General features: G+C 42.9%; 2 protein-coding genes across 2 annotated transcripts; one reads left to right on the top strand and one right to left on the bottom strand.

The window, feature by feature from the left end:
- Positions 1–96934: 96934 nt before the first annotated feature.
- VWC2 (von Willebrand factor C domain containing 2) lies at positions 96935–204928 on the top strand. Its single transcript, XM_077809208.1, has 3 exons — positions 96935–97657; positions 109278–109407; positions 204777–204928. Exons 1-3 carry the CDS (start codon positions 96935–96937, stop codon positions 204926–204928), a joined length of 1005 nt encoding a protein of 334 aa, XP_077665334.1.
- Positions 204929–218566: 13638 nt separating this feature from the next.
- On the bottom strand, positions 218567–287718 carry ZPBP (zona pellucida binding protein). The gene is made up of 8 exons (XM_077809207.1): positions 287577–287718; positions 276002–276082; positions 274382–274507; positions 249252–249401; positions 246890–247108; positions 240218–240294; positions 233514–233691; positions 218567–218658 (listed from the first exon to the last, which is right to left on the bottom strand). The coding sequence occupies exons 1-8, from the start codon at positions 287716–287718 to the stop codon at positions 218567–218569; spliced, it is 1065 nt and encodes a 354-aa protein (XP_077665333.1).
- Positions 287719–288358: the final 640 nt, after the last annotated feature.

The following is a 288358-nucleotide window of genomic DNA, read 5'->3' as shown; positions in this document are numbered from 1 at the left end:
AATGTAGTGTGTTGGGGTTCATTTAGCCATAGGCTTTAGGAATGGGTCAAAAAACTTGACTGCCTTTCAGTGTATTTATTGTCATGTCTTGGAAGTTCATACTTATTTCTGGGAAGAGTTTTTTCACCGAGATGAAGGATGGTTCTGGGGGTACAGCAGTAGGAGCTCTGTGTTCAATTTCCTACCTTCCGTAGCTGGAGTGTGCAGTGGGGGCAGTGTAGGGATGCCTATGATGGCACAATGCCGTGCCCATGGCAGGGGAATTCTCTGGCTGCTTGTGGGCTGGTTCTGGTTCGGTGGAGGGGGGACAGAATGCCACCGTGGGTAAATCACTTAATCTCTCTGGGCCTCAATTTCCTATCTATAAAATGGTGATAGCAATCCTTCCTTTGTTTGTCTTGCCTTTTAGATTGTAGTCTCTGTAGGGCAGAGAACTGTCTCCATGAGTGTGTATAGAACTCTGCACAATAGGGCCCTGATCTCAGTTGGGACCCATAATACTACTACTGTAATACAAATGCATAAATAGTAACAGCTGTAATGGTTCTGCCCTGGGGCCCAGAATTGCTGTCAGCAGGCCTGGGCAGGTCGTAGGTGCAGGAAAACTCTGGCAGGGCAGGTTAAATTGTGAAACTCCAGGATTGTACCATTTCTCCAGCAAGTAAGACAAACAGAGGGGCTATTCTCCGCTCTGATTGTGCCTAACTCTTTTTTGTCATTAGTATGCATATTCTCCTTCAGCCTGATCTAGTTCCAGAAGTGATGAATCTTTAATACAGGCTGCCTTGGGTATGCTTTTAGGTCTCTATTACATTTGCAAGGCAATGCATGTACCAATGGGGAAACTGTGAGACTGCTCAAAGCAGAATGTTCTACAGTAATAGTGTCCTGCATCACTTCGTCACAAAGATTTACCAGTTGTAGGGTCATGCTGCCTTCAATCTGTGTGTGAAACTTCCATTGACACTTTTGTGAGAGTCAAGGGGAGTACCTGGGCTCTAGATGTATACCTAAAATCTTTTCAGTCATCCAATAAGAGATTAATCTGGCCATCAAAGCTCTGTGAATGTGTTTCTTAAATGGACAATAAAGATCAGGCAGTGCTGGACTCAGTGAGTCCCATTTAAATTCATGGGCCTTTTTGCCTGTAAAGGTACTACAGCATTGGCCTCTTAGTTAACAGAGTTTCTGCATTTTTCTTGATTCTTGATTAGACAGGTAATGAAGACTGTCCAATCAAGTGAACTGTGTTGTAATTATAAATCCAACATTTTTAATAAACTTAAGTACAGTAATGGAAATCCTGCTAAAATGTTAGCTAAAATGGGCATCATAAGGAACTTCGTGTATCCTGGGAAAACATTGTCACGGTAATGATTGAAGAATGAGCAGTCTTCCAGAGGCACGTGCATCCAATCCTCTCTCCACATTTCTACAAAGGTGCAGAAGTCAATTGAGAACATGAATTAAGAAGCCACCATAGGAGAATGCACACTGTTAGGGTGCAGCTACACTGCATGCTTCTTTCGATGGCATATAATGGAGATACCTGTGCAGTGTGGGCATAAATAGCAGTATAGACAGTGAGGCAAGGCTTAAGTGAGTAAAGACAATTCTGAATTGTATGGGTATCTACGTGACTCTTTATTTGCCCAAGCTGTGCCTCCCTATCTACACTGCTGTTTTTAGTAGAGTAGTGTCCTGCTGCCCCTCTGCTGCTGGAGCTTTACCCCGCTCCTGAGAGAGACTGCGAGAGCTTTTCATGGACACATGTAGCTATGCACCACAGTGTGAACATGGATGCGCTTTTCACTGCAGCATGTAACTACACGTATGCTACAAAAGAGGTGTATAGCGTAGAGGTAGCTCCAGAGATTATTGGAGGAACATATTAAGGACTTTTACCCCTTTATTTATGGTAGTCTTCATTTGCTGTTTCTTTTTCCTATTACTGTCAGTCATAGGGCTTTAAAGGATGTCAGTGCATTTGCATTGTGACTAGTTTTGTTGTGTTTTGACTGATTAGGATGCTCAGCATAGCCACACTAAAATGTAGTCCACTGGCTAGACTGAGTTAAAGGAGGTGGGTTCTGTTCCTAGCTCTGCTACTGACCTCCTATTATCTTCAGCAAATGTTCACCTCTCTTCACCTTAGTTTCCCCATCTATAAAATGGAGATCCTGTGTTACTTACAGTACCTCCCTTTGTAACAAGTGCTTTGAGTTCTAAGGATGAAAAGTTCTAAATAAGAACTAAATGTTGTTGTTATGGACAGCTCAATGAAGAGCATTGCACAGTGTGAAGCAGTGGTAAAAAAAAACTGTGGTAGGATGTATAAGAAATGGCTTATAACAATAACATGGATGATAAAATGTCATAGTTCAGGGCAACTGCACCTGTATTCCTCTTCTGTGGTCCAGTAAGGGCACCCATTCTAGGCTTCCAGCTCCCCAGCCCTTACCTGTTTAGGGTGCAGATCCACATCTCTCTCTCTCTCCCTTCTGATGGGAGTATTTCCAGGCTGAACAGCTCCATGCCTTCACTGTTGTTTTCTGCAAAAGACAGTCTGCCCAAGCCTAGGGTGCATTAGGCAAGGTATTTCCAGTAGAGACAGGGAAGTGTTATTACCATTGTACAAGGCTTGGGTGAGATGCCATCTGGAATACAGTGTGTAATTCTGGTTTTCCATGTTTAAGAAAGATGAATTCAAGCTAGAACAGGTGCAGAGAAGGGCTACTAGGATGATCAGAGGAATGGAGAACCTGCCTTATTACAGGAGACTTACAGAGCACGGATTCTTTAGTCTAACAGAACAAAGGCTGGGAGGAGATCCGATTGCTCTCTATAAATACATCAGAGGGATCAACCCCAGCATGGGAGAGGAATTATTTAAATTTAAGGGTCAGTGCTGCCACAAGAAAAAAGAGATAGAAACTGGCCATCAACAAATTTAGGCTTGAAATGAGATAAAGGTTTCTAACCATCAGAGGGGTGAAGTTCTGGAACAGCTTTACAGGGGGAGTAATGGGGGCAAAAACCCTAACTTGGCTTAAGACTAAGCTTGATAAGTTTAGAAAGAGGATGGTATGATAAAGTTGCCTACGATGTCATATGGCCCATCCATGATTCCTATTAGCAAATATCTCCAATAGCTAGAGAGGACTCTGAGTTACTACAAAGAATTCTTTCCCATGTGCCTGGCTAGTGGGTCTCTCACACATGCTCAGGGTCTAACTGATCACCATATTTGGGGTCAAGAAGGAATTTTCTCTAAGGTCAGATTGGCAGAGATCATAGCATCATAGAACTGGAAGGAACCTCAAGAGGTCATCTAGTCCAGTTCCCTGCACTCCTGGCAGGAGGTTTGAGCATTGGCCCGCTAAACCCACGGTTGTGAGCTCAATCCTTGAGGGGGCCATTTAGGGATCTGGGGCAAAAAATGGGGATTGGCCCTGCTTTGAGCAGGGGGTTGGACTAGATAACCTGCTGAGGTCCCTTCCAACCCTGATATTCTATGATTCTAAGTATTATCTAGATCCTATAGGGGTTTTGGCTTCCTCTTCAGCATGGGGCATGGATCACTTGCTGTTTTGAACTAGAGTAAATGGCAGATTCTCTGTAACTTGAAATCTTTAAAGATTTGAGGACTTCAGTAACTCAGCCAGAGGTCATGAATCTATTACATCAGTGGATGGGTGAAGTTCTATGGCCTGCAACATGCAGGAGGTCAAACTAAGTGATTGTGATAGTCCCTTCTGGCCGTAGTCTATGAATCTAGTCTATGAATCTAGCAGGCCTGCCTCACTCTTCTCCTCAGAGATGGTACACATTGTAATTGCTCCAGTTTTAAGTTACCACACAGTTCTTTCTAAGTAACCTTTTTTTATTCTTAAGGTAAAAGCAATGCAGAGAAAACACTAAAAACAATGAAAAAACCTAAATATATGCTAATAAGCTTACTAGAGATCAACCCAACTGCAGCTTGGGCTCTAGCAGGAACAGTCCTTCAAAACTGACCCCACCCCAGTGCAAGAGTTTTCCTATGGTTTCAGGATTATTACACCCTTTGCTCTAAACAAGATCAACCGTTGACTCTTTGAAAAAAGCTTGAATAGGTCATCAGCCAGAAAATGTCTGTTTAAAATGCAACTTCAAAGAATTTTTGGGGACGATATGTGTGAACTGGATTTCTGAGGAAATACTGGGGAGTGAGGGGAATGCAAATGACCTACCTAGAAGCCATCCTTTTGAAGTCCCTATATCTCCCAGAGATTGTATTAATCCTGCCTTCCTTTTACAGAAGTTCTATATAACCCCACAATAGTATTGTCATAAATATAAAGGGAAGGGTAAACCCCTTTGAAATCCCTCCTGGCCAGAGGAAAAATCCTCTCACCTGTAAAGGGTTAAGAAGCTAAAGGTAACCTCGCTGGCACCTGACCAAAATGACCAATGAGGAGACAAGATACTTTCAAAAGCTGGGAGGAGGGAGAGAAACAAAGGGTCTGTGTGTCTGTTTTTATGCTGTCTTTGCCGGGGATAGACCAGGAATGGAGGCTTAGAACTTTTAGAGTAACAGCCGTGTTAGTCTGTATTCGCAAAAAGAAAAGGAGTACTTGTGGCACCTTAGAGACTAACCAATTTATTTGAGCATGAGCTTTCGTGAGCTAGAGCTCACTTCATCGGATGCATACCGTGGAAACTGCAGAAGACATTATATACACACACAGAGACCATGAAACAATACATCCTCCCGCCCCACTGTCCTGCTGGTAATAGCTTATCTAAAGTGATCATCAAGTTGGGCCATTTCCAGCACAAATCCAGGTTTTCTCACCCTCCGCCCCCTCCACACACAAACTCACTCTGCTGCTGGTAATAGCCCATCCAAAGTGACCACTCTCTTCACAATGTGTATGATAATCAAGGTGGGCCATTTCCTGCACAAATCCAGGTTCTCTCACCCCCACACCGCCCTCCAAAAACCACACATCACAAACTCACTCTCCTGCTGGTAATAGCTCATCCAAAGTGACCACTCTCCCTACAATGTGCATGATAATCAAGGTGGGTCATTTCCAGCACAAATCCAGGCTTTCTCACCCCCCCTCCCACCGGAAACACACACACACACACACACACACACACACTCACTCTCCTGCTGGCAATAGCTCATCCAAACTGACCACTCTCCAAGTTTAAATCCAAGTTTAACCAGAACGTCTGGGGGGGGGGTAGGAAAAAACAAGAGGAAATAGGCTACCTTGCATAATGACTTAGCCACTCCCAGTCTCTATTTAAGCCTAAATTAATAGTATCCAATTTGCAAATGAATTCCAATTCAGCAGCTTCTCGCTGGAGTCTGGATTTGAAGTTTTTTTGTTGTAAGATAGCGACCTTCATGTCTGTGATTGCGTGACCAGAGAGATTGAAGTGTTCTCCGACTGGTTTATGAATGTTATAATTCTTGACATCTGATTTGTGTCCATTTATTCTTTTACGTAGAGACTGTCCAGTTTGACCAATGTAAATGGCAGAGGGGCATTGCTGGCACATGATGGCATATATCACATTGGTGGATGTGCAGGTATCTACCATCCTGATTTTACAGAGATGATTTCTTTACTTGTATTTACTTCTATTTCTATTAAAAGTTTTCTTGTAAGAAAACTGAATGCTTTTTCATTGTTCTCAGATCCAAGGGTTTGGGTCTGTGGTCACCTATGCAAATTGGTGAGGCTTTTTATCCAACATTTCCCAGGAAAGGGGGGGGTGCAAGTGTTGGGAGGATTGTTCATTGTTCTAAAGATCCAAGGGTCTGGGTCTGTAGTCACCTAGGCAAATTGGTGAGGCTTTTTACCAAACCTTGTCCAGGAAGTGGGGTGCAAGGTTTTGGGAAGTATCTTGGGGGGAAAGACGTTTCCAAACAGCTCTTCCCCAGTAACCAGTATTTGTTTGGTGGTGGTAGTGGCCAATCCAAGGACAAAGGGTGGAATATTTTGTACCTTGGGGAAGTTTTGACCTAAGTTGGTAAAGATAAGCTTAGGAGGTTTTTCATGCAGGTCCCCACATCTGTACCCTAGAGTTCAGAGTGGGGGAGGAACCTTGACAAGTATACAAACACTTGTGTTTTCGATACAATGGACTTGCCAAATGTTTAAAAGTTAATTCAGTAAGGTTTGTCTTGGATAGTGTCATATCTGTCACTATTTAAATCAATGGAACACTCCCCTGAAATACTGTGTTCGGTTCAATTCACCCCTTCTCAAAGTAAATGTACCAGAAATAAAGAGAGTCAGAGATAAGTGATGAGCATTATTAGGGGTCTGGATAAACCTTCATATGGAGAGAGATTGAAAAGATTGTTACTGTATATGGTAGAGAGGAAATGAATAAGGGGAAATGTGATAAAAGTATACAAAATAATGAATTGCATAGAGAAGATAATCAGGCACTCCTATATGTGCTGTTTCATAGTGAAAGAACCAGGTGACCAGCAATGAAATTGAAAGGGAGTAATTTTTAAATTAATAAAAGGATTTATTTGTTTTTACATAAAGTACTGTCAGCTTGTGGAACTCATTGGCACAAACTATCATTGAAGCCAAGTGTATAACGGGATTCAAAAAAAGGATTAGACGTTTATATTGATAACAAGAACATCCTGAATTATGTTCATAAGGATTTCCGGAAAAAAAAAAAAAGTTTGGAAGGGATATAAATTCAATATATATACATTCAATATATATACATTCAATATATATTGAATATATATAATATATATAAATTCAATATATATACATTCAATATATATACATTCAATAAGGATAAGTGCAGGGTCCTGCACTTAGGACGGAAGAATCCAATGCACCGCTACAGACTAGGGACCGAATGGCTAGGCAGCAGTTCTGCGGAAAAGGACCTAGGGGTTACAGTGGACGAGAAGCTGGATATGAGTCAGCAGTGTGCCCTTGTTGCCAAGAAGGCCAATGGCATTTTGGGATGTATAAGTAGGGGCATAGGGAGCAGATCAAGGGACGTGATCGTCCCCCTCTATTCAACATTGGTGAGGCCTCATCTGGAGTACTGTGTCCAGTTTTGGGCCCCACACTACAAGAAGGATGTGGATAAATTGGAGAGAGTCCAGCGAAGGGCAACAAAAATGATTAGGGGTCTAGAACACATGACTTATGAGGAGAGGCTGAGGGAGCTGGGATTGTTTAGCCTGCAGAAGAGAAGAATGAGGGGGGATTTGATAGCTGCTTTCAGCTACCTGAAAGGGGGTTCCAAAGAGGGTGGCTCTAGACTGTTCTCAATGGTAGCAGATGACAGAACGAGGAGTAATGGTCTCAAGTTGCAGTGGGGGAGGTTTAGATTGGTTATTAGGAAAAACTTTTTCACTAAGAGGGTGGTGAAACACTGGAATGCGTTACCTAGGGAGGTGGTGGAATCTCCTTCCTTGGAAGTTTTTAAGGTCAGGCTTGACAAAGCCCTGGCTGGGATGATTTAACTGGGAATTGGTCCTGCTTCGAGCAGGGGGTTGGACTAGATGACCTTCAGGGGTCCCTTCCAACCCTGATATTCTATGATTCTATGATTCTATGATAAACCCTCATACTTCTGGGAGCCAACTACAGATTGATGGGAGTTAGGAAGAAAATTTTCTTGAAGGCAGTTTATCTCATAACTGCCGACTGCAGGGTTTCTGAACCGTCTTCTGAGGCACTGGGTAATAGTTACTGTCAGAAACTAGATACTGGACTACATGAACCACTGCTCTGTTATGCTATGTCCAGTCCTATGTTACCATTATCAAGTTGTCTAGTTCTTCTCTGAAAAATCTTTATATTTTGCAAATACCCTGCCACTTCTCCCCAATTTTTCTCCATAAAAAGACAGTTTAAAAAGATGTTCTTGCGTTGTACATGCTCCGAGATGGGAATATGTGGGCATTTTCACAAGGCAGTTAACTTTAGGAACAATAAATAACAACAGTAAAGAAACCAAACAGAAAATGGTTTCTGAAACTTCCTCCAGAGTTGTTCAATAGAACTGATTCCTCCATTGCAAAGTTCAGCAGGAATGCAGTGAGTTCTGGCTAAACTTTGCAATGGGGGAGTCTATCCCCTTGAACAACTCTAGAGGAAGTTTCAGAAACCCTTATCTCTTTGGTTTTATTAGTACATACATCAAAAAGTTTGATTGCCTGGGCCAAATACCTCCCCACAACACCTCCATTTTAGTCTTACATTCTCCTCCTGTCCTGGGGGTTATAGTACATGCAGAGTTCCTATTAAAATGAATAGAAGAGACATGGCTGAATTGCTGAACAGAGCAATGAGACTGTGCCCTGAGGCATTCCTTGTACACTAATCATAGAGCTGGTTAGTTTCCAGGAATAACTATTTGGGAGACCTGCCTGTGGAAAGTGACATTGATTGTTAAATAATTCAGAAGAAATCCCCAGAAAGTGGTATATTGGGAGAAGGGGAAGGGCTTTGAAGTCTATATTCAAGAAAAAAAAGGAAGGAAATAGGCAATCCAAACAGCTGAGATGTCTCTAGTGAACTCTAAGGGTGAGAGAGATGCTTTATTCTACATAGATCACTTACTGCCCTTACAAAACCCTTTAATCCTACATTCGAAGGTCTTATTGCTGCAATCAAACCTCTACTCTGGCACCGTGCAGTGCCACACTCCAACAATGTTAGCTCCAGGTGAAAATTTTCAAAATTTGAGGCCTCTGGTTTTGGATGTCTCTGTTTTGGAGTGCCCACCTTCAGTCAGATTTTCATAGGTGCTGATCCCCCTCAACTCCAGATGAAATAAATGTTCCTTCATTTTTGGGAGCTGGGCCTTGTAGTCTGCCTACAGGGTGGTGAAGGGTCCACTTGAGATGGTCATTTAGAGAGGGCATTGAGGGACTTTGTGTCTCGTAGCCTGGCAGTCAAGGAGTCCTGGAGAATGCGAGGTAACTGGCGATAAGAAAGTTGCAGGTCCTGAGCTTAAATAAATTGCCAATATAATGGTGAAAAGGGATCCATCTACTGTAGTCTGGTCATCAGGTTTATTAGAAAGATCTTACCTGTAAAATGCCACGTGTTGTTCTGACTAACCAACAAATTCAACTGCTCTTATAGTATGCTATGTCTCTTCACATGATCAACAGCCAGCTACCTCCAACAGATCTTGTAGGCCTTGCAACATGCAGTACTAACATTGTCAAATCTATTTAGAACTCATCCTTGTCAACTTGGTGGTCTTAGCCTATGCACAACATGCCTCAGGTGGCTCGTGACCAAGGTTAATCACTGAATTTTGTCAGCTGGTTGGACCATTAGCTTCCCCAGCCCGGGCCAAATACTGACGGGGAGTGCAACATGAATGCTGATCCATGCCCCCCACCCCCGGGTCACTTGATAATCATTGAGTTATGCTGGAAGACTCTATCTTGCCTTGTAATGATAGCCTTGAAAATGTAAATCAGTGCAGACTGATCACTGAAAACATCTTGGGGATTCTTTCTAAAGTTTACAGGTTCTTCATACTCCCCTTACAAGCCGTCCAGGGCTGTGCTTTGGGATCCAGAGCAACCATAAATCTTTTTTTTTTTTTTTTTTGGGGGGGGGGGGAGACCCCAGATCAGGTCAGAGCTTTAGATTTCAGCGCTGCTGAGGCTACTGCTGTTAGTTGTAGCAGTGCCTCAAACTCCTTACTGAGCAGTCGATGTGACCACTGGCTATAGGAGGGGCAGCTCATTAGTGTGAGAGGTAGCATGGCCTAGTATGTAAACAAGGGACAAAGCAAGGTACTAATCCCATCTCAGAAATGGACTCTTTGTGGGGCCTTTGTCAAGTCACGTAGGCCAAAACTTTTAAACCTGGCTGCCTAAAGGTAAGCATCTAAGCCCAGAGGTGCTGAGCATTCACGGGTCCCATTGATTACAGTGGGAACTACAGCTGCTTGACACTTCTGAAGATCAAGCCAGTTTTATTTAAGAAGCTAAATATGGATTAAGGTTACTCCCTTGATACATCTAAGATTGAAAATATTGGCCTTAACCTCCCTGGGTATGTCTACACTGCAGCACAGTTGTGGCAGGCCTGTATCAGCTGACGCTGGTTCCTGGGGCCTGGGCTTCAGGGCTAAAAATTGTAATGTAGACATTTGGGCTCAGGCTGGAGCCCAGGCTCTGAAACCTGCAAGCCCAAACACCTACACTGCTAACTTTAGACCTGCAGTCTGAACCCTGCAAGCCTCAGTCAATTGACTCTTGCTCTGACACTCGCTGCAGTGGAGTTTTTATTGCAGTGTAGACATACTCTCTGTGTCTCAGTTCTCACTGAAGTGGAGATAATAATACTTACCTACCCCACAGAGGTTTGTTGACAGATTTAGTAATTTATGCTTGTAATGTTCTGAACAGTACTAGTGCTTAAGTTCTACAACTCACCAAGAGTGGGGACCTAGAACTGTCCCTAGAATCAGTTTTATTTGGAAAATTGTCCCTTGCCAAACTTCTCTATAATATAGAGACAGACTCCAGTATAAACAAGGGGGAGAAATTATGAAACCCTTACTCACCAGGCATAGAATATTGAACCACATGAGTCGTCCCACTGATTTTATTGAAACTACTCACGGAGTACGATAGTATTCAACATGGAGAAGGGAATTCAATCCAATTCAACTCCTCTTAAAGTCATTGGTAGTCTTTCCATTGACTTCAGCTGGGATTGGATCAAGCCTGTAAATCTATATCTAAAGACAAATGTTAATTTTCATACACTTTTATAAGCTTTTTAGTACCCCATTTTTAAATATCTATTTAGTTTGGTTAGCATGTATAGCGGACGGGTCACTGGTGTCTGAGCACATGGCATCTGTATGTCCTTATTGGCATTTATAGAATCAGAAAGGATTTTCAACGCCATAAAAGTTATTGTGCCTTCTGATTGAGTTTAGCATCTGAAGTATTTGGCATATTTGTGCCACTCAAATGATGAGCCAGACACACCGTAAGATATGAAAACACTAACGCAATGGTTTCCTTGGCCTTGGTACAGTTAATATGCTCAGCACCTCCGCATGGAAGTGTTTTAACTGTAAGGCAATAAATTTAGAAAGAAGAAATTTAATGAATTGTGTTGGCTAGAATTGTGAAGCATGCAGTAATTCCATCATCTGGGGAGTTCTTACAGAGGGGCAGACCTTGTAGCTTGCCAGAGCTTCAGACTATCTTAACACATGGTGATGTTTCTAACAACAGAAAATCCTTAGAACTGACTCATTAATATGCATGCAAATATTCAATAGAACCTTCATCCAGTAGTGCTTTCTCCTTAAAATATAAACAGTTTGCAGTTACAAGGTGAGCAGTTTAAAAACCAAAACACATGAACATTTATAATAAAGATCTATTGTATCTGAAAATAATTGGGATGGATAATGCTAGTGAAAAAAGGGCTGCTTGGTTTGTATATATTTTCATACCTATCCAATTGTAGTTTGCTTACATTCAGGTCAGAGACTATTTATGTCGCCTACTGATACAGCCCCATTAGTCAGATTTGAGAAGAAGCTCCTTTATCAATTTTTAAGACTGTGTTGTGAAATACTGTGTTAAGTTTTATTAGGCCATTTGTGTAACTTGCTATAATTAGATGACAACTTGGCAAAAATCAGCCAGCATGAAAAAAAAACCTACTCCTCTAAAAGTGAATTTCATGACCTTAACTTTTTCAGTATATTATATGGCAGAACTTACTAGTAGCCTGTTGAGATCTGCTCATCTCTATTTTAAATAAGGGTCTGGTTCACCCTGGCACAGTTTGTGATTTATAACTTGTTGACATTGTCAGTGGTGTTGTAAGCATGTAAATGAGCACAGAACTTGACCCATTGTCTCAGAGCTTTCTAGGTTATTAACATAAGATTCCTTGTTAATATATATCACTTACTTACTTTAGCATGTAGCAAATATTTTCTTGGTCTTACAGTGGCCATATTCCACATATGTCATGCATATTCCCTTTGGTAACACTGCAGTAAACAGCATATTTCTTTGCTAACACTGCAGTAGACAGCAAAAAGATTTTTTAATGACCCATGAATGCTATTCTCGGGTTTTAAAAATATCTGCCTGTATTTTTGCTGTGTAACTTAGAATTTTCTATAATGTATAAGACCTTTATCCTACAAAGATTTAAGCACATGCTTAATTTTAAGTATGAGTAATCTGATTAAATTCAGTTGAACTATTCAAGTACTCAATGTTAAGCAGAAGTTTAAATATTTGCAGGATCAGGACCTAAAGGCTTAATCAAGTAGCTAAGAGCCTGATCCTGGAAACGTGCAATTATGTGTGTGAAGTTATTTTAAATTAATTGAAAATTCCTAATATGGTCTTTTGAGGTTGTCATCGTGTACTTCATACAAAGGAGACAACTGGATTCTTAATAAAATCCAGATTATTTTATTTATTTTAGAAAAACAACAAAGAACAAATAAACACAACTAAACAAAAACAAATAGAAAGTAAAAACAGTACACTTTTGTTATTGATAATCTAGAGGTACTTTATAGCAAGAGCTCTGTAATCTGGTAATTTTAGAGCCTGTAAGCAGCATCAACCAGAGCTATCTTTCCTGTGACTGATTATAGCTAAACTTTCAGTTTCTCTTCCCCCACAGTGCCCTTTCCTGGGATACCTTCATAGGAAAACTGGCCCTTTAAACCTGGGATAACCTGCTACCTGCAGTCCACAGAGAGCCATTTTGGACTCCATTAGTGGTTCAGGTTGCAACTCCTTTTCTCTCCAACTAGTAAATCCTTTGGCTTGTTTTTTTGTTTTCTATTGGATTTTACATTTAATTTTATCTCATCATAGCTGCTTGGATGTTTTGTGGATGAGGGAGTGTTTTCTTAAAGAATTTTTGGTAAATGATTGTGTATAGGAAAAGTTTCAAAATCAAATGAGGGAAAAGAAACCTTTTAATATGTGGAGAGCACAGAGTATGTCATGGACCATTCTTCTTCTGAGAGTGGGTAGATGGTTTCCCTTTTTAGGAGGTATGTAGTTTACTATTGGTTTAGGTTGAATCTAGGCATGTGTGTCTACAGCCTTAATCCTGCATTAGGATCCTCTTATGTGTATTCCTGTACCCATAGGCAGTTGACTCTGTACGAGTTTAAGATGAGGGCCTAAAGTACATCTGCCCTAGATAAGTTATTTGGAAAATTTTGCAGTAAAGTTTATAGTATGACTGCAGGTTATTTCTGAGTAAGCTGTTTGCCTGTTTTACAAAAGGAGTGGAATTAATAAACTGCGTTTAGTATAATCCCTTCTTTGTCCTTGATAATATTCCTTTATATTTACTCTTTTAAACTAATAGAGTTTTTCAAACTGATTGCTATTTTAATTGCTCACTTGTGTCTTGATTTGGCAGAATCTGTTTTGTTGTCCAAATTCTGTTTGATTGGTTTAGTTTGTTTGTTTTTAAAGGGTTTTAACTGCAAGTATATTATAATAACCTACAATACAGGGAAGTCTCAAGGAAGTTAAAAATAAAACCAACAGCATAGTTAGTAACAAAATTAACATGTGAATTATCCCTTTCTGTTGTAAATATATTGAGGAACCAATTGTGAATTCTCTGATTAGTAGCAAGAGACGTGCATGTTTAATAAATGACAGCAGTCTTTAGTAAGCTCCGAGCAGACAAAGGCTACCAAAAAGAATATTTTTTGAGAGAGAAATTTGATATAATTTTCTAATGTCAAAGTCTGATGAAGAGCAAACACTAACGACATGTGATTTATAAAGGATGGTTGAAGTAGAATAGAAGGGTTCCATTAGCCTGGGGCACGCCTCGGACAAAGTCCATATCTCATTCCTTTTATTAAACTACTAAGTGTATAAAGAATTACCTTAGCTGTACATATGCTTTGTAATTAGGATCTCTTACAAAAGTGCCCCTGTGTGCTGTCTGGTGTCTGACAGTAATGCTGTCACAGAGGCTGTGTTCCGTAATGATCCAGTTGATAAGCTTTGGAGTCTGCTCTGGTAACGTTCAGAGTGGGAGGGGGCCTTGTGAGACCCAGGGTCAATTCTCTGCTCTCCCAAATGGTTCCTGTATGATGTTGTGAGAAGTTTCTAGGCCCAGATGATCCTTAAATGATTTCAATGGACGTTAGGAGCATAAATACCTTGAGGAGCATGTCCTCTGTTCTCCAGCTCCCCATCAGTAAAATGGGGACAATAGTACTTTCCTACCTCACGGGGGTATTGTGAGGGTAAATATGTAAAAGACTGTGAGGTGCTCAGATACCGTGGTAATGGGGGCCATATAAGTAGGTAAATATATTTAATAATTTTGCTCTTGAAAGTGACGTCCCGTGCCGTGTTGCTCTTGTGGAGCTGTTCAAGTAAGGCTTGCTGCAGAGGCTCTGAATAGAATGTGCACTGTATCTGATGCTATGTGTACACTGCAGTTAAACAGCTGTGGCCGGCCTGTGTCAGCTGACTTGGGCTTGCGGGGCTTGGGCTGTGGGTAGGGTTGCCAGGTACCATTAAAAGTCCAGTCGGCGGTGCAGTGGGGGCCCAAGGCTAAGGCAGGCTTCCTGTCTGCCCTAGGTCTGCACAGCTCCTGGAAGCGTCTGCCAGGTCCCTGCAGCCCCTAAGCGCATGGACGGCTAGGGAGGCTCCGCGTGCTGCCCTCGTGCCCGTAGGCGCTGCCCCCGCAGCTCCCATTGGTCTCAGTTCCCCACACTCCAACCCACTGCCCCAGGCCGGAGCCCCCTCCCACAGGCCGAGCCCCCTCCTCACCCAAAACCCATCATCCCCAGCCCCACCCCAGAGCCTGCACCCCCAGCCGGAGTCCTCACCGCCCCACCCCCCCCGCAGCCCAACCCCCTTCCCGGAGCCCTGTCCTGCACCCTGAACCCCTGATTTCTGGCCCCACCCAGAGCCCGCACCCCCAGCCCAGAGCCCATACCTCCTGCAATCCAACCCCCTTCCCTAGCCTGGAGCCCTCTCCTGCACCCCAAACCCCTCATCCTCGACCCTACCCCAGAGCCCTCACCCCCCTCCTGTACCCCTGCCCAGTGAAAGTGAGAGAGGGTGGGGGAGAGTGAGGGATGGAGGGAGGGGGGATGGAGCGAGTGGGCGCAGAGCCTTGTGGAAGGGGCAGGGCAAGCGTGTTCAGTTTTGTGCCATTAGAAAGTTGGCAACCCTAGCTATGGGGCTGTAAAATTTCATTGTAGACAGCGTCCCAGAGTCCAGGCTCCAGCCTAAGCCTAACATGTACACCTCAGTTTTACAGCCCAAGCTCCCAAGTCAGCTGACATGGGCCAGCTGAGGGTGTTTAATTGTAGTTGAGTCGTACTCTAAGGTACTAGAGTTACTGCCCTGTGTGGATTTTTCATTGTGAGCAGCTAATCTTGTAGTGTAGCAGCTGTGAATGGTGTATATAATTGGAAAGAGGTGAAAAGAGAAGAAGGGTGGTTTAGTAGTAAAGGCACAGGATTGGAACTCAGGAGAGCTGAGTTCAACTCCTGGCTCTGCCAAAGACTTCCTGTGTCACCCAAGGCAAGTCATTTAATCGTTGTGCCTTATTTCCCCATCTGTGAAGTGGGGATCATAGTATTTTCCCACCTCAGAATGGCATTTGAGAGGATAAATTCACTGATGTTGGTGAAGCCCTCAGATACTAGTAATGGCCCTCATGTAAATGCCCAGGCAGATTTTACTCTTTCACTTTTTCACTTTTCTGAGAGAAGCCGTGGCAGAGCCACCGCAGAAATCCAGGCTTTTAATCACGTGGTTAAGTGCTGGCCTAGACGTTTAAGCACATGTTAGTGATTTCCTGAATTAGGGCCTGGTGACGCAGACTAAAGATTAATCTTTGCTGCAAAAAAAGGCGTGTTTCTTTTCACAGTAAGATAGCTAACTCAATGTAAAATCCTAAAGGAGACAAGTGGTTTTTACCTTGACGTAGCTGTTCAAGGTAAACCTGTTATCCCACCTGGGATTTACGTTGACTAGCTAGATCAAGCTAAAAACTATCTGAGCCTTGTCTTCACTAGGATTTTACACTGTTAGCTATCTTGATGTAAAAATGCATCTTTTATTTCAATTAAGACATAACCTAAATAATTGAAGCCCTGATTTAGCAAACCACTTAAGAATGTGCTTAATTTAAGCTTCTGCTTAAGTCTATACCAGTTCAGCAAAGCACTTCCGTATATAATTAAGTAAAATTGAGATCTGTGGGACTTAAGCATGTGCCTTAACCTCACTTTACCCATCTTTAAAATGGGTATAATACTAACCTACCTCTCAAAGGGTGTTGTGACAACTAATGTTCAGAAATTGCTTGGTGAACTTTTGATTAAAAGTGCTACATGAGTAACCAAGTCTTATTTTAATCTGATCAAATTCTTTCATGATATCACTTCCCTTTCAAACACTATGCTGCATGACTCTCTGCTTTTGAACACAGGCTGGTCCAAGTGACTATTAGTGAGGATTATTGAAAGACTTTTTTTTCTCATTTTCTTTCTACATTTATAATTGCTGGTTTGAGGGCACATCTACTGTTTTAGCCTAGCTCTTGTAATAAATTAAGTCAGAGACAGCTTTACAGGTATTGCTTAGATTAGAGAAGACCATTGGGCAAAAACGTTAGTCCTTTTTTTGGATCATTAGCATCGTTATATAAAAATGCAGCTGAATTATATTGTGACGTAGATGCACTGCACTGATGACTGTTAGATTTATGTATTTTTTACAGTACAGTGAGACTTCAGTTAAGAGACAAGGGTATTATGGAATCTCATGAGAAGAGAAGGTCTAACATTGTTTCAAGAAAACCCCTTCAAGCCATGGACCTAGTGTAAGCCTGAAAGGGAGAAGTGGGCATTGTAACACTCTGTACCTCAAAGTAGTACCTTGGGACCCCCATATTTACCACTTTGATATGATTATGATATGTTTTGAACAAAGAATGCCTTGTGATGTTTGGTAAATCTTGATTTGTTGAACAATAATAATCTGTTGGATTGTATGTGCTATCATTGCATGTGAAGTTATGAAGCATTGTTATATGTGTCGCTGAAATATGTTGAGGTTGGGAGATTCCCACAGCCAACCTTTCAATTGCAACAAAGGACCAGCCAGAGATGCGTTGATGGCCCATCAGAGGGAATTCACTCTCCCAACAGCCATCCCTGAGACTTGTCAGAGGGAGCGCCTAGGCAATGGAGACTGCCTGACCAATGGGAGCTGCCTGATCCCCACATCAAAGCAAAGATCTTTCCAGAAAGCTGGAAGAAAATATAAAAGAGGAAGTGACATCGTCACTTGGCCTTTCTCCTCCCCCAACTTAACACCTGGAAGAATGTCTGGAGGAGAAAAACTTTGAAATGGGGAAGGATGGTCCCAGGCTGGACAGGGAGTTGTCCTGAGGAATTGTAAGCTGCTTACCATCTGCCAGGGTGAGAAAAGCTGTTCAATTCAACTATTGCTTAGACAAAAAGTTTAGGATTTAGAAAGTGTTTACTTTTTATTTTCTTTAAGTAACTATCGCTGACCTTTATGCCTACCACTTATAATCACTTAAAATCTCTCTTTCTGTAGTTAATCAATCTGGTTTATATTTTGCCTAAAATGGTGTGTTTTGGTTGAAGTACTTGGGAAATCTCAGCTCAGGTTTACAAGGGCTGTTGCATGTACACTACCCTGTTGTCAGAGTGGCAAACTAGTAATACTGTAATAAAACTACTAGTGGATTTACACTGGCCAGGCTTCTGACCAGTGCAAGACAGGTACAGTTCTGGGATGCAAGGCTGGGGAGCTGGGGGGAATTGGCTGGAGCCTCTCTCTTGTTGGTTCATGAGTGACTGGAAAGTCATTCATGTAACTTGGTTGGGTGTGTCCTTGCCTGTGGATGTTTGTGTAATTCCAGTGCTTGCCAGAGGTTTGCAGCTTGACATTAATACACAGTGTGAGGGTTTGGTGGGACAGAGGGCTCAGCAATTCCACAGTCCAGGTTGCACCCTAGGAACGCCATCACAGGCAGTAATGCTCAGATGATGGAATGTATCAGTCCTTATCCCTCACAAAACGGTAACATTTTAATTCACTGTCTCTTTAGCGCCATGCCCTATGCTGCATTGCTCTTTTGCTTCCGAGATGTGACTAAGTGTCTTTGTTCCTGACTGCTTAAAAACCCCATCAACGTGACTTCTCTTACTGCAGAAATACAATGAAAGTCTTAATAGTGGCACAATATATTCCACAGACCCCTGAGCCATTTTTACTGCTATACTTCATGGAATCTTCACTACTTCGTGAATTTATGGCCATGTCAGCTTTTTCACTGGTCCACTACAAAATATTGTATATTAAATCTATAATTTCACATCATGAAAAAGTGAAACAAAACTAATATCATGAATCTCACAAACTAGTGAAGATTACATGTCCTACTGTGTTTGGATTCATATTTCAGGCATCTCTGTCTGTCTCCATTGTACTTACCTTTCTCAGAGCAAGCATGAGTAATTTTAGTAAAGCACACTCTAAACTGCATGCTTCAGACTGGCAGTCAGATATGCTTGTTTTGATGTATTAATAAAATACATCCAATCTCTGTTATTTAAAGAACAAATGCCTTCTTTTAGTCCCATTCCCATCCCTCATCTCTGTGTGTTGCTTTCCTATTCCCCTGACTCTAAAGAAATAATCTTTAAAGCAACCTTGCAGAATTAATATGAAAATTTACTAGCCCAGGCACAAAAACTATTCACTTGTTCTTTACCATGACAATTGTTTCCATTATCAGTGTATATTTTCCACACACTTTAAACCTTGGCTGAGTGGGGAGTTGAAAATGTTGCCATTCTGCTCTAAAGTCTGAAGATAGATGGTTAATAGTATGAGGGAGTTCATGTGCCAGGGTGGAAATACAAGAGAAGTAGCTGATAGGGCATGTGTCTGAACAGGCTCTGAGACAGTATGGCTATGGGGAGGATGGGCCAGGGCTCTGAGGTGGCACCAAGTATCCTCTCTTTCAGGTGTTTGGCTGGCTCAGGGTCTAACTGATTGCCATAGCTGGGGTCAGGAAGGAATTTGCTCCCAGGTCAGATTGGCAATGACCTTGCAGGTTTTTCACCTTCTTCTGCAGTATGTGGGTGCAGGCCACCTGTCAGTATTATCTGGGTGTATCTCACTTAACCATTTCCCTGCCATTGCAGGGTGCTCGATCATTGGTGCCCCTCGATCCCTCCTATTCTCTGCATGTCACACATAATCGCTTACTTTCCTTAGGGCTATAATACTTTGGTCTCATTTCTGTTATTGGGTTTAGTGTGCAGGGGCTGGGAGAGGTGTTGGTGTCCTGTGATATACAGGAGGTCAGACTAGAGGATCTGGTGGTCCCTTCTAGCCTTAAACTCTGACTCTATGATAACCAGAGTTGTTATAACAACAGTTTTGGAAAGGTTTAAATGTTAGGCTTCAGGGCTTAAGCCAGTCTCTAACTAATAGAGATGAGGATGAGACATAATGTGGTGGGGTAGATTATCCGACAACTCCCTTCTGCAGAATTCTTATATCTTCCTCTGAAATTTCTAGTGCTGGTCAGTGCTGAAGGCAGGAAATGGGACTAGATGGACTTTGAGTCTGATCCAGTGTGGCAGTTCCTGTGTTCCTAGAGTCATAAAATATTTGGCCAATTTATATTTAAATGGGATGGGGTGCACGCACATATTATATAGATATAGATATTTATATCTATATCTAATCTATCTATATATATATATATATATACACACACACACATGTATATAACCATACATTGCTTTCAGTTTTTTAATCTAGTCACATAACTTTCCAGATATCACATTCACTTACCTGTTGTGTATTTACTGATTGTTAGCCTTTGAACACCTAAAATCCACTACAGCAAGGCAAAGTCTTTATTGTATCAATTAGCTTTAGCCACCGTTCTATGCTTTAGGGGGAAAATCTTGCATAGTAGCTTTAAAAAATTAAGCAAATCATGTGTGGCCTTTAGGTATGGGTGGCCAGTTCAGTTAAAATGAGGACTGGTCTGTAACTTCACCCAAAACTAAATTTCAAGCTGAAATTTCAAAGAAAGTTTAACTTGGGGTGAGGGCGGTAAAAATCCACACCTCTGCACAGGGAGGGGAGCAAGGGGTAGAGAATGTACACATCAAAGGGTGGGATTAGAAGGTGAGAGGCTTGGGGTGGTGATATGAAACAGGGAAAGAAGCAAGAAAAGCAGAGAGAAGAAAGGGAAAGAAAACCATGTGGAAGAGGAGCAAGATAAAGGAACGTTGAAGAGCAGTGAACAGTATGGGAGTATATGAGTGAAAGGCAAAGAAAAGAAGAGGTAGGAGAGAGGATTAGCTTTAGCCACAATATATGTGAGCAAAGTCAGTATGGTCTTATGCTTAAGGACCAGGAGCCAGACCATGAGTGGTAATGATGCTGCGTAGAGTCCCTGAGTGTGACGTGTGTACGTTACTTGGGTACTCGTGCAAATTATGCCCACAATCCCTACCCAGAAGAGTTTACAGTCTAAATCGTATTCCATCTTGTGTTCCAATTCTGATGCTGTCACAGACTATGACCCTGGGAAAATGTTTAACGCTTCTCCATGCCTCAGTTTCCTCATATGTAAAAATAAGGGTAATGATATTTAACTGCTTTGCAGTGGTGTGGTAAAACTAAATTCAGTAAAGTTGGTGTGAGAGAACAGGTGGACCAACTTCTGTTGGTGGAAAGGATGAGCTTTTGAGCTTCACAGAGTTGTTCCTGAGGTCTGGGGAAGGTAACCAGAGTTTTCAAGCTAAATACAAGGTGAGACAGACTATTAAGCATGAGAGATTCACACATGTTGTAGGAGACTATTTAAAATAAGTGACAATTAACACCTTTGCAGTCGCAGGAAAAAGTAGTCCATGAGGTGCATTACAAATTGTCATAATGAGCCATAAAACCAATATTTCTGTTAAGTCCGTGGTTTATCATCTCCACGAAGTTATGAATGCAAGTTCCTAGACTTGTCTTGTGAAGGTATTGTTCAGGTTTTCTTTCAGGACAAGGACTGAGGTCAGATATGGAAAGATTGCTTTGTGAAAAGTGTTTGCCCTCCTGTGATAGGGGTATTTGTCTTTTATCATTTTTCTGTCAGAGTTCATTCAAGAGTGTAGTGCTTGTCTGGTTTCACCCACACTTAATTGTTATTGGGGCATGTGATGCACTGGATAAGGTACACCACATGTTGTGATAAGCATACATAGTACCCAAGGATCTTAGAAGGTGATTTGGGTGGTGGGGTGTTGATCATTGTAGTATTAGAGATATGTCTACAGGGTTTGCATCTGTTATGGCAGGATCTAGTGCACCTTTGAGTTGTTGTGTCCTGGTCTGTGGGGAGTTTGCTTGTGATCAGGAGGTTGGAGGGTTGTTTGCAGGCCAGAAGAGAGGGTTCAGGAAAGATTTCTTTCAGGATGTGGTCCCCATTGAACATGGCTTGTAATTGTTTAGTGATACCCAGGTCCGGTGTAACCACTAGACGAACTAGGCGGCTGCGTAGGGTGCCAAGATTTGGAGGCGCCAAAGAGTGGTGCCCTCCAATTTTTTTTTACAGTATTGCTTAGGGGCAGGTACCTGTCAGTCTCCAGCACTTGGGCCACACCAGGGCCAGCAGCCTCTTCACCTTGGATTCTCCCCCACTTGCCCGGGGGCCACTCCTCCTCTCAGCTCCCCACCACTGCCACCGTGGAGGACGCAGGCAGGGGGCGCCGCCACAGAGGAGAGGCAAGGGGGCTCTGCTGGGGCCCTGCACCTGCCAGCCCAGAGCAGCAGGAACCAGGCACCACTCGGGGGGAGCTGGGCGGCCTGAGCCCAGGGTGGCGGCAGCCTGCGCAGCAGCGGGGGCAGTTGGGGAGCGTAGGTGCTCTGGGCTCAGGCCGTCTGGCTGCCCCCGAGCAGCGGCTGGTTCCTGCTGCTCTCGGCTGGCAAATGCGGGGCCCCAACCGAGCCTGGCCCCTTGCGTCTCCTCCACAGCGGTGCCCCCTGCCCGCATTGTTCTGGGTGGCCGCGGCAGCAGCGGCCAGGGAGCCTGAGAGGAGGAGTCTCTGCCCGAGCGCTGGAGACTGACAGGTACCTGCCCCATCCCGGCACCACCTGCCCCACCAGTCTCAGTGCCCTGCCCCATACTGTCAGCCACCCCAAGCTCACTATGACACCAGCACCCCTTGGCAAAGGGCCCCCTGATCTTCACAAACAGCTGTCACTGCAGGCCTGACAAACTCACTACACCCCACACGTGTCTTATAGGGCACTTACCCACAAAGAAGAACGTGGAAGGGATCTACACAAGGCAAGTAACTTGTCAAGAGTGAGAATCTTTGTGAAATGTGTGCATGGGTAATATTGAAGGAATAATGTATTTACCTTAAAAGTCTGCTTTACAGACTTGGAGTAGAAATTAGTCAGCAGGGAATAATGGCCCTTTGGGGGAAGGGGGATTTGTCACCCTGCCTAACCTGGCTGGTGATGCAATGCAAGGCTCAATTGTTTAGCTTTGCACAATAGTAAGACTTTGAATAGGACACCATCAGAGGCAATGGCAAACAATTGAAATGCCTTAAAGGTAAAAAAGAAACATTATAACAGCCGTTACCCATTCTGACGGGCTGTTTATAATGCTAAGTTTACTAGTTTTTGGAGGTTGTCGGGAGGGAGGGAGAGAGGGGACGCAAGGTGGAAGTTTCATCTAGGGCGCAAAATATCCTTGCACCGGCCCTGGTGACACCTATATAAGTTCCAGAGTGGGGTGGTAGGTGACAACTAGGGGTGTGCAGTCAATGAGGGGTTTTTTTACCTGTATTGAAGCAGGTTCTCTCGGAGTGTTTGGATGGCCCATTCCATAATGCAAATATATTTCTAGCCTGAATCTGTCTAGTTTCAACTTCCAGCTATCAGTTCATGTTCTACCTTTTTTTTCTGCTGGACTGAAGAGCCGATTACCCATTTTTTGTTCTCCATGTAGGTACTTATGGAGTGTGATCAAGTCACCCCTTAACCTTCTCTTCATTAAACTAAACAGATTGAGCTCCTGGAGTCTAGCACTATAAGACATGTTTTCCAATACTTTAATCATTCTTGTGGGTCTTCTCCAAACCCTCTCCAATTTATTAACATCTGTCTTGAATTCTGGATACGAGAACTGGATGCATTATTCTAATATTCTTAGACAGCGGCTTGAATCAGAACACTAGATCCAACATTCTTGTCCTAAACCTTGTGGAAATTTAGCTCTAAATCCAAATCTACATCCGAACCTTGGTTTGGATCCATTTTGAGATTACTCTTAGCACTTACACTTTGCTTTTCAGTGATCTATCTCAGTGTTTTATGAAGATGGGTGTGTATCCTCTCCATTTTATAGATGAGGAGACAGACACAGAGGGGTGAAATGACTTGCTCAGGTATACACAGCCGGCATGTTCCCAAGGCTGTACGTGAAGACCGGTCTCCTGGTGCCCTGTCCTTTGTTCTATCCATTAGATGAGAAAGGAAGATAATTATAAGGTGGAAATAGACCAGGGGTGAAATAAATAAGGCTTCTTTGCAGAAGTCTAAAGAGATGGAAGCCTTGAAAGATATTAAATAGTTTTTTTTTATATTGAAAAATGTTTTATGTTAGAATTCTGTAATAATATAGACGCAGGCCCATACCATAGTTGTCAGAATTTTATTCAGACCATTCAGCCACTATGTCACAACACTGGTCAAACTCCTCCTGCTGAACGCTCACCAGGCTGCCATGTTTAGGTCCCGCATGCTGGGCTCATGTGCTTCTAAGCTTCCCTTGGTCTGAGTAGGCGCCAGAATCATCTCTTTCTTTGTCCTCTCTGGCATTTGCTTAGTTACCGGTCCATCTGAGCGAGTTGGTTTTCTTGGACTGGCCATCTTCTTTGTCCAAGGGGGCTTCCATTTGAATAGAAGACTATAATGATTTAGCATTGTTATCTCTGTACCAATAATAAGAATATCTCCTCTTGGGTGTTCCAGCACAGCATGGAGCCAACAGAACAGCTTTAAAATCAAAATGGTACAAAAACCAAAATGGAGGATGTATGATATAGAAATATACAGACATACATTAATCATCACACGGCTACTTTAAATTCAGTTGTAAAAGTATCTTTTTTCTCCCTCAGCAGAAATGTTCAGGGGATTTCATCTTCAGAAAAACAAGGATTTTATTTTTGTAATACTTGAATAACACAAGTAATGTTAATGTTGCTGTTAATGAAATATCCCAAGGATATTTAGAGCATGCATTATGTAACTATCATCTGCAAAGGAAGCAAACTGAGCAAAGCAGGTTCACTGCGATGTTTTAATCATGCCTTTCTATAGGCTTTGGTATGTTACCTTTCAGCAAAATAGTCAGATTATAAGATTATATTGAAAAGTCGTCAGAAGGGCTTCTAAAGAGCATTGAGCTCTTTACATATGAAATAATTGTGTAAGATTCATAACATATGAGTGATCCTGTGTGTAATTTTATTTTTTGTCCGTTGTAAGTAGGTACCTTAAATTGACACACAGGATTCTTATCGTATGGTTCCTTTTAATGCTAATAAGCTAGCTACAGCAAGTTGAGTCTTCAGACATAATTGAGGTGAGTTGGTGATCCCTGTTTCCATTTTCAGGAGGATTTTGTGTTTTAAATAGGAATGGGCAAAATGATTTAGATGAAATAAGAATCAACCTCAGCTTTAACCCAAACCTAAACTATAACTAAAGTTCAGTATACTTTTTTAAATTGCACACCTGCGTATTTGACCTGGTTTGGCCAAAACACTTTAAAGAGAGACTGCGGTAATGGTGTTTCTCGCCTGCCTGGAACCAGAAGGCACGGGAGCTGTCATGAGAAGACCAGCCCACAGTCAGGATGCAAGAAACCAAAAGTGGATCTGCAGGATAGACAACCATGGTTTAATCAGATCAGACTCTACACTTTTATTGTGATTTTTTCACTCCACCAGTGCCAAATGGGTGGTATCACTGTAAGGGAGACACTGCCTATGCATATGTCTATTTGCATACGCAAATCTGGGACTTTGCACACTTAGCTTGGGGTGACAACTTCACTGCATGGCTTAGTGGAAAGTGTTGTGCATTGTGTGAATTCCTGGGTCAGCTGCCTCCCGAGCACGCACACACACCCCTAGGGTTGCCAGTTTTGGATGGATGTATTTCTGGAGATTTCATCACATGACATAATCTTTAATTAAAGATTAATCTTTAATTCCTGGAGACTCTAGGCCAATCCTGGAAGGTTGACAACCCTACCTCCACCCCATCCCCGTGACCTCAGTTTGCTCTTCTGGCAGCCTGCCTCACTGCTTCTTGAAGAAACTCCATGCACCTTTGTTGTCCATTCACAACAGCTGTTCTTGAGGCCTGGGTTTATTCATGTAAAATAAATCTCAGAGCCTTAAAACAAAGTCCATTTGTCTATTACCCTCTTATCAGGTCACCCCCAGGCCTTTACTACTTGTAGTCTCTCTTCCCAGATCTCTGCCGGATACTACCCAGCAGCCTCTGCACTCCACTCCCATCTCCCTAAGTGTCATCCTCCCCCCACAGCTTCCTGCTGCCCTTTATAGGGAATCAGCTCTTCCATACTCAGCTGATTCTAATTAAACCCACATTTCACTGCAGGTATGGCAGGCAGAGCTAATTGTAAGAGGTTGGCCAGGCTTGTGGCCCTTAAAGGGGCAGGCCACCCTATCACAATGTGCAAGTGATTGCAGGTTCAAATCCCACTTCGTCTGTTGCAGAGGACTCAAGTTTATGAAAATATAAGCTTGATTATTTACTTTACATTTAGAAGATTAGCAGACAGAGGGCCAGATACTGACTGCTACTGCTGCATCTACCTTGGTCAGTCTGCTGTGGGGGCTTATTGGAATTGTTCACCGTTTCTCCCAGCTAAGTGTTTGTTTACTCCAACAGTATATGCAGTGATGAGCTGCCAAAAGCTGAAGAACCAGTTCCTTCACTTGCTCCGGGTCTTCGGCAAGTGAGTGAAGGACCGCCACCGAAGACCTGGAGCGAGTGAAGGACCTGCTGCCGAAGACCCGGAGCACCGCCGGCTGAGTAAAAATTAAAAAGGGATTCTCAGGGGACCCTCTCCCAGCTCCCAGCTCACCACTGAGTATATGTGATGTGCTGCAATGGTTTACTTACTCTGGCAACCGCAAGCCCAGTGCTGAACTCCTTCCACATATAGTCAGTGAATGGACTGCAAGATTCAGCCCTGTATTTCTATTCTACTCTATCCTATATAGGTTCTTACAGTGCTCAAATCACTGTAGCATGTGAGTGCCTTCCAGTAATGCATTAAGTGACGTGACTAATATCTGTCACATGTGGTTTATCTCATTCTTTTCCCAAGGGAAGTCATCCTATTTGAAATCTGTGTTGTTTCCTCCTTGCATACTTTGCAATATGAAGACTTAGACATCCGTAGTTAAACATATTTGTGGCCCTTTTAAATTTATAATTATTAGTCAATGAAAATATGTAAATAGATATGCCAAAAAGAGCAATATTTAAAGCTTTTTCCAAAATCTTCTGCAAAATTCATGATTTCCCAAAACCTTTCATAAAAAAAAGTCATAAAAATCAAAATGTATTTACACTGAGGCTGGAAACCAGTAATGCAGTTTACAGAATCTAAAATTGAATCAAGCAGTGTGTTTTCGGGGGGAGGGAGAGAATGCATTTGGATCCATTTGAGAAGGACCCATTTGAGAGAAAAGTCAACTGCAAAGCCTGCAGTCACCTGACCTCATATTATGGCTATAAAACCAAACCTTCTAGCTAAACTCTCCCCTAGCTCCTATTAAGTGGCTTGTTCAGCTGCTCTATGGTTATACAGAAAATATCCACCCTGCTTCTTTTTGGTTGAATTTAAATTATTTACTGTGAGATTTTTACTTATTCATAGTGGAGAGAAAGCCCTTTCCTTAAAGTCTGAGCACTAAATCTATTCTTTAAATCGGAAGAAGGGGTGAGGTGGTTGAGCTGGGGATTTGCATATTCAGTTTTTGTACTGGGGGAGAATGCATGATCCTATGCAGAGTAAGGTTAGATGCAGTTTGCTTCAAATTAGGTCGATGTTCATACACACACACAAGATCAGAATTCAGGCTCAGCTTTATTATGCTCTTTTAGAATCAGTAGTTGCTGGGACTTGCCACTCCTAAATTGAAGGCTCTAAGAAGGGCATCTTAAGAGCTGTTGTCCCACTTACTTGGACAGTTCACAAATTCTTAACTTGCTAATTCACAAAATGTGCTTGATCAGTGTGTATTATACAGTGTGGCAAAGGCAGCAGTAAAGGGTGACAACAGTTTGGCTAAAATTTATCCCTGATGTAATTCCATTGAAGCAAAGAATTACGGGGATGGAATTTGTATACTGGCACCAATGACAGGTCAAGAAGATTGACATTAGGAAGGAAATGAATAAGATCTGATGGAAATCTTGATATATGCAGAAGAAGACAGCCACAGGGGAGAGGTATAGATAATCTCTTTGAACTAATGACACCAGGATTTGGGGACAAGGATTAAAATTAAAGAAATAACCGACAAAATCAGAATGGAAGCAAAATGTTAACACATAGAAGGTGGTGAACTCATACACTGGGCAGCAGATCTAATTAATATAGCCCTATTCAAAATGTAAAGCAAGACAGCAACTTCACATGAAATCTTCTGGGTCATTACTGGATAAATGTAGTGAGTTACTCTCAGTACCTGGATTGCACACAGCAAGCTTCTGCTCCCATTTTTCTATTAGGTTCTCGTAACAATTCTGTACAAAATACTACACTATAAGAGAATGTTAAGGTTGCATGGTTACACATTTGAAAGTCAAAGAAATATCAAAGCTAAGGTTGCACTGCAACTTTGACTCTGCCCATTTGTGCCTATGCATTACAATGCAATCTTCAATTATATACGTGTATATCATTTGAGAAATAATATACCATATTTATAACCTTAAATACACACTCGGAGCATCATATTTTCCCCTTGTTGTATTTGTTCATTTATACTAATTTTGTAGTTAAAATGGTCCACTGTATTTTCATTGATTTTGGTTCTGATCGGCTCAGTGACAATTACTTTGTTTAGAAGTTAATTGGCCCTGCCAGGTCAAATTCTGACAGGTGCTGAGCATCTGCAGCTTCCACTGAGTTCAAAAGGAGATAAAAATGCTCACCCATGTCTCAGGATTTGGCTCTTACACTCTTCACACGTGACGTTCTCTTTTCTTCAAGGTCTGCATTTTAATATTTTTCTCAGCCCTCACACTCATATTGAAGAAGATATTTTAACACAAATATACCTTTTAGGGTTGCCACCTCTGAGGTACAAAGAAATGGGGTGCCTTAGAGGGCCCTGTGCCCTACAGCTGGCAAGCTAGTAGTGTGTACTGAGCACCCTTAGAGATTTTCTGGGACAGCTACCTCAAAAAAGGGATGATCCTGGGAAAACCTGAACAGGTGACAACCTGACTGAAGTGTAGTTCAGTATTAGCAGTTCTGACATTGTTTCTCAATGAAATACACACATGGGTGAATGAACTTGAAAAATATTTTCTGTTTTGCCAGTTTCTACTTGGTCCAGGCATATTTCCCTATTACTGATGTAGTCCAAAGCCAAGTGAAGTCACAGAGTCTCCCTTGGCTTCCAGGAGCTTTGGATCAAGCCCCATACAAATGGGGAATATCTCTCAAATTGGTAGAACCTGCCAAAATTCATCCATGTTTTTCTTATTTTTATTAGCAATATATTTTTGTTTGACTGGTCTTTTGTAGCAGTGTAACTCTTGTATTTTTCATGTGGTTTAGCATCATAATTCCTTTCTCTTGTTAATAGATTTACTTTCCTTAGTATATTGCAAAATTTCTCCTTTAGGCCCTGATTCAGGAAAGTATATAAACATGTGGCTCGACTATTGATTAAAGCCCCAATTCAATGAAAAGTGAGTAACTTGTTTACAAAATGTATAGTCAATTACATTAAAAGGCCAGCACATTTAAATTGATAAAATAATATACTTTTGAAACGCATACATTAAAGTACTCATTAAAGTACACAGAAAGTGGTACTCATTGCTACAAGATGCCATCCAGGCCAAGAGATTAGACGGAATTTAAAATGTTTAAACATTTCCATGGATAATGAAAACATCCGCATTACTTTAGTTACTTTAAATAGGATATTAGATATAGCTCCCTACTATTCTAATAATAGAAGGTAATGTTGAGACAAACCCCACCCTAAATATAACTGTGCAGAAAAGGAGGAAATAGCACCAATCTCAAAGATTTACCTACTAGCCAGTGTTTACTTGCACTTTTTATGCTTCTGTGTTCAGTGCTCTAAGGTTTTGTTGGTTTCTTTCTGAAGTGCTGTGCTGTGAAATATCTTCAAGGGCTGGATTTAGGCAAAGGGAACGAGAATCTGGAAGAGACTAAAAAGTGAGGGGAGTCATAGTAGGCAGGGTAATTCAAAGACAGATGGAACAGAATTGACAAGAACAAACTAAGAAGGGTTAGATTGAAGAGAGACAGTGGAAAGCACACACACACACAAAAAGGCAGGGGCAGGACAGAGGATACCCAAGAGCTGGTTAGACAGATGGAGTGCCAAAGGCAGCAGGGAATCTTCCTGGGAAAAGCAAGCACCCTAGCAGAAAGAAGCAGAAAGCATATTTGACACATACAACATGTTAGTCGTCATCCTGATTCAGACAATGTCTTTATTACTTTTTTTTTTAAAGGATTTTTTGCTAAATGTGCAAGAACGTTGTGCAAATCCAGAATAGTAGCTAGGGTCACATTAAGCTCAATGATTAAAACAAATCAATATTGACAATAACTGTGTTGCTAACAGACTCCAATTTTGCCATGTTATCTATTTTTTTCCCCCTTCTGCTTTAAACCTACATCAACTTGGCTTAGCAGTATCGTAAGGGTTGGATCCCATTAGAAGAAGGAATGCATGATGATTGCTCTTTTAAAGCTGTCTTAATCAACCCTTTTCTCGTTGCTTGAAAATGTAATTCTAGTCAAAGAGGTTCCATAATTAAAGAGCAAACCTGTCCAACTAATTAGAAGTTTTCTAATGCCCTGAGCATAACTATGGGCACTGAAACAGAGTTTAAGGCAAACCGCACAGCAGCGGAAGCAGTTGAATTATTTAAAATGAATGTCTGTCTTCCAAACCTTATGCAGTGGAAAAAACTAAACCGTGAGATCAGAAACAACAACAAAATGGTCAGGATTTTTCTTGGCCAGGTAAGCAACGCAAAGAGCTGTAGAAGCCTTCCACAAATAGTATTGATAACATGGGAATGTGTCAAAAATACTGAATGTCATGCCATTCTGACGCCTGGCCTTGATTAAGTAATTGCTTTGTATGCATGACTTGCTGCCAACTTGACTTATATAGGAACATCCTAAGGGAAAGTATGACAGTGAAACCCTAGTAAAGAGTTTTTAATGTAAAGGGATACTGTCAACTAGGGATGCACAGGAATCCTGATGTTCTTATTTGTTTTCTGCTGACTGAGGGGAAGAGAGAAAAGAGCCTGTTTATTTTGTCTAATTATATATTCTTCATCCAAGATTCCCTCTTGAATACCTCCACTGTCTCTCAAAATGAGGTGTTCTCACTCCCTCTTCAGGGACTGAGTAGGCTGCAACCACAACACTTTCAGCTTCTGATGGTCCAAGAACAAGGGAAACTGAGCTCAGAACTCCAAATTTAATTCCCTACTCTGTAGTGCAACCCTGCAAAATTTACTCACCCAGTTCCCTGAGCTGACAGTATTTTTGATGAGTGTGTAAAATGTCATTAGCTTTTCCAATATTATTGACACTGATCAGTTTGAACTTTTCAGGTTGCATAGCTTCATTTCTAGAAAGTATTTGTAAAAATCAATTCTACAGGCCATCATGCATGGATCGCCATCACGGGGGTTGACAGGATGCAATGTGATCTTTTTCCAGTCAAAGATTAAAGTGTGCATTTTTCTGCCACCATAGTTATTTGGACAGCCAAAGTTATGTTTGATCTTGCAGTCCTTACTGAAGTCAAATAGATTTTTGCCTGAGATGAAAACTACAAAATTGGGCCCACAGACATTTCCATCCACTTTACAAGACAAGCTGGTAAGTACAGCATTCTTGGGATTTATCATCCCTCCAATGCACTTTAGCTCTGACAATGGGGATGTTGCCTGATCTTTAGATTATGTATTAAATATATTGATTACTTAAGAATCCCCAGTTATCACTTTGAGGGTTGTCAAGTTCTTGCCCCAAGATCAGGCCCAGTATTATTCAAATTATTATATAGTTGGGACTCATGTACGCAGTTGCAACACTCAAACTGTAGGAACTCATTTATATTTGCAAATTTAGTTTATTAATCTACTTAGTACAGTATAGTAAGTAATATATTTAGTACGTATATCCCCAACTTAGTGAGATGGAGATACTACAGAATGTACATCTGCACATCCATATACTCTCACCATCTCTGGTAGAACAACCTGAAATGTTAGCCATAATCTTTATCACCACCAGTGGCCATCATTCTGGCACCTCCCAAGGACTACATCTCCTCCTCCTATCGCCCCTATGCTGGGATGCCACTTTTATAATATGTTACACTGACGCCGCTATGTTTGATGCATATTCAACAGGGGATTTTCCACCTTTTCCTTATTTGTAGTTCCTCACCTTACTAATGTTGGAGTGTCTTTTCCCCATAGGTTAGTATATCAGTGATCTCAACTTATTATTATATACATCCATTCGTTACCATGGCCCTTTGTGGTTAGTAACACATTTGTTATTTCTGTCCTAATTGGTTATTTTGGTTCTTTCCAAGTTGTGTTAATCTGTTAATCTGCTTTAACGCATCCTCAGTCTTAAAGGTGGCAGCCATATAGCTCATCACCATCTATCTAGGTCAGTGGTTCTCCACTGTGGTCCACCGCTTCTTCAGGGAAAGCCTCTGGCGGGCCGGGCCAGTTTGTTTACCTGCCACGTCCACCGGTTCAGCTGGCCGCAGCTCCCACTGGCCGCAGTTTGCTGCTCCAGGCCAATGGGGGCTGTGGGACGTGGCGGAGAGCACATTACGGAGAGTTACGTTAAAAGTGGAGAACCAGTGTTGACAGGGCCAACTCGATCAGGGTGGATGTGGTCCACTCCCTATAATTGATGAGGTGTCAATACCAAGAGAGGGAACATTGCTTTTGTAATGAGATGTACATCAGTGGAACTTCATCAATATACAGTAGCTGAAGATCTTGCCCATGGTCTTCAAGAAGGTCTCCCCAACCCACCTCAAAAAAGTTGAGAGCTCCCTTTTCATCTTCAGCAGGTGAAGAGGCTACCACCAAGTAAAGAAGTATCTTTTGCCAAGGCGGGCCTTCTCCTGTTACAGAGAAACTCCGCATAGACTGAAAAAGCAGTTGTCTCTATAAGAGGAGTCCCATGAAAAAAATGCTCACACTAGATCTTGGTATCGCTGCATGCTTCTTGGATTGCTGTATACAAACACCATCATCAGCCAGTTACTCACATGCAGTATGAAGGACAGAATGCTAATATCTGGGACCAACAATAAAAGCCTGACATACAATGCACTGAAGAAGCAATTCAAACTAAATCATGTTGCTAGTGGTTTCATAAGTCTATGTCCAAAATAAATTCACCCCAATGTGCACTGTGGTCCTGCACATTTAACTGATACGAGGTTAGATTTAAGCATCTATTTCTTTTTTCCTTTAAAAAATAGACTGGAGATGGGACAGTGGAACTGACAAATGTTAGAGAGACTAGGGTGGGTGAGCTAGTATCTTTTATTGGACCAACTTCTTTTGGTGAAAGAGACAAGCATTTGAGCATCAAGAAGATCTGTGTGTAAGCTGGATCTTTCACCAACAGAAGCTGGTCCAGTAAAAGATATTTACTCAACCATTTTGTCTCTCTAATATCCTGGGACCAATGCAGTTACAACACTGCAAACAACAAATGCTAGAGAGACTTTCTGCCTGTTTCTCAAGGAACCCAAGAAGACTGACCTGTAATGCACAGTGCACTGGAACTGTGTTAACACCTAGAAAATCCTAGATGGGCTCCCATTTATAAATCCTTCAAACTCAGTTTGTGCTCTCTTATCAATCCTAACGAAGGAGAGAGCAACATGTGCCTCCCCATTGTTGGCAGTGAAATACATAGTAATAAAACACACTATAAAAATTAAAGATGGGATGGACTGAATGAGGAAACAACAAAAGGGATTGTGTGGAGGGGCACAGGATAGGAGGACCTAAATATGGGATGGCAGGTGTATGGGGGAATGGGAACTATTCTTTTTCTTCTCAGAGTAATTCAACTATCAGAAACAGCTGTGTGAAAGAAAAGGTTACGGTCTAAATTTTCAAAAATGACTAGTAATTTTTGGAGACACCTTAAAGGGGCCTGACTCTTCAGAGTACAGGTGCTCAGCACTGTTTGAAAATCAAGGTCCTTTTAATGTGTCTCAAATTGGACGTCCAGATAGTGAGGCACCCCAAATCACTTGTGATGTCTGAAAATGTAGGCATATGTCTGTTCAGTGAATGTCTGTTCAATAGTTTTCGTTTACTATTGATTGGCTATAGCCATGTGATACAAAACAATTTTGAGTTCTTTAAACAATCTCAGCCTGTTGTAGTCAGCACGTTAGAGCTCAGATGCATACCCTGAGAACCAATCTGCCATGTTGGCTCAAAGAATCATGCTAAAATAGATTACACATTGCACAGTGGTGGGGAAAAGGAACACTGTGGCCAAGGACAAACTTTTACTGTTAGGAAAAATGCTATGGGTTTTTAATATCCTTGCTGAGCTGATGTTTTGTTTTTGTTTGTTTGCTGTGGTGAAAATCTTGTGAGAGAAAGGATGGTCTTATTGGTAAGGCTCTAACTGGGACTCTGGCTCTGTTCCAGACTGTGTGAACCTTGGGCAAGTTATTTGATCTCTGTGTCTAAGATCCCCATCTGTTAAATGGATCTTTCCCATCTCCTTTCTTCCTTGTCTGTTTAGATTGTAAGGTCTTCAGGGCAAAGACTGTCTCTTACAAGTGTTTCTCAGTGCCTAGCACAATGCAGCTCCAAACCGCACTCCTGTCCCTGTTGTTCATTAGTTGTCCCCCGTAAGTATTTGGTTTTCCAGGTCCTGTGGACCCCCCTCTTAGGCTGTGGGGGGATCCTTTAGCAGTGGGTGGGCTTTGCTCACCCACTTCCTGGATCCCAATAAGACAATGCAGCTCCAATCTCAGTTGGGTCCACTAGGCCCTAATGCAATACAAATAATGAGAATGACAAACTGCCTAGTGGATGAAGGTTTGAATTAACCAGGCCAGGATTTGAACATGTTCACGGGTAGACTAGGTATTTCATTTCTGACAATTGTGCCATTGCTTCATGTCAGAAAATGTCATGTAGAGAGCACGGGCAAAGTAAAATACAGATGCAATATTGAGTTGCTAGTTATTTTTATAGCACACTATGCTGCTACTTATACTTATTATGTTCCACATTGAAGTTCAGCCGAGGTATATATGTACTTAATTTTTTTTCCTGGACAACATGATGGTTTTTGGCACCAACCCATGTGACGGTCTCATAAACAAACTAAGGAAATGTAGTCTAGATTAAATTACTATAAGGTGGGTGCAAAACTGATTGAAAAACAATGCTCAAAGAGTAGTTATCAGTGGTTCACTGTAGGACTGAGGGGAGAAATCTTGTGGAGTCCTGCAGGGGTTTGTCCTGGGTCCAGGATGTATCTTCATTAATGATTTGGATAATGGATTGGCGAGTGTGCTTATAAAATTTGCAAATGATGCCAAGCTGGGAGTGGTTTCTCGCACTTTGGGGGACAGGATTTGAATTAAAAATGACCTTGAGAAATTGGAGAACTGGTCTGAAATCAACAAGATGTAATTCAATAAAAAAGAACTACCCTTAAAAAGGGGAAATCAAATGCACAACTACAACATGGGGAATAACTAGCTAGGCCGTAGTACTGCAGAAAAAGATCTGGGGTCTTAATGGATCACAAATTCCATACAAGTCAACAGCATGATGCAGTTAGCTAAAAAGGCTAATATCATTCTGGGGTGTATTAAGAGAATGTTAATAGTTTTATATGTAAGACACAGGTGGTAATTGTCCCACTCTACTCAGCACTAGTGAGGCGTCAGCTGGAGTGCTGTGTCCAGTTCTGGGTGCCACACTTCAGGCAAGATGTGGACAATGTGGAGAGAGTCCAGAGGAGAGGAACAAAAATGAAAAATGGTATAAAAAACCTGACATATGAGGAAATGTTAAAAAAACACTGGGCATGGTTAGTCTTCAGAAAAGAAGACTGAGGGGGAACCTGATAAGCCTTCAAATATGTTAAGGACTGTTATAAAGAGGATGATGATCAGTTGTTCACCATGTTCACTGTAGGTAAGACAAGAAGTAATGGGCTTAACCTGCAGCAAAGGAGATTTAGGTTAGCTATTAGGAAAAACTAATTATAAGATAGTTAAGCACTAGATCAGGCTTCCAAGGGAGGTTGTGGAATCCCTATCACTAGAGGTTTTTGAGAACAGGTTAGACAAACATCTCTTCTGGGTGGTCTGGGTATTCTTGGTCCTGCCTTAGTGAAGGGGGCGGACTATATGATCCTTCAAGGACCCTTCCTGCCCTACATTTCTAGAATTCTGTGGCTGTGTATAGTTGTCATAGTATAATTATCCAGTTGCTGCTAACAGCAAACTCCGTTTACACAATATATCTTGCGGTCTTCATTTTTTTAATGTATTTAATAAACTACATCTGCATGATTTGTTCCTGTGATTGTTCCATAATTACTCTGTAACTATTGTATAGTAGTATTTTATTCTGTATAGGTTCTTATACTGCACTCATCACTGTTGTGTCTGAGCACCTACTATGATAAGTATAATACTAACGATGTGTTACATTTAAAAATTAGGATTAAAATGTAAAGGTGTAACTCTAAATTGTGTTAAAGTTGATTAGCAAAATTAGTTTACTTTCTGCCAGTCAAATTCGAGAGATTGGGAGAAGCCCAAAGACTGTGTCAGATATTTCTCATGTTCTGTGGGATTCCTGTAACATGGTCAACAATAATGTAAGGAGACATGGATTTCAACTTGCTAATAATAGTCCTTGACCTGATAGAGTATTTCTCATTGCAGAGCTCAATGGACTTTACAGAGGAAGGTAAGTATCTCAGTCCCACTTTACGAATGAGGAAGCTAGATACAGAGGTGAATTGACTCAGCCAGTGTCACACAACAGGTCAGTGGCTTCGCCAAGAATGGAACCAAGGTCTCTCTGATTCTCTCTAGTGCCGTATCTACTGAGCATGCTGCCTCCACAAGAAAAGTGGTTGTGGAACAGAACAAAATGGCAAAAAATCATTCTGCAGCTTCTAAAACTCTCTGCTGAGTGAGGGCGGAGCAGCTTGAGAAACACAGAGACTGATGTCTGCTGAACTGAGCCCATTATTTCTGTCTGACTTAGGCTCTTTTCTATAGAGTGAACAGACATTATTTCCCAAATGAAAAAGGGCATTTGTCACTATAATCAGAGCCGTTCTTCCAATGTTGAAGACCATGAAATGAATCAAAGTGCTGCAGCCCCACAATGCTCCAACTCTTGAAAGAATTTCACATACAGCACATTTCCCCGCTTAATACATTTCAAACTACAGTAACTGCTAAAAAGATAAAAGGCAGCAAGAGGCAATGACAAATCAGAGACTCTTGCCTCCAACAATCATGCATGATTTACCATGGCAAACAAGTGCACTATAAGGAAAGTGAAAGCCCAGCACTCATTTCAGGCCTCCTGCTGCAGCCTTTTATGGCTTTTATTATTATGTTTTTATCCTGTTTGTCAAAATAATGGTCCTTTATCAGCACTGATTGCAGGGATTTTGACTCCTTGCCTGCTGGGTTTCCCCTCTGCTCTGTATGGGTCTCCTAATAGAATATTTTTCCATTAGTAGAAAGGTTTCAAATAAGAACTGGGAAAAAGATATAGCAAGACAGAATTGAGACCTCCCCCTGCTCCTCCAGAAACAGGAAATATTCTCTTCTCACTGTACAGCCCCAATGCTCACTAGAATAGACAATGACATTTGTAAGCAAACTACAGTAAAATCCTAATGTGGAAGTTATACGTGATGATTATAACTAGACAAATCCCCCGTACCTCATTTCCCATCTCAGTGAGTTCGGAGCAAAGAATAAATTTGCCTGTAGTGTGATCTTGTATTAGCCATTCCTGCCTGTCTTTTGGTATCCTATTGGCAAGTGATCATTTCATAATTAAAAGGGTGAATTATTAAATGTTCCCCTTTGGTACTATCATTTTTACTGAAGCACCAGGAGGCTGTACGCTGCAGATTCTGTAAGTGGCACCAGTGAATTGTGTTTCAGTCCTCTGTGAGCAATGTACTGTACGTGCGGTGGGCTTGGATGTGGACAGGGAAGGGAGAGTACTTGTCAAGTTCTTATCCTGAAGGATTGGATACTGCAACCAATCATTTTGTCTCCTTTTTTGTGAAATATTGGTGCCTGTGTGGTCCCACTGCGTCTCCGAGCAGAGGAGACATGACCTGCCTGATTTTAAAAGCTGGATGTATAAAATTGCACCTGCCTAGCTTGTGTGCAAAAATATGTGCCAGTTATGCAATTGCATCCCCCTGACTTTTCAAATTGGGTGCTACCTGTTTCTAAATGGGATCCCTGCAGGTTCACTAACTATGCAGTGTTGCTCACTTGCATTTCTTTGGTTAATGAAAATTTCAGGGCTGCTCAGAAAGCCCCCAAATGGGACTTTTAAAATAAAAATGAGGAGAGTAGGCAAATATGGGAGAGATTTCCCCCACACATCAAGTCCCTGCTTTCTCTTCTTGAATCCCTTTGCTGTTCTTTAAATTGTGGTTTTATTATCAATGCTTGTGGAAACTGCATCACATAGGGGAGATACATCAATATTGATAAAAATAATACTAATAAAACTATTACACCTTAATTTTCATGAGTTGTCACAAGCTTGTTTGCACCTTTACTGATTTATTAAGATATAACTACACATATATTATAGCCAGGATGCTTGGAAATATAACAATACATATATTTTGCTAGTTATATTTCAAAATGTTAAAGCTAATTTAAAGGAAAAGAATCCAGACAGTTTCTTCTTTTATCTTCTAAGGACAAGCAGACAAACCACTTTTAGAAAGAAACTGATAACGTCCTACATCCCTTTTTACAATTCAGAGCCAGAAATCTAGGTTATAAAGTGGGCTTTACCAATCCCACCCTCTTGCAAGAAAACCTTATGTGACAGGGTCGGGCCAGATGGCTATAGGAGAGTAATAGAAGGCAGATACATTAGCCCCAGGCTAAGTAGGTCCCTTTTCCCTTGGTAAGGTAACAGGGAAGGTTCCAGAACAATCAGGAACCTTCTGGAGACAATTAAGACAGGCTGATTAGAACACCTGCAGCCAATCAAGAAGCTGCTAGAATCAATGAAGGAAGGCTAATCAGGGCACCTGGGTTTTAAAAAGGAGCTCACTTCAGTTTGTGGTGTGCATGTGAGGAGCTGGGAGCAAGAGGCAGTAGGAGCTGAGAGAGAGAACGCGGACTGTTGGAGGACTGAGGTGTACAAGCATTATCAGACACCAGGAGGAAGGTCCTTTGGTGAGGATAAAGAAGGTGTTGGGAGGAGGCCATGGGAAAGTAGCCTAGGGAGTTGTAGCTGTTGCACAGCTGTTCTAGGAGGCACTCTAGACAGCTGCATTCCACAGGGCCCTGAGCTGGAACCCGGAGTAGAGGGCGGGCCCGGGTTCCCCCCAAACCTCCCAACTCCTGGTCAGACACAGAAGGAGTTGACTTGGACTGTGGATTCAGAAAAACGGCCAAGCTGAGGGCTGCCATGAAGCTCCACGGTGAGCAAATCCACCAATAAGCGCAAGACCCACCAAGGTAGAGCAGGAACTTTGTCACAACTGGTGTGAGAAGTGGGATCTGGTGTCCACAGCGCAGCAGAAGGAAGGGGAAAAAATGGAAGAGGGTCTATTTTTATTTTTTTTTCACCACAATGGAGGAGGTAGTGCAGGCACTGATACAAGCCATGGCTGCCCATCAGGAGGCTACTCGTATCCAGGCAACTGCCCAACTGGAGGCAGTGTGGCTGCAGTAAGAGACTAATTGCTGATGGACCAGGCTGCTCAAGACCGGGCTATGTTGTGGGAACTGGTAAACCAGAAAAAGGTCCTTACAGAGCTGAACTACGGCCATGATGGGATGCAGATCATGCGGACCAGCAATTGGCTGCAGAAAATGATGCAGGAGGATGATGTAGAGGCATACCTCCTGGCCTTTGAGAGGACAGCCCTTCGGGAGGCTTGGCCCCGAGAATAGTGGTCTGGCATCCTCGCTCCATTCCTGTGTGGGGAGGCCCAGAAGGCCTACAATGATTTGCCTGAAGAGGCTGCGGCAGACTACCCCCAGCTGAAAGCAGAGATCCTGGCCAGATCTGGGGGTAATGACCACAGTGCGGTCCCAGCGATATCATGAGTGGAGGTACCAGGAAAACAAAACCCCGCGGTCCCAATTATATGATCTCATCCATCTCGCACGAAAGTGGTTATGAACTGAGTCCCGGAGTCCGGAGGAGATACTAGCGGTTCTGGTCATCGACCGGTACATGAGAGGACTACCGCCAGACCTTCGCGTCTGGGGAAGCCAGAACGAACCCTCCACCTACGACAAGGTTGTCGCACTGGTAGAAAGGCGGAGGATGGTGAGGGAGCTGACCCGACCAGTTAAGGAAAAAGCACCCTGGGTTAAACTAGCAGCAGCAAGCCCTAGAGCTCGGGTGACTGGGCCACCAGAAGAACCCAGATGGAAAAAGAGAGGGGCTGAAGGCCCACCAGAAGCCACAAAGATTCGGAGCACTGAGGGGGAAGAGGATCAAGATGTTAGACTACCTAAACCAAGAGACCAGGGAATGCCTAGGGCTCCATACAGATGTTATGTCTGTGGGGAGTGGGGACACATAGCTGCACAGTGTCCCAATGCCGAGGATCCTATGCAGTGTAACCTGGGGAACTGGACAGACCCATGCTCCCTAATCCACCTTGTGGGGGTCTCACTAACCCCACAGCACTGGTTGATTTGGAGAGCGCTATCAAGCGTGTCTCGGGGAAGCTCGTGAAGCGTAGTCAGCTGCTGTGGGCTAAGCGTACAGGGATAACGTGTTCATGGGACAGTTGGTTATTACCCTACCATCCCAGTAAAAATCGAGATTCAGGGGAACACTACTGAGGTAGCAGCAGGTGTAGTCCAGTCCCTAAACTCCCATACCCAGTGCTCATAGGGAGGGACTTCCCAGGGTTTGGAGACTTACTCCCAGTAGGGGAATTGGAGAAAGGGGGAAGTCCTGAAAGTAGTAAGGCATCCACAGTAGACTGTCAACCCCCAACCTTCTCTGAAATATCCCCAGATTTGTTCTCCAGTCCCAGACAGCGTAGAAAGACGAAAAGGGAAAGAAGGGCAGCTAAGGCCTTGGGAACCCAAATACTGGCCCAAAGCCAGAGGGTTGCTCTCGTAGGTAGGTGGACCCGAGCAGCTGAAAAGGAGTCCACCCAGGACAGAGAAGCACCTGAGTCTGACCCACACCCTAATGCCTCTGAACCAGTAGAGGCAGCAGAGATTGGCCCCCTAGGTCTCAGGCAGATTAGCCCCGGGAAAGGAAATTTTGGATGGGACCAGGCTGAAGACCCAAGGTACGACAACATTAGGAAGGAGGTGACCGAAATAGATGGGGTCCCCGTGGAAGGGAAAACCCAGGGACCAGGACCCTACTTCATAATGAAGAAGAATCTCTTATACCGGGTTGCACCAGTACAGGGGCAGAAGGTACAGCAAATCCTAGTACCTCAAAAACACCAGAATGCTGTATTAAGTCTGGCCCATAGTCATCTTTTTGGGGGACATTTTGGGGTAGAGAAAACTCTGGCACGGGTCCTGCAACGATTCTTCTGGCCCGGAGTACATGAAGAAGTGCGGAGGTACTGTGCGTCCTGCCCGGAGTGTCAGCTGCACAGTCCCTGTCCCCACTTGAGGGCATCTTTAGTACCCCTTCCCATCATAGAGGTCCCCTTCGAGTGAATAGCCATGGATCTAGTGGGACCCCTGGAGAAGACAGCCCGGGGCCACCAATATATACTTGTCTTTCTGAATTATGCTACTCGCTACCCAGAAGCCATCCCCCTGGGGAACATGGCCTCTAAAATGATAGCTAAAGAGTTGGTGGGGATGTTTTCCCGAGTGGGACTACCAAAGGAGATATTAACAGACCAAGGAACCCCATTTACGTTGAAGCTAATGAAGGACCTCTGTACGCTGCTCCATATACATACCATGAGAACTTCAGTCTATCATCCACAGACCAATGGGCTGGTAGAAAGGTTTAACCGAACTCTGAAGGCAATGATAAGGAAAGTGGTAAGTCGAGACGGGAAGGATTGGGACATCCTACTACCCTACCTTTATGTTTGCAATCCGGGAGGTACCTCAGGCCTCCACTGCGTTTTCCCCCTTTGAATTATTATATGGACGCCACCCCCGTGGCATACTAGATATTGCAAAAGAAATCTGGGAAGAGGAACCTAATGAGGGGAGAAATATAATTGACCGTGTGTTGCAGATGTGAGAACAGATAGCCCGGGTCACCCCTATTGAATGGGAACGTTTGGAAAAGTTGCAGGAGGCCCAGCGAACCCATTACAATTGCTAGGCAAAAGTCTGACAGTTCCAACCAGGGGATTGGGTGATGGTGTTGGTACCCACGGCAGAAAGCAAGCTTTTGGCCCAATGGCAGGGGCCCTATGAGGTGGTTGAACCCATGGGGGAAGTAACCTACAAGGTGTGGCAGCCAGGACGCCAGAAACAAGAACAAATTTATCACATTAACCTCTTAAAGTCTTGACACCAACGAGAGGCGTGTGTAGTGGCCTAAGAGACCCCGATCCAGGGAAATAATATGCAGGAGCAGATCAGGATATCCACTGATCTGACAGCAAACCAGAAGAAGGAGGTAACTGAGATGATCAACCGATACCAGGACATGTTTTCAACCAAACCAGGCTGGACCGCTGAAGCATATCACCACATTATCACAGACCCTGGGGCAAAGGTAACTTTAAGGTCCTATCGGGTCCCAGCAGCAAAAGGGAGGAGATCAAGGCAGAGGTAAAAAGGATGTTGGAACTGGGAGTCATCGAAGAGTCCCACAGACAGTAGTCAAGCCCTATTGTGTTGGTGCCCAAACCTGATGGCACCACTAGGTTTTGTAATGACTTTCGCCAGCTGAATGAGATATCCAAATTCGATGCATACCCCATACTCCATATCGATGAGTTAGTTGACCGCCTGGGCAATGTCCGATTTTTGACCACCCTTGATTTAACAAAGGGATACTGGCAGATTCCCCTTGCCAAAGATTCGAAAGAAAAGACAGCATTCTCTACACCAGAGGGTCTGTTTCAATATACTGTTCTTCCTTTTGGACTGCATGGGGCACCTGTCACCTTCCAGAATCTTATGGACAAGCTCCTACGGCCCCATACCAGTTATGCAGTGGCATATCTGGATGATGTGATTATTCACACCCCCAACTGGGAAACCTACTTAGGAAAGGTGGAAGCAGTTCTGGACACGCTAAGACAGGCTGGCCTCGCAGCCAACCCAGCCAAGTGTGCTATAGGGCTAGCCGAGGCTAAATACCTTGGCTACATTGTAGGAAGGTGCATGGTCAAGCCCCAACTAAACAAACTAGAGGCTATCCAAAATTGGCCCTGGCTGAATCGGAAAAAGCAAGTCCGGCCATTCCTGGGTGTGGTGGGGTACTACCGATGATTTATTCCCCATTTTGCTACCAGAGCGAATCCCCTGACAGACCTGATAAAAGCCCGGGGTCCAGACATGGTGAAGTGGACAGATGCCGCAGAGAAAGCATTCATGGATCTACAGACAGCCCTCTGCAATAACCCTGTGCTTATAGCCCCAGACTTCAAAAAAAATTCATTTTACAAACAAATGCATCTAAAGTAGGATTGGGAGCTGTCCTATCGCAGATGGTCGGAGATGAAGAACACCCAAGAACACCTCTACCTCAGCAGGAAACTCCTCTCGAGAGAGCAGAAGTATGCCGTCATTGAAAGAGAGTGCCTAGCTGTGAAATGGGCCACGGAAACACTGCGTTATTACCTTCTGGGATGACGGTTTACCCTTGCATCCCTTCAGTGGATGCAGTGAAAAAAAGAGAAGAACGCAAGGGTAACCAGATGGTTCCTGTCCCTACAACCTTTCTAATTCACCATACAACACCGGGCTGGAAGCCACCATGGCAACGCAGATGGCTTGTCAAGAGGACACTGCCTGATGTCCCAAGTTGCCCAACCCCATAGTGTTGAGCAGAGGGGGGGATATGTGACAGGGTCAGGCCAGATGGCTATAGGAGAGTAATTTTTTTTTGAAGCAGAAAAGAATTTTATTTGTGTAACACTTACAAAGAATCACCAAAAAGGATAAAGCAAAACTATGCAACAAAACAAAAGCAAACACAAGGTATAACACATCAGCCTTCAGGAGGGAGAAGTGTTCAGGCTAGCGTGGGCCCAAAGCTGGGGGGCTTCCTCAACACTCGTGGTCTTCCACCCTCCTGAGTTACCTGGTGGCCTAGAGCGGGAGGGGCTTCCTCGACACTCATGGTCTTCCACCCCCTCGAGTTACCTAGTGCCACTCCCAGTGTCACCGATTATTCCTTTCCTGAGAGTGCCCGACAAGATGGGTACGGCTGCGGGGTGGGCAGTTTGGGGGTGGGGGGACGTACACCCACGTGTGATAGGACCCCTCCTAGGTGACAGTGATGATGGTGTCCACAGCGGCAACGGCTGGGGCTGGGGCCTCTCGCTCTTCCCCTCAATCAAAGGGGAACGGAAGGAACCGGACGAGGTCACCGAGCACAGAACCTCGGACAACGCCCACCGCTCCTCGAAGGCATCAAGAGAGTCGGTGGACACCGCCCAGAGGAACTCCGCCCGGATACGTGAATATACTGAGGATCGGAAAATGGCCCTACAGTCGCAGGATGCTTCATTGGGCAACCTCCCCTCTCTGGTTTTATAGATGGCTGTTTTAGCTAGGGCTAGGAGGAGGTTAACCAGGAGATCCCGCGACTTTGTGGGGCCACGGATGGGGAGTGTGTAGATAAAAAGGTGAGGGGAAAAGTGTAGCCAAAAGCATAATAAAATATTCATGAGGAGCCGGAAAAGGGGCTGCAGCCTGGCACACTCTAAATATACGTGCGCCAGGGTTTCCCTCATGTTGCAAAAAGGGCAAGTATCCGGGATGGGGATGAACCGCATCAAAAACACGCCCGTGCTCACAGCTCCGTGAAGGAGCCGCCAGCTAATGTCCCCGACGGGCCTCGGGACGAAGGTGGAATACAGGCTGGCCCACCGGGGCTGCTCACCCTCCAAAGGTGGCAGGAGGTCCCGCCACTTTGTATTGGGGCGGGACACCAGGGTGTGGGCATGAAGGCTGTGAAGCGTGAGTGTGTATAGATGTTTCTGTGGTGCGATTTGGAAGCTGACTGGCTGCAGTTCATGCAGCCAGCTCGCAGTGAAAGGGTGAGGGGTTTGTTGGGATCTACAGGGTAGGGGCTCAACTGAAAGGTCCGGCGGGCCTGGGGTAGAGGGTGGGCGGGGTGCGCCCTCGCGCAGGGCTCGGTTGAAATAAGCCCGAGCAGCGGGCGTCAAGGCGGCCTTCACCTCCTGAAGTATGTGCCGGGGGGTACGAGGTATGGAGAGCCCCATGCGCCGAGCGAGCGTCAGGGGATCCAGCCAGTCTCCCCGGTCGTAGTCCAGGAGGTCTCCGACTCTCGTGACTTCGGCCAGGACCAAACTGTGGCGCACTGAGCGGGACTCTGCCACCTGCACACGGAACTGGGGGTTGTGTAGCAGGGACTCTGCGAGGAGATCTGCTCCCACAGTGGCTGCCACGGACCTGGTCGTTGAAAACAGTTTCCAGGTCCGGAGGAGGTCCTGGTAGAAGACCGGCAGCCCGGAGAGGTCTCGCGGAAAACCTCTCGGACAAAGATAAAAGAGCTGCCGGTCGTATTGGAGCCCTTGGAAGCGGCTCAGGAAGGCGTGCGCCAATATGCTCCACGTCGAACTACCTGCACTATAAAGGAGCCTCTGCAGGGCCTGGAGGTGGAAGAAACGGACCTGCATGTGCAGACACTTCAGGCCCTGCCCTCCTTCCTTCAGGGGTAGATGAAGAACCCCTACAGGGGGCCAGTGCATTCCTGACCAAAAGAACTCTAGAATTGATGTCCGGAGGTTGGTCAGGAAACCCGGGGCCGGGACCAGGGTGTTGAGCCGGTACCAGAGCGTGGACAGGACTAGTTGATTAAGCACCAGTGCTCTCCCTCGGACGGAGAGACATCGGAGCAGCCTCATCCATTTCTGGAGCTGCTCTATCACCCCGCCTTCTAAATTTTGCCAGTTCTCCGGCGGAGAAGGGTGCATGGCAGAAAGGTAAACGCCTAGGTAGAGCAGTGGACCCGCGCTCCACCGGATGGTCTGAAGCGTGGGTGGGAGGGAGCTCACCTGCCACCAGTCCCCCACTGCCAAGCCAGAGCTCTTGACCCTGTTGACTCGGGTGGAGGAGGCTGCCGAATAGATGGCCTGGCAAGCCTCCACCCGCGCCAAGTCGCCCGGGTCCTGGACCATGAGGAGCACGTCATCAGCATACGCCAACAGGACCAGCCGCAGCTCCGGCTCCCACAGCACCAACCCTGTCAATCTCCTTCGGAGGAGACAGAGGAAGGGCTCGATCGCCAGAGCGTACAGCTGGCCCGAGAGGGGGCACCCCTGCCGTACTCCTCGCCTGAAGCTGACCGGTTCAGTCAGGGTCCAGTTGAGCCTAACCAGACACTCCGCAGAAGCGTACAGCACCTGGAGAAAACTCACAAACTGAGGTCTGAATCCAAATGCCTGCAGAGTGTCCAGGAGGTACCCATGGTCCACTCTATCGAACGCCTTCTCCTGATCAAGAGACAAGAGGGCGAAAGACAGACCATCTCTACGCCCGAGTTCCAAAAGGTCTCAGACTAGAAATAGGTTGTTAAAAATGCTGCAGTCCGGGACAGTGTAGGTCTGGTCTGGGTGGATCACGTCCGCCATCACGGACCCTAGCTGCAGCGAGATTGCTTTTGCTATGATTTTGTAGTCCGTGCTAAGGAGCGAGACGGGATGCCAGTTTCGTAAATCGCAGAGGTTCCCCTTCTTCGGCAACAAGGCGAGCACCAGTCGCCTGCACAAAAGAGGGAGGACTCCGCCCTGCAAAGACTCGGCCCAGACAGTGGCTAGGTCTGGGCCAAGGATGTCCCAGAACACGCGGTAGAACTCCACAGTCAGCCCATCCATGCCCGGAGATTTATTGGTGGGCATGCGACGGAGGGCTTCCGAGAACTCGGCCAGGGTGAGAGGCAGCTCTAGTTGGTCTCGGTCGCCCACGCTGACCGTGGAGAGCTCCTCCAAGAGCACCCTGCAAGCGCCAGGATCGGTCGGATCCGTGGAGAAAAGGCTTGTGTAGAAGTCACGGACCCTCCCACACACCTCCACTGGATCCGTGAGGGGGATGCCGTCTTCTTCTAGAAGGCAGGTGATGTGTTTCTTGGCCCCCCTCATTTTCTCCAGGGCGTAGAAGAAACGGGAGCCGCGATCCATCTCCCGAAAGAGGCGGATGCGGGATTGAACAAAGGCATCTCGGGCCCGATGGTCCTCGAAGTCCTGGAGCTCCTCCCGCTTCTCCCGGCATGCTCCGCAGAGGAACGGGTCCTCGGGGCTGGCGGCCAGATGCCTCTCCATCTCTAAGACCTCCCATTCCAACAGCTGTATCACTGCATTTCTCCGTCAGCCGGTGCCCCGGGTGTAGTCACGGCAGAAGAGCTTGGCGCGCACCTTCCCTAGATCCCACCATCGCCGCGCCAAGGGAAAGGCACGCCGCTGCTCTCACCAGGCCAGCCAAAACTCCCAGAAGGACGTCACGAAGCCCTCGTCCTCCAAAAGGCTGTTGTTAAAATGCCAATAGGCCGGCCCCGGCCTCTCTGCACGGAGAGAGGCTGTTCTGGTGGCTAGATGATGGTCGGAAAATGGGGCCGGCCAAATGTTGGAGGAGTGGGCTTGTGAAAGATGGAAACAGGATAAATAAATACGGTCCAACCGAGAGTGGTGTGACCAATGGGCCTCCACCCAGATAAAGGTGAACGTGGAAGTGTCATCTGGGTGGTGGTCACGCCAGACGTCCACTAGGGAGCGATGTTCGACTATTTCTCGGAGAATGTTCGCAGCGGCCGGGCTCAGTTCGAGGGTGGTGTTAAAGTCCCCTCCCAGGACTAGGCACTCGTGAGAATCTAGGGTGCCGAGGAAGTCGGACACCCACTGATAGAATTGCGGCCGCTTCAGGCTCGTTGTCAGGGCATAGTTGTTAGCGAGGTTGACCACGAGCCCCTTCATACGGACTTGGAGATGCAGCAGGTGGCCCGGCACCGCCTCAGTGACCCCTAGCCCCTCGGGCTGTAGGTTGGGGGAGAACAGGGTCGCCACTCCAGCTTGTCAAATCGTGAAGTGGCTAAAGTAGACTCCGTCCCCCCACTCCAGCCACCAGCTGTCCTCGGCGGTCAGATCCATATGGGTCTCCTGCAGGAAAACCACAGAGTACCCCCCTTCTCAAAGGTAAGAGAGCACCTGGGACCTGCGGAGAGCCATCCTACAGCCCCGGTGTTCAAAGTTGCAATAATGAGGGGCATCATGCTGAGGGCTTGGGAGGGGTGGGGGTTCCTTGTTGGCGGGGGTGTTCGCAGCCCCCGGCAGGTCGCGCAACAATCCGTGACCAATCCTGTAAGTGAGTAAATCATTACGGAAGCCGCGGGCCCGCCCGTAGGCCGCAGCACCGTGCCTTCCTTTCCCTCTACCCTCCTTTATAAGGGCCGTGGTGGCCTGGAGGATTTGATCAAAATCCCCCCATAGCTGGAGAGCTAGCTGTACCCTGTTGTGGGAGCCACGGATGTCTTCTAAAAACTCCTGCAACGCTTTTCGCAGCTCATGGGGGGGTGGGGTTGCGATTTTCCAGTTATTCCCTGGTGGGGCTCTTGGTGCAGCCTCGTGGTCCGCTGAGGCGGGCAGGCAGGGTGCAGACCACCGATGGGGCATCTGACAGGCTAAAGTTATTAGGTCCATCTCAAGCCTTGGGGTAGAAGGGGACAGCGGAGGGAAAATTGCAGCTCCTAATGGGTCGCGGCAGGAGAATGCAAAGGCTGCTCCTTGGGGGGGATCCGCAAAAAAAGGGAAAGAAATAACCTCAGGAGCAGCAATAGCATTGCAGGAGGAGGTGGATTGGGCAGGGACAGGGGTGGGGGCAGGGGCAGAGGCGAGGCTCTGGGCTTCGGGAGGCAAGCAGCTAAGAGGTGGCGCCTCCCGAACAGATTCAAGGGTTAAGGGGGTGGGGAGGGGGCTCCCAGTGATGCTAGGCACAGGCTCTGTGGTGGATTTGGCAGCCACGGCATCAGGTGGTGGACTACCTTCTGTAGGGTGCCCGCCCGGGAAGGCGGTTAGGGGAAGGGAGCATGGGGAAAGGGGGATTGGGGTGAGGTTGCCCAGATCGAGGCCAGCCGGCAGTAGATCATCCTCTCCCTGGGTGACCGGGGTCAAACCTAGGGCCTCGATCTCCTCATACATGGAGGAGAGGTCGTCTTCTGCCACCCCGGGGGTCTCCCCTCTGGCGCCTGCTACGATGGTTGCTTTGGGGTTCGCGGGGGGTTCGGGTGATATTCGGGCAGAAGGGGCTTCCTCAGGGGTCTCGGAGGGGAGGGTCTCCCGTGGAGGGGAGATCCTACCTTCCAGTCCTATTTTGTCTTCCCCTCCCGGCACCGGCGGATGGATCTCACTCGTGGGCATAGCGGAAGGCTCAGTGTCAGTGCCTCCCTTCCTGGTCTTCCGGGGGGCGTCCGCATCAGATGGGTGCAGCGGACCTCGAGCCTTCCGCTTGCCTCGCTTTCCCTGGACTAGGGTCCAGCCCTCCATAGCATCGTCTGGGGGCTGGTTAGCAGGAGTCGTGTCAGGGGGCAGAGGTGATGGTTCAGGGGCTCGGGGGGGTAATGGTGAGGCAGCATGGGGGGGGGGGTTCTTCTTGGGGCAGGCCCTCTCCTATGCCCGGTAATATCTTTGCTGCACCCTACTCCATAGGCTCTGCTGGATTGCTAACAGCAAGGGCAGGGCTCCCTCGCTCGTCTGGGCGTTGTAGGGGAGGTGTCTCTTGGGCTTGGGTGGGAGAAGCGGTGGATCGAGCAGGAGGAGAGGTGGTTTCAGGTACCGGGCGGCCAGGGGCGTCGGCAGCAACGGAGCCGATGATCTGCCGGGTCTCGGGTGCCCCTCCCCGCCGGGCCAAGGGGCAGTCTCTTCGGACATGCCCCACTGATCGGCAGAGGTAGCACTGGGCCTCTCCTGTAGGGGACTAGGAAGGACTCCTCAAGCGCCTCTCCGTCACACGCTGCTGGCGGCGGTAGAAGCTGCACTTGCCGGCGGAACGAAAGGACGTGACTGAGGGTGGGGTCCTTGCAGCCCAACGGGAGAGGGCTGATGACAGAAACGGGTTTCCCTAGGGTGGAGAGAGCGGGTAACAGGGTTGCATTGGGTAGAAAAGGAGGGATGGAGGTCAGGACAATCAGGAACCTTCTGGAGACAATTAAGACAGGCTGTTTAGAACACCTGCAGCCAATCAAGAAGCTGCCAGAATCAATGAAGGAAGGCTAATCAGGGCACCTGGGTTTTAAAAAGGAGCTCACTTCAGTTTGTGGTGTGCGTGTGAGGAGCTTGGAGGAAGAGGCAGTAGGAGCTGAGAGTGAGAACACGTACTGTTGGAGGACTGAGGTGTACAAGCATTATCAGACACCAGGAGGAAGGTCCTATAGTGAGGAGAGAGAAGGTGTTGGGAGGAGGCCATGGGGAAGTAGCCCAGGGAGTTGTGGCTGTCACACAGCTGTTCCAGGAGGCACTCTAGACAGCTGCATTCCACAGGGCCCTGGGCTGGAACCCGGAGTAGAGGGCGAGCCCAGGTTTCCCCCAAATCCTCCCAACTCCTGGTCAGACACAGGAGGAGTTGACCTGGACTGTGGGTTCAGAAAAACGGCCAAGCTGAGGGCTGCCATGAAGCTCCACGGTGAGCAAATCCGCCAATAAGCGCAAGATGCACCAAGGTAGAGCAGGAACTTTGTCACACTTAGTAGAACGTAACGGCCGTACTGGGTCAGACCAAAGATGGTGTGTGCTTTGTTCCCTGTCGCCCATTACCAGCTTTTGGCAAACAGAGGCTAGTGACACCATCTCTTCCCATCCTGCCTAGTAGACATTGATGGACTCCATGAGTTTATCGCATTCTTTTTTTAAACCCTGTTATAGTCTTGGCCTTCACAACATCCTCTGGCAAAGCGTTCCACCGGTTGACCGTGCGTTGTTCGAAAAAATACGTCCTTTTGTTTGTTTTAATTTAATTTGGTGACCCCTAGTTCTTGTATTATTAGAGGGAGTAAATAATTCTTTATTTACTTTCTCCATACCAATCATGATTTTATACACCTCTATCATATCCCCCCTTAGTCGTCTCTTTTCCAAGATGAAAAGTCCCAGACTTATTAATCTCTCCTGATATGGCAGCCATTCTATACCCCTAATCATTTTTGTTACCCTTTTCTGAATCTTTTCCAATATATCTTTTTTGAGATGGGGTGACCACATCTTCACGCAGTATTCAAGATGTGGGCGTACCATGGATTTATATAGAAGTAGTAAGATATTTTCTGTCTTTTTATCTATCCCTTTCTTAATTATTCCCACATTCTGTTTGCTTTTTTGACTGCTGCTGCACATTGAGTGGATATTTTCAGAGAACTATCCACAGTGACTCCAAAATCTTTCTTGAGTGGTAACAGCTAATTTAGACCTCTCATTTCATATGTATAGTTGGGATTATGTTTTCCAATGTGCACTACTTTGCATTTATCAACACTGAATTTCATCTGCCATTGTTTTGCCAAACAATGCCAAAGGTTGTGCTCTTAAAAAATTTAAAGACAAATGTGTAGCTGTAGATGTTTTAAACTTTTTTGTTTATTTCTTAAATGTTGAAATGACAAATTCCTTTGTGCAGTGCATACTTGCAAATTTACCAGCAGGAGAGTGAGTTTGTTTGTGGGGGAGCGGAGGGTGAGAAAACCTGAATTTGTGCTGGAAATGGCCCAACTTGATGATCACTTTAGATAAGCTATTACCAGCAGGAGAGTGAGTTTGTGTGTGTATGGGGGTGGGGGGAGGTATTGTTTCATGGTCTCTGTGTGTATATAATGTCTTCTGCAGTTTCCACGGTATGCATCCGATGAAGTGAGCTGTAGCTCACGAAAGCTCATGCTCAAATAAATTGGTTAGTCTCTAAGGTGCCACAAGTACTCCTTTTCTTTTAAAGTTCCGAATGTCATTGCTCTGTAAACAGTAAAACACTTTATGTATCAACATGGAATCTAATGGCCTTGCTAAACTAGTGTCAGAAGCCATTTTAATATTTATATTAATTGAAATTAATTAATTTCTGGCAGTGCTCAAACAATTCTCAATCCACTCAAGAAGTGGAGGAAAATCGTTTTTCCCAAAATGGTCTTATGGAAGCAACAACTTAAGCTAAATACTTTTGAAGAGTTATTTAATTTTAAAAGGCTCTTTTGAGAACTGAAAACATATGAAAAACAGGAGTGTCTGGATAGTTTGAAAACAGAATTTTATTTCCTGTCACACTCTAAAGCAGTGTTTTCCAAACTTGGGACGCCGCTTGTTCAGGAACAGTCCCTGGCGGGCCAGGCCGGCAGCCCCCGTTGGCCGGGCACAGTGAACCGCGGCCAGTGGGAGCCACAATCGGTCGAAACTGCAGACGCAGCAGGTAAACAAACCAGCCCAGCTCACCAGGGGCTTTCCTTGAACAAGCGGCGTTCCAAGTTTGGGAAACACTGGTCTAAAGAATATCTCAGAAAATGCACTGATAAAAAAAGAATGTGTTAAAATGTCCTTGGAAATTGTATGGTGCTTTCCTACCTAAATAAGATCAAGAACAATTAAATGTTGCATATTCATTAATAAACTACATATTTACAAGATGAAGTGGCTCTTAAGGACAACCCATGAAAGCATGAAACAATAACCACCTTGAATCTAAACAAGCCTGAAAGAGGTGTGTTCCTATAATTTCATAAAAATAGGAAGGAATAGGGTATAAAAGATCTGAAGTGAGCCACCCACATCCTTCTGCTACTTTGCTTACACAGCAAACATTCCACAACTTATCCCACAAGCAAGCTGCCACAAACAGAGAAGACTCAAGCAGAGACCAGCTCAAGGAAAACCTTCCCAAAGCTTCAACCTGGATTGGTGAGAGAGAGTCAATTAAGACACTGCCAAGATTTAAACTCTTGTAATAATTTTATTAGGTTATGAAAATGCTGTTGTAACTTAAATTACTAATAGTTTCTCCTGATAATCATCCTTGGCTAGGCCAAGTATTCCTTGAGGGGAGACGGGCTAAACATAGATAAACAGAGAAATAGTGGTCTGAAGATTCTTAATAGTCATAATTGATTTGACTTAAGACAGCTCTTTAAATGGCTTGTTGTAAGTAACTCAACTAAATTCTATGAAATTGAAAAAGATATTTAAATAAGATTATGTACTTTGCCCAACTCTAAATTGTTTAGGTTGTTGTTATTAATAACTAGCCAGGCTTCACTTGTCCTTAAAAAGTTATTTTTCCCATGCATAAACAATTGTAAGTATCTGCTAAAATACTAAAACTTAATTTACAGTAATTTTGGGAAACAATATACTCTGGTCCTAATTTACCAGAGAAAAGACCCCTAGAAATGGTCCACTCTCAAAAGTGTAATTGTGACAGACTTTCCTGGGGTGCAACCTGGAACTGGGGTACCGCTGAGCCCTCTGACATACCCATCTGGGCCCCCTCTAACACTGTGAGGCTGTGACAAGCTGAAGGCCGCACCCAGTCCTGCACTCCCACAAACATCTACACAGGCAGGGACACACCTACTTGCAGTTACATGAATGCTTCTCCTTGGCCACCCATGAACTAACAATAGAGAGCTCCTGCCAATTCCCCCTCAGCTCCACAGCCTAGGACCCCAGAGCTATACCATCTTGCCCTGGTCAAAAGCCTGACCTGTATAAGTGGCCTCAATGTGGAGAGGACAATGCACCAGTTTCTGTTCCTGAGCAGATTCTCCAAGCACTTATAGCAAAACACAGTACTTTAGTTAAAAAATATAACATAAATTTATTAACTACAGAAAGATAGACTTAAGTGATTATAAGTAGTGAGTGTACAGATCAAAGCAGATTACCTAAGAAATAAAACAAAATGCAATCTAAGCTTTACAAACTAGATAGGATTTCAATCAAGCAGTGTCTTGCCCTGTCTTGCAGGTTACAACTTTTCCATACACCGGCTGGAATTCTTCTGTCCTGCCTGGGACCCCTTTCCCCCATTCAGTCTTTGTTCCTCAGGTGTTTTCAGGTGTTGTGTTGTAGAGGGAGTCAGGCCAAGTGATGTCACTTCCCCTCTTTTATAGCTTCTTTCAGCTTGCTGGAAAGGTCTTTGCTCATGACATGGGTGTCTGCCCCCTCTGGTCAAGTATTCTCCATTGCCTACCTGCTCCCTCTGGGAAGCCTCCATTGTAGACAATTCCTGAGATAGTCTCTGGGCGTGAGGATTCCCTTTAATGGGGCCATTAGCACTGTCTAACTTCTTCATTGTTGTATCTGAAAGGCTAGTTGTGGGTGTTTCCAACTTCACAACATGTTTCAGTAACACACACATAGTGAAACTTCATAATTTCGCATACAATGACAGCATATAATTTTGCATACAATGACAGCACATCCAACAGAATATTGATGTTCAACAGATCAAGACTGTTAGAATGATACCTCACAAGGCATACTTTGTACAAAACATATCATAATTATATGACAGTGGTGAATATGGGGGTGCCAGGGTCTTGCTTTGGGGCACAGAGTATCTCAGTCATCATCTCTGTTTTAGCTCACTTCACAGATGGATACAGAAGAGATTGTAACAGAAGTAACCAGTTTGCCATGTGTGCTGTTTTGTTTAATATTTTCCTTTCCTTTCTTTAATAATAAAATAACCACACAAAATAATCACAGTCCTGGTATCCCTTAGGGCAGTGGTTCTCAGCCAGGGGTACTCATAGGTCTTCCAGGGGCTAATCAACTCATCTACATTAGTGTTTCTCAACATGGGGGTTGCAACCCTCAGGGGGGTCATGAGACAGGTTTAGGGGGGCTGTAAGTGCAGGGCCAGCATGAGGGGGTGAAAAGCAAGGCAATTGCCAGGGACCCCACACCTCAGGGGGCCCCTCAAAGCTAATTTACATGCTTCAGCTGCCTCTCCTGGGGATTAGGTTTCAGACAAGGCTCACAAATGAAAAACAGGCTCATGTTTTCACACTGAAATGTAAGTACAATATTTAATATTCCAATCGATTTTTTTTGTAGTTATATGGTTAAAATGAGAAAGTAAGCAATTTTTCAGTAACAGTGTGCTGTGACACATTTTTGTATTTTATGTCTGATTTTGTGGGCAAGTGGTTTTTAAGTGAGGTGAAACTTGGGGTACACAAGACAAATCAGACTCCTGAAAGGGGTGCAGTCGTCTGGACAGGTTAAGAACCACTGCCCTAAGATGTGTAAAAGAAACTCTATAACCAAATAGTGGGAGCCAGACCTGGGGATTGGCAGGAAGAGAAAATAGAGGAGAGCTAGCCTACTATTTCTTTTTTCTCCAAACTAAACATTTTTAGTAATGGTTAAAATAAAATTAGTTTGTGTCTAACAATTTAAAACTACCCTCTTACACAACAGATCTGTTCCTTGTGTCATTTTAATGACAGAAGTACATTTTACCTGCTTTTTTCCCTCCTGTTAGCCCTGCAGAGCCAACACGGCTAATAGAGAACACTTCAATCTCTCTGGTCACGCAATCACAGACATGAAGGTCGCTATCTTAAAACAAAAAAACTTCAAATCCAGATTCCAGCGAGAAACTGCTGAATTGGAATTCATTTGCAAATTGGATACTATTAATTTAGGCTTAAATAGAGACTGGGAGTGGCTAAGTCATTATGCAAGGTAGCCTATTTCCTCTCGTTTTTTCCTACTCCCCCCCCCCCAGATGTTCTGGTTTAACTTGGATTTAAACTTGGAGAGTAGTCAGTTTGGATGAGCTATTACCAGCAGGAGAGTGAGTTTGTGTGTGTATGGGGGTGGGTTTTTGGAGGGGGGTGAGGGAGTGAGAGAACCTGGATTTGTGCAGGAAATGGCCCACCTTGATTATCATGCACATTGTGTAAAGAGTTGTCACTTTGGATGGGCTATCACCAGCAGGAGAGTGAATTTGTGTGGGGGGGTGGAGGGTGAGAAAACCTGGATTTGTGCTGGAAATGGCCTAACCTGATGATTACTTTAGATAAGCTATTACCAGCAGGACAGTGGGGTGGGAGGAGGTATTGTTTCATATTCTCGGTGTATATATAAAGTCTGCTGCAGTTTCCACGGTATGCATCTGATGAAGTGAGCTGTAGCTCACGAAAGCTCATGCTCAAATAAATTGGTTAGTCTCTAAGGTGCCACAAGTACTCCTTTTCCTTTTGCGAATACAGACTAACACGGCTGTTACTCTGAAACCGGCTAATAGAGAGTGAGCTGGATTCTATTCCTCCTTGTGCATCATCATCAGAATAGTTCATTAAATTCTAATTACTTGTGCACACCACTTGAAGACAGTGAGATAACACAGATGGCACTGAAGGCATACTTCGGCTTGCAGGACATTTGTTTACCATTGCTGATTCTCAAAAAGGAAAAATCCTGACCTGGCTGAGAGCCCAGGCTGATTTTGCAGTTAGAAAAATATATCCTTTTTTTACTTGTAAACAAAACAAATTTGATATGGAATCACTAACAAAGAATAAATGTGAACCCTCCCACTATGCCATTTTTACAGTCACTTTTTAGCGCAGAATTGCACTTTTACAAGGCTCCATCAGATCCATGGAGCAGCATGGGAAATAAGTTTTTCTCCACATATCTGACCTGTTACATAGCAACAAAATGGTTAAAGGCCAGAGCAAAATAATCTGTAGCATTGCATTGTTAAATTCCTTCAGGTTTCTACAACCTGTCCAATAAATGCAGCACAGAGGAGTGACTATTAACAGTGCCAGTTATCATGGTCACACAATGAAACATCATAGCCATAGTGTGAGGGGGAAAGTGCAAGCACCAGGAAACAAAGCAAAAGCTTTGAGCGCAAAAAAGAGCCAGAAAACCACATTAGTATTAACATAAGAGGATCAATATATATTTATCTGGAGAAATGCATGGTAAAAAGGGGAAACCCATTAAAAAATTCCTCTGTATTAAAGAAAACAAAATGTGAAAGATTTGCACCTTTATCCGAAGGTAGAACTGGCCCTGTCTAATTTGGTGGTATTAAAGCTTGCACTTTCAAACTTAATAGATGATCCTGTGTATAGTAATGCTAAAACACATGTGGTACGTGGTTCTGTATTATGTAACATGCAAGTGCTTGCATAATTATATAGGTACTTGCATATTACAGGCCACATTTTCATTAAAGTGCATGTGTGTTTGTGTATGTATGACCTGATCCTGCAAAAGGTATCACGAGTCTACATGAAGCACTGGGGGGAAAGAACAAGCCTCAACTTCCATTGAAGGTTGTGTTTATAACTCACATATGTGCTCACTATAAATGTGTGCTGAAATAAGCATTTGGATCAGACATGCCAAACCCACACAAAAAAATGCAGAAATTTGGCTTGTTTTTGGCTTAATTGGCTTGTGAGTTACTTGTTGGCTAGTTTTTTTGCTTGTTTGGCTTGTTGCAGCTTGTTGCCTTTTTTTTTTTTTTTTTTAGTCTGTTCCCAGCAAGCGGGGGTAAGGGGCAAGCAGGGGCAAGGCAGGGAGCGAGTCAGGGATGCACAGAGGGCCCACCACAGTCCCAGACTGCACACCAGGGGGATCTAGTCACATAGAGTGTTGGGGTTCTTAGGGATTGGCTTGTTTTCGCCTTGTTTTGAAATGGGATTAGCTTGATTTTTGGTTTATTGTGAAAGTCAGGGTGCTTATGTACCACATGAAAGCTGGCAACTGTGATTTGGATGTGTAACTGGTACTTTGCATGTGCATTCTGCAATAAGCTTGTATAATATTTCTGCAATCAGATCACAAACACAAATGCACACACATTACGGTGTGTGCTCATTTTCCTGAGAATCTGAGCCTACAGTATATTAATCCAGTGCAGTTAAAGAGTCTTACTCCCAAATAAACAATGAAAGATAAAGAACACCTTATTTAGTATATTCCAGGAGAAGAAAATTGAGATGGAGTGTATTTTAGAATAATAATTAATACTAGAGGTCTTAGAGGTGATTACTAGTCTTTTTCACATTAAATTAGAAATGTATGTACTGGTGGGAGGGGAGAACTGTAATATTTCTAAAGCAACCTTTTCTTTTAAATATTTGCAGCTTGATTAAATCTTGTGAAAATTGTGCAGTACATTTCCAGGCATCTCTATTATTACTTTACATCATCTTTGGATCACTTGTGTCCTAAAGCTGTACAAATGGCTTCAGATGAGTCTTCCTTTAGTTGGTAGATCTGGCAGATATAAAGCCTGGGGGCATTCTTCTCATCAGAACACATTAGTTTTATCATCTAAATTATGACTGTACTTTTCTCTAAAAACAGTTTACTTGATATGCTGAGCACTCAAATTTAGAATAAAGAGATAAGTAATTTTTACTACTAATAATACGTTGCACTATGTAGCCTCTTTAATCTCAGGATTCTTCAAATCATTAGGTTTCTCGCTACACTACAAAAGGAAATAAGTTTAAGAATGTTGGTTAAACTTGGTTCTGGCCCACCCATTTTCCAATATGGTGTGTTCCAATGTTTGTTATCAGAGCCAAATGTTATAACTATGCTTAAAAATATATACTTTAATATTAAAGGTAAACATAAAGGCTGTAGCCTGGTACTTTAATTGAGTTATATGTTTTGCCTCTGGTGGCAACAGACCATCCCAAACAACATATTAACTTGGCTGGGCCACAACCATTGATGAGCTCATTTGCTTTTGTAGTGGAAGTTTGCAATTGACAGTAAGCTGTCTTGGGTCAGATTTATCAAGAAAGAAGTCACAGGGGTTTTGTTTTTTGTTTTGTTTTATTTTATTTTATTTTATTTTTTATTATTAAAGCTTGCACAAGTATTCAGATCATTCAGAGTCTGTGCAGGCTTCAGGATTTGGTTCATTCACAATGAGCCATTCGAGAGACTTAACACAGGGATTTGCAAGTTCACTTTAATACTAATATTACATCGTCTTATTTGGATCCTTGCTGCCATACTGTAACTTGACACCCATCCTTTCCAACAGGTTCCAGATAATTAAGTCACTTGTGTGATAGATACTATACATGGGTTTTATATATTGTAATACCTACCTACTTCTGTTTGCTACAACTCAAATACAATTTTGAATAAGCCAAACAGAGGTTGATTGGCTTGCCCAAAGTCACACAGTGAGTTGGCAGCAGAGTGGGGAATAGAACACATGGTTCTTGATTTCAGTTCCTTGCTCACCGCTGTGTTGCATTTTAAGGCTCACTTAAGTAACTGGAAACATCATAAGAAGGGTATAGTTTTACACTGAAATTGGTGTACAATCTCTCTTCTGTAGGCCAGTTTCATGAACAAGAAGTATTATATTGATATTAAAATATCCAGAGATCTTGGGAATTGCTTTTGTAGAAAACTGTGTGTGTTTTTTCTAAACATCGGTAATATGGAATTCTTCTTTGAGTTATCATCCCTCTAACTGTGCCACGTGAGTTGTGTGCATGCACCCACGTGCCTTTGATTGGTGATTTGTCTTCAGCAGTGTCCATGGTTCTGCCCCTGCACCCTTTGCATTCTTCAGACTGAGCATATATAGAGAGGGGCAGGCCTGCCACCCCTCCAGTTCTTTTTCAACTGCCCGTGACTAGAGACAGAGTGTTGCGGTGTCAGTTTGTTAGCTTGTCTTCTACCTATCCATGTTTCTTTGTTTACTTTTTTCTGTTTTTGTAGTAGTAGTAGTACTTTATTTTCCCTTGGCACAAGTTTGTGCCTTCCCCCCACCTGCCCTGCTTTTTTGTTGGTTGTTGGCCATGGCTAAGGCCTTTGCTATCCTCAGCCTTTCCTTCCCTGTGGCCTTCCTTCTGTAGGTTATGCCTCAAACTCTGAGCTTCAAACCCTGCCACACTTGCCCAAGGTCTTTCCCCCTCAGTGAAGGGTATTCTACCTGTCTCTGCTGCCTCAGAGTCCCACATTCCGTTAGAGTGAAAAGTCTGCACCAGAGTCAAGAATAGATTGAGGAAACTGAGGGAGGACAATCTCAAGCTGCTCACTAAAATCTGCAGGGTCTGGTTTCTTCCCTTTACCTCCACCCTCCAGTACACAGCATCAGCCTGTCAGCCTCCAGTGACCTCTTTGGCTTCAGCGGGCAAAGATCACCTCAGAGCCAATAACCAATAGCCAATAACCCAGTGGTTAAGGCCTTTACCTTGGAAGCAGCAGACCTAAGTTCAACTCCCTGACTGGTTTCATTGCAATGTAAAACAGAAATTTTCGGGGGAGGGATAGCTCTGTGGTTTGAGCATTGGCCTGCTAAACCCAGGGTTGTGAGTTCAATCCTTGAGGGGGCCATTTACGGATCTGGGGCAAAAATTGGGGATTGGTCCTGCTTTGAGCAGGGGATTGGACTAGATGACCTCCTGAGGTCCCTCCAACCCTGATATTCTATGAACAAGAAGCAACTTCAGAGACCTCCAAATGTTCTAAGAGATCTCAGTCTGCTGACAAGTCCTGCTCTGAGGTGCCTGGTTCATTGAGTGCCATCAAAAAAAGTCTTCTAGAATTTTGCGCACTGAGAAGTCTCTTGGCCAACAATTCCTGCTCAGCAGCAGCCTCAGTACCTTCGGAGCCTTCCAGACACAGGGACTCCTTAAAGAAACCACTGGCACCCTTTGGGGCCATGGGCATAAGGCGCATGAAGGCCATTCATGTGTAACATGCCTAGTATCACTTGACTCGACTCAGCTCAAGGAGGTACTGTCGGGGTCACAAATACCGATGTCATTCCTTTCCCATGAGGACCTCCATGTTACAGAGGATCCTGATTCCTCTCTTCTGAGAGATGTGGAGAAGATTCTCTTCCTGTTACACGCACATTCTCCTGCACCAACCTATCAATCAGTACTGCCTTGTCCCCCCCACCCAAATCTTGACCACTGGTACCGACAAGGATGCCACCTCCTACCTATATGACCACCAGCACTGATCCCAATGAAGGGGAATGAATCTCTGTGCAGGATTTGACCACCTTTCCTTTCCAACCTCTGTCCCCTGTGGCATACCCTAATGAGGAGACTTCAGGAACAAGTGGCCATTTTCATTGCCAATTCTGGCACTAATACATTTGGTGTCCCACTCCCTTTCCAGGTGCCCCACCACATTGGGCATTATGGAACCCTTAGGCCCCCTACAGAGTGCCTTCACATAAAAGGGCCCGCAAAGAGGACCAGCCTCTGGTACACTGAGAGCTTCTTCCTCAGGAAGCTCCGCCTTCTCAAGGAAACTTTGCAGAGGATGAGGAACCAAGAACCAAGGTTTTGTTGCAGAAACCAATAAATCCTCATCATCCTCTAATGAAGGTGTCATGCCCCATCCACCATCCTACACAATTGATTTTTAAAGGTATTTCAGGACTTCATGAAGCGGTGGCCAAAACACTACAAATTCCCCTTGAGGAAGTCCAGGATCCCCAGCATTTCACAGTGAATATCCTTCACACTTAAGGCAAGCTGGCTATTAATGGTGCCCTCTTGTCACCAGCCATTAACATCTGGCAGATACCCACCATCTTTCCACCCATATGCAAGAGGGCTGACAAAAAAAATCTATTTTCTGGCCAAGGGCTTCAAATAGCATTTTTTTTCCTCATCCCACACCCAACTCTGTGGTGGTTGACGTGGTCAACAAGAGGAATAGATAACACCAATACAGGTCTATCTCTCATGACAAAGAGTTCAGGTGCCTATATCTTCTCTCCACAAGAGCTGATCCTCGCCTGTGTTACAATTCTGAGTTACTAACTATTGTTAAGGCTATGATTTAGTCATGGAGGTCACTGGAAGTCACAGATTCGTGACTTCAGCCTGCGGTGGTCAGGAGCTCCAAGCCAACATGGGCGGCAGGGGAACCCCCGGGGACCTCTGGAGCTGCTGGAGGTGGAGGAACCTCCAAGCTCCTGGCCACCATGGGCAATGGGGGCCCCCAGAACTGCCAGTGGTCGGGGAACCCCCAAGTTTGCAGGCGGCTGCAGCAGGGGAAGCCCCAAGCTCCCAGCATCATTGGCAGCAGGGGAACCCCCAAGCTGCTGGCCGCTATGGGTGGCGGGGATTCCTGCAGCTCCTGGCTGCTGCGGGGGAACCCCTATGCTCCCATCCAACATGGGCCCCCAAAGCTGCAGGCGGGAGGGTTCCCCACAGCCCCCAGATGCTGCAGGCAGCTTCTAGCTCCTGTGCATCTGCCACACTTCAGACAACATGGTGACCTGCAGATCCCCGTTTTGTCAGGGATATTTTTAGTAAAAGTCACGCATGAATTTTTCTTTTTTGTTTGTGACCTGTCTGTGAATTTTACTAAAAAATATCCATGACAAATCTTAGCCTTAACTATCGTGCCCCATTGGTAAAATATGATTACATTAACTATTCAAGGTTTTCACTATTTATTGACCATCTGTAACAAAAGTGGATCTTGGAAATCTCTCTTGATGCAGCTCACAAATTGTGGCTCAATTTTTCACCTCCCAGAAACTGATTGAACCACCAAGAAAGAGTTCCTGGGATCTCAAGAAGCTATTATCTTCTACCACCACACCTCATCCAAGCAGGCATTTCGACCATTTGGTTGAGGGCCACAACTTGCCTCACTCCATGGATCTTAAGCTTCATTATCCTGCCCTCCATTCAACTTATGGGAATTGCATCTCCCATTTCACACCTTCTTAGAAGCTCATCACATTAGACAGATGGATATTGGAAGTAACTGTGATGGGTTGGATCACAGAAACCCCCTTGGGGCTGCCAACTGATTTGCCAAGACTACTTCTGCCCCTGCTTTCCTGCCCTGGCAGCTTAGGACTTCAGTGCCCTGCCAGATTTGAGCGAGACCCGCTAGCCTACTGCAAACCCAGACCCAGGTCTGAACCACATCCCCTAATAGCTGTAGGCTTAAACTGAAAGCAGCTTAAGAAGTATTCCTGTCTTTAAACACTCAGATGCCCAACTCCCAATGGGGTCCAAACCCCAAATAAATCCATTTTACCCTATATAAAGCTTATAAATTGTTCACCCTCTATAACACTGATATAGAGAGATGCACAGCTGTTTCCCCTCCCCCCCCCTCAAGTATTAATACATACTCTGGGTTAATTAATAAGTAAAAAGTGATTTTATTAAATACAGAAAGTAGGATTTAAGTGGTTCCAAGTAATAGCAGACAGAATAAAATGAATTATCAAGCAAAATAAAATAGAACACGCAAGTCTACGTCTAAGAAAAATGAATACAGATAAAAACCTCACCCTTAGAGGAATTCCAGTAAACTTCCTTTTACAGACTAGTCTCCTTCTAGTCTGGGTCCAGCAATCACTCACACCCCCTGTAGTTACTGTCCTTTCTTCCAGTTTCCTTTAGGTACCCTTGGGGGTGGAGAGGCTATCTCTTTAGCCAGCTGAAGACAAAATGGAGGGGTCTCCCACAGGCTTAAATAGACTTTCTCTTGTGGGTGGAGACCTCCTCCTCTCTTGTATACAAAGTTCAGCTACAAGATGGAGTTTTGGAGTGACATGGGCAAGTCACATGTCCACGCATGACTCAGAAGTTACAGGTAGCAGCCATAGCTCACATGCTAGCTTGAATGGCCTCATGTAGACTTCTTATGTGGATTGGACCCTTCCAAGATCCATTGTCCATTAATTGCTTCTTGATTGGGCACTTAACATGCACATTCCTTTCTCAAGAAGCTGACCAAATGCTTTAGTAAGGCTACTTAAAAATCAAGCAACTACACAGCCAATATTCATAACTTTGAATACAAAAATGATACATGCATGCAAATAGGATGAATAGATTCAGTAGATCGTAACCTTTATAGAGAGATGTTACATGGCATAGGTAGCATAAAACATATTCCAGTTATGTCATATCTATATATTCATAAGCATATTTCCATAAAGCCTTATGGGGCGCACTGTCACAGTAACTTCATCAGACTGCGTTATACCCTTCAACTCCTTTCTCCCCCTCATCCGGGTCCCTCTTCAGGGACCCTTCTCACACTCTTGGTTTGGAGCAGGATGATGTGTAGGATGCAGGTATGGACCTGTGGACACTACTAAAGAAAAATCTGTGACCAAAGGTGAACATGTGGGTGGCATGCACCTAAAATGGAACACCCATCGGGACAAAACATCTACAAGAACTCCAGTTACTGTACAGATAAGTAACCTCTCCTTTCTTTCTTTCTCTTATGTGAGAACATCTCCTTTGCAGGGTAAAACTGTGGGCTGCAACTCCAAAAAGGGTTCAAGGGAAGATAAATCAGGCTGTGAATTCATGTCGAAATACTTTTACAGCATGTGGGACTATGATAAAACCCAAAGACACTGAATACTTAAATTGTGACAATTTACACACAATTCAGTTATATGCTTTCCTATATAGTACCATCTTGTGGACATTTAAGTTTATTGTAATTCATTAAAATAGACAATGCAATAGTGCAGAAACACATGAAATATGAAATAGTATGGCAGCTCAGAAAGTGTGTTGACTCAGGACATCTCTTTTGATATTCCATAGTGCTGTCTCTGTACTGTTTCCGAGAAAGAGTTTTCTTAAATATGCACGCAAACGCATATTAGATGCTATCATTTCTTCTCCATTGGGAGGACTCTTTGATGAGAGATGGCAGCTCCTTGGTGAAATGCAATGCAGAAGGGCTCATCACTGAAGTCACAAAAGACAACAGCAGAGCTGGGCAAACTCCAGTGAGGCCCCTCCTACTCAGCACCAATAAAGCTGAAATTGCTATAGCTGATTTAGGTGGTGTAGCCTCAGGTCAGGCGAAGCAGCACTTTCCCAAGGGATGGAAAAAAGGCCTGCCTGAGTGCCCCTCAGGACTCTGGGACTGTTACCCACTAACACCAAACTGTAAGTGGCGTTTGGTGTGTGGAGAAGAGGGAAATGACATGGTATAGGGACGCTTGCCTATTGGATGTTCACACTGGTGTATGGAGAACTGAGTTGACTGACTACTGCCAAAGTTACCAGTGGGAGAGTGTTTCATTTATTATTCATGTAGATCTATTGTTCCCCTCGCCGAAGTTGACACTGTGTTCCCTTTCCTCTAATAAAGTTTTCCTCATTAAGACTCAGTGTTTGTCAGTGGGGAACTAATACCTGTTAGGAGGCTCAGGGAAGATATTTAGTGATCCCAGAAATTCTGCTTGGAGACTTGTGCATGTGATAATTGTAAAGGGACCTCTAGCAATTTGAACCCAGTCCCTGTTGCTGCTGATACCACCTAGCAGAAGGTTTACATAAAGAACTGGTTACTATGTATACCTATCATTACCATCTACTGGATGGAATCAAGAACTACTCAACTGTGCTTCATAGACCCTAAACTGCAGAGACATAAAGGAGATTATCCATTGGCGTGTAAGGACTTGCGTTTTGGAACAGGGCAATTCCTATTGTCCTAAGAAATTCCAAAGGGCTGCGAGCTATAGCATAGTCACAACTGTGAAGTCGCAGATGATTATAGGTTTGTTTCTATACATTGCATAGGGAGACAAGCAATACAGCAATCGGCTTCCTTGCATTATAATACCACGTGCACCACTGGTATAGCAATAAGTAGTCATTAGTGCCTAGGTACTACAATGATCAGTGGTTTATTAATAGATTAGATTGTTTATTCCATATGAGATTGACATCTATGTGATACAGTGCTGCAACATGGCTAGTATTGCATAAAATAAGGTTCACTATTTCATGCTGGTTCAGAATTGGAACATATTTCCTCATTCATTTTAAATAAGTAAAATGTTTTTGTATAGCGAAGCAGTCACTGGAGATGAAACATTATGTAAGGGCAGGAGGACTAAAAAAGATAAGATAACCATAGAAAAGAGGAGATAATGTGTAGATCTTCATTCCATATACATCTTTAAATAGAAATATTCAGCAATGAGATAATTTCAGTTCAAACAACATGAGACTATTAAATCTGAATGCACAAACAAAAACTAAATATATTTGGTGTCATCAAACCTGACAGAAGATTCCAAATTAAAGAGGGCCCAAGAAGTTAAAGATTTCAATATTTTGAGAAATAACAAAATACAGTAGCTAACTTGCACTAGGCAAATGAGATCTTGAGCAATGAGTAGTATTTCCTAATGGACAGGACCTCTCCCTAGAATAAATTATCCTCTTTAAAACAGACAAAATACATGTTTAGATAGGGGAAAGGAAAAATTTATTGATTACAAAAATGTATTTTTCTGTCAAAATAACCTCTGAAGTGCTCGTGATGAGGCTGTTGCTTTACTTAACCTCTATGATATCCCTGTACTCAGAATTCTGTTGCCCTCTATATTCATTATGTATGTCTTCTAGTACGTTGAGAGATATGAGCTAACTAGTGCTTTTTCACACTCCTCGGTCTCTAGTTCCCATGACTCAGAGGCTCAGTGAAATTCTTAGCACTATTAAACTCCCCAGAGGTTGCTAAAGAGACATGAGTCAGTATGTGCAGTTTTTAATCTTCTGTAGAGGAAATAAAATTTAGACAAATTGGAATAGAACAAAAGCAGACTTGGCAGTGTGTTCAGAACTGAAGCAGATCTGCAATAGTCTGTTCAGAGTTTTGTATCTATACTCTGAGTGAGTGTGTTATAGGTGTGCACATATATGCTGAACTATGTGCATATTCCTAGTGGTAGTCAACTTAAGAGACCATTATGGTTACACAATGAAGCACTCAAAAATAAGGAAATGCAACCTTTGCTCTGCCCCCTTGAAGGCAGAAAAAAGGAAGTATAAAAAGGAATTCCATTCTCCATGACTTCAAAGCTCTGCTGTCTAGTGGGCAAATAAAATAAAATAAAGGCAACCAAGTGCTCCAGTTGCATAATCCTTTGACTGGACACCACAAGAATGCCCTTTCCCACAAACATTAGATCTTTAGGAGGGAGACCTTTTTCTGGAGCCTTTGGAGATCCTCATAGGTAGCCCCAATCCTATAGATCTTTTAGGAGCTCTGTATCTTCCCCAGGTGCAGTATTTCTAAGGTGGACCAGAGTGGGATTCCCCGTTTTAGTACCTTAACAAAGTGTGCAAGAATCTCTCTCCCTGTTCCTTCACACCTCACAAAGGGTTAATCCAGGACACTCCTCCACCCCTCACCTTAGAAAGAGAGCCTTTCCTCGACCCCTTTGCGCATTGCTTTATTTTTTTTTAAATGAGTTTCTGAGAGTGGCTATATCTCTATAGGGCCAAAGTATGGTCTGTTTTACCAACTAAATCCAGAGTAACTCTTCTGAAGACAGCAGAATTACTCTGGATGTTTGAGAGAAGAAGGGAATCCTGAAACTGAGAAGTGGGTTGATGTCTAATCATTTCTTCACTGGGCCTATAGTTATGTACAGCAGAAGAATTCTGCCAATGAGCATATAAAGCTTTGTGTGTTAACATTGCACATTTTTCAATATGGTTTCTACCAGCATCCGTACAAATCTCAGCAAGTGAATAACATTTTCTATGCATCAGGTTCGTAGAAATTTAGGAGTTCACCTGCTGTGTATATAGGATGGGGAGGAGAGAAGCATTGCTTCTACTTCTGACATAGACATCTTCTTTCAATCCCCTCACCCCTTACAAAGCCTGCGGGGACTGAGAGTATGGCTTCTGCAGATCCTACACCTCAACCCAGGACATGTTGCCTGTGTTTTTACAATAACCAGCTAGGTTATTCTCCCATACATGCACAACATTTTCTCTGTGCTGATATTTTCAAAGGAGCCTGAAGAAAATCAGTGGAATTTGGGTGCATAACTCCGAGACCCCTTTGAAAATCCCAGCCTTCCTTATCTGCATGCTTTCTAAATGGAATGCAAAAACAGTTGCTTATGCTGCTGAACGTGCTCAGTGTGCAATTTTCAAAGTCTGTTGACTGTCAAATCAAAAACCCAATTTTCAATGGAATGTGCAATCCTCAGGGAGAACTCTTTCCGTGCCTCTACCCATTTCAGCTGTAAGGCTGCTCAAATACAGGTCATGACAATTTTTTTAGCATAGGAAAGTACTTTTTTTCATTCTTAAAAACTGTTGAACTGTGATTTCCTCAAGTTTGAGAAACTTGCAGGCAGAGATGAACAGGTGAAACTATGGGAATTTTCAGCCCAACAGGTGAAAATGTATGCGGCATAAAAGAGCCTAGAGTGGTATAAAGGGGCTCTAAAAGCTCCTTGTTCTGGGTATGAGAGGCTTCCCTTGCACAGACACTGCAGAAGCTTAAAGCTGTCCTCTGAGGACCCCATGCAGGGGATGGGACTTGGGGGTGGGGGACATGTCAGAGCAAGGGCCATCACACTCAGCAATGCAGCAGTTCTGGGCCATGCTACAACCCATAGGACGCTTCCAAGAAGCTGCAATAACTTAGACCTGGAGTCATGTTTGTTGTGCTGAGGGCCTTGGAGCAACCCAGGACCAAGAAGGTGCAAAAGTGGTGTAAGGCCATCTTAGATATGTAACTCAGAATTTACCTCTGTTATTTTGCCTGTTTCAGGACTATAAGATGAGGCCTCCTGAGGTGTTTTTCTCCCCCTGAAAGCACCTTCACTTCACGCAGGGACCTGCTGACCAGGATAAAACCCAAACCTGCTACTTAGTATTACATCATTGCATTTTTCTAGGTGAAAAGATGTTGATCCTTTCTTCTTCCCTGTCTGGCTTCTAGCGTGACCAGATGTCCAGATTTTATAGAGACAATCCTGATATTTGGGGTTTTTCCTTATATAGGTGTCGTGATGGGTCAAATCCCTCTTCTGGGATGCCACCTGATGTGCTGGGGTGTCACTGAGCCCAACCTTTCCACCAAACTGGGTTTCCTCTCCCTGTTCTTGCTGTGCTAGGCTCTCAAGCCTTCTCCAGCACCACAGATAAGGCCAGACCCAGCTGCAGACACAGACTGAAATCAGCTCTATGGGGGAGGACTTAGCTAGGAGAATGGCCAGCACTCATGTGCACACCTCCTTTGGGGTACGAACCAAAATAATATTGTCTTGCACTGTACAGAAAGATCTGTACAGCACAAGCTCATAAAAATTCACCCTCTCCCTCAAAGTGGAGAGAGATGTGTATTGCTTTTTGCTGCCCCTCCCCCCCACCCCCGATATGAATTGCACAAACTGGGTTTTGAAATAAACAAGAAATAAGTTCATTAACAACAAAAGGTAAATTGTAAGTGATTATAAGGGATATCAAACAGAACAAAGCAGATTACTGAGCAAATAAAACAAAACAAGCACACTAAGCTTAATACACTCAAGAAACACGTTATAAAATGTAATTTCTCACCCTCAGTGTTGTTTTAGGCAGGTTGCAGAGTTTCTGTAGCTTTAGAGTTCCAGTTATTTCTCTTTACAGACTGAACCCCTGTCTCAGCCTGGACTCAGCCCCTTCCTTTCCCTTCAGGTGTTTATAGCAATCTTCCTTCTTTGATGAGGAGGCAATGGAGAAGAGTCCTGACTGACTTACTTCCCAGTCTTAAATAGAATTTATATAAGGCGGGAATCTTTTGTTTCCCAGTCTGACCCCCCCCCACCCGCTCTTAATGAAGAAAACACTGAAAGCCCAAGATGGGGGTCTAGTACAAGGTGACCCAATCACCTGACCCTGTAGTGTCAAAGCAGCAACCCCGGAAGCTTCTCAGGAAGGCAGGAGATTAATATCTTTCAAGTCTTATTGTTCATCTTAATGGCCCATTCAGGCTGATTGCCTACTGCCTGGTGGGCATTCCCCCAAATACACACACAGTTGTAACTGTTACATAGTCAATATTCCTAATCTCAGTTACAGAAATTATACATGCGTACAAATTGGATAAACACATTCAGTAGATCATAACCTTTCCAACGATACCTCACATGACCTATCTTGCATAAAACATATCTTAGTTATGCCATATTCATATGGTAACAATATTTCTAAGAAGAATATGGGGTGCAGAGTCACAGGTGCCTATTACCCCCACTGCCTGTACCTATTTTTCACACTTGGTATCTGGTCACCCAGCTGGCTTCCCAGTTGTGTGTTTCTTCAGTTTGTAATAAAGCTCTGCCATTTTGATCTGATCCTTTCTCCATGATGCATGGTTCCCTCACTTCAGGGTGTGAGACTTCTTATTTGAAATTAATCAGCTGCTTTCAATATTACCCAGATCAAAATGGCAATAGTTTCCCCCCTCTCTTTTGTATGCAGTGGGGGAGGGAGGAACTATTCTGCTAAGGAGGGATCACAAGGGATTGTTTAGTTTGAATTGTTTCCACTGTCAGGACTGAAACTTTCTGATTGGAGTACACTGATTTATTAATTTAGTTATCAATAAGCATTCAAATGTGAATCCTTTCCTTTTATTGCACTTTGTTTTAGCACTGGGCTCTCCAGGAATATGTATCAGTCTATACATTGCTGTTCTGAGTGGAGATCTGTTTTGTTATAGGAAACTGTGAAACGTCCCAAGAGGTCTTTACACTTTGTTTTTTCTCCATTTCTTGCAGGCAAGAGGTGGTACATTTTCAGCTGCTGTACAATGAAAATTTAGGGCTGTGAGCTACTAAGAAGGGATTCTTCATGGACCATTAACGCTCTATCCTATACAGCTTTCCTTTTAATTAAACGCTGTTATGGATTTAGTGCCAGTGAAATATGCCAGACTGACAGCCTGCAGAGTGAAATCCTTTTAATCTGCAGAATAGGTCAGCTTCCCACCACACTGAATGAGTATGCCTCAGCGTGGGTGAGACTCCCTCTAAAAGTGAAAGGGCAGTTCTAATTTCAATGCCAATTGAATCCCTGACTATCATTATGGATGCCAGTTAGTGCTGGTCTATGTGAAATGGATATTTATCCACTGGGAACTGGACTGAGACCAGCAATTTATTTCACATAGGCTAGTCACTGGTGACAGCGCGCTGTTTCAAAACTAGGCCCAATCTGTGAAAGGTTCCATAGCCTAATACTAGCCTTCTGCACAACCCAGTTCCTCAGAAATACCTAACTTTCTAAAACAGTGACTCTCTTTCTGTGATCATTGGAGAACTAACTCCATTAGTCGCATGTAGCTAACTCTCTCTCCCCTGCTAAATACCATTAAAAGATAGCTAAAATACATTCAATACTTGTCTGTAGATTAATTTTCCTGGTGTGTAATTGCAATAGCTGATGTGAGGTGACTGAGATGTGAATGGGAGGCGTGGGTACCAACGAGATCATAAATGAGAAAGTGGTCCAGGTGTCAATGTCTATTAAGATATAGTCCATGTATTCTAAGGGATTTTTCTTTCACTATCAGGGGGTAGTGTGTTAGTCTGTATCCACAAAAACAATAAGGAGTCTGGTGGCAATTTAAAGATTAACAGATTTATTTGGGAAAATACGAAAATGAAAAAGCTTATGCCCAAATAAATCTGTTAGTCTTTAAGGTGCCACTAGACTCCTTGTTGTTCTTTCACTATAAATCTTGTGTTTTTTCACCAGCCATTTAATAATCTCTTACTATAACAGTTTTTTTAGAAACACGAGGTAACATGCTGAATAGCAAATATATTGGAGTGCAATTTTTGAGAAGGATAATTTATTTGTTTAGCTTTATAAGAACATGTTTCAGACAAGGCATCACTCATCGGAAATTCTAGGGAATCGGGAAATTCTGACAAGTATGATCAATTCACTCATGCAGGATCTATGTTTTCCTGTTATGTGGTGGTCTTTTTTTCTGGTTTTACACAGGTTGTTGTTTGGCTTCTTCTTTTTTTTTTTTTTTGGCAGAATTGTGCTTTCGTTTTTGAAGAGTACAAATTTGTACTCTGTCAGGGGTGTAAAAAATTCTTTCCATCACATTGTTAAATGGATGAATTGGGCTACTTTTAACCTTCATTTCTTGTAAGTGAAAGGTTTTTGGATCCAATGTCACTACTTTTTTTTTCTTTTATGAATTACTGGCAAATTTTATAAGAGAACATATTTTATAGGATTTAAGCGAGTTTCCTTTGTGATTTAGGACTTTCTCACCATATCTCATTCATGGGGATGGCATCCTTTTCTCATCTGTGATATATCAGTCGTAGCTGTGTTGTTTCCTGAGTGCAACAGAAGCATAATGAAAATAATAATGATTAGAAAAATTAAACATAGACTATGGTGTTCAAAACAATCTGTTCCTAGTTCATGGCCTCGTCAACAGCTGCTATAACTTGCATGTCTCAATATATGGTTACTGAAAGGTGCCAGATTGAAATTGATACTATAGTCCTAGGCCTGATGCCAATCCCACCAGTTTTAAACTTGTGCAGCTCTATGGAGTTACTTCTAATTAACAACTTCTTGGACACTGTCCTCCTGCCTGGATTCAAACCAGCTATCTAGTGACCCATTCCTGCAAATGTGTTCTCGTAGGCAGGATCCTATTGCCATGAATAGCCCCCCTGATATCAGTTGAGCTATTCACAGTACAAAGCACTGAGTCTGATAGCTGATGCTTGCAGGATTGAGTTTTAAGACTGAAAGTCTCCTTAGCCTATTGTCAATTCCTGGAACTATGTAGTCCCCTGACAGCTGCTATTTATAAGTGATTCCTAAACACTCTCAGTGCTCTTGCTGCTTGCTCTGCATCAGCAGTTACCTTAAAAAAACAACAACAATAAAAAACATGAGAGAAGAATCTTTCTTCATTAGCTTAGGCACAGATGCAATGAGAACGGTGTAAGTTAAACAGTAGTCTCAGTTCTCAGGGGCTCGTGGAAACATGTTGTGCTGGGAGGTTTTGCTGCAGCTTTATCAATGGCTTGAAAAATAGGCACTGGACAAATTATTTTGTACAATATTATGGTAAGCTTGAGCTGTTTAGCAGCCATTACAGAGCAAAGAAGCAGAAATAAATTCACAGGAGGGAAATGTATGGCAGCAAATTTCTATTTATCTACACCTACAGTCTGAGCCTTAAAATCGCACCAATTCTGTAGGGTAAATTCCATTGAATGATACTGACTACTTGTAAAGCTGATGCACTCTTTTTGCAAGAGAGGATGAATTTTACAGCTTTAAGAATGTATTGATCATTATATTGACAACAAAGGCACACCAGTTACATTTCACACCTGGCTTATTTATCTGTTGTTCAGAATCAGAGTGGTGACCATATTGTCTTTCTATAATAGGCATTTAAATTGCCCTCATCAACCTTGTATCTGAGCACCATGCAATCAGTAATGAATTTTATCATCACAGCACCTGTAAGAGCCAGGGAAATATTATTACCCCATTTTACAGATGTGACACTGAGGTGTAGAATAGATTAAATAACTTTGATGAAGAACATCATAAGCACTGAATTCACTTTAAAAGATTGTTAAACCAATCATAATAATGAATGTTATTTTGATGGCCTCTTTCTGTTCCAGCCCAGTAAGCATGTCACAGACAATGTTAAAGTCATAAACATGCTAAACATGACAAGATAAAATCCCCAGAGATAAGTAAAGCCAACTTATTGCAATGTGCCAAATGACGTTTTTAAACAAAAAAGCCTTCACATCTCTCCACATGTACGATCTCACTTCAGGGAAACTAGAGAGACTGTTCAGGAATATTTCCTGAACTGCTTTATAACATGCAGTGTGACTGCTCAAGTAACAAATGGGATGTGGGGGACCCCCACTGATGGAGCAAAATTGACGATGGTGTGCCATTTGACCAGCCACCTAGAAAGAAGACAGGATAAACTGTTCTTTGCTGGTGCAGTCATGTTTTTTCTTTTGCTTTGCAAAACTGAAACTTTTGATTCACATGAGACGGGGGATCAAAGAGTAAAATCTGCTGAGTCCTCTCTTTGCCCTGGTCTACACTAGGAGTTGAGGTCGAATTTAGCAGCATTAAATCTATTTAACCGTGCACCCATCCACAGAACGAAGCCCTTTTTTTTGACTTAAAGGGCTCTTAAAATCGATTTCCTTACTCCACCCCCGACAAGGGGATTAGCGCTGAAATCGGCCTTGCCGGGTTGAATTTGGGGTACTGTGGACGCAATTAGACGGTATTGCCCTCCAGGAGCTATCCCAGAGTGCTCCATTGTGACCGCTCTGGACAGCACTCTCAACTCAGATGCACTGGCCAGGTAGACAGAAAAAGGCTCGCGAACTTTTGAATTTCAATTTCCTGGTTGGCCAGCATGGCAAGCTGCAGGTGACCATGCAGAGCTCATCAGCAGAGGTGACCATGATGGAGTCCCAGAATCGCAAAAGAGCTCCAGCATGGACCGAATGGGAGGTACGGGATCTGATCGCTGTATGGGGAGAGGAATCCGTGCTATCAGAACTCCGTTCCAGTTTTCGAAATGCCAAAACATTTGTCAAAATTTTCCAGGGCATGAAGGACAGAGGCCATAACAGGGATCCGAAGCAGTGCCATGTGAAACTTAAGGAGCTGAGGCAAGCCTACCGGAAAACCAGAGAGGTAAACGGCCGCTCCGGGTCAGAGCCCCAAACATGCCGCTTCTATGATGAGCTGCATGCCATTTTAGGGGGTTCAGCCACCACTACCCCAGCCATGTTGTTTGACTCTTTCAGTGGAGATGGAGGCAACACAGAAGCAGGTTTTGCGGATGAGGAAGATGATGATGATGATGATGTCGTAGATAGCCCACAGCAAGCAAGCGGAGAAACCGGTTTTCCCGACAGCCAGGAACTGTTTCTCGCCCTGGACCTGGAGCCAGAACCCCCCAAACCCACCCAAGGCTGCCTCCCGGACCCGCCAGGCAGAGAAGGGACCTCTGGTGAGTGTACCTTTGAAAATAGTATACATGTTTTAAAAGCAAGCATGTTTAATGATTAATTTGCCCTGGCATTCGTGGCTCTCCTGGATGTACTCCCAAAGCCTTTGCAAAAGGTTTCTGGGGAAGGCAGCCTTATTCCGTTGACCATAGTAGGACACTTTACCACTCCAGGCCAGTAGCACATAGTCGGGAATCATTGTAGAACAAAGCATTGCAGTGTATGGTTGTTGGTGTTCAAACAACATCCATTCTTTATCTCTCTGTGTTATCCTCAGGAGAGTGATATCATTCATGGTCACCTGGTTGAAATAGGGTGCTTTTCTTAAGGGGACATTCAGAGGTGCCCGTTCCTGCTGGGCTGTTTGCCTGTGGCTGAACAGAAATGTTCCCTGCTGTTAGGGGAGGGGAAGGGGCTAGCCACGTGGTGCGGGGAGGCAAAATGCGACCTTGGAATGAAAACACGTGTGCTATGTATGTAATGTTAACAGCAAGGTTTACTGTGAAAGAATATACCCATTGTTCTTTTAAATGTGTCTTTTAAATACCACTGTCCCTTATTTTTTTTCCCTCCACCAGCTGCATGTGTTTCACGGATCACAGGATCTTCTCCTTCCCAGAGGCTAGTGAAAATTAGAAGGCAAAAAAATGCACTCGTGATGAAATATTCTCTGTGCTCATGCTGTCCTCCCACACTGACAGAGCACAGACAAATGCGTGGAGGCAGACAATGTCAGAGTGCAGGAAAGCACAAAATAACCGGGAGGAGAGGTGGCGGACTGAAGAGAGTAAGTGGCGGGCTGAAGCTGAAAGGTGGCGGCAGCATGATTAGAGGAGGCAGGATTCAATGCTGAAGCTGCTGGAGGATCAAACTAATAATCTCCAGCATATGGTTGAGCTGCAGGAAAGGCTGGAGCACAGACCGCCGCTACAGCCCCTGTGTAACCAACCACCCTTCTCCCCAAGTTCCATAGCCTCCACACCCAGACGCCCAAGAATGCAGTGGGTGGGCCTCCAGCCACCCAGCCACTCCACCCCAGAGGATTGCCCAAGCAACAGAAGGCTGGCATTCAATAAGTTTTAAAGTTTTAAACTTTTAAAGAGCTGTGTGGCCCTCCTCCACCACCCCTCCTGGTGCTTCTCTCCTCCACCTCCCCTCCCGGGCTACCTTGGCAGTTATCCCCCTATTTGTGTGATGAATTAATAAACAATGCATGACTGTGAAACAACAATGACTTTATTGCCTCTGCAAGCGATGATCGAAGGGAGGAAGGGAGGGTGGTTAGCTTACAGGGAAGTAGAGTGAACCAAGGGGAGGGGGGTTTCATCAAGGAGAAACAAACAGAACTTTCACACCGTAGCCTGGCCAGTCAAGAAACTGGTTTTGAAAGCTTCTCTGATGCGCATTGCGCCCTCCTGTGCTCTTCTAACCGCCCTGGTGTCTGGCTGCACGTAATCAGCGGCCAGGCGATTTGCCTAAACCTCCCACCCCACTATAAATATCTCCCCCTTACTCTCACAGATATTGTGGAGCGCACAGCAAGCAGTAATAACAGTGGGGATATTGGTTTCGCTGAGGTCTAAGCGAGTCAGTAAACTGCACCAGCGCGTTTAAATGTCCAAATGCACATTCTACCACCATTCTGCACTTGCTCAGCCTGTAGTTGAACAGCTCCTGACTACTGTCCAGGCTGCCTGTGTATGGCTTCATGAGCGTGGCATTAAGGGGTAGGCTGGGTCCCCAAGGATAACTATAGGCATTTCAACATCCCCAACGGTTATTTTCTGGTCTGGGAATAAAGTCCCTTCCGGCAGCTTTTGAAACAGATCAGAGTTCCTGAAGATGCGAGCATCATGTACCTTTCCTGGCCATCCCACATTGATGTTGATGAAATGTTCCTTGTGGTCCACCACTGCTTGCAGCACTATTGAAAAGTACCCCTTGCGGTTTATGTACTCGCCGGCTTGGTGCTCTGGTGCCAAGATAGGGATATGGGTTCCGTCTATAGCCCCACCACAGTTAGGGAATCCGATTGCAGCAAAGCCATCCACTATGACCTGCACATTTCCCAGGGTCACTACCCTTGATATCAGCAGATATTTGATTGTGTTGGCTACTTGCATCATAGCAGTCCCCACAGTAGATTTGCCCACTCCAAATTGATTCCCGACTGACTGGTAGCTGTCTGGCATTGCAAGCTTCCAGAGGGCTATTGCCACTCGCTTCTCAACTGTGAGGGCTGTTCTCATCTTGTTATTCTTGTGCCTCAGGGCAGGGGAAAGCAAGTCACAAAGTTCCATGAAAGTGCCCTTACACATGCAAAAGTTTTGCAGCCACTGGGAATCGTCCCAGACTTGCAACACTATGCGGTCCCACCAATCTGTGCTTGTTTCCCAGGCCCAGAATCAGCATTCCACTGCATGAACCTTCCCCATTAGCACCATGATGCCCACATTGCCAGGGCCCCTGCTTTGAGAGAAGTCTGTGTCCATGTCCTCATCACTCTCGTCACCGTGCTGACGTCGCCTCCTCGCCTGGTTTCGCTTTGCCAGGTTCTGGTGCTGCATATACTGCTGGATAATGCGCGTGGTGTTTAATGTGCTCCTAATTGCCAAAGTGATCTGAGCGGGCTCCATGTTTGCCATGGTATGGCATCTGCACAGAAAAAGGGCGCGGAACAATTGTCTGCCGTTGCTCTGACGGAGGGAGGGGCGACTGACAACACGGCTTACAGGGTTGGCTTACAGGGAATTAAAATCAACAAAGGGGGTGGCTTTACATCAAGGAGAAACAAAAACAACTGTCACACAGAATGGCCCCCTCAAGGATTGAACTCAAAACCCTGGGTTTAACAGGCCAATGCTCAACCCACTAAGCTATCCTTCCCTGTAGTATTTTAGGCAGGACTGAATCTCCATTAAAGTTTTCAAGGTGCCCCAGGCAGACCTCACCAAAACAATTGTCGGCCGTTGATTTCACGGAGGGAGGGGGGAGCAAATGAATACAAAACAAATCTGGTCTATTTCTTGTTTTGATGCACTCCATCTATCTTTTACATCTTTGGCTGGCTGCAGACGGTGCAGTAGGATGGCAAGCCATCCACATCTCCTGGCTGCTCAGCAGAAGATGGTGCAATAGGACTGCTAGCCATCCTCATCTCCTGCGTGCTCACCATAAGATGGTACAATAGGACTGCCTGAAGGACTAAAGAGAATGACCTGGTCGAGTCACTCCTAATTTAGCTCCTGCACCCATGTCTGCCCAGGTGCTCCTGACTGACCTTACCGAGGTGGCCAGGAGCACCTCGGATATGATGACAGTGCTTTTCAGTGCTTACACGGTCTGCTGCCACAAGGCAATGGGTTGCTGCTGCTGTGTAGCAATGCAGTCCCACATCTGCCAGCACCCAGGAGACATATGGAGACAATGAGCTGAGTGGGCTCCATGCTTGCCGTGGTATGGCGTCTGCACAGGTAACTCAGGAAAAAAGGTGCAAAATGATTGTCTGCCGTTGCTTTCACGGAGGGAGGGCCTGACGACGTGTACCCAGAACCACCCGCGACAATGTTTTTTGCCCCACCAGGCATTGGGATCTCAACCCAGAATTCCAATGGGCGGCGGAGACTGCAGGAACTGTGGGATAGCTACCCACAGTGCAACACTCCGGAAGTTGACGCTAGCCTCGGTACTGTGGAAGCGCTCCGCCGAGTTAATGCACTTAATGCACTTAGAGCATTTTGTGTGGGGACATACACAGTCGACTATATAAAAATGATTTCTAAAAAAAGACTTCTATACATTTGACCTAATTTCGTAGTGTAGACATACTCTTTGTGATCAGTACCATGAACACTGCTAATAGGGGAAGCAGAGGTGGTGGAAACTCCATATGGGTATCTTGGGAGAAGAGCTGAGAGATCCTCACAAAAAAAATCCCTAAATGTGGCAAAATCTCACCCAATGTTCATTTAGTTTGTGTTCTCCCATTTTATAGAGGCAGAAAAGGTCGTTAATTCTTCTCTTTTGGAGGCTACAAGAAAGAAGTATGTGTGTGTGGAACAGAACGATGGGGGTGGGGAGTGGTGGCTGGTGAACTTTGAGACAGGTAGAGCTGCAGAAGAGTCAAGCCCCTGTTTCAAGCGATGGTTGCAACAGTCATAGGGCTGAGGCCACTGGGCACTGCGGGAGAAGGGAGTCAAGCCCCTGTTTGGTTTGAGGTGATGTTCTTTGCCTTCCCGGAGCTTTTCTCACCAAACCTACTGCTGATGGAGATTCTCTGTGGGATCCAAATGTTCGTGAGCTTGGTTCCTTTGCTTATGGGGTAAGCCACTGGCTGCAGTGACTGTGAAGCATGCAAATGTGTTGCACTCTAACTACCCTGTGAAGACCCTGCTGGCATGCTGTACAAGGTGCCAGGCAGTCTACACGGGCAATTAGAGCACAACCTGTTAGAGCGCTCTTCGATCACAGCAGCCTGTGGTTTGGGCAGTGAATCCAGAACTCCAAGCCCCACTGAAATCCCTGCAGCACTTTCCCGACTCAGATATTGTCAATCATTACTGAACAGGTGCCACAGGGACAGCAGAAAGACAGCCTACGGCCATGATAGATTTGTTGTGTTTGTGTCAGATGCACTTGCATGCACGCGCGTGTGTGTGTGTGTAATTATTAAGGCTGTCGATTAATCATAGTTAACTCATGCCATTAACTCAAAAAAGTTAATCATGATTAGAATACCAATTGAACTTTATTAAATATTTTTGATGTTTTTCTATATTTTCAAATATATTGATTTCTATTACAATACAGAATACAAAGTATACAGTGCTCACTTTGTATTATTTTTATTACAAATATTTGCACTGTAAAAATGATAAAAGAAATATTTTTCAATTCACCTCATACAAGTACTGTAGTGCAATCCCTTTATCTTGAAAGTGTAACTTACAAATGTAGATGTTTTTTGTTACATAACTGCACTCAAAAACAAAACAATATAAATTTTAGAGCCTACAAGTCCACTCAGACCTACTTCTTGTTCAGCCTTTGGTGAGGGACCTTGTCAAGCAAGATTGTTTACATTTATTTATCCCATGACTGCTTATTTTGCTTAAGAGCCTTTGGTGGGGGACCTTGTCAAAGGCTTTCTGAAAATCTAAATACATTATATCCACTGGATCTCCTTTGTCCGCATGCTTGTTGACCCCTCAAAGAATTCTAGTAGATTGGTGAGGCATTATTTCCCTTTACAAAAACCATGTTGACTATTTCCCAAGAAATTATGTTCATCTATGTGTCTGACAATTTTGTTCTTTACGATAGTTTCAGCCAATTTGCCCGATACTGAAGTAAGGCTTACTGGCCTGTAGTTGCCAGGGTCACCTCTGGAGCCCTTTTTAAAAATTGGTGTCACACTTGCTATCCTCCAGTCATTTGATACAGAAGCTGATTTAAATGGTAGGTTACAAATGACAGTTAGTAGTCCTGCAATTTCACATTTGAGTTCCTTCAGAATTCTTGGGTGAATACCATCAGGTCCTGGAGACTTATTATGTTTAGTTTATCAATTTGTTCCAAAACCTCCTCTAATGACACCTCAATTTGGGACAGTTCCTCAGATCTGTCACCCAAAAAGAATGGCTCAGGTTTGGGAATGATAGACATGACCTTAGAAAAATAAATGAGCTACTTCCTAGAGGAATGGATACAGCCAGCAAAGATTATGACTGCAAGCTGGTTTCTGTGTATTTCTTTTGCTCCATCTTCATAGGCACACACCCTAATGGAGGAATGTGAAAGGAACACAGAAGAAGAATACTGTGTTTTTGTCATGAGTCGAGGAGCTGGTCTGCTCTAGGAACAGGCCTGGGTCTGAGGGAAAGAGGAAAGTTGACCTTGGTACCTTTTTCTAAGGCTCTGTCACTTGCTCCTCCAGTCACACCTATTAAAGCTCTTTCCGCCTCATTTATTTTACTGAAGTTTGAGCCTCCATGGCTGATTCTCCTCTCACTTACATAGATTTAAATTCACTGACTTTAGTAGGGTACTCCTGAATTCATACTGGGGAAAGCAAGAGCAGAATGAGGCCCACACCCAGTGGCAGCTCGTGTATGGGGGATATTGGGGCACTGCTCCACCAAAGCAACAATCTCACACTTTTTTATATATCATTACTAGGGCTGTCCAGTGATTAAAAAAATTAATTGTGACATTAATCGCATTGTTAAACAATAGAATATCACTTTATATAAATATTTTTGGATATTTTCTACATTTCAAATATATTGATTGTAATAGGGATTTCTTACCAAAAGCCCAGTCATTGTTGATAGTTGCACTTGAGTTAGCAACATTGACAGCCCTACTGCTCTGTGGCATCAGTAGCCACTTCCTTCGCTTCAGGAGCCCCTGTTCCAGGGTTAATTGACAATGTCACAAAGACAAGTGTGACTGCATTGAAAATTCTCCACCTAAATAAAATCTTAATGGCTCAAGCAAGGCGGACTTATTTTTGTTTCACCTGGTGGAACTGCTGTGTATGACCAAGACAAAGAAGGCTTGAATCTCAGCAATGGCAGTGTGTGAAATACATTTACCACAAGCCCAGTCACCAAATGCGACATTACTAATTAATACACTCTATTTTCTGACCACTAACAAGAAAATAAGAACAGTTACATATTTACTCAGCATCTTGATCCTGTGATGTTTTTGGCACCAAGAGTTAATGTACCTTCAGCATCAGTTTCAGTGATTTCCTCCAATGTCAGGGACAATTAATTTGTGTTACATGTATGTTAAACCAGTGGATCATTGTCTTCGGTATTCAACTCTGAAGCACAAATTATGTCAACAATCGTATCTGAAAAAATATTTTTTTTAAAATAATATTTCTGTAGAGTTGCACAATATGAATGCTAAAGTGCAATGTAAAATTAACATCAGGAAACAAGACAGGTAACTAAGAGTGAAAAAGACTGTGAAAGCATTATTATTAAACCTCCCTTCTATCAACAGTATGAGTCATCCTGTCAAAGAAATCCCATTGCTACCACAACAAGAGACTAACCACAGACACAGTGAACTTCTGTTAGCTTTTTACCACTGCACAAGGGCATTTTCTTTTCCATCTGCAGTTCTTAGCTGATTTGTTCAGCAGCAGTAATGGTTTGTTTAAAATCTTCAGATGTTGTGTTTTTGGGTTTTTTTTCAATAGCAAGTGTAATCTTTTCTGTTTTTAAGAACAGGCTCCGGTGAAAAAAGCATATGTGAGGAGAGGAGATTGTTTCCCTTCATCTCATTCAATGGTATTTTAAAATGTATATTTTTATTGAAATGTATTGGAAGTCATCAGAAAGGCTACTCTTAAACAGTAGGTACATTTACCTCCATTCTGTAAGGTGTTGTCTTCACTAGGAAGAAAAGATGTGTTCTTATAATCCAATAGTGTGTTTGTGTTACAGATTCCCCAATGTGCTGATCTACAAAGTGTAAGTGTTGTTACAGCCTCCAGCTATAGAGACCTGGCTCGTTAGCTCAAGTTGTAGCAGTTGATGGTTTTGGGTCTACAGGTCCCCGGTTCAGTTGCCAGTGGGGGAAGCTGTCACATTCTTAACTTGAGTTAACTACATTGGGGTAAAGTCCTAGGTAAGGAGTATGTGGGAGTCTAGTCTTTAATTTGACCTGCTCACTTGTATGTAAACTACAAATTGCCTAGGATTTTACCTCAGGTTAATACATCTTTTTTCCTAGTGAACTCACAGATTTACAGAGGTGCTGAGCCCCCGCAATCCCGATTGACTTCAGTGGGAGCTTAGAATCTCTGTAAATCAGAGTCTATAGGAACAATTCAGCACCACAGGCTCAGAAAAAAATGGGACTTTACTTAGTTTAAGCAATTACTTTCCTCATTAGACATTAAAGTGATTACGGATTTCTTTTAGGGGCCTGATTGGACACCCTTGTGTGGCTTTTGATGGAATTGTAGTAGCAGCTATGTTCATAGCTACAGTTAATGTCAAATCGTAGCCTAACTCTAATTTTAAAAAGCAATTGGAAATTAATTATTTTAAACTGATACAGTTATGAGAGGGATTAGGTTATAAAATGCATATCAGTTAAATAATGTAATTACGTATTCTAGGATTCTCAGGTTTTTCAGATCTATGTTCTTTAACTAAAGTGTGGACTGGAGAATTACTATAAATTGTTGAGTTTCATTATCCAAAATAACTTTTAAAGCAAATAAGAAATTACAGAAGGCAAAATAAAGATGATTAGATAAGTGTTCACAGTGTCAAAAATTTAACTCAACATTGGACGTTACAATTTTCGAGAGGTAATAAATCAGTAGAATTCAAGTTTTACTCATAATCTTGTTCCAAAAGGAAACTTTTATTCTAGTCCTATACTAGTCTGGGAGGTGACTTTGGTACCAACATAGAATTGTGGATCCTTAAATATACATCCTTATTTACTTCTAGTCAAGTGTTGATGTAAATGGAATTATGAGATGCCTCACGTCAGTGCAACCAAACTATTCGCAGTAGAATTTAAAAAGTTAATTATGGAAGAATGTCAATTCAGTTCAAAATTACCTTTCCTGGGTCATGCTTACAGCTGAGCTTTGCCACTTATACATATGAGATTTTCCAGTATTGCCAAGCCATCATTCAAAAATCCTGACACGGGCCTCCCAAAATCATGACATTGTCTTACAAATCATGAGATTTAAAAACAAATAATAATTCGGGAGGTTTTTCTTTGTCTTCTGGTTTCTGAACCTTTAGTGTGAACTTGGATCACTTTTGAGTTTTTTCTTCACAGCCACAAGGGTTGGAAACTTGTCCTTAAAAATAATAAAAGTTATCTGAAATTCACATAGAATTACATGAATCTTTGAGCTGCACCTGTAAGAAAAACACCAAAATATCACATGGCTCGTGATTAAATTGCAAGAGCTGGAAACACTGAATTCTTACATCGCCTAGGTGTACGGCCAGTCCTCAACTCGTCAAGCATCTGGGTATCTGGTATTCATTACTGCGTTCCTAACACTATCTCCTAGAGTATTTCATCACACAGATGCAAGAATAGAAACCCCATATGTCCTATAGCAACAATCAATTAAGGGAAAGTGTTTCTTCTTTCTGCAGCAGTAAAAATACCAAACTGTTACAAGGATTGTGCTGAACCAGACCTCTTGTGCTATGTGCACTGAAAGCAATAAAACCTGCATTTCTCCTGTAAACCATCAAATAATCTATTGGTGTGGCTGCACAGTGTATACATGGCATGTTTAGACTCTCGTATCCTGACTAACATTTCTTGTCTCAATAAAATAGGTTCTAAGGTCCAAGTTGTGTGGGAGCTATCGAATGGTTATTGGGTACAAACCATATAACCACTTTGTGCCTCAGTTTACCCATCTATAAAATGAACTTGCTCATCTTTGTGTACTCTGAAATCTACATATGAAACTTGCTGTATAACATAACATGGTACTGAGTATTTTATTATTAGAATTACTATTATTTTCTTACTAATAATGATGACGGACAACCTTGGCAAATGTTTCATCCTGTCTATGAGATCTGTATAGAGGTTTAAGGGCATCTTTAAACTTGGTATTCAAGAGCTCCATACTATTAGGTGCTGAGCAATTGGGCCCTGATCCAACAGAACGCTTATATGTTTACTTAACTAGTCCATTGACTGGCTCAAGTATCTACAGCACTGGTTCTCAAACTAGGGGTGCCGCTTGTTCAGGGAAAGCCCCTGGCGGGCCGGGCCAGTTTGTTTACCTGCCGCGTCTGCAGGTTCAGCTGATCATGGTTCCCACTGGCCGCGGTTTGCCTCTCCAGGCCAATGGGGGCTGCGGAAAGTGGTGCGGGCTGAGAGATGTGCTGGCCGCCCTTCCTGCAGCCGCCATTGGCCTGGAGCTGAGAACTGCGGCCAGTGGGCACTGTGATCGGTCGAACCTGTGGACACAGCAGGTAAACAAACTGGCCCGGCCCGCCAAGGGCTTTCCCTGAACAAGCGGCGCCCCTAGTTTGAGAACCACTGATCTACAGAACAAAAACACCAATCAGAACTGACACCCTCATTGGCTACTTCAGGCTTTGTCTAAATGAGAAAGTTGAACTGGTTCAATGTAAATCAGTTTTTGCAAACCCCTACATAGACATTTGTTTTGCAGTTTGGTTTATTTTTGGTTTCGCTTAAACCAATTCCTAATAAACTTAAGCTAAACCAAAATAAGTGTGTCCAAACAGGGAATTGCGTTGGATTAACTAAATCAGATTTTAAATCACACCTTTAGTTAAGTCAGCACAACTTTCTGATGCAGACAAATACTGAATGGGAATGAAGACTATGCTCTCGGCCAGAGGAATTATCTGTTCCCACTAGATCACATTGGTAGAGATGAGTGGGAAAGCTTAGACATCTGTTTCTTGTGTTGTACCTGTTCTATGAATAAATGGAGGGCTTCATTCTCCAGGGCTATTAATGTGACCTAAATTCACATTAAGAAACTGATTAAAAATTGGCCTGGAAGTCACTGTGTTCTCTGTTTTGCAAACCCAACGCTCAAATTGCTGGGTAGGAAACACATTTCTTCCATGTAAGTCATTCGCCCGAGCAAGTACAATACACTGTGTGCTTCACTACTATCATATTAATCAAAGAGATCTGATCTCAGCTTTACAAGGTGATGACTCCAATGTCAGTGGAGCATCCATCACTTAAAAACACTTATAAATCTGGATAACCAGAGAATGAACTCTATTAACAAATCTTGTTGGTAAAGAAAAAATGGTGTTTAGCTTTAAAATGTTAATGTTGAGAGGTTAAGAAGTCCTGGGTTTTGCTACTGCTATAGGACTGTCATGTTTCCATCTTTTTTTATGGTGAGACTGTGATGTTCCCCTCTGGTGTTATCTGGACCAGTGATTTGCTAGGTCACTCCAATCCTTGACTCTGGGAGCCAGCCTTACCCTGCTCTGCTGTGTACTGAGAACCTCCACTGCTGGGCAGTTCACGCACAGACTCTGGCATGTAAACTGCTCCCAGCTACTTGCAACCAAATGACACTAGCCAATAACTCCAGTCCCAGATACAAGCCCAGGAACCTCCATCTTGCAGTGTCCACTTATGCCCGCTGGATGCTGCAAGCTTATATGAGTTTGTCAATTTAACAAAGAAATTGATATGTACCAGGCTTGTTATCCCAAGGGGAGCCTCTGACACTTCAAACCAAACGCACTGCTGCAGATGTAGATGTAGGTGGAAGAGAGAGAGCATGGCCAATGTCTCTCCCTTTTATCATGTCTTTTCTTCCCTCTTGGCTTTGCCCCTCCCCCCCGCCCCCTTCAGAGTCCCCTGAGCGTTCCCTCATCACAGTTCCAAACTGACCAAAGGAAGGGGGTGACTCCCTGGAGAGTCTAACAGATTATTTTGTTGCTCCCTAGGCCAGCGTCCTTTGTTCCTGTGAGGCTGGGCTGAGGTTGTCCCATACCTGCCTGATGAGATGTGAATTGCCTCTGTGTTCTTGGAGAGCTTAAGGTCCAGATTTCCAAAAGAGTGGGCTTGATTTATAAAAAGAATTAGGTATCTAACTAACACTTTAGGGGCCAATTCCCAGAATCAGGCCCGACTGAGATTCACAAAACCCCTGCTCAGCAGCCACTGAACCCTGTAAGTGTCTAAACTCACTTGACACTTAGATTTTTGCAGTAAAAGTTCACTAGGCACCTATGTTTTGGCTTCTGAGATGCGCACTGTAGCCTCGTGCCAGGCATCTGGACAGCTAGACCCAAAAGTGATGAACAAACAGGTGAAAGATGGGCATTCCTCCACCTAACTTGCCTGAGGGGGCCAATCCAGTAATCATGTCCAGGGCTTGCCACACACCCCTCGCCTTGGCAGAGTTACATTGGTTAGTTTAGGTAGAGTTCTGTCCAGCATTCTGGCTTTTGTTACTCCCATTCTGAGGTGCCCATCTCTCCCCATTTGTGAACCCAGTGATCTTCTAGGTGCCTAAAAGTTAAGTGTGGTGATGCTGAGCATTGCCACACCTAAGTTTATTTGTGAATCTGGCCTAGCTACTCCCGTTTAGGCACTTAAACAAGTGACTGATCAATTCTGAAAATTCAGTGTCCATTTAGGCATCTAAATGTGAAGTGGCAAGATTTGCAGAAGTGCTCGTCACCCAACAGCTTTCATTGCTCTCAGTGGGCTCTCCTGAGTTTTGCTGCTGCAGTGCTGCCACCTAAATGAGAACACTTTTGTAAATCTGACCAGTTTAGGTGTCTACATTGAGCTGTTCTGAAAATGCAGCCTCAGTCGTGGGTGCTGAGCACTTTTGAAAATCTGGCCCTACGTGTATATGGAAGAGCTTGCTGAACTTGTTAAAGACATATAGATGTGAGTAAGGCCTTGACTATACTACAGAGTTTTGTCGACCAAAGTTATGTCAGTGATCAAAGAGTGCAATAATATTGCTATTGCATGTTCACACTACACTCCCTTTGTCGGCAGAGCGCGTCCACACTTGGTGGTGTATCATCGACAGTAAGAGCAGTGCACTGTGGGTAGCTATCCCACTGTGCTACTCACCGCCTTCTGCCACTAGGAGTTCTGGGAAGGCAGAGTGGATGGCAGCACATCTTGGGTGTGGGTTCAACGTCCCATGATGCATGGTTTTCTATCCCAGCATTCTATTGGCTTCTGACTGCGTTTCGTGGCATTTTTCAACGGCCCCGGTTTACTGTGTCCCCGCCATCTCTGTCTGAAAGACAGAGCTCTTTACTGTTATGGTAACTTTTGTTAACACTTCACGGATGGTCACATAGTATAATGAGCTTGCTATCTGAAAAGGAATCAGAATTGCCTGACCTGCTGTGTACCATGGAAAGAAACTACACCAGATTACTTTTGGCATTCATGGAGCAGCTGAACATGGTGGACCATCACTTTTGGGCTCAGGAAACAAGCACTGAGTGGTGGGATCACATTGTTATACAGGTATGGGATGACGAGCAGTGGCAACAGAACTTTTGGACGTGGAAAGCCACCTACCTGGAACTGTGTGCGGAGCCCTGAGTCTACCTCTTTGTTTGCCCAACCTCCCTGCCTCCAAGGGGCCGGTGAGCCTGGAGCTGTTGCTTTCCCGGAGCTGGTCACAGCCAGGTGTAGCCCAGATAAGAGCTATAACGCTGTTCCTGGTGAAGCGTCCAGAGGTCACTGCTGGGGCCTGGCTGTTTGCCTCCGACCTCTGTGAGTTCACACACAAGGACACCAAAGTGAGAGCAGCCCTCTCGGTGAAGAAGCTTGCGGCTGTTACTGTGTGGAAGCTGGTGAGTCCAGACTGCTACTGGTCAGTTGCGAATCAGTTTGGAGGTCAGAAATCAACTGCCGGGGCAGCTTTAATGCAAGTGTGCAGGGCCATTAATTGCACCCTGCTCTGAAGGACCATGACTCTCGGCAATGTGCATGAAGTAGTGGATGGCTTTGCAGAAATGGGCTTCCCTAATGGAATATTCCAGTTTTGGCCCTAGACCATCTTGCAACGGAGTGCATCAATAGAAAGGAGTACTTCTGCATGGCATTGCAGGTGCTTGTGGATCACCGTGGGTGTTTTGTTGATATCAGTGTGGGGTGGTTCAAGAAAGTGCATGACGCACGAATCTTCAGGAACACTGGCCTGTACAGAAAGCTGCAAGCAGGGACTTTCTTTTTAGACTAGAAGATTACAGTGGAGGATGTTCAAATGCTCATAGTGATCCTGGGAGACCCCGCATACCCCTTACGCCCATGGCACATAAAGCCTTACACGGGAAACCTGGACACCGGCAAAGAGAGCTTTAATGATAGGCTGAGTAGGTGCAGAATGTCCGTTTGGCAGATTAAAAGCACGCTAGAGATGCCTTGATGGCAGGTTAGATCTCAGTGAGGAAAACATTCCCATGGTCATAGCTGCCTGCTGCACGCTCCATAATCTTTGTGAGGCTAAGAGCAAAACATTTTCCCAGAGCAGAATGCTGAGGCAGATTGCCTGGCTGCTGATTTTCAGTAGTGAGATACCAGGGCCATTAGAGGGGTACAAGAAGGGACAATTTGAATCAGGGAGACTTTGAGGCAACATTTTGAGAATGAGAACCAGTAATGTGTGTTTGTATACAGCAATCTGCCATCTTCATTCACTTTAGTTTGGTTTGTTTCTCTAACATATGTCATGATTCCTGACCGGGATTTTCAGTAAGCAAATGATTAAACTGCATGTATATGTTTTATTACCAGTCGCTATCACAATTTGTAGGACACAAATAAAGACTCGCTATCTTTCAGAGACTTCGTTTTTATTAAACACCAATTAACACACACACACACACACAAAGGCTCGGTGGGAAGGGAGGTACCAGTGAAGGGAAGGGTCTTAAAGCTGAGCGTAAATCCAGCTATAATTTTGGAAGCTGTTCGAAGGGGTGGATTGAATGGGAAATTGAGAAGTTCTGGAAAGTTGAAAGGAATGTGTGGGAGGAGTTTGGGGTGGGCATGGAAAACAGTTCTGAATGGGCTGCAGGGGGAGGCAAGCAAGAATCTGTTCTGACTGTAGCATGATTAGGGACTTCAGCATCTCTGTTTGCTGCTCCATTACTTTTATCATCCACTCAGTGGCCTTTTGAACAATCTCCTGATTTTCTTTTCTGTCCAGCCTTTCCATTTCTCTCCATTCCCTGTGTTCCCTTTTTTTCTTCCTCAGAGGATTGCAGCACCTCCCGGAACACGTCCCCCTTGCTCTGCCTTGGTCGCTTAATTATCTGGCGGAGGCGCTCCAGCGGTGTGTAAGGGGTTCCCCTGAAGGCCACGTCTGCAGATCTGCAGAACCACAAGAAACAATACACAGAAGCATGACTGTTAGTTCATGCACAGCATTGAACCATTACAGTAAAAAATATACCTCTTGTTATATACCAAGCACTTTCTCACTGATCTTCAGCAAGCACACAACTTGGCTAACACCCTAAACATGGTGAGTTCTGCCTGGTGGGTGGGGGTTGTTGAAGCTGGGGTAAAAAGTGATCGGGGGTGATTCAACGGTAGTGATGCAGGTGACTAGAGACAATATTGTAAATTCGGCACCATTTTCTGCAGGCAGGGATCACTGAAGCAGATATCTCACTCCTGAGAGTAAGCAAGGGTGCATCTACTGCATGCTTGTGCTTTCAGACCCAGTCCTTATGCTGCTCGTCTGTGTGCCACTTTGGTCCCTGCATAAGTGATTACTGAGTGGCGTGGAAAAGTTTCCTGCAATGGGGGAAGGAACAAAGCAGCTCTGCCAAGGAATCTTTGGCAGAGGATTAGCAAGTACCTCCAGGAAAGATTTCTTGAGACCTCTCTGGAGGATTCCTGTGTAATCTCTCTGTGCATCAACACACTGTTCCACCGCACAGCTTATCTTTACAGGGGAATTTGGAGAACACTCAAACCCAGCTTGTCTTCCACATTTCTATCCCTTCATCCAGTCTTACAGTATACAAAACAAAGAACAGCTGTATGTCATATAACCGAGCAGCATTAATAGAAAGAGATCACTTACCGGCGTCTCCTCTCCTGCTTTTTGCTCACCGGAGAGGGACTGCTGGGACTGGCTGGACACCTCTGGAGTGGTGAAGAGTTCCTGACTCGCTGCCCTGTTGGGCAACCCTGCTATGCGCTCCACATTGTCCTCCAACTCCACCTCCTCATCCACGACTTCGTCTTGTGGGTTAGGTCCACTTTCTGCCATTTCCAGTCCCACCGAAGTATCCAAGGGGCTCTTGGCGGTGGAAGTGGTGTCGCTGCCGAGGATAGCGTCCACCTCCTTATAGAAGCAGCAGGTCTTTGGCGTAGCACTGGAGCAACGGTTCGCCTCCCTTGCCTTCTGGTATGCCTGTCTCAGCTACTTTATCTTCACTCTGTACCACAGGTGCCAACTCCATGGGTGCTCCAGGGTTGGAGCATTCATGGAAAAAAAATAGTGGGTGTTCAGCACCCACCAACTACAGCTGATCAGTGGCCACTGCTGAACAGCTATTTGGCAGCTCAGGGAAGGTGTAGAGCAGTGAGTGGGTGGGGTCCTCGGGGAGGAGGGGAAGGAAGAGGCAGAGCAAGGCAGGGCCTTGGAGAAGGAGTGGAGCAGCGTTGGAGCACCCCTGGGGAAAACTAAAAGTCGGCACCTATGCTCTGTACCGCACCCTGTCCCAGTCATCGCCCTTTTCACACAAGCTGCGAGAAATCTGCCTGTAGGTATCAAAATTCCAATGGCTGGAGCATAGCTGGGACTGGACAGCCTCCTCTCCCCATATACTGAGCAGACCCAGCAACTTAGCTGTGCTCCATGTGGGAGAGCATTTGCCGTGTGGAGGTGCCATGATCAGCTGGGAAGATGCGTTGTGAGCTCTCCATACCAAGCAAACAGGAAGTGGAATTTCAAAAATCCACGGGGCGTTTAAAGGGGGAGGGATGGATGCTTGTTTACCTGGTGTGACAGAGTCCCAGGGGAGCCACACTGAGGTTACTCAATTAGGGCAAACCCCAAAGCTGGGGGATATTCCGATACTTAGATTTAGAAAACCAGCACAAAACAACTTCTACAATATCTTATTGGTTGCATAGAAGCCAATAAACAGTTCCCTTATGGTAAGCCAGCCTTGGGCTTCCACCCAGACACCCAAGTCAAATATCAAAGTTTTACCAATCCCAAAGGATCGGACACACCACCTCCCAAGTTAATGAATATTTCAGCTCTTACCTAAATACACATTTATAGCCAATCCTTATTAATTAAACTAAAATTTATTTTTAAAAAAAGGAGAGAGAGAGAGTATTGGTTAAAAGATCAGTATACATTACAGACATGAGTACAGTTCTGAGATCAGTTTCATAGTGGAGATGGTAAGCTTTGGAGTTACAAAAAGTTCTTAGAATTAGTCCATAGATTCAGTCTAATGTTGATATGCAGGGTGATCCAGGTGGGATTGGAGATCTCAGTCTTATGACTTAAGCTTCCCTTGCATAAAGCATCAAGCAGATCTGAGATAAAAAGGATCAGGACCCAATGGTTTTTTTTATACAGTTCCAGGCCTTCTCTTGACAGCTCGGAGTCCTTAGGCGAACAATAGGCGAATAATCATCAGGACTTTGAAGTAGACCCCTTTCCAAAGCATCATGGTAATTAGCTACATGGATTAACATAAGGCAATTGCCTATTTTCCATTATTTACAAGTGATTTGCTATACATTCAAAAAGAGATCAATACAGTGATATCACTATATTTACAGTTCATTTAAATGTTAAGATCTCCTTTTGATCTCTGAATTAACAGAATACAGCATAGGCAGAAACCATTTGGTTACACTATTAACCTCTAACAATATATATGTAAACACACAATATGTCCCTACAGTTTGAATTTGGGTCATTTATCCTACAGGATGCTTAACTAGTATTGCCAGGTGTCTGGTTTTTGACCGGAACGCCCAGTCAAAAAGGGACCCTAGCGGCTCCAGTCAGCACTGTTGACCAGGTCATTAAAAGTCCAGTTGGTGGGGGCTGGCAGGCTTCCTATCTGGCTTTGCGCAGCTCCCCAGAAGTGGCAACAAGTCCCTTGGCTCCTAGGTGGAGGTGCATCCAGGGGTGCTCCGTGCGCTGCCCCTGCCTTGAGTGCCAGCTCTGCAGCTCCCATTGGCCAGGAACTGCGGCCAATGGGAGCTGTGGGGATGGTTCCTGTGAGTGGAGGCAGTGTGCAGAGCTGCCTGGCTGCGCCTCCACCTAGGAGTTGAGGAACATGTCACCGCTTCCGAGAAACCCCCCCGAGGTAAGTGCCAGCCAGAGCCCACACCCTCTCCCGCACCCCAACTCCCTGCCCTAGCTCAGAGCTGAGTAAACCCCTCATTTAAGGACCCACCCTGGAGCCCACACCCCCAGCCGAGCCCATACCCCATTCCACATCCAAACCCCTTGTCCAGTCCACACTCTGATTCCCTCAGCTCCACCTCCCAGCTTGGAGCCCCCTCGTGCACCCCAAACCCTTCATCCCTGGCCCACCTCAGAGCCTGCACCCCAACCCTCTGCCCCAGCCTGGAGCCCCCTCCTGCACCCTGAACCCCTAATTTCTGGCCCCACCCTGGAGCTCGCACCCCCAGCTGGGGCCCTCCCTCCCACCCACACCCCAACTCCCTGTCCCAACCTGGTGAAAATGAGTGAGTGAGGGTGGGGGAGAGTGACTGACAGAAGGAGAGGGGATGGAGTGAGCAGGGCCAGGGCCTCAGAGAAGGGGCAGGGCATGGGGCGGGGCCAGGGTGTTTGGTTTTGTGCAATTAGAAAGTTTGCAGCCCTGTCCTTAACCCTTTCTGGCCATGTGTCACACCTGGCTGCAGGGGAGTTTGAACTGCAAACCAGCGTGGTCAGGATGGGCATTTTTGGACATCTCTTGGTGACAAAACCAAGCACGGTATCTACAATGACACCTTTTCGATTAATCTTTGCCATAAATAGCCCTATGTCGCTCGCTGAGGTGATTTTATTTTGTTTTGTTGCCAAAAGTTGTATTGTAGCATGTACACCATCACTATTTTGTTGAGAAAAGCTGCCTTTTGTTGACAAAACTCTGTAGTGTAGACAATGCTTTTACAGATTACTTTCTCCCCTTTACTTTGTCTGAGTTATTGTGCTAACATTCTGGCCGTACCAGTTTCTACCTTCATTTCTTTAATGCATTGCTCTGCTCATTTTCTATGTTTAAAATATTTAAGTAACAATTGTTTAAGAAACAGACATAAATGTGTAGGGACAAAACTATAATGTGCATCCAGTAATAAGTTGAATTGGTAAGTCATAGTTCTTTTCTACACTTCTGAGAGTTTGCCACTATAGCTATACCAGCAACCCCCCCTAGTGGAGATGTACGTTATACTTGGCAAAGAGTTCTCTTGCTGGTATAGTTTATGCCGTTCCTCGAACAAAATAAATGATACAAGCCCCAAAGTTCTTTTGCATTGCTATAACTGCATCTATGCTCAGGTTTTCTGCCAATATCAAAGTCAAAGAATCACAACCCCTAAGTGACATTATACTGTCAGAGGTTTGAGTGTCCACCTAGCTGTACATAATTTCATGAAATACCTCAACTGTGTTTCCTGTCTGTTTTTGAGAGAATCCAACCTGCTTTATGTATACCAAAGTACCTATTTATTTTTTTCCTCCCTGAATTGGTGAGTCTGCCTGTGAAAGGCTTTGACCTGGCAAATAGATGGCAGAAGTCTCAGAAATAGGTCATTTCTGTTTGGTGCCTCAGCTGAGCCCAGGAGGGACTGTGAATCTCAGTGGGGATTGCATAGGTGCTGGAACTAGGGGTGCTGGGGGTAGGGCAGCACCACCTGGTTTGAAGTGGTTTCCATCATTTACAGGGTTTATGGTTTTGTTGAATGGCTTTCATCACCCCCACTATAAAAACTGTTCTATCGCCTAAGGGGAGGAGAAAATGGGTGGAGGGTAGAGAAGAAGAGAGCAGGAAAAACTAGGAGAGAGGAGAGAAAGGTAAGTGGAGAGAAGAAAAAATCAGAGAGGAATGAATGGTAGAAAGAAGGAGTGAAATACCAATTTCAAAAAAAAAAAAAAAAAAAAAGGAAAGTGAATTCTGTAAAGTAAAAAGAAAGAAAATATAAATAAAGGCAAAGTGAAGGAGGGACAGAAGGAACTGGCAAGGAAAGGAGAGAGTGCTGCCCTGAGTCTTACCTTATTTGCATCAGTTTTACATCAGGGAAAGGGCTTGTTTACAACTGCAGTCAGCCAGGACTCACTGCACCTGTGTGGCCACCACTATTTTGGAATAAGAGTGGCCATACCTGGAGTTATCCAGGACTAGCTCTTGCCCTTTAAATTCACACCCCACCATTCCCACTTCCCTGGCAGCTGCAGACAGGTAGCACCGTCCTGAGCTCGGTGGAGTGCCTCGCTTTCCCCCCGGGGCTGGCGAAGAGAGGCGGTGCCCCGGGGAGGCATTGCGAGCAATGGCAGGAGTTCATGTCAGGGGAGAGGCAAAGAGGACGGAAGGGGAGGTCGAGGGGCAGGGGGAGGGAAGAGCCCAGGAGGGCGCGTGTGTGCGGGCGGGACTCGGGAGCTGAAGGGAGGCGCGCGAGGAAGCAGGGCGGGGTGGGGCCCGCTGCGGCCCCAGCAGAGCCGAGTGCGGGCTGCGCACGGAGCTCCCGCTCCCGCTCGGCCGGCGGCGTTTCGCTTCTTACCTCCCTCGCCCGGGCTTTGCAGCCAGCCAGACACCGCTGCCACAGCAGAGCCTGGGCGAGCGGCCGGGAGACTCCCCGCGCCGGAGAGAGCCCAGAGTCCCCGCAGAGGCGGGCTGCGGGGAGCCCCGGAGTCCGGCGTGACGCTCGGGGCGGCTCCCCGCCAGGATGCTAGAGGAGTAGTGCGGGGGGGCAGGCGAGGGCAGCCCAGAAGGACTGAGCCGGTGCAGCCGGGGGCCGCTGTGCGTGTCCCCGGAGAAGCTGATTTCCCCCTTCCGCGCACGCCCCCCGTGTGGCCAGAGGACGGGAGCCAAGCTGGAGCTGCGGCTTCTCCTCGCCGGGAGCCGGCTGCTGGGCTGAAGCCGCGGTCCGCGGGGCTCACGCTCGCGTGCATGTAGGTGACGGGGCGCTGCCCCCGCCCGCCTTTCCCCGCCCTCCCGAGGCTGACCTCCTGCCGGCTCGCCCCAGCCGGGGAAAGTTGGGACGAGGAGGGAGGGCTGCTTGGGAGGGGAGAGCGGGGCGGCTGGAGGAGTGAAGTGCCAGGCGGAGAAGGGGAGGGCTGGCTCTGAAATCGCAGGCACCGAAGTCGCAGGCACCGAGGCAGAGAGCTGGCTGCTGCTCCTGGGGCTGGAGAGGGGCTTAGCAAAGGTAGGTTGTGCTGGGATAGCCTGGTGCTCGTCAGCCCCCACTGTCTGCTTTCCATGGGAAAGTTTGAGCAGCCCCCTAGGAGGGGAGGGTGAATGATGAACGGTTGTCTTGCAATTGCTTATCCCCTGCTCCATCTCTTCTCAGTTTCCCAGACGCAGAAGTGGCTTTCTGCTTTTCACTGACTTAGATATTATCTTGCCTTCCGCAAGCTACAGGAGCCCCCAGAAATCAGGGTGTGTGTGTGTGTGTGGTGGGGGATCAGTTTTGTGTGGTTTTTTTTTTTAACCTGCCTCGTCAATGAGAAACTCTATAGAAAGCAGACAGCAAAGTGCAATATCTGATATGTCTGCCAGAACTACATGTGAGATAGGCTGAGAGGTGCATTTATTCTAGGGCTAAGCATATTCTGATCGGTGGTGGTGGTTTTTTTCAAAGGGCTTTGTGCAAAGGTAGCTCAAGTGTTACTTTATACAGAAAGTTGGAAAACAATTGTAAAGGCTGTTTATGTTTACCTAGCATCTCACATTTTTTGTCCACAACATAAAATTTTAAAATATATTTTAAATCAATAGCTGGGGTAATTATGTTGGTAGGGCTTCTGCTAAACTCCTGAAACATTAGGTTTAAATAAATCTCTGCTGTAGAGTCCTGAACTATTTGCTTTGCTGTTGTAAACCAGAGGAAGAAACAGGCAGCATATGCATACTGTTAGAAATTGCAAAGAGATCTATTTGGCTTTGCTGGCTTCCTTTTTTTTTTTTTTTTTTTTTTTAATAATGCTCACTAGCAGTTATTTTAAAACAACTCTTATCAGACTGAATAAAAGATTAATGAAAATCATCATGCATGAAGTCAGGAAATGGAAGTGAATGGTTGGTGTTTGTTCTGGAGTCTGCTGTGATTTAAGGAGCTTCATTTGATTCTAGGTACATCACTTTACAGCAGTCATTTTTTTTATTTTTAAAAACCCTCTGATTTATGCCAGCTCTTATTAATTATACCTCACTAAGTTTGTGTAGCATTTTTAGAGATGTAAGAAGACAGGTCACTGTCCCAAACAACCTGCAATCTATAAAACAACACACAGGCAAAGTGTAGAGGGAGGGGATGCAGCACAAGATCTTTGATAATTTATACAAAAGACAAACAAAGTTGCATGTTGTTTGAGATGTTGCATTGGTACAAATGCAAGGTGCAAAATGTGTGAGCTGAAGTGTTCCTAATTGTTCTCTTCCTAGGGACTGTGGATTTACATAGTGATTCTCTCTGATGTGAATGCAGCATCTCTTGTCCCTCTGGGATGCCGTAGGTGATGCCTAGCTCTACTGCAATGGCAATTGGAGCTCTCTCTAGTTCTCTTCTTGTAACCTGCTGTCTCATGGTTGCTCTCTGTAGCTCCACCATACCTGTGCAAAAACTGGCCAAGGCTCCAGACAAACAGGAGATAAAAACAAGCCAGGAAAAGAGGGATCATACATCAACCAGGCCGGACAGTCAGAGTCAGACAGGCCCAGGGAAAATGAATGAAATTGGAAGGAATGGGCGGGAAGAGGGCACCAGAGATTGGAAGAGCAAAGGAAACAGAAATTATTCAAACAAAGAATCTTGGACTAAGCAAAAACAGGTTTGGAGTAGTCAGGGAACAAGCAGTAAATCTGGGAACATTCAAGCACAGGAGCAAAGGGATGGTGTTCCAGAGGAACCTCAGGCCGCTGAAGAATCATCCCTCCCAGAAGTTGTTGCTAGTACTACTCCTGAGCCTCCGGAGGAGTATGCCTATCCAGACTACCGTGGGAAAGGCTGTGTGGATGAGAGTGGCTTCGTTTACGCTATCGGGGAGAAGTTTACTCCAGGTCCCTCTGCTTGCCCCTGCCTTTGCACTGACGAGGGACCTCTGTGCATTCAACCTGAGTGCCCAAGACTCCATCCACGGTGTATTCATGTAGACACCAGTCAGTGCTGCCCACAGTGCAAAGAGAGGAAGAACTACTGCGAGTTCAGGGGAAAGACCTACCAGACACTCGAAGAATTCATGGTAAGGGCGTGGCTTTTTTTTAACTCATTTGTGACGGTTAGTCTGTGATCTTATGTTCTTGAAATGGTTTCTTAGAGAAGGATTTTTTCTTTCTTGTTAATATTGCACCTGCAGTAGTATATAATTTTCCCTTTAAACACTACCTTTCCAGTTCAGTGAAACCATAACATTTTAAAAATGAGGGAGCTGATCTTTATTAATTCCTTTGGTATTTATAGAAAAAAAAATCCCAATGAAGCCATTCAATATTAATATGTATGTGCCATGACAGTTTCCACAGGATTTCCATTGCATTTTCAGCATTACATTTACTGTTCCCTTTTTGTACAATGTTAACCATAAAACTCATCCCTTTTGAAACCGATTTGCCATTTGGGGCTGATTTCCATTGTTAATAGCTAGTTAGTGACAGTAATGCATCCTTTAATCGACTGACTTTTTTTTTTTTGCCTGTTCAAACTGGGATGTCAGTTACATAATTTCTGTGGGAATGATTATGGACCTTGGTGTATTAATCAGAGTATGGTTCAGAGGATAGATTATGGCAATATTTAAATAGTCAATTTTCTATCTAGTGGAATACTTTTATAGTGAAGCGTTTTTGTGTTGTGGTTTTTTGTTTTTGTTTTGCAGGAAACTTCACAATGGTGGAGGTTCATTATCATTGCAAATACATCTTGCATATTGAAACAGTGTTGGACTTAAGGTCTGATTGTACAGTTACTTTTTCTTTCTTTTCCCCTTATAAATAGATTTGCATTATAGCTGAGTTCTGTAAACCGGTACTGTTGTGCATGGACACTAGCAGATGCGGGCCTGAACCAAAACCCAGATCTGAATGCTCCTGCGCTTTTGGGAGTTAGAAATTCAGCCTAGTATTTTGCAGTTCATGCCTCTCTCTCATATATTTGAGAGAGAAAATTCATCTTTACGAAGGTTATAAATATACTGTTTGAATCTTCTTTGGTGTCATCTGTGGTGTTTGTGTAATCTTAGGAATGTATTTTTCTTTTGAATCCCTTTCCATATTTTTCACCTTCTAAAAAAGCCAGAGAATGATTCTGTTCAGAGAATAAATCAGAGCACTTTCCCCCTGCCATCCCTAGGTGGCTGTGCTCTGAACACTAGCACTGTTCAAGACATATGCCAGCAAACAGTAGGCCCATCTCCTCTCCTCCCTCCCCAATGTCTTGAATCTTGGCACAGCAATTTATTCCTTTAAAAATGAAGAAATGTGGGTGGTTGGTGTGCCCTTTTTAGGGCCAGATTCTGAAATCCTTACTGTTTCAGTAAAGTACATTCAGAAGCAAAGTCAATATAATGTGCTTCCCTGCATGTGTTGTCTCCAGGTCTCAATAGCTTAGTGTTTAAAATTTTAATGTGTTCTTCATCCACAGCTTTCCAACCCCATCTATGTCTTCATTTAATGTAAGAATCTTGCATTACTGACTGTAGAGTAGCCTTAAAATGCTGTTAGATTACAGTTCATTGTGTGGTGGAAGAATAAAACCAATGGGCTCGCTGGTGTCGTACAACAATCATGCCTGATAGTTTTGGAAGTGTAATACGGTAACTCCTCGCTTAACGTTTTAGTTATGTTCCTGAAAAATGTGACTTTAAGCAAATCCAATTTCCCCATAAGAATTAATGTAAGGGGGGGGGAGGGGTTAAGTTCCAGGGAAATTTTTTTTACACACAGTATAAGTTTTAAACAAACAATTTAATACTGTACATAGCAATGATGATTGTGAAGCTTGGTTGAGGTGGTGAAGTTAGAGGGTGGGATATTTCCCAGGGAATGCCTTCCTGCTAAATGATCTAGCTTTTGGCTAAGCCCTCAAAGGTTAACACATTGTTGTTAATGTAGCCTCACACTCTACAAAGCAGCAGGAATGGAGGGAGGGGAGGCAGCATGGCAGACAGAGACATACACCCTGTGTGTGGGGGAGAGAGAGAGATGTGCATTGTCCCTTTAAGTATGCTGACCGCACTCTTAAGTACATTGTCTTTTAAGTGGATCAGGCAGTTGAGGCAGCAGCTCCTGCCCCCAAGCTCTCTCTGTCTCTCCATTTATGTCCCCACCCTGCCCTATATGGAGAAGGGGTAAGTGGGGTGCAGGAGCAGGTGGGAGGGGAACACCGTGACATTAGCCCTCCCCATCCCCCCACACAGCAAGCAGGAGGCTCTGGGGAGCAGCTCCAAGGCAGAGGGCAGGAGCAGCACATAGCAGTGGGGGGAGGGACAGCTGAACTGCTGGCAATTGATAGCCTACTGGGCGGCTGCTGCACAGGGAACTTAGGGGGGCTGCCAGTTCACCCTGGTTCTAAGCCCTCACCAGCTAGCTCCAATGGGCTGCTCTTCCTGAAAGCAGTGGACAAAGCAAGCGATTGCCAGTTATGAGGGAGCATTGCACAACTTTAAACGAGTATGTTCCCTAATTGATCAGCACCGTAACAACGTTAACTGGGAGGACTTTAAGTGAGGAGTTACATAGTTCTGAAAAAGATTTGGGTTTTCAGCTTTGTTTTACCCCATTCTGACTCTGGCAGTTCTAAGGAAACCTTCCCATAATACAGTGCCATTTTTTTTCAATTATTCGTATTCTCTGTTAGAATAAGTGATAAGTAAGGAGGTGTGTGTGTTCAGGGTGGATAACTAAAGCTATACAGCACTTTAATTGCAGCCTATACTGCATGTTTTATCATACTGACACCGCATAGCTGGGCCTCAACTCGGCCAATAATATTTGTGAGTGCAAAACAGTAGGCACAGTTATTTTCATATACCATTGCAGTCGATTAAGATGGAAGGGAAGTAACTCATGTGCAATCAGATAACCACTAAACGCATGCACAATTGCAGATGGAAATAACTGCAGCCAGTATTGGAGGCCATTTTTATAACTGTACTCACAACTGTCTTGTGGATGTTAAGTACAGCACTCTACCATTTGATTTGGGTCAGGGAAGTATTTGCAAACAGGTAAGTCTATTTTCTCTGTATGCATGTGTTCCGTTAATGGGAATGAGTCACGTATTCTGATAAAGAAAAACATATTGACTCTTTAAATGGTTAAATGAACTTATATAAAAGAAAATGTGTATGCAGATTCACATGTGTGCATACACAAGTGTGTGTGCATGTATATATTGTATATAAATGGAGTTTGACATATGCTTTATTTTAAAAAAAAAAAAAACAAAAAAAACTCTCCAAAGAGGAGAAAGTACCAATTCCCAAGCAGTGGTACATAAAATTTCAAAGAAACAGATTTTATCTCCCTCCACTCCTATCTCTGCGTACAGAATTTGCTTGTATTTGTGTGTGTAGTAGTATCTCTTTTATACTAGAGTTACAAAGAAAAATAAATTTTATTGCAAACCAAAACTGGAAAAAACAAAACCCCAAAACTCAGAAGCCTAATAAAGATGTCTTTATCACTTGCCGTATAGCTTTTTGTGGGGGCCATGCTGCAGTATGGGAAGTGTTTCAGCTTATAGAGAACTTTTAATGGGATTGGGAGCAAAAGTACCATACAAAAGAACAGTCTCCCAATTGTGATTAAAATGGAATTCCTCAATGAAGACAGAATTGTATTAGAATCTTTTTATTATTTGTATTCGAATTTTAAAGAAGCATTCCAGTGATCATTATTGAGCTTTGTTACTTAGACAAATAGGATACTTCATAAATATGATTTCAGAATTCAATATACTCCTATATGTAATGACCCCACAAAGGGTCAGAAATTAGAATAATTTCTAGAGCTGTTAAAATAGATTAATAATGCTGCTTATATGGTAAAACCCCAAAGCTGTTACAGATTTTGCTTTGTCTGTCACGACTTCTGTCCTGTCAAATAACTTAATTTATGAACAACTCACTTGAAATTCTTGACTACAACAAATCCAGATGGATTTCAAAGCATTTGTTGTGCTTTGAAGCCACAGAGAAATATAAAGAAGGCTGATATATTAACGCTTGTCAGCCTAACCGTGTTCATGATCTCTTGGGGGGTATAACTGAAATGAAAATGTTACTAGAAATACCAACCCAAGAGTAAATGGATATAGTTTTATAGATTTATTTATTTTATTTTACTTAGTTTTCAGAGATGCAAGGAACGAAATATAGACTTCTAGATTTTTTTTTTCTTTAAGGGTTATTTAATCCCTGTCTTGGTTAAAGTACAAATAAGAACTTCCACTTTCTGTAACCCAGGTGGGGTTTTTTCCGAAGTCCAGAAAAAAATTGCCTAAAACGGAGTACTTTGGTATGCATGCTGGGCCAGATCCTCAACTTGTGTTAATTGGCATAGCTCCACTGACTTCACTGAATCATAGAATAACAGAGTCGGAAGGGACCTCTGGAGGCCATCTAGGCCAACCCCCTGTCCAGAGCAGGACCAATCCCAACTAAATCATCCCAGCCAGGGCTTTGTCAAGCCTGACCTTAAACTCTTAAGGAAGGGGATTCCACCACCTTCCTAGGTAACGCATTCCAGTGTTTCACCACCCTCCTAGTGAAAAAGTTTTTCCTAATATCCAACCTAAACCTCCCCCACTGCAACCTGAGACCATTACTCCTTGTCCTGTCATCTGCTATCACTGAGAATAGTCTAGATCCATCCTCTTTGGATCCACCTTCCAGGTAGTTAAAAGCAGCTATCAAATCCCCCCTCATTCTTCTCTTCTGTAGACTAAACAATCCCATTTCCCTCAGCCTCTCCTCATAACTCATGTGTTCCAGTCCCCTAATCATTTTTGTTGCCCTTTGCTGGACTCTCTCCAATTTCTCCACATCCTTCTTGTAGTATGGGGCCCAAAACTGGACACCTGGCCTCACCAATGTCGAATAGAGGGGAACAATCATGTCCCTCAATCTGCTGGCAATGCCCCTACTTATACACCCCAAAATGCCATTGGCCTTCTTGGCAACAAGGGCACACTGACTCATATCCAGCTTCTCGTCCACTGTCACCCCTAGGTCCTTCTCTGCAGAACTGCTGCCGAGCCATTCGGTCCCTAGTCTGTAGCGGTACATTGGATTCTTCTGTCCTAAGTGCAGGACTCTGCACTTGTCCTTGTTGAACCTCATCAGACTTCTTTTGGCCCAATCCTCCAATTTGTCTAGGTCCCTCTGTATCCTATCCCTACCCTCCTGCGTATCTACCACTCCTCCCAGTTTAGTGTCATCCGCAAACTTGTTGGGGGTGCAATCCACACCATCCTCCAGATCATTAATGAAGATATTGAACAAAACCGGCCCCAGGACTGACCTTGGGGCACTCAGCTAGATACCGGCTGCCAACTAGACATGGAGCCATTGATCACTACTGTTGAGCCTGACAATCTAGCCAACTTTCTACCCACCTTGTAGTGCATCTATCCAGCCCATACTTCTTTAACTTGCTGACAAGAATACTGTGGGAGATCGTGTCAAAAGCTTTGCTAAAGTCGAGGAATGACACATCCACTGCTTTCCCTTCATCCACAGAACCAGTTATCTCCTCATAGAAGGCAATTAGATTAGTCAGGCATGACTTTCCCTTGGTGAATCCATGCTGACTGTTCCTGATCACTTTCCTCTCATGTAAGTGCTTCAGAATTGATTCCTTGAGGACATGCTCCATGATTTTTTCTGGGGACTGAGGTGAGGCTGACCGGCCTGTAGTTCCCAGGATCATCCTTGTTCCCTTTTTTAAAGATGGGCACTACATTAGCCTTTTTCCAATCTTCCGGGACTTCCCCCGATCGCCATGAGTTTTCAAAGATAATGGCCAATGGCTCTGCAATCACATCCGCCAATTCCTTTAGCACTCTCGGATGCAACACATCTGGCCCCATGGACTTGTGCATGCCCAGTTTTTCTAAATAGTCCCGAACCACTTCTTCCTTCACAGAGGGCTGGCCACCTCCTCCCCATGCTGTGCTGCCCAGTGCAGTAGTCTGGGAGCTGACCTTGTTTGTGAAGACAGAGGCAAAAAAAGCATTGAGTACCTTAGCTTTTTCCACATCCTCTGTCACTAGATTGCCTCCCTTATTTAGTAAGGGGCCCACACTTTCTTTGGCTTTCTTCTTATTGCCAACATACCTGAAGAAACCCTTCTTGTTACTCTTATCAACTCCAGGTGTGATTTAGCCTTCCTGATTCCATTCCTACATGCCTGAGCAATATTTATATACTCATCCCTGGTCATTTGTCCAATCTTCCACTTCTTGTAAGCCTCTTTTTTGTGTTTGAGATCAGCAAGGATTTCACTGTTAAGCCAAGCTGGTCCCCTGCCATATTTACTATTCTTTCTACACATCGGGATGGTTTGTCCCTGTAACCTCAATAAGGATTCTTTAAAATACAGCCAGCTCTCCTGGACTCCTTTCCCCCTCATGTTATTCTCCCAGGGGATCTTGCCCATCGGTTCCCTGAGGGAGTCAAAGTCTGCTTTTCTGAAGTCCAGTGTCCGTATTCTGCTGCTTTCCTTTCTTCCTTGTGTCAGGATCCTGAACTCGACCATCTCATGGTCACTGCCTCCCAGGTTCCCATCCACTTTTGCTTCCCCTACTAATTCTTCCCGGTTTGTGAGCAGCAGGTCAAGAAGAGCTCCACCCCTAGTTAGTTCCTCCAGCACTTGCACCAGGAAATTGTCCCCTACAGTGTCCAAAAACTTCCTGGATTGTCTGTGCACCGCTGTATTGCTCTCCCAGCAGATATCAGGATGATTGAAGTCGCCCATGAGAACCAGGGTGTGCGATCTAGTAGCTTCTGCGCCTTACCAGAAGAAAACCTCGTCCACCTCATCCCCCTGGTCCGGTGGTCTATAGCAGACTCCCACCATGACATCATCCTTGTTGCTCAGGCTTCTAAACTTAATCCAGAGACTCAGATTTTTCTGCAGTTTCATACTTGAGCTCTGAGCAGTCATACTGCTCCCTTACATACAGTGCAACTCCCCCACCTTTTCTGGCCTCCCTGTCCTTCCTGAACAGTTTATACCCATCCATGACAGTACTCCAGTCATGCGAGTTATCCCACCAAGTCTCCGTTATTCCAATCACATCATAATTCCCTGACTTTGCCAGGACCTCCAGTTCTCCCTGCTTGTTTCCCAGGCTTTGTGCATTTGTATATAGGCACTTGAGATAACCCACTGATCGCCCCTTGTTCTCAGTATGAGGCAGGAGCCCTCCCCTCTCACACGCTCCTGCTTGTGCTTCCTCCCGGTATCCCGCTTCCCCACTTACCTCAGGGCTTTGGTCTCCTTCCCCCGGTGAACCTAGTTTAAAGCCCTCCTCACTAGGTTAGCCAGCCTGCTCGCGAAGATGCTCTTCCCTCTCTTTAAGTGGAGCCCATCTCTGCCTAGCACTCCTCCTTCTTGGAACACCATCCCATGGTCAAAGAATCCAAAGCCTTCTCTCCGACACCACCTGCGTAGCCATTCATTGACTTCCACGATTCGACGATCCCTACCCCAGCCTTTTCCTTCCACGGGGAGGATGGACGAGAACACCACTTGCGCCTCATACTCCTTCCCAGAGCCACGTAGTCTGCAGCGATCCGCTCAAGGTCATTCTTGGCAGTATCGTTGGTGCCCACGTGGAAAAGCAGGAAGGGGTAGTGGTCCGAGGGCTTGATGAGTCTCGGCAGACTCTGTCACATCACGAATCTTAACCCCTGGCAAGCAGCAGACTTCTGTTTTCCCGATCAGGGCAGCAGATAGATGACTCGGTCCCCCTGAGGAGAGAGTCCCTGACCACCACCACCCGCCTCCTTCTCTTGGGAGTGGTGGTCGTGGAACCCCCAACCTTAGTACAGTGCATCTCATGCCTTTCAACTGGTGGAGTCTCCTTCTGCTCCCTTCCACCAGACGTATCATCTGGGCCACTCCCCGCAATGGTACCTGTGGAGAGAACATGAAAACGGTTACTTACCTGTGTCCGCGTTGCTGGTACATGGACATTCCCCCTTCTTCTGGAGGTCACATGTTGCCAGATTTCTTCACCGTCCTCCTGTCCGTGCTGCGCAGCCTGCTCTGAATCTTCAGAACCTTGTGCCTGTAGAAGCATAGCCTGAGTCTGTCCAGGAAATCTTCAGTTTCTCTTATGCAACGCAGGGTCAATACCTGTTGCTCCAACTGAGCTATGACATTAAACAGCTGAGGATCTGGCTTGCTGCCTGTATTAAGCTAGAATTTTTCTTGCTCTTCTGTTGAGGAACCCTTAACTGATCTACCAACTTGTTTGCATAATTATGTATGCAAACTTTTCTACTACATCTGTAGCTCCACAGAAAAGCATTTATATACTTGTTCATAATCTTCCTTTAAACCCTCAAGAAGACAACTTCTTTAGATTTCCTATAGGTTTTATGGCTCCCTGGCAAATTAGGTCAGATTTATCTGCTGCTTATTAGTTCTTCTATATGTTAGCATAGGAAAATCTGCTGTTGTGATATAGTTAATATTTAGGAATGAAGACTACTAAAGTGTTAACTCTGAAATTGCTTTACAACTAACTGCATGATCTGTTAGATTGTGGAATAGTGTCTCAAAGGAGCTGGTGGCAGCCCCATCGCACCAGCCATTAGAACCTATGCTGAAGTAAGAGCTCTTCCATTAGAGGGGAGGGGAAAATGGAATAGAAGCACAAAGGGACCTTCTCCAATTCTGATTTGATTCCCTGCTAACTACATGGTGCCATGGCAAAGAAATGCCTTTCTAGACTCTCTCTTATACATTGATCCTTATTAATATTACTTTTTTGGCCTTTTTCAGGCATTAAGATCAGAAAAGGCATTGGTTTTCTACAGTTTTAACCACATCTTGCCTATATTGAAAAAAGAAGCAGCAACAAGCGAGCATTTGGTCCAAAGAGATGCAAATAAGGACTCCCTGGTCATTTCTATAAGGGACAGAGCTAATGCTGCTTTAACAACTATTCTGCTTCACTTCTACTGAAAATGTACTTGATTCGTACTCTTGAAAATATTACAAAACAGAGTAGAAAGACATACTTATGTGCTCAGTTTACTGCATTCTTAAAGGACTACATTGTACAACTCTCTTATTCATGTTGGAAAGCTTGTAAGAGTAGTCCCATAGACTACAACAGACTCTGCTAGTGATCACCAACGTGAATATTTGCACAATGAAGTCCAAAGTGAAGAAACTGTTGTGGCTGGAAAAATAGGATGCCTTAGCATCAGATTCTTATCTTGGTTACACTGTGTAAGTGTGGAGATTTCCTCCATATTTACATTTGGTGTAACCGAAATGAGAATTTGTCTCTGTACTAAATCTTTTCCTGATCACCAAAGTGCAAGGTGATTCTAAGTAACAAGTTGCAGTGAAGTATGTACCATAGATCACATTGTAGATGTAGGAAATATATGTGGTGGTGTATCCAAGGAAGAATATGTTTCATCCAAGGGGGGGAAAAACAAAACAAAGTATGAGAGATGTTAGTGCTTATTAAAGGATCATTGTAAATATTTCTTTGCAATAACCTGGTATATATTACATGCAAAAAAGTGTTCATGACCTACTACTTGGACATCTGTTTATCATAGAGCGTTCACTTTCTGAAAGGTGTGATCTTCAAAAGCGCGTTATATTTGAGGGAAACACGTCTTTATGAACACTTATATCTGTTCAGACTTTAAATCAGGATTGTCTCCTTCCACAGTATCCTTAATATTTTATTAAATGGATCATGTTCTGGGCAGTCTATGCTTTGTTGAAGGCAAATTGTTCTGTCAAATTTCTGTTGAAATTCCAGTAAATAAGCTGCTGAATTAAAAGATGCTTAAATTTTATAAGGCTGAATAAATGTTCTTCCTAACTTTTTTTTTTTTTCAGTCTTGATTGCTGCTTCATCACATCAGATACAAGGATATAAAAAAAATCCTATAAAAGCTGGCTGTACCATAGTATATGGAATACTTGAAGAGGGAATACCCATTTTTGCTGTTGATCTTATCAAGCTGTCAGACAACAGGGCTAAATTCACCTCTTATTTAAATGTGCCCAAGTATTGTGAAGTCTATGGAATTGTGCCAGCTTAGGCTCTTGGTGAATTTAACCCCAAGACTTGATTTCTCGATTGTTTTGTCTGCTGAATAAGATCTTCAAAGCAAACCATATATTTTGTACCTGTTTTTTTTAAAGCTATAGTATATTTTATAGGGAAGAGCACTAGAAGAGGATGGCCAGCTGTGGAAGTCTAACTAAACAAAATTTAAATGTAATGGAGGAGGGCAAGTAGCTAGATATACTGGGAGAGAGATGCTAGTCTGAGCAGAGGGGACAGCATGAAAAGAGGGTCAAGCACATGAGCAAAAAGAGAGGAAGAGGTTAGTGAACGGGGAAATTGGTGGCAGAGCATAGAACATAGGTGTATAGGAGGAGACAAGGGCACTGATGTAGCCATGTACCGAGATTTGACGGTGAGGAAGAGAAGAGAGAAGCAGGAAATGTGGAGGAATTCAGGCAGAAGTAGCTGTGAGTATGCAAGATAACATTGGATGTGACAGGTTGAATAAGAAGCAAGGGAGAAGAATATTTCTGTAGTCCAGATGAAGGAGAATACTGACTCAAATGAGAGTTGAGGTAGAGTGGAAGGGTCTGGCTTTTGGGGATGTTTTAGTGGAATAAGTAAGAATCTTATCTGAGGGAGGAATCAAAGATGACCACAAAAATGCAAGCTGGAGTGATCTTCTAGTGAGCACAGACTTTGTTAAGATTTCTGGCAATTCCACTTTGAGTTTCAACAGAGATCCAGTGAGAACAGCCTGTCTGACAGTGTGTTGGTGCTTCTGTTTCACTGGAATCTGGAATTACAAACAGCATGGAGAGAAGGAGGCAGAACCTTATCTGAGCACTTCAGAACCTCAAGTTCATTTCTAGAAATAGGAAAACGTTCGGGTGTAGAAGATGTCCAGGTCTTAAACATGGAGGAGGGGAGGATGCCACTGGAAACAGTGTTCTATCACATTTCCTTCTCTGAACTCTGCTCTGTGTACCGTTGCCATTTGGGGTACAGCAGTAGTAATCACACCCTCAACAGAAGGGAGAGACCAGATTTCAAATTTCAAATATTGGTAGCTATAGAAAATACCAGTTGGTTTTCACAGGAAATGTTGAGGGGGAAAAAAATTTCAATTTTTGGTCTGAATTTCCTGTGGAAAATATTAAGGTTTTGTATTTTCATTAAAAAAAACAAAAACACAAAACATAAAATGAAAAATTTAGACCTACAGCCATTTGAAATCAAAATTACTTTTAGTATAATATAAGACCAGCTCTAGACTAACCCCACATCAATCCTTGGAGCCATGGGGAATGTCTTCCAACTATTACTTAATGGCCTCACATGACTCTCTCTTCCTCAGAACCTTTTGCGTTACTCAATTTGAAGCATGGATTCAGAACAGTGCCTGGGGCTAGCATAGTTTCTGCCCTAAATTGAGACTGCAGCAGCCCTACTTTTGTCTGAATAACTGTAGAAAACAAGATACATGTAAAATAGACAGAGGAGAAGACAGTAGGAGGCAAAGAAAGGCATTATGCTGTCTGGGAGAGAATATTGAATGGATGAATTAAAAAATGAATGGATTTGTGTTTCAGGTTTCTCCATGTGAGAAATGCCGTTGTGAAGCCAATGGTGAAGTGCTGTGCACAGTGTCTGCTTGTCCTCAGACTGAATGTGTGGATCCAGTGTATGAGCCAGATCAATGCTGCCCCATCTGCAAAAATGGTAGGTAACTAATGCAACATCCAGATGGTTGGGCTTTTTCTTTCTCAGAACTACCAGTTGCTCATATTTCTTTGAATGAAATTTGATTGTCCAAGCAAATGTGCAGAAATATAAGAGAGCTCTGTTGTGTTGAAAGGAATGTTTTCCTTGACCTGAGTAGATTTACGATGATCCACAAAGATTTTGTTGCCCGATAATCATTTGTGACATCAACACCAGTCTCTGGTTGTGTGTTCTGCATATGGTCATTGTGGATGTGACTTGTGTGCCGTTTCAAGTCTAGGCCCTGTGATTCTTCCCAACTGTAATGCCCGGTGGCTGATGTGGGTTAGGCAGCAGTCCTGATTCCTAGTCAATAATGCATGAGTGGCTGGGTAGCCAGCTGGTCAATCCGTATTGCAGGCAGTCCAGAGCAATGGCCTGAGTTTGCACAGGGGTCAGTAGGAGGCACATCCAATCCAAGGGGCTGGGTCAGTGTGTTGGGGAGGCAGGATCAGGTGAGACAGCAGGGCAACAAAGTCGGGTCAGTATGAACAGCAAGGCAGTCTAGGCAGCAGGCAACGGCCTGTTGCTCAGTCAGCTTCCACTTCCAGTTGGGGCCTTTGTATAGTCCAGGCACCCAGTGAGAGTGCTGCCTGTCCATCCAATCAGGGCCTGGGGTTTGGCTGCTGTAGGCATTTAGCTTTAGAGGTGTTGGTCAGGCGCAGCTGTTCAGTGCATCATCTAAGGATGCTGCCTAAGGGTTGGTGGCAATATTGGGGTCCTGATACCAACTTTCCATTATTGAGCAGTAGAACTTACTTTTATTTTACCTTCATATTTCTTCCCTTGCAGAGATTTTTTTTTTCTCTTGAGGCAAATCAAATGTACCTTGTTGAGCTCATTTAATTTTCATAACTAAATGAATTAAACTTCCATGTTTGTTAGAATATTCATTGTAACTAAAGTAGATAGAAAGTCTCTACTCCCAGCAAGGCTTGCATTAGATCAAAGTCTTGATCTATTTAGAAGAACAAATTATGAGATACTTCAGTTCGCCATTTATAAAAAAGAAATAACTTCTTATTAATAAAAATGAATACTGCAGTATCAAATGAAGCTGTATTTAAAATGAGAAAAACATTTAAAATTATTCAGGTAATTTTGCCGTCCTATGTTGTTTCTGTATAAATATAGGGCCATTACATTAGCTAAAACAAACTAATGAAAACTGTGTAAAAGCTAGATGGAGAGAGACTGTATAGAACTCTCTGAAGTGACGTCTACACTGCACACTTCTCTTTGGCATCGCTAAGAGTACATGGACTGCATGCACCCCCTATCCTGGGTATCAATAGCAGTGTAGATGATGAGGCACTGCTTAGGTGCCTAGCGCAAAGATGCATCTGAACCCTGTGGGTATGTACCCTACACGGCTCTCTACTCCTGCAAGCAGTGCCTCCCCTGTCTATGCTGCTATGTTAAGCAGTGTGGTGTCACACTGCTGGAGTCTTTCCCTCCGCCCAGAAACATTCCAGCCACGGGGAAAGGCTCAAACAGCTCCTTCCTAGGTGTTGACCACTGTCCAAGACAGGATACAGGACCTGAGGGTGTGACACATTGCCAGTCCTATAGGTCCCTGTAGTGTGTTTAGTTTAGGAATGACAGAAGACACACCCATAGGGGTATTTGCTTTCAGTATCTGCTGTATTGTCTGTAGCTCCTAGGACAGACTGGTTGTGTCAGGGAGGAAGCCTGTCCCAGGGTAAGTCTACACAGCAGCCGGGAGATGGGATTCCAAGCATGGATAAACATACATGGCACTAGCTCTGCTCGATCTAACGCATTAAAAATAGCAGAGTGGCTGCAGTGGCACAGGGGCGATTCAGTATAGTTGCCAGAGAGTCGGGTGGGATTGATCTTGGATAGCTAGTCCAAGCAGCTGCCCGTGCCGCTTAAGCTGCATTGCTATTTTTTAATGCACTAGCATGAGCACAGCCAGCACACACACGTCTGCCCAAGCTGGGAATCCCACTTCCCAGCTGCTGTGTAAATATACTCCTCTGATTTTAGGGTTTGGGTTAGAAGAGCAATATGCTACTTACACTTCATCCTTTCCAGTGGATTTCCCAGAAGGCATTAACGCAGCTCTAAGCAGCAGTAACTCCTACGTGATTATTTATTTTTCCCTCAGACAAAAGGATAGTGCAAAGTGGTGGGTACCTACCAATGATAGCTTGACCGTGTATGAGCCAGGAGGAGGAAGTGGGGCACGGTCTAGCTCTCTGAATGGATTCCCTGAGACCTGCAGGTTTCCTTGCACACCTGGTTAGAGGATTGAACACCCTGCCCCAAGAGAGAAGACCTCTGTACTGTCATAAGCCTCCCTCCCCTTAGAGAGCATGGTGCTTAGAAAGTGCACATAAGAAATGGGGCTGAGTTTCTAAGTGAGCTATCCTCTTCTGTAAGAAAGGGTGATGAAAGCCCTATGATCCTGAACATTGAATATTTTTCTGTAATTGTAACCATATGTGCCTTGTATATTCTAGTGTAGAGGCATCACTGACACCATTTCAGACAAAAATTGCTGGAGATGTTAGACATTAACAGGAGCAATAAGGAACTGAAAATATTTTTCCTTTTTAGGTTTTAGACAAGGAAAAATGCCATTAACAATGACAAAAACAAGATAGTCCCTGAGAGGCTTAGCTTTTCCGGTTCAGTGAAGAAGTTCATAAAGAAGCTCCTCTGTATGGAATTTGGTTTTAAAAATATCAGGCTCCTTGCTGTCAAAGCAGGGATGTAGCTGTTCAGGAGTATGGCACCTGCACAGCTTGAAATTGTTTGCCTTCACAGGCAGAAAAGAAATATCAGTGAATGGTGAATGTTTTTAATTAATGTCTGAGCAAACTCATCAGCCAGGAAAGCCTACCCTGCCTCATCAGTCCTATGCAAGCCTGTGATACAAATTCACTGTGTATGTGCATCACAGTATGATTGTCATCACATCACCGGGCTGACCCAGAAGACCCTAAATGAGCACATGGGGAAGGCCATCCATGCAACCAGGGAGGAGAGAGAAGACCAGCTGAATGTGGAAGCAGCTACTATGGAGTACCCTACAGATCATAAGTCCATAAAGGAGTGAGCAGGCTAGTTCCAAAGAATCCACTCCATAAGAGACTTGTGCTCTCATTCCCTGTCCTTGAAGTGAGTACAGGAGGAAAAGATTTAGATTTGGGTTCTGGAAATTTCCTGATCTTTGTGGCAAACTGCAAAATCCAAACTCCAATTTATCTTGGTTTTCCTGGCACTTAGTGATACACAGCAGTTCCCCAACCTCCCTAGTCAGAGAGCTCACTGTCAGTGCAACAAAAGACCGAGACATACACTTTGCAAATAAGACCGTGTACACAGATATGGGACTAATGAGTGTGGAGAATGATTAGTGAAAGCATGACATACATGGAGATGAGCAAATTCAGGCTGTACTCCTGCAGGAATATGGAACAGGATGGGGAGTCCTGCTATGCTCTAGCACCGTCCTGGCACACTATCAAATGAGACAGGTGGCTTCACATTTGATAAATTTTAACTCTGCACATACGCACCAATACAACTGGTGCATTGAACGTGATGAGAAAAGAGAATGGGAAAATCTAACTAGTTAAGAATAAATGCCTTCTCTTAAGTCTCACTACACCAGTCAAGAAGGAAATCAGGTATTTTGATATCTGGGAACATTTGGATGTAGGTAAATAACAATGCTCTTCCATATGGAACGGAAAAGTTTTAAAGAGCAATCACGGTACGTAAAAATGGCACCTTCTTACTCAAAGGTTCTGCTCCTTTGCATTGAGTTCTAGCTTATTGGTTTAGTGTCCAAAATAAGTTTTGCTGCTTTTTGTTTCTGTTAGCCCTACAGAGACATCATGGCGGAGAGAAAGAGCTGTGTTTTTTGGTTTTTTTTTTTTTTGTTCCTCGTGCATCAACAGAATTAATGCATGGTGGGTGAAATAATATATCTTTTATTGGAACAGTTTCTGTTGGTGAGAGAAATCAGCCTTCAAGAGACACCAAGCTCTTCCTCAGGTCTGGGAAAGGTACTCCGAGTGTCACCGCTAAATACAAAGTCGAACAGATACTTTAGTATAAGTAGTTACAGCATATTCTAAGGGTAAACATACATACAACATATTCAAGGTAAAGTGGCCCTTAACTCCCTATAGTCATAGTCCAAACGGGGCATTAGTGGGTTACAGATTGTTGTAATAAATCATAAATCCAGAATTTCTAGTGTCTAGTATGGTTATGAATTTACGCTCCCAGGCTAGTCTTTTGAAAGCGTTGTACAGATTTCCTTTGAGGGTGAGGAGTGATAGGTTAGATATAGAGTGATCACTTTGTGAAAAGAATTAATGTACTAAGTTCCACTTGCAAGGCGGTCAATAACTCTGTAATTTGGTCTTCTGAACCTCTAACAAAAAAAGTGAAGCAAAGAGAGAGAGAGCCCATCCTATGAGATGGGACTAGACTGCCTGAGCCGAGGGCTGGCAGTTGTGGGGGCAGGAGGAGTAATCCTTGTTTTGTTTTGGCAAACAATACTTTTTTTTTCTCTAAATCACTGAGACACAATAAACAGGGAAATTCAGAATACTTTTCAGACAACTTATGGGTAGGGAGTAAAGGTTAAATATGGCAAATAAATTGCTTTCTAGGAATAATTCAACCAGGTCTAGTTTACACTGATTGGTATGGAAAAATAACACCAGGGAAGTGCAATTTCTTGTGAAAATCCTCTGCAGATTCTTGACCAAGATATTGGACCCATCTCAAAGACTCTATCTCAGATTTTACACAGGACCTTGCACATGCTGGGACAGGACTTGTGGAGTTGTAGGGAAAGCTGAGTTTCCACAGAGTCTGGACAGTTTTTGTATATATTATGGTTGCATCTGTGTACACTGTCAAATCAAGCACATTAATTTAAGTGTCTTAACCATTTGGTAGCTGAGGATAGGGTGTTGTGCAAGCCCATGAGAGAACCAGGCAACCCTTGCCTTTGGATGCAGCCTGCAAGTATGTGAGCTACATCTTCTAATTGGCCACAATGGCAAAGGTGGGAGTGACGGAGGCCTCACTTATGATCATCAGTAGCACATCTATTCACTCCACATCTGAAGTGATGTGCTTTACCCAAAGATGGTGTGGAAAATCAAAACCAGGGTTTTGGACTGTTGGATCTGTCACAAGATAGTCATTGACTGTGTTTGAATCTTGTTCTTGCCACCTGGAGGGGATGTTGAGGTTCCTTAGGGGAATTGTCCAAATGGGATGCCTTGAGCTGAGGTGTCGGCTTGGTGGATTAAACAGATCTGTAATCCGGGGTAGATATAGCCGGTCTTGCACCTTAAGGAGCAGAATCTCCATGGTGACTTGTTGCCTAATATCAGAAGGGTTGATGTTGGTCAGGACTAGCAGCCAGGCCGAGTTAGTTGGTCTCAGGGTACCTGTTATGCTTATGGGTTCATTCAGCTGAGTAGCGACTAGTCCTAGTATGAAAAGAGTTTGAACTGCATCGACGGGAAGGGGGAGGGGTGATACTCTGCTACAAAATAGTATAAGGCAAGCCCAGAGTTTCTCCATGTCTGCTCATTGGCTTCCCAGGAAGAACCATCTAGTTTGCTGATCAGACTGTTTCTTCTCTTTCTTTTCAATGAGGTCTTGATAAGATGCTCCTCGAAGTTCAAGGTATGGTCCAGTGTAACACCTAGATACAGGCTTTGGGTTGTGGCCCAGCCTGTGGCTATTCAGGAATTGGGGGATCTTTGTATAGCATAGATGGAAACTTTTTTTTTTAAATATAAGGTTTAAGTATCCATCTTTTGCAACAGCAAGCCTCTCTTTCATGTCAGCATTCAGGACTTCTTCTAGATGTCTGAAATCCTAGTCCTGTACTGTCAGACAGATGATGTCTGCATAGATAAAATGCTTGGCAGTGGTGTTGGAAAGGTCACTTGTGAAGAGGTTGTGAAGTGTTTGTGCTAGAATTGAGCCCTCGAGTAACCTGTTTTGGAGCCTCCAGGAGCATGTGGGGTGTGTGCATGTGTGCGGAGGGGGTTGTTTTTGTTTTGGTCTGAATGAAACTTGGAACCAGCAGCCTGTCAGCAATAGTTCCACAGCCATGATAACCCACCTGAGTAGGGCCAATGACGGTTTGTAAAGTAGGCCCGTTTGCCAGGCTGTGTCATAGGCAGCAGTAAGATCTAGCAGTTACTCCTGTCTTCCTCCTGGTGTGGAAGCCATTCTCGATATAGTTGTTGAGAGCCAGCACTTGATCACAGGGAGTGAAATTCCATCTGAAACCTGCTAGATATATACTCGGGAATGTCGTCAACAGTAGGGGCAGTTCTTTGAAGGTTAAGACTTTCAAGTAATTTGTGTACACAGTTTAGCAAAGAGACGGGGCAGTAACTTGTTGGAAATCTGTGATCTTTCTCAGGTTTTGGCAAGGGTATTACTCTTGCGCTGTGCCAAACCTTAAACCTTAAGTATTTTATCCTCCTGGGTAACTCTAGATAGAAAGATGGCTAACCATTATCTGCTAGTTTTTTTTCCCCAACTTCTTCAGGAGTTTGGGGAAGGTATTGTCAAGTTCAGTCTTTACCTATTTTCATAGAATCCTAGAATATTGGGGTTGGAAAGGACCTTACGAGGTCATCTAGTTCAACTCCCTGCTCAAAGCAAGACCAATCCCCAATTTTTTGCCCCAGATCCCTAAATGGCCCCCTCAAGGATTGAACTCACAACCCTGGGTTTAGCACCCCAATGCTCAAACCACGGAGCTATCCCTCCTGCCCCCAATTTTCATTGTTTTGAACACCCTTTCTGTTTCCTTTGCTGTGGAAGGCTGGAAGTTTTATTTGATTTTAGGTAAACACTGTTTTTATTGCTGCCATTTTGTCTTCCCTGTTCTTCGAACTTTTTTGAAGGAGAGGTTGCTTTTGCAATATTTATCAGGTGGGCAGCAATGCTGTTTGGAGAAAATGGGTAATAGCGCTTTGGTGGAAGCTTCTGAGCAGCACCAAGTTTTCAGATTTGTGCCCAGACTTTGCAGCTGGATCTTGACATGTTTAGTTGTGCAGTGGCCTGCTCTCATCTTTTTCTTCTAGAAGCATACAAGCTGTTTAAAAGCTGTCCGGATTGCCACTTTCTTCATATTGCTTGTGGAGTTCTACATGCTCCTCATCTATCCAGGGAATGTATCTCTTATAACAGCCTATTGGAATTGATTCCATGGCAGCTTTATAAATGGCTTTTGTGTACTTCATGTGAACTTCCTCAGTAGAGATGGTGTGTGGGATACAAGCAGTCAGTGAACCGTGTAAAGGCTAGGTCAGTTTGCTTTCTGATTGTTCCAGCGAGGGTTTTTTTTGGAGCTCACAATAGGTATGGTTAGATCATCTTTGGTGAGGATCAGAGGATGTTGTCTACAAGAGAAGTTTTTCAATACACTGGTTATAGCTTGAAGTGGATAATTGTCTGTGCTGATGGAGGTCAGAGTAGTCTTTCTTTCAAAATGAAAAGTACCCCCATTGTTTTGGGTCATGGGTGAGATGAAGATAATGAAGTGAGAACCAGTCCAAAAGATCAACTCCATTTTCATCTGACCTGCTGTATCCACAGCAGGGATATGGTGTGGTGGCTATTAAAATTTCCAACATAGATGGCAGGGTGTTGGAGCTTTGGGAGAATATTTGGGTTAGGCCAGGATTGGGTATGGGGCTTGTACATATTTGCCACTCTGAAATCAAATCTCACAATATCCTAGAGGTCTGAATGAGGTGGGAGTGGTTCCGTACCAGTAAGATCTGCTCTAACATAGGTAGCGTGTGCATATTTGCTATGCAGAGAGTAACTCGAAAGATCACAATATTTGATGTTAAAGCAGCTGGTAGAAAGGGGGTCAACATGTACATCTGTGCTTTCAGGAGAATCTGCCGTGTTTGGAAGGTAGGGACTGGAAGAAGGGAGCATTTAGCATCTGGGACCTTCAGCGCTGATCATGGTTAAGATCCCTGACATTGGCTTGAGAGACCATGCTGGCCAAGATCTGAAAGATTTGCAGCTTTGGCTATTGGGTATACAACAAGAATGTAGCTGCACAGTACCCCTAAAGGTTCAATACAATTGATGATTACTATAATGCCAAGTTTTATTGGATTAATTAAAGAAGACTGGGACACTTCAGGCAGCTGATAAATTAGTCTGCCTACACTAGAGTATAGAGATCTGATTTTTTATCTCATTTCATGTTTACACTGGCGTAACTCAATTGACTTCAGTGGAATTAATCCTTATTTCTGGCAGTCTAAGTTAGATCAGAATCTGACAGACACGCTTCTGGAATACATTTCATCCGCTTAAAAAAACCAGAATAACGAGCATAAGATTCCTTTCTCACTCGAAAAAGGATAGGCATTTGTTACTATTTGTGGTTTGGTTTTTTGGTGTTTCAATGTTGCAAAGTGAATTATCTTTCATCATTGAATTATCTTGGTTGTCTGTCTCACTTTTATTGTTAATACAAGACTCTAGTAGGCATCTCCATGAATGTGGCTCTCACTGGAAAGGTTGCTACTCCAATTAAGTTAATGGAGAGCTTAGTGTCTGTGTCGGTAGGACTTCAATTAAATCAGTGCCCCAAATGGAGGCAGTGGGAAAAAAAGGATAAGTTGTAAGATCCAAAGACATTTATTTCTAAGGCTCCACAGAGATTTTCTTCCTTACTATAGCTAAGGCAGCATCCAAAACAAAATGCAGTTAATACCTGACTCCTAGCTCTCAGCCAGCAGATAGCTGATGGAGGCTGGCAGCTCTGTTGCCTCCTGCATCAGCAATCCTCTCCATAGCGTGAGGGAGGAGTGAGGGCATGACCTAGCAGAGCAGATCTCTACGTGTCCTGTCCTTCATAAGGTCTCTTAAGGAACTTATGCCAGTGTATTTATAATCTACACTACATTATATTTACAGAGAAATTGATTGGCAAATTTTAAAAGAATCAGTTTGGATAAGGACCGCAGAGTTTGGAAACTTATCCAGAACTTAGCCAAATTATCCAATCACTTTGGGCTCAAATGCATTACAGGGATGAAGAAAGTTAAATTTTTGACACTGGGAAGCCAAATTGATTTCAGTGGGGGTTCTGCTGTGCATAGACAGCAGTATATGGCCCTAAGGATATAACTTCTTGTCTTTCTGTTCATGCGTGCAAGGACAATTGGAACAGCTACAGTAATGCTTAGTATTTAAAGTGAAACTTTTATAGTTGAATGGGAGGAGGGGAATGTAAAATATTCTATTAAAACATAAAAAGCAGTTGCCTCACAGGTTTTCCAGAATTGGCTTTGCTATATTTTCTTATTAGTTAGTTCTGCCCAGACTGTTTCCCCCTCCTCCACCCCCTCCCCCACCAAACAAACTATTTTCTGTTTCTGTTTGATACTGCAGTGAAGTCATAAGGCTTATTCTGCAACATTGCAATAATTTCTATGGCAATTTTCTCCTTTACAAACAGCCCTATGACTTCACAGTGGGCTTAAACAGATAAAGATGCTGGAATGTGAGAGAGACCTTATTTCAACATGTCACTTGAATAGCATCAAGAGGAATAGAGAATTATGTGGCGAACTGGCTATTATGTATGCAAACCACTACCATCTACTGGGTGGAATCAGAACTGCCCTACTGTGTGTTACACAACCTATATTTATAATAGCTATTGTAGTTTATCGTTTGAAGTAGAAAGACTTGAATTATCCCTGTTACTGCTCTGAGGCACCAAATGACCCAGTGCACACTCAGGTGTCAGTGTTGATGTTCTTGATGATATTAATTATAAAGTAAATTACTTACTCAGCCTTCAGCTGTAGTTGCATGCCTCCCAGACTACCCAGCCATGGGGGTGCTCCCAGTTCAGACAGGGACATACCTGTGTGCAAACAGCCATATAATCTTGTAATAGGAAATAAATTGCTGCTTAGTTTTTCCCTGTCAACTCCACGTTTTCCATGGAGATGGAGAAGGTTGTTTTTTGTTTTTTTACCTTCTATGCGATGGGCAAACCTTTTTAAAAGGTATATAACTTTGTTAAAAATATGAATATTGAGAATGGTGGTTTACCTGTACTGTGGTGAAAAACACTTTTTTTAAATGTAACTCTTCTCACTTTACTGTTTGCGGATTTCCCAGTTTTCTGAATGAGCACCAAACGGTTGGATTGATATAGCATGTGAAGTACACAGAGCCCTGCTCTGACACATCTGACGAAGCCCGTCAAAGCAGGATTTCTCTGCTGCAACAGTAACAAGGCCACAGAAGGGGTGGGGGAGGCGTGAGTGAATTATGCCTGGTTGGGCGTGTGCCTTTTTTTTTTTTTTAAGTCGCAATCTTTGTTAATACTTGTGGCAGACTAACACGGCTGTTACTCTGAAACCAATCTTTGTTAATGTATCTTACCTGTAATAACACACTCCCTGTCCGTTCCTATTGCTTAAGTGGCACATCATGGGAACTTCCTTACCATCTCTGACATCAGACTCTTGTATTAGGAGACAGTTGATATTCCTGCCCAGCTGTACAGCCACCACCAGTTGGAGACTCAATTGCTTGCTTATTTGAAAAACTATGACTTCATATTAAATCTACTCCTCGTACTTGGTTGTAAGCACTCCTCACCTTGTGAACTTTTGGATTGCTGCCCTGGGTATAATCCTCTTTGCAGCTATCATTTTATTTTTAAAATTTGTATTTTAAAGCAATTCCTTAACTTTACCTGCACCATTATCAAAATGAAGAATTTCCAAGGAAGTAGGGCTTTGCTTAGTTTTCCGAACATTAAAAAAAACAAAACATCCAAATACTGTGAAGATCATGCTTTCGAGTAGGAAAACATGCGTGCTTAACTTTTTGCTGTACAGGGCTATTTAAACTCGCAGCTCAGTGATGTTTCTCCACCCAAAAACATCACTCTCTCTTCCAAACATTCCATATTTTAGCTGACTGTTCAGCTCTTTATTTGCTCTATGTTAGTAACCCCTGGACTGTGATTGGTTTTTGTGGTCTCTGAAATGATATGCACAAATCCAGTTTGCCTGTTTTATGGTTGAGCAATATTGTGCTGCTTCTTCTTGGGGAACTTTGACACTGCAAACCAAATAGTGTGTGGTTTGTTTTGTTTTTTAAACAGTGGTAACTGATCACTTCCCACCCTCTTTTTGCATCCTGCAAAGTCATTCTACCCAAATGTAGGTTTCATTTTCAAGGAGATTGATCAATGAGGGCAGCAGTAAAAAGGCAGGGTAAACCAAGTAGTGTCAGTGTTTTATTTGAGAAATGCTTCTGAATCAAAACTCTGGATCCAAGCACCTCTGAATTTGAGGGAACGATCAAAATTCCAGATTGGATCCAGATCCCAGTTCTGGGCCAGATTGAGAGATCCTCTCTCATAATATGTTGTCTCACTCCAAAGTAACTCAATTGACTTCACTGGCACTGCTTACAATTATAAGGCACTGTTCATTGTGAGTAAAGGTTTCACAAATGTGTCCCAAGTGGTCCCTCTTTTTATGATCATATAAACCAAAATCCTGGATCTAAATACCTCTGGAGATTTAAGTGCTCAAATGGAGAGCATTTTGGAAAGAGATTAAATGTGGTGCCCTTGGGGATCTTGTACTACTATTGGGTCTAGCTAAACCTATAACAGAAGGAGATTCTTAAGCAAAGTTAGCAGTCATGAGATAATAGAGAAGGTCCTTTCATGGATCAGTAACTGGTTGAAAGATAGGAAACAAAGGGTAGGAATGAATGGTCAGTTTCACAATGGAAAGAGGTAAATAGTGGGCTTCCCCAAAGATCTGTGCTGGGACCTTGTGCTGTTCAACAGATTCATAAATGATCAGGAAAAGGGGGGTAAACTGAGGTGACACAGTTTTCAGATGATACAATACTACTCAAGATAGTTGGACTCAAGTCCAAAGCTGACTATGGGGAGTTACAAAGGGATCTCACAAACCTGGGTGACTAGGCAACAAAATGACAAATGAAATTCATTGTTAATAAATGCAAAGTAATGCACATTGGAGAAAATAATCCCAACTGTACATACAAAATAATGTGGTCTAAATTAGCTGTTACCACTCAAAGAGATCTTGGGGTCATTGTGGATAGTCCTTTGAAAATATCTGGTCAATATGCAGCAACAGTCAAAGCTAACAATGTTAGAAACCACTAGGAAAGGGATAGATAATAAGACAGAAAATATTATAATGCCACTATTTTAAACCCATGGGTCTCCCACAACTTGAATACTGCATGCAGTTGTGGTTGCACCATCTCAAAAATATATATTAGAACTGGAAAAAGTATGGAGAAGGGCAATGAATATAATCGGGGGTATGGAACAACTTCCATATGACAAGAGATTAAAAAGACCAGGACTGTTGAGCTTGGAAGAGACAAAAGGGTGTGTGTGAGAGAGGTCTATAAAGGAATGAATGAATGAAAGGTGTGGAGAAAGTGAATAGGGAAGTATTATTTACCTGGTCATATAACACACAAGCCAGGGGCCACCCAATGAAATTAATAGGAAGCAAGTTTAAAACAAACATAAGGAAGTACTTGTTCACACCACACAGTTAGCCTATGGAACTCCTTGCCAGGTGAAGTTGTGAAGGCCAAAAGTGTAACTGAGTTCAGAAAAGAATTAGATAAGTTTATGAAGGCTATGTTGATCGGTGGCTATTAGCTAAGATGGTCTGGGATGCACACACTAAACCTCTGTGACTGATTATTTTAAATTAATGTTGTATTCAGCAAGACAGCTGACTTGCCCTTACTACCAAGTTTTTGCAAATAAATCTGACAAACTTCAGGATATGTCAAAAAACCTGTGATTGACATTTTTTATTCCCAAGTTTAGTGCTTTTAATTAGGTATCTTCTGCAAGTCCAGTCTTCACCATCTGGCATGCAGTGAAAAACATGCTCCATTCTCTTTAGAAAGAAATTGCAGAAGAAGCAAATGACATCTGAAAAAATGGCTCATTTGGGTCCAGGTATTTGGCTGGAAGGGAGTAAGCAGGGTGGAAGAAGGAAGAGAGGAGGGAGACAGTGGGGAGAGGACGAGGCCTCAGCAGAGTGGGGCGGGGCCAGGGCAGAGCAGGAGTGGGGTATGGGTGGGGCCACAGGCAGAAGAAGTGGACTGGGGAGCTAGCCTCCCCAAGCAGCAGCTTCACCCACTGCCCATGACAGCAGGTAAGAGCATATCAGCTCCCACACACTCAGTGCACACTGTAGCCTCCTTAGGCAGGGACTGTATTCACAGAGCCGAATGCACCAGCACCTTGCATTCTGTGTGAGGGAGAGGGTACGGGGGGAACTGTGACTCTCCACCACTGTGAGGCGGGCCAGGCAGCTCAGTATCCTTTGCTGCCTTGTCTCTCTTCCCGCTCCTGCTCCCCGCCCCCGGCTGTGGGCCCTGGTTGCCGTTGGGCATACGGGCACCAGTTTAATAATACTGTTTAGGGCTCCATAAATCCTGAGGACAGCCCTGCACACTTTTGACAGAGAGGGTGGTTCACCATTGGAATAGTTTACCAAGTGTCATGGTGGATTCTCCATCACTGACCATTTTTAAATCAAGATTGGATTATTTTGGGGGGGGCAAAGTTTTAGAAATTATTTTGGAGAAGGTCTATGGCCTGTATTATGTAGGAGGTCAAATTAGATGATCACAATGGTCCCTTCTGGCTTTGGAAACATAATCTCTAAAGTTAAGGGAGGATTCAATGAAAATGAAAGGTAACCTACATAATACTGTCTTTAATGCAGCTTGTAATTAGCCTGTGTAAAACAGACACACATTATTGATTTACAGCATTTACTTAGATTGTGGGGGAAAAAAGAGACCTTTGATATGAATGGTAAAAGTACCCCCAGTTACACTAAGGTAAATAGATCTGAGGGATATCAACCCTCATGCTACAGAGACTGGAGGCAGGAAGAAACTTCTCCCATTAGTGTGTTGTTTCATGACTGTCCCTTATGATGGAAGGGAAGGTCATGATTTATTTATTTTTAACCCATGGAATCAAACTTCAGTTTTTCAGTCTTTCTGCATTTTATGTTTTCTTTTTAAATTGCATTGTGGGTTTGTTTGTTTGTTAAAGGCAATTTTAATGAAATGTGATTGACATTTCTGGGGTATCTTAATTCCAGCCAAATCAAATTTTTGCTTGGGAAAAAATGTCATTTGTCAGTAATGGTTATTAGTGAATCTTGGCTTTAATATAGTGCTTTTTCCCACACATGCATTTCATAATCATTCTGATGTGTCACGGAACACAAAAAGTACATTCTAAAAAGAGGCCTTCAAGGCATTCAGACCAGGCAGATGGTGGAGAAAATAGCTAATGAGAATGTCTTTGACATGTTCTCCTTTTAGGGATCCTATCAAGCTTTACTGAAATGATCTAAAGGCAGGTCAGCTGTGAATTGCTGTATAATCACTATGCTCACAGCCTAACTTGGCCGTTAATGAGTGATGGGGTCTCCCTAGGTATAGCACTTCAGTATTTAAAATGATCAGCAGAAGGGTAAATTAAAGAGGTCTAAAGACCAAATAAATTGTGCAATGTGTGCAGTTACTGCTTGTCTGTGTGAGAGAGAAACGTGCAGCCCCAAGACAGAAAACAAATTATTTTCCAGTAATGGCAGTTTGCCAGCTTAAGATATTCTTCATGAACTGATTTAGACTGGGGTCTGGCAGCATTATTAACATATGGGAATGACGATTTACTTAATACTAATGCTTAGGTTCCAGCTAGATTGTGTTTATGACATCAAGCCCAAACTCCTAAGCATTTCTGTGTTTAGTACTGACATTATAAATACAGCATAAATTTCTTGGAAAAATCTCTTTGCTGAAAGTTTCCAGCAGAGCCTGGTGGTATTAAAATGCTATTGTCATGTCAAGGCTTGGCAGCCCAAATATTAGATCTGCTGGTTGTGATTTGGTTTGTGAGTGTGTCTGAGCAAGCCATGATGTCCTTGTTTTGTTGTGAGCTGGCAGGGAGATGAAATATATAACCCTTATGCCAAATGCTTCAGAGAACAAGTTTTTTGTATATTTCAGAACCCTGCCTAATCACAAGTAGAGTAGGATAGTGGGACTTGCATATACGTGTGATAATGAGAAAACAGCACCTTGGCAGATCATTCAACAGAGGAGGATTTTGTCAATGTTGCACCTTCTATTCTGAGGGGGTGATGTTTGCCAGGATCCGGAGGAAGAATTTTTTTTAGAATTCACGTCATTATAATCGTTCTCTAGTTGGGGGGAGGGTTTGGAGAGAGGTCCCAAGATCAATTCCTGACTCTTGTGTCTTGATGTTCAGAGGGGTCCCCAATTTTTCCTCGATTATTTAATCCCCCCCCCCCCCCCACTCCTCCTGGATGGCAATAGCTTGAGACCCCCTTCCTTCCCAGAGAAGCAGAGACAGCAGCATGGAACTCCTTCTCCCTAGGAGTGGCAGTAGGGGCCTTTTCCATACTCTGAGAGGGAGCAGGTGGCAGGCAGGACATGGAAGGCACTCTTTCTCCCCCTGTCCCCCCCCCGTCCCCCGGACTTACCACCATTAGCTATGGTATATTTGCTTGGGTGGGTGGACCCATCCACACAGCACCCTTCTCTTCCTGCGACACTCAAGTCTTTCATTGGAGTGATGTTATGGGGTGCCCCGAGCAGCGGGTCTTGGTGTTAACAATCACCGAGAGATGAATGGTGCAGTTCACTCCTCTCAGAGCAATTGTTTTAGGCTGTCTACAGACCTCACTGCATCAGTTGTGTTTGGTTTGTATTTTCAGGTATTTTTTTCACAATTATGAGGGCCAAAGATTTATTGCTGTGATGTGTGTTTAATGACACCTGAATTTCTGATTTAATCATGGTTCCAAGAGCCTATGTATAGGCCTATAGTGCCATGATGATGAGTAATATAGAATTGCTTTCAAATTCATCTTTAATTGCATACTCCTTGAAGTGGGCATGAATTTATGGAGCAGTTAAAGGTGCAAACTTCAGAGAAAAATCTTGCCAATTGTAACAGTAGAGAGATGCATTCCTAGTAGTGTTGAATCCAGCAGCACCTCCAAAATAAAATTCCTACCTCCCGGCACTAGAGGTCAGTATTAAGATAATTTTACATTTGCCTTTAGGCCAAAACTCTTCTTTCCAATCCACGTTCAATTTCCTGTAGCATACCTATCTGTTCTATACTGTGCCTTTGGCACCTGAATGGGTGGTGCATCAGTAGTGGCTTTGCGTGTGGCCCGAGTGCACAATAGGTATATGAAAGTTATAGTGTGCCGCGAGTGCAGCTATCCTGCAAGTTCTTCTTTCAGGAATCCGAGCTTCACAAAAGGAATAACATGTAAAACCTTTAGTTCAGTTAATTCCGTTTTTAAGGAGTGTTCTGTTGTTGGCCGCCTTGCTGTGAAATGTGCTGTATTTGTTAAAATATTCAGTATCTTATCAGCAAGTAGTGACATCACTGCTAAGAAATAGTACAAGAAAAGGAACAGGGTGTATGTAAGAAAAGAGTAAAAGAAATCTTTCTTTTTTTTTTTTTTTTTTTTTAGAGTTCTGTCCATATAAAGTGTGTTAAACACCAGGTTAAATCTCTCCTACGCTAGTATAATTCCCTTGAGTTTTGGTGGAGTGATTGTTGAGTTTGCCCCAGTGTAGGCGACAGGCAAACCAGGTCCATTAATTCTTCTTTTAAAAAAAAAAAAATCCTGATTTGTTCCTTTTTAATTTGTAAATTGAATCAGCTGTCAGTGATAGATCAAACTGAACTGCTGTTAAAATCAGCAGCAGCAAGGGGGGGTGCTGTCATTTAAAGCTTAGGAGGCCATATGCACGTAGAGTCTGAGCAAAGCCATGGAAGACCTGAAGATTCTGATTACTTATCCTGGCTGAGCCTCTGACTTTGAATCTAACCTTGGGCAAACCACTTCACTTCACTGCCTTGTGCTCTCCCCCCCCCTCCCCCCCATAAGGACTGGATAAGAGCTGAAGCTTGCTGGCCACCAGCTGCTGAATCTGAGTTGAACATAACTGAGAGAATCTATTTTTTAATTAAATCCATTAACATCTAGCTCTCATTTTTAATGGATACACCTAAATGTCTGTTTTGCCAGTAGAAATCTGATACTTTATATATAGAAATAAACTTCTTACTGCTTCAGGTAAGAGACAAACCAACTAATGCATTCGTTCCTTTAGGACTCCATACCCCTTTCCACTGCATGCTAGAGAGGGTAGCAGAAGAATGAATTGTGATGAGAATATCTGGAAAGTGATGGAATAGAAAAACGGTGGTGGCTTGCTCTATACAAGCGCTCTTCTCCCCCCTTCCCTCCCCCATCAGTATGGTACAGGCCTGTTCTTCCATGTCTGGGAAGGAGGAGTGGAACATGGGCAGGAGGTGGTTTACATGGCATGCTCCCTTTATCTACTGTCAATACTTCCATCTGAAAGTGAAATAAGTTATCCTCCTGAGAGGGTAGCAGATAAGGGTATAGGTGTAAGAGGCAACCGGTGTTAACAATGCCCCTGAGGGACTAACACAGGGGTAGGGTTGGAATTGGCTTTGGCTTTGTGTGGCCTGGAGGCTATACCGTGGGGCCTTATCTAGACTGGGAAAAGAAGTTACAGTTCCAAGTCTGTCTCTTGTGTAGAAAGAGGTTAATAGCATTTAATGTGAGTTTCCAGGCTATGGTCAACCCTAAGCTCCCCTCTGCCATCATTGTAGAAAGAGATTCACATGTTAAAGTCATGGTTGTCATTATGTCAGTCTCAATCTCTTCTCCAATCTAGATGAGAGTTTCAGAATCCCTCCCTGTGGTGAACACGTGGCAAAATGTGGCAGAGTTTCCTGAGTCCTTTTTCCCCGCCCACAAGTTTATAAAATATATCAATTGGAATATAAATATTGTACTTGCATTTCAGTGAATAGTAAATAAAGCGGTATAAACAAGTAATTGACTGTATGAAATTTTAGTTTGTACTGACTTCACTAGTGCTTTTTACGTAGCCTGTTGTAAAACTAGGCAAATATCTAGATGAGTTGATGTACCACCTGGCAGACTTCTGCATACCCCTGGTTGAGAACCACTACCCTAATGTGTGTTAATGTATTCCTGAAACAGTGGTATATTAACATGCACTAGGAAACTCTTATTGCATGCCAGTAGGTTCATGTGGGCCAGTTAGTGCATGACACACTAGTGCTTACTAGAATTTACACCCTTCTGGTGCAGACTAATACATAGTCTAACAGCTTGTCTATATAGTGCAAGTCTTATTGAAAGTCAATGGGACAGAAAGTCTCTCGAGCTTGTCATATTTGAAAATGTGACTGAGGTGCTTTTGAAAATTTCCCTGTAATCTGCTAAGTATATATGGTTGAATAGTTATAATTAAACTGTCTTGTTTGTAGCAGTCACTTGTGTAACAAAAGACACGCCTCATAGGTTTTTCACAATATATAATAGTGTGGTGAAATTCTGGCCCCATTGATTTCAGACAAAGGAGCAGGATTCCTCTATGCATTTATAAAATCTGTCCCTATACAAGTCCAGTGAAAGTTTTTTTTTCTAGTGACTTGAAACTACCAGTGAAACCATAAAGAGTTTTCAACATTTCTTTTATTGTTGAAGGATATTTGATTTTTTCTTAAACTTCATATGACAAACTTAACATTCATTAAAATGTATGCCACAATTTTCCTTTTTATAAGTGAAATGACTCTTGCATTTTGTGCCATGACAAAGTCATGACTTCCCCAATTTTTTGCCATGACACGCCAGCCTTCGTGATAATTAGAGGGACTACATTAGCATAAATACATATGCTTCAGTCATTTGAAGCATTTTCAGAGAAAAGCAGTGGAGTGAATTCGCAGCATTGCACTCTTAATGCTGTGTTCAGCAAGGGTAAAACAAGGTTATAAACTGCTGGGAACACCTGGACCCCATCTCTGATCCCTCCTTTCCTCCCCGAGATGCAAGCATGGAATCTCAACTGCCTGCGTTTATACAGCTGGTTTTCATGGGCTTTTTGGAAGGTTAGGAATGTGGCACAGAGCTGTCCCATCATCTTTACCCCCCTCCTCCCATTTTTGGGGTATTTCCATCACACATTCTTCCTATTTATTCTCCTCTATATCTCCAAGCATGGGTCTTAAACTACTACTATGTTAGTTGGTTCAGCTCTTCATTTATTTCCGTAAGATGTTTCTTATGCTCTTATAGTAACCATAACAGTTGGAATTTTCAAGACCCTAAGGGACTTAGGGACCAGAATTCTAGCACATAACTAACTAGCCATGTGACTTGTAGGTACTGATATGGCCCCTGTAATAAATAAAGAGGGGGGGATAGCACCCTTTGATGGACACCCAGCCAGCTAGTTAGCTGTAAAATCCCTCTTGGTAGCTGTTCTTTACTTGCTTTACCTGTAAAGGGTTTAAAAAGTCCCACAGGTAAAGGGGGGAAAAAAGTGGGTACCTGACCAAAAGAGCCAATGGGAAGGTAGAACTTTTTAAAATTGGGGAAGAAACTTTCCCTTTGTCTCTCTGGGCTGAAGGGACAGGGCAGCCATGCTATCAGCAGCTAAGCCAGGTATGATTATAAGTCATCAGATCATGCCTAGAACTACTTATCTGAACTCCAATGTGTAAGTAGATCAGAATGTTAACTAGATGCAATTAGGGTTATTTATATTTTTTCTTATTGACTTGCGGACTCCTATGTGCTAGCCACAGATGCTTTTGTTCGCTTGTAACCTTTAAGTGGAACCCCCAAGAAAGCGGTTTTGGAATTGCTCTTTTAAAATCTAGCAAAAGCCTAAGTTCCAGATGAAGTATTTTCTTTCTTTTTGTTTTTAATAAAATTTACCTTTTTTAAGAACAGGATTGGATTTTTGGTGTCCTAAGAGGTTTGTGCATGTTTGATTAGCTGGTAGCCACCGCTAATTTCCTTTGTTTCCTTTTTCAGCTCTTCCCCGGAGGGGGTGTGAAAAGGATTGAGGGCACCCCTCAGGGAGGAATTCCCAAGTGCTCCTTCCTAGGTTCAAAGGGGGTTTTGTTGCATTAGGGTGGTGGCAGCCTTTACCAAGCCAAGGTCACAGAAAAGCTGTAACCTTGGGAGTTTAATACAAGCCTGGAGTGGCCAATATTAATTTTTAAAATCCTTGCGGGCCCCACTTCTGCACTCAGAGTGACGGAGTTGGGATTCAGCCTTGACAGCCCCCATTACCACAGTATCTGAGCATCTCAAAATCTTTAATGTATTTATCCTTCCAACCACTCTGTGAGAGAAGGAAGTACTATTAGCCCCACTTTAGAGATGAGGCACAGAGAGACTAAGCGATTTCCCAAGGTCACACAGGAAGTCTGTGGTGAAGCAGGGTCACAAACCTGGCTCTCAAGTCCCAGGCCAGCACCCTAGCCACTACTGGACTATCCTTCCCTAGTAGACTTTGAAAATCCCAGCCAGCATAAATATGGAAGAAAAACAATGAAGCTGTTTAAACTATTCCCTGTGGGGCTCTGTGAGAAACTAAAATCCCCTGAGACGACATTATTAATTGAAACTATTCAGACCTATGTAATAATATGATATATATTTTAAGCAGTCCATTTCTATGCTGGTTAATCCTATTTCACGGAGCTTTGAAAAGAACATACTGTAATATGATTCTGTCCTCCTTTAAATGCCTGAGATGAATCTATAAATTCAGCTGAAGCAACATGTCCTTTATCTGTTGCTACACTTTCATTAGTGGCTCTTGACAAAACAGTGCTATGTAAAAGGTGACAGTCACACAGATAAAAATCCAATTTTCTTTGTTTAACCAAAAAAGGGTACATGGTATATATATTTTTTCCTATGAGCTTTGAGACTGCTGGCAAGATTGAGATAGGTCTATAGCTACTCAGGTCTTTAGCTAGTCACTGGCCATTTTCCAGAAAGAAAAATATCTATCAAAAACACTGACATAACAAATCTATGTTAAAAATGATAAATCTTACAATACACCAAATCTAAAAAAGGAAAACAAAAACTTCATTGTCTTATTTTGGTAGGGTGATGTTTTATAGATGTTAAAGTGAAATAACTGGGATAACGGGAGAATCTAAGGAAGATGCGCCTATTTTGTTTTTTAGTCTGAAAAAGATTTGAGAAATTAAAGTAACCTCATAGTGCAGATTCAGACTGTGCTACAACTTTAATCCCATTGGCAGTGGTGTAGGTGTATTTATATACACATTAGGGGGTCAATAAACGCTGTTCTGCAGCTTGAATGAATAGAGGTGAGTGTGTGGTCTTGCTTTCTCTTACATAATTATATACAGAAGCTGGGAATGGGCAAAGGGGGATCGATCACTTGATGATTACCTGATCTGTTCATTCCCTCTGGGGCATCTGGCATTGTCACTGTTGGAAGACAGGATACTGGGCTAGATGGACCTTTGGTCTGACCCAAGATGGCCGTTATGTTCTTAAGTACACATATACTCACCAATAATATCTAGACTTGTCGTGTGTGTGTGTCCATATGTAATTATATTAGTGTGACCAAGAACCTACCTATGTTCAAGCTGCAGAAGAGCTTTGTTTTCTAAGCCCTGTAACATAGTATACCAAGAGAAATACTGCAGGCTCCTCAATTAGATGGCAGTCTGAAAAATGCCAGCTTTGTAAAATGCTTTATTCTCTAGTTTTCTTTCCTGAGAAGCTTGAGTTGGCACAATAGTTTATAGATCCCCTTGACTGAAGCACCATTCGTGGTACATGGGAGGAGAGGGCTATTGATATTAGCCTTTAATTCTACTGAGATTTGAGTTCAAATCCTGATTTAGGTGAAAAGAAGATGAAGAGACTGTGGGAATGAGGGAAAAAAATTGGAAAGAATGGAGTAAAGAGGGAGACTAGCAGGAGAAAAGTGGAGGAAAATATGAAGGGGAATGAACTGGAGGGTGGAGAGGAGGTGTTGGAATTATAAAAGGGAAAAGAGATACTGGAAAAGACTAAGGACTGAAATAACTATGACAAAATATACGAAAAATCAGAAGAAATGAAGAGCTAAAAAGAGGGGAACTTAGTTACTTTATTATTGTATAGAATAGCAAATAATTATACACAGGCTGGGTTTTATATATTTTAAGGAGATGTTGGAGGACATGACTGAGCAGGATATGAGGGACTTGGCTGTAGATGGGAGTGGAATATTGGAGCTGTGTATGGAGAGGAACTAGCCTGCTTGACTGGGTTTGTTTTTGCAACATTTGCTGCTGGCTTTTTCAGGCTGCTTGTATAAAGTCATGTACACAGTTAACAGTGAAATATCTAAGTACAGTTTGGGTGGGAAATATTATAATGGACCTGAATTAGACTGGCAAGTTATTTTATTATGGAAATCTAGAGAAATAGCAGGTAGATTCCCTAGCTTCTGACCTACCATTTTAATTTGCTGTCTAGATTTGGAGAAGGGTGGGCTGTCTCTTTCCTGGTCAAGTCTAAATATTGCTGAGTAGAAGAATGTTGGGGAGTTGACAGGAGAGAATAAAGGGACTCTAGGTATATGCCCTTTCACAGCTCTGCATTTTGTCCATCTCAAGCCAGTGCTCTACTGATTCTTTACTTTCTCTAGCACCATATTTTAACCATAAACAGTAGTCATAAATCAGAGTCTCCTAGGAGGAGAATTAAGTAACCATTTTATTTATGAATTGATTTGAATTACATATTAACATGTATCTGACAGTGACTCTTTTCACAGAAGACCTTTGTTTCAGCAGTTCAGTTGTGACCAAAACGTGTGAGATGAAGACTAATAATTCTGGTGCTAATACTCTGAAAGAGATCTCAATGCCCTGTACAAAGTGGGGCACAGAGAAATGAAGTGACTTGTGCAGCATTCCACACCACATCTATGGAAGAGCTGGGTTAGAACCCAAGTCATCTGATTCCTGGTTCAGTGATCTAACTGCTCAGTACCTCTTGACTCATCCCCCCTCCTCTAGTGCCTCATGGAAGAAATATATAGGTGGTTGCCCTAAATGTCCTAAATTCCTCAGAGGAGCAGTGGTGGCAGAAGGTGGGTCATCTTGGAGCTGCTTTTTATAGGGTGGTTGTTCAGGTGAGGAGTTGGTCTCCTTTGGTTCTTGAAGTGGATAGAAGGATTGTAAGACTTAGGGGCAGAGAGAAGAAAGAGTACGGAATTGAGGGATTTTTGAGAAGAGGGGAACATTGTATTTTCCCCAGGGAAATCTCACATGACTGAGATGGAATATATTTTGGGAGACTCTTGTTAAAATAGCACTGGCTCTAATCCGTAGACCATGCAGAGGTATTGGGGGAGCGGGGTATTCAGATAACTGCGCAATCTGATTAGCTGAATATTCATAGGTGGCGTTAATAAGTTGTCCTTCACTATAACCAGGGCTGGCTCTACCGTTTTTGCTGCCCCAAGCAGTGAAAAAACCTGTCCCCGCCGAATTGCCGCCACGGATGGCGAGAGAGAAAGAAGCTGCCACTGATTGCCGCTGCCACGGAAACTCTGCTGCCCCAAGCACCTGCTTGGAACACTGGTGCCTGGAGCCAGCCCTGACTATTACATACTATCACCCTGCTTGGCGCTAATTGGGAGTCCTAGCTGAAAGACTAAAGACTGAATGAGCACCCTTAGAGATCCTTCCTCCTGGTCAGGGGAAGGCTGTATTGATGAGACAGCACTGTGCCTGTTCTGTGCCTAAAAGGAGGGCGACATATGCCAAGGCTATCAAAGCTCCAGCTCCTTTCATTACCATAAAATTCACATGAAAATATTTCTAGCTGTGGGAAGATCTAAGCTCTCAAGTGCAGCACTAGGTGTAAAGTAAAATATCCTGTAAATCCAATATTGCACTCAATTTTTGTGATGTCCTTTATACATTCTCCATTTTGACACACTTTCTGTGTCCAGGGCAAGCATGATGTGTGAGAGAATCCCAGGGGAGGCTGACATAAGGCCTTATCAAAGATGAGTTAATGATGTCCTTGCAGTCTGTTTTTGGGAGAGTATATTACAGTGCCTGACTCTGGTTTGTCACTATCAAAGTCAGCATAATTGATGCTGACCATGGGAAAATTGGAGAAGAGTTGCTTTTTAGCTGTATTATATTTTAAAGGGACACAGTCCACTTAAATTTAGCCTAAAATTTAAATGGTACAAAAACTGATTCTAGTAGAAGTGATTTATCTTTTGGTTTATCTTCCAGCACTGACTCCAGGTCTTTTCTTTGCCTATTATCACTCTTTCAAACTAACCGAAATAGCATGTTAATAGTTTTAATTTGTGTTTGCAGAAGCATCCAGTGCGGGGATTTGGAGTGGATTTGGTTATAGGATTGAGCCTCAGGTTGTAACTTCCTAAGGTGTACATATGCTGCCTCACCTCTCCATCTTCTCCCTCACAGTCACCAGCAGGATTCAAGCCCTTGATCAAGTTAGAACTTCAGTTTGGACAAACTTCTCCCCAGTTGGTGGTTTTGTATTATGGTGGTGCCTAGGAGTTCCAGTTGTGGACCAGGACCTCATTGTGCTCAGTGCTGTACAAACAGAACAAAAACCCTGTCCCTGCCTGCAATGGTGTGTGCACTCCACACTAGCCCTGCAAGAAGAGATGAATTAGGCCAGGTGGGCCCAATCAGCTAATTAGGCTGCAAACAGGGGAGCTTTAGGCTGGAGGCCACTCATTAGAGGCTCACATGTGAAGAGACCCAGGGAAAGGCAGCAGGGTGCAGGGAACAGACCTTGGTTGCTGTATAGAGGGTAACTGAGCTGGAATCCTGAGTAGAGGATGAGCCCAGGTTCCCCTACCAGCCACTGCGGGAGCGGCCTGGAAGGCGTGAAGCAGAAGACTGCCTGAGACTGCTGGAAAGTAGGAACCTTAGTATACTTTCCCATGGAAAGGGAAATCACAATAGTGACTTGCTTGGAGGGCTGAGTCATGAAGAAGACAGCCTCAACACTAAAGAGCGAGAGGGGGACCGTCCAGGTGAAACTGACTGGTGTAGCCGCGGGAAGGGGCATCGCCCTGACCGAGCTAATTCCCATAACCTCCAGGAGGTGGCACCATCCAGTGGAGTTTACAATCTAATTATGTAAATATAACAAGCCATATGTCAATATTATGGATGAAATATTTCCACTTCAGCCCGTTCCCTAAACTAGCACCTGCATATCTTTTATGCACAGTTGTTTGCCTCTAGAAATGGTCATCCTCATGCACCATCTTTTATAGCTACAAAATTGTTGGAGCAAATTTGGAAACCTAAAATCTTTCTAAAAAGTTTAAAATGTATCATCTGGGGAAGAATATTTGGGCTTCATTATTGTTCCTGAATTGGATAATATAGTACAGTTTGGTTGTATTAGCATAAAGATTTCTACATTTTGCCAGCACTTTCATTGTTCATTTGGAATTGTGTTCATCATAGTGAACTAGTAGTTTCCAGATTACTTTAAATGTTAGGGTTAGTAGCCAACACCTTCTCTGGATCAGAGACTTTCCTTAACTAACACAGGATTAAGTCTGCCAGTTTAGGGTAATCAGCAGTATTTATCTTGAAACGAACAAGGAAACTGCATCATTTAAATTAATTTGTGAGGTAGGGATTGTCAGTTTCTTCAGTGTCAGACCCTTTATTAAGAATGCATGTGCCAGGGCACAAGTTAGCTCCTTCCATTTTGCAATGTCTTCAGTTATGAGTTATTTCAATTTTTGTTCAGACCAGCAGAGAGACGCACACAATGTAGGACAGTAAGAAAAGGAGTACTTGTGGCACATTAGAGACTAACGCATTTATTTGAGCATAAGCTTTCGTGAGCTACAGCTCACTTCATCAGATGCATTCAGTGGAAAATACAGTGGGGAGACTTATATATGCAGAGAACATGAAACAATGGGTGTTATCATACACGCTGTAAGGAGAGTGATCAGGTAAGGTGAGCTATTATCAGCAGGAGAGTGGGGTGGGGAAACATTTTGTAGTGATAATCAAGGGGGCCATTTCTAGTAGTTGACAAGAACATCTGGGGGGGTAGGGAGGAATAAACATGGGGAAATAGTTTTACTTTGTGTAATGATCCATCCACTCTCAGTCTTTATTCAAGCCTAAGTTAACTGTATCCAGTTTGCAAATTAATTCCAATTCAGCAGTCTCTCATTAGGGTCTGTTTTTGAAGTTTTTTTGTTGAAGAATTGCCACTTTTAGGTTTGTAATCGAGTGACCAGAGAGATTGAAGTGTTCTCCGACTGGTTTTTGAATAGTTCTTGACATCTGATTTGTGCCCATTTATTCTTTTATGTAGAATTATGTATTTATTCTTTTATTCTTTTACCGTCCAGTTTGGCCAATGTACATGGCAGAGGGGCATTGCTGGCACATGATGGCATATATCACATTGGTAGATGTGCCGGTGAACGAGCCTCCGATAGTGTGGCTGATGTGATTAGGCCCTATGATGGTGTCCCCTGAATAGATATGTGGACACAGTTGGCAACGGGCTTTGTTGCGAGGATAGGTTCCTGGGTTAGTGGTTCTGTTGTGTGGCGTGTAGTTGCTGATGAGTATTTGCTTCAGGTTGGGGGGCTGTCTGTAAGCAAGGACTGGCCTGTCTCCCAAAATCTGTGAGAGTGATGGATTGTCCTTCAGGATAGGTTGTAGATCCTTGATGATGCGCTGGAGAGGTTTTAGTTGGGGGCTGAAGGTGATGGCTAATGGCGTTCTGTTATTTTCTTTGTTGGGCCTGTCCTATAGTAGGTGACTTCTGGGTACTCCTCTGGCTCTGTCAATCTGTTTCTTCACTTCAGCAGGTGGGTATTGTAGTTGTAAGAATGCTTGATAGAGATCCTGTAGGTGTTTCTCTGTCTGAGGGGTTGGAGCAAATGCGGTTGTATCGTAGAGCTTGGCTGTAGATGATGGATCGTGTGGTGTGGTCTGGGTGAAAGCTGGAGGCATGTAGGTAGGAATAGCGGTCAGTAGGTTTCTGGTATAGGGTGGTGTTTATGTGACCATCTCTTATTAGCACCGTAGTGTCCAGGAAGTGGGTCTCTTGTGTGGACTGGACCAGGCTGAGGTTGATGGTGGGATGGAAATTGTTGAAATCATGGTGGAATTCCTCAAGGGCTTCTTTTCCATGGGTCCAGATGATGATGTCACAATGTAGCGCAAGTAGAGTAGAGACGTTAGGGGACAAGAGCTGAGGAAGTGTTGTTCTAAGTCAGCCATAAAAATGTTGGCATACTGTGGGGCCATGTGGGTACCCATAGCAGTGCCGCTGATTTGAAGGTATACATTGTCCCCAAATGTGAAACTGTGACTTTGTCCTCACCCATAACTATATAATTCTTAGGGTTTAAAAAGAGAGTTTAGGGTTGTGTGGTGTTCCTCTCTGTTAGCTGTCACCATGGGCTTTTGTGGTATCAAGTACAGGAGAGTTTGGCATGCCACTACCATAACTTTATAGGATTTCTCTGCCACAAACCTACAGGAATGTGATTTCCCACCCTATTATGGGCCATTTAGATACAGTTACTATTGTGATGCTTCTTGGTGCATTGGTCTAGGGACCATCAAAATTTATTTGGTCACAAATTTTGGCCAGTCCCTCGCTGCAGCCCTGGCAAATTCAAGTTAGATGTGGGATTGTTTCTAAAGATAACCTATGGAGAAGAAATACATAATCTAATCTCACTGTTCGGGGATTTGTACACAGGAAAGTTCTGGTAATCCTCGGGACTGAGACCTGTCACATCCCTGTGAATAGGCATGAGGATAAACCCTTTAAAATGTATAGCTTTTTTAAAAAAAACAAAAAAAACCCAAACATAGTGTACGTGTCTTGGGGTCCTGTTTCTTGTGCAACAGTCAAGGGTACAATTGATTTATTCTGGAAGGCTCTACCTGACTACCAAACCTACATGTCACCTCTAATTTTTTTCTATCCATGTGCGGAATAAATTTTGTTATGTACGCTGAGGTAATGTGCAGATGTGCACCACCAGTAGAAACAAAAAAACTATATATATATTTAAAAAGTTATCATAAAAACAAGACTAACAGGATCTTGTAAGAGAGATAAGGCAAAATGCCGCATTTATTGTAAATACAGTAAAAAGATAACACAATTCTATACTACTGGTAGTCTTTATGTATTCATATATCCATTCATACAATCATTCATGCAAGTTCTGCATAGTTGTTATAGTTAGCAGCTTAGAAGCTGCTCGTGACAGAGTACTGGCCAGGTAGCCTGTACACGAGAGCGGAGCCGAGTCCATGTCAGGTGCGCATCCGATGCTCCTGGAGAGTGGTGGTAGAACCAGACTCGAAGTTCCCAGTCCTTAGCATCTATTTTTATAGGAATTTATTCCTATGCCAGTCCATGGGAGTTGCTTCATCATGCTGTTTGTCGTGATGGCTCCATGATGGCTGTCAGGTGCTTATCAGTTTTCTCATCTTTTGAGATGGTTGGGTGGATTCCAGTTTGCCCTCCAGGAGTCCTCTGGTTGTTTTCACTTGGCGCTTTCTTCCGCTGATTGACACTGAATTCCTAGGCTGGCACCCCCCTGACCATTCATTTATCATCTAAACCAAACATTCATTCACATACATTCTCTATCTTAATCACATTTATTATTTCATGGTCTCTTTAACTTTTGGGGTGTTACAAATTTATTTGAGACTCCCTGCCTTTTAACATTCATGATAAATCGAGATTAAAAACTACGGAGGGTGGAAGTCTCTATGTGCTAGTTCTAAGAACAGTTGTTACAAGGGTTACCTTGTAAAGTATCTCCTTGAGCGCAGTGTCAATTAACGGCTTACAAGCTTCACACAGATACAGTCAACATCTTGCAAGTTAACAAGAGATCTTTTAATTGGTAATGCCCTGGAATTTAAATTGTGGGGGACTAATTATGGGGAATCACACTCCCTTCTGATGTGAATATAGACTTTCTTTAATATGCCTACATAATATACCTACCTAATCCCCCTTTTGACACTAATATATAATCGTCAGTGTCGCTTTGTATGTAACCTATTTAAGAGAAGGTACTGTGAGGCAATTTGAGTTTGTGATTCCAATTTAGTGTACATTCTTTTTATCCAGAAACACATACCACACATTACGATTAAGCAAATACAATTTAATACCAAGACTACTACCCAGGGGTGTAGCATTACTGATAGGATGCCAGTGGTGGTTGGGGACCATCCAGAGAATATATCATACCAGTGATAAGTTATTTGTTTTTCTGTGGTAGCAATTCTTAACATATCCCCGTTGGCATGTATAATGTGAATGGTTCAGTTTCCCACTTGGTCGTTTGTTACTGTTACTTTGCTTTTTATCAGGCTATCGGTAAGCTCTTGCCATTGAATTCCAAGGTTAATGGAGAACTTGGCCAGCTCAGAATTTAATGTCAGCTGGGACTTTTTTGGCTGGGGTAAATAGTACATGTGATTTTTAGTGAATACAGTACTTACATTGCACTTAGCAGTCCCCCAGTAGATGAATGTAACACTCCCATCTTCCCAAAATACTTCCTCCTAAGAGTTAATACACACACATTGGTTTCGTTATCCAATTCATCCCACATACATGATCCTAGTGATGTATCTTTACTACAAGGCTATGGAGCAACAGGCAAGGTGGGGCATACCCATTTTTGAGGAGTCTATTCAGTACAACCTCTAGTGTCCAATAGTTTTCCTCCCTCTCCAGCCCACTGTCTAGAGGTTCAGGGCAGCCAGAATGATCCCATGTGTAATATGGGGAGTGGGCTAACCTTCCATACCTTTGCCTTCAGAGACTGTTGGTGTGCTATTTTTACAACAATTTCTCCAATTAACAAGTCTGGTTTTACAACACTGGAAACATATTGCATCCATTCATATTGATAAGTGTCAAACAGTGATCTTTTTCTTTGTTTTAACAAATGCATCAAAACCTTAATATTACCCAATATTACCCAGAACATTTTGTGTTCCAAAGTAGATAGGGCAAGTATCTGCATTTCAGTGCATCCCCTAGCTATGACCGTGTAGTTTCCTATTTCTAAATTTTCTTATGCATAAGCCAGGTGGTAGTATTAAGCCATTGCCAAAGATTCCATCTGGTTTTTAGGTTACCCAGACCAATTTGGACCAAGTCTACATTGGCATATACTTGTTTTTGTATCAGGCTGTCCTGCAGTCGAGCCAGGGAGCTTAATTTGTTCTTAATAGTTTCCAAATCCACTGAGTTGGCAAGTCCTGCTCCTGCTTCAAACCCACCCAGCATGGTCTCCATAATATCTCTTAGTTCTGGGATGAGGTGTATCTGGGAGGGACAATTTGTGCATCCTCATCCAGGCTAGCAGTATAGGGAGAGAAAAAGGCATGCACTTGGGTTCTACTCTTGAGACATTTAATCATGTCCAATTCATGTCAATTTCTACTTCTACCAGAAGAGGGTTCACCAGACTTTCACTGGAGTAGTCTGGACTTTAAATAAGGCAGGTTTTGCCAAATGTAACAGACTGTTTCTTATAAACAGATGTTTGTTCTTCCATTTCCAGTCACATCCATCAGGGAATGGCAGTGCATGTGTATGGCTCTAGCAGTGTACTATGATTACTATTACAAAGGTCCCTGATTTTTACGAACCCATCCCATACATAAGGGAGTGAGGGGTAGTCTGAAAGCATGTTGGTATCTCCCACATACCCTTCTGTTCATACCCTGACCATCCAATGTTTTCCCCTTCCTGCGGGGACTGAAATATTTGCTTGTAGCCCCAAAGTAATTCCCCCAAAGTATACATGTGTTTCCCCTAAAGGTGTTGGTGTAAGATTAGTATTTAAATCAACCCATCTTAGGTGTATGTCTGGTTGTTGTACTGAGGTCCATGGTATGTTGTCTGTTTGTGAGTTATGTATCAGTAAGGCGGTGAGAATTGTTTTACCTTGTCCCAGGTATCCTGGAGCATGAATATCATTGTTATGGATGGGCATGGATGTGTTTGGGTGCATTTTTCCTTCGGGGATATGTTGTGTCTTTACCACCATGATTAGGGCGAATGCTTTAATCCAGACCAAGAACTGCCACGCCTGCTGCAGCTCTGTTTTCCATTTCATTCGAGGCATTGTTCTGCCTTTCTTCCCCCCGCGCCTCCCCCCCCACTGCCCTTTCGATAAAGCGGAGATACGATTAGAACTAGCAGCCTAAGCAGCAGTATTCCGCACCCAATAGTCATGCAGAAATAAAAATACACCACGTCCACGGATCCTGGTTCGCGATTGTTATCGGGATGTTGTGTCTGAAAATATAATTACAACAGAACAAAATTAATTTATGCAAACAGCTTGATTTGTGAAATGTGAACCCACTTTAGTTTACCATTTTTTGTCTATGCGGTAAATGAGAGGGCTGAGGCGATCAACTATGGAATAGGGACCAGTCCACTTTGACTCCAGTGTGTGATCCCTTTTGCCCAACTTTAAGTACATTACCTGATCCCCTGGCTCCCACAGTAGGGAGTCCCCAATTTTCTTCTGATCCATTTTTTTTATTCATGAGCTCAATGGCTTGGCTCACCCTATGCTGTAGGATGGCTTTATCTTCTTGTAACTGTTTTAACCACTGCCAATGCTCATGTGTTCCAAGCGGATTGTTTATCTCTGTATCTGCCACTTGCTCGGAGTTGATGACCAGCCTCGTTGCCTGTCCAAAGAGGATCTGGTATGGCTGGATTTTAGTTCTCAGCCTGTTACTGCTGCAAATGGCTGCCAGTATTAGTGGCAGCTTTTCAGGCCAGTTTTTACTGGTATGGTCTACAACTTTCCTGAGGGCTTCTTTAATGATGCAATTCATTCTTTCCACTTGTCCTGAGGCCTGGGATCTGTATGAGACATGGAGTTTGTGTGACACCCTCAAGGCTTTAAGCATTAGGGTAAATAGGTCTCCCACAAATGACCTTCTGTTGTCTGAATCAATCTTGGGAGTCCCATATCTGCAAAATACTTCAGAGAACAGCAGCTTTACTCCTTGGCAACTTGTCAATGAAGTCAGTTTGGATCCTGTGCCAGGGACCCAGCCTTCTCTGATGTAGCATTTGAAGCTGGTGTGGGGGCCGAGCTTTATCTTTGATGCACTGTACACAATTCCTGACCTATGTTTCTACATCATGTCTTATCCCCCTCCATTCTGCCACTTGCTTTAACCTTCCCAGTGTCCCTTCCATTCCTTCATGCATGAACTGGTGAGCTGTATTCACCAGTTCCTGCCTTTCAGTTCTTCCTGGGACGCGGACTGATTCTAATACCTTCTGTTCCTGTCTTCGGGTTACCACTGCTATCCCTTCATAATCCCTGGCTATGGTGTTGGCACGGTTATTCCACACAGTTTCAGCTGCCAAGCCTTTTCCGTATGCCTTTACATGTTTGATTTTTAGCTGGTTGGGATGAGAGGTAACCCAGGCATAGATCCATCTCCACTCATCTACATATGCTATCTCTTTACTGTCTGTGGCTTTCCAATCATTCCTTTGCCAATCAAACATCCAATATTGCACCCCATTTACACAATAGTTGCTGTCAGCATAGATGTATGCAGTCTTGGGGCAGCTCTCTTCTTCATACTGTTTTAGGATTTGGTATATTGCATGGAGTTCAGCATGTTGTGCCGAGCCGTGATCCAAATACCCCTTTAGTACCTCTTCTTCTAAATGTATGGCTGCATATCTGGTTCTCCTTTTACCGTGAACCAACTGTCTCTCCTGACCCCCGGTATCTAATTCTTCAAGGGGGGGGAGCTTGTGCGATTCTTTGTTCTAGTGTGACTACCGGACATTCATGCCTTGTCCCCCTTTCGATAAGAGCATGAGTCAGGTTTGGATACTGTGTCAGCCCAGACTCCTCTGTTTACCAGGGTTAGAGTCCATTGTGTCATCCGGGTGTTGGACACCCTGCCTCCTATTAATTTTCCAGACAGGATGTATTTCAGAGGCATATGTGTGCTTTGTATAGTAATCGGGGCTCTGCCAGTAAGCGGCTCAAAGGACTGAACTCCCTGCAGTTTCTTAGATTCGTATGCCACAGGTACCAATTTCTGATTTTCATTTTGTTGTAGGAGAGTGGCCGCCATGGCCACTTCATTTGCTGCTAACTGGATGGTTTAGATTTGTCCAGGAAGCATAAAGCAGGGGCGGTTAGGGCTTTTTGTTTCAAGGTATTTAAAGCGGTATCCTGGTCCGGACCCCATTCCCAATGTGTCTTTTTCTTCAGCAGCTTCCATAAAGGAAGGGTGATCTCTGCATATTTATAGATATGGGGCTGTAAAAAGTTGAATCCTCCCAACAAAACTCTTAATGGGTGCACATCGGTAGGGGCTCGCATTTCAATTAATACCCTTATTTTCCTTTGATCTACCTGTCTTCCCTCCTGGCCAATGATAATACCTAGGTAAATGACCTGGGTTTGCACCAATTGTGCTTTTTCCAGGCTTACCTTGAATCTGGCGCCCTGGATCAGTGTGAGAACGTCCTCCATACGTCTTTGTACTTGTGACTTGAGTTCTCTGAAAACCAAAATATCCTCCACATAGGAAAAGATGAGTGGTCGATCTGACGGACCGGTTAAGTCCAGCATATCCACTACATGGCTGTGGGCAATAGCTGGAGAGTCTTGGAATCCTTGAGGTAAACGCTGAAATGTGTACTGCTGATCCCTTATGGTGAAGGCAAACCTGTCCTGTGAATCCAGGTGTAATGGTATTGCAAAGAAACAGTTAGCCAGATCTATAACTGAAAAGTACCTGGAGGTGGCTTGTACCTTTTGGATAACTGGGGTCATATCTGCCACAATGGGGGCCATGGGCAAACTTCCTTTGTTGATCCTCCTGTAATCAATAGTTAGTCACCAGGATTGCCCGTCTGCCTTCATGACTGGCCATACAGGAAAATTGAAGGGAGAGTTTGTTTTCCTGAGAACCCCCTGTTTTTCCAGATCCTTGATGATCTGGACCAATTGTGCCTCAGTTTCGTTGGGGTGTCGGTACTGTTTCTGGGGTTGTACCAGTTCACCTATAATTTTGACTCAAGCATTGATTTTACCACCATCTGTCATCTTCTGGGTCCAGACCGTGGAAAACTTCGCACGCCACCCCTCCTTCCGTTCGGCGGTGAGGGCTGCGATCGGTCGGTTTCCTCTTTTGGCAACAATGTTTTGGCTCTCTGTTGGTAGAAAAGGGGGGAGGGCTTCCAGCCTCCATAGAGCACTCCAGGGTGAATCAATTATGATATTTTTAAACAGCCAGTCTGTTCCCAGGATTACACCGTTGGTCATGTATTTCATTTGGACTAAATTCCCGGTTGCGTTAAAGCATTTTACCGAGAAGGGAAAACCTTGTACTGTGAAATGGACTTGTACCCATTCTTGTCCCATGCTGGGTTTCCCCTGAAATGATTGCAGGACCACTTCCTGCCCCTTTTTGTCCGTGTGAGGGGTTGCTATAATCAGGGAGACTGAGGCTCCAGTATCACTCAGGGCTAGGGTAGGAGCTTGATTACCCTGCTGAGCGTATATATGGGGTCTTCCTCCTGGATCCCAGGTCAACATTCCCTATGAATCTACACTGCTGTGCTCCTCTGCCAAGTGGAGATTCTATGTTCAGCAGGCTTCCCTAGAAATATTCGTGGCCCTCTGCCGGGGATGGGAGCGAATTCATTGGAGGGGCACTTGTGGCAGTTACCCCGATACATTCCTTTTGATGACATTGCAGCCTTAGGATTTCCCTCATGATATCTGTCATGGGAGCCCTATCCCAATTTTCCTGGGCTTGTCGGAACATCCCTGAGGTTCTCAATTATTTGAGTTTTGGGTAATTCTGGATAGAATTTCCCTCTTGGCTGATAATTTCCCCGTCCTTGAGACCTCCCTGTTGAGTAGCCTCCGCGGGGTCCTACAACTCCCTTTGTTCTGCTCTCGTTCGAATAAGTAACCGTTGGCTCCATGGCCAGCCCACACGCGACTCTTTCCTTTTTTATATTAGGTCCCACATGCGTGGTAATTTGTTGCACCATCCCCCTTAATTCTTCTAGGGTAGGGGGGTGCCCGTCCTGCCAAACAACAAGTTTCCCTGAATTATACGGTAGTAGTGATGCGGCACAATCTCTCAGGGATGAGAGGGGGAATGGTAATGTGTATAGATTAGTAATGCCAGTCACTGTTACTAGACCGGCCATTACCTGCATTAATGCCCATCAGGTGAGATAGTTTTCCAGGTCCTCAGGGGCCCTGGGTGGAAGCTACAGCCTGGGTGATAAAATCTCTCCTGCCTATTTGTTCCCCAAAGACTGCCATTAAAGGTAATTAATTGGCGGCTTCTGCTACTCTAATGCGGTCCAGAGTAGCTCTTATTTCTGGTGCCGCACATGTTCCCATAAGCCGATAAATTTCTGTAGTGGTTAGTGCTTCCCTCCCTGCTAATAGGAAGACATTGGTACACCACCGGGAGAAGGATTCTTTACTTAGTATACCTAGGTGGTCAGCCATTGCCTTTAGGTCGGCTGCTGACACCGGGATAGTTGTAATTTGTTCATTACCCCCACCCTCGGCGTCTGCTTTGGGGGTAGTTACGGTGTGCTGTTCTAAAGCAGCCACTGGGGCCGTAGGACTTTCCTTTAGATCATCCCAAATTTCCTGGGGGTCCCAGGCTGCTTCTTCCCAATCGTATTTCAGTTTAAGGTTGGCAGGGTTCCATTCTCCTGAGCTAACGGTCACTATCTGGCGGGTAGTGAAGCCCAATTTTAGTTTTAGCTGCTTAATAATGGATTCACAGCGATTTTGTGGTTTGCTGGGGCTTTGCCTTGTTCCAATGCTAACTTTTTAACCGTCCCTTGTAGGACCTGATTTTCTTTAATTAGGGCTTGATTTTCGCCTTCTAATTCTTTGTGTGGTAACTTGTTCAGTCAGGAATCTTTCTTTACCTTTGCATTCCTGCAGTGCTTCCTTTATCATCTCCATCTGATTTTGTGAGTTTATTGCCATCACTTTTCAATTTTCTATCCCCTTTTCTAATTGAGTTAGCTGTTCCTGCAGAGAGATTTTCTTTTTCTTTGCAGGTAGCTAAGCGGAGGTAACTGTCATTACATGCCTCCCATAATAGCCAAATTGGTGCCGCGTCTCATTTGGCAGCGCTAGAAGCTTTGTACATGAGGGTGTATTGTGCCAATCTATCCTCTAGATCTAAAATAGTACAGACATCTAGGGCTTGTTCAGTCCAAAGATATGGGCACAGTCCTTGAAGGACTTGTTTGAAAGGCGTAATTTCTTTAACGAAAGGCGAGGTCGGAGCGCCTTCTGGTTCCATTCCTCTTCCTGTACCTGATTTACCCTGTCTTTTCCTAAACATCCTAACAAATTTTTAATTTCCCTGTCACCCCGATCTTACTCAGCGAGTGGCTTCTTCTTCACTCCTGATTTTACTCAGCGGGTGACACAGCCTAGATTCTCTAATCCTGCTACTTCTTGTTCCAGCGAGTAGCTTAGCCTGGCCCTCGGGCCTTCTTGTTGCCTCCGATACTTCAGTGAACAATAGGATTTGGATCCGGTAATCGTAGCTTAATCTTATATTATACACTTTCCCCTGCTACCTTCCCAGAGGCCAGCAGGTTTGGTTAACCCGATCGTAATCTGCCAAATCACTTGGCGGTGTGCACGCTAATGTTTACAATAACTGAGGTTTTTTTACCAATATTCCCCTTTTCGCAATTCTCCACCAGTTATGTTATATCATAAAAACAAGACTAACAGGATCTTGTAAGAGGGATAAGGCAAAATGCCGCATTTATTGTAAATACAGTAAAAAGATAAAAACACACAATTCTGTACTACTACTACTCTTTATGTATTCATATATCCATTCATACAATCATTCATGCAAGTTCTGCATAGTTGTTATAGTTAGCAGCCTAGAAGCTGCTCGTGACAGAGTACTGGCCAGGTAGCCTGTACACGAGAGCGGAGCCGAGTCCATGTCAGGTGCGCATCCGATGCTCCTGGAGAGTGGTGGTAGAACCAGACTCGAAGTTCCCAGTCCTTAGCATCTATTTTTATAGGAATTTATTCCTATGCCAGTCCATGGGAGTTGCTTCGTCATGCTGTTTATCATGAAGGCTTCATGATGGCTGTCAGGTGCTTATCAGTTTTCTCATCCTTTGAGATGGTTGGGTGGATTCCAGTTTGCCCTCCGGGGGTCCTTGGTTGTTTTCACTTGGCACCTTCTTCGGCCGATTGACACTGAATTCCTAGGCTGGCACCTCCCTGACCATTCATTTATCTAAACCAAGCATTCATTCAAATACATTCTCTATCTTAATCACATTTATTATTTCACTGTCTTTAACTTTTGGGGTGTTATGAATTTATTTGAGACTCCCTGCCTTTTAACATTCATGATAAATCGAGATTAAAAACTACGGAGGGTGGAAGTCTCTATGTGCTAGTTCTAAGAACAGTTGTTGTTACAAGGTATCCCTTGCTAAGTATCTCCTTGAGCGCAGAGTCAATTAATGGCTTACAAGCTTTACACAGATACAGTCAGCATCTTGCAAGTTAACAAGAGATCTTTTAATTGGTAATGCCCTGGAATTTAAATTGTGGGGGACTAATTATGGGGAATCACACTCCCTTCTGAGGTGAATATAGACCTTCTTTAAGATGCCTACATAATATACCCACAAAGTTACCACAGGGATAATTACTCCAGCCAGGACAGGTTAGGCATTTTAGAACTCACTACTCCAAGAATTAAATTTAATTCTTTGAGAGAAATAAAAACTATGAAATGTATGGACTAGTCAAAAAAACTAAAATAACACACTTCACAAGAATAAAATTACAGAGAATATATGTGCATTGCAGGAAGTACTAGGAAGTAACAACAACAGTAATACAAGTATGTGTTGGGAGGTGAGTGTGAAAGACTTTGTGTGTTTGTGTGTGACACAGAAACTGTGTGTGCTGGCTGCTAGGGACATTTCTGAGAGAGACAATGCGCTGTCTCTTTAAGGCACTCACTGAAAGCTCTCCTGAGCCATATCCCTCCTCCCCCGTACTGCAGAGATGGGTGCATGGGCCTCAGGGAGGGGGAGAGACTGTGTGTGTGTGAGAGAGAGAGAGAGAGATTTTCTGTGTGCTGGCTGCTGGGAAGTCTCTGAGAGACCATGAGCTATCTCTTTAAGGTACTCACTCATCGCCTGGAAGGCTTATCCAGACCTCCGACTCTCCTGCTCCAAGTCCTGAACCCTGTCCCCTGCTTTGTGGAGAGGGGTACAAGGGTAGGGTTGGGGACACCCTGACATCAGCACACCCCCTCACACTCTGCACAGCCAGCAAGAGTACCGGGAACAGCTGCAGGAGCATGGCTGCAGAGCAGCAGGGGAGGAGCATATGAACACATGCTGCCGGATGAGCGTGGCTCTGCTAATCAAGTGCGTGGCACTTGAATCACTCCTGGGCGGCTGCCTGACCGCGCAGCTTAGAGAGAACACAAATATGGAGGTACATCTCCTTCAGGGCTATTGCTTTTGAGCAGATTTAAGGTCCATTCTAATCTTTTTTCCCCCTCTGCACGTCATGGTGAAGGGGAGCACATGGCCCAATAACAAACATCTAAACCAGCAAAAGGGACTCCTCCCTCTGGTCTGCTTGCTGCTCCTCAATTGTTGCAAGAGGAAAACTCGACTTGGTTTGAATTTTGATCTTGACAACTAAGGAAAGGAAAAAAGTCGACTTTGTTGTTTGAAAATGTTGTATGTCCCTTCCTAATTTTTATTTATTAGTGTGTGTATCATTAGCAGAACTTCTATAAAATTGAATTGCAGGATGATTGTCAAAAAATTGTGGCTGAGTTGTGAGCAAGCCATGGAAAATTAGTGGAAAACCAATAATGGACCTTATTATTTGCAGTAATAAAGTCCATTATTACTTTTCCACGATTTTCTGCTGATGGCCACCCAGGGCTAAGTGGGGAATGAGGCTCCATCTGTCCAAACTGCAGTAGAAGCCTAATATTTTGGAATCCACATTTTCTGCAGCATTGCAAGCTAAGTAGGGCCTTTCTATAATTCCACTAATGAGAGCGAGAGATTTTTGAATAGAAAATGAAAATCCAGGATTTCATTTACAGACAGATATATTCAAAAAAAATTCTGCTATTGATTTGGGGTCATAGATGGTTTACAAAATTAGGGCCTGACTCTCCACTGTCTTGCAGTTCTTGTAGTCACACTTGTGCAGAGTGGGTGTAACATGGTCCAGGGTGTATGTGATGATACCAGTTTCAGCCCACTGTGTGAAGAGGCAGGCAATGTCAGAATCTTCATGTGTGTGCAAGCACGTGTGCACAGAGAGGAAAAGGTGGTAGGTTCTACTGACACACCAACTTTCTCTTCTCTCCTTCCTCCTGGTACTGGGAAGGCAGTAATAGAATCTTCATCCTCCATCATCCCTGCAGGAGACAAGTTGTGTTACTCATTATAAATAATAGGGTAGGCCTGCTCTGAAGAACTCAGGATTAAACTGAAGACAAAAACTTGTATCTGAGTGTGCAAACAAAAGGAGGGAGTGGAGGATGGTGCTAAGCTTGCCCATTTACATTACCTTTACATAGTTTAGCTCTGTGCACAGCTTGAGGGACTCAGTCAAGTGGCACTGTCTTCCCCTGTGGCAATGTTGCAGAACTCAACATTTCTTGACTTTTGAATGCTTTCCCCCAATCAAATTATGACATTAAAGTCTTTCTTAACCAAGTCGTTCTAGTAACTTTTCAGAGAGTGGTATAGGTAGCATAGATCTACAGTTATAACTGCAGCCTTTCTCTCCCAAATTGAGCCTAAATCTTTTGTACAGGTTCACAGTGAGTTCAGTTGAGGAGACCTCCATCTACCCCACAAACCAGGCCCCAAGCTATGGCCTTCTGAAGGTGCCCAGCCTATTCAGAGGCTTCTAGTTCTCCTCTTATTCCTATCAACCCTCCTCTTTCTTCAAACTCAGGCCTCCCCTCAGCACCAAAAATATAACCCTGCATTGCTCTGTCAGGTCAGACGCTCTTCACGTTAACTCTTCAAATGTATTATGGGGACCCAGGGTGCCCCACTTACAACTCTCAGGTGTTCTGTCTGGCAAAGTGGCATGAAGTTCCTCACACTCAGAGCCTGCCAAAGCGTGAAAGAACTGCAAGTGGAGAGAGCAGTGCCTAGCAGAGTTATAGCTGGAATCTGTAGTGTATTTCAAAAAGGTAGACCAAGCTCGAGGCATGAGGGGAGACTGTGGGCCAGATGGAGAAACTGGAGTACAGCAGTGATAAAGGGGCATGGGAAGGAGCAAGAGAAGTGACACCTGGTATTTGGAAGAAGGAATGATGCTGAACTGGTAAGGACAAGTTTGCCAGTGAGGTGCTACTATAGGGATAGCAAGGCAGATATAAGTGTGTTAGCTTTTGAGTGCTTTTATTTTAAAGTGAACTGCCAAACTTAGAATCCTAGAATATCAGGGTTGGAAGGGATCTCAGGAGGTCATCTAGTCCAACCCCCTGCTCAAAGCAGGACCAATCCCCAACTCCCCAGATGGCCCCCTCAAGGATTGAACTCACAATGCTCAAACTTTTTGAGGCTCTCCCATCAATCCTATCCACTCATGTAATAAGCCAAATCCAAATTCAGTACTTAGATTCAAATGCCTTTCTGACTTGATTTTTCAATGCTGCTGAGCCATCTGTCACTCCTATTGAAAAACCAGGCTGTTAAGTTTCTCACAAGTCAACCAGAAAAGATTACTATAGCCCTGGGAGAGAAAGCAGTCTCACCGGAGTCCGTCTCACTAGGTTTGAGATAAATGAGCTGCTTCAGTGCTGGGTGTCCGCCAGTCTTTCCTGCAGTATTCATTCCCCCAAGTGAGAAAACTGTCTGCAGCATCAGGGATTGTTCCTTACACATCAGAGAACAGAAAACTATAGTGTATAAGCTTCCCTCTCCTCTACACTGCAAATTTGCTTTGAAATTTTTCAATATAGAAGAGTTATGTGCAAGGGCACTGTAAAATATATATTCACCATATTGGAGTGGAGTGCTAAGGAGAGTTGTGTCTTCATCAGGAGAAAAATTAACAAGCAATATGTGCCTGGCTATGAAAAATCCAATCCAAGCTTATCTTCTGTTTTCTGTGCAAATGGGAACTCATCTTTGGGTTAGTGACATAAAGGGATATGTTGATGCACTTGTCTGTAAATGACATAACTTGGTCACTTGAACTGTGTCTGTGTTCTGAGCTGGAGTTCTCAGTTGCAGTAATGTTGACCTCAAGGATTAGGTTGAGCATTTTGCATCTGTCTTTGCCATAAGTGTCAAATATAATTTCAAAACAAGTGGAAAAGTGTGTGTGTGTAGGGGGGGAAATAGAATACTAAATTGAATGGTCATTAAACTGAAAAAAATCAACATTAAAACTCTTCAGCCTTTGTTTTGGTTGTTTAGATCACATAGCATTAAAAATGGGCTTAAAAATATCTTCATTTTATATATCGTCTGTCAGCCATTCCAAGGGCTTTCAAGTTGGAGTCAGTTAAAGAGGCTTTAATGATAATGACCCAATTATTTTTAAGACTTGGTAGTAAACATATTCTGTAGAGATTTTAAGGGTTTAAATTAATGGTTTCAGCTTTTAAACTTGATAAAAGCTACTGTAAATAACAAGAACACTCTATGAAATTCCATTGGCCAGACACTTTAATGACATTTTAGTCTGACTACAAGAAGATGCGTTAATTAAAATTTTGAAACCTGGGAATATTTATTCCTTTCTCCAATATTTCTGAATGACCTTACCATATTCATAGCACCTAACAATGCCCTCGTCACATGATTTGAACAACTAAAAATCATTTTCGGTCTTTTGGAAGCTTGAGATTATAGTCTGTTTTGGTTTTTTTTTGTTTTTTTGGATGACTTGCAGAATTTGAAATGTAATACAGACCCTTTCCCCCACTATATAATTGATGTGAATCTGGGCTTGATTAGTGGTGACCAAAAGTGATTTCCATTTGATGACTGTGAAATCAGTTTGGTCTGGGGGACAAGGGTCCCAATCACAAAATCCACCACCACAATTGACACTCTTGTTAGCAGACTAAGCAGAGAAGCCAAGGACTGAATAAGAACAGAGCTATCCCTTCGATCTTGCCATTGACCTGTCCGGGTCAGGGTTGACTCGCTTGGGAATGGGTAGTGTGGAGAAGCTTGTACGGTTTTTATACCAGTATATAGTATTTCAGGTAGGTGTAGAGGGTGTGTGTGTGTGTGTGTGTGTGTGTGTGTGTGTGTGTCTTATCCAAATGATTATATCACTAAACACCTAATGAGGACACATTTACACTGGTATAAAGGATTAGGCCAGATCCAAAGCTACAAAGTTTTGTCAGCATAGCACTGTTGGTTACAGGTGTGAAAAAACCACACACCCTTACCTGATATAGCAATGCCAGCAAAACCCCCATTGTAGACAAAGCTATATTGACAGAAGAGAGCTTCTGTCGGGACACTAATGTCCTTTGGGGAGGTGGTGGTCCTTTATCAACAGAAAATCTCCTGTCAGCATATGCTGATGTCTACACTAGGGGGCGCTGTTGGTACAGCTATACTGGCAAAGGATTTGTAGTGTAGACAACACCTTATATTGGTCTAGCTTATACCCCTTTTCTTGTGCAGATAAACTATACCAGTATAAAACACTTAATACTGAATAATTGTACCTATACTGAGGGTTCTTTAGCTGTCCTAGTGCAGTTAAGGAGCTATAACTTTTGTGTGTAAAGAAGTGTGTGCATGGACACTGCATGTGTCAGCTTGTATTAGTTATTCAGATTTTATTAGATAAGAAGTTGGATCCTGCAGTGATTTTTTTTTTTAATACTCTGGACAGTGCATTTTAATGGTAAAATGCCAGTTCTTTTATTTAGTAAGGGAGACTGAGAACACCAGTATGTGATCCTTTCTCAGTGTAATTGAAGTAACCCTCCTTCATTCAAATCATGTGCTGGTTACCATCACCATTTAGAACACTTCATGCTGGGACAAAGACAACTACACATAGGGAAAAGTAAACAAAGACAAAAAAAGGAACAATGACTTGAACTCCTTCTCTGGTTGGCAGCCTGTTTCCTTTGTTCATCTCTTTTCTCCTTCTCCTTATTCATAGATGTGTGGATTCATAGATTCCAAAGCCAGAAGGGTCCACTGTGATCATCTAGTTTGACCTCCTATATAACACAGGCCATACAACTTCTCCAAAATAATTCTAATATAACATCTTTTAGAAGAACATCCAATCTTGATTTAAAAATTGCCAGTGATGGAAAATCCTTTACAACCCTTGGGAAATTGTTCCAGTGGTTAATTACCCTCTCTGCTAAAAATGCATGCTTTATTTCAAGTCTGAATTTTTCTAGCTTCAGCTTCCAGACATTGGATCTTGTTTATAGTTTTCTCTCCTAGATTGAAGAGCCCATTATCAAATATTTGTTCCCCATGTAGATATTTATAGACTGTAATCAAGTTACTGTAATCTCTTTGTTAAGCTGAATAGACTCAAGAAGCTCAGTCACTATAAGTAAGGCTAAGATTTTTGTCACATATCTTTAGTAAAAGTCACGGACAGGTCACTGGGAATAATGAAAAATTCACAGGAGCCCATGACCTGTCCCTGACTTTTACTAAAAATATCCATGATAAAATTAGAAGCCTGGCCAGTTGTGGGTGGGCTGGGAGCTCCAGGGTTCCCCTCCGCTGGTGTGTGCCATGTTGGCTTTATACTCTAATTTCTTAGTCAAAATGTCATCGATGCTATACATAAGTCTTAAGTATATCACAGTAACACTATTACCTTTATCAACCAAACTTGTAATCTAATCAAAACAGATATCCAATTGATTTGACAGGATCTGTTTTCCATAAACCCATGTTGATTGGCATTAATGATATTCTCTTCCTTTAATTATTCATTGTGTCCCATATCATCCACTCCATTACCTTGCTCAGGATTGATGTCACACCAGCAGGCCTATCATTATCAATGTCATCCTGTGGACCCTTTTTAAATATTGGCATAATATTAGCTTTCTTTCAGTCCTCTGGAACTTCATAATGTTCCAAGATTTATTGAAAATCAACTATGGTCCAGCAAGTTGCTCAGCCAGTTTTTAAAACTGCCGAATACAAGTTATCTGGACTTGTTGATGGAAAAATGTTTAACTTTAATAGCGGTTGTTTAACATCACTCTGGGATAATAGTGGAATAGAAAGTGTATCCTCATGATATGATGTGACTGTATCTGTTTTTTCCCCCAAATACAGACTAAAAATATTTATTGGACACTTCTGCCTTTTCTGCAGTATTGATAATTCTATCATTTCCATCTAATAATGGACCAATACCATTATTAGGTTTCTGTTTGTTCCTAATACACTTTAAACACTCCTCCTTTTTGGCCTTAAGTCTGTTGGCCATAGATCTCTCCCTGTGTCCCTTTGGTTCCCATATCAATTTTCTACAATTCCTGGCGTCTGATTTATATCTATTGCTATCAGGTTTCCCTTTCTTCCATTTGTTTATAATGTGTTGCTACCTTTGCTTCACCTCTAAACCAGGTTGGGTTTTTAAACCACTACAGCCTTCTGCCTTGATTTTGGGATTCTGGCTTTTGGGCCGTCTGGTGCAGTGTTCTTGAACAACTCCCAGTTATCATTCACATTTTTCTGATTAAATTCTTCTTCCCAGCTGATTTGGCTCATAGTTTTCAGCTTTGTGAAATTGGCCCTTTTGAATGCACTGTGTGTGTGTGTGTGTGTGTGTGTGTGTAATCACTGGTGTATACTTTATTCTGGTCTGGACTTTATTCCCTCTATTGGACATCTGCGAGTTAGCTCTCTCAGGTGTTGAAAGGTGTGGCAAGTCTCATCATCTAGGTCCAGTGAGTCCCAGTATTTTCTTGAGTAACGGTTCCAGGCAGTTATGAGCAGTTGTAAAGTTTCTTAGTTCGCACAAAGTTCCAGGAGTTTTAGGTTAAATTTAGTCTTTCAGTTTGACCCGTACAGACACCTGGGTAGGTGGTTTAAATTTTCTAAGCTGCAAGTCTGGTTTCTTTGCCAAAAGGAAAAAATGAGCGAGATCAGTCCCAGAGAATGGGAACAAAGTCAAGAAAGGAAGAGGAGAAACAGATGGACGTTTCTGTGGGGCTTTGGCATTGTATCTTTGCTTTAAAAAACATGCAGTTGTTACATGGTTTGTTATGTTACAGATTGGTCCTGATCCAAATTCCATAGAAATCAGTGGGAATATTTTTGCTGACTTCCATGGGCTTTGGATCGAGCCCTTTGTTTCCCACCTTCTTCTATCAAAACATGCAGGGTTCATGATCACACTGGAAACTTCAGCACAGGCATTTTGTAAAATCTCAGCAGAAGAATGAGCCCTCTCCTGTCAGCCTTTTCTCTTGGTTTATGTAAATTTAAGGTGACTGGTGGCAACACTATCTGTTCTGTGGAGGACTTCAATCTCCTGGACTACCAATCTGGCACCTTTCACCGGCATGAAATTCACTTAAAAAGAACAATTTATAGGGCCTGATTCACCACTAGGTTACTTCAGTTGTACATCATTGAAATCAGTGGAATTATAACCTTGTAAAAACTAGAGTAATACAGTGGTGAATCAGGCCCTGAATTTATGGTTTTATTTTGCTAGAGTAAAACAAGAAAAATATTTTCATTAATTCTTTCTTTTTCTCCAGAAAGCCTGGTGAGATTTCAGGTGGCTTTCACTATTTGGAACACATATTTAGCTTAGACTGGCCAGGTTTGACAGCACCAGTGGTGAGCTGGAGTCGGGCAGGAGTCCCAGGGGGCAGGCGTGGGCAACGACCCCCTCATGGGGTGAGGAGGGAACCTGTTAAGGTTTTGGCAGCTCATCACTGGACATCACCCCTTATGATACTGATTTACAGGTGAACTGTGGAAAGCTGCTTGCCTGGTAAGACCTATGTTTAGAGTTCAATATTTTTCACACAACAGTGATAACACCAATGTCCTCTAGAGCAGAAGTATGTATTTCCTGTATTCCTTGCACCGCTTTAGTGATAGTGACCTTGTCAATTGTAGGGGGAGGGATAGCTCAGTGTTTGAGCATTGGCCTGCTAAACCCAGGGTTGTGAGTTCAAACCTTGAGGGGGCCATTTAGGGATCTGGGGCAAAAATTGGGGACTGGTCCTGCTTTGAGCAGGGGGTTGGACTAGATGACCTCCTGAGGTCCCTTCCAACTCTGATATTCTATGATTCTAAGGGAAACATAAGACCCTGGTCTTGGCAGGTATGTAAAGAAAGAACTGATTTTCACTGGAAGTATTTTGTTTTAAATTGTATTTGTCATTTTTAAGCGTGTGCACACTCGGTTATTGGTTTGGAATATCTTTCCTTCTCTATAAAACAAAAATCATTTAATCTTTAAGGCCCTGCTCCTGCAATAAGCACTATGGGTCTTCCCACAGAGGCCCATTGACTTCAGTGTGTGGGTAAAGAGGTCTGCCTGCACAGAGCTGCTTATTGCAGGATCAGGGCCTAGCACCTTAAGATACTGACCATAGAGTGTGGTGCCATAATTGTTATACTTGCTGTTTTCCAACGTATATGATGTCATTAAAAAGCTTTTATGGATGCATTCAAGATAAATTCTTTCAGTTCATATATCTGGACCTGTGTGCATCTTGCTCCTTTCAATTCCATGAATGAGAGCTGGAGACTCAGAGTGAGCCTGCGGCTATCACAGGGAATGATCAGAATTTGCTGTACTTGGAGGGGTAAGTGCTGTTGTCACAAAGCTCTGCAAGGTATTTTTTTCTCTTGCAACCATGGATTGAATGCAGTTGCTGCTGTGACTATGGGCTTGATGCTGCTCCCATTGTTTTGAATGGCTCAGGATCAAGCCCTAATTGCATTGATGCTCTATATTTTGTGTAGGTTTTTTTCCCCCCCAGGATGTTTCTTTAATTTTGACATATGGAATTTTATTTAATAAAAATAGAATTAATAGGATGAGACTTGGAGAGGGTATCTATTTACTGGAAAATAGTCTATATGGAACAGAAAATTAGCTTCCTTCCTGGTGAACTAGGCAGTCACACCAGATACATTTTTCTTGACAAGAACTTCACACCCTCTGAAAATCTTTTCATGAAAGGGCAGATGGGTTAATATAATCCTTTAAGGAGCAGGTAAACTATTCCACATTTTTCCTCCATCCAACCTTCTTGTAAGTCTGTGCCTTAATTGCAGGATCAGTGGAAGGGAATGAAGTCTACAGACCCATTTGTTGTAATGGTGTACTCCGACACTGGACAAATGACACACAAACTAGTATGTGTGCCTCTTTTTAGGTGGTATTGTGACTTGGTCCAACAGAGAGCGTCGATATAGGAAGTTACAAACTATCACTTTAATCAAAGACCCAACAGTATCGTTTACACAGTGGCAGCAAGACTGATAAATGCCCCGAAGTTATGTAAAGTCCCTGGAGTTGGTTCCTTATTTCAAGCAAGAGAGGTAAAACAGATATTGAATAAAGACTTAATCTCCATTCAGATCATGTAATAAACTGGGAGGTAAAAGTAAAAAACCAGAGAGGAGCTATTGGCTCTTGAGTAACTATTTCTTATTACATGCAGAATTGTAAGTAAAAATCTCTGGAGTGCAAGTATGATTTTCCATTGTAAACATCATATTTAGCTTTGTGATTTGTTCTAATTGCATCTCTCACTTGGTGCAACTTCCCATGTCACATATTTGGACTTGCGTAATGTAAGGTGTGTGATGCTAATTCAGACCTAATCTTCTTTCTCCTCTAATCCTTCAAATGGCCTCCTATTCCAAAACCTTGGTTTACAATCTGCTGCTAAAGCTGTTTAGCATCTATGTCTGTTTGCATCATCTACTGAGCTAGTCATCGGTGAAAAGCAAGGATATAGTTCAAGATGTCCAGATATGATGGCTGCCTTCCTCCTAAGACCCCCCTCTCCCTGGGATTATAGAAGCTAGCACTAATTAGTGTAACATTTATAGACAGAGTAAAGGTTTGAGTGAGTGAGAGGGTGAAATTAAAGCTTTTTACTTTATTTTTTTAAAAACTTTTATTATGAATTGTCTTTATTTTTATTGTGAATTTAGGGCTTGTGAAAGGAGCCAGATTGACCGGCTTAATGAGACCAAAAGTATCCATTTAGTCAAAGCATGGTACAGTATACGCAGTCACAATGTAAGCTTCTCTATGGTAGATCAATATCAATGCAACAGATACCTGGCAAAATTATATGCAGTGCAAGTCAGATTGGGAGTGCAAGGGTGGCTTAAAGCTAACCGTTGGATTCTGCTGATCCTGTAGCTGCTATGTTCAGGGCCAGTCCTGAGTTACAGCAACCTGTGAATTGCTCCAATTTATGCAATCAGTAAATGATCCAAAGTGACTAAAAATGCAGCGTAGGAATTGGCATAACCTGTGGGCATCCCAGCCAGCCTTCTTTTGTTCTGCCCATAACTTTTTTCCCCCTGCTACACTTGCAGCAGGGAGTAGGGTCATGCAAGAGGCTCTAAGTGGATTCTGTGTCACCAGAGGATCCCACCTGCACTGGGATCTCATAAACTTCAGTCTATATTCAGATTCCCAAACAAAGCAAAGTGGCTATATGCACCTAAAAATCTGGCTTTGTGTCCTTTCTACGGAGAGCCAAATATCAAGGTGTTTTTTTTGTGACAGGGACACCTGTCCATGAAGGACTGGAGTGACTCCTTCAATGATTCTGCCATAAATATAAAGGGAAGGGTAACCACCTTTCTGTATACAGTGCTATAAAATCCCTCCTGGCCAGAGGCAAAGTCCTTTTACCTGTAAAGGGTTAAGAAGCTCAGGTAACCTGGCTGGCACCTGACCCAAAATGACCCATGAGGGGACAAGATACTCGCAAATCTGGAGCGGGGGGAAAAGGCTTTTGTTTGTGTGATACCTTTGCCAGGAACAGATCAAGGATGCAAGCCCTCCAACTCCTGTAAAGTTAGTAAGTAATCTAGCTAGAAAATGTGTTAAGTTTTGTTTTGGCTTGTGAAATTCGCTGTGCTGGAGGAAATGTGTATTTTTGTAACTTAAGGTTTTGCCTAGAGCGATTCTCTGTTTTGAATTTGACTGCCTGTAAGATTATTTTCCATTCTGATCTTAGAGTTCTCTTATCTTCTTTTGTTCTTCTAATAAAGTTCTGTTTAAGAATCTGATTGGGTTTTTTGGGTCTTAAAAATCCAAGGCTGGTTTGTGCTCACCTTGTTTGTTCTCAAGCCTCCCCAGGAAAGGGGGTGTAAGAGCTTGGGGGGATATTTTGGGGAAATAGGAACTCCAAGTGGTCCTTTCCCTGTTCTTTGTCTAAATCACTTGGTGGTAGCAGCATACTGTTCAAGGACAAGACAAAATTTGTGCCTTTGGAAAGTTTTTTTTAACCTAAACTGGTAAAAATAAGCTTAGAGGGTCTTTCATGCGGGTCCCCACATCTGTATCCTAGGGTTCAGAGTGGGGAGGGAACTCTGACAGCTTCCCATCTGAAGAGCCATCAGACAGTACTGACATTGTCTTTTCTGATCCAGGTGTGACCAGGAGGTGAAAGGTCTCTTATCCCATTACCAGTCCATGAACCATCTAACCACTTTAGTAATAGTGTTCTTCAATAGCTGTTATGTTGAATGAAATTAATATTCCTTAAGATATTTCACTTATTTTACCTGTTGTAAGACTATCCATGATTATTGAGGAACATGTGGAGAAAGTTCACTCTTAAAAATCCATGTACCCATGCCTAACATACTTATACCTCACAGTGCACACAGATAGTTTTAAGTCTTTCCCACTAGGTAAGAACATCGTTTTGAGCAGATATTTCCTATTCTTATAGTAGGGAATTCTGCAAAAACTAGGAATGCCTTACCTACATGGTATATCTTGACTTTAGTAAAGCTTTTGATACTGTCTCGCATGACCTTCTCATAAACAAACTAGAGAAATGCAACCTAGCGAGCTACTATAATGTGTGTGTAAAACTGGTTGGAAAACCATTCCTACAGAGTAGTTATCAGTGGTTCAGTCATGCTGGAAGGGTGTAATGAGTGGGGTCCCTCAGGGATCGGTTCTGTTCAATATCTTCATCAATGATTTAGATAATGGCATAGAGCGTCCACTTGCAAAGTTTGCAGACGATACCAAGCTGGGAGGGGTTGCAAGTGCTTTGGAGGATAGGATTAAAATTCTAAATGATCTGGACAAAGTGGAGAAATGGTCTGAAGTAAATAGGATGAAATTAAATAAGGACAAATGCAAGGTACTCCATTTAGGAAGGAACAATCAGTTGCACACATACAAAATTGGAAATGACTGCCTAGGAAGGAGTACTGTGGAAAGCTATCTGGAGGTCATAGTGGACCACAAGCTAAATGAGTCAACAGTGTAATGCTATTGCAAAAAAAGCAAACATAATTCTGGGATGTATTAGCAGGAATATTGTAAGCAAGACACGAAAAGTAATTCTTCCGCTCTACTCTACGCTGATTGGGCGCCACTGGAGTATTGTGTCCAGTTCTGGGCACCACATTTCAGGAAGGATGTGGACAAATTGGAGAGAGTCCAGCGAAGAGTGACAAAAATGATTAAAGGTCTAGAAAACATGACCTATGAGGGAAGATTGGAGAAAAAAAAAAATGGGTTAGCTTAGTCTGGAAAAGAGAAGACAGAAGGGGGACATAACACGTTTCAAATATGTAAAAGGTTGTTACAAGCAGGAGGGAGAAAAAATGTTTTTCTTAACCTCTGAGGACAAGAAGCAATGGGCTTAAATTGCAGTAAGGGAGGTTTAGGTTGGACATTAGGGAAAAACTGCCTAACTGTCAGGGTGGTTAAACACTGAATAAATTGCCTACGGAGGTTGTGGAATCGCCATCATTAGAATTTTTTAAGAGCAGGTTGGACAAACACCTCTCAGGAATGGTCTAAATAATACTTAGTCCTGCCATGAGTGCAGGGGACTGGACTAGATGACCTCTCAAGGTACCTTCCAGTCCTAGGATTCTACTTGGAAAGAGTTAAACGAAAACTTTTAAACTGTGCCTGCTGTATGTAGCCTTATGGCTAAAGGCCTCATTGCAAAATAACAGTAAGCCAGATCCACAGCTAGTGTAAATTTGCATAGGTCCTCTGAAATTAATGCAGTGAAGTCAGTGGAACACTCTGATTTATACCATCTGGGCTATGGCCCATTCTTCACTTGCTACACTAATTGTTATTAGTGCACATTTATACAGTTCCTCACTTTGGCACAGACTTCCCTTGTGACCTTAGGCAAGTGACTTAATCTCTCTGTGCCTCAGTTCCTCATCTGTACAATGAAGACAACAGAAAACTTCCTTTCTCCTACCCTTTGTCTGTCTTGTCTGTTTAGACTGTACGCTGCTTCTGGCAGGAACTATGTTTTCAGAGTTTAGCGTGATGAGACCCCAGTCTTGCTTGTGGCCTCTAGTCACTAATGTAATACAAATAATATTTATTATTACTATATTCTAAACAATTTCCAGTTAAAATGAAGCAATTTTTTGTAGCTCTATGGCACACTAGTACTCGGTCTCCATCTGGAGAACACACACTGACGGGTAGTTGGTATTTGACATCACGTAGTACAAAGAGATTTAATTTCTAATTGCTATACCAACTGACATCTACTCATTAATTTGAAAATTTGTAAATCTGTTAGCTGTCATAATGTTTTTCTTCTTTTATCACCTGCCCTGCTATACAGAAATCCCTAACTCTAGGTTATATCACCAAAGACTAATAATTTTTTTCTTATTAACAGAAAGTTGGGCAGACTGCCATAAACACCACTCTAAGTGACATGTTTATAGTGTGACTTCTTAGCAGGAAAGAGTTTAAGTAGAACAAATAATTGTACAGAATGAGCCATACTCCCGTGCTTCGTGCCTGATTTACATCAAATCAAGGTTATGATAGGTATGTGCAGTATGTGACAAAGTCAGACCACACAGCCACCAGAGTGATCCTGCTGGGATCCAGGAAACTGTCCACTGCTAAAGGACCTCCCCCCAGCCTAAGGGGAGGATCCAAAGGTCAAGGATTCCAAATGATTGCGGGGGACAGCTAAAGATATAACAGGAATGGGAGTGAGGTCACAGGGCTAAATGAAAGGAACCTGACGGGGACACCAAGCCGAGAATTCCAGACAGCGCCCACTGCTCCTCGAAGGTGTCAAGGGAGCCAGCAGACGCTGCCCAGAGGAACTCTGCCCGGATGCATGAACGGACTGAGGAGTGGAAATAGGCTGCACAGTTGCAGGAAACACCCGTTGGCCAACCTCCTCTTCCTGGTTTTGTAGATGACCGTTTTGGCCAGGGCTAGGAGGAGGTTGACAAGGAGGTCCTGTGACTTTGTGGGGCCACAGATAGGGAGTGTGGCAGGCAACTATATCACTCTTAGAATGGGAAAGACCCTTTTCCCCATGACCTGAAAAGAGGTTACCTCAAGTCAATTAGGGACACCTGAGTCCAGTTAAGGGCTGCCTGTGACCTTTAAAAACCCATCTTCTGGTGAGAAAGAGAGGGAGGGGACAGATGAGAGACAAGCTGTAGCAGGGGTAGTGGCAGCTGGGGGGGAAAAGCATTGCTTTGCTTCCATATAGGGGAAGCAACTGAACTAACAAACTGTTTGGGGAAGGACTGGCACCCAGACGCCAGCGTACCAGAGCAATGTTCCAGAGAGGGGGCAGGGAGAGGTATTCCCTTTTTGTGTTTTGAACTTGTTTCTTTTTGTTTGATTGAAGAGAACTCCTTGGGCCTACCTTAAGGCCCACCTTGTAAATACTGAAAAATAAAACCTGAGTGAGGAATAAAAACTTTCTGGGGTGGGACGGATTCATTCCAGGCCCCCACCGCCAGAGGGGGAAATGCTAAGTCCAGTGAGGCAAAAGAGGAGCTTTGCCATGTGATGTCACGAGTGGGATTTGACGCAGTGGATTAGCCTGGGAGCAACATAGATTGCTCCTGAGAATGGATGATGTAATGAGGGTGCTGGTGCAGGCACAATGGCACAACAAGAGGCTAACCAGAGTCCAGATGGCTGCTAAGCAGGAATCTGTGGGTACAAGAAGAGAAAAATCAACTGCTGATGAACCAGGCAGCTCAGGACAGAACCACCCTACAGGAGTTAGTGGAACAACTGAAAGCTCTGACAGCTCTGGCATCTGGCCGCAATGGGGGACAATCCCTGAGGGCCAGCAGTTGATGCAAAAAATGATGATGCAAAAGATGATGGAGGATAATGTTGAGGTGTATTTCCTCATGTTTGAAAGAACAGCTCTACGTGAGGCCTGCTGCAGTATCCTTGCCCCTTTCCTGTGTGGGGAGGCCTAGAAGGCCTACTATGACATGGCAGCAAAGGCTGCTACAGACTAATCCCAGTTGACAGCTGAGATCCTGGCAAGATTGGTCATGCCCACCGCAATAATGGCTCAGAGATTCTACAAGTGGAGGTACCAGGAGAACAAAGTGCCCAGGTACCAACTGTTCGACCTGATCCATCTCACACCCACGTGGCTTAGTTCCACGACCCATGGTTACAGAACTCTTGGGTTTTGGACAGATTCATGAGAGGACTACAACCAGACCTATGAGGGTAGGTTGGCCAAAATGACTCTCTTGCTTATGATGATTTGGTCACCTTTGTGGAGATGCAGTTAGTGGTCAGAGAGCTTTCTCAGATTACTGGGGAAGAGATGCACCGGACCAAGAGGGCAGTCCCAGCCCCGAAAACCTGGAACTCCAAAAAGTTCAAGTAGGACTGTGTTGGGGAGGAGGGTTGCTAAAGAGCAGCCCGAGGCCTAAAAGGGACTAGGGGAGCCAGACAGAGAAGGCCGAGGGGTGAGACCCAATAGCCTAAAGAACAGGGGGATACGCCAGGCTGTGTGTAGATGTTAAGCTTGTGAGAACTAGAGCATAACTGCTCCATGTCCTAACATTGAGGAACCCATGCAGTGCAGTCTGGGTGATTGTGAAGATCTGTGTGGACTAATCAACCTTGTCAGAGTTGCTATGACCCCACATAGATACACGTGGTCAGTTAGAATGAATGGTATAGAGACCATTGCATTAGTAGACTCAGGAATTGCAGTCACACTGATCTCTGGTGGGGTGGAACCAGCTATCTCAGCCAACTTGTGGAAAACCTGTGTACATGGAGAAGTTAAGTACTACCCAGCCATTCCTGTACAAAGGTTTAGGGAAACGCAACAAGGGTGACTGCAGGAGTGGTTCCTAAACTCCCATACCTAGTGCTTGTTGGACAAGACTTTGCAGGATTTGGAAATCTACTCCCGGTGGAGGGGTCAAAAGAAGGTAGTAACCCTGGGACCAATACCATGGCCCCAGGAAATAGCCATCCTCTCTCATTTTTTCTGAATTGCTCAGGACTTAGTTTCTGTACCTGGGAAATCCTGGAAGTCTAGGCAAGAAAGGAGGGTAGATAAAGGACTGGGGACCAAAGTCTTGGCTCAGAATCAAACGGTGGTGCTCGTGGGTCAGCGGTCTTGCCCAGAAGGCAGGGAAGCAACTTGGAAGGTTGGCGAACCTGAGAGTAGGCCCAGTTCCACTGAGATCAATCCTGGGGGTGATATAGAAATAGCTCCCTTTGTGTTTGTCATGTAAGAATTTTGGGCAGGACCAAACCAATGATCCTCTCTATTATAACATTAGAAAAGAAGTCGTTGAGTTGAAGAGGGTCCTGGTAGAGGGGAAACCAAAGGCCCAGGATCACACTTCATGATGAAGAGAGACCTATTATCTAGACTAGTCCAACTATAGGAGGAAGAACTGGAGCAACTTCTGGTACCCTGAGAACACCGAAGTCTAGTATTAGACCTAGCCCATAGTTATTTGTGTGGGGGACATTTAGGGGTGGGTAAAACCCTACATTCCTAGATGGAATCCTACAAAAGTTCTTTTGGCCAGGAGTCTATTTGGAGGTCCAACGCTATTGAGCCTCCTGCCCGGAATGCCAATTGCATGGCCCATGACCTCATTTAAGGGACCCTTTAATATCCATACCAATTATTGGTGTCCCATTTGAGAGAATAGCGATGCACCTGATAGGCCCTTTGGAGAAGTCGACCCAAGGTCATCAATGTGTGCTCCTGTTTCTGGACTATGGTACCTCTGTGTGAAACAGTGTCCAAGGTGGTAGCAAAGGAGTTAATCCAAATTTTCTCTAAGGTAGGAATACCACAGGAGATTGACCGATCAAGTAATAGAATCCATTGGGGAGGCTGACTATAAGATTTGACAGCCTGATTCCCCAAAACAGGAGCAAATCTACCAAGTCAACATGGTGAAGCCATGGCAAGACAGAGAAACTTATATGTCACACTAGAGACACCAACCCAAGAAAATCAACCTCATGAACAGGTAAAAATCACCTGAAATGACTGCTGAACAATGTACAGAGACCATCAAAATGATTGAGCAGAGCCATATGTTACTGGAAAAGCCAGGCAGAACCACAGAAGCCCATCATCACAGATTCAGGAGTAAAGGTGATGGTTAAACCACGTTGGATCCCGGAGGCTAAAACAGAGGAGATGACTCCCATAAATTAATAGGATGTTGGAGCTGGGAGTCCTTGAAGAGTCCCATAGTCAATGGTTCAGCCTTATCATTCTGGTATCTAAGCCAGATGGTACCACAAAGTTCTGCAACAGCTTCCAAAAATTAAATGTGTTCCAGTTTGATGCCTACCCTGTACCTTGGATAGATGAGCTAATTGACCAGTTGGAAAAAGCACAATTCTTGTCAACCCTTGACCTGACGAAGGGTTATTGACAAATCTCTCTGGCAAAGGAGGTCAAGGAGAAGGCCACCTTTTCTAAACCAGAATGCTTATACCAGTACGCTGTCCTCCATTTTGGATTATGTAGGACTCCAGCAACCTTCAAAAGACTCACTGATAATCTATTCTATCCATATGCCAAGTATGCCGCTACTTCCCTGGATGATGTGGCCATACATAGCCAAAACTGGGGGATGCATCTCGAAAAGGTGGGAGAAGTACTGGATACCCAGGGGAATCCAGGTCTCACCACTAATCCATCCAAATGTGCAGTAGAGTTAACAGAAGCCAAATATCTTGGGTACATTGTGGGAGGAAGCATAGCAAAACCCCTACTGAACAAGTTAGTGGTGACACAAAATTGGCCCCGACCAATCTGGAAGAAACAGGTCAAAGCATTTCTGTGAATAGTGGGGTATTTTGGTGATTCATTTCCCACTTTACCTGTGATGAGTCTGGTAAAGGCCAGAGGCCCAGACATAGTGAAGTGATGCAGCTGATGAAGCTTTTGCAGATCTGAGGACCACAGTAATCCAGCGCTAGTAGCCCCAGACTTTCTCAAATGGTAGGGGAGGAAAAACACCCGGTCCTGCTCCCATGTCCATACTACTATTTTTAGTGTGCTAGGTCAAGCTGAGCTAGTGCGGTAGGCTGGGAGTCACATCTCCCAGCTGCAGCTTAGACGTATGGTAGGAGGCCCACACGCCTACACACCCACCTCCTATGCTATGCATGAGAAATGCCCTGTTTGTGAGGACCTACTCTGCAGAGGCTCTCCAGAGTAGATCTCTTGTTTGATGGGGTCTGAATCATCAGTACTCCTCTCCACAGTATAGTGTGGTTAGGAAGGAGACTAAGGGTATGTCTACACTGCAGGTATAAGCCCGCAACTGGCCCATACTAGTTGGCTTGGGCTTGAGCTAAAGGGCTGTTTAATTGCGGTGTAGACGTTCGTGCTCAGACTGGAGCCCAAGCTCTAGGACCCTGCAAAATGGGAGGGTGCCAGAGCTCAGGCTGCAGTGTGAGCCTGAATGTCCACGCTGATATTAAACAGCCCCGTAGCCAGGTGTCTACCTGCAGTGTAGATGTCTCCTTAGTGGCCAGCAGGTCAGAGGGCATCCCCTTCTGTGGTCCTAGCAGAGTGTGCTGGAGCAGACTCCTGTCAACATCCTAGGTTTTGCTGGGACAGGGCTCCTCTCCAGCAGGGAGCTTTAAAAATAAATATATTACTGCTCACTTTCACTTAACTTTTTTTTTTTTTGTGGGTAAAGGATCATGGAAGATAATGAAACGCTGTGTTCTGCTGAGAAACTTAAGAGTTAACCGTTAAAATTCCAGGAAATTCAGAGGGAAGGGTGCACTTACACAAGAAATGACAGAATCATACTCAAATAATCTCCATAAATGTACACATACATGAAATTAGTAAAACTCCAATATATAGCCATTAACTGAAAGAGCTTTTAAAGTTCATTCTTTGTTGCAGCTAGAATTAGAGTTCTTACTCATTGGAGAAGCACAAATATCCCTTTTACCAAGCAATGGTTTGTTAAATTATGGGATATTCTTCTAATGGAAAAAATTGACTTGTCAGTAAAATTATCTGCCACAATGCCTGGTATCATAGTATCATCCATAGTAAGTTACAAATACATGCAAGCAGCCAAACCACAATCTCTAGCATAATTCGAGCTGTAATGATCAAGTCTGCGACTAGCCATGACAATTTTGAACGGTGATATTAATGCTGTCTGCGTTTAGTAGCGAATATAATTTGATTGTGTAGTGTCAGGTATCATCACATTGCCTTTTGTTCCCAACATAAACTCTTCCCTCTCCCTCACTTCCCTGTTCTATTACACAACAAAAAATATTGTAATTAAGGGTTAAAATCTTGGCTTGGTTTGAAGTCAATAGCAAAACTCTTTAGTGGAGCCAGGATTTCAGTCTAATGGTCTGTTACACAGCAATAAAAGACGCCTGGCACTGAATCGCAGAGCCTGGGTCAGTTGATTCAAGCTTGTGGGGCTTGGGCTCCAGGGTTAAAGCAGTGTAGATGTTCAGGCTCGGGATGGAGCCTGGGCTATGAAAACCCACAAGATGGGAGGGGCTCAGTGCCTGGGTTCCAGCTCAAGCGTCTACACTGCTATTTTTAGCTCTGTAGCCTGGGTAAGCTGACTTGGGCTCTGGAACTCAATGTCATGGGGTTTTTTTGATTGGTACGTAGACACGCACACGCACTAAAAGTGTTTCTGAATTCAGTTCAATGCAACTAGCAAGGTGTTCTAAAAAGAACCCATAATATATACAACTTAAATGTGTGTATTAAAAGTTATGGCTAAAAGTTTCAAGCTACAGTGACTATCTTCAGCTCTTAAATGCATATTTAGACAGCTCAATAAAAATGTTATAGAGATACTGGGCAACCACAAATACCAATGCAGTCGCTTTAGACCCCAAGGTTTGGAAACATTGGCCTATATATTTTAAATGTTTAAGGCCAGTAGATAATGACAGGTCTTTCCACAATTTTTGCTAATAGCTTATTTTAAAAAATGTAGATCACTCACTTTTTTGCAAAGACTGACCTCCCTGTTGAAACCATCACAATATTGCACTCTAAAGGCAGTCTTGCATAGAGAGAAATTCAGCCAGAGAATGCTAGCCTCAGCAAATGTTCTGAGGCTACTACCACTATACTTACCTCAATGAGATGCCTCGTTGGAACCATTTAAATTAGAATGTTATTAACCAAAGCCATTTAATATTTATTATCTATTTCACTGCTCTGTGGCAGTATTGCATTTATGGTCCTAGGAGCAGTTTCAAACACAAGGTTCATTCAAATGAATGGGCTGCCCAGTCCCCTTCATAGAGCAATCTCATTAGATCTCACAAGTGAAGTAGGGATTTGGTGTCCACTTGAGTGGGACGTCACCAAGGATAAATTAAGGTGATGCAGAAAGTAATGCTGGAGATTCTATGGGAGTTGCTCCTTCCCTCTCAACCAATGCACCAAAATGGCATTGTGGGGCTGGAGGTTCCTTTTTTACATGAGATGTAGGTCCATTTTGTCCTTAAGTTTTCATAACAGTTCTTGGTGAGTCTGCCCAAAAGTACTCTGGCCAAATTCTATCTTGGGTGATTACAGTTTCCCTAAACTGTTTGTGATGATGGTTATCACTATAGCTGCCTTGTTCTACCCTAGAATCAGCTGCATTGCATTCCTGGATGAAATAATCTCTGTGGGTTTATACTCACTTTAGAGACTGTAAAAGTGCTCTGAGGCATGCGAAAGGTGATATAGATCTATATATAGATATATTATCCAGTGGCGGGGGAGTAAAAAAGGGAGAGAAAGTAGCAAGAAAACTGCAACTTTGGAGTTTTAAAAACTGCAATGAAATGAAAAAATCTGGTATGAAATGAAAAATTAGTTTATTTTGAAAAGCCTGTTTTAATTGAAAAATGTTTGGATAATTATGTTTTACTAACCCTACTTCCTAGATATCATTTACTGATTATACATAATTATCCAAACTTTTTTCAATTAAAACAGGTTTTCAAAATAAACTAACGACTTTTCATTTCATACCAGATTTTTTTGTTTCATTGCAGTTTTCAAAACTCCAAAGTTGCAGTTTTCTTGCTACTTTCTCTCCCTTTTTTACTCCCCCCCCCTCCAGATAATGGGGGCGGGGGGATGGAAAGAGGAGTAAAAGTGAAAAAGAGGTTTAGGGGAAGTAAAAATGGGATAGAAAAGGAGTCAGGGACAAAAAGACTCCAAAAGTAAAATGGGGGGAGATACAGAATAAAAATATTTTGTTTAGATTTTTTCATTAGAATGGAAATAATATTTTTGTAACAAATTAATTTATATTTTTCAACCAGCCTTACTAGAGAGACACCTGGTACATATCAAGGCACATTTGAGGCTGTGCTGTGTTTAGCCCTCTTAACTCTGACTGGTAGGTCTTTGTGTTCAAGTGTACACACTTAAAAATTATTTTATGGCTGTCTGAGAATCCTGTTGACAAACCAGTAGCAAAAAGACTGTGGAGACTGAAGCAGATGGTGACAGCTTTTCTTTATATTGTTGTATGTTAATTTAATTAGGCATAGGTCAAAGAAAGCTTTGTATTCATCTATAGCTCCCCTAGGCTTATGCATGTCATACTTCTGATGCAGGGTATTCAGAGCTCCAGATACTCCATTACTGTATATTCCTAAATATGTAATGGGTCAAATCTTGCCTTCAGCTTAGCTTTTCTTGCATTGTAAAAGAGTAGAATGTAGCACCATGAATTTATTTGTAAGGGTTGCTGGCAGGAAGACGGGGGAATTGTTTAATCACTCTGACGCTGTCACTGTTTTTATTGTGGACTTTCATTGTTCATAAATGATTAGTGTTCATGTGAAATACCTTCAAATGAGATTTCATGATGAACAAAATTTTCAATCTTATTTTTTGTGCTTTAATGGATCAATGGATATTCCTCCTCCCACCCAACCTAAAATTTCTTGTTTAGAAAGATTGTGGTGATGCTGTACAGATGTAATAAAATCCCCTGCCAAGTTCAACCCTTTATTGCAGTGAGAGAATTCCCTGATGCAGATCATCTCCTCCCTTGCAACTTTGCAGCAGTAGATGGCATTAACTGGTTGCTCTAAAACAGGAGCTGACTGTGAGGTTTAGCCACAACCACCATTACAGAAAATCAATTCTGTATCAACTCACTAGCTTTCAGCAAACAAGAAAGTCAGACCACACTGCAGTAAAGATCAGGGAGTTCATGGAAAAACTTATGGGCCCATTCCAGCAGAATATATCTCTGGTCTTCTGAACCACGCAAATTGTGAAAGGTTGCAGCCATTGGGTCTGTGGCAGGTTTACCTGGGAACAGGCAGTCAGCAGTGGAAGCCAGAAAAGAACAAATAAAACTGTCTATGCATTGTGGAGCTTTCTAGGGGAAAAAGCTTGTGCAAAGGAGTTCCCAGCCTTGCGTACATAATAGTCCCTATACTTGGTCAACCTGTCATACTTTCTCTGCATCTGTTCACTCTGCAGAAGTGAGTCCATAAAGTAACCCTCACTTTGTAGATTCAAATAGGAAAGTTGAGGTTCCTAGTTCAATGTTTAGGCCATAAAAGCAAGTGGAAGAGGAAACAAACTGATTATCATTGAGGAGGTTCACTCTTCATCCTGCAGTTGTTGCTTGTTTGGCAGCTGGAGGATGAAGTAATCTTTGGGCTACATAATCCATCATGGACTTCTGCTCCAGATATGGACTGGCTACAGAACTTGTTCATACACACCATGTGTTCATCATAAGATCTTTTCATGATCTACCAGGTGTGGCTAAGGTTTGTTTAAATAAGGTGGTATACACACAGCACCGCCTAGTGGCTGAACAGTATACTTCAATGATGACAAGGCCAATTCAGTCAGGGTGGATGTGGTCCACTCCCAATAACTGAGGAGGAGGTTTCAATACCAAGAGAGGGAAAATGGCTTTTGTAGTGAGCCAGCCACTCCCAGTCCCTGTTCAAGCCCAAATGAATGGTGTTAATTTCAACAGTTTCCACCTCAGCCTGGACCAGTCCACACAAGAAATCCACTTCCTGGACGCTACAGTGCAAATAAGTGATGGTCACATAAACACCACCCTATACTGGAAACCTAAGGACAGCTATACTTACCTACATGCATCCAGTTTCCATCCAGGACACATCACATGATCCATTGTCTAGAACCAAGCCCTAAGATTTCTAGTTATCTGCATTTGCTCCAATCCTTCAGACAGAGACAAACACCTATAAGATTTTTATCAGGCATTCTTAAAACTACAATACTCACCTGGGAAAGTGAGGAAACAGACTGACAGAGCGAGATGGATACCCAGAAGTCACTTACTATAAGACAGGCCCAACAAGGAAAATAACAGAACACCACTGGCCATCACGTACAGCCCCCAACTAAAGCCTATCCAGTACATTAATGATCTACAGCGTATCCTGGAAAATGATCACTCGCTCTCACAGACCGTGGGAGGCAGGCCAGTGCTCACTTACAGACAGCCCCCCAACCTGAAGCAAATACTCACCAGCAACTATACACCACACTACACCACAGAAACACTAACCCAGGAACCAATCCCTGTAACAAACCCCATTGCCTACTCTGTCCCCATATCTACTCTAGCAACACCGTCAGGGGACCCAACCACATCAGAAACACATCAGGGGCTCATTCACCTGCACATCTACTAATGTGATATATGCCATCATGTGCCAGCAATGCCCCTCTGCCATGTACATTGGCCAAACTGGATAGTCTGTATGTAAAAGAATAAATGGACACAAACAGACATCAGGAATGGTAACATACAAAAGACAGTAGGAGAACACTTCAGTCTCCCTGGACACTCAATAACAGATTTAAAAGTAGCCATCCTTCAACCAAAAAAAAAAACTTCAAAAACAGACTTCACAGAGAAACTATAGAGCTACAGTTCATTTGCAAATTTACCACGATTAATTTGGGCTTGAATAGAGACTGGGAGTGGCTGGCTCACTACAAAAGCAATTTCCCCTCTCTTGGTATTGACACTTCCTCCTCAATTATTAGGAGTGAATTACATCCATCCTGACTGAATTGGCTTTGTCATCATTGATTCTCCACTTGTAACTCCCTTCGCTTTATGTGCCAGTATATTTATGCTTGTACCTGTAATTTTCACTCCATGCATCTGAAGTAGTGGTGTGTTTCTATCCACAAAAGCTTATGCCCAAACAAATCTGTTAGTCTTTAAGGTGCCACCGGACTCCTCGTTGTTTTTATGGATACAGACTAACACGGCTACCCCTCTGATACTTTGAGTATAATTCAATTTCACACTCCATTTTCCTGTTTAAGTTCTACATTCCTACAATTTACACTATCACAATGTCTTTGAAGTTCAGTATGTATCAGTCTGTTAAGCATCTCTGAATCATACTGGTTTCCTAATTACATGACATAAAAGCATAACAATTTGGTTCATTGGCTATCCATTAGTTGCAATAACTGGCTATCTTTGGTCTAGAATTCTTGAGTTGTCATCTTGTTCTGCACCTACCATCTGCAGAGTATGCTCTGTTCATTGTTCTCTCTGCGGAAAAAACTGCAGATGTTGACAGTTTTTGATGAACTCTGCTGTCAGTCTTGATCACATATGATTTAGGTGCTGAATTTGTTTTCTTTGAAACTTGTAGTTGTCCATCCCTTTTCTTCATCCGATTTGAAATAAACATAGTCTCCAGGTTCTGGACCCAGCAGTTATCTAATTGAGTGACTTCTGTTGTAAAAGCCTGAAGCTCTTTTAGCCTTTTAATTGAATTTTTGGCTATTCTCCATGTCTGTCCACTTTAGACACAAATTCTTTTCCAAAGTTGGAATGGTAATTCTGAGTTGTCTTCCCATCAGGAGTTGTGTGGAACTATATCCAGTACTTGTGCTTGGTGTTGATCTGTAACTCAGAAGAACAAGGAATGGATCTTCCTGCTGTAGGATTTTCTTGGCTGTCTGTACAGCTCTCTCACCCTCTCCATATTAACCACAAGCTAATGGACTGCTACTAATATGACCAAGATCATATTTCATTTGAAATGACTTAAATTCTGCTGCAGTGAACAAAAGTGCATTTCAGTTTCTTGATAACACTGTGTCATGTTATATCTTTCTTTCAATTACATTATTTCTATATTCCTGAAAAAATAGTCCATGGTCACCAGATAATGATGTCCTCTGAATTTGCATAAATCTGCAGCTAGTCTCTTCCAAGGTCTGTCTGATAGACTTATTGTTATTAAATGTTCTTTGTGTTGTATTGCTTTGTTAGTTCTGCAGTATTCACATGCAGAAGAACTTTACGTCCTTGCTGATGTACGGACACCGCACTGACTGGTTGGCCCATTCATGACATTTAGTTAATTTCTTGATGTCCTTCAATGGGTGAGGTTTAAGATTTCTCCTCTCATTTAATTTGGAATTACGATGCAATTACCTTTATTTCTGAGTCCATTTGACTTGCTTAATTGTCCATACACTGCAAAGTAGTCTCTTGTCACTTCCTTAGTGTCCTTTAGATACTTGGGCCAGCCGTCCCTAATGTAAGCTAGAGCTACCAAGTTTGTCAAGATTGCTTTTTGTGGCTGGTGTAGTCTCTTCTCTGACACTGGTCTGTATGTGTTGTGATAGAGTTCCTCCTTTGCCTTGGTGGGTCCTGCGCTTATTGGCAGCTTTTCTTGCCTCAGAGGTTTACAGCAGCCCTCAGTTTAGCCACTTTCGTGGTTCAAATCTGCCATTCATTGTTAGCCTCATCACTGGCCAGCATGGGGAAAGGAAGAAGAACAATCCCTGCAGTCTCTGCTGATCCACCTAATGGATCGGAGAACAGGCCAGAGACCTTCCCCTCTGGTGGAACCCACAGTCCAGTTCAATTCCTCCGGTATCAAGTAGGGAGTTGGGGGGAATGGGGGGAACCCGGGCCCCCCCTCTACTCCGGGTTCCAGCCCAGGGCCCTGTGAATTGCAGCTGTCTACAGTGGCTCCTGTAACAGCTGCATGGCAGCTACAACTCCCTGGGCTACTACCCCATGGCCTCCTCCCAACACCTTCTTTATTCTCACCACAGGACCTTCCTCCTGATGTCTGATAATGCTTGCACTTCAGTCTTCCAGTAGTACACCTTCTCACACTCAGCTTCTTGCTCCCAGATCCTCGCACGCACCACAAACTGAAGTGAGCTCGTTTTTTAAACCCAGGTGCCCTGATTAGCCTGCCTTAATTGATTCTAGCAGCTTCTTGATTGGCTGCAGGTGTTCTAATCTGCCTGTTTGCCTTAATAGTTTCTAGAAAGTTCCTGATTGTTCTGGAACCTTCCCTGTTACCTTACCCAGGGAAAAGGGACCTACTTAACCTGGGGCTAATATATCTGCCTTCTATCACTCTCCTGTAGCCATCTGGCCTGATCCTGTCACACTGTCCACAGCATCTACATATGCTTTTACATTACCTTCAAGCTCATGGGTAGTTGAGTGTGATACTGGGCTCTGTGACAGAGTGTCTGTTACTACCTGATTTTTCCCAGGAACATATTTTGCAATTGGGTTCAATCCCATTAACTTAAGCAATACACACTGGCATCTCAGAGGTACTTGATCAGGTTTTCTCCACTGATACAAGGGTTACAAGCGGTTTATGGTCTGTTTTCAGTGTAAATGAATCCAGTTCACTCCAGATATATTTGGAAAAGTTCTCACATGCCCATACACTTGTGTCATAAATATAAAGGGAAGGGTAAAACCCTTTGAAATCCCTCCTGGCCAGGGGAAAGCTCCTCTCACCTGTAAATGGTTAAGAAACTAAAGGTAACCTCGCTGGCACCTGACCAAAATGACCAATGAGGAGACAAGATACTTTCAAAAGCTGGGAGGAGGGAGAGAAACAAAGGGTCTGTGTGTCTGTCTATATGCTGGTTTCTGCCGGGGATAGACCAGGAATGGAGTCTTAGAACTTTTAGTAAGTAATCTAGCTAGGTATGTGTTAGATTATGATTTCTTTAAATGGCTGAGAAAAGAATTGTGCTGAATAGAATAACTATTTCTGTCTGTGTATCTTTTTTGTAACTTAAGGTTTTGCCTAGAGGGGTTCTCTATGTTTTTGAATCTAATTACCCTGTAAGATATCTACCATCCTGATTTTACAGGGGAAATTTCTTTATTTCTATTTACTTCTATTTTTATTAAAAATCTTCTTGTAAGAAAACTGAATGCTTTTTCATTGTTCTCAGATCCCAGGGTTTGGGTCTGTGGTCACCTATGCAAATTGGTGAGGCTTTTTACCAAACCTTGTCCAGGAAGTGGGGTGCAAGGTTTTGGGAAGTATTTTGGGGGGAAAGACACGTCCAAACAGCTCTTCCCCAGTAACCAGTATTAGTTTGGTGGTGGTAGTGGCCAATCCAAGGACGACGGGTGGAATATTTTGTACCTTGGGGAAGTTTTGACCTAAGCTGGTAAAGATAAGCTTATGAGGTTTTTCATGCAGGTCCCCACATCTGTACCCTAGAGTTCAGAGTGGGGGAGGAACCTTGACATGGTGGCATAGTGGTGGGATTAACCTGAAATCATTTTGAGATCCAGCTGAGATTTTTTGAACTAGAAATACAGATTTTAAAAAGGAAATTTTTTTTTCTTTGGAAAGGAAGTCCAGAAAGCAGCTGAAACTGAAAGCAGCTTGTTTTTTCTCTGCTTTGTGGCCAAGCAGAGACAAAAGGGGATTATCTTTGTGAATTGCAGGTTTTCTTTGCCTGGAGGCAGGGTACTTAACTCCTGCAGGGAAATTCAGTCTTCCAACCCAGAGGTTTTTTTTTCTTTTCTTCCTAAAAGTAAATAGGGGGTGTGTGTTCTACCCATTTGCTTTTTCTTTGGGCTGGGTAAGCAGGTTTCCAAGTAGTTGGAGGTTTTTTGCTTTAATTTGGGCCCAGAGCAGAGACAAGGGAATTGTCTTTTTCTGTAGGTTGACCATCACTATCAGAAAATAGGTATTCTATTCCAGCACAGCAAAATTTTACAGCCAAGTTTTGTTCGTTTATTTCTAAACCTCAGGTGTAAAGTTAGTTAAAAACAGAGAGGTTAGAATGACAAAATCCGCAGCTCGACTACAGCTGGAATTAGCCAAATTTCAGGCTGAGGAAAAACAAAGGGAACATGAAAGACAGATAGAACTCATGCGGCTGAAGAAGGAGGTACAGGAGGCTGCCCACAAGAGGGAAATGGAGGCAAGGAAGCATGTGGAGGAGGAGAAGGAAAAAGAGAGGAAGCATGTGGAGGAGGTGGAGAGGATAAAGGCCCAGCAGAATATACCAACAAACCCTAGCAATCCTTCTCCAGGTACCACTTCCCATCCCAGAAAGTTCCCCACCTACAAGGCAGGTGATGATACTGAGGCCTTCTTAGAAAACTTTGAAAGGGCCTGCCTTGGGTACAACATCTCTACTGACCAGTACATGGTAGAGCTGAGGCCGCAGCTCAGTGGACCCTTAGCTGAGGTGGCAGCTGAAATGCCTAAAGAACACATGAACAAGTATGAACTGTTTAAATCCAAGGCGAGAGTCAGCATGGGGATAACACCCGAGCAGTCTCGTCGGAAGTTCAGAGCCCTAAGGTGGAAACCAGACGTGTCATTTACCCGACATGCCTACCACATTGTGAAACATTGGGATGCCTGGATATCAGGAGCAAGTGTTGAATCTCCAGTAAATTTGCCCTTCCCAATGCAAATAGAACAATTCTTAGAGGGTGTTCCTGAGGAAATAGAAAGATACATCCTAGATGGGAAACCCAAAACTGTAATCGAGTCAGGAGAGATTGGAGCCAGATGGGTGGAGGTGGCAGAGAAGAAGAAAACTGGTCGCAGTTAGAGCGGAGACCAGAAGGGACAACCCCAGACCCCACCCTATTACCGGGGGCCGCCCAAAGCCCCACCTACCTCCCAAAGAACCCTCCAGACCCCTTATCGTCCCACCACCCCGTTCTCCAGCAACCGTCCTCGCCCCAGTGACCCGTCAGCTGGACGATGTTTTAAATGTCACGAGCTGGGGCATGTAAAGGCCAACTGTCCCAAGAACGCCAACAGATTACAGTTCATTGCACCGGAATCACACCAGAGGTCCACAGGCCCAGATACCTCCCAGATACCCTTGGAGCGGAGGGAAACTGTGAGTGTGGGCGGGAAGAAGGTCACCGCGTGGAGGGACACCGGAGCACAAGTGTCAGCTATCTATGCTTCCTTAGTGGACCCCAATTTAATCAACCCAGAGATCCAAGTGACGATTCAACCCTTCAAGTCCAACTCTTTCAATTTGCCTACAGCCAAGTTGCCTGTCCAGTACTAGGGCTGGTCAGGAATGTGGACTTTTGCAGTCTATGATGATTCTCCCATCCCCATGCTGTTGGGGGAAGACTTGGCCAATCATGTGAAGCAGGCCAAGAGGGTGGGAACGGTCACCCGCAGCCAGGCTAAACAAGCTGTGAGGCCTAGCTCTGTTCCGGAAACTTCTATCAGGACCCGGTCAGAGGTGATGGACCCGGACCCCAGGCCAATGTCTGCAACAGCAGTAGTGGATCCAGTCCCAGAGACCCAGACGGAACCAGTCCCAGAACCGGAACCAGCCGAACAACCAACACCAGATCCCGTGTCAGCACTGAATCCAGTACTTGCAACCTCAACACCAGAGGGCCCCACCGAACCTGAACTGGCAGCAGCCGATAACCCTACACAAGAGGCTCAGCCGGAGCCTGAATCCTAACATAGTGCACCAGCGGAGAGCGGTTCACAGTCAACAGAAACAGCTCCATCCCCTATATCGCTTCCAGAGGGACCAAGCCTAGGTCCACAATCCAATGAGGGACTGATGTCTCCAGCATCAAGGGAACAGTTCCAGACCGAACAGGAAGCAGATGAAAGCCTCCAGAGAGCTTGGGCGGCGGCACGGAGCAACCCACCGCCTCTCAGCTCTTCTAATCGATCCAGGTTTGTTGTAGAAAGAGGACTTTTATACAAGGAAACTCTTTCTGGTGGACACCAGGAAGACTGGCATCCTCAGAGACAGTTGGTAGTTCCAACTAAATACCGGGCCAAACTCTTGAGCTTAGCCCGCGATCACCCTAGTGGCCATGCTGGGGTGAACAGGACCAAAGACCGTTTGGGGGGATCATTCCACTGGGAGGGAATGGGCAAGGATGTTTCTACCTATGTTCAGTCTTGTGAGGTGTGCCAAAGAGTGGGAAAACCCCAAGACCAGGTCAAAGCCCCTCTCCAGCCACTCCCCATCATTGAAGTTCCATTTCAGCGAGTAGCTGTGGATATTCTGGGTCCTTTTCCGAAAAAGACAGCCAGAGGAAAGCAGTACATACTGACTTTCATGGATTTTGCCACCCGATGGCCGGAAGCAGTAGCTGTAAGCAACACCAGGGCTAAAAGTGTGTGCCAGGCACTAGCAGACATTTTTGCCAGGGTAGGTTGGCCCTCCGACATCCTCACAGATGCAGGGACTAATTTCCTGGCAGGAACTATGAAAAACCTTTGGGAAGCTCATGGGGTAAATCACTTGGTTGCCACTCCTTACCACCATCGAACAAATGGCATGGTGGAGAAGTTTACTGGAACTTTGGGGGCCATGATACGTAAATTCGTAAATGAGCACTCCAATGATTGGGACCTAGTGTTGCAGCAGTTGCTCTTTGCCTACAGAGCTGTACCACATCCCAGTTTAGGGTTTTCCCCATTTGAACTTGTATATGGCCGTGAGGTTAAGGGGCCATTGCAGTTGGTGAAGCAGCAATGGGAGGGTTTTACACCTTCTCCAGGAACTAACATTCTGGACTTTGTAACCAACCTACAAAACACCCTCCGAACCTCTTTAGCCCTTGCTAGAGAAAACTTACAGGATGCTCAAAAAGAGCAAAAAGCCTGGTATGATAAACATGCCAGAGAGCGTTCCTTCAGAGTAGGAGACCAGGTCATGGTCTTAAAGGCGCTCCAGGCCCATAAAATGGAAGCATCGTGGGAAGGGCCATTCACGGTCCAGGAGCGCCTGGGAGCTGTTAATTATCTCATAGCATTCCCCACCTCCAACCGAAAGCCTAAGGTGTACCATATTAATTCTCTAAAGCCCTTTTATTCCAGAGAATTAAAGGTTTGTCAGTTTACAGCCCACGGAGGAGACGATGCTGAGTGGCCCGAAGGTGTCTACTACGAAGGGAAATGTGGTGGTGGTGTGGAAGAGGTGAACCTCTCCATGACCCTTGGGCGTATGCAGCGACAGCAGATCCAGGAGCTGTGCACTAGCTACGCGCCAACGTTCTCAGCCACCCCAGGACTGACTGAACGGGCATACCACTCCATTGACACAGGTAATGCTCACCCAATTAGGGTCCAACCTTACCGGGTGTCTCCTCAAGCTAAAACTGCTATAGAACAAGAGATCCAGGATATGTTACAGATGGGTGTAATCCGCCCCTCTGAAAGTGCATGGGCATCTCCAGTGGTTCTAGTTCCCAAACCAGATGGGGAAATACGTTTTTGCGTGGACTACCGTAAGCTAAATGCTGTAACTCGCCCGGACAACTATCCAATGCCACGCACAGATGAACTATTAGAGAAACTGGGACGGGCCCAGTTCATCTCTATCTTGGACTTAACCAAGGGGTACTGGCAGGTACCTCTAGATGAATCTGCCAAGGAAAGGTCAGCCTTCATCACACATCTCGGGCTGTATGAATTTAATGTACCCCCTTTCGGGCTGCGAAATGCACCCGCCACTTTCCAAAGACTTGTAGATGGTCTCCTAGTGGGATTAGGAGAATATGCAGTCGCCTACCTTGACGATGTGGCCATATTTTCGGATTCCTGGACAGACCACCTGGAACATCTACATGAAGTCCTTGAGCGCATAAGGGAGGCAGGACTAACTGTTAAGGCTAAGAAGTGTCAAATAGGCCTAAACAGAGTGCCTTACCTTGGACACCAGGTGGGTCAAGGAACTATCAGCCCCCTACAGGCCAAAGTGGATGCTATCCAAAAGTGGCCTGACCCAAAGTCAAAGAAACAGGTTCAATCCTTCTTAGGCTTGGCCGGTTATTACAGACGATTTGTACCGCACTACAGCCAAATCGCTGCCCCACTGACAGACCTAACCAAAAAGAAACAGCCAAATGCTGTTCAGTGGACCGAAAAGTGTCAGAAGGCCTTTAACAAGCTTAAAGCGACACTCTTGTCTGACCCTGTACTAAGGGCCCCAGACTTTGACAAACCGTTCCTAGTAACTACAGATGCGTCCGAGCGTGGTGTGGGAGCAGTTTTAATGCAGAAAGGACCTGATCAAGAATTCCACCCTGTAGTGTTTCTCAGCAAAAAACTGTCTGAGAGGGAAAGCAACTGGTCAGTCACTGAAAAAGAATGTTACGCCATTGTCTACGCTCTGGAAAAGCTACGCCCATAAGTTTGGGGACGGCGTTTCCACCTGCAAACCGACCATGCTGCACTGAAGTGGCTTCACACCGTCAAGGAAACTAACAAAAAACTTCTTCGGTGGAGTTTAGCTCTCCAAGATTTTGATTTCGACATCCAACACATCTCAGAAGCTTCTAACAAAGTGGCTGATGCACTCTCCCGTGAAAGTTTCCCAGAATCAACTGGTTAAAATCGTCCTTGAGATGTGGAAAATATTGTTAGTCTTTATGTACTTGGTAGTATATTTAGAGATGCATGTGTCTTATTAACTTTGTTTTTCCTAGAGCTCCAGGAAGAAATCCCAGCCAGCGTTTCACCCTAGCTGAGATTTGGGGGGCGTGTCATAAATATAAAGGGAAGGGTAAAACCCTTTGAAATTCCTCCTGGCCAGGGGAAAGCTCCTCTCACCTGTAAAGGGTTAAGAAGCTAAAGGTAACCTCGCTGGCACCTGACCAAAATGACCAATGAGGAGACAAGATACTTTCAAAAGCTGGGAGGAGGGAGAGAAACAAAGGGTCTGTGTGTCTGTCTATATGCTGGTTTCTGCCGGGGATAGACCAGGAATGGAGTCTTAGAACTTTTAGTAAGTAACCTAGCTAGGTATGTGTTAGATTATGATTTCTTTAAATGGCTGAGAAAAGAATTGTGCTGAATAGAATAACTATTTCTGTCTGTGTATCTTTTTTGTAACTTAAGGTTTTGCCTAGAGGGGTTCTCTATGTTTTTTTAATCTAATTACCCTGTAAAATATCTACCATCCTGATTTTACAGGGGGAATTTCTTTATTTCTATTTACTTCTATTTTTATTAAAAGTCTTCTTGTAAGAAAACTGAATGCTTTTTCATTGTTCTCAGATCCCAGGGTTTGGGTCTGTGGTCACCTATGCAAATTGGTGAGGCTTTTTATCCAACATTTCCCAGGAAAGGGGGGGTGCAAGTGTTGGGAGGATTGTTCATTGTTCTTAAGATCCAAGGGTCTGGGTCTGTAGTCACCTAGGCAAATTGGTGAGGCTTTTTACCAAACCTTGTCCAGGAAGTGGGGTGCAAGGTTTTGGGAAGTATTTTGGGGGGAAAGACGTGTCCAAACAGCTCTTCCCCAGTAACCAGTATTAGTTTGGTGGTGGTAGCGGCCAATCCAAGGACGACGGGTGGAATATTTTGTACCTTGGGGAAGTTTTGACCTAAGCTGGTAAAGATAAGCTTAGGAGGTTTTTCATGCAGGTCCCCACATCTGTACCCTAGAGTTCAGAGTGGGGGAGGAACCTTGACAACTTGCCAGGCACATTTTTTCAATCTGTGCATATCATTTTTCTGCTTTTGTGAGTGTGAGAGAGCAAAATGCAACTGGCTTCCACTGAGAGCCATACAGTACACTGCCTAGGCCGTAGCTGTTTGGCTCCGCACTGATCACTGTGGGTTTGTTCACATTACAGTACTTGAGAATTTAAGCTGTCGAATTTTTTGGATTTTTTTGGGGGGAGAGGGATTTTTTTAACCTTTTTAAAGGCAATTTACTTGATTTGGCCCCCATAGCCAAAATATGTTTTGAATTTAATAGTTTACTGAGTGGTTTTGTTACTACAGAAAGGTCTTTTAGGTATCAACTAAGGTAGTTTACCATCCCCAGTATATGTCTGAGTTCTGGTACATTTAATTGGTATATTCAATTCGCAAATTGCTTTTACTCTATCAGGGTTAGGATTGATTCCATCTCTATTTATTTTATGTCCCAAAAAACTCAACTGGGAGTAAGTGGAAAATGCATTTTTCCTTGTTTAGCTTCAGTCCAGACTGATTGGAATTTTTTCCATTGAATATCGTTCATGAAAACTACAACTCTAATATGTTCTTTAACAGTTCTGCCATCTTTCTTTGAAAAATTTCAAGTGCACTGGAAATCCCAAAGTCTCACAAAGGGTGTGAAAATGTAATCAGTTTAGCATTTTTTTGAGGGAGGGGCTAACAGAATTTGCCTGAAACCACTCCAGACATCGAGCTTGGAGAACACTGTAACTCCTTTCTCTTTGGGGAAGAAGTCATCTAATTTTGGGAGAAAATACTTTTCTCTCACTACGCTTCATTAAGACCTTTTTTTAAGATCCACACCGATTTGTATTTTTCCAATTTTCTTTATAATTTGTACCATTGGGGCACACCATGCTGTTGGCTCAAAGATTTTCTGAATTAGGCCAATTTGCTCCATTTTCTTTAAGTTTCCACTTTATGAAGTAGTGCAGTAGGAATCCCACTGTGTGTGTGTGTGTGTGTGTGTGTGTGTATGCTGTATGTTTCAACATTGTCTCTTAATGTTGTTTGTACTGGATTTCCTTTCAAAAATCTAATATAAACAAATATTCTGTTGAGTTCTTGTGCTTTTCTCACTAGGCCCATAATGGCCAGGGGTCCTGGAACAGGGGAGGCCAGGGGGCCATGGTTCCATCACAATTAAAAGAGGGAGGGCTATGCTCTCCCACTTTTTGGCTGTAGAGTTGAGCAATGGGGGCACCGGGGGGTGTGTGGCTCAGGTGCCTGTGCCTTCCCCACTTTTAGGGTGCTTCCGCCACTCCTGATGGCTACCACACTGCAGCTGAGAAGGCTGTTGGTCTATGGTCCTTTGATCACACTCTCTGAATGCATAGCTTTTGTCTTTGCCGTTTTGTCTTTGTCTAAGCAATTTCTGTGGTGAACTAGCCCAAGCAATTCAGAATATATCCAGGGCTAGATCAATTGACTTCAGCTTTGGGAGGGTTGAAGGTGACTGTAAATCCCTTCTGAGATGATTGTGACGTCAGCTCCTGAGTCAATTTTAAAGTCAATAGTCTTGCCATAAATAGCCTGTTTCACTCTCCAGGCAGGTTCTGTGTCTTCATATATGATAGAGACCAGAACCAATGACTCTTAATTGTACGTAATACAAGTTTTAACTCCCCAACTGCTTTGGTGTGGCAAACAGCAGCAAAATGTCCATATTTCATCATTTATTACACTGTGCACTTCTGGCTGGCTAAGCATCATCTCTTTTTCACAGCTTGTGCATGTAGGCTGCAATTTGTCCCCCTTAGCCTGGGAGTTCTCTCTCTGTGTCTCAAGGATTTTATGGTAATGGCTTTTAGGACTCATACTGCATCTGTCAACATCTTCTAAGCTAGTATCTTGTTTTGCAAGTTTGGGAAGTTGCTCTTGGTTTTGCTGTGTTACCAGCCTAGACTGCGTTGCTATTTGAATAGCTGGGACTAGGGTTACATCTCTCTTCAATTGTAGTTGTTGTGAAAGGTTTTTATCCGTTAACCCAATAAACAACCTGTGTCTGATATTTTCCAGTTTTGCATTCCCAAAATCAGTTTTCAGTCAAGGTATGTAGAACTCTTACAAAACATTCAGTATTTTCCACTGGTTCTTGAATTCTCTGGTGAAAACATGCTTTTTCATGAATACCATTTCTCGGTATGCATCAAACCTAGCTGTTCATGACTGTCAACAGTAATAGTCATTTGTGACTGTCCTGAGTAAAGTCAAAAGATTTAAAGGTCTGTCTGTATGATGCTTTTGCCGGGAACAGATCAGGAATGCAGCTCAGAACTCCTGTAAAAAGTTAGTAAGTAATCTAGCTAGAAATGCGTTAGATTTCTTTTGTTTAATGGCTGGTAAAATAGCTGTGCTGAATGGAATGTATATTCCTGTTTTTGTGTCTTTTTGTAACTTAAGGTTTTGCCTAGAGGGATTCTCTGTTTTCAATCTGATTACCCTGTAAGGTATTTACCATCCTGATTTTACAGAGGTGATTCTTTTACCTTTTCTTTAATTAATTTTTTTCTTTTAAGAACCTGATTGTTTTTTCATTTTTCTTAAGATCCAAGGGTTTGGGTCTGTGTTCACCTGTACAAATTGGTGAGGATTTTTATCAAGCCTTCCCCAGGAAAGGGGGTGTAGGGCTTAGGGGGATATTTTGGGGGAAGACGTCTCCAAGTGGGCTCTTTCCCCGTTCTTTGTTTAACACGCCTGGTAGTGGCAGCATAGGGTTCAAGGACAAGGCAAAGTTTGTACCTTGAGGAAGTTTTTAACCTAAGCTGATAAGAATAACCTTAGGGGATCTTTCATGCAAGTCCCCACATCTGTACCCTAGAGTTCAGAGTGGGGAAGGAACCTTGACAGCATCAAATGGGAAATGTGAGGGCATTTGGAAGCCTGGTTTCATAGTGCTTAGTGTGCACTAACTGCTGTCACAGAACCTAACCTGTCATACTGTAAAACTTCCCTAGTAGAGAATTTCAGATAGCTACTTTCTTTATAATTAAAAGTCCTAAAATATTTGTACATCTTCTAAAATGCAGGAAATTGCTTCTGGTGTTTCAAAATGGTCTGGATGAAAGGATGCCTGGAAACATCCATTTTTGTTTTATATTTTCTAGAATCTGAATATTTTCCTCTACAGCCAGGGGCTGTAGCCTATCTTTAGATAAGAATGAGATGTCAGTCATACCTGAGCTTTCTAGCCTTGTCCCTTAATCACTGTCTTCCACTTTCTGATGATCTTGGGGTAGATTCTGGCTTTTAATAAATCTCCTTATGTTTGGAATGTGTTTAACAGCAATGTCATATTCAAGAAAAAGCTTCAATAGAGTAGCTATTAGAAATAAGTGATTGAGTGTAGCCTCCTCATGTGGGAAACTATTAGAGATAAAAGGCAGGTTTCTACAGCTGCCTTCAACTAGATTTGACGTTTTATCCAATCTGAAGGGTTCACCTCTTTCTGACAGTCAGTATCTGCCTTCAATCACTCCCCGTCAACACAGTTTTGTTTAGGATGGATAAATATGACATAATTAGCTAAAAAGAGTCCCATAATTACAGGTGTAAAGTTCTTTTATTTGCTAAGACTTCGTGCCTAAGGAAAATGACACAACATGCCAGGAGTGTTTAAAATGTGAAATCTAAATTTATCAATGTGATTATTTAGCAGTGATTAGGGTATTTTGACTTTGTCCTAGTTTTCTTTGACAGTTCTGTTGCCTGTAGCATGAGCCAGAGATGCAGATGCTTTTAAGCTGTAGTTGTTGTCAAAGGCATTCTAAGACCAGTTGCTATATTATTTTGGCTGCATGATTCTCTCAGATAATCTTACCTTTACAGCTGGATTATTTTGTCCTGCTGTTGGTACATTTTTACCTAGAGCACTGTTCTTAATACAACAGAATTGAACTAATGTGGCAACGCAAATCCTCAAAGAAGGGTGTAAAATGTCTACCAGAAACCACACACATTCCACTAAAGCTTCCATTTCTAAATGCTTTAGCCTCCTTTCAAGTGTTAAAGCGGCCTTTATAGTCAAGGGTCTGCCAGGACTTCCATTATAAATTACTGTTTTTCACAAGTTAGAAATCAGACATAAAATATTGATGCAGGTTAAAACTTGCATATGAGGATTAAGTCTATGAGGACATAAGGAAACAATATTCCCTGGGCATTCTGGATTGGGAACAATTTAGACATTTTTAGAAATTGGTTAGTGCCTCTTTACCCATGTGCTTAAGAAAAAATGTCACTTTTTGCTAAGGGACTACACAATTTATAGTTTTCTCAAAGAACTGAGCAGGCCTCCCTGTGTATTTTGAAAAATAAGTGGTATGCTTGTGCTTAAAAGGAGGATGGCGCCCTCTGAATTAGCATTCAAAGCACCTAGTTTCACCTAGCAGAGCATGTGTCCCATTACATTGTTTGCATTTCTGTAGTGCTTTCCAGCTGAGGATCTCAAAGCCTTTTATTAAGGACTTCAAGCAAATCATCTTATGAAACTGCAATAGTGACTTCACAGTTATGATTGCAAAGTAAGTCATTTTCCAATGTAAACCAGATCTTAACCCTACCCACTCAACTTTCTGAAAAAGCTCCTTTCCACCTCATATTATTTCTGAGAGTAGGATTTTCTGAAGGGAAGGACTGGGGTGGGAGGGAAATCTTGATGTTGATTGGACAAGGCATTTTTCAGATATGGGATTTTGGGAAAAATGTTTTTCACTTTCTAAAAGTCTCATGGGGGGTAGTGTATGTATTTTGCAAAGTTATATCAAAAATAGGATAGTCTAGGAATATTAAATTTGTTTCTTCATTAGTCCTGAATGAGGTTTAGAGCCTGATTCAAAGTCCTTTGAAGTCAGCGAAAAGTCTCTCACATTGACTTTGGGTCAGTCCTTCAGTGCACAGGACAGTTTTCTGATGTGAGACGAAAGAGTTAAGAGTTATTTTTTCAGAAAATTCAAATTCAGTCTCTCTAAACTCAATCAGATTAAAAATTCCTTGTCAGGTTTTACAGAGTTTATAACTTCTCCTGGCTATACTGGCATAAGTGTTAAGCTCTGTCCGCCCCACAGCTCTCATTCATGAAACTTTCAAGCTCCACAGGGCATATCTGCCAAATATTATAAGCCAAATATTATTGGCCAAAAGTACCTAGTGATTTTTAGTGCCTCAATTTTTGGGTACTCAACCTAAAACACCTGAAAGAGGACTGGTTTTCAGATGGTCAGTGCTGAGCACTTTGATAGTCACACCCCTTTCAGGTGTTTCAGGTTGAGCAAACAAAACTTAAGCCCTCCAAAATTCTTAGGTGCTTTTGAAAAACTTGGCAATTATGTATATAAAGCAGTTGTATTTGTGGACCGCATTTATTTCAATTAATTCATACATTATTAACAGAAAATGTTCTCATTATATAATCCGCTCTGGAATATTGAATAATAAAATAAATCACAATAAATATCAATGGATTTTAATTTTTTTAATATTTGTATTTAGAAAGTTTTTAAATTGAATTTTGAATTTTACACTTCAGAGCTACTGTTGCTCAGAACAGGTCAGTTTTTGGTTTTACAGTGAGCTTCCTTTCACTGTAAAAATGACTTTTTAAGCAAAATAAAATTGAAATAAGTTGTAGTTTTTCCCTAATAAAGTTGGGGTCATTTTAGATTTTTGTAATGAAATGTTTAAAAAAGAATAAATCTGATTCCAAACATAGAAGTCTGTCTTACTGTTGCAAATATTTGACACACTTTCACTAATTACTACTTACAGTAGTACTTTTAGCAACAGCCTTTGACACATCCACAACTCCACTCCATATCAACCCCATTAGCTATGGTGCCTTGGATAAAGACAGTCCTCAGGAAGAGAAAATACAACTCTCAAAGCAATTTTAGAACATCTTTTCTTCTGGGGAAAAATAATTTAAACAGAGTTCTAACCTCAATCAGGCCTAGATTCAGCAAAGCACTTCAGCGCTTGCTTAAATTCCATTCATCTAATTGAACATAAGAACATGCTGAAATGCTTTGATTGGGGCCTTAATCTCTATGCCTACCAGTAACTTTGGAGGAAAGGAGTCAGGATTCTTAGAGACCAGTGCTAGTTTTACATGCTGTCATTTTGAGAAATCCTCACAATTTGGGTGTCACATGATCACAATGCAATCACTCAGTCATATAATCAGAAGGGAATGGATGTAACATCCTAAGTGATATTGCAAGTTCCTGGGTCATAATTATGAGTTTTAGTTCTTTACTTACTTTTTAATACATGTTTTAGGGGAGAGCCACAAAACTAGATCAAACCATTTAACTGATTAGAACAAAAAAAGCCCACACTATTTTATGCATGCAAGTAATACACTGACTTCAGTGGCTCTACCTACATGTATCAAGTTACTGGTACCATTCACAATAGTAAGCAGTAAATGTTAGCATGATCAGATCCTAAGTGAGAAAGTGTGACACAGGAATGAATCACACTGGGCAAAGACGAACGAGTCCAAGAAGAGGAAGTTTACTCCCCACTGGAACAAAAGTCCCATATTCCTTCAGTGCATGTGATTCTCACATTGGAACCATACTGATAGTACTACAAAAATATATGGGAGACAGACATCTAAGATATCTGCACAATAATTAATAGCTGCTGCTTTTCATTTAGGCTATGTCTACACTAGTACTTATGTTGGCAAAACTTATGTCGCTCAGGGGTGTGACAAAACACCCTTCCCCACCCCCCGAGCAACATATGTGATAGTTTGCACAGCGTTATGTTGGCATGTGAGCTTCTCCTGCTGACATAATTAAACCACCCCCAGTGAGAGGCAGTAGCTATGTCAACAGGAGAGCTCTGTCCTGTCAGCACAGAGCAGCTACATGAGAGATCTTACAGTGGCACAACTGCCTCGGCCTGCTTTTGCTTGTAGTAGGTAATCATTGGTGGAAATGGTCTAGAAATTCACTTTTATTACTGTTGAACAGAAGAATGGTATGAAGATAAATGGAGTGGCTGGCAATGTAATCATACACATAAATTGAGCTTTTAATTGTCGCTTGAAGGAAACAATTTAATTAGAGTAAAATGGAACTTTATTTTTTGTCAGTTTCCCTCTTTTTTTTTTCTTTTTTTTTTACTCTTTTCTGGTGCACTAATCTGAGTTTTATGAAAATCAGGCTGGAGAGTCATTTCTAGTTTCCTGTAGTTCTAGTGTTGCCTAAGAAGATAAACATTAAAGTACCAGCTGTTCTCTTCCCCCTCCCCCCTGGAATTTTACATTTCCATAATACTTGCCTTTGAAGATAATTTTACAAAGAAAAAACATATAAATATAGAAATATTTCAGAACAGGTTTACAATAATTAAATTACAGGAAATACAAATACTAGCTTTCATATCTCAGTAATTGCTCCAAATGCCTGATGTGTTGGAGAAAAGAAGATAGTTGTAGGTTGTAGGCAACAGTAAGGTGCCTAGAAGCTGGAGGTGCATTGCTCTTAGCTAGGCTGCAGTGTCATTTTTTTAGCAGAAGGCCTGAGTTGTGTTATCTTCTCATGAGGTTTCCATTATTAGGGCCATAAAGGCTCCTTTCCAGAAATACCAGCAATCAGGACAGAAGTGCCTGCTACCAGTATGCTTTCCATCCCAGGGCGGAAAGAAGTTTTAAATGTCAGTCATTTTCAAGACATCCCATCTACTCCACTCTATCTCAAGGAGAAAGAAGCCCACAGAAGCCATATGCCTGGCTGCTAAGCTTGTGGGACTCTGGTTCACACAAAACCATGAGCCTGGGCTGGATCCCTCTCTAAGCACTCTGACCGCTCTAGGGGGAGAGGAATGTGGCAGTGCATCATCATAGAAGGTTGAACTAGTTAATATGAACAAAATACTGAAGAGGGATATCTCAATATTAATGTTGAAGGCTGACAGTACAAACCAGGCTTGTTGCTAGCTCATGAAGTTGTGCTGGGAGTGACTGAGGGAGAAATCTTGGCTATATTTTCTTCCTTTAGCTCTCCTCTGGAACTTGCTCCCATCAAAACATTCAATTATGCAGAAACCTGGCCCTTTTAGAAAGAGCTACAAGACTCACCTCTTCAGAGACTCATGTAACACAGAGAAGAGCTTCAAGTATGTGCTTATAACAGTCTGACGAAGAGCTCTAGGGAACTTAACAGTTTGTCCCTTTCACTAACAGAAGTTGGTCCAACAGAAGATACTACCTCCCCTACCTTGTTTCTTAAACAACTGTAAAAGAAGAAAGTGAAATATTATTAGGTGGACTCAAACTATTGGCCTCCATTTGGATTGACATTCAAGGAAAGTTTAATGTTAGATGGTAACACTGAAGACAGGGGAGCTGTGCAACAATTTCTGAAATGCAAGAGATTTCCTTATACTACTATAGATCCTCATCTGTTTTACCCCGGTGGCTCCAACTTGCAACTTCAGCAAGATTAGAGGGGTTGTAGCATTCCTGGAGCACTTCAACCCTTTGAGTTTTACAAAGCCAGATTTCCTCCTCCTCACCCCAAAGCAGCCTGACCTTTTAGCGATTATTCAGCCCACCAGCCATGACACTTCTTCCTACTAAACAGAATAAATACAGTCCAAATGTCCCCCACAGTCCCTGTTGCTAATGCCCTTGGGCCATTTTACCCACAGCCCTGCCTGCCTCTCCTGCTTCATTTCCCCCATTGCTTGTGTCTTGGCTACTCTTGCTTCTCACTCTTTTTATAACTCCCCCAAACTATTATTTCTTTCTTTGCCTCAAATCATCCTTCCATCCTCTGGCTCCCTGCCTCCAAATATCTCCTCTACCCAACTGCTGATTTCTCTCCTTTGTTTCTGAATTTTCTGGGACTGGAGAGAGCGGAAATGAGAGGGAGTTAGAATTCCGTCATTGTTTTCAAAGTTTATCTTTATATTTTGCATTTACCATGTATCTGATTGTGGGTATAAATAGTTCTTTTGGGACCAATAGGTTTAATCTAGTAGATCAGTAAAACTATTTAACTGTTACAACATTATCTTTAATTGATTAAGCCTGCTGCTGATGAGAGAAATAAATCTATCCTGTGTAATCCAGTGACTCTTGCCTTGCCTATTGAACAATACAGATTAGGGCTACTCATTATCTGTAACACAGGCAAAACAGCCTAAGTAAAATTATTACTATGTTTACACTACAAGCTAGGAGTGTGATTCCCCTGCTGAAAGAAAAGGAGTACTTGTGGCACCTTAGAGACTAACCAATTTCTTTGAGCATAAGCTTTTGTGAGCTCCCCTGCTGGTGTATACATGTGTGTGCTTGCTCTCATCAAGTTAACACAGGTATAAATAGTAGTGTAGCCACAGTAGCTTGAAGTGGTTTTATCACACAGAGGGTTTACAATTTGGTTCAATGGCTCTCAGCATACACACCGCTCCAGTATCCCTGAGTGGCAGAGGAAGCATGGCTGAAACCTGCCTGAAATGGGTAAGTATGTAGCTACCACAGCTACACTGCTTTTTATACTCTTACTAACTAAATGAAAGCAACTGCAGGAACAGGGAAATCACATCTCTCGCTTGCACTGTAGACATAGCCTTAGAGATGACATCTGCTGCATGCTGGCATTAGGAGCAGGTTTTCAAGGAGATAAGTATTAAGTGGATGTCTTCATTTTTTACATTAATGAGAAAAATGTAGAAGAATGGTTTAACATGGTTAGACCCTGATCCTGGGACTATTCACAGTGTGTGAAGTTAAGCACACACATAAGTATTTGCAGCATCAGATCTTTAAATTTTGCCTAACTAGGAGCAGGGACTTGAATCTGGGTCTCCCATGCCCCAGGTGATTGCCCAAACCACCAGGCAACTGGCTATTCTGAGATGGGTCTCTCTTGTGCACGTGCTGTTGGATTTTTGACTAGAAATTCCACCTTGGATCTAAGAAACCATCCCCAGTAAATTTCCATCGAAACAGATAGTTTCCATGAAAAGTTTTGGATGGGCATTTTCCAATTCTAAAACATTTAGTCAAAAAGTTCCTGAATAGCTCTAAAGGTCATACCTGTTATTCCAATAAAGAGGCAATCTGTTTTATACAAGATATATTCTTAGCATGTAAATAAAGCCGAAAATACACTCGAAAGAATGTAGTTAAAGTTTATTATTGAAAAGTGATATCAGTAATGTTCTCAAATTATGTTTTTTAGTTAGCAGGCTGAACCTCACCCCATTTGTGCCCATAACAGAAAACTGATGCTGTTTTTTTAGAAAACAGATATTGTTTTTTAGGGGGGAAGGCACAAACAAATGGAAACTAAAAGGAATTTAGTTTTAAAAAGCAGCCAGTGTTCAGCCACAAAGAAGTTAATCATCCTGAGTTTTTTTTTTAATAAAACACTTCATTTTTCTTATTAACAACCCCAGGGCTATGCTCTGACGGGCAATTTTAGCCCCAATGCACATGTTATTTTAAAATTAAATCTCAGGCAGATTAACTTCACTTCTGGAATACACTTCTCATGCGCTTGCTGCACTTAAACTCACTGACCGCTTTCCACACGAGATGGATAATTGTGTGGCTTTAGCATTGAAAGTTATAGTTCGTCTCCAAAAGGCAGAGAGAGAATAGAATGATAGATGTCTGAAGTAAAAAATCAATTGTGAAATATCTGATGCGCAGAATATTCTGGATATGCTTGTCTGAAGTGCGTGTAGATATCTCATATAAGAGGAGTGACTGGACTATTGAGCTAAGATGAAAACCAGTACCATTTGAAATTAAACAAAGATGATATTTATTTACCAGGTGAAAACAAAGGGGGGATGGTGCTGGGGGGGCAGAGGTACTTGGGTGGCGGTGCGCAGCCTGGGACCTCTGTTGTTCCGGGGGGTGAGGGGTAGAATTGGCAGGGCTGCCAGGCTCCCTACCCAGCTCTGACTAGCATGTCCCTATAGCTCCTAGGGAACCACAGCCAATGGGAGCTGTGGGGACGGGTGTGAGCAGAGCACTGGCCTCTCTGCCTAGGAACTGCATGGACATGCCGGTGGGAGCCAGGGAGCTCCCCGCAGGTAATCACTGCCACGAACCCCAGCCCTGAGCCCCCTCCCACACACCCAAACTGCTGTTGCTGGCCTGGGGGCTGCCTGAGCCAGCACCAGGGGCTGCAGAAGTCACGGAGGTCACAGAATCTGTGACTTCTGTGACAGACACGCAGCCTTAATCGGAAGATAATACTAGGACTGTGTTTAAAAAAAAAAAAAAAAAAGTATATTGGATCTAAAAAGAGGTTAAACGGTGGCTGATATGGGATATCATTCTTGTTTTTTTAATTGCATAATTCCTACCAAGCAATAATTATTGACTAAACCTGGATACAGCACTCTGGATGAGGGCTCCCCAGTGTTTTACGTAGATAGACTGTAAAACTATTTACATTGATTTATATCTTACTCAACTACCAAGGTAGCATTATATTATACTTTGGTTTCACTTTATCTTTTCGATTTTCACTGCTATCCCCCTCCACGCTTTCCAAGACATCATTTTGATGGTACGCAAGAGAAGTCAACTAGTCGTTGCGCATTTAGTCTCCCTCACTATTTTGATGACCACCTGGCCCATTTCCTTTCAATGTGGCAGCTTATGATTTTGGACAAATGGGTCTTAGGCAACATTTTAACTGGCTATACAATTAAATTACTGTCTGCCCCTCTTCATGAACCCCACTCACAAGAGGATTCTCAGACAAGAGCTGTACTCCCTAATCTAGCTAGAGGTTATAGAGCCTGTACCCCCTCATCATAGGGAGAAGGATTTTACTCTGGAAAAAGAAAGGGGGCTGGAGACACATCCTGGACCTCAGGCAGTTGAACGTCTTCATCTGCCACTCAAGTTAGAGGATGATTACCCTGGTGGCCATAATCCCCTGCTTGAACAAAAGCAACTGGTTTCTGGCTCTTGACTTGAAGGACACCTATTCTCATATAGACATCCACCCAGAAGATTTCTGCATTTTACAGTGGATTTAGAGCACTTCTAATACAAAATGCACATGTTGGGCCTTCTGATGGCCCCAAAACTTTCTATAGATTTTACGGCTGTGAAAGCAGTGCACCTGCACCATCAACACAACCCTGTATTTTCATACCTATATGACAGCCTGCTCATGGGACAATCGCATCAGGAGGTGCACTTGGCTGTCACATCCTTACTTAACCTGAGTCACTCCTTGGGACTTCAGGTAAATCCAAGAAAGTCCACTTTGGCTCCAGTAAATTATATAGTTGTTGGTGTTAATCAATACTTAATTGCAGCCAAGGCCTACTAACTGAAGGACACATGCCTCACAATGAGAGTCCTTCAACTCAGTCCTCAGATGACAATCCGATCCTCCTAAACCATGTCACTGTATACACCCCCTTTGGCAGGCTCCACCTTTACGGTCTCCAGATTTGGCTGAGGGATGTCTATGCTCCTAGCAGACTCCCTGGACAAAAGTGTCATTTCCTCATGGTGTCCTGACATTGTTCACCTGGTGGGTGCAGAAGGACACTATTTGTGTAGAGGATTTCCCTTGTTCCCACACCATTCACAAATACACTTGTTACAGATGCCTCTGGGCTGGGGACTGCACCTGGATGACCACACAGCTCAATTTCCTGGACTCCACATCAACCTTCTTGAGGCTTCAGGAAGTTCACAAAGTGTGGAAGAGGTTCCTGTCTTTCATCCAGTCTATTCATGTCCAGGTCAGATATTTCCATTGTTTATTATATAAACAAAGGAGCAAGGTCTGCCCTACTCTGCAGGGAATCAGACAAGCTCTGGAATAGGTCCATTCAGCATCAGATTACCCTCTCTGTAGTGAACCTACCAGGCATAACTAATTCCCTCAGCTGGCACTTTCATGAGACTTACTGGTGGGAGCTCCACTTATCAGTGGTCCAGTGGATTTTTAGTCAGTGGGGACTCCCATCATGATGCACTTTTACACCCTAGGGAAAGACAGGCCCTTTGTTGTTGGGCTGCCCAAGGGCACAACTTCAGAGGGGATACCTTCATAAAGCAGTAGTCGAATCTGTTGATGTATGGCTTCCCTCCCGTGCCCCTCCTACCTTCTATCCCCTAAAAGATCAAGTTGGATACAGCAATGGTGATCCTAACAGTACCATGGTGGCCATGATCGTTCTTGTTCACCACTGCTCTGCAGATGGCTTCTCACCTGTGCATTCACCTTCTGCTGTTTCCAGGCCTGTTGTCACAGAATGAGGCAGGTCCAACCATCCTAACCCAGCATTGCTCCATCTGATAGCCTGTTTTTTGGGATGGGCAACTGACTTAGAGAGATCTTGCTTGAGGAGGTCCAGTCCATCCTCCTCAATAGCAGGATACCCTCTACTAGAAAGTATTTTGCTGCCAAATGGAAGCAGTGCTCCCTGCGGTGCTAGAAGCATCAATTGCCTCTGGAGGAGTCAGGGATGCCTCTTATCCTGGACTATCTGTCAGTTCACTTGTAGATACGTTTACAAGTTATTGATGTCTTTCCTCCTCCTGTGAAGAGCTACTTGGTTTTTACCCATCTCAAAACAGTAAACCTGCCTGGGATCTGAATCTGGCCTTCTACCTGGACAGGACAAGATCTGAGGTTATTAGTCTCTCTTGCCAAGAGGCAGTATCTTCCCAAAGACTCTCAAAATGTATTTCCCACTGCATCCTCCTTTACTATGAGCTTGTGGAAGACCCTCCTCCTCAATCTACCAGAGCTCAAGCTGCCTCAGTGGCTTCCCTGCCAGGAATCCTACTGTCAGAGATCAGTAGAGCAGCAACCTAGGCTCCATTCAAAAGGCTACCAGCCACTGTGCCCTGATTCAAGCCTCTGCTCAACAATCCTGTAAACTGGTACAAAGCAGCTCCTCATATCTGCCTGCTTGGAAGTCACCCACAGGTACCAGCACTTGAAGAAAAAAAGGAGGGTTACTTACCTTACAGTAACCAGAGTCCTTCAAGGTGTGTGGTCCTTATGGGTATTCACAATCTGCCTTCCTTTTCCTATTCTCAGCTCACCTCTAGATTTGCAGTAGAGTAGAAACTGGGCAGGCGGTCAGTCTGTGTTGCCCTTTTCTGCCTCAGCAGGGAGTATGAGGAGATGAAGGGCACAGGCACGCACCTACAGACACTGCTGTGAGAGAATGTCTGGTTCCAGGAGCACATGCACACCCACAGTGAATACCCATATTGACCACACATCTCAAAGACCTCAGTTACTATAAGACAAGTCACGTCACCTTCCTTCCTTCTACTGACAATTCTCGTTAGCCTGTCTGGTGTTAATAGGGATAGAGGACTTCAGATGCAAATAAGCAGAGCCTGGCTCATGAGTGCTTTGAACCTGTGGCATCCAACATGAATTTATAGTTTATAAAAGCACCACCACTAACTCCATAAACACCAAGCTGGTGCCTGCTGAGTTCTAAAGAAACACAAGTACAAAATGTTTAAGCTGCTTGTGAGTTTCTAAGGATAACTAAAGTTTGCAGAGAAATACACACACTTCCCAAAGGTATTCACCTCATCTCTAACTGGTACAGTTCCACAGATTCTCCAAGGGATTCACTCTTTTACGTCTTATTTTTGAAAATAATTTTAGGGTAAGTATCTCACTTTCACCGTCTTTATTACTTCTGACCAAGAAGCTTGTTTGATGTGCCTATTTTTATGACTCAAGTCTCTGTATTTAATTTGGCCCTTTGTATGCTCTGATGCTTTGTTTGGCTTATATGATATTTGATAATAGTGTTCTTTCTACTTCAGCTCAATCCATTTGTTTTCTCTGGTTTACTGGTTTTCTTTGGTTGACTAAAAAGATTTTGAAAATCCAGTCCTCTCAAATAGCACACCTTACACATTTTCATGTGTAAAGGGAAATGTTGTTACAAATACTGTGTTCCTGATTCCCTATTACCTTGCATCTTGTACAGTCATTTACACCTATGCAAAATTAATATAAAACAGAAGAGTTCTGAATGGCTAGCATTTTACACTGTATTCACACAGGTGTAAATGCTGTCACTAGGAGCAAGGCAGTGAAAAATCAGGTTCTACACTTATGTAGAAAAGTGCAGAATACTTTTACTGAGTAAGGTGGCTTTGCTTTGTTGAATTTCTGCACTTAAGTGGACATCACACATGGGGCCAGAGCCATGAAGTATAAAATTAAAAAAAATCACCAAGGTTTGTAAGTCTCACTAACCTCTAAGGGAGCTTAAAAAGCAGCTTTAAATGGAGATTTACCCTAGTTGGTGAAAAAGTATACGCAGACCACAGCAAAAGCAAACTTGGTAGCACTTGTTACTATACGTTTTGTATAGCAGTGCCACAAAGAACACTTCCAACCCTCTTCACTGCACAAATACTTAGTTCAGCTTTCTTCGGTCTGGCTACAGATGTTCTTCCACCCGTGTTCCTAAACTGTGGCGTGTTTAATAGTCTTTACTATACCCATTTCTCTTTCAGTTTTTTTCAGTTTTCTGTGCATATAACAGGAAAATCAACCCTAGAAAAAGTATTCTTGGCTTTCTTCTGCAACACATTAAGATCCTGTCTAGCACGAACAAAACAGTTTTATGAACAGCAGCATAGTGTGCAATCCACCTTTTTCTATAGAAGCGAGACAGAATTACAAGCAGATGGGAGCTTTTTTCTGTTCTTTGAACATACACATTCACTACCACTCTAAAAAGATGTCTTGATGATTTAGGACTTTCATACACAAAGTGAAGGCATTGATTAAACTATGTAAAGCACCCACTGGTAGGGCCTAAAGACTTCCAAATTGTTCTTAAAATTGAAATTCAACTCTTTATAACTAAAACCACTCCTTTAGTCTAGTACAGCGGTATCCAAAGATATACCTATCTATCAAGAGAGTTAGGCTAGTAAGAGGCAAAACTGGATTGACAGTAGTCAATAGTGTGGCACTGACAGCGGTGATTAATTTTTTTAGAAGAATGCAAGTCAGCTGTTCTAATCTCAGACTACCTCTGCTAGTTCATCTAACTGCTTTCTCCACTTTTCAGAGAAACATTAGTGTGAAAGATATGTTATATCTGCATGCCTGATGGGGAAACAGTCAAATCACAAAGATACAGACTCTTTAGATGAGATCAGAGAGTGGAAGGGGTTGAAGCAGATAGAGAGACATCTTTTGAGAAAGCAGTGATTGGATTTTGGGGGGTGAGGAATAGCCTGCAGTTTGATGTCTAGTCTGGGTCTGCGGTAAATGGGGGACTTCCTTTTTTATTTTTTCTCTCCATGCTGTTACTGTTTTAAAAAAAAATCAATACATAAAATTGTTCAGCAGGCACAGTAGGGTCTTGAGTATAATGTTCCAGTTGAAGGGAATCTTTTTAACTACAGCACTGGGAGCCAGTCTCAATAATCTGAAATTTGTGGTCTGGCCCTTAGCTTGCCTAACCCTAAGTACAACTTCTATGAAAGTTCTTTTCAACAAAGAAAGAGCCTGATGAAATTGCTTAAACAAAGTATGTGAAAGGTCAGGTGAAACTGATTGTTCTGTAACTTTGTTTTATCTATGACATATCATTGCCTTCAGGACAAATAGGTTTAAATGTATCTGTCCATTTAAATAGGTGGAGAAAAGCAAAGCTAACTGGCTTTTTTAAATATAATTGGTAAAGTGCTTGGGTACCACAGTGATGAGTGCAGTATATAGATATCTAGATAGATGTGCTGCTGTACGATGCCTGATAAGCCACATGACTATTACAGATTAGAAGGGCAATTACTAAGGAGTGTAGGACAGCTAGGACCAAAGGACAGAGAAGTCTAACATCATAGTATTATTACTGATGGTGGCCTGTATTTCGAAGGGGCTAAGTTTTGCTTTGACTTGTACCTCATGCATTGAAGAGGTTATTTGCCCATCATTTGGCCTAATATATTATGGAATCATTGATTACAATGTGACTAAGTTACTGCACCTGTCTGAATAGGTGAGTGCATATGCAAAAGCAGGGTCACTCTGCAAAGGAGTTAAACACAATTAATACTGTAAAGCACAACTGTTTTTATGGAAGGGGAGGAGCAGCGGCTTGAAAGGTTCTCTTCAGAGGTTGTCAGGGTTACAAGGAATACTGCACCTGTAGGTGAATGGCTTGGACACTTTCTGCTGATAATTGGTATCAGGATGTTTTCTTCTGGGATGACCAAATTTGCATTTTAATTAAATCCTGTTGTATTTATCAACATTAGAGCATAGAACATCATAATTCACTGGAAGCTTTTCATGGTATCAATTAGAAACCTCAAAATATTGTACAAGAGATGCATTTATGCCAACAGTTGTTTTTAAAAACATATTTGAGGATATAAGAAGCTGCCTCAACCTATATAGTCCTAATTAATACCTACCTATGTGTTTACCTAATTAGACTGAAACATTTCAATGTGATCAAGAAATTTAGGATTTCTTACTTAACTGTCCAAGAACTTGGTTCTGATTTCACACTCGCTTTACACTGATGTAACTGCAGTTTTCATGGAAGTTATTTTTGATTTAGTCCACTGTTACAACAGAATCAGACCTTTAGACTTGTGAAAGAAATCTCCCTAGTCAATAGAGATCAATGCAGGATCAAGCATATACTTTTGGGAAACAAGTTGAAGAATTTCAAACTACTTCTGGGATTGGTCCTGTTGCGACTATCCTATAGGAGATGAGGCTACATCGTCAGCTGGTTTAAATAGGTGCAGCTCCATTGATTTCATAGGCGCTACATCAGTTTACACAACCTGGTGACCTAGATCATGGTATTTGTGAAGTAAATTCTCCTCAAACAAACGCTATTGGCTGTTGCTACATTAAATTGTACAGATGCTAAAGATGGAACGATAGTATTAAAAAGAACAAGTTTAGAAACCACAAAGCATGGCAGGTAGCATGCTTTATTGGCCAAAGAGAAGAGATTCGTTTTCCATTATGCTACTGGCAAACAGAGAGAAGCAACATTCCAGATCACCATAATATTGTAATCAGCAAGTATTTGGATAGTTTAGGTTGTAAAAGAGTTGCTGCTTTACCCTCACATAGTTCTTTTTTAATTCAAATGTTTTGAGTGATAAATCAGTAACAATTTTTAAAACCTTGGTTTGTCTTCAAGTGTCCAGCTATATACCAGGCCATCTATCTTATTAAAAAAATGTATTAAAAATTCACAATTTGCAAACGCCAGAGTTTTGCTTAAAACCCCTTTAACTTCCCTGGAGCGAGCTACGGGAGAGAGGCTTCCTTCCCTTCCCTGGCTGCTCAGGCAGGGCACTGGGGAAAAATTTTGATGGTTAGTGAGTAAATACCAGACTGATTTACTATTAACTGTTCGTTATATTTTAATCAGGAATTGCCCTCTCATCACGGGGGGGGGGGGGGGGGGGGATGTAGAGATGATGATGTCCAGTTAGATCAGTGTTTCTCAAATGCGGCCACCAGGGGCTTTTCGTGCGGCCATGACAGCCTCCTGAGAAGTGATCAGGGGAAAGGGGGGGGGTAAAGTATCAGCCCCTCCTCTTCCCTCCTTGTTGCTCCTGGATGCGCTGCCCTGCACTGCCTCTGGAGAGAGATGGGACACAACACTGCAGGAGCAAGGTGAGTTATTGACCCACATTGTGGGGAGGAGGGGGTTTAGGCAGCAGGCTCCAGCTGCGGGACTTCAGGAACCTGGCCATGCGGCTCCAGGCTCCAACCATGGGACAGCAGTTACTGACCCCCCGGGCTCTGGCCACGTGGCACTGGCCTTCAGCTGTGGGGTGTCAGCCTCCAGCCCTTGGTTCCAGCTGCATGGCAGCAGGTGCTGGTTCCTGGCTCCAGTCCCAGGCTTCGGCCACAGGCACCAACTCCCAACCTCAGCTTCATGGCAGCGAGTTCCAACTGAAGGGCTTTGGGTGCCAACCCCTGGCTCTGGCCGCTGGGGAGCAGGTGCTGCCCCCCCAGCTCCAGTCGCAGAGCTTCAGTCAGCCTCTAGCTCCCAGTTCCGGCCATGAGGTGGCAGACACTGGCCCCAGGCTCCAGCCACACAGCCCTAGCCCCTGGTGCTGATCCCCTGACCCAGGCACTGACCCACAGCTCTGTTCCCGGGCTGTGGTCACGTGGTGGCAGGAGCTGGTCCTGGGTACCGACCCCTGGCCCTGGCTGTGCTGCAGTGAGTGCTGACTCCTGATTCCAGGTCTCCAGCACCCAGCTCCGGGTTCTAGCCGTGTAGCAGCAGGCACTAGTCCTGGGCGCTGACCCACAGCTCCTGCTGTGTGGCAGCGGGCTCCGATCCCTAGCTCGAGTCACGCAGTTTCTGGCCCTGGGCACTGAGCCCTGGCCCCATGGCAGCAGACACCAGACCACTCTGGCCATGCAACTGTGGGGCTCATCACCCACTCCCATGTATCCATCCCCTGTCACTGCTGCCTCCCCCTTCCATCCCCTTATCCAGGGCTTAATGAGTGCTGGGGCTTGCTGAGAAAAGTGATATTAACAAACATGCAAGTATCACTTTTCACAGCAGACTTACTAGCTATCTGTGAAAAGTGATACTTGTATGTTTGGCAATATCACTTATCACTTTTCCTAGCCTCCCAGGTAGCTACTAAGTGTGCTATGATATTAACAAATATGAAAAATCACTTTTCACAGCAAGCCCCAGGACCCATTAAGCCCTGGGTAGCGGGGCAGAAGAGGGAGGCAGCATTATTTTTGTTATTGAATCTGCCAAAAAACCTACAGATATACATTACAATGATTTGGATGTGAATATGTGCATATTTAATTGTTTTTCCTAAAGTTAATTAAGTATTTTAGGAAAAAAGTGTCAGTGCGGCCAGCAGGGAGAGTTGGTGGCCACATTCTGAGGCCACCAAAAATTTTGTTGCGAGAAATCATACCAACTGTTTTATATATTTCTAATAAGATTGAAAAATATCTTTACAAATATAAATATTTCCTTCCTTGTTGAGTCAGGAGTGTCTACAGTGGAGCAGTCCCTAAGCATAAAATATCTTCTTTCACATCTGTCTATAGGGAGTCTCTCATCTCTGGCAGAACAAACATTAAATGTGCACCTTAATTTTCATGAAGTCTCCAGATTTATCTTTGCAAATGGCCCAGAAGACAAAAAAGAAAAAAAAAAGTACAGCTTTCTGGGGAATATCTTACTAAATTCACAATAGTGTAGATATTAAAGAGGAGGTATAATCACACACATATTTAGCAATTCACACCTTCAAAGGGCTGTTCATATGTTGTTATACTATCAATATTCTTGTAAGGAGGTGTTATCCCCATTTTACAGGAGGAGGACATTGAGGCAAAGATCACACAGCAAGTTGATAGCACATACAGTTCACCTGACCACTCTGGCTAGTGTGTCAAACTTAAGTCAAGTTATGCTTTAGCATCAAAAGCCATAGAAGTTGAAGAAGGAGAATTGCAGAATACATGTACATGTAGCATACACTGATGTCTGTGTGCACATAAATTCCCAGTGTTTTGTTTGATGTAGCCTCTTCAGTGTAACACTTTTATATCATAACCAGACTAAGTTTCATCTATTGTTTTAGTATGGTGGTTTATGTTATGGAAAGCTCCCTGATCAAAGCTTTCTGTAACAAAGAGGGAGAATAGCTTAAGACCACTTGAAATGAACAAGGAACTTTTGGTATACCAATCTAATTAACATGAAAGATGCTCAAATGCTTCAGTGATGGAAGAAAATACAAAACCCTAAAATAGATAATTTCCCTTGTAATTAGTGGTCATTCAGAACATTCACACGAAAATTAAGAAAACATCTTCCTTGTTAATATCTTGCTGTCTCACCATTATTTTGTGATAGGCCTACCCTTCTCAAGTAGGTGACTGACACTAGACTTACCAATATAAAACAGCCTCTCCAAACTGAAGTAGTTTAACGATTTGTGATATGGTTACTCATGTTAAATAATGCACTGATTTCAATGGCACCGCTCATAGCATAAGATACTTTTCAATGTAAGGGAATTAAAATAGCCCAATTAATTAAATTCACTAAGGGTCAAATTGTATTTCATTTCTTGTTGCTCATCACAACAAAATATAACATTTACTCTCTCAGAACAAAATTTAGTTCCAATGTCCCTCTTACACTTCTCAGTGCTTAGGTGGATTTTAAGTAGGATATAGGTCTTGTGTAGATTCCCTGTACAGCAGTGAATTTCACCCTAATAATTTAGCATTTGTTGCATATCTTTTACAGTGAAGGTCTCTATAGGATGATACCCACGCATCTTTATATCCCAATGAAGAGAAAACTGCTGTGTTCTACCCCAGAAGTGTAGGTACAATAATAATACTGTATCTGCCTAAACTTTCAGTTAATCAGAAAGTGTTAACTCTTGTATCCTGGTCACATGACAAGTGATAACAGCTATATTGGTAGAAAAAATATATATATATATATACACACACACACACACAAAGTTGTTTTTAATCGAAACTGAAAGATAGCATACCACCCACAGGACTGTGTTTGGGGCATTAGTTCAGTAGTGACTTAGAAGGAAGAATATCACTTTCTGCAGTAGCTGAAGTCTCCCATTCAAGTACTGATCTAGCCCCGTGATGCTTAGCTTGTGAAAACTGAAAGGGTCAGAGAACAAGGTGGTACCACTATAAAATTAGATGTTTTAAATGTGGTATGCTGATTTTAAGCTCTGAGTGGTGAGCGATGGCAATTCTATTATGTGCAAAACTTTGAGCAAGAATCCAAAAACAAAGCCTAATATTTTAGTTGTCTAAGTTACGGTCAGTCAAATATACAAAGAATAAAATTATGCAAGTTCAACTTCATTTAAAAAGTACACTTGAGTTTTGCAAGTTCTAGAAGGTATTTTCTACAGGGGCAACTCTTCAGTGGTCTAAGGGTCTAACACAGTGTCCATTGGAACTCATTGGGCACTGGCTCAGCCTATAGGTGTAATATATTTGGTACACAGACGCTGAACAAAATGATATTCTTTTACCCTAAGAGACTGTTGTTCAAATTAACATATGAATCATTCCATTTGTCCTCAACAAATAGTTGGCTTCTACTTTTTGTTTGCAAAGAAAACTCAGAAACACAGTGTTTTATAAGGGGTAGTGCACCAGCCTGAAGAGACTATTGTCAGGTAGTTCTCCTGCCTTGTAGTTGGAAACAAACACGTTTCTGTGAACTCTAAAAAAGGGTGCTTCGCTTATTGCTGCTTAATATATCAATATATAGAGTGCACAGGTGGTGATACAGACTTAAATTATTATTATAACATTATACTCTGTTATAATGGAGACAGGAAATATTTTCTCAGCTAACACAAAATAAAGCTTGGATACTTTACAAGTATATTCTAAACATGTTTCCAGTGGAAGAAGCAATAAAATCTGAAGTAAAATGCTTGATAACCTGTAGTCATGCTATATATAGTGTTCTACTCTTTCTGGACAATATGGAGTATTTCTCACATCTGAAATCTGTATTTATCTACAGGAACGGACTCTGTCCAGATGTCTGTCATCGCTGTGTATGGTCTTACTACGAAACACTGTACAACTAGCACACATATACATATTCTGAACGGAGGGGAAATGTGCATACAAACCCGCAGACAAACACAGAACAGATGGTTCTCATTCCCTTTTCTAATTAAATATCCTGTTTTAAAAACCACAACTATATGACATTAAAAGTAACATACTTTTTGTTACTAATTTCATACTAGGTCTGCAGTATTAAGGAGCAAAAACTAAACATATTACAGCTTATATATATTATTTTTTTTTTTTTTTTTTTAGGCCCAAACTGCTTTGCAGAAACCACTGTCATTCCAGCTGGCCGAGAGGTGAAGACTGATGAATGCACTATATGTCACTGTACTTACGAAGAAGGCACTTGGAGAATTGAACGACAAGCTATGTGCACTAGACATGAATGCAAACAAATCTAGGGAATCTACAAATCAAAGTACTATGATGTTTTTATAAAATACTTCACTGCAGTGAAAACCTAGATAAGCCTGGGAAAGATTATTCATTGTAATAAGAATATTTTTGGTGAGGAGAAAAAGATCATCATACTGGTATTTTGTTTTTCATAGTAATGCAATACTGCAAGACAAAGAAATCCATATATTTAAAAAAGTTTGGACATAAAAAATCCTGTCTTAACGTTTTATTTTCATGGTGAGTGCACTGAGTACACTCTACCAAATATTCTATGTATTTATATAATCCCATTATAGAGGTTAAAATAAATGTTTTATATAGATACAGATTAAAATATGGTACGGTCACCTGTCCTACTGTGTACATGCACCATGCCTAAAACATTTCTGTTTTAGTTTTATTAGGACTTTATTTTTGGTGGGCAACAATAATAGACGTGTGGCCAGGAAACAGCCAGCAAATCACATATTTCAGGTACTTCAAAGTTCTACCTTTTGAAAATATACGGTATAAGCTTTAAAATAATGTGCTAAATTTATTATATGTGCAAAAGTAGACCAAATTCTCTTTTCAGTTATTCTGCGTGCATTTCCAGTGGCCCTGCACTAATATAACTGGGAAGAGAGTATGAAATTGTGACTTTGATTATAGTAATTAATTGTTTCAGAACTCTAAACATGGATCCTATAAGAATTAATTTCAGGTATTTACACATCACATCAGGATGAATTCTTTTGTGATGTAAAGCATCCCATATCTGATATAAGGGCTGTAAGTGACTAAACAATTCAGCTTGCAATGATTTTACATTTAATGGTTGTGAAAAACAAGTACAACTGACAACAGCGTATGACGGGGAGTATAACAGGAGAAGCAATTAACAGGTGTAAGATAAAATAGTGGAGATCTGCTTTATTTAAACATGCTCTTGGTTTTTCTGCTACTCTCATAAATTACACTTGGGTTGAATCACTAGTGAAGCCCAGGTTCAAGAAGGCACTTAAGTATGGACTTAGCTATAGCATATGCTTTGCTGAATTATTGCAATGTTAGTAGTTAATTACATGACACCTGATGCGTAACTTACATTGTTTAGCTCTCAGACTTCTATCAGGATTTCAATGGAAGTTTTGCCGTTGACTTCAAAGGGCCAAAGTTTGGATTTTGCTCATATAGCTATCAGTCGCCAGACAACTGTTTCTCAACCAGATCATGGACAAGAAAATGATGAAACTATGAAGCAGCAAAGACATAAAATGCACAGCAGGCTTAAGTAACCATAACAATTAAAAATCTGAAGAAAAATAATCCTACAACAAAATGTACTTCAAGTTCACATATAGCCTCAGTCCATCGAGGTGGACAATCGAGGAAAGTAGGTTTTGGACTGATTATGATTTTTTCAAATGTGTTCTGAACCCATCAACTATCAAAATGATTTTTCTCAAGCCTATGTACATGTATATAAAGTACATCAAAATATTATACTAAAAAGCTATCATCAATAAGCAGCAGAAAGAATGTCCAACACATGTACCCTAAATGTTTCACTCTTAGCATAAAAATATTACTCTGCTAGCGGTAGTAAATGGAAATCACTAATGGGCAGATTGTGAAGAGCTTCATCACATGTGTGCACCCAACATGTGGAGCACTCTTGCAAATCTGGACATAGAAGTGCTTGATCCTGCTACCTCTACCACAATAGTACCTCATTCCCTGAGTGGAAATTACTAGCGCAGTAAGGTCCTACTCAGTCTAACTAAAGGTGGCAGAATTTGGCCCTAAATCAGAGCCAAATCCTATTCACCTTACAAAAGTAGTTATGTTACTCAGCTGAATAAAGCAAACAGATTTTGGTCCCAAGTTGCTAAGGGCTAGATTCAGAAAGATATTTAGGATTCCAACATTTAGGTGCCACTGCCATTCTCAAAACCACTACTCAGCTTCTGCCTAGCCCTGCAGGTGCCTAAATTTCTACCAATCAGCACATGCAAAGCCCTGATGTTGCCCCACAGCTAATGAGTGAGGCTTCTGAGCAATCCAAGCCAAAGCCCTCCTAGGATTCTCAACCCAGGTGTTTCCCACCTTCAACAGAATTGATTGAAAGACCCAACACAGAGGTTAAGGCACTCATCTGGAATGTAGGGGAGGTGGGTTCAAATCCCTGTTCCAATTCAGGGGCATAGTTAATACTGAGCATTTTCCACTTCACATTTTTAATCCTGACACCGACATAACCATTTCAGTCTTTTTCTAATTTCATCCAGAATTTCCTGTCTGATTTATGTGATTTCTTATGATCTCTCAGGTGTCTCTGGTTTACTGAAGATGTTTCTCAAATATTTTTGAGTTGCAGAGACTGCTTTTTAAAAATCATGATTGGGAGGATGGCAAGATGGCTATGGAACCTTCTACATCTAGGTCACTGAACAAAACCCAGCCCAGGTCCATAGTAACTACTGCCAGCTGAGGACTGTTCAGTGGCCTGTGTGAAATTGATGGGCAAAGGCAAATTTCTAGCGCAGATGTTAACGCTGCACAAAAAACAACCCATAATGGGCTCTGACTGGCATTCTTGTTGACAGCCTCAGTAAAGAGGCAAAGAAGTGAACAAGCAGGAGCACTGTACTCTACAAGGGTGATTCTACTATGTCAGTGAACAGGAACATTGGCAATGTAATGTGTGAGAGCATGTCAGTATGTGGCTCTGATACCTGTGCATGTGAACTTCAGGCTCCAGCGCTGTGGATTTGGCACCTTGTAGATGCACTAATTTTTATTTAGAGTTTATCTTAATTCTTCCCATCATCACCTTTTAGACTAGTGCTGATTTAGCCACTTTGACAGAACAATATCCTCTCCCCTTCAAAAAGAAAAAAAAAAAGGAATGTACAACCTGCAGTGGGATGTTGTCCCCCCCCAGGTGCTGAGGACTACACCAGAAAGAAAAAAGGTACATCTTACAGAGTCTTTCAAATAGCAGTGGAAAAGAACAATAAAACCTTGCCAAACATGGAATACAGGAAACAGCCTGTCCAGCTGTAGACTTTTTTCTAAAACTTTTTAAGCAGAACAGAATGTTCCTCGTGTCCATATTAGATACCGGTGTTGAAATCTATATTGATCTAGCTCTCACCACATAACTGAAGTAATATTCCTGTTTGAATGTAGGAGCACATGCGGTTTAATTTCTTCATGCAAAAGTACAAATAAGATCCAACTACATAGTTCCTAATGAGCAAACCCACACAGTGTATTGAGTTGCATTGACTATCATACTGAGAAGTGTTCAGCTGAGGTTTTAACAAAAATGAAGAGACATTAAAACAATGAAAACAAGCTCTGTTTTGCTAACAGACAATTTACTGGAAGTTAAATATAACTCTTTCCAATTTATAGTTTTAATCAAGTAAAACATATGTTACTGAAGTGAAGAAATGTCAGTTTCCCATAAAATGATAGTTTTAGAATCTGTGGTAAGAATATGTAATACTGCAAATAATATTGGGTTATCACTTAATGTATATTGTCAAAAACGGGAAAATACCTCAAGCCAGTTAAAATGGTCAAAGACACCTGCCGTTGTTCAAGCAGTGTTACTTATTTCAGCTGGTTGGCAATTCTCTATCTTGCAGTTTTTCATCCATAAGAACTAGGACCCTACCAAATTCAGCATCCATTTTGGTCAATTTCATGCTCATGGGATTTTAAAAATAGTTAATTTCTCTGAAATTTCACATGTGAACATCTGAAACAGAGTGTTGTAACCATGGGCGTCCCTACCCAAAAAGGAGTCATGGGGGGGGGTGTCGCAGGATTCCCACCCTTACTTCTGTGCTGCCTTCAGAGCTGGGCAGTCAGAGGGCTTTTGAAGCCAGTGCTACCGCCAGCATAGAAGTGAGGGTTGCAGGGTAGGGGGGGTGGGGGCACATTATTGGTTGGTGACTGCTAAGGGCTGTAGGGGGCTGGAGTTGGGGAGGTGCAGGGCTGGGGCTGCCCCAGCTGGGGACTCCTACCATGTGCTGGGCTCCAGCTGCTTGTCCCAGCCAGGCAGGGTAGGGATGGGACTTCCTCATGTCCTGCAGGGGCCACTTTAGGGGCCAGGTGAGACCTACCCCCGGGAATCTCCCATGGCTGCCTGCAGCTGCTGGTTGGGAGCCCAGCTCTGAAGGCAGTGCAGCTGTGGAGCTTCCTGCAGCCAGGGGAGATTCCGAGAGGTGGGTCTGATCTGGCCCGGGAATGGCCCCTGCAGAGGAAGAGCAAGTTCCGTCCCTCCCCAGTCCAGCTGGGACTAGCAGCTGGAGCCCAGCACATGGTAAGAGCCCTCCTCCCCTACAGTAGCCAGATTTCACAGCTCATGGCACATTTTTCATGAATTTGGTAGGACCTTAACTAAATTTCAAAACCTGCTAACGGGTCACGAATAAGTCTGTATTTCATGGTGAATGGATGTTTTTGTGGGGGAGGTGTGAAGATGAGTGGGCATTCGTCTTTCCCGAGTTGTTTGTAGTGATACTTCCATGAACACAGGGTCTCTGCTTTTAATTCTCCTGCTTATTCCCTATCTGAAATCAGAGCCAACTTAACAGTGCAACTCTGACTTCTGTGGCTTTACAACAGGAGTGAATTTGGCCTCAAATACGCATAAGTAGGTTCTGCAGAGATCTTGCCACATATGGTTTCTGATAGAGGAATAGGCAGAGAATATTTAAAAAAAAAAAAAGTCTTTCATATAAAATGTTCCTATTACTAAGAATGGGGGGGAAAATAGAAAATGTGAGATCAAAACTATTTATAAATATAACTTCTTTTCCAGCTTTCTCCATGAAGCATTCAGTTGTTCTTTATTTGTTCTTTTCTGTTAGATTCAAAGTGATGGTCAGAAGGGATGAAAACATAGTAGATGGAAAGGTTAAAAGCTTAACAAAAAACAAAAACAAAAAAAGCAGCATTCAGAAGTTTGCTCCCATGTTATACTGTAGTGCAACTGCCTGGTACATTATGAGAGCCTTTAAATTGCACAAGTTGAAGCATTGGTATGTTCCTGTCTAACTATTCTTATTGGGATTTGGGGGCAAGGGGACAGGAAAGACAGAAAAAGACACCAAATAGAGAAGATGATATTGTAAAGGCAAATATAGCCATTCTTAAAGGTTTTTATCATGCGAAAAAAGGTGAGAGCAGAAGAACATCAGAAAGAGGAAGAGCCATAATGGTATGAGTGTGACAATGGAAGAAATATATCAAGCCAAACAATAAGGAGAAAACTATAGAATTTGAGTATAGGAAGGTGATGGAACAGAAAGACTATGAGTGTGAGGGAAATTAACAAAGTAAGAAGAGGTTCAAGGGGTGGGGGAACAAAATGGGTGTGAAAAGACAAGGAGGTTGCAATAACATATCGTAGGACAAAAGAAATGAGGAGTACAATAACAAAGCAGTAAAGAAGTTGACACAACACAGAAAAGCAGAAGACTGAGGCCCTGAGGCCCTAGCTGTCTAGAATAGAGATGGATCCTTAAACTGGGGCCTATACCACCAAAAAAGAGAGGAAAACAATCATAATTAAGAGATTCCTCACTCTTTGGAAAAAATATCTCATCTCTATATTCTCACACTATGTTTACATTTCACTGCAGGACTATTAATTACTTTTAGTGTCAAAAGTCTATCTTTTGAAGGCAATTATATTAAATGGATCATGAGTTATTTCCACATTAGATACAGGGGATTTTGAAAAGGAATTCATTTAAAAGTCAGGCTGACATAACCCATTTCCCTTAACAGCCAACATGTTCCCTTTACATACTGTGTTTATATGGCTTCATGGAAAGTACACTCTGCCCAGTACATTGCTGAAAAACCCCAAGGAAAGAAAAGACAAGACCATGGTAGGGAAAAAGAATATTACTTTCCACTTTGCTATCCATACATCCAAATCATTCATCAATTCTAGGTAAAAAAGGAATTTTAGATTAAAGTTCAAGCATCTTACCATTTGTGATATTAAAGACAACCCTAAAATCAATCATGCTCCAATACACAAAAGGCATTGAGAGTGTTAAACTGTAGATGATGATGAAATATCTCATAGAAACACTTTGCAGTAAGAACCAGATTCTAATGTAACACTGAAATCATGGAAGCAAATGTCCCATGAAGCAGAAAAATCAAGGCTAAATATCAGAAAAAAAGTGTCCAGTCTGAGATATCAGACTATGGATCAGCCTCCTACCAAATGAGGTAGAGATGCTACTACTTGATTAACTTTAAACAGGATTGTTTAAAGTTACAACAGAATCCTGAATTGGTAAAGAGATAAGTAACATGACCTAGTATATATTTTTGATGGCTAATTGTGGATCAGTCATGAAAACACCGCACCTTGATTAGCTGGAGCTAAATTAATTGAAAAAAATCTTATTTACCTCTGAATTTATGAAGTAACGTTTACTAATTTCTGTTTCCTGATGGCTCAACTGAGGCTAATAACACATCTAGACCCTGTAACTTCATTTCTTGTTAAGTTGTAAAAGGAAAAAAAATGATAACATAAGAAATGAATGGCTATAAAAAGGAGATATTGCATTCTGAATATTTTCATCAGGATGTATCAACACATAAAAGTGACAATATTTTGACATAGTCAACATTCATTGTCCCTCAAGGTAAATATTGGGCTTACCCTTGCATCAGTCAACAGTCTTGGTGTTCACCTTAACAGCAGTCAACATCTCATCTGGTGTGAGATCCTCCCTTCCATTGGTTCCCCTCTAGACCAAGTAAAAGGGCTAGAATGTCTTAAAGGGGTCCTCAGCAGAGTGGATTGTGGGTGGAGAATTCTCCTGGTGCAGATATTGTAGGAGGCAGCTGCAAGGTTGCCCTCAAAGTACCTACAAGTCCTAGTGTGAGTGCTGAGGATGGGCCTAGGTCTGATATAAAAGACAAAATTAATGAGAAAATAAAATAAAATAAAATAAAAGCAAAGGTGACATGGCAATATCAGTTCTTGCACAACAATGAAAAGTAGCAAACTAAGCAACAGGTATAGCAAGGTTAAATGGGAAATATAAATACAAGTCTTACATGGAATTATCACTGAGAACTGAAAAAGACAGAAAATGAAATTTTCTGATTTATATGCAAAGAAGTTTGCAATTTCCAGCCAGGCATTGAGAGAATAAGGAAGTATTTTGAAGGAAATACAAGAGAGAAAACTGGAAAATATGGAAATATTTTGGGAAGCATGAAAAATATCGATGGCATATCTATATACAGAATGTACACAAACATTTGCTGACAGTACGTGTAAATATATTCACAAATTACCAAATTCTGATCTTGGTTACACCAATGTAAATTAATTTCCAGATTAACACCAATGTAACTGAGATCAATGTTTGTCTCATAGACTATATATCATACCTGTATTTAATTGTGATTAATGAATTATCAGATATGAGAATGGGTATAAGTAATCTTGTGAGGAATGCACGTTCATAGAAGGTGAAATTCCCTCTATGTAGTAAAACAGCACAAGGCTTATGTACTAGTGGTACTATTTAATCCCTCCAAATAAGTCTCAGGTAGGATTTAAGTGGTATATAGGCATTGAGTTGGCCTGATTCATGGAATGAATTCACTCATTATGAGGAGCAGAAAAAACAACCATTTTCCACACTATGCTACAATGTGTGCATAGAGACTCAAGGCAAGACCCTTATAGGATATGACACATCAAAATAAAAAGAACTATTGCAGCATAACCCTTATCAATTCAATTCTATCCCAAGAAGTATGGTTGATATTTCATAAATGCCTTTAGGGGATGGAATTGTGTGCCAACTACAGTTTTTTTTAAAAGGTGCATCAGATTGATAAATGTACTTCTCTATTTATAAAAAAAGTAAAAAGTGCATCTTAATCTATATTTCTACTGCCTTAAAAATTAATAATTAATTCCAGAGGGTAATCCTGGCATTTATTTGCAGTAGGTACTGTACAAAGCTCCATCTGCTTACATTACTTGGCATGTTACCAGCACAAGACTCACCGTTTCCTATGCTTTATTAACCATTGATAAGTCAAACTAATGCTAAGTAATTTAGTGTTATTGTGATTGGCTAATTATGGAGATGACATTTTATGTGCAGTGCTTCAAATCAGTGTAACCACACTTACAGTTTGCATTCTGTTTATCCCTGTTTACCAATGAAAATGCAGAACAACTAGGATTTGGTCATTTTGTAGATTCCAGTTGACCATAGATTAATTTCATAATTTACTGCTAAAGCTTCCCCCCCCCCCCCAAACACTGCTTTTTTCTCAGCTACTTGTTTTAAAATGGCATTTGATAAAAATAGCTATTTTATATATTCTGCTAAATATTAGATATGCTGTTTATACAACTGTTTCAGCAATAAAAAGTCATTCTGTTAATCTTAATTATGTTTTTGCATTTATTTTTGATTAATTAGAGGCCCTGGATATACATACATAAATATGCACTACAGAGAAACTAGTTCATTAAAACTGAAAAAGCAACCGCTATGGTTTTTCAAATGTTTTAATATTTTGGCACAATTCACATCAAATCAGAATCTTTATGAAGTCTTAGACCTTTACATATAAAAATATACAAATAGGTGCTTGCAATATAATTTCTTTAATTAATTTCCTTTATGTTTAAGAAGTAACATTAAGTATGCTGAAGCACATGTATTTAATTCTCCTTCTCAGAATGTAATAAGTGTAACAGATCCAAACGTTTAAACAAGGTCTATGTGTATAAGGCTACGACTTGAAAATCCCAAACTTGAAGAGCTATTGTATTAAACTGTTTACCTAGAAATGTGTCAAAATAGCTAGAAACTGCCCCTGCTATCAGCTCTTTTATTTTGCCATGCAGGGAATATACTAGGTGAGCTGAGATTACTTACAAATGGAATTTCCTGAGATCAGAATTAGTTGTTTCCTTCAAAAGTAATTCTTCCCCACTTTGAGGATATAAACTCCAAGGAAGTGTCTACAATAAGGAAAACATGAAATACTTTAAAAAAACAAATGAAATACCCCACCCCCACTTCAAGTCACCTATTGTCCCAAAAGGAAAAAAAAAATCAAGGGTCAAATGAGTTAGACCAGTGGTTCTCAACCTTTCCAGACTAACTGTACTCCTTTCAGAGGCCTGATTTGTCTTGCGTACCCCCAAGTTTCACTTCACTTAAAAACCACTTGCTTACAAAATCTGACATAAAAATACAAAAAAAGTGTCACAGCACTATTACTGAAAAATTGTAGTTTCTCATTTTTATCATATAAATAAGAAAATCAAATCAATAGTGTACTTACATTTTAGTGTACAGTATATAGAGCAGTATAAACAAGTCGTATGAAATTTTAATTTGTACTGACTTCGCTAGTGCTTTTTATGTAGTTGGTTGTAAAACTAGGCAAATATCTAGATGATTTGATGTACCCCCGGAAGTCCTCTGAGTACCCCCAGATGTACATATACCCCTGATTGAGAACTACTGAGTTAGACTATTTTCAATACTGATACTGATTTTGCAGCACAAATTAGACTTTTCAACATGAATTTGTTTCCACTAATGCTAGTGTTTTATTAAAACTATATTGAGAAATCCACAGGGGCTGCTCTGCAAATCTCCTGACTAGTTTCAGAGTAACAACTGTGTTAGTCTGTATTCACAAAAAGAAAAGGAGTACTTGTGGCACCTTAGAGACTAACCAATTTATTTGAGCATAAGCTTTCGTGAGCTACAGCTCACTTCATCAGATGCATACTGTGGAAAGTACAGAAGACGTTTTTATACACACAAACCATGAAAAAATGGGTGATTATCACTACAAAAGGTTTTTCTCTCCCCCCACCCCACTCTCCTGCTGGTAATCAATCTCTCTGGTCACGCGATTACAGACATGAAAGTTGCAATATTACAACAGAAAAACTTCAAATCCAGACTCCAGCGAGAGACTGCTGAATTGGAATTCATTTGCAAATTGGATACAATTAACATAGGCTTGAATGGAGACTGGGAGTGGCTAAGTCATTATGCAAGGTAACCTATTTCCCCTTGCTGTGACCCTCTTCTAGGCACCAGAGACTCTGAATATAGGCATCTGTAACAGACAACACAGCTTTGCATGAACCACAAAGCTTTTGAAGCTGGTTTTCTTTCATGATTGAATCATCAAAATGTGGGATTGATGGATCCAAGAAAGAGGGGGGAAAATCAACCTAACAGAACTGATATTGAAAGGGGAAACAGCCCGAGTCAGCTGTGCTCTGAAGACACCCACAACAACACGACCAGCAGAAAAGAAAAGTGGGGATTTTCTGTTTTTAAGGAAAAAAAGGCTGGTGAACAAGCTAGTGAATTATATACTAAGACGATCATGAAAAGGAGCAAAGAAAGGAGAAAACCAACAAGGGAAGGCAATTGCACCCTAGGCAATTTATTCCAGTGCTTAACTATCCTGACAGTTAGGAAGTTTTTCCTAATGTCCAATTTAAACCTTCCTTGCTGCAATTTAAGACATTAAGACATACTGAGTGTGCTCTAAACTCTTGTACCCTAGATAGTCAGAAAGATGTGTGGTTGTGCCCACTTCCCACTTTACAACCTCAGAATCCTGTGCAAGGGAAAACAGTTGCTGGGTGAGTGGCCCAACAGATACTGTTTTGCCGAAGGTCTTGCACTGAAAAGAACCCGTACCCAGGAACGGAAATCAATTTGGACACCACCAAAACAGGTAAGGCTGGGTTACACAGAGCAGCAGTAGAGTTCTAAGTTGAAAATGACAAAATGACATAAGAGCAATTAGGTAGCCTGGCTCCTTTATGTTGCTCTTGACTCCTTTTAGCCTCTTTGCATCTTGGTTGGTAGGGACAGAACGCTGTCTTTTAGGATTTCTACTGCAGTTTATAGAAAGAAAAAAAAGATGCACTGCAAATCCAGAATAAGATTTAAGATTAGCAATCTGTGGTCTGAGACAGACTGTTGTGCTGGAAACTAGAAGATCTAGTGACATTTGAAAGGGGTTTTATTTGTTTGTTTCTTGAACCTTGAAATTTAGGGAGGAAAAAAACAGTAATTAGTAAAACATTTATGGAAATTTTGGGGCTCTGTTAGAAGAATTTCAGAGGAAAAAGGAAGGTCAGATCAAACCTGCAGACCCATTATAGTAATGGTCATAGCCATACACATTAGGACTTAGTTGGCATACTGCCATTTCAACTTCCTTTAAAACTCCATCCTTTTACCTCAATGAAACGCATGATGGAATATTGCAGTCGATGGTCACTGAAATTCCCTATGACAGGTTTCAGAGTAACAGCCATGTTAGTCTGTATTTGCAAAAAGAAAAGGAGTACTTGTGGCACCTTAGAGACTAACCAATTTATTTGAGCATAAGCTTTCGTGAGCTACAGCTCACTTCATCGGATGCATACTTTGGAAAGTACAGAAGATCTTTTTATACACACAAACCATGAAAAAATGGGTGTTTACCACTACAAAAGGTTTTCTCTGCTCCCACCCCACTCTCCTGCTGGTAATAGCTTATCTAAAGTGATCACTCTCCTTACAATGTGTATGATAATCAAGGTGGGCCATGTCCAGCACAAATCCAGGGTTTAACAAGAACATCGGGGGGGGGGGGGGGAGGAAAAAACAAGAGGAAACAGGTTACCTTGCATAATGACTTAGCCACTCCCAGTCTCTATTCAAGCCTAAGTTAATTGTATCCAATTTGCAAATGAATTCCAATTCAGCAGTCTCTAGCTGGAGTCTGGTTTTGAAGTTTTTCTGTTGTAATATCGCAACTTTCATGTCTGTAATCCGCGTGACCAGAGAGATTGAAGTGTTCTCCGACTCGTTTATGAATGTTATAATTCTTGACATCTGATTTGTGTCCATTTATTCTTTTACATAGAGACTGTCCAGTTTGACCAATGTACATGGCAGAGGGGCATTGCTGGCACATGATGGCATATATCACATTGGTGGATGTGCAGGTGAACGAGCCTGATAGTGTGGCTGATGTTATTAGGCCCTGTGATGGTGTCCCCTGAATAGATATGTGGGCACAGTTGGCAACGGGCTTTGCTGCAAGGATAGGTTCCTGGGTTAGTGGTTCTGTTGTGTGGTATGTGGTTGTTGGTGAGTATTTGCTTCAGGGTGGGGGGCTGTCTGTAGGCAAGGACTGGCCTGTCTCCCAAGATTTGTGAGTGTGTTGGGTCATCCTTCAGGATAGGCTGTAGATCCTTAATAATGCGCCGGAGGGGTTTTAGTTGGGGGCTGAAGGTGACGGCTAGTGGCGTTCTGTTATTTTCTTTGTTAAGCCTATCCTGTAGTAGATGACTTCTGGGAACTCTTCTGGCTCTATCAATCTGTTTCTTCACTTCCGCAGGTGGGTATTGTAGTTGTAAGAATGCTTGATAGAGATCTTGTAGGTGTTTGTCTCTGTCTGAGGGGTTGGAGCAAATGTGGTTGTATCGCAGAGCTTGGCTGTAAACAATGGATCGTGTGGTGCGGTCAGGGTGAAAGCTGGAGGCATGTAGGTAGGAATAGAGGTCAGTAGGTTTCCGGTATAGGGTGGTGTTTATGTGACCATCGTTTATTAGCACTGTAGTGTCCAGGAAGTGGATCTCTTGTGTGGACTGGACCAGGCTGAGGTTGATGGTGGGATGGAAATTGACTAGCTAATGATCTGAGGCTGGCTTCTGTCACTGTCCTTAACATGCCCTTAAGGATCAGGCCCACTAAGGAATAACAATGAGAAGGCATTAAGGCATTAAGGATATAAATAGATCTTTTATCTAAAGATTTAGCCTACTCCAGATAAGAGCCAAGAGAGCTTTAATGTTCAATTTGGGACCTGCTGGCATGGCCATAAGATTGCAGGGAAAATACTGATAATATTATGACTGATTGATTAAATTGAAATTCTGCCATTTTCGGGGAGGAATTGCATATGGGCCTGTAGCACTAATTTATCCTTATGAAATTTAATGTGGGATGACTGAAGCCCTACTTACCATGGAAACTGAAGTCACTGCTATCAGAAAGAAATAATTTCTTACCTGGTAACTGTTTGCGGAAGAAACACAATTTAGTAGAATATCACATTTGGATCTGTGCCCCGGGGTGCTCCTCCTCTGAGCAACTGCTGTGGAGCCTAGGCTCCTCACAGTCCTCTAACAGTCTACGAAAGGATTGGATGATCAGGTAGACTAAATTACATGTACGCTCCTAGAGGTGATCCTTCTAGAAAAAGCAGAAGCACATTGGCAAGAAACTTGTGGGAAAGTATACATGCCCACTGCCGGTACTCTGTCTGTTCTGTGAGTAACTAGAGAGCTTTAGTCGTCATAGCAGTCAATCTGGCATATTTCATAAACACTAAATGTAGTTTTAAAAAAATCAAATACTCAAAAATGGTACAAGACGTAATATTTTATTAAAATGACTAGATATTACTCCTTTTTAAAACAAATTGATGGAACCAAAATTCACTGTACAAGTTGTTAAAATCATTTTATTGATATTACTATATTAAAAATGAAATACATCAGAGCTACTGAAGAGCAATGTATTCCTACTGACATTCTGCTAACATTTTGCCGCTCCATATATCAAAGTATGGTTGCACTGAAGACAGTGAACTCCATCGTGGGGATTATATGATCCTGGGCTGCAGACAACTACAGACAAAGAAAACAGAACAAAAGAAATTTAAAAAAACTAAATGAATGATTTCTAAAATATTGCTTAGATTAGAAATGTTTAAAACCCTTTCCTTGGGATGTAATATTCAACTAATTGGCAAGATTAGATTTTTCTAACATTCTAATATTTGAATTTTTAAAAAAAGGACAAATGTAAAAATCTATTTTTACATGCCATCCATTTGTTACATATAATATTCTTCTCTTCACAAAAGTAGTTTGTATGACGTTCTGATTCCCCATTGCTCTACCCCAAGCAAGTTTTTTCACTATTGAAAACCAGTGAGCAGCAGCTGCCAACGGATTCTAATGTGGTCAACACCCTGTAATGTTTGAATTAAATTGCTTTAGCTCCACCTAGTGGACACAGATGTACTTAAAAGGAAATTTAAAACAAAACTGATGTTTAAGAATCTATTAATAAGTAGCAAGTGCACAGAGAATACAACAAACAAGCAGACATCAATGTGTGGGGCCAAAGATGGTGTTGTGAGCAGAATAACTTTTCTACTGCTTAACTCATGCTATGCGAATTTTGTGAAATCACTACACACTCAGCTAAGGACTGAGCACACCTGCTTCCCCACTTTGTAGCCCAAAGGTGGCCACTAGGTCTTACCCTACCTGACACCTATTAATTAAACAGGATTTGTGGAGCTTCACCCTGCCTATTCCCATTTTTATAGAACCTTAGAGAGGTTCATCTGACCTGTGGCAACCACCAGGGGTTGCCTGACTCTGCTTGTTCCTTTCTGGTGACTCAAAGGAGTTTTAGAGGTCTTCTCAAATGCCATTAGAAATGGGCAGAGCTTATTCACCATTTAGCAAGAGAGGCTTGCAAGTGGCCCCTCATCCCAACCCTAAAAACACTGTATTAACTATTTGGATTACGGTAGTGCCTAAAGGCCCCAAACAAGAGCAGGGTCCCATTTTGCTAGACACTATACAAACCTTATACGTGTATTAGACAATCATCATCCTTGATTCAGACATTTTCATTAATAAGCATAAGGGAAGCATCACAGTAACGATGATTGGTAGGAGGATTCAGGAGCCCCTATCTCTCTGCAGGAGAGTCACAATTTTTCTCCCACTGTTGGGGAGAGTGAGGAAGTGTGTCTGGAAGTGGTACGTGAAGCTCTGTATCCACCCTTCAGCACATCTCTATGGTTCTGCTGGAGGAAACCTTAGCTATACATGCAGCTAACAGCACATCCCAGTCTCCACATCAGCTGGGCTGGTAAATAGCCTTCCTTCTCCCCGGAGTGTCTCAACAACAGAAGCAAAACTGCACTCTCCCCCCTTCTTCTCCCAGAGAATTCCGTGTTATATGATAACAATCATATAAAAAGTTATTTGTGAACAGCTCAATCTCAGTCTGCCATCTAGGGGAAGGCATGAAAAAGAGAAAAAATCTTAAGCAAACAGCCAGCTGCTTGCTGAGCTGGCTGCCAGGAAAAGATCTAAAGTTTCTTACAGTAAACAAAACTTGCCTCAGTCCTCCTTATTAAGCATAAATTCCCACTGGCCTAACTTCACCCTTCATGTATAAACATCTCCACAAAATACTTCACCTCGTGTATTTCATTTGTCTATCTAATATACCATTTCATACCTCACAAACTTTTAAGTGCACTTGACGTGTTAATTTCTTCTTGAATTCTATGTGCTGACATTTTCTGCTCTACTCCAATTTTTAGTACTATTTCAATATTTGCTTGAGCAATACATTTTATTTAGAACTTTGAAATGATTATTCTTCAGTTATAGTTTCTTTTTTTTTTTAATTCACTTTTTTGAGAGAGCTGGAAAAATTCAAATTACTGTAATGGCAAGCTAAATTTGTACCTAGTCCATTAAAGCAAATTACTACAGGAAATCAAACTATAAAAGATAATGAATGAGGACAAAGACTACTAAGTTATAAATCAAGTGTGGGTTTCTGATTATATTATCCCATGGGACAGAGGTAGGCAAACTATGGCCCGGGGGCCACATCTGGCCCTTGCAGATGTTTTAATCTGGCCCTTGAGCTCGCGCCGGGGAGTAGGGTCCAGTGCTTGCCCCACTCCAGCAGGGGAGCGGGGTCGGGCGCTTGCCCTGATCGGTGCGTGCTGTGACTCCACACAGCTCCCAGAAGCAGCGGCATATCCCCCCTCCGGCTCCTACATGTAGGAGCAGCCAGGGGGGCTCCGCACGCTGCCTCCACCCCAAGTGCTGCCTCTGCAGCTCCCATTGGCTGGGAACTGCGGCCAAGGGGAGCTGCAGGGGTAGTGCTCTGAGCACACAGAACCTCCAGGCCGCACCGCCACGTAGGAGCCGGAAGGGGGATATGCTGCTGCTTCTGGGAGCTGCTTGAGGTAAGTGCCATCCAGAACCTGCATCCCTAACCCCCTTCCCGTGCCCCAAGCCCCTACCCCAGCCCAGAGCCTCCTCCCGCACCCTGAACTCCTCATTTCTGGCCCCACCCCAGAGCCCGCACCACCAGCCAGAGCCCTCACCCCCTCCCACACTGCAAACCCCAATTTTGTGAGCATTCATGGCCCGCCATACAATTTCCATACCTGGATGTGGCCCTCGGGCCAAAAAGTTTGCCACCCCTGCCATGGGATGAAATCAAGTTGCTAGGAATATATCAGGAGACCACAAAAGATATGAATTTTGGTACTGTATTTCATCTACATCTGTAGCCTAACTCCTGAAGGAAAATGAAAACATTGCAGGAACGTTTTTGCACCAACCAATCCATTGTAACGGGGATGGGGAGTGGGTCATGGAATATATATACCTGCAACAAATCTCAGAGCCTCAGTTAATGTAGTAAATAATTGTTTCATCTTATTCTTCTTAAGTGCTTGTACACGTTTATATTCCAATGAGATTCCCAAGCAGTTCTCTTTTGGAGATGGAAACTCACTGAGGTCTATTTAAACTGCAACTGAAGAACTGTCGTTTCAAAGTTGGCCTCAGCTCTGGATGCTTTCACTATGGCATAAAGTTGAGTGAACATATGGAAGTAGCAACTCTATAAATGTCCACGAGGAGAATGCTCCTCAGAAGGGCCACAGCAGCAGCCGGGCTCCAGTTTAATGCACAATAATACTTGGTAATGGTGTCAGATTTTAACAACTCATAATAAGTACAGATAGAGGAAGAGATCCAGTTAGAAATCCTCTGGGCTGAAGTGGCCTGACCTATCATTCTTTCCGTTTAAACTACAAAAAGTCTTGTTTGCTCTCTATAAAATGAGAGCACCATATGGACATCTGAGAGTGCAGCTTTTCCTCATCCTTGTTAGTATGTGGTTTCAGAAAAATTATCACTAGTGATATAACCACATTTAAGTGGAATTTCAAGACCATCTATAACCAGAATTTTGGATGAGGTTCTAAGGAGACCTTATCTTCACAGATAGGCTTGGAAGGATTAGATTTTTATCAGTAATTGTTGGTAAATGTTCATTTCACCGTACACACAAACCAGTGCAAAACCCCTTCCATCGATAATGACAGAAATTTACAGATCGACAGAAGAAGAAAAATGATGCTTCAGAACTTAGAGTTTGATTTAAGGAGATTTACTTTATATATTTTGACATGTGATACTGCCAATGTGTCTGTTAATGGTTACAATGCTTTAACTTTTTGAATCTACTATTAAATAGTTATTGTCCCCGCCCCCAGAATTTCCCTCAATCATGAAAATTTAAATAGATACAAATTGGGGGGGGGGGAGTGTAAACATCTAGATTATCTGTCAATTACATATAAAAAACCCCGACAAATTCTGCCAAGACTACTTATAGAAGACAATATATGGAATTCCTGCCATTAGAGCCTTTAATTTTCTCACTTTCTTTGGTGATGTCATTGCAGCTAGAAATGCTGTCTTCGCTAATAAGTGAGAAAGGCAGCAATATGCCAGCGGTTCAAAGGGCAGTCCCATGAGGCCTGTGAGGACTAACTTAAAGTCCCAGAGAGGGACTGGTTCTCTTGTTGATGGATCAAACTCTTATTAGGTCTTTTAGAAGTCTTCCTACTACAGGGATGAAAAAAACAGAACATCCCTGAATAGGAGGGTGAATGGTGGAGTTAGCTTGCTGAAAGTTGACCTCGCAGCTCACTGATAGGCCCAAATTCTTTAGTTCCAGTAGGTATTCCAACACCTCTTGTATCTGCGCTTTGGATGGAGACAGTTGATGATGCCAGGCCTACACTGAAAACCTCTTCCAATTAGCCAGATAAGTCTTTCTGGTAGAGTCCTTCCTCCTGTTAATAAGGATATTTTGAACTCTATGCAAACAGTTTCTTTCTGATAAATTTAGCCACTCTGATCCCTGCTGTGAGGTGGCTATTGCAAGGATTGGGGTACAAAGTCTGACCGGGTCTCAGCAATTGCGTCCAGGAATAAAGATAAGGTTATGGGAGGCTGCACTGACATAAGAACAGCCATATGAGTCAGACCAAAGATCCATCTAGCCCAGTATCCTGTCTTCCAACAGTGGCAATGCCAGGTGCCCAGAGGGAGTGAACAGAACAGGTAATCACCAAGTGATCCATCCCCGTGTCCCATTCCCAGCTTCCGGGAACCAAAAGAAAACACTAACCCAGGAACCTATCCTTGCAACAAAGCCCGATGCCAACTCTGTCCACATATTTATTCAACTTACACCATCATAGGACCTAATCACATTAGCCACGCCATCAGGGGCTCATTCACCTGCACATCTACCAATGTGATATGTGCCATCATGTGCCAGCAATGCCCCTCTCCCATGTACACTGGCCAAACTGGACAGTCTCTACGCAAAAGAATAAATGGACACAAATCTGACATCAGGAATCATAACATTCAAAAACCGGTAGGAGAACACTTCAACCTCTCTGGCCACTCAGTAACAGACTTAAAGGTGGCAATTTTGCAACAGAAAAGCTTCAAAAACAGACTCCACGGGAAACTGCTGAGCTTGAATTAATATGCAAACTAGATACCATTAACTTGGATTTGAAGAGAGACTAGGAGTGGCTGGGTCATTACATATATGGAATCTATTTCCCCATGTTAAGTATCCTCACACTTTCTTGTCAACTGTCTAAATGGGCCATCTTGATTATCACTACAAAAGTTTTTTTCTCCTGCTGATAACAGCTCATCTTAATTAATTAGCCTCTTACTCTACCTTTTCATGTTCTCTGTATGTGTGTGTGTGTGTGTGTGTATATATATATATATAATTTATTTGAGCATAAGATTTCATGGGTTACAGTCCACTTCATCGGATGCATAGAATGGAACATATATATAAAAATAAAAGCTTCTTACTATATGTTCCATTCTATGCATCCGATGAAGTGGACTGTAACCCATGAAAGCTTATGCTCAAATAAATTTGTTAGTCTCTAAGGTGCCACAAGTATTCCTTTTTTTAAAAAGAAGCACTGTGTACTGGTAGTAGCAGACTCCAACTAGAAATTTTATATTTTCCGTGGCTTAATTGGCTGACCACATGAAAGCAGGCATCCTGTAGCCCAACAGCAGTGTACCAGTCATTCAGATCTTGGGATGGGATGATGATGCCAGCAGGTTTGCCTGGTGCCCTCAAATTTGACGGTCTCACTGGTACGAAGGTGGATACTGAAACTACTGTTTGCTGTGGGACCTGTTGGGCCACAAGCAGAAGAGTGTCTGGGACCAGTGAACACAATATATCTTTGGCTGCTATGCAGGCCCAAGGAGAAGACAGTACTGATACGATCGGTACAATAGTTGATTTGTGCCAACAGTGAAACTGGACACAGCATCAGTACCAGGGCTGTCAGTACTGGAGGAAGAGATGGAATAGTCGGGGCTGGCCTCATTGGTACTGACCACCTCGGTAGCAGAGTCATTGATACCACTGTATACTGAGTCCCTGGAAACAGTACCTGAGTTAGTGACACCTGTCCCCTTTAATCAGCCAGATTGGTACCTGACAGCTTATAAGGCAAGTTTTCACCTCTTGCTGAAGCATGATGTTCAGAGCCAATGGTTCTTGAGGAGCCTTTCTTCGGTCTTGAGCTGCCCTTATGCTCTGAAGAGCTAGAAGTCTTAAGGGCTTTAGATGAAGGTCCAGGAATGGATTGCTGCCTCTTCTCTCTGGAATTTTTGTGGGGCTTCCTCCTTCTGTCAGAGGCAGAGTCTTTCGGTGACAGAAGAGCAACTGAAGATGAGGTAGCTGCAGGAATGCTTCTGGAGGAGGCATAATCAGAATGATCAGCCCTGGGCATACCAGGATCAGAGCTCAGGCCATCAACCTCTTCATGAGGTACATCACAAGTCAGGACTCTCCAGCTCTTTCAGGTTCTTTTCCAAATCAACTCAATATAGCACAACTAGAACTAACAGATTAGACGCCTAGCATGTCTGTCATTTAGTGACATTACTGCCTCACGTCAAGCAATTTTGAAATCTGAGGATTTACGTACCAACACAACTAATCTGTACAGGAGTGTGGTGGAGCGGTAGGTAGATGGAGGGTTAAAGCAGCCTGCAAGGAGGCTACGCAAAACCCAACCAATGGGAGGAGAGCTTGCAGAGAGCCAATCAGGAGAAGGCTTGTTGGAGCAGCGAATCAGGGCCAGGGAAGGCCATATAAGAAGGGCTGCTCAACAGAGCAGGGACAGTCTCGCCCTGGAGTGCTGCCTTAGAGGAGTACCTTAGATAGAGCAGTGCTTAGCAGGGTGAGGGAAGCAATAGGGAGCTCCAGCCTGAGAACTGCCAGACTGAGGCCCCTGATACAAAGGACCAGGAAGGTGCTAGGGCTACCAGGAATGGCGCAGGGAAATAGGCGGCGGGAGTTGGAGCAGCATAACGTGGCTGCCGGCTATAGGGTCCCTGGGTTGGGGCCTGGAGCAGCGGGCAGGCCCGGGCTCCCCCTTCCTTTTTCCCCCCACTTGCCACAGAGGGGGTAGCTGGTATTTGGACTGCAGTTTACTCCTTGAGGTGAGGGGCTAGACCGAAGGCTGCAGTAGGCCACAGCAGCAAGTGGATGGACTAGAGACAGCCAGTTCCCCTGGAATGGGGGATAAAGTGGAGTGAGGCACAGCCAGAGGGCCGTGCCCAGAAGAGGACACCACGGTCCGGGGAGTGACGCGGCTCTTAGAGGTGGAGCAGAAGTGATGATGGCGAGACACCACTAGAGGAAGGTGCACCGGCCACCAAGAGCTAATTCCCAGCACACCCAGCAGGAGGCGCTGAGGTGGTGAGTCCCACCCCGTCACAAGGATTACCACCACAAGAGACAAATGAAAGAAAATAGCCTCCTCTTGAAAGAGAACAAAATAAGCTCTTACTGAAAACTAATACTAAACTACCTATCTACTACCATGCTAAGCACTAGCTATTTACAAAAAAGCTGCTGATAAGCAAGGCAATAAATCGTGAGCTAAGAGGCATCACTAGGAGCACCATCGAAGAAGGAACTGAGAGGCAGCTGGAGCAGCCTTGCTCTTTGTTCCCACAGTTGGAGGCACAATGATACTCAGGGCGCATGCACGGCTCCACACAGTACTGATGACTAAAAGTCTCTGGTGTGAATGCACCAGGCACACATACCCCAACAGTGGAACATATGTGTACGAGCACTCAAAGAACAACCAGAGTTTGTTAAAATACTAAATTAGCTTCTGACAGAAGTGACATCTTCTGCAGGTGCAGAGAGACTATTTTCTTTATTTCAGCTCATTCAACAAATTCAGAGCTAAATGATTAGTTCATTCAAAGTTAAGAAACTGACAGGGAATTGAAAAAGCAGCAAAGCTTGTTCTCTTCCTTTCTTGAATTAAAAACTGTGTATGAGAGAATGAGATCTACTAGTTCTAAAATCTTGAATGACATGATGACCAATTCAATTCACTAACTACAGCGAATACTTCCTTTGTTTAATACATCAGGTTTTAAATGCAAAACCTGTATTAATAAATTTATGTTTTTCTTATGTATCCAATACATTTAAAGGTAATTTTTAATAATAAAAAATGCTGTTTTATGCATTTTAATTGTATTACTATTTGCATCCAAACGCAGCTTAACACAAATCACAAGTAAAAATGAATCCTATACTAAATAAGAAATATTCACATTTTCTAAAAAAGTGTAAAAATTAAGAATCTGAATAAAAGAATCTTAAGCTACAAACTGCTTAAACAGATGTGCACAGACACAGTTTATCCTCCTTGTTCGCAAACAGTACCAAACTTAGAGTAAAACCTATACAGTAAAAGCTGTGTTACTCAGCAAAGCTCTATAAACCGGCATTTCTGATCTTCATTGAAAGTCCGGTTTATAGTCCAGTTGGCGCAGGGCTGGCAGGCTCCCTACCTAGCTCCCTGGAAGCGGTGACATGTCCCTGATGCTCCTAGGCAGAGAAATGGCCATGAGGAGTTTGGAGCGCAGAGTGTGGGAACCTCAGCCAATCGTAGCTGCGGGGGCAGCACCTGCAGACAGAGGCAGCGTGCAGAGCTGCTTAGCTGCGCCTCCGCCTAGGAGCAGCAGGGATAGGCTGCTGCTTGCGGGGAGATGCCCAAGGTGAGCATAACCTGGATCTGGCACCCCGCACCCTCTCCCATGCCCCAGCCCTGAGCCCCCTCCTGCAACCAAGCTCCCTCCCTCTTAGTTAACCAGAATTGTTGACTTACTGGCACCCCCCATTCCCGCAACATAAGAAAGCTTTTCCTGCATTTAGTTACAAGTTAAGTTCCAATGGTTACCAACCAATGAGAATGAGCTTTTCTTTAGGAGAAAAAAAAAAGTAAATGAAAAACAAGATTAAAGTTGATCATTTAAATCAAATTTTCTAGCTTGTTGATTTAAATCATGATTTAAATTAGTGGCTCTCAACCTTTCCAGACTACTGTACCACATTTAGGAATCTGTGTTGTCTTGCGTACCCCCAAGTTTCACCTCACTTAAAAACTACTTACTTACAAAATCAGACATAAAAATACAAAAAATTGTCACAGCATACTTTTACTGAAAAACTGCTTGCTTTCTCATTTTTACCATATAATTATAAAATAAATCAATTGGAATATAAATACTATACTTACATTTCAGTGTATAGTATAAAGAGCAGTATGACCAAGTCATTGTATGAAACTTCAGTTTGTACCAACTTTGCTAGTGCTTTTTATATAGCCTGTTATAAAATGAGGCAAATATCTAGATGAGTTGATGTATCCCCTGGAAGACCTCCAGTTGAGTACAACTGATTTAAATCAATCCACCCTTTATGAGGTAGAAAGACTTTACTGACCTTTAGTAACTCATCTTCAAATGTATTGCCTCTATAGCACCACCCATTAAGAGTGCCTACCCACATGGCCTCAGAAACAATTTTGAGTAGTAGTCTGCAGTTATGAGTTCCAAGGGCATAAATACTCTGCCTCCTCTAACCGCCCTTCAGTTACTCTCTACCTCAAGAAGTCTTACTTGGAGCTGGGCCTTGAAGTTATGTTAACAGAGGGTGACTGTGGCTCTGAGATGGCAATACATTCAGAGTATAAGAATTACCTCTAATAAGTTAACAACCTTCTGTAGTTTCATGACATTGCCTCCACAGAGCCCTACTGTAGGAGACTAGCTAACCGTGACATCCCTTAAAATGCAAGCTTGTTCAACAGCAACTGAAGCATTGTCCTTCTCAAACCAGAGTCTGCTGTTGACAAAATGTCAAGGGAGTAAGCTGAGAACAGAACTCCACATATATCAGCCCTAAAATAGTTTCCATGAGTGCTCAAGTTGGCAACAGAGAGGAACTGATGGATGGTTAGAAGGAGTACAGCAATTATACTCTTGGTCCATAGAATGTAGGGCTAAAGGGAGATGTGTGTGGACCTCCTAATGCTAACTACTAATCAAAAAGGTTTTATGGCCAACCATGTGGTTCCTACAGTGGGGCTCTGTGGAGGCAATGTCATGAAGAACTATGTTTTTGTAATGTCTATATTTAGATTGTTTGGGGACCTGGGAAACGAAAAGATCAGTTTTACCAAGGGGCAGGCTAAAGGAAGATCTCTGTATTCAAGTGTGTTGCCAGAAGGGCATTCAAGGACAGTCACAGGGAGTAGCCACAGAATTACTGGGAGTCCACTCAAAATACAGAAGCTCTGAATGGGAGGCAGCCAGCAGAGAGGGGTTGAGGTGCAGGATGGACTCTGCCCCTTCTTCAGGGCTGAATGCTGCCCTTCCCAAGTGGGGTGCATCACAAGTGAAAGCTTGCTGTTGTCTCTTGTGAAGTTACCAGCAGGCAAAGGGAATTGGCTCAGGAGGAAGGCATATTCCTGTAGGGAACCCAGAGACAGAGAGAATGAGCCTCTCTCTGATGTTTATTTAACATCATACAGTCAATTCTATGATCCCAACTAATGTGAGGTAATGGGGTCTATATAGCAACTACTTAGCACTAGTATGTAATCATGTGCTAGTTCTGCCTGCTTCAGGAAGGATAAGGAACAAGGCAGCTAAAAGGAAGTGTTTGAAAATTAGTATTGTTCTCCCGTACATCAAGGCTGAGGAAAGAGGAAGATTTTGATGTGAGGAAGAGCAAATGGGACCTGGTTCTGGGAAGGAAAAGGGCTTCAAATCTGGGGCTGAGACAAAAACATTGCTTGGATCTATATTAAGGGAAGAAGAAATGTGCGTTAGGTAGAACAGATATTTCTATTCAGAGCAGGGTGCTAAGCTTTGGAAAGAGACTGGAAAACAGAACATTGGGGAATCTGCTTGAGCTGGTGGGAACCAAAACTTCTGGTGAATCTAGGCACTAGTTATTCTTGGGGCTTATGTACACAAACATTTAGTTTGTGGCAAGTTTGGGTGTGAACCTACCCCACACTAGCCTGCCATACACTAAGTAACTGTTCACATGGACTCTGTTAATGCACACTAACAGTTCATTAATGTGCTTTATTCTACTCCCGTTTCAAAGCAGCAGGCTAGAATGAGGTAGATTCACACCCCAGCATGTCACAAACTAAATGTGTGTGTAGACAAGCCCTTGAGTTTTACCTCAAAACTCTAACAGAACATAACGAAAATATTTTTAAGAACAAAATCTGTTTTTAATTATCAAAATTATAATAATCTTTTAGCATGCACCACGTAGGAGCTGACAACAACATTAACAAACTAGGGAAATGCAACCTAGATGGAGATACCATAAGATGGGTGCAAAACTGGTTGGAAAACCATTCCCAGAGAATAATTATCAGTGGTTCACAATCATGCTGGAAGGGCATAACGAGTGGGGTCCTGTAAGAGATAAGTTCAGTATCTTCATCAATGATTTAGATAATGGCATAGAGAGTACACTTATAACATTTTTGGACGATACCAAGCGGGAAGGGGTTGCAAGTGCTTTGGAGGATAGGATTAAAATCAAAATGATCTGGACAAACTGGAGAAATAGTCTGAAGCAAATAGGATGAAATTCAGTAAGGACAAATGCAAAGTACTCCTGTGGTGGGACGGCTTCCCCATACAGGGAGAAGAAGGGGTTAAAAGCAGCACCAGGGAGGCTGCGTAGAACCCACGAATCAGGAAAGGGCTTACTGAGCCCACCAATAGGGGAAGGCTTGCTGGAGCAGCCAATCAAGGCTGGTGAGGGCCATATATGAAGAGCTGCTTAGGACAGCAGTAGGCAGTATCTCCCTGGAAGGCAAAGGTGGAGGACTGGCTGCCTGAAGAAGTGCCACAGATAGAGTAGTGCTGGGTAGGAGCAACAGAGTGTGAGGGTGAGCTGCTGGCTGACCACTGCCAAGCTGCGGCCTTGCTACAAGGGCTGAGAGGGTGCCAGGGCTATGGGGGAAGTAGCCCAGGGAAAATAGGCAGCAGGTTGGAGGAGGACAGTAGGTGACTGTCGGCTATAGGGTCCCTGGGCCGGGATCCAGAGTAGCAGGCAGGCCTGGGTCCCCCTGACCTCACTTGCCAATGAGGAGAGTGGCTCGTATCCAGAATGCAGTTTGCCCCTGAGGCAAAGGGCTGGACCTCGGACTGCAGTTGGCCGCTGAGGCAAGTGGTGGGACTAAGGACTGCCAGTCCCCTGGAAGGGGGGAGATACCAGAGTGGGGGCACAGCCAGAGGACCATGCCCAGAAGAGGACGCTGCGGTCTGGGGAGCAATGCAGGTCCAAAGAGTGGAGACAGCAGTGACAGCAGGCATGACACCACTAGCTGAAGGTGGACTGGAAGGGCCTAGAGCTAATTCCCAGGATGGCCAGCAGGAGGTGCGGTGGTGGTGAGACCCACCCCGTTACAACTCCATTTAGGAAGGAACAAATCTGTTGCACACATACAAAATGGAAAATGAGTGCATACGAAGGAGTACTGCAGAAAGGCATCTGGGGTCATAGTGGATCACAAGCTAAATATGAATCAACAGTGTAACACTGTTGCAAAAAAAGAGAACATCATTCTGAGATGTATTAGCAGGAGTGTTGTAAGCAAGACACGAGAAGTAATTCTTCCGCTCTACTCTGCATTCATTAGGCCTCAACTGGAGTATTGTGTCCAGTTCTGGGTATCACATTTCAGGAAAGATGTGGACAAATTGGAGAAAGTCCAGGGAAGAGCGACAAAAATGAATAAATGTCTAGAAAACATGACCTATGAGGAAAGATTGAAAAAAAATGGGTTAGTTTAGTCTGGAAAAGAGAATACTGAGAGGGGAAATAACAGTTTTCAAGTACATAAAAGGTTGTTACAAGGAGAAGGGAGAAAAACTGTTCTTCTTAACCTCTGAGGATAGGACAAGAAGCAATGGGCTTAAATTGCAGCAAGGGAGGTTTAGGTGGGACATTAGGAAAAACTTCCTGTCAGGGTTGTTAAGCACAGTAATAAACTGCCTAGGGAGGTTGTGGAATCTCTATCATTGGAGATTTTTCAGAGCAGGTTAGACAAACATCTGTCAGCAATGGTCTAGATAATACTTAGTCCTACCATGAGTGCAGGGAACTGGACTAGATGACCTCTCGAGGTCACTTCCAGTCCTATGAGTCTGATTTCCAGCCCTTACACTGCCCCTGAGTGCAAGGGCCTGTTAGGACTATTGTGTTTAAGGGAGCTAGCCTCTGCAAAAGGGAAGAGGAAGTGAATTCATGATAAAACTGGAGCGCTGTATACTATAAACCTTCCTAAGAGATAGCTGTACCATATCCTGGAGATTTACTCCCAAGAAACCCACAGAGCTTTCATTGTAGTTTTCCTCATGATTATGTAAAACTATAGTTATGGATATAAGTAAAACTTTCAAATGCTTCTCTACATTCCTTTGGAAGAAATGGAAGAAATTCCCCTGTATGGTTAAGCTTCTTCTCACAAATCAGAGCAAATAGAAAAATCTCATATGCAAATATATTGCAGATCCTGCAGTTTTCGAGTCTTCTCATTATGTTTTCTATTTTCTTGAATAATCTTTGTTTCTTTTTTTAAAACAAAGACTCTAGATTGGATTACAACTGGAAGGCTGCGTTCTTTCCCTATTCCCTAGCCATGCAGGAAACTGCCTTCACCAAAAGACCAAGTGCAGCTTTATGCTATTCTTCTGTATATTTCTACATTACACCACACTATTGAGATTTCAGCCTTAATGTCTAACTGGGATAATTTGAACACTATTAAGGAAAACAATATAAGAACAATTTAGAGTCAAAGTAACTTTTTTAAATTATGATCCAAACCTTGGTCACTTTACTCAAGTGTGATAGCCCACTGATTTCAGTGAGAGAACTTGTATGAATAAAGTGAGCAATATTTGGCCCATTCTTTGTTTCCCCTTCTAGTATATTCTAGAATTGTCTCTTTTGCTTGGTCATTCTACAAATCTGGGGTGGGGGGTTATATATGCGCCCTATGCTGGGAAAAACTGGAGGACAAGGAAGGCTTCCAACTTTTATTTTTGGTTTTCTAATTTCTCCTGTGATTAAAAAAATCTCTGTAAATATTTTCCTCAAATTTTGCATTAATTTTCTTGGTTTTCTATTAGTGATCTTTGCACATATTCTTTGCAAAATTCGTTAACTTTACCAGGAAGCTTCAGATAAATGATCAGCACTATTGATAAAGATCTTACATTAGTATAACACCTTACATTCTGATGGATCAAAAAGTTCTATACAAAGTTAACTTACTGATATGAAAGCTATTCACCTGGATCATTTCATCCACAACTTAAATTTCAACCATTCTTGGGGTGAAACTTGAACAACTATGTAAGAGTGTATTACACATTACATACTATTTAGAACAGGAAATGTGGCATAATTTCAGTTGCAACTACAGAAGGAATTTGAGTAAACCAAATGTAATTACAAGACTTGTCACATGATCAGGACACTGTGTTAATATTTCTGCTGTTATAAAGAGTATCATAGGGGCCTTTAGTAACAACAAAGAGCAGTCAGCCTTTGTTTTGGTCTCACTGGAAAGATGGAACCATGAACAGCACAGAGACCCTTTAACACTTTGCAGGGTTATATGTTTAGCCTTAACTCACAAGGAAGAGTGTCATCTGAGGATCTGATCCAAATACCATTGACTTAAATGCACTGTGGATAAGACCCTAACTTATCAAGACTGCTTTCTGCAGTATCATGATGTTCCTTGAAAACACCAGTCTAAAATGGTAAAACAGGTCAATCTTGATTAGCTTCAGAAAGAGCTGACAGGATAATACCATAAGGTGGGTATGAATGACTACTCTGAAGTTAAACAATGTATAGAGCTCAATCAAAGTGAAAATTATCTTGAATTAACATGTATTTAATAATGTGTATGATTTGTAAATTTATCACATACCACAACAATCAGGACAATCTGGATGTATCAGAGTATTTATTCCATATCCTGGATAGCAACGATTAACCCATACCATTTGCAGAGTACCTTCAATATAGTATATTTCAGGTAAGGGTTCAGAACGTTTCCCCAGCACTTCCACTTGTTGGTTAAAAAATCTCTCTATAAGGTTTTTTGCCTAAAGTAAAACAAAAAGATGTTGTTAAATCCTCCATTCAAAAATAAGTAAAATTATTTTTTGTTTTTTTTCTAGTGTACTTAATGCGGGAGAGGTCTTAGGGTACAGGATCTGGGAGATGTATTACTGTCATTATTGATCATTGCTGATGGGCGGGGGGATAAAGCTGGCTGGCTAGTCTATCCTATTTTAAATTCAGACTACTATAACAGTGAATTTTAATTTCCAGGAAGTGGTCAGAGCTTTGGCAGGCACTAATAGCTGTCATGAGTCAGCAAAAGTAAAGAGTACCAGCAAAAACATTCTAAAAATGAGTGACAGTTTTTCCTATATTATAATAGGGATTTCTATGATGCAGCATCAGCAAAATAGACTCATGGGTCTTCCATCTGCACAACTACTGACATACAGCATGAATCACACTTCAAATGCTCTTCTCACCAATGACAGGTCATCTGTTCAAGACGCATACAATGCAAGCATCTCCCCAGAATAAAGCAAACTACAAAAAATTATGCTATTGTAACTGTCAAATATAACACGGGAGATTATTCCCATTGCTGGAGTGGTTTCGCAGCAATCCAATTCTAGGTAACAAATTATTTTTTCTCTTAATGCATCAATTTTAGCACTGAAAAACAGGTGGAACTCCATGGTCCATAAGCTCCAAGTAGCAATGCCCATCAAAGCGAGCCCTTCTTCAGTGCCGGGAGGAGGAGGGGTTACTTAACTGAACAGTAAGTGATGTTCTTCAAGGTGTGTAGCCTGTATTTGTATTTCACAGCTGGTGGTTACACATCAAGAGCATATGCACCAGAGATCTTTCTAGTCAGCACTATCTGCTGGGGTGACACATGCTCCATTCACATTCTTGTGTGCTCAGGTGAAGGTATAAAAAGGTATAAGGTGTGCTCCTTGTGTGCTCAGGTGAAGGTATAAAAAAACCTCAGTTCCTTCACCACCTCAAAAGCCTGTTGTCTGAAGACTCCGAAGTAGGGATGGTGGATGGGTCATGCAATATGTATACTGACTACACATCTTGAAAGACGTACAGATAAATAAAGAATGGTTAGTTTGTACAGTACATAAGAACGGCCCTACTAGGTCAGACCAAAGGTCCATCTAGCCCAGTATCCTGTCTTCCAACAGTGGCCAGTGCCAGGTGCCCCAGAGGGAATGAACAGAACAGGCAGTCTTCAAGTGATCCATCCCCTATAGCTCATTCCCAGCTTCTGGCAAACAGAGGCTAGGGACACCATTCCTGCCCATCCTGGCTAATAGCCATTGATGGATCTATCTTCCATGAATTTATCTAGTTCTTTTTTGAACCCTGTTATGGTCTTGGCCTTCACAACATCTTCTGGGAAGGAGTTCCACAGGTTGACTGTGCATTGTGATGGAGTTTTGAGAGGTATTATCACTGGGTAATCCCTGGGTGAGGCGTGAATATACTCCCCGAACCTGAAACTAGAAGATTTTTCATTAGTAGTGTCTATTGGTCTGTGCCTCTGCCCTTCTCCTTTTGCTCCCAATTTACAGTATTAGCAGCAATGTGGACCGACTACCTCTCCTGTTCTTCTCTACCATGAATAACCTTAAGCTAATTATCTGAAGCAGAGGGGAAGCAGGGAAGGTGATGGAATATACATAGGGACCACACATTTCAAAGAACTTCTGTTACTGTACAACATAAGTAACATTCTTCTTCTTGGGATAGTCCCTATGTTTACTCCACTCAAGGTGACTCACAAGCAGTACTCACGGAGGAGGAGGGCGTGAGAAACCCTGCACTGATAAGTGGTATGCTCTGCTGAAGGAGCTGTCTGCTGCTGAAGCCTGCACCAAGGTGTAATGCTTTGCAAAGGCATGCACGGAGCCTCATGCTGCTGCTGCTCCTCAGATCTCTAGAAGAGGGATGTCCTATAGTGAAGACACACAAACTGACTGGGCTCTGAGTGTGCTCTCACACCCTGTTGGGCAGGTGTATGAAGCAAAGCAGGATGCAACTCAGAATGACTCTGAATGGAGATAGCTTCTCCTGTCATACATTCAATGAAGGAGACAAATAGATAAGGGGATCTTAAGGGTTTTGTCCTCTATAGGTAGAAAGCCAAGGCTAGTCAAACATCCAGAAAATGGAGCTTCATGTCCTCTCTGGTGGCACATGGTTTCAGGTAAAAGGCAGGTAAGTGGATGGTCTTCTTCAGATAGTAATTCCAAGATCATCTTCCAAATGAACTTAAGATGTAACCTTTGGGAAACTAACACTATGGAAGACTGTATATGGAGGGTTGGCCATAAGGGCTTCCAGCTTTCCTACTCTTTGCTGAGGTCACTGTAACAAAGGCGGCAACTTTCACAGACAGATGACTGGAGGAACATGAGGCCAAGGGTTCACATGGAGGATTCATTCAGGCACAAAGATTATATTGAAGTCCCATGTCAGCATAGGTTTCAGCACCAAAGGAAAGATTCTGACAAGGCCCTTCAAAAATCTCTCTGTAACCAGAGAGATAAAAATTGTATAGTTGTCCACCGGTAGGTGAAAAGCACTAAGTGCTGCCAACTGCACTTGTAAGAAGCTGAGTGACAATCCCAACATTTTCAGAGGGGAGAGAGATGCAAATATAGCTGAAATCTCAGAACCTTTTGGGGATAACTGTCAATGCTGGCACTGTATAGAAAAATTTCTTCCATTTTGCTGTATAGCATTTCTCTGTAGAGTCTCTTCTGCTGTTGCTAAGGTCTGATTATAGAGCAGCAGAACACAATTGCTCTAAGTCTGTTGTCCACCCAAATACCAATCTGCCAGCTGGGGAGCTGCTGGGTTGGGGTGGTAGAACATGGTTTTGTTCTGGGTTAAGAGGTCTGATGACATTTGAAAGCAGATGGTGCACAGTCATCTGGAGAACGCCAGTGAACCAGAACTGTTTTAGCCACATGGGAGTTACCAAGGTTACTGTCACTTTGTGCTGTCTAATCTTTCTCAAAACTTGCAGTAAGACTGGATGAGTGGAAATGTACATTACTGTTTGGGACAAAAAATATATCTTCTTTGGAATTCTGGCCTTGGGCTACTAGGAGCAGCAGGCCAGGCATTTCTTGTTCTCATCAGACACAGAGATTTCACAACAAGGTCAACACAACACTGTTGAAAAATGCTCCACATCACCAAACTGTGTAGTTTCCACTTGTGTTCACTGGCGAAGTGTCTGCTGAGGCTTTCTGCCAGCTTTTTCTGCATCACAGCTAGGTTCTCCACCTCTGACCAACCAGTTATTTAGACAGGGGAATTCCTTAATGCCTATTTTTCGGAGATAGGCAGCTACTACCACCAAGCGCTTGATAAATATCCCTGATGATGCAGAAAGCCCAAATGGCAAAACCTAGCATCAGCAATGATTGTTGTCTACAGTGAAACTCAGGTAGCATTTCTGGACTGGGTGTATTGCAGTATGAAAGTACGCATCCTGAAAGTTAAGGGCAGCATATCAGTCCTTCTGATACGGGAGATCAAAGTGAAAAATATCATCCTGAATCTGAACTTCTTGATGTAAACATTCAGATCTCTGATGTCCAGTATTGGCCAGAGTTCCCCTTTCTTCTTTGGAATGAGAAAGTATCTTGAATAGAACCCTCTCCCTCTTTGACAGAGGAGCACCTCTTCTGTTGCATTGAGAGCTATGCGGGATTGTGCCTCTCAATTGAGAGGGATCACCGAATACAGATGGGGAGGATGAGGTGGGTAGCAGGATAAGAAAGGAACTGTATCATATAGACGATCTCTATCCACATCCAACACCCCAAGATTTGAGATGATGTTGGACCAGGTGTGATGGAAATGAACCTGATGGTTGCCAAAGAAGGGAAGCGGGGAGATATCCGAGGCTCAGAAACAAGACGTACGCTGTCCTTGGGCACAAAATCAAATTTTCTGCCTTGGGGAAGCAGGAGAGTGCTGGAACAGAGTGGTAGTTGCACCCAAGGACTTCCTTCTTGAAAACCTTTGCCTCCTTCTAGTGTGCTCAGGTGGCCTATATTAGTAGCAAGGAGGCTGTCTCTGATGCACTGGAAGCAGTGTGCCTGAACTGCAGTTGTTTGAAAGCCAGGCGTAGACCACTAAGGATCTGAAGATAGCACTTGAGTCCCTGAGGGTTCTGATGGCCTCATTAGTCTTGTAGAACAAAGAGCATCCCTCAGAAGATAGATCTTCAACCACTGACTGCTGCTTCTTAAGTATCCTGGGTGAGGACAGCCACGAGTGATGCATCATAACTGTTGTCATCATTGCCCTGGAGGCCATATCTACAGTACCCAATGCTGCCTATGCTAGGATAGCTTGGAATTTACTCTTGTGATAGTTTGTCAATAAAGCATTGCATGGTACACCAGCTGAAGTGGTGGTACTTTACTCAGACTGCTTGACAGTGTAAGGACCTGGGGAGTAGAATCCTGGTCTGTAGAGCATGGAGCAACTAATATTCTCACAATGCCACCAGAAGGCCTTGTTAAGGCATAGCCAGGGAGCACTGTGGAGAATAGACACTTCAGGAAGGACTCCCTGTTGTTTTTGCTGATACAGACTAACAAGGCTACCCCTCTGAAACATGTTCTAGTGGTTAGCCTACTTACCTGGGATGTTGGTTCAAGTCCCTGGTCTGCATCAGGCAAGAGGAGGAATTTGAAACTGGAACTCCCACATCCCTGCTGAGTGCCCTAACCGCCACGCTATTGGCTTCTGTCTCTCTTTCTCTCTAACAACGCTGAAAGCAGCCAAAACCACTTGGACAAACCTAGGACATGGGCCACCTAAGCAGATGACCTGGTTCAGATGCCTAATTCTAGAAAGAGTTAAACAGCTGAGCCTCCCAAGGAGAGGGAGATACCTATCTCTGGGCCATCAGCCAGGTACAGAAGGCCTACATTAATGAGAATGACACATCTAAATATCCTTGAGGATCTGGGCCTAAGCCACACGCTTTTTTCAGCATTTCAGTCATGGCCAACTTACAGAGCTACCTGCTCAGCTTGTTGGCTTCTGAGGATCCCTTCCCTAGACAGCTAACTGTACCCATGCATTGTGGGCACCTAACTAAGGGCTTTAGATTCCAGTAAGCAGCAGGCCACCTCGGGGTTAACATTGCAACACTGAGCAGAGCAACCCCTACATACCTTTGTGGATCTGGGCCTAAGTGCCAACAGTCTAGATCCTCAATGGAATTTGGACACCTAACTCCTAATGAAGTCAATGAGATCTGGGCCCCAGGCACTTTGAAAAATTTTACCCTAGGCACCATTATGGGCTGTCTTGCAAAAGGAGATAAATACTGAGTTGTGCTCCCCTCACCTTTTAGTTGTTATTGTTTTCTAGTGATGCATAAATGAACTAAGGACTTCTTTTAAAATTTTGTTTTTTTACCATAAGAATTATCAGGAATGTCAAGTCTAGTATTTCCTGGTTTTGCTGAAGGACTCATTTGAGAACTTGGATATGGACTACAAGTTCTTTCAGCACTCACTTGAAGAGCTAGAGGATGTTGAATTTCTAATAAAGATATTTTTCTCCAAGTGTTTCTCAGGCATTTTGGATAAACAGATGTTAAAAGTCTGGGGGCGGGGAGGGATCCTCAGACAGTGTACATTGGCACAGATTCGTCGTCCAAACAGTTTTTTGAACAATCTGAATGATTAAACCATCTCGAGCTTGTTTCATTTGCTTGTTTTTTCTGATATTATTAATCCTACCAGTTCTCCAGTCATCCATAAAATCTTCTGGGGAAAAAAGTGGATAGATACACCCAAATTTCTAATATATTAAGATTTTTTTCTGTTTATATCAATGATACAAAAATGCACAAAGTCATTTTTCCTTTTGTCAGATTAAGTGAAAATCTCAAATAACTGAATTTTGAAGGTTAGTTTGATAAAACCTTTTCTGGAATAAAAAAAAAACTAAAAAATGTTTGTCTTCTTTGTCTTTGTCAAATATTTGTCTTTGAAATGTAGTTTAATAGTCCACAGTTCTGAAAAATATCCTCTCCATCTTATAAATAATACATTAATTAAGGCAATATTTAACTTTTTCTATTTTACTGTAGCACTTTACTTTTTAAAGTCATGGTAAGCCACACACCAACATCAGGGTTACTTTCAAATAACGTAAAGACATGCTTTGTTGAAAACTATGGTTAGATTTATAACCATACAAACCTCTTTTGATTGTTTTACTACTATTCACACTCAATATCTTACTTTTGTGTAATTATCTCAACACCTAATATCAAACAGCTCAAGCCTGTTCTCCAAATAAAGCACAATGCAATTCACCCTTTTCACGTGGCAAACCAAAAATTAAACAATATTAATAGGTGATAAATTACATGTAAGTGCTCACTGGTACATCCATTTGCACATACGTTAACGTTTTTAATTATTATACTCATTCTTTAGACCAATTTATTGGCACTAGAAAGAGTTAAATAATTATTTTTGCTGGTCTTCGTGTTTTTTGATTTATCTACAGTACCTTCTTTAATCTCTTAGCAGTATCACAACTCTTTTGCTGACATGGATTGTTGTTTTTTTCTGTATCTAAAGAAGAAACTGTAACAAAACATACTTTACTTTACAAAGGAACAAATACACTGAAATCAACATTAAACTTGCTAATATCCCAAAAATATACTTTAAGATTTTCTTTTCAAATTTATAAAATTACATTTCTGATTATGCCTGAAGGAACTATACAGACAATATTTTTTGCATGTTCAGATGTCTGACTAGTATTACTGCCTTAAAGAAATAATCAGAATTTTGCTCTCATGAACATATAATTAGATCATGGTGCACTTAAATATTATATGATATCTCCTTTTTAAAAAAAAGTGTAATTGAAGGCAATACTTATTTGCAGATTTTGATTTCGCTAGGAAATTAGTAATCTTAGAAATCTACCAATGTTGTAAATATTCTAATTCTATAAATTCAGATGAGTAATCCACTTGAAAATTATTTAATTACAGTGGCTGTTTAATTATGGTATAAGTCTTAATATATCACTTTTGGGTTGAGTGTGTAGCCAGACAGGAACTCCAAAAGCTCAAAGTTCTAATCAATTATTTCTGCAAGGACCATCTTGAGCCTCCCCTGAAGAAAAGCCATGATAATCCCTAGTGCTTCCAATGATCAGTTCCTTTCTAGTGAAAGACCAATAGTACAGTAGAATATAACAAGGATTACTTCATCAACTTTAGTTCTTCAAAAATGATTGCCTTATGGATCTACATTCTTGTGAAACATGTATGCTCCGTAGGTACAAGTGTCTAATGCCTAAGCCTGATTGCATAACAATGGATTGCAGCCCTAGTTACCACTCTGTTCCTTCCATTTTCTCAGGAATCCTTATACAAGTCTGACATGAAGGATGGTGAGAAGCCTGGATCCAAATAGGCAAATGATTACACTCATGCAATCATTTGCCTGTACAGATCCCCATTCTTTGGAGATTAACAAGCACTAACAACTCAGTATGATGGAGGGCCAGAAGAAATATTAATTAAATAGAGATTGAAGTGCTCCTCTCCGCTCTTTTACATTAGAGTAAGCTGCCAAATGAAGAATACGAAATGTGTAAATGTATGAATTGAACTCCTTTTACCAACAGCTTTACATTGCTCTGTAATGGAAACATTTCTGAAATACGCATTAGAAGCTGCTTAAATCTAGTAAAATATGTTCCAAGACACTGGTTCCCAACAGGTTTGTTTGCACATTTTGATCCCCTTAATCTCGGATAAGAGATCATACAGTCTGTGATTTTGATAAGCCTCAGATCGTCTAGGACAGGGGTTCTCAAACTTCATTGCCCCATGACCCCCTTCTGACAACAAAAATTACTATACAACCCCAGGACAGGGGATCGAAGCCTGAGCCCACCCAAGCACAGCTGCCTCGGGTGGGGGTCGGGGACAAAGCCAAAGCCTTAACTCCCACCACCCTAGGTTGGGGGGCCAAAGCAGGAGGCCTGTAACCCTGGGCCCCACCGCCCAAGGCTGAAGCTCTTAGGCTTTGGCTCTGGGTGCTGTGGCTTGGGCTTTGGTCCCGGGTGGTGGGGCTTGGGCTTTGGCCCCAGGCCCCAGCAAGTCTAACGCCAGTCCTAGCGACCCCATTAAAATGGGGTCACGCCCCGCCTTGTGGTCCCAACCCACAGTTTGAGAACCACTGTCTAGGAGACTTACATATTGTCTTAGTCCTATCTGCATAGTCTAGATAATAGCTAAGAACTCTCAATATCTAGGTTATATAATCTGAACTCCCCCCCCCGTAATGACACAGATTTAGAGGAGAAAAACAGCAAACTATTAATGACTGGTTTGGTGAAACATTTAGGGTTTGTTCTTTCAAATGCTTCATAAAGATGTTACAGCTACTGTGAATGGAGTCTTCAGGGGGAAAAGTAGTGCAGTCAGCATTCTGCAAGGACTTCCACATGGATCAATTTTTTAAAACCAGTTCAAATCCCAAGAATGAGGTGATTCATCAACAACAGAAATGGAACTGGAGAATTAATAGAAATTTCAGCCTTCTGAGAGAATCCTTTCTACTTCAAAGTATTTCTCACCCTCCAAAAAGATCTGCTACACCTGTAACTACAACCACAATCTAAGTTGCACAACAAAGCAGCAGACAAACCAACGAGCTCATTAATTTCAGTTCTAGGTGGAAGAATTAGTCTTGATGAGATGGCAAATTTGGGAAACAGAACAACGGAACAGGAGAGTTTCAATGCAAGAGCTAGGAAATCTGAGAAAATATAATGACATGCCACAGTTGCAGCTATTATGAACTCATGGACTTTGTCTTGTTTGATCGTTCTAATGATGGCAGAAGAGCTATTGGAAGGAAGTAATATAGAAAATCCTGATGCGAATCTAGTAGAAAGTCACCTATCAAAAATTTTGGACCTCTGCTACTCGTGTATGAAGACATTTTGCATTCTCTGTTATGACCACCAGGTTTATTTGTGCTGTTTCTCACACCTGAAAAAAATGAGTAGTTTACATTTAACACTGACATTTGACTGGAATAGACTACACAATGGATCCCTCTTGAAAACTGAGCTCTCAACAAGAAATCTGGATAGAGACCAATACAGCTACCTTGACATCTTACATCTACTGACAGACACTTGATAAATATTCTTAAGGAAAAAGATGTAAAGGAAAATACCCTATATTGAGAGAAGTCTTCACCCAAGCCAAGGCTCATATAGTTTTTGATCAATAAGACAGATGAAAATATGAAAGTAGGCATCCTTTACATTGAAAGCCGAAACCTACTGAGTGAACTCTCTTCTTAGATCCAATATGCCTCTTATTTTCTCTTTTTTCCCCCAGGGGATAAGAAACAAACAAAAGAATGTGGATCTAGTCCAAAGTCTCAAATGGGACTTGGACTCAGTGCTGCAGTGCCTAACTTTTAGGTCCCTGCTGCCTAAGGAATTCCACAGGCCTGGATTAGCTACCCAGGTTCCTTATATAAGGGGAGTGTCAGGGGCCTAAGAATGGGATTCACAAAAGTCAGCATACTGAATAGAAAGCTACCTAAGCTAGCCAATAGCAAATTTTGGGGAGGGTGGCAGGGCCTAAGCACCACCCCTCAAAATGAGTTAGCCACCTAATTGGTGGCACATCCCTCTGCTTGAGGTTCCCTCTGTTTGAACATTCTACCAGAGTTAGGTGCCTAAACCAAGGCAGTCCTTTCATGCAAAAAGTGGTGGTGGTGGGGCCTGTTGCCCTCCCTCCCCTGTGGTTAGTGCATTCACCCCAACTGGGGAAGACAGGTTCAAAACCTCATTCAGCCTGCTGTTGAACAGGGACTTGAACATGGGTCTCCCATACTCCAGGAGAGTACCGTAACTAGTCAGTCATTCTCTGTCTCCCTGACCCAAAGAATATTTATGTATTTTACAAAAAGCGAAAGAGAGACTGAGCTTCACCCCAAAATACCACATAGCTCAGGGTTTAGAGAAAGGAAGATCTGGGTTTAAGTTTCTGCTCTACATTAGGAAGTATAGGGATTTGTATCCAGACCTCTTACATCCTCTGTGAGTTCTATACCCTGTAGTCAAGTGGTTGGAGGGGACACTACCACCATCTCCTCCTCCATGGACACGTACTGGACCATGATGTGCAGATGATATAGGAGGGGAATGCCTAATTTGCAGATCCATTGGGACGTAAGAGATTTTACACATATCCACCAGCAGAATGCTAGGTGCACAGGGATTTTAGGAGCCTACACGGTTAGGCAGCAGCTGCATGGGGGTTTTCAGAATCTAATTTTTTGCACCTTTGTGGATCTAGCCCTCTGAGTCTTATTTTCTTGTGAGACAGATTTGGAACAGTTAGGAAAGAGTCAGTGATGAGCTGCCAAAATCTTAACAACCGGTTCCCTATAAAAAGTTCTGATTTAAGGGATGTGCCACATTATGTATTTTTTGTACCTTTCTCCATAAGAAGTGGCAATGCATTGAGTCACTGGGAGTCATACTTAACAATAAAAAAAATTTTTTACATGTGTATTACAATAGAAACAAAGTATTGCTTTATTAAATGCATATCAACATAATGAACGAGGCAAGTGCAACCCTGTTAATAAAATAATAAACTAGACCGGGGTGGGCAAACTTTCTGGCACGAGGGCCACATGGGGGTTGCAAAATTGTATCGGGGGCCGGGTAGGGAAGGCTGTGCCCCCCCAAACAGCCTGTCCCTGCCCCCTATCTGACCCCCACCCACTTCCTGCCCCCGACTGCCCCCCTCAGAACCCACAACCCATCAACCCCCACAGCTCCTTGTCCCCTGACCACCCCCTCCCGAGACCCCCCACCTTAACTGCCCACCAGGACCCCGCCCCTACCCAACTTGCCCTGCTCCCTGTCCCTCTGACTGCCTCGACCCCATCCACCACCACAACAGACCCCCGGAACTCCCAAGCCTACCCAACGCCCCCCACCCCATCCCCTGACCGCCCCTCCTCCCAGCCCCGGCCCAACCCCCTTACCATGCTGCTCAGGGCAAGCGTGTACGGATGTCGCGTGGCCCGCTGGAGCTCACAGCCCCACCCCCCGTACCAGGCCGCTCAAAGCGGCAGGAGCTGCAGAGCCGCCCAGGAGTGGTCCAGAGCGCTGGCGCCAGCAGCACAGCACACGGAGGCTCTGTGAGGGGGGGAAGCCATGGGAGGGACTGGGGGAGCCTCCCTAGCCGGGAGCTCAGGGAGCCGTAACAATTTTTAACAACCGGTTCTAAAACTGTTTCAAAATTTAACAACCGGTTCACACAAACTGACTCCAGCTCACCACTGGAAATAGTGTGGAGCCACCTGGAGTAGTACTGGACAAAATTTCTTTTGTTAATGACAGGATTTAATTGTCCAATGAATTTTAAGGAGAAATTACATGGACAGCTGTCAAATTAGAAGATATGCAAGATAACTGAGGCAGCCAGCCAGTACAGCAACCGCTGGAAGCTCCTTCATCAGCTGTAATAAGAAAGGAACATAGGAGGCAACTTGTATCTCCATAGCTGTTCTGCAGGGGCTGTTTGTAATGCCCCTACAGGAGCTGTAACTTTATGCTGTATAAGTTCCCTCTTGGCCATGTGCTTGGAGCCTGGGCCAAAGAAGGGGAATCAATTAGGATAGGTTTCATTTTCTCATCTCTTGGTGATAGTTTCAGGTAGCTTAGCAATTCTTGACAATTTTTCCTGATAAAAATATACATTCTAAAGGTGATGTAATATACTCTTATTTCCACAGCTCTCCACTCAATGCTAAATAACGGAAAATGGAGTAAAGCTGGAGCAAAATGATTTTGCCCCAACACAACTATGCTGAAGCACACTGGAGGCAGAGGAATGGATTCTTCAATTTGTGATTTAGGGCTCTTCAATCCACTATCCCTCACACCCAGTTAATTTGGGGATAAAAACAGTGGCAGACTGTTAAACAGATTATTAAAGCTTTGTCACAAACCTTGCCACCAGGAGCAGAACAGGAACTGTACTGTGACTCTCAGTCACACAGTGGTCCCTCCTTACTTCAGGGAAAATCCACACACCAGCCACAGGCCTGGCACAGGTTACTTCCCCAGAGGGCTGAGTGGTGGTGTGTGGGGAGATGGGCGGGGGACACAGTGGAATGGTTTTGCTAACTCTTCGACCATGGCCTCCCTTCCTCCACACATATGCGTAGGAGGGGGAATAACAGTCACACAGTAGCTGCTCTCCCAATGCACTGCTCCTCACAATATATTAAGGGGGCATATTATATCCCTTTACTTCCCGTTGTGGGCATGCCTCAGGGGTCACAATCTCACTCTATGATAAGACCAACTAAATAATTGTGTCTGTGGGTAGAATCATAGAATATCAGGGTCGGAAGGAACCTCAGGAGGTCATCTAGTCCAACCCCCAGCTTAAAGCAGGGCCAATCCCCAACTAAATCATCCCAGCCAGGGCTTTGTCAAGCCTGACCTTAGAAACCTCAAAGGAAGGAGATTCCACCACCTCCCTAGGTAACCCATTCCAGTGCTTCGCCACCCTCCTAGTGAAGAAGTTTTTCCTAATATCCAACCTAAACCTCCCTCACTGCAACTTGAGACCATTACTCCTTGTTCTGTCATCTGCTACCACTGAGAACAATCTAGATCCATCCTCTCTGGAACCCCTTTCAGGTTGTTGAAAGCAGCTATCAAATCCCCCCTCATTCTTCTCTTCTGCAGACTAAATAATCCCAGTTCCCTCAGCCTCTCCTCATAAATCATGTGCTCCAGCCCCCTAATCATTTTTGTTGCCCTCTGCTGGACTCTTTCCTATTTTTCCACATCCTTCCCCATCCTGTGGGGCCCAAAACTAGACACAGTACTCCAGAGGAGGCCCCACCAATGCATAAAAGCTCCTAACTTGGTTTGTGGGCTATTGTGAAGGATATTTTTTGGAGTCAGACATCTGAATTTTCATAATTTTTACAAGGATTTACCACGTAAATTATTGTTGTGTGTTTTGTTACAATCTAGATAACTCTTTATGAATTAAACATGTAAAATGCTTTCAATAGGAATAGTGAAGATAATCCAGGATATAAACTTTGCTTCACCATGAAAACACTAAGCAGTCTTTAAAAGATCGATAATTTTTACCTGTAAAAGTAAAGAAGATTTCATTTTGTAGACCTGCTTTCTGCATTTTTACATGATGGCACTCTGACTTGAGTAAAGTAACCTCACAAGAAAGTTCAATAACTAGTTTGCTTAGTATTTGAAGCAACTTCTTCTCAAAAGAAATATTGTAGATACTGTTGCAGGGGGCTGCATGATACCGGGCTGTAAACTCATAGTAAAAGTTAGGATCAGAATAAGCTGCAGGTGAAAGAAAATACAAGATACTGAGAGATGCACATTTAAACATGAAGGTTAAGTTAAAGAGAACGCATTTTTGTGTAGTTCATAAACAAAACTGATTTACATCCCCACTGAAATTTTAATGAAGGATTCATGTGTCAGAGAACAATGGAAAATACTTTATAATTCATCATTCCTGTTTGTTTCCATAGATAAATATCACCTTTCATTTTGCAAAACATATCCTAACAAGGACAACGCCCCTATACATTTTTGTTTCACTTTCAAGAAATGAAGAGACTATAGTATAAGTGCTTAAAAATATAAAGGAACCTAAGGACAATAGCAGTTTCAGAAGACAATTCAACATGAGGTGCAATTTATCATCACAGGCACTGCATTCAATAATATATAATTATAATACAGTATTTTGCACCTTTCTAGTGAGAACCAAAAAAGCTTCAGGATTGATTCCTGTCCCCCAAAATGAGATATAAGAGAGCTCTAGCAACTGAGTAGTGGCTCAACAACATGTCCCTCTAGATCAGTCTCTGCGGGTCCTGCTGAATAGCTGATACGGCAGAGGGAGGTGAGGAGAGTATCTTCTGCTGCAATCTGTACTGAATTGAAGTTAGCTACCCCTAGCTCCCCACAATCACAGTCTTGCACATGGTGAAGGGGGTCAAGATGACAGTAGGGGTCAGATATTAAATGGATGGATCACAAGGAGACAGAGGAATAATGCAAGCTAAAGAAAAAGAAGCAGGGAGGTGTCAGAGCAATAGAGAATGAAGGAAGGGAGAAGGGGAAAATTAGGGATACGAAGAGTACATGACAAGGGAAAAGAGAATGTGGAGACAGTAGAGAAATCAAGTAGCCGAGTTAAAAAACAATGCCATACAGACTACATGATGGTGTATTGCTACCCATTTAAAGATAACTCACTAGACCGTTCACTGATTGTTTATAATGCAGTATCCCATATTCATTCTGAAATTTTTTAAGCCATACCATCATGTATTTTAATACATTTATGTATAAATTATTCCTGTACATTGGGAGACCACATCTGCTTCTGTGCCCAGGTCCCATATATTCTGGAAGCCCTGTACATTTCGCTTTCTAATATTTAGATTGGAGCCTTGTTGTGGGGAACAAGCAAGCTGTAACAAGACTGGAAGATAACACTGGAAAACATGCTGGAAACAATAAATTTTTCATGAAAATTTTGATCATGAAAAAATAAAATTGAAAAGAAGTTCCCCCTTTTCAGCTACGTTCAGCAAGTTGACAAACTACTAAAACAATCAGACTTCTTTTTTAAGGTTGGAGATAGTGGGCCAAATTCAGGTCAATTTAAAATCAGGAATTAATTTGGCTTATTCTGTTCTACTCAATGTTTCTCAGCTAACACTTGCTTCAACCTAGCTCCAATTGAAGTCAACAGCAGTTTTGCTATTGACTTCAGTTGGAGTAGAATCACGCCCTAAGAGAAGAAAAGAGTAATGAAGAAATGTAATTTTATCTGTAATACTTGTATTTCAGTAGAATCATGGGACATTCTGCTATATTATGCAACAAAATTTACTCTGAATAGTGAAGCAGAATTAGCACGTTCAAAAAATGCTAACACTTTATATTTCATTACACAATATTCACTCAGAAGAGCAGAACTTACTTGACAACACTGTAAAAACAAAACTGAATCAGAGCTTTACATTGGTGTAAAGTGTGTCCTAGTGACTCTCCTGGAGTCCCAGGAATAGGAGGTAAAAAAGACATTAAAATAACTCTCCAAAGGAATAATTCAGCATGAAATGAAGTTACTTTGGCATAGTTTTTAAGAATTTTCACCCACCCAGTTTTTCAATCTTCTATTTTCCAATTATGTTCCATGTCTCTTTTTAAAAGCAGAGAGCCATGCTTAACAATTTCTCAATCAGAAGACCAGAAAATTTCCTTTAAGGCACTGAAAATGACATTCCATGAATTCTCTGGTAAGTGACAATTAACAGCAAATTATTGAGAGACATACAGAATTCCGCAACTCTACTCAAATTAAATTAAGCAGGCTTATCAGAATTTCAAAACATCAACATACATTTTAAAAGTGAAAGAAAAAACATTTTTGTACTGTAAATTAACTGTTTTGATTTCTTACCATAAATAACATATTTGAGCAAATAGTTTTTTTCAGCCTGCTCTGCAGTCGGTTTATAAACGAGGGAACAAGTGTAAATTCCACTCATGTCGTATTTGAAGTGTCTGAATATTAGGGTTCCTGTTGGTGTTATTTTCACACTGCTATTTTCTAGTAAATAAATAAATAAAATAGTACAGTGAGTTTAGCCTTACTTTTCATTATAACATGGGAAAATACAAAAGGAGGAATCTGAATGGCTATGGTTCTAACCATGCACAGAATGGTACTTATAGCCTTAATACAAGAAGGAAGCTCACCAGTAACTGTAGTTCTTTGGCTGTATTAACACTGCATATTCACCATTATACATAGGTGCCCCAGTACTGCTGAGCTTTTAGAATTTCGCACAAAGTAGTGCTCACTGGGCTGCACAAGCACCCTCACACAACACCAAATGTTCAGTTATTAAAGCATGTTATGATCCTAATCATCTCAGTTCCTTTTAGTAAACTATAATGTCTCATGATAGAGAACTCCCAGAAGAGGGGAATGTGCGCAGATAGTCTGAATAGTTACAGGCAATACAGTAAGAAAATATATACATTTATTCTACAGTTACTGGTAAGTAATCTTTCTGACAATTACCCCTGCATATTACTAGTTGTGGAAGTTTAACAAGTATCAGAAATCCAAAACAGGTAGGCTAAAATATTATAGTTAAAAAAAGGACCACAAGACAAAGCTTCCCAAAATAAGTATCACGTAGAGATGCTAAATTGCAAGAGCAGTGCTGTGTAAATGTGTGTACAAGACTGAAGGTACCAGTCATACAGATTTCTAGGATGGAAACATTACAAAGGCATGAGGCAGTAGAGTGGGCTCTTAAGATATTCAGATACTGACAGCCAGACTAAATAACAACAGGTATCAAGGCAGACTCTGAATCACTTTGATAAAAGCTGCGTGGGAATGGCTTTCTGTCGGCATTACCAAGGGCATAAAATGTTTAGTGGACTTCCCAAATATCTTAGTCCTGTCAAGATGAAACATCTGTGCTATGGAGCTTAGAATTTTCTAGTGAGAGTGAAGCTTTGGGAAAAATATAGAGAAATTAATGGCCTGAATCAGGTGAATTTCATGCATCACTATTCATATACATTTGGCATGAGGACATTGGACAACTTTGTCGTTATGTGTTATACACGTTATACAGTGAACGGAAGATCAACTATTAAAGCTTGCGGTTCACTCAATCTTAACAGGTGTGACTGATTTAAAAAACTGCTTTCTTTAGTGGCAAGTGAAATAAAGAATATAATAAAAAATTAGAGAGTGAGTTCTTTAACTTCAAGATGCCAGGTTGAGATTCCATATCAACACAGGTTCACAAATGGATAAGCATACCTTCACCTGTCCTTTAAGGAATCTTATGATGGTGGGTCACTGAGGACAGGAGGTATCAATTGGAAGGTTATATGCTGAGACAGCAGAAAGCTGCACCTTGGTAGAAAACAAGCAGAGGCTTAAGGAATATGGGCCACATGCTCAGCCCTCCACTCAGCTGCTCTGTGTTGTCCAGGCAGTGCAAGACAGCCAGACCAGTGCCTGAATCAAGGATCTGTTACTAATTTGTAAAGATAAAGTCTCTGGAATGATTGGGGTTTACTGCATGGGAAGGTCTGGAAGAGCTTTCAAAATTGGCACCAATGGGCAAACCTATTTTGGCTCCTTTGAATGTCAAAATCCTATACCACTGAAAGAGGATCCAAGTGGGTGGAGCTACTAGCTAGAAATGCAAATCAAATCCTTAAAAAAAAAAACAGTATGTTCAAAAGCTATTTTGTTCAGCTGCACTAAATTCTACAGAACAGATGGACAAGAACCTTTTTGCTGTGCGATGCAGGCTCTTTTACTGGTTCCAAATGACTATATTTTAATTTCAATAAGTCTACCCTTGTGTAAAAGGATAAAACAGGCAGATCAAAACTATGCTGGATATGCAGAAAACTTCAATTACATTCCTTTCCAGGCTAAACAATATCAGTCTTTTCAATTGCTCACAATAGTTAAGCCCTGCCATATTACTAATATTTTGACACTTTTCAGTTTGCGCTGAATTCTTTTTTACATAAGGCAACCAAAACTGAAGATAGATTGTCATCTGGAGTACTAGCAGATTGTAATCTATATCATATCATATTTGTTTGGGACCAGATTCAGTTTCGCCTTTATGTCTGTGCACAAGGCAAGGAATCTTCTACCACTTTACATGTGCTATGAAGGATCAGCTGCAGTTGCAGCACTTGTGCTTCAGAGTGCTTAAGGATTGTTTCTTCTCTACACCCCAGGGAGGAGCAAGGAGAGCCATGCACAGACACGCCCACACTCATCCCTGGCGCAGGACCAAATCAGAGAGAAGAGCAAGCTAGATCCCATAAATAATGACAGCTCCATGTCAATGTTCCCTCTAATTTTTTACATCCATGTGCAGAATTAATTTTGTTATGTGTACCAATATGGAGGTGATGTGTGGCAGGGTGGGGCTGAGGGGTTCAGAGTGTGGGAGGGGGCTCTGGCACAGCTGGACCAGAGTGTTGGAGTGTGGGAGGAGGAAGGCTCTGGCTGGCGGTGCAGGCTGCCCCGGGCCTGCAGTAGGGAGAGAGGACACCCGCCAGCCCTCTCTCGATGCAGCAGCGCTGGGGCCAGGGGCCATGTGCCTCTCGCCCAGCCGGGGCCAGGGGAGAGGCACCTCTCCCTGCCTGCACAGCCCTTGATAGCCTGTTGCGCAGCCGCACAGCTTAGAGGGAACTTAGCTCCACGTTAATACTATGAGACTCAGTCACTCCAAAAGTACTCCTGAGGGCATTCTTTCCCCCAAAATTAAAAATTCTGCAAGTTTTATTTGTTAATAAATAAATGCAGAGGCTCCAGCATGGCAGTGGGGCGGATAGGCCACTGGCTGCACAAAAGTGGGAGATCACCCTGCAGCCTCCCCACCATTCACCCCAGGCACACAGATTCAGTGGTGAGGCTGCACCCGACCCTGACAAAGCACAAGGCCTGGGCCTGCCCCAGAAACATCCTGGGGCCCTGGCCCTCTGCGCCAGGCACACCAGGTGTGGGGCAGGCAGGATTTAAGTGTGGAGGGGCTCAGTGTGGGGTGAAAAGTTTCTGTGTGGGACAATCTGGGTGCAGGCCGCTCAGTACGGGGTATAGGTGTGGGGGGATCTGGATGCACAGAGGCTCGTTGGGGGGGGTTCTAAGTTCAGGGGCAATAGGACTCTGCAGGGGCTTCTAGGCAAAAGTGGTTGGGGCTCACCGGAGGGGTCTGGGAGTGGGGGGCTCTCACAAGGGGGGTCTGCGTGCTGGGGGAGCGGGGCTTGGTGGGGTAGGAGTCTAGGTACAGCTAATTGAGGTCAGTGGCATGGGGGTCTGGATGTGGGGGGCTCACCATGGTGCAGGGGGTATCGCTCATCAGGGTGGGAGTTTGAGTGCAGGGAGATCAGTGGAGGTTCATCTGGTTACAGGGGGCTTCAGCTGTAAGGGCTGAGGTTCAATGGGGTGGGGTTTGGGTATGGAGGGCAAAGGGGGGTTTGGATGTACGGGGTGAGGCTTGGCAGGGGTGTCTGGGTATGGGAGCTCTGGATGCATGGGGGTTGGGTGGATGGGGGAACAGCTCCCTGTACAGTGACCCCTCACCTTACAGCTGAGGGGTAATGGGGGCAGGAAACAGGGGAGGATACTGAGCTTCCTGTAGCTGGGGGAGGTTTCTGGGGGTGGGTCTGACAGAGCCCCAGCTACTCCTTGCAGGAGAAGAGAAAGTCCCATCCTCTCCTGCCTCTCGCCCAGCTGGGACTAGCGGCTGATCCTGGCTCAGGGTTGGAGCCACTGGCTGGGGTGTCCCCAGCCCCGCGGTGATTTACCTCTCCACTGACTGCTCCAGGTGCCTGAAACAATGTACCTGCACAGTTAGGGAGTGGTACGTGACTGCTCTTGCAGCTTCCCTTTCTTACAGGGAAGCAAAGTCATTTTTCCACAAGGAAGCAAAGAAATTTGCCAGGGTCATGCATTCTGCACCCATTCAGTGGCACAGAATTCTCCCAGGAGTACAAAACAGATGACGAGACACAGCTATGTCTCCGTAGTCAATGAGCAGAGTTTACACTTAATGCCTTCAGGATACATAGTAGTGGCCACTTCTCCCTATCTTCTGGGAAACTCCAAGAGGTATTGTACCTCCTTCAGCAGTACTTCCCAGAGCCTGACTGGGCTCAATATGTGCAAGTTCCCTAAAGGCATAACTGAAACCTATTAACCAAAAAGAATTACAATGGGTGCAAATCAGCACGAGATCTGTAGACTTCTCATATCTCCCCTCGTCATTTTATTTAATCTTTCTTTACAACTCAGTTCCACCAGATAATCATAATTTTGATTTCTCTTTTCTGAACTCCTTCCATCCAGGGCACATAAATGTCAATGATTTTTTTTTAAATTTAAAAGAAAATCAGATTTTGTAATCTACATTAAACACATTTTCTTGTTTAAAAATAAAACTATTTAAAATTGTTCACATCTGAATATGTTATCAACAGGCTGGATAAAAATCAATGATTAAAAAAAATTAAAAATAGAATTTTTTTATTTAAATCGGATTTTTTTGATAAAATGTTTTTTGAGGGAAAAAACCTATCTAAAGATATATTATAGCTCAAAGATATCTCATCATGGAATAGGGATTATAAATTTGAATTCTATAGTATGAGAATATATTCATGTAATGTTTAAGAAACGTTTTGTAAATGAGTTCCAACAGTTCACGGATTAGGGACCCAATCTTATGGGGTTCCACAGGCTTCTGTATAGATTATTTAGGTTAATCTTTCTATCTACCCCCTGGGACACAGTGCTCAGTCTAGAAGAGACCATCAGCGGTGCTTAGTCTTGCAGTTCTCAAACAGTGGATTTGTGTCTCCAGAGGTAACAGGCTTGTTAACAGCAAAAATGTTATATATATATGAGAGAGAGAATAGACGTGAGAAATAACAGACCTCAACTCTATTGTCCCTCTGCAAATTTGTGTACACGGAGTCCATCCCTTACCTCTCTCTAAAAGTGCAAAGTTTCAAAAAGTTCAATTAATAGAAGATTGTTGGGGGTGGAATAGATCCGGACAAGGAGAAGAAGTTTGGAGATAAATGTGAGAAGCGAGAGACATATGCTTGTTTTGTCAAAATATTATAATGTTTCCTGTTGAAGAAAAAAAATCCAGAATACTTAACGTTGTTGTTTTAGCTAAATAAAACAATTTAAAATATCTGTTTGTCTGGTGATGTTCTCCTAATACAGCATGGCAAGAAAATCCTCCAAATACTAATGATTAACCTGTTGAATTGGAGATAGTTAACATCCCAATGACGTCATAAATATCTGTTTCAATTACCTTTGGTAAATGAAATAACCAAACAATCATTCATTTTCTGATATAGCTGTAAAACTAATCTGAAGTTTTCAAAATAAGTCACTGTTTAAAAATGTAGAACGTGCACCTTCTAAAAATGAAACCTACATCTATCTCGGAGTTCTGAAGAATATGTATTAAGGTTATAACAACCAACAAGAATGCACTTTTATGTAAAAAACCATGATTAAATCAAGTCTTCCTGAGTAGTGATTTAAATCATGATTTGATTTAAATCAAATCCTCCCTGGTTGTCAATCTATTAAAATCATCTGCATTACATAAATATTCAAGTAGCACATTTGTCCCAAAGTTTTAAATAAACTTAAACCACTGAACTGGGGGGAAGTCACTGGCCTGGCACCTAGAGCCAGAATTGGCTGAAGTGCTAAACCAGCTTTTGACAGCAGTAACCTCTTCTGCAGGTGCAGATCATTTTTTTCCCCCATGTCAACTAGTTCAGTTCAATGACTAGATTATTCAGAGTTGAGAAAACAATTGAGAATTAAAAATGCAGGAAAGCTTGTTTACCTCTTCCAGTACAGGAATAAAAGCAAGCTGTGAGAAGATGAGATTTACTAATTCTAAAATCTTGAAGGAATGGTAACAAGAAACAATCAGTTCAATTTACTAACTACACATAATACTTCCTTTGTTCAATAAATCAATCAGTTTTAAATGTAAAACGTGTTTTGGACAAGCTTTCTTCTTATGTCCATCTCATTTATGCTAGTTTTATTTAATTAACTATAAAATGCTGTTTCTGTGAATTTTGTCCTCAGATCTTGGTCAATAAAAAGACATGACAGAGCAACTTTCCGAAGGATAGGACTATGTCATATGTGCCAGTACGTCCAGTGTTCCATTTCCACATCAAGATTGGCTGTCTGGGAGAGATGGCTACCAAGGTAAAGGAAATGCTCAACATTTTCCAGAGGTTCACCACCTATGACAATTTGTGGGAGAAGGGGGACAATTTGTGCTGGCTAGGCTGGTGAAGCATCTTAGTCTTCCCAATGTTGAAGGAAAGTCCCAGACTATAATAGGCACCTGAGAAAAGATCTAGGGTGGATTGCAAGTCAGCCTCTGTGTGTGCAAGGAGAGCATGGTCCTCTACATACTGAAGGTCAGTAACAATCCTGGTGACCTTAGTTTTTAAAGTGAAGACACCGCAGGTTGAAGAGCTAGCCGCTCATGTGACAATCCCAATTCTAGAAGAAAGGCAGTCATGAATAAGAATCAAGCTCACGACAAGACAGATGGAAAAAAGGGTTGGGGCAATAAAGCAGCCCTGCTTGACATCAGTACGGATGGTGAATGGTCTGTCACCAACCCATCACAGGGGACGGTGGCAATCATCCCATCATGAAGTAGCCTGAGAATGCGACTGAACTTCAATGGACAACTGAACCTAGAGAGCACCTTCCTTAACGCTTCATGATTGATGGAATCAAAGTCCTTCGTTAGGTCAATACATGCCATAAGCAATGGCTGGACATCTTTGCTACACTTCTCTTGGATCTGTCCTGCAACAAAAAAAATTCACACTGGTGGTGCCCAAAGACAGTCTGAAACCATACTGGGATTCAAGAAGGATGTCTTCTGCAAAACCGAGGAGATGGTTCAAAAGGATCTGAGCAAGGATCTTCCTGGAGACAAGGGCAATATTTCAGTAATTCCCACACACTGACTTGTCCCCTTTCTTAAAAATGGGCACAATATTGGCACTCTTTAGGTCAGGCAGAATTTCTTCATTAACCCAAATTCTAACAAGAAGTTGATTACGTTTTTGCATAAAACTTTGAAGACCACCTCCAGGATACCATCTGAGCCTGGCGCCTTGTTTCTAATGATGGCACGTCAAACTTCCTCGGAAGATGGTGGGTCAACAAGAGGGTCTATTACTGGATGCTGAGGAATGGACTCGAAGGTGGCAGCTGAGACTTCAGATTCGCAGTTCAATAGAATCTCAAAATGCTTCTTCCAACATTACTTGGGGACTATACTGGGTGGAGAAGGGTGGAGCTGTCCTGGAATCGCAGAGCGGTTGTGCCGTTTGAACTTGGCCTGTAGATGGCTTTTGTTGCTTGAAAAAAAGATTCTCAAGTCATGTTGATCAGAGCAGCTCTGGATCTCCATGGCCTTTGCTTGCCACCACTGATTCTTGATGTCACGCAGCCTCCTTTGAACTACAGCTTTAAAACTGGTAAGTCTCTCGTTTTTGCTGGTTAGGGGATTCATTTTGCCGAGTGCAAAGTGTGCTTCTCTTCTGATGAAAAAATACTAGGATTTCCTCATTCTCATTAAATGAATCCTGATGGCAGTGAGTGGAGTATCCACATCAATTCAGCACATGCCTTGTGAATAATGGTCTTGAACTCCTCCCAACATGGTTGGATGTCATTGATGTTGTCAGGAGGGCCAGAGAGCCTCCCCACCAAGGCGCTGCTGAAGAGTCTCGCAACTAGCATGATTCTGAAATACCCTGATGTTAAATTTCTTCTGCATTCATCTACAGCAGTGGTTCTCAACCAGGGGTGCCACGAGCAGGTTTCAGGGGTCCACCAAAATAAACCAGAGAGCCAAGCATTAGACTTGCTGGGGCCCAGGACAAAAAAGCCAAAACCTGAGCCCCACCTAGGGCTGAAAGCCAAAACCAGAGTAACTTAGCTTCACGAGGCCCCTTTTGATGTGGGGCCCTGGGCAATTGCCATGCTGGCTATTCCCTAACGCCAACCCTGACTTTTAATCTACTGGATATGCAGAAAAACAGTTGTGGCACTAAATTTTTTTAGATGTTGGTTGGGCCTCAGAAAGAAAAAGGTTAAGAACCCCGGGTTTACAGTGTTGTTGTGCAAGCTGCATGTTCATGATTGATCTGACCAAGTAATCATCTGTACCTCTCATAGCTTGTGTAATATGGACATCAGTACGATCACAGGCTCTGACGATGATGTAGTCAAGAAGATGCTAGTGTTCAGAACATGGGTGTTTCCAAGTGATCTTATATTTGTCCCTCTGTCTAAAGATGGTATTGTGATAAGCAAATCATGCTCCACACATCAGCTGAGCAGAAGAATGCTGTTAGAGTTAACTTTCCCCACTCCTTCTTTCCCAATGCTGCCTCTCCAGAGCTTGGGGTGTCACCCAACTCTTCCACTGAAGTCACCCATGAGGATAAGCTTGTCTTCCTTGGCTGTGGCAATGAGGATAGCATCAAGAGCATACTAGAACTGCTCCTTGTTGTCTTCATTATTATCAAGTATGGGAGCACACATACTGATACCCATGGTATACTGTTTGTTACTCAGCTTGACGAAGAGTCAGGAGATGTTTGTTAATACCCAGAGGGATTTCTAAAAACTGGCTAGCAATCCTGTTCTTGGTGGCAAAACCAACCCCAAGAATTTCAGATGGCTTTCCTTTCCGTAAAGAAGTTATAGCCACTTCCATCTTCTTTCAGTTGGCCTTCATCTGCCTGACATGTCTCATTTAGGGCAGCATTACTGATGACATATCTTGCAAGTTCTCTAGCTATTATGACAATTCCTTTAGGACAGTCACTGTTTGGGGAATCCATGAGAGTGTGAACATTCTAAGCAGCAAACTTTATTACTTTGTGTGTTCTGACCGTAGATAGAGTGATTCCGTTGGTCATGGCCATCCAGACAGGGGAGGGGTGGGAGTCTGAGACAGCTTATGTTCAGGGCACCTTTTCTAGGCCCTTCCCCATTCAGGATGAGCAGAGGGGATCCTGAAAAGGACTGCTCAGTCGTGGCTGCAGCTGCCGAATTGCGCTTATGTCTCACAAGCCCGAGCGCAAGATGACCAACATGCAGCCACCACCCATGTGTAGAATGATCCCAGAGATCGCTGTCCTCACCACCACTCATCCATCAGCACAGACTTTGTTAGTAGGAGATGTTAACACCCTTGGCAAAGGCCTACATGTGAAATCTTAATATGGGGAAGCTGGTGTGTTGGCAGCAATCTCACAAAACTTGAGAGGAAGGAGCACTGAACCCAGTGGCAGGGAAGTCCGAGACAACCAGAGGTCTCCTTCCTCCTGCAGCCCTCATCCATCATCACAACCACAGAGAAATAACAAGTCCTCAAATAAATCTGTTCTACTTATGGGGTCTTGAGAAGTTTGGACCCCACTTCATCTGGAACCTCACCTCAGAGCTGTTCGCCAAGGGTGGCCCTACCAGGAGTACAAGACTCAGGACAACATACTTCTGAGGGTCATTGAGAAACACAAGCCACTCCACCACAACAAGGTATGCGTTCAAGGAGAGGAGCTTATATTCTAAGAACCTACAGAATAGGACTATGTCATATGAAATACACCCAGGGCTTACAACATGATGTAATAAAGGCCATATACTACAGCAACTGATTCTGTTTGAAGTACTATCGTTTTGTTATACAGGTGTATCACTTCATATAAAGTAATATTGAAAAACTGGAGAAGATAACTGAAGATTATGGCAGTGATTCTATCAACTCCTTCATTCAATTAGCACAAGCGCACCTCCTGTTACAGTTTCACAGATTTACAATTGGAAGATACTGCTAGATCCTCAAGATGCAGCAATGGTCAATTGTGCATTTTCCCCATCCGTACTTTACTCTTGGGGGAATTCCACACCACTACACGTGCACAGAATTCATGTCCCCCCCAGATTTCTTTTGCTTCCCTGTCAGAAAGTCATTTTTCTGCGGGGAAGCAAGGGAAGCTCCAAAAGCAGTCACACACCACTCCCTAGCTGCACAGGTACATCATTTCAGGCAGCCAGCAGAGAGATAAATCACTTCAGGGCTTGTGACGCCCCAGCCAGTGGTTCCTACCCCTGAGCTGGGATCAGCTGCTAGTCCCAGCTGGGCTGGAGGCAGAAGAGGACGGGACTTCCTCTTCCTTCCAAGGAGTGGCTGGGGCTGTGTCAGACACACGCCCAGAAACCTCCCCCAGCTGCAGGAAGCTCAGCATCCTTCCCTACTTCCTGCCCCCATCGCTTCTCAGCTGTGGGGGGAGGGGCAGCTGTGGGGGGAGCTGCTCCCCTATCCACCCAACTACCATGCATACAGACCTCCCATACCCACACACCTCTGCCAAGCCTGCCCCAGTACATCCAGAATTCCTCTAGCCCTCCATACCTGAACCGCAACTCACTGAAACTCAACCCCTGCATCTGGAGCCCCCCTGCACCCAGACCACTGATCTCCCTGCACTCAACCCCCACCCTGATGCCCCACCCCCTGCACCACCCTGAGTCACCACATCAAGACCCCCATGACTGCACATAGATGCCCACTCCACCGAGCCCCACACCCTCCTCAGCACCCAGATCCTCACCCTGAGACTCTGGAACCCAGACCCGTCCACTGAACCCCAACCACCATCACCTGAAAGCCCCTACAGAGTCCCATTGCCCCAGCACCTGAAACCCCCCCGCAACAAGCCTCCGTGCATCCAGATCCCCCACACTTAAACTCCCCACTAAGCTGCCTGCACCCAGATTGTCCCACACAGAATCCTCTCACCCCACACTTGGATCCCCCCACATTGAACCCCTCCAAACTTGGATCCTGCCTAGTTGAGGCTGCCTGCCCCACACCTGGTGCACCTGGTGCAGAGGGGCAGGGTGTTTCCGAGGCAGGCCTTGTGCTGTGTCAGGGTTGTGTGTAGCCTCACCATTGAGTCTGTGTCCAAAGGGTGTGGGTGCTGCAGGGTGATCTCCCACCTTCGTGCAGCCAGTGGTCTGTGCTTCCTACTGCTATGCTGGAGTCTCTGCATTTATTTATTGACAAATAAAACCTTAAAATTCTGCAGAATACTGTACACAGAATATTAATTTTTGGTGCAGAATTTTTAATGTTTTGGCACAGAATGCCCTCAGAAGTAGTATTTGATGTGATAATGTGGTGTGTTGTTGCTTGATGCCTCCATATCATAGTGATTGACACAGCTAAAATAAATAGACAGGCAGGCAATGATGTACATAGTTTAGTTTTAAGACAAAAAGTGTGGGGCAAGACCTATCTTTTTGGGGAACTCCAAGTAGGAGAACAATAGGAGTGGCCAGGTAAGACTTTTTCTGTCTCTCCTCACCCAGAAAAAGGGTAAATTATGACTTTTATTCTTGAACATGAAATTCCACAAACCACAGCAATGAGTGATATTCCCAGGCCCCCAGGAGGCTCTCCTGCAGGACTCTGGGGTGGGTGGAGAAACTGTCCCTTGATGATATCCACTTTCCCCCTCCTCTAACACTGAGTCTATGTCAGGATGCAGAAAAGAGGGGGGATTTTCCTGCTTGAAGAGGGGTCTGGTACATCTGCAACAGATCCCCTGACAACAGAAGAGGTGTGGGGGAGAAGCAGAGCCTACTGCAGGATTCCTAAATATCTTTATCAAAAGAGGACACAGTGGCTCTCAGATTAAATCTGGTGTTGCAAGCTCCATATTGGATTCAGTTGACCAGGATGAGACCAAGTTCCTTAAGACAGTTATGCAAGTCATTAAGCCATTTTGGTGAGCAGTCCTTTACAGCGGAGAAATCTCTGTATCAATGGTGCTAGACTGAGTCAACAATAGAAGTCTGAAGTGGTGCTTCCCAATCCTTGCGAGTTTAGTTGGAGAAGATGAAGCACATCAATTACATCTGGGCTGTGACCCTCTTCTAGGCACCAGAGACTCTGAATATAGGCATCTGTAACAGACAACACAGCTTTGCATGAACCACAAGGCTTTTGAAGCTGGTTTTCTTTCATGATTGAATCATCAAAATGTGGAATTGATGGATCCAAGAAAGAGGGGGGAAAATCAACCTAACAGAACTGATATTGAAAGGGGAAACAGCCCGAGTCAGCTGTGCTCTGAAGACACCCACAACAACACGACCAGCAGAAAAGAAAAGTGGGGATTTTCTGTTTTTAAGGAAAAAAAGGCTGGTGAACAAGCTAGTGAATTATATACTAAGACGATCATGAAAAGGAGCAAAGAAAGGAGAAAACCAACAAGGGAAGGCAATTGCACCCTAGGCAATTTATTCCAGTGCTTAACTACCCTGACAGTTAGGAAGTTTTTCCTAATGTCCAATTTAAACCTTCCTTGCTGCAATTTAAGACATTAAGACAGACTGAGTGTGCTCTGAACTCTTGTACCCTAGATAGTCAGAAAGATGTGTGGTTGTGCCCACTTCCCACTTTACAACCTCAGAATCCTGTGCAAGGGAAAACAGTTGCTGGGTGAGTGGCCCAACAGATACTGTTTTGCTGAAGGTCTTGCACTGAAAAGAACCCGTACCCAGGAATGGAAATCAATTTGGACACCACCAAAACAGGTAAGGCTGGGTTACACAGAGCAGCAGTAGAGTTCTAAGTTGAAAATGACAAAATGACGTAAGAGCAGTTAGGTAGCCTGGCTCCTTTATGTTGCTCTTGACTCCTTTTAGCCTCTTTGCATCTTGGTTGGTAGGGACAGAACGCTGTCTTTTAGGATTTCTACTGCAGTTTATAGAAAGAAAAAAAAGATGCACTGCAAATCCAGAATAAGATTTAAGATTAGCAATCTGTGGTCTGAGACAGACTGTTGTGCTGGAAACTAGAAGATCTAGTGACATTTGAAAGGGGTTTTATTTGTTTGTTTCTTGAACCTTGAAATTTAGGGAGGAAAAAAACTGTAATTAGTAAAACATTTATTGAAATTTTGGGGCTCTGTTAGAAGAATTTCAGAGGAAAAAGGAAGGTCAGATCAAACCTGCAGACCCATTATAGTAATGGTCATAGCCATACACATTAGGACTTAGTTGGCATACTGCCATTTCAACTTCCTTTAAAAATCCATCCTTTTACCTCAATGAATCGCATGATGAAATATTGCAGTCGACTGTCACTGAAATTCCCTATGACAAGTTTCAGAGTAACAGCCGCGTTAGTCTGTATTCGCAAAAAGAAAAGGAGTACTTGTGGCACCTTAGAGACTAACCAATTTATTTGAGCATAAGCTTTTGTGAGCTACAGCTCACTTCATCGGATGCATACTGTGGAAAGTACAAAAGATCTTTTTATACACACAAACCATGAAAAAATGGGTGTTTACCACTACAAAAGGTTTTCTCTCCCCCCACCCCACTCTCCTGCTGGTAATAGCTTATCTAAAGTGATCACTCTCCTTACAATGTGTATGATAATCAAGGTGGGCCATTTCCAGCACAAATCCAGGGTTTAACAAGAACGTCTGAGGAGGGAGGGCGGGGGCGGGGTAGAAAAAAACAAGGGGAAATAGGTTACCTTGCATAATGACTTAGCCACTCCCAGTCTCTATTCAAGCCTAAGTTAATTGTATCCAATTTGCAAATGAATTCCAATTCAGCAGTCTCTCGCTGGAGTCTGGATTTGAAGTTTTTCTGTTGTAATATCGCAACTTTCATGTCTGTAATCGCATGACCAGAGAGATTGATTACCAGCAGGAGAGTGGGGTGGAGGGAGAAAAAACCTTTTGTAGTGATAATCACCCATTTTTTCACGGTTTGTGTGTATAAAAACGTCTTCTGTACTTTCCACAGTATGCATCCGATGAATTGAGCTGTAGCTCACGAAAGCTTATGCTCAAATAAATTGGTTAGTCTCTAAGGTGCCACAAGTACTCCTGTTCTTTTTAAAATTCCCTAGTAGAAGCATTTACAGCTATTACATAAATCTAATAAGATTGGATATCCAATTTTCTTGCACTTGTTTTGAAAATTTCAGCATTATTCCTCACTGTTTATGTAAAGAAACTTGAGTGTAAGCCAAGAACCTTCGCACTGAACTAGAATTATTCAGTTTTATTTTATTTTCTAATGTACACTAAGAAAAAAGCCTTCTTGTACCTCAACAGGAGGATCATTTTAGTGGAATTAAGATTTTTTTAATGTTATAATTACCTGTTTGACAAGCTATAGCAGATCAATTCCTGAGTGAGTCATATCTGAGTCACTATTAGGCACAGGAGGCTTACTCTGAAGCAAAAAGTAGGTTGTTGACAATTTTCTTTCATTCCAGTTTGTTTCTTGAAAGTACCTCAGGACATTGAAATAATGTCAGATGTTTCTAAATCTGACTTCCTATGTGACATGGAACCATTTACACTTTTCTTAGATGTCTTTTGTTGTTCTGCTTAATCAGTGGATCTATGAAAACATTATGTGCCTGCACATATGATAGATCTGCCCAATATTTAAGACATTTTGGAAAGCCACTGGAGCCTCCATAAGGAAGATAAGCGGTCAATGTTAGGTAACCCCTTAGTATTTTTATTAAATGGTCCTGAAAACTCTGAGTTTTATAAAAGCCATAAAGAACGGATCTCTCATCTCCTAGTTGCAGCTTGAATTAACATCAGCAAGGTGGTAGAAGAGGAATGATTCCTGTAAAACTGGTTATCAAGAAGTGTGAGAAATTCTGGTACAAGAAAAACTAAATCAAGTCAGTGTTCTACAGGGGAGAAGGAAAAACTATAATTGCTGGGGGAACTTTTTGGAGTCTGTTGAAGAGGGTCACTGCCCACCACCAAGAAAAAAATGGTTATTTACCTTTCATAACTGTTGTTCTTCGAGATGTGTTGCTCATGTCCATTCCATTCTAGAGTGTGTGTGTCCCCCACATGCAGTCATTGTAGATTTTTGCCTTACCGGTATCTGTAGGGCCTTTTGTGGCGCCCTCTGGAGTGCCACACTGATGCATCAGTATATTAGGCGTCGCCGGCCCTACTCTCTCTCAGTTCCTTCTTGCCAGCAACTCCGACAGAGGGGCAGAAGAGTGGGTAATGGATGGATATGAGAACACATCTCGAAGAACAAGTGATGAAAGGTAGGTTACCGTTTTTTCTTTGAGTGCTTGCTTATGTCAATTGCATTCTGGGTGACCCACAAGCAGTTTTCCTAGAGGCGAGCTCGGAGTTCACACTCGTGCAGCTTGCAACACTGCTCTACCGAAGCCAGCATTGTCTCGGGTCTGCTGGATAAGTACATAATGCAACGTAAATGTGTGGCTAGACGACCAGGTAGTGGGTGCAGAAGACAGTCCAAGATCACCTGCAGCGAGGCCTGTTAGGCCCGAATACCTTAGTCCAAGGTCCAGCTAGTGAACCTTTTCCATTTGGCCAGGTAAGTCGTTCTAGTGGAGGGCTTTCTTTTACCCAACAAAACCTGTTGGGCACAGGCCGAGCATTCCTGTTCTTCTGCATTCAGCCATGCAGTAGCCAGGCTGTCAAGTGCAGTACCGCCAAGTTCGGGTGTAGAAGGCTGCCATGATTCTGGGACAGCAGATCCAGCCAGAAGGGCAGCTGCAGTGAAGCGGCCACCAAAAAGTACAGCAGCATCCCAAACCAATGCTGGCAAGGCCAAGACAGGGCTATCAGGGTAACCTTCACCTTGTCTTGTTTGATCTTCATGAGGACTCTGTGGGTGGGAAGGCATACATCAGAACCACCGACCATGGGAACAAAAAAATTGTCCAACAGGGAGCCCCTGTCCATCCCCCGAAAAATCAAGCAGAAAACACAGCACTTCCTGTTCTGATGGGACATGAACAAGATGGGAATTGTCCAACAGGGAGCCCCTGTCCATCCCCCGAAAAATCAAGCAGAAAACACAGCACTTCCTGTTCTGATGGGACATGAACAAGTCCACCTTGGGAGTTCCCCTTCTCTGGAAGATCACACCCTCCTGATGGAGCAAGAGAAAAGAAGGTCCTGCTGAGGCAATCTGCTAACACATTCCTGGCCCTGGGAAGGTGCAAGGTCACCAAATGAATGGCATGCTGCACACAGAAGTCCCAAAGGTGGAGAGCTTCTTGGCAAATGGCCGAAGACCTGGCTCTGCCCTGCTTGTTGATGTAATAGAATCGCAACAGTATTGTCCATCAGGACTTGTACCACTTTGCTCTCCAGGTGGGGCAGGAAAACCTGGCAGACCAGGCGAACTGCTTTGAGCTCCCTGATGCCCATGTGGAGGAACTGATCTTCCCATGACCAGAGGCCTTGAGTGCTGAGCTCACCCAGGGGGCCTCCCTAGCCCAGGCCCAAGGCATTGGAAACCAGAGTCAGCTACGGAAATGGGGCCACAAAGAGAACTCCCTCCAACTCCGATCTGGGGTCAACCACCAATCCAGGGACAACCATATATGATCCGGCACCGTGACTGCCCGGTCTAGACCGTGTCTGATGGGGACCGACGCCAACCATGCTTGCATTGGCCAGAAACGGAACTGAGCATGACGGACCATGTACAAACATGCTACCATGTGGCCTAACAATCTCAGGCAGGTGCGAGTGGTGGTGAGTAGATGGTACTTCACATGGGACATCAGGTCCAGCATTGCCTGGAAATGGACCTCTGGAAGGAAGACTCTGGCTCGTGTGATGTCAAGGACTGACCCATGAACTGTCTGCGTTGTACCAGCCTTAAGGTTGATTTCTTTTCATTTATTAACAGGCCCAGGTCGTGGAAGGTGGAACATACCAAATCGAGGCTCCTTTGTACCAGTTTCCGAGACCTACCCTTGATGAGCCAATCGTCGAGATACAGGTAGACCTGGACACCTCGACGCCTCAGTTAAGCGGCCATTGGTGCCATATATTTTGTGAACACCCTCGGGCCAACAAGAGTACAAAGGGCAGTGACATGAATTGGAAATGGTGACAGCCCACTATAAAACAGAGGAACCGCCTGTGCCCTTGCAAGATGGACAAATGGAAATAAGCGTCCTTCAAGTCGAGGACAGTGTACCAGTCTCCCAGATCAAGGCAGGGGATGATGGAGGCCAGGGAGACCACCTGTGAAACCTCAACTTCTTGAGAGATTTGTTGAAGCGCCACAGGTCCAGGATTGGCCTCAGGCCCCCTTTTGCTTTCAGGATTAGGAAATAATGGGGAGCAGAACCCTTTTCCTCTCATTTCCCAAAGAACCTCCTCTACTACCTGCAGTTGCAGGAGGTTCTCAATCTCTTGAACGAGGAGTTGCTCGTGAGAAGGGTTCCCAAAGAGGGATGGCAAAAGGGGGAGAGGGCGAGAATTGTAGGATGTAGCCCAGAAATAATTTCTAGCACACAGAGGTCCAAGGTCACCCCATGACCAGGCCAAATGGTAGGGGCATAGGCGGTTGAGGAAAGTATGAGGCAAGTCCAGGAAGTTGACTGAGGTGTTGCTCTTGAGCACACCCTCAAAATGAGTGCCTTCTGGCCCCCCATGATGCTTCACCACGCTGGGTTGCACAGGTGAGCAAGAGGAGGAAGGACGGTGAAGACTAAAACTCATGTCTCTATCCCTTCTCCTTGCAGACCCCTGTCGAGGCTGCCAAGGCCTTGGAGGCGGGGGCGGACGGAACTGCTTCCTCACCGACTGCCAGGGGATGCAGACCCAGTGAGCGGAGGGTGGCCCAAGTGTCCTTTAGTCCATGCAACCCCACATCCATTTGCTCTGCAAAGAGTTCATTCCCATCAAATGGGAGGTCCCGGATGGAGGACTAAATCTCCTGGGACAGGCCCACGGTTTGAAACCAGGAACCACGGCGCCTCATGACCACTGCTGATGCAACCACCCTGCCAGTCAAATCAGCCACGTCCCATGCCATTTGGAGGGAGCATCTTACTGCAGCTGTACCCTCCTCAACTAGGGCCCTGAATTCTTGGGCTGAGTCCTGGAGCAGGGACTCCTTGAACTTATGGAGGGAGTCCCATAAGTTAAAGTTATATCTCCCCAAAAGACCCTGGTGGTTTGCCATCCTGAACTGAAGGCTGGCTGTTGAATAAATTTTCCTTCCAAAAAGGTCCAGGCTCTTGGCCTCCTTATTTTTGGGGTAGAACTTGTTTGCCCCGTCTGTCTCTCTCATTGGCCACAGAGATGACCAGCAAGCCTAGAGGATACAAGTATTCGAAATCCTTAGCTGGGACAAAATACTTATTTTCAGCTCTCTTGAAGGTGTGTGGGATGGAAGACGGGGTTTGCCAGAGGACTTTGGCTATTTTCAAGACTCCATTATGCACTGATAGCACGACATGTGTGGGAGTAGATGCCAAGAGAACATTAAACAAAGTATCCAACTGTTCCACCATCTCCTCCACCTCCAGGCTCAAGTTCGTGGCCACCTTTTGAAGCAGGGCCTGATGCTCTTTAAAGTCATCCGGCAGGATGACATGAGAGGACCCCACAAACGCCTCATCTGGGGCAGGGGAGCAAGTGCCCACACCAAAACCTCCTTCCCGCACTGGAGATGATTCCCCTACTGTAAATAAACTAAGAGCTCAAAAAAAAAGAGAGAACCGCTAACCACTTGCTAGGCAAGGAAAAAAGGCACTCTGACCAACCACCCTGGGCAGTAAGAAGGAACTGAGAGGGCGTACGGCTGGCAGTACCGAATATACTGATGCATGACCGTGGCACTCCAGAGGGTGCCACAGACAACCCTACCACCACTAAGGCAAAAATCTCTGACGACTGTGCATGTGGCCGTGCACACACCCTAGAATGGAACTGACATAAGCAAGCACTCGAACTACTTTTGAATAGTTAGGAAGAAACCCCTTCAAACAATAGTCAAAATTAAAACTCAAAATTAAGATACTGAAGCACGGAAAACAGGAGTATAAAGGAGAAAAATTTAACATGTAGAGTTTTGACAGGACAACATAATACATTTTAGTTATGAAACTTATTTAAGAAAAACAGAAGTTTGGACCCAAATATGAGATAATAAAAGACTAACCAACATTACCAACTGACAAGACAGAGGAGGAAGATGAAGAGTAGAAAAGCTTCAGCCACAATATGTGACCGATACCACAAAGCTGAAGAAAGTAGAACGTCCCATCAACACAGCTTTAGGGATTTCTATAGGCCAATTTATAATCATGTATTAGTGTATATACGAAGTTTATCTCTATTTTAGGTGTAAAACAAGTTTTTTTTTTACATAAATGATAAAGAATGGCTTTGTTAATAAACAAATTAAGGTAAAAAAGAAAACCTACATACCATAATCTGTTTATGGGGAAGACTTCAAAATGACAAGCCTGCCACAGAAATATATCCTGGCACTACGGGTGAACAAATCTCTTGCTTAAGCTAAAAGCCGATCATCATACAGATATTGTAAGTGTACTGAGTTGGGGGAGGGGAGACACTGACATTGATCTAAATCAGGTGTTGGTCACTGCCAGCCAGTCTTATTAAACTTGATGACCTTATGGTCCTACTTGTATGACAAAACTTATGGTTCAGTGTAACTTCAAAGCAAAAAGTAGTGATACCGTATTTAAAGACCACTGAAACTGTTAATAATAAACCCCCTTATATTCAAATATTTTTTCACACTGTTCGTTACTTCTGCTATATAAAGATGTGGAGCAGACATTTTGTCAGATACTAGACAAATATTTCCTTGAGAATATTTTGCAGTCAAATTTATAAAGGTGGTGTATTGCTTCTCCTTCTGTATCCCCCCAACAACAGATAAAATAAAAATTTACAGGAGAGTAGAAACTTTTTTCCTCTGCAGTACAGTCCAACAACACACCTGCCTGTGCAAGGCAGATGACTTGTGAGTGTAGAGATAATGTAATATTCTTCCCCAAAGGGCATGAAAAGATGATTGGATCTTCTGCAAAAACAGGTCATCTGGGGGACAATTTATCAGTCTGGATTTGCAGCAGACCTGATCACACAAATAGCTGTTAATTTTGGCTTCTCTGAAATACAGAGTAAAAAAAATTCAATGTTGACCACTGCAAATGATAACAAAAGTGGTTCAGAGCTACACAAAATAGTGGAAAGTAAAACAGAAAGTTTAAAACTGTCCAATTATTTGACAATATTAGAAGAATTTAAAACTCTTAAATATTATTAAATAGTAAAACCTACTCTATAGTAGTGCATTGTTGCCTTCTTATATCCTTGGAAGTATCAGCATAGGAATGTCAGATAACCACTGATTTAATCTGCCCCGTATCCACTGTTTGGGCCTGATTCTTTCAATTATACTTTGCTTTAAAAATCAAATGAGTGTCTCCAGAATTATATTAGTCTAACTCAGATCAGATTCTGGCCCTCTTGTGTGTAGCTATATTCAGCTGCCCCTTCATGCCTCCTATGCAGATAGGAGGAGGGGGCATTGCTGAGCAAATTATGCTCCAGCAAACCTTGACTGTTGCATGGTTCCTTGTCATAACAATGCTCTATCACAAAGTCTGGAAGAGAAAATCCAAAGCAGACGGGAAGAAGGATGGATAGTGGAAACCCATAGGGATACACATCTCGAAGAACTCCAGTTATTGCACAAGATAAGTAACCTCTCCTTCTTTGAGTAGTGTCCCTGTGGGTATTCCATTTTAGGTGATTCCTGAGAAGTATCCTCATAAGGAGAACGGAGTCCAATACTGAAAACAGTGAACAGCATTGTCAACTGAAACATCTGATTTAGAGGCATGAACCAGAGCATGGTTAGGAGAAAGCATATACTGAAGTTTAAGTTGCAGCTCTGCAAGTTTCAGCAACTGGAAAAATCTTGAGTAGTGGGCTAACCCTCTAGAAGGAAGCTGAATATTGGCAGAATCATAACTAAATAATCCATCCAGAGATCAATCTTGAGTCTCTGGGTGGAGACTGTAGAGCCCTTGGATTTGTTTGCAATTGAAAGTCTGGGAGAGTTGTTCAGAAAGCCTTCTATCTGGACAGAACTACACCGAACACCTTCCTGACATCCAAAGTATAAAAGGCAGATTCCTGCCTCATCTGTTGTGGTTTCAGGGAAAAAAAAATGAAAGGTGAATGATGTATCTAATTCAAAAGACACTTTAGGCAGAAACCTGGGATGTTGTCACAACAATATCTTTTCCTTAAAAGACACTGTAAAAGCAGGGTCTGTCACTGAAGGCCCAAGTGCTCTGTGCCTCTGGGCAGATGTGATGGCCATCAACAAAGCTGTTTTCATGAATAGGTGGAGCAGTGAACATGGAGCAATGGCTAAAAGGAGCATTTCAAAAGGCAAGTAAAAACAAAATTCAAGTTCTATACCAGGGTAGGTTCCCTAGTCTGTCAAAGTTTCATCAGTCCTCTAAGGAATCTTGACACTGTTGGATAAGCAAATATACAAACTTTTCACAGCTGAGTGAAAAGCTGTTACAGCCACCAACTGAACCTTGACAGAACTCATAGCAAGACCTGATATTTTAATTCCAACAGGTAACTCCAGAATAATGGAAAGAAAAACTTGAACAGGAAAGACTAATCAACAGATACACCAGTGGTGTAATCTCTTCCATTTCTGAAGTATTTTATGTAGATGTCTCTTTTCTATTTAACAGTACCCCTGTTGAGCAGGAGGTATCTATCCCCAAGAACAGTTGAGGAATCATACCAGGAGTCACAGTACTTTGAGGTTGGGGTGAAGAATCTGATCGGCATTCTAAGACAACAGATGCCAACTGACAAAGTCTCAGTAGTGGACAAGAAGCAAGTCAAATAAGATAAGGATACCAAACCTGTCTCAGCCAAGTCAGTGTAATTAAAAATGACTTTGGCCCTGTCCTGTTCGATCTTATTCCACACCTTCAAACGTAAAGGTGAAATAAGGAAGGTACCCCCTAGTGATTAAAGGTCTCATCCCCCTCTAGAGCAAAGTTCCTTGAAATTTGTGTTGGCGGCAGTTGAAAAGACATTCAACTTCTGGAAATCCATACATTAAAACTATGATATTGAGTACTCATGAATCAAACTCCCATTTGTAATTTTGGGAGAAGAGCCTGCTGAATTCATCAGCTGTGGTGTTCTATACACCCAGGAGGTAAGAAGCTAACTATCAGGTGACTATCTGGTTGGCTATGCAGAGAGTTTTATTGCTGCAGCAAAGTCCTGCCCTGTTGATTCATGTAGAATATGCAGGCCAAATAGTAGGTCATGATCTTGATGGATATGACTCTGATCAGAGGAAGGAAGTGAATGCAAGCGTTTCTCATTGCTCTAAGTTCTAAACGATTAACGTGAAGACGCTCTTGTGACAATTTGCCTTGGATTGTGTGTGACCCTGGATATGTTTCCCATCCCAAGAGGGATGTGTCTGATCTTAAAATGATGGTAAGAGGAGCTTGAACAAAAGAGAGTCTGGCACAGACCCTTTGGTCCTTCCACTAGTTGAGTGTTTGCAGAATGCAGGTGGGTACAGACACCTGTTTGTCCAGGCTGTGCTTGTTCGGTATACATACTTACACTGTCTTGGGCCATCCTTGAAGGCATCAGAGATGTAAGCTTGAACCTTCGTAAACCAACACTCCAGATATCACATGCCGCAGTAGTTGAAGACAATTCCTTAGTGAGGTTTGAGGGCTGAGTTGGATCTTTGAGATGAGATTCTTTAGGGTGAGAAATCTGTCAGTCGGTTGGTAAGCCCTGCCCACCACCACATCCAAAAACCCCTACGAAATCTATCTACTGTACCAGTGTCAAAGCGGACTTCAAGGTTTAGTTGGACTGTGTGTGCTCGCCACATGCATGGGTGCCAGAAGTTTTTCCCTCAGTGGTATCCATAGGGGACCAGCTCTGGCACCCTCTGGAGTGGCGCACATATGTGCTGGTATAAGGAGCGCACCCAGCTCCCTCCCCGCTAGAACACCGACGGAGGGGAAGGAGGGTAGATCATTGAATGGACATGAGCAACACATCTCTAAGAACAGTTACGAAAGGTTAGTAACTGCTTTTTCTTCTTCAAGTGCTTGCTCATGTCCATTCCATGTTAGGTGACTGCCAAGCAGTATCTCTGGATGCAGATAGGAGTTTATGGACGTGTCGATTGCAACACAGCTCTGCCAAAGCCAGCATCATCTCTGGCCTGCTGGGTGATGGCACAGTCCGTTGTGAAGGTATGTACTGACGACCACATTGCAGTCCTGCAGATGTCCTGGATAGGGACCTGCTCCAGGAAGGCTGCCAATGATGCCTGAGCTCTAATAGAATGGGCCATCAGTGGAGGCATAAGCTGTGCCATCTCATAGCAAGTATGGATGCAGGTGGTGATCCAAGGCAAGATCCTTTGAGAAGATGCCGGAAGGCCTTTCATCCAGTCAGCCATCGCGAAGGGTTGAGTTGATCTGCGGAAGGGCTTAGTACCCTTCAGACAGAAAGCCAGGGCATGCCTTATAGGGTTTGCAGACACCTCTCTTAGTTGGACGGGTGAGGCCTTGGACAGAACACCAGGACGAAGATGTCCTGGTTAACATGGAAGTGCAACACCACCTTTGGCAGGAAAGCAGGATGGGATGCAACTGAACTATATCCTTGTAGAACACCATGTACGGGGGCTCCAATGTAAGGGATTTAATCTCGGAGACTCACCTTGCTGAAGTGATAGCTACAAGGAAAGCGACCTTCCACAACAGGTGCGAAAGAGAGCAGGAGGCTAGAGGCTCAAAGGGAGGGCCAGTCAGCCTACAGACGACTAGGTTGAGGTCCCATTGGGGAACCAGGTCCTGGACCGGTAGAAAAAGTCTTTCAAGGTCATTCAGGAACCTGATTGTCATCTCATGGAAGAATGCTGATCTGCCTTGGCTGTGGAGATAGAAGACTGATATGGCCACCAGGTGCACCTTGATCAAAGAGAAGGCCAGGCCCTCGTGCTTTATTAAGTAAAGCAGGTAATCCAGAATGGACTGCAGAGACAACTGGGTCAGGTTGATATTCCACTCCGACACCCAGCAGAAGAAGCACTTCCACTTTGCTAGGTAAGTCACTCTCATGGAGGGCTTTCTACTTTCCAAAAGAACCCGCTGGACAGGACTAGAGTAGGCCTAGCATGGAATGGACACCTAGCATGGAATGGACATGAGCAAGCACTCAAAGAAGAAATACTTTTTTCGCCACATTCCCCAATTTTTTTTTTATAATTATATATAGTGTGATACAGGAGAGCCAGGGAGCAGTGGGAGAGTGCTAGAGTGGAAATATATAAACTCAAGGCTAATTAAGGCATGGTTCCCTGTAGACTAGGGAAGGTGGCTGCAGGTTAATTGGAGCACCTGCCATCAATTAAGGCCCTGTTAGGAACCTAATAAAACCCGCTGCTTCAGGCAGACAGAGAAAGAGGAGAAAGGAGAGAGGACTGGAGCTTGGAGGTGTGCTGTGACACCCGGAAAAATCAGAGAACTGAAGTAAGGGGGACCCTGCCCAGTAGGGGAGGGAGATTCCCTTCCCCAGCATCTAAGGACGGCAGGTACCCCACCCAAGGGGAAAGAGGGTTAGAACACACAGGGGTTGAGAGGGGCTTGGGCTCAGAATGAGGAGCAAACCCAGACCTCTCCCCCGCTTCCCTCCTTTACCACCTTCCTGGGCCACTAGCGGAGCCATTGATGCCCTAAGAACAGGGGCAAAGGGTGGTATCTTAGCTCCCCGCCAAGAAAAGCGCAGGACCCACCAGACTAACATCGGCCATCTTGTCACAACAGTTACCTCAATTTCATCTTAAAATTTCTTTTTTACCTTTCCCTTCCACCTATGTGGTTTAGGTGCAGTTTTGTTAACCATACTTCTTTTTTAAAAAACTCTTTGAGAAGCAGGAACATAATAAATCCTGTAAGTAATATTCCATCCCAAGTTAGATATCAACACATATACCACCATAGGAAAAATTAAGAATGAAGCAAGAAAACAAATCTCTACCTGCAACAAGGTCACCTCCTGGTCCATGCCATTGGAATACTGGATCTATCAGCTCTGAATTTCGTAGCCGATTTGTTACACATAGAATACGTGGACTGTTGTGATTCAACTTGACATAAATTTTGACTGAAAATACAACATATGGTAATTAGCAAGTTTCTTAGGTAATAAATTGTCTGTACAGTAAAGTAAGATAATAACCACAATCTTAAAATATATGTTTGAAGAATGACCCAAGATATTGGGATGGATCCTCTTATTTCCATCACCAGACGTGAAATGTTAAAGACATTCTTTTTCTGTCCTACATAAAATCAAATGAAAAGCACTGGAGATTTGTTCCAGTTCTATTTCATATTCTTCTATAACATCTAGGTCTCTTCTACCTGACTTGATTTAATCTAGTTCTCTAAAAAGAACAGTACCTCCTAGTGCCCACCAATGACCCTTTTGACAGAACAGAATATGTTTGCATATTAATCGAATGGGTTCTCACTTGTGGGGTTCTGCAGAGTTTTATTTTGTCTCCCCTAGAGTTCAATTTGTACATAAAGTCAATGTGCGGGGACAGAGAGTTAGCTTGGAGCCTGGGTAATTTTGCCATTATAATAGGCTCTTGCAGTTCTAGCTGGCCTGTGAAAATGTGGATTGGGGGCCTTCTCTGTGCCCTTTCAAAAATTTATGTGGAACCATCCATAATTTTAGCAGTAAGAATCTAACTCAAGAGAAGATAGGTGTATAGCAAGTACCCACAATCCCACAAGAACCTTTAGAAGCTGCTTTCCTGACCTTATGTGGCATGGAACATAAACTTTGTTGTGTGTGATGAATGAGTATTTCTATTCCACAAAAAAGAAAGATTTAGTTAAGGTATTAAGGTTGTAAGTATGTTACAGTGAAATCCAGGTAACTCCAAAACACAGTATTACATTTTGTTTACCAAAATTCTATACCTTTTAAATAAACCAAATGTTAGGCTGGGAAATTAACAATTAAAGGATCCAGCTAGTTCTCCAGTGCCATATCACTCACCACCTCCCACTTGGTTTACATTACTCACCCAATCTTAAACTTAATCCTTTAAAATTTGCAAAAAAAATACAGTCATAGGTCAAAACACAAATTATAGGGAGAATATAAAATCCCATTTCCAATCCAAAGGCACAGGTATTTGGCAAGGTCTGCATCTGAGGGAGAAAGTCACAACTGTTGTGCAAAAACACCGGTGGGAAAAAAAGCACATTGGCCACTGAAGGCTAGACTCTGGGATCAACTGAAGGTCAAGAAGTATCTCTAAACTACAAATCTCATAAATGAAGGATGGGCACACCTGCTTCTCAATGGGAAAAGAATCCATCCCCAGCATGCTCCAGATCCTTCCCCACAAGACATCTTTCTTTCTTATTTGGATAAAGTATTAGCCAACTCACTCTTATGCAAATCCCTATCTCGGCCAACCAGAAAGGAAGCAACCACACTCCACCATCTGGGTCTGTTAAAAAGGGGATATAGGAGTTGCTTGCTATTAGCATACTAATGGCAAAATAGTGACCATAGTCCCCATAATTATTATTTTAACCATCAGTAAAAACTAAGGTTTATTATTCCATTTATGAATACCTGGAAATGTGGTTGATCCTACTATTTTCAAATCATTATGTTTTGGATTTGCACTTCCAGAGAATCTCCTTGAAGACTGAACTGTCAAAATATAAAAATTAAAATAAGAATTTAAACTTATCTGGAAAAGCGAACAGTGAATTTATAGGCTGATTTCTAAGCTTTAATAGATGTGTTCTATTATTTGTAGTGGGGTAGCACCATTAATACTAGGTCTGAATAGAACAATTTTATACAAAAGTACCTCCCATTAAGTCAAATGACTAAGGCATGGATTCATAAAAGCATCCCTATTATACACTGCACTAAAGCACATACTTAACTTTAAGCACATTCTTAAATATTACACAAGTGCATAAGTCCTGTTCAGAATAGGGACAGATTTAAACATGTACCTTTCGGAATAGGTCCCTTAATCTGCGTACTGACCATTAATAAAACAAGTTTAACCATATTTATTTTATTACGGTAATCTCATAATTAGAACCAATCTGAAATAAATGTATACACTACAAATTTAACCATTTTCTGCATTTAAGAATGCTGTACACCAAACAGCAATACATAAGAATCAATGCCTGCTCACCTTACACCAAACTCCCCTTGAATTCTGACTTCCCCAAACAGTAACTTGAATACATTACTGACCTATATTAAGGCACAATTTAACAGCATGTATATTATACCCTGCAACTTTGGTTCCTCATCCCAGGCCCCCATTTCCTCAGCTCTATGTCCCAATCTTCCCACCACCCCCAAACCCTTTTCCTACCAACTCAGGGAACCCGTCTACATTCCAGTCAAGTTGCTTCCTCCCCCTTGCTCCCTGGGAGCCAGCATGGAGACCACTGAGAGCACAGAAGACCCAGTCTTGCTGCTATCAGTTCCTGTTCCTGACACCCCCAGGCTCTTAATAGTGAGGAGGAGCAACTGCAGGGAAAGCCTTGCTCTGCTCCTTCATCCCTGGGCTGGAGCATGCTTAGTACAATCTTCGAAGCATTGCCAAACGTGTTAACTGAGATGTTCTGGGGCTCATAATTTGGCCAAATTTTGGCAAATTTTCATGGAGATGATCAAGAGTATCCCTGACACAAGGGCAATACCCCATGACAAATCTTGAGTCCCTGCTCCAAAGAATGGGGCACTAGAGCATCTCAATTTAACAGTTTTAAGAATTTTTTAACATAGACAGAACAATGTATTTTTTCCACAATTCTTGTTCTAAGAAATGGTTGAACCATTTTTGCTAAAATTTTCAAAAACAATTCAAGCTAAGGTAGGCATCTGGCATGGAAAATTACAGCCCAAAGGTTAAAGTTTGACAAATGTATAAGAAACTGAAAACAGCATCTTATAGTGGAAAGTGTTGGGCAATTTTAACAATAGGTATCACTACCTACACTGCCTTTCATATACAAACATGCATGACTTTGAGGGGGGAAGGGGCAGTAACCACAGCATTATAATGAAGGCATTTTTAGTGTTTGAGGCCACAGATTAGATTAAACTGATTTTTAAAGACAGGATTTTTTCATATTTTCACTTTCATGGTGACACTACAGGGCAGAATTAAGGATGTTTGAATGCCTTAATATTGTATTTCCATACAATAACATGTTTTTGGATCTCTCTTAAGTATAAGTTTAACTCTCAATTTTCCAATTTGTAATGCTTGGTTTGGGGATAAATTACAACAGCTCTGTATTTTTTTAAAATCACTAATTACTGTTACATACTCTGTCTTACCTCCATTTTACCAGTATTTTATCTTGGAATTTCCTTGGTTTATTTTAAAGTTAAAAGCTAATGAACATGAACACTAAATAAGAAATCCAATGAAAATGCAACCATGTGCTATTTCTAGTTATTTGAAGAGATGTACTGTTAACTTTAAACCTTATTCACTCATACATCAGAGCAGCACAAAGCAGCCAACCCATTTAAACCAGGTTCACAGCAACTTTGCATCACTGGAACAGCACAGAACAGCTGGCTATTATCGTGCAACTGACTTATTGGTTATTGGGCAGTATTAGTGAGACTGGTGCTATGTGAGAGGAGTGAAGGGTGCCCCATACCTGAACCCCTGTGTCTCCACTTCGAAGGTTCCCACTATATTCCTATGTCAGATCCCCCAGCAGAGTTGTCTGGATGTGCAGTGGAGCTGTGGCAGCAGTGCCTTGAGGAGTTTTCAAATACTGATGCCAAAGCTAGCATGTGGTCTTGGAACTTTTAAAGAGCAGTGACAGTTGGGTCAAAGTAATCTGCCAATAAGAATTCATGGCACATGACCGCAGTCTATCCCATACCACTGACTCCTTACAATCAAAATAACCATTGCATGCAAATTAACTGTAGAAGGATGGTGATGGAGTGAGATACTTCTGAGGTAACAATGGCCCATTTAAGAGTTACCTGAGTTGTCTACCTGACTCCATATGTTCATAAACAATTAGGTACAACACTGTAATTAAGTTAAATTATTAAATCTAATTTCTTCAAATATAGCCTATGAACAAGATACCATTTTTAACTATGTGGGAAATTCAGAGTGTTGTTAGTCTGTTATCATTTAGAACTGAGAAAAAGACTCACGCTAAATTTCTTAAAGGACTCAGTTTTTAATTACTATTATTAGCTCACACTAATTAACAGATTTACTTGTAAATGCTCAGAAATTCATGCTGTACTCAAATAGTAAATGATGTAAGTCAGCGGACGATATGCTGTATTGTATTTATACATATGAAGGTTGAATACATGGATTTAAGTGCAAAATAGAACTCAATCTTAACTACAAAGTCACGACTGGTGACAACATATCTAGATATAGATGTGTTACAAAACAAGCAGCTCTTACAACTACTGAGTGAGCTACAATTTAGAATCTACTTTATTTTTATGTTTAAATACTCAAACTTAAGGTTGCAACCATTGCATTAAATTTAATTGAGTCCTTATAGTAGACCAATCCATTCTTAACTCTGAATTTCCCCCTTAGAAATTAGAATCAGACTTTTAAAATTATTTTAACCTGTGAGTACTATATATTCAAGCAGATATAAAGCAAGTAGGGCTATTGATTAATCGCAGTTAACTCACATGATTAACTCAAAAAAATTAACTGATTAAAAAAATTAATCGCAATTAACTGCACTATGAAACAATAGAATACCAACTGAAATTTAATATTTTTGTATGTTTTTCTACATTTTCAAATATATTGATTTCTATTACAACACAGAATACAAAGCGTAGAGTACTTTGTACTTCTTTATTGTAGTTTTTATTACAAATAATTGCACTGTAAAATTGATAAACAAAAGATATAGTATTTTTCAATTCACCTCACACAAGTACTGTAGTGCAATCCCTATTGTGAAAGTGTAACTTACAAATGTAGATTTTTTTTTGGTTACATAACTGCACTCAAAAACAAAACAATGTAAAACTTTAGAGCCTACAAATCCATTCAGTCCTACTTCTTATTCAGCCAATCACTAAAACAAACAAGTTTGTTTACATTTACGGGAGATACTGATGACTGCTTCTTATTTACGTCACCTGAAAGCGAGAACAGGCATTCACATGGCACTTCTGTAGCCGGCATTGCAAGGTATTTACGTGCCAGATATGCTAAACATTCGTGTGCCCCTTCACGCTTCAGCCACCATTCTGGAGGTCATGCTTCCATGCTGGTGATGTTTGTTAAAAAAATATTGTGTTAATTAAATTTGTGACTGAACTCCTTTTGGGAGAATTTTATGTCTCCTGTTCTGTTTTACCCATATTCTGCCATATATTTCATGGTATAGCAGTCTCAGATGATGACCCAGCACATGTTGTTTGATTTACGAACACTGTCACTACAGATTTGACAAAACGCAAAGAAGGTACCAATGTGAGATTTTTAAAAATAGCTACAGCTGTCGACCCAAGGTTTAAGAATCTGAAGTGCCTTCCAAAATCTGAGAGGGATGAGCTGTGGAGCATGCTTTCAGAAGTCTTAAAAGAGCAACATTTTGAAGCAAAAACTACAGAACACGAACCACCAAAAAAGAAAATCAACCTTCTGCTGGTGGCATTTGACTCCGATGATGAAAATGAATATGCATCGGTCCGCTGTGCTTTGGATCGTTATCGAGCAGAACCCATCATCAGCATGGACGCATATATTCTGGAATGGTGGTTGAAGCACGAAGGGACATATGAATCTTCAGCGCATCCGGCACGTAAATATCTTGCGACACCAGTTACATCACTGCCATGTGAACACCTGTTCTCACTTTCAGGTGACTCTGTAAACAAGAAGCAGGTAGCATTATCTCCTGCAAATGTAACCAAACTTGTCTGTCTGAGCGATTGGTTGAAGTAGTACTGAGTGGACTTGTAGGCTCTAAAGTTTGACATTGTTTTACTTTTTAATGCAGTTTTTTTGGTACATAATTCTACATTTGTAAGTTCAACTTTCATGATAAAGAGATTGCACTACAGTACTTATATTAGGTGAATTGAAATATACAATTTGTTTTGTTTTTTACAGTGCAAATATCTGTAATCAAAAATAAATATAAAGTGAACACTGTACGCTTTGTATTCAGTGTTGTAATTGAAATCAATATATTTTAAAATGTAGAAGACATCCAAAAATATTTAAATAAATGATATTATATTATTGTTTAATAGTGCGATTAATCGCTTGATTAATTTTTATAATTGTGCAATTAATCGCAATTAATTTTTTAAATTGCTTGACAGCCCTAAAATCAAGTTTTATGAGAAACAATCAGGTCTGACAGAAATATAAAACTTCTGAAGGAAAGACAAAAAAAATATAGTCAGTCATTCTAGTACAAGTCAGACAAGCCTTTCTGTTGTACACCTGCTGGAATCAGAAATAAGCAAGGGTACACGGTTAACATTCTTGTTAGGCTTCGGTTACCCATTATTCTATGTTCTTTGTCTCCACCCATTATTTGGAAACAACATAACCGTACAATGATGTAAGATATGTACCAGTATATAATTTTAAATTAGGCAGATTACTTGGAAACTTGTAAGAGAAGCCAGATAAATTAAGAAATAAGAATACTTAACACAATTTAGAGGTTTAGCAAAAATATTGAAAATTTGAATACATCAATATAAATATTAATACAATTTCATAAATTTATCCAAAGTAATTATAGTTTTAGCACAAATAATTTGCTGTGAAAAACAATTAGTTAAACTGGTCATCCAATTTTTTTTTGCAGTGTTGATTCCACGACATGAGACAAAGTGAGTGAGATAACATCTTTTACTGGACAAACTTCCACCAACAGAGAAGTTGTTCCAATAGAAAATATTACATCACCCACCTTGTGTGTCTCATATCATATTTTAAAGACATTGTACAATGCAACATTTGACAGTACAGATTAACAACATGCACCATTTCATTCCCGTATATTCTCAAAGTAAAAGCAATGATGAATAAATTGATTACTCTGTAGGAAAACAGTCATATGTGGAAGGTACTTGTCAGGGACATAGGAGATTTGTGTTCAATTCCCACCTCTACCATAGGTTTCCTGATAATGTGGCAAGTAACTTCATCTCTGTCCCTCAGATCTCTATCTGCAGAATATGGCTAATAATACTTCACCACATAAGGTAGCTGTGAAGATAAATACTTGGGAGGAACTCAGATCTTGCCACGAAGGGAGCCAGATAAGTATGTGAGATACCATCTTTCAACAAATTTGTCTGTGTCATCTCAGAAGGTAAGCACAACTCTCCACAGAGATGTGCTCAGGCAGTAGAAAGCAACAGTCTGTCTTCCCTTGGAATCTGTCATTCAAAAATGCAGTCATAGCCATCACAGAGTAGACACATTCCTGATGAACTTCTGTGATTAATAGTTCCATTAATTTTCCAATAGTTCTTTATACTTTGTCACTTTCACACTTTGCTTGAAAGGACCACCATGTCAAATAAATTTCCTTTTTCCCAAAAAGACATCCTGAAGGATTTCAGCCTTCTTACACCACTGTTAAATTTAGGTCTCTTAGAATACTGTTGCACATATAAAAGAGCTGAATTCAATCTTCTCATTAAAACATGGACCTCCAAAGAACAGAGGACCAGATTCTCAGACAATGTAAATAAGAACAAGTGCCTTGACTTCAATGAAGCTATGCTAGTTTACATCAATTCATAATATGACCCAAGGACTACAGTGATTTTTATGGACTCCTTTTGCCTATACTATGTAATGTATAATTTGGCTGGGACAGATTAAGAACATTTTATGGACTGACACCGATTAATTTATACGCCATGACTAAACGTTTTAATGTTGATTTAACTAGAGCAGTAGAATATAAAGTAGGAATGGATGAATCCAGGTTTTTATTTGTTTTTTCTTTCCTGTTGAATAGTAGGTCTGGACCTAAATAACACAATATCTTGACATCACTGGCTAACTTGCACAATAAGATGAACATAAAAAATTGTAAGCAGCTGAAAACAGGATTATAACTGAAACCCTCAGGCAAACTTCACTATACCTAGGGACCTACCAAATTCACGGCTATGAAAAATGCATCATGAACTGTGAAATCTGTTATTTTGTGTACTTTTACCCTATACTATACAGATTTCACAGGGGAGGCCAGCATTTCTCAAACTGGGGGTCCCGTCCCAAAAGGGGGTTTGCAAGGTTATTGTGTGTGTGTGGGGGGGGTGTTTTGTGGTATTGCCACCGTTACTTCTGCGCTGCCTACAGAGCTGGATGGCCAGAGAGTGTCAACTGCTGGCAAGGTACCAGATCTGAAGGCAGCAGCAGCGCAAAAGTGAAGGTGGCAATACCACAACTCCCCCTACATAATCTTGCAACCCATTCCCACAACCCGCTTTTGGGTCAGGATCCCCTATAGTTACAACACTGTGAAATTTCAGATTTAAATATCTAAAATCATGAAATTTACAATTTTTAAAATCCTATGACCATGAAATTGACCAAAATGGACTGTGAATTTGGTAGGGTCTTAACTATAGTGAATACTCCTGATTTAATTACACATACACATATTTTTCTTTAAGCAAGCTCTATGGGCAAGTTAGAGATTAGTTATAATAGCAGTTGCAGTTCTAATACCACAATAATGACAAACTAGCAATAGGGAAAGCTGCCAGCAGAGCAGTACCTTGGTGGTAATCACTTTCTCTTTTGTTTGCTTCCTATGGTTGTATGAGAATATTACCCAAAAAGTTTTCACTTTTAACTTTTCAATGCTGACTAATTTATTGACTTGATATTCAAACTTATTGATAAATTGACACCTGTTCACAGAACTCCTCTGAAAGAGCTGCTTAACAATGCTTAAAATTACAATATATATATTTTTTCAAGGTTTCCTCTATGTCCCTGTCGGAACCCAGAGAACGAACACACACACACAAAATCATCTTAGATGTATATCTCCAAGCACCACCTTTGCCTGTCTGGGCAAGCAAGAGATTGGAATCAAACTAGAGTCCTTCATATGTTAGGGCAGAGCAAAATAATACAACAATCCCAGTGTGAAAGAAATGTTCCACATATCTGTGAAAAGCCACTAAAACTCATTTAGATGTTTCATTGCATATATGCAGCTAGAAAGATGGAAACTGACAAGCTGAAAACAGATGTATAGTATTGATAGGGGGATGTTCTTGCTGTACTTAATGAATACAATCCTGGGGAGAATATTTTACATTAATATATTACACCCAAAGATGGAGCTCTTGAACCACTGATATAAAAAAAATTGAAAAAAGTAAAGGTTATGCAGTTGTGTATACCAGGGTGTAGAAGACAAAGATTCTAGAATTATCCAATTCTCCCTCAGAACAGGAGATAATTTAGACCAGCGGTGGGCAAACATTTTGGCCCGAGGGCCACATCTGGAAATAGAAACTGTATGGCAGTCCATGAATGCTCACAAAATTGGGGTTGGGGTGCGGGAGGGGGTGAGGGCTCTGGCTGGGGTTGCAGGCTCCGGGGTGGGGACAGAAATGAGTTCAGAGTGAGGGAGGGGCTCTGGGTTGGGGAGTGGTGGGGGGCCAAGGGTCTGGCACGGGGGGTGGGCTCTGGGGTGGGGCTGGGGATGAGGAGTTTGGGGTGTAGGAGGGTGTTCTGGGCTGAGGGGTTTGGAGGGGAGGAGGGTAATCAGGGCTGGGGTCTGGGAAGGGGTGTAGGCTCCGGCTGGGGGTGCAGGCTCTGGGGTGAGGCTGGAGATGAGGGGTTTGGGGTGTAGGAGGGTGCTTGGGATTGAGGGGTTCAGAGGACAGGAGGGAGATCAGAGCAGGGGTTTGGGGAGAGCTTCAGGGGTGCAGGCTCCAGGAGGCACTTACCTCAAGGGGCTCCCAGAAGCAGCAGCACGTCCCTTCTCCAGCTCCTACATGGAGGTGTGGCCAGGCGGCTCTGCACGCTGCCCCATCCGTAGGCACCACCCCTGCAGCTCCCAATGGCCACGGTTCCCAGCCAATGGGAGCTGCGAGGGCGGCACTTGGGGTGGGGACAGTGTGCAGAGCGGAGCCCCCTGGCTACCCCTACGTATAGGAGCCAGAGCGGGGCCGTGATGCTGCTTCCGGGAGCCGCGTAGAGCACTGGAGTGGGGCAAGCCCCAGACCCCGCTCCACAGCAGGAGCTCGAGGGACAGCTTAAAATGGCTGGCGGCCCGTAGTTTGCCCACTCCTGATTTAGACCCCCAAGAGCCATGCTGACACTATGTGCCAGATTTTCAAAACACACCTTAGCTTTTGTTCCTTCAGTTGTTTGCAGGTGCAGCTTAGTCATTTTGATGTCAAAGCCCTAACTTCATGCATTGCATATTTTTTGACAACCTTTGAACCACATTTGTCTAAGTTATTCTTCTCCAGCTTTTTTCAGATTTCCTACTTTATTTGAATTCCTTTTCCCTCCTCCTGATCTCCATGAATCCAAATGCTCCTACTGCAATAGTCTGGAGCACAGAGTCCTCTTCCCACTCTCCCTTCCAACTGGATTCATTAAAATTAGATAGGTTGAACAATTCAAGTTAACTTTAGTCACAGAAAGTGAAAAACTAAAGTTTAATTAAAGCCACCAAGCACTACAGAAAGGACAACAAAGTTCACTGTGGAAAAATCATGGAAGCAATTTTAAATTTGCCTTTTTTTAAAAACAATCTTTGAGCATCCCCAACCCAATCCAGCTTCTGAACTTTACAGGGAATGCAGAAGCTTTTAAGTTTTATCCATCCTAAAAAAGTGAACTGAGAGTTCTGAAACAGCTCCTAAGACAGCTTTCAAAGCCATTTGCCTTGTAATATCTGTGGAATGCCACTACTACACTAGAAACCTCAGAGGGCCTGATTTTCCACTGCCTTATACTGTACCATCTCTGACTTCCTCAATCATGGGACCAGCCTGATACAACATAAACCCCATCACTAAGTTTTTGCAGCCTGCATGGGACCATTGCAGCAGGTAGTGATCACTGAGGTGCTGGGGGTTCACTGGCCATGCAAAGAGGAATCCACACCACCTGAATTCACTGATGAAAAATTCACTAGGGAAATTCTCAGGACAGCAAATCCAACAGCATTGTGACTGCTGTGTGCCTCCAAATCAAGACCAAGGATCTGTCACAGTAAGCGCAATATGGATAAAATACTAGCAGTCTGCTTTGGAAGCATTTTAAACTCACTCTGTACTCACTTTACACAGGTGTAAATACTACACAACATGAAAGACAGTAGGGAATCTGGCTCAGTTTCCCTGATATTTTTCTGTAGGGGGCAAATTCCAACTCTTGACCAAAAGTGACAGATGGATTCCCCCAATATCTTATAGACCAGGTCTATCTGTGTGGAGGCCCTGCATTTCCAAACTGGCTCCTCTATTCTTCTCCTGCTTCCAGATAGTAGAGCTATGATGCTGTCACACAACCAGGGCTTCTCCTGACAGTTGCTGTCCCGAGAATCTTACTTTGACATTGAGGGAACACTAATAAAAAAAAAACAGGCTATATAATGTAATTCTATCAACGCTATAAAATATTATTATTAATTCTGCAGTCTCAGAACAAAAACTAAAATCAAATAGTAAAATTACTCAACTTTAAAACAATTCATCAGAACATTAAATTTGGTCTGAAAATGGTAGTGGCAAAAAATAGAGTTTAAAGATGTGTTTTGAATAATTAAACAATTTATTAACTAATAAAATATTATTACTAGAATGCTAAATTGGCATAGTTTCAGTTTATTTAGAAATGAAAATTCTTTAAAGTGATGGAAAATGTTGGCACAAGACTATGGTAATTACTACAAAATTTTAATTATGTTTTGAAATGATTCTGTAGAGATTTCTGCAGCAAAAATATATAGCTAGCTAGTTTACTTACTCTAATATTCAAGTATTTTCCTTGTGATTTTAATTACAAATGGTATTTCTCAGCTGTCTGATGATGGAAATGATTATGCTGAAATGCTATCATTTTAGCAACAGAAGTATGAAAGCACAGTGGGAGAGACTGAAATCCAGTTTCCATTCTGCTCTAACAGTTTAATGATAAGAATTCTTATACTTAAAATGTTTATTTAAAAAAAATCTATAAATCTCTCTTTTGACTGCTACTCAACTACTAAAGCAGTTTGTATATTAGTTTGGAGTCCCTTCCATAGCACTGTAAGAAAGCTAGTGTCAAAAATGACAGGTTTCAGAGTAACAGCCGTGTTAGTCTGTATTCGCAAAAAGAAAAGGAGTACTTGTAGCACCTTAGAGACTTACCAATTTATTTGAGCATAAGCTTTCGTGAGCTACAGCTCACTTCATCGGATGCATACTGTGGAAACTGCATAAGACATTATATACACAGAGACCATGAAACAATTTCAGTGAGATGGACACCCAAGGCAGATAGCTCAAATATGCCAACTGTAATTAAGACATTTTAAAGAAACATTTCACACTTCACTATGGCAGGTGTGTCACATCTTTGGACTTTCTAGATGGCTTGGCCTGACTAAAGTTTTTCTTTAAAAATATAAAAGGCACAGAGGATTATTCCTTTCAGTAAACTGGAGACAAAAAAATTCTTCAAGGTTCTTTGTCCTCTTAAAGCAATCTAAACTCAGTCGCCATCAGCGGCTCCCCCCTGTAATAAATGGGGTTCATTATTTGCAATAGTTTTATTATCTATCATGTAATATTTAAAGTTACTGAACTTATTGTCAGTCTGTATCCTCAAAAAGAAAAGGAGGAGTCGTGGCACCTTACAGACTAACCAATTTATTTGAGCACTTCATCCGATGAAGCGAGCTGTAGCTCACGAAAGCTCATGCTCAAATAAATTGGTTAGTCTCTAAGGTGCCACAAGCCCTCCTGTTCTTTTTGTGAATTTACTGTGTTATTCTATTGTATTAATTATGACTGTCCACGTATTATGATGTTCTTTATTTGCACCCGCGTTATTGCAGCACTTAGGACCAAGACATTAGCGATAAAAAAATTAAGATCACGCCTCTCCCAGGCGGCGCCAAAGCTGGGGGGTGGGGGAAGGTACCTGCGGGGGGTCTCTGAAGCAGGAGGAAGAGGAAGGTGACGCCGAGCGCTGGAAGGCGGAAGGCCGAGGAGGGACAAGCCCCCACCCACCGCCTCCTACCCCGGCCCCGCCGGCGCGCAGCCCCGGGGGGCGAGTCCGCCATCCCTAAAGCCCCAGCGCCTCGCACCCTTCGGTCCTCTGCCTCGTGCGCGCGCGGCGGCCTAAAAGTTCGTTAGCCGGCGTCGAACGCCGGTGGCGTCACGCTGGCGCTCGAGCGGGAGAGGAAGAAGGCAGCGCAGCGAAGCGGGTGAGGCCCGGCGGCGGCGCGTGCTGACCGCGTGCGGCGCCCGCTTCCGCTCGTCAGTTCCGCTCCGTCCCCTGCGGGCGCCGCCGGGCTCGAAGCTCGAGACGGCGATTTACTTTAAGGGCCTGAAGCCGACGACTGGTCCTCGCGTGCCGACTGGGGAGAGCGCCGTACTTTGCGACCTTCCATGACAAAGTGGGGTGGCCGGTGTTCACGGCCCGCGCCGACTGGCCGCGCTCCCCATTTGCCCCCCATTTGCGCTCCGCAGCCGGGCTTGCGTTCCCAGCCCCCGGGTCCGGCGGCCCAGCCCTTCCTTGGCAGGTGGCGCCGGCGCAGTGGGGAGCGTCCCGCGCGAGGGGGACTGAGCAGCCCAAGGCCCCGTGTCTCTGCAGCCAGGCTTTGACCGCTCTCCCCTCCCGGGCCCGGCAAGGCTCTGCGTGGAGGGCAGCAAGCAGCTCTGTGTGGGGAGCAAGCTGATCTTGGCGGGGGGGGACAGATT

The sequence above is a fragment of the Eretmochelys imbricata genome, chromosome 2, assembly GCF_965152235.1.
Source record: "Eretmochelys imbricata isolate rEreImb1 chromosome 2, rEreImb1.hap1, whole genome shotgun sequence".
NCBI lineage: Eukaryota > Metazoa > Chordata > Testudines > Cheloniidae > Eretmochelys > Eretmochelys imbricata.
Note: the sequence above shows the minus strand (reverse complement) of the source record. Positions and strands in the feature narration are given on the sequence as shown.

What these genes read in the sequence shown, in the direction of transcription:
- VWC2 (XM_077809208.1), top strand. Translation starts at nt 96,935, where the DNA reads ATGCCTAGCTCTACTGCAATGGCAATTGGAGCTCTCTCTAGTTCTCTT. An exon ending in AGACACTCGAAGAATTCATG is followed by an intron (nt 97,658 to 109,277) that starts GTAAGGGCGTGG and finishes TTTGTGTTTCAG; the next exon opens with GTTTCTCCATGTGAGAAATG. An exon ending in CTGCCCCATCTGCAAAAATG is followed by an intron (nt 109,408 to 204,776) that starts GTAGGTAACTAA and finishes TTTTTTTTTTAG; the next exon opens with GCCCAAACTGCTTTGCAGAA.
- ZPBP (XM_077809207.1), bottom strand. Translation starts at nt 287,718, where the DNA reads ATGGCGGACTCGCCCCCCGGGGCTGCGCGCCGGCGGGGCCGGGGTAGG. An exon ending in AGGATCAACCACATTTCCAG is followed by an intron (nt 274,508 to 276,001) that starts GTATTCATAAAT and finishes TTGTATTTTCAG; the next exon opens with TCAAAATTTATGTCAAGTTG. An exon ending in CTGCTAAGAGATTAAAGAAG is followed by an intron (nt 233,692 to 240,217) that starts GTACTGTAGATA and finishes GTTTTACTTTAG; the next exon opens with GCAAAAAACCTTATAGAGAG.